The 288,358-nt window shown below is 36.3% G+C and overlaps 2 protein-coding genes across 3 annotated transcripts; one reads left to right on the top strand and one right to left on the bottom strand.

Moving 5' to 3' along the window:
- The first annotated feature begins 7,207 nt into the window (after nt 1–7,207).
- Nucleotides 7,208–87,760, top strand: LOC145990865 (uncharacterized). 2 transcript variants are annotated; one of them, XM_083126309.1, is made up of 7 exons: nt 7,208–7,303; nt 49,504–52,951; nt 63,713–63,888; nt 74,228–74,340; nt 76,416–76,656; nt 80,151–80,239; nt 86,977–87,760. In XM_083126309.1, exons 2-7 carry the CDS (start codon nt 49,582–49,584, stop codon nt 87,470–87,472), a joined length of 4,485 nt encoding a protein of 1,494 aa, XP_082982435.1. In that variant the 5' UTR covers nt 7,208–7,303; nt 49,504–49,581; the 3' UTR covers nt 87,473–87,760. The 2 variants fall into 2 exon arrangements, with proteins under 2 accessions (XP_082982435.1, XP_082982436.1); XM_083126310.1 differs by having other exon boundaries at nt 7,214–7,299.
- Nucleotides 87,761–123,633: 35,873 nt separating this feature from the next.
- LOC145991668 (uncharacterized) lies at nt 123,634–245,923 on the bottom strand. Its single transcript, XM_083127732.1, has 20 exons — nt 245,778–245,923; nt 243,480–243,633; nt 239,051–239,175; nt 232,135–232,234; nt 228,768–229,056; nt 223,524–223,577; nt 217,767–218,009; nt 208,684–208,777; nt 207,294–207,388; nt 194,358–194,712; nt 191,218–191,229; nt 174,819–174,932; nt 173,258–173,437; nt 160,120–160,242; nt 153,930–154,017; nt 144,378–144,675; nt 135,596–135,649; nt 131,567–131,672; nt 125,335–125,441; nt 123,634–123,749 (listed from the first exon to the last, which is right to left on the bottom strand). The coding sequence occupies exons 1-20, from the start codon at nt 245,921–245,923 to the stop codon at nt 123,634–123,636; spliced, it is 2,853 nt and encodes a 950-aa protein (XP_082983858.1).
- Nucleotides 245,924–288,358: the final 42,435 nt, after the last annotated feature.

Below are 288,358 nucleotides of genomic sequence, written 5' to 3'. Positions count from 1 at the left end.
ACTCTGCACCCCTCTCCTTCCTCGGTTGTCAGACTCCGCCGTATTGTCGGGACCGTAGCGCCTGGGTCTGGGGCCATTGTTGGATCGGTCGGTGTAGTAATCCCCGTCTGCCCCGCTCCTTGGGTCATTGTTTTGACGTGCAGAAGTCTGCAACTGGTTCACCTGTCGCGGCCTCCTCTGTGCCTCCCGCGGGGGCAACGTCGCCTGTATTTCTCGCAACAGATTAAGCATTTGCGGCACCGTCTGAACTTTCACACCCAGCAAACACCGCTGTACGTTCCATGGAAATTGGCGTGTGGCCAAAATCTATTACTAAAATCTTCTCCTCAATAGGGTCATCAAGAATTGCGTTCCTTTCCACAAGCTTGGTAAAATATTTAGAGATGGATTGATTTCCGCCTTGGTTGTACCGTCCGGAGAAAATCTCGGCTCGGACGCGAAGCATTGTGTCCTGGCTCAGATATTCCTCCTTGAACTTGGCCACAAAAGTCGTGAAGTCCGGCACCGTGCTTTTAACGGCATTGAACCAGGAACCCGCAGCTCCCTTTAGTGCCAGACTTGCGACCTGGAGTTGCTGTTTCTGCGGTATTTGCGACAGTGCAAAGTATGTTTTTAAGTCATTCAGATATTGATGAGCTTTCAGTTCACTGTCGCCCCCTGAGAAGACCGGAAGTTGTAGTTCACGTGGCTGGAATACGTGAAACTGTTGCCTTCCCGCAACCACCTTGCCCTTCATTCGGGTGCGAACTTGCACTGCCCCCGTTCGCCCCTGCACTGTACTCTCCGATGTTTGCAGTATCAGCGCGTGCCTGTTCTTGACGGTCACTTCGGATCGAAACTGTTTTTTTTGCTGTAATGCTGACATTTGGTTTCGCAAATCAGTAATTTCTTCCCGAAACTCAGTGCCTTGAATCTGGCTTTCCTCGCGAAAATCTCGGACCAACTCTTCTCTTATTCGACGAAACTCGTTGTCAACACGTCTTTTCTCAGATGCAGAACTCCGTTCAAACGTGGCACAAACGTCCGCTTGGTCACTCTTTATCTCTTCAAGAGCTTTCTCCATATCATGTTGACCTCCTTTTAACTCTTCCACATCCCTTCGAAGACTGCTAGTTTCGGCTCGGATCTCATTTTGTTCTTCCGTCAGCTCTTTGACTTTCTGTTCTCTGTCATCCAACCGGTCGCACATCTCCTTCCGAAATTCTGCGAACATATTTCGGATTTCATTAAGAATACTAACGCTGCTCGCCGAACTATTGCTGCAAGGGGAATTGCAACATTGTTCCTCTTGTCTGCTCATGTTTTCCGGGTTCTGAACTACTTGCCCCTCAAAAGTGCTGTGGTCGAGAATGGATGAAGCTTCAACGGAACCCACATTTCCCTCTGTTCCAGCCGACTGAATGGACTCGCTCTCCTTACGCTGCTGCTTTGTTGTGCGTTTCTCGACCTCTGGAGAGTAGTAATATGCCGGTCTTCTTGTTCTCTCTCTCAAACTTTTATTCATTTTGACACTTTATCTATTAAAATACCAAAATAGTTCTAATTCTTATTAAAATATCATGCAAAAAAAAATATATAATCAAAATACCATCTGTTCTACCGTTGACAAGCGATATCATCCCCTTTTTTTTCAACTACCATGCAACATACGAATGTAAACATAAACAACAAGAAGGATGCGATGATGACGAAAAAAGAAAGAAGAAGAAAAAAGGCAGAAAAAAATGACCGGGCGCGTGAATTTACCCGCGGAACCAGGGGAAAGAGAGGCCCTGAACGGAGGGTTTAGAGAAAGGGGAGGGGGTGGGCTGGTCATAAAGCAAATCTGCTCTCCCTTACAGTGTTGCCTCCTAAATATTTAAGCAAACAAAAGCACCCTCGATCCTTTGCATCGGCGATCGAGTCGACAATAGTTTAAACTTCAGACAGCTTCCAAAAGAATTTCCCTTTTCCCTTACAAAACTTTACTTTACACAACAGTGGCATTTAAAATATTTAAGCATACGTACATCTTGGATTCTTTCAATTAATCTTAACTGATTAATATGCCCCATAGGTGATCGCCATCTGTGCTGGGCAGAGCGGTAGCGAAGGGTCAAGAATATTCAGAGCATGAGACTCCCAGGGTTCATTCTTCTCCGCTGCCACTCCAACCAGGCACTGGGAAAGGGTAGCTGCCATTTACTATTACTATTTTAAGTCGACAATGGAAATAAATAGTTGTCAATTTATACGATAATCTATTCTATATAATGAAATGAAAACAAAAAAAATAAAAACAAAAGGTACAACTCTCCCACCCATTTGTTTACATAAAATAAAACCCCATTGGCCAAAAAAAAAAAAAATGAAATAGCTATTTGAAATTTTGAGTTTAGTTCAGTTCGTGCACGTTCCAGATTCAACTAGATCAATTGGAGGTCCACACGCTTAGCTTCACATTTCCTCGGTCCGTGAGGGTCTAGGAGACGCGGGGCGATAGTAAGAAGTGCCACTGCCACTACTGCAGTCGGGCTTCACTTACTTGTCTGGATCAGCTATCCTAAATTGTTCTGGTGGTATGAGGTAGCTAATCTCCCCTCGGCGTAGCACACTCAATGGAAGATGAATCCTCCCATCCACTGTACTCGTGTTTCATCCACTACACCACAAGACACAAAGGACAACGAAAGTTCTTCTCCTTCCCTCACTTAACACAATTTCACAATCCTCCTCTCGTCAGATCTAAAAACACATTCTCTTGGAAAACGCACGTTTCCAACAAAACTTCTTAAAAAAAAGGGAAGTGAAAGCCAATCAGTTCGTTGGTTCTATCGTCCTTTGGCTCCTCTGTCCTCCCTTGGACCAATGGTCACCCGTCTTTCATGGTTCCATTTAACATTTTGCACAAAAAGGAGAAAAAGAAAAAAAAAGTCACTTCTTGGAGACCCCTCTTTTCACAACACACACAACTGCCAACTTGTGTCCTTATTTACCCCTAACTTAGTTCCTGTACAAAATCTATGTTGAAGCTATTGCACTCTATTATTCCATGTATAATAACTCATCACGCCTATGCAATGGATAGAGGATCCGATTATTAATTATTTGAACAAAATTATGACAATGTAAAGTTTAGTTAATTAATTATATGGGGGTTTGGTTATACTGGATTCTGGGGTGTCGCTGGAATGTAGGAGTTGGGGTAGCCGTACGGCCTCTCTGTCTTCTGGGTCGACAAAGAAAAAAACAAGAAACGGTCGACTAAGAAAAACGAAGAGAAAAAAAATGATGGGCTTGCCAACGAGGAAAGAAAATACGAAAAATCAATAGCATAATCTACTAATAATAACAAAATAAAGGTGCGCAGTACAATATCTTAGTGTACATGCTATTTGTTTTTTTTTATTGCAAAATTAAATTTAAAAAGTTAAATATTGTAGCAAGAACAAAAAAGTAAAACTTACTTTCCTGCTATTTGTGTTAGCATTTATGTAAATAATTAAATAAAACTGTTAAATATTGTAAATATTCGTTATTTTATGGGTACGTCAACACTAAGGTTATTTGCAACCCATCACATGTCTGTTGCGGACATTAAAACACACCCATGTCCTCGCCGGGACTCGAACCCGAGACCTCTGGATCAAAGCGAGTTGAGTCGACCACCCAACACGTTCGGCTACCGAGGCCGGCATAAAACTGTTAGGTTGGCCTCTTAATGTAAATACATACTTTTCAATAAAAATGTTAATTGTTATCTAAAAAAACAAATGAGCAGACACAAAAGACATAAAGCGACTTTGAAACATTTTCTAAACGTTTTTCATGTTACATTTCATTTGCATGAGGAATATAATAGCTGCTTAAAAACTGCTTGCTATACGAAGACGTAATTTTTATTTTTAAAAAAGGGAGGGAGTGAGTCATTCATTTATTTCAGTGATCAGAGCCCCCCCTCCAATAATTTTGACAAGTCGGCGCCCCTGCCCCTCCCCCTGACTCGACAAGCATTGAGCAACATAACCGCTTAAAGGCAAAGGCTGTCACACAGCATACAGCTTGGTACTTCATTCTCCAAATTAACAATATTTTCAAATGTCCATTACTTTTCTTTTATTCATACCAGTGGACAGCCATGCAGTGTGCGAATTAAGAGGGGAAATAAGGGGGATTCCTCCCCACAATAACTTTTATCCCCGGCAGAAGAAGACATTTTAATCCCTGCCAGGGATGTTTTAATCCTCGACAAGGAAAATTGAATTGAAAGTATAATATACCATTTCATAACTAACGAACAAACACCATCAAAAAATCAGTCGTGAAAACAGTTAATTACCTATAAAACAATTGCATCCTACTCCGCGTCTGAAGTTCTATTTTAAAATAGCTCATTGTTCATTTGTTTATTGTCGTCGGGTGCACAGGCTTTACAAATAGCTCTTAGAGTAACGCCGTTGCTCTGTCCATTGTCAAATAAACTACTTAAAAGCCTACCGCCGGGCAAAGAAGAGCTTTGTCATCTTTATTCGTTGGAGCACCGTAGATCACATTTCTTGCCTCAGGCAGTCATTGAATTCAACGCGCAAAATATATATCTGGCCCAGTATTCTCAGAGTAACTACCTAAATAATTATTTTTGTGTCTGTGTTTGGGATTTCTCAGAATGTAAAAATACTGTTTATAAGTTACTTGTAAATGTTATTATAAGATTTGATATCTTAGCTACTTAGTACTGAAGGCAGTAGTAGATTTACTGACTGGTAATATATACACCTTTGGACACACAAAACCTAATTACCCCCCCCCCCTCACCGAAATGAAATCACAAATACGACAATGAGTAAGTATTCCCTAAGACAAAAAATTAATTCGCTCACTGGCTGTCAGCCATGAACCCATATCTTGGGATTAGGGCCTGCCAATTACATCACTGTATTTGTTAATTGTAACTTTCTAAGGGGAAGTGTTGTCATAAATAAAGCTTATACTGAGGAAACACCCTCCTCGTCTTTTCACAGGTGACTGTGAAATTCATATTCAGTTAGCATTAGAGGAACAAAATTTCGGAAGCGATGGAAAATTCGTGAGATATTATAATTTTCAATCTAGGATCTCGAACCCTCGGGAAATCCCGAATGCCGGGATTCCCGAGACCTCGGGAAATCCCGAGAAGTCGGGATATTTCCGACTTCGAGAAATCCCGAAACGTTTGGAAGTAACGAACCGACGGGAAATTCACGAGCTCGGGAATCCCAATACCTCGGGAAATCTCGAACTGTCGGGACATTTCAAAGATCGGGAATTAAAATTTCGGTTACCACCAAACGTCTCTAATTCCCTTATTTTCGTATTTTTCACATTGATACTTACATATTCTGCATTCGTAAGGATTCTTCTATTTCGCGTTTCGTTTTTTGCAGGCAAATAATCTCAATTTTCGAAATATGGAGTATTTTTATTTTCTTCGCTTTTGCTTGCGTTACACGCGATATGGCGGAGAAATCTTGACTAGCGTAGTCCATGATCAGTGGTTATGCAGTGTTGCGACCTTCTTCATAGCAAAATATCTAGGTACTAGTATGGAGAATACGTAAGTATGAATGTGGAAAATACGAAAATAAGGGAATTAGAGACGTTTGGTGGTTACTGAAATTTTAATGATATGGATAACAACATAGGCCTTTAGCCTAAAAATAAACTTCAGTCTGCTGACGTCAGAACGCAAGGTAGCAAGAGTGTTGTGCGATAAGTGATTGAAATAAAACAAAGCAACTGAAACCATTGGCGCGTGGATAGGTTAGTAGGGCCACGCAAAGGTTTCAATAGTGAAAAAGATAGCCCCACGAACCATTGGCGCTAGCCCCACGAACCATTGGCGCTAGCCCCACGAACCATTGGCGCGTGGATAGGTTAGTAGGGCCACGCAAAGGTTTCAATAGTTAAAAATATAGCCCCACGAACCATTGGCGCTTGGATAGGTTAGTAGGGCCACGCAAAGGTTTGAATAGTTAAAAATATAGCCCCACGAACCATTGGCGCTAGCCCCACGAACCATTGGCGCTAGCCCCACAAACCACTGGCGCGTGGATAGGTTAGTAGGGCCACGCAAAGGTTTCAATAGTGAAAAAGATAGCCCCACGAACCATTGGCGCGTGGATAGGTTAGTAGGGCCACGCAAAGGTTTCAATAGTTAAAATTATAGCCCCACGAACCATTGGCGCGTGGATAGGTTAGTAGGGCCACGCAAAGGTTTCAATAGTTAAAAATTGGTTTCGAAAAAAATATTCGTAGCCCCACACACCATTCTCGGATAGCCCCACGAACCATTGGCGCTAGCCCCACGAACGATTCACGGATAGCCCCACGATCCATTCACGGATAGCCCCACGAACCATTCACGGATAGCCCCACGAACCATTCATAAATAGCCCCACAAACCATTCACGGATAACCCCACGAACCATTCATGGATAGCCCCACGAACCATTCACGGATAGCCCCATGAACCATTCACAGATAGCCCCACGAACCATTCACGGATAGCCCCACGAACCATACATAAATAGCCCACGAACCATTCATAAATAGCCTTAGAGATACTGGGCGAAAGGGGGGGTTATCACCCAAATAAACCTCACATTGAGCACGCCACTGATCCTGTGCACGTCATGTTGTCGCAAGTTCGTAATCAGAAATGATGAACAGTAACTCACGTTTATTTACGTTCTAGAACTGTTACACAGTTACAAAACCGCACATTTGGAAACACTGACCGGTTGTTACGTCATGAAACGCTCGCAAATATTTGGTTCACGTAGTAGACGGACATCAAGGGAACAGCTTTCATGCATCGGAGCGACATTAATGTCGAAAATTACATGATTTATCGGCAAAAAAAATTCAACGAGTTGAAAGCAAACTTCCAAGACCTTCCTAAAGTATAAATAAACCCATTTCGGTAAGTATTTTCTCCTGTAAAATTGAAGAAATACGTTTTGGGGATACGAAAATTTTACCAATCGGGAAATCCCGAGGCTCGGGAAATTAAGGAAATGTCGGGAAATCCCGAGTCATTTCCCGTCCCGACTTTTTCCCGAATGTCGGGATTGTCTTTCTTTCCCGTCCCGATATTAAAAAGTTGGTACCGAACACCTGCAGTGTTGTCACAAGTTTACGATCACCTTCCTTCCAGGAAATGGAGCTGTTGTAGTAGTAAGTTTGGCAACACTGAATAGCTGCAGTGCGAAGTTTGAGGCGGAGCAGAGTTTGAAGCGACGAAAACTCTTTTACTAATTGTTTACGATCTTCTTCAGCAATGTAGGTACGTTAATCTCCTATAACATACAGTAGAAAAAGTATGTAATGTATTTGCCAGATAGAGAAAATATGTCAAGTAATTCAATTCGAAGTAAGCCGTCTTTCTGAACACCGGTTCATGTGGATGGAAATTATAATTTGCTTATAGCCTATTTGTCTCCTAAATTTATTCATAATCTGTCATTTGTGTTGTCTACATCATTCGGGTCATGTCTTCCTGAAAATTTTCCATTTTTCAAATCTTGGGGGGATATGTGAAGGAAAACAACCTTAGTAGATTCATTAACGATTCACGTTGCAGCAAAATATCCGTAGCTAATATTGGAGAAGGTGTCACTTGACCAAGTTTCTTCGTTAACGTGATATTCTTCTTCTAGTGTTTCGCATTGTACAGTTTCCAGCGAAAACTTGTTACCACAGAAAAACGGCTTGGGTACCTTTTGTATTATTGCGATTTCATCATGCTACGTATGCAATTTTTACATGGTTCGATTTCGAATTAGGTCTGTTAACATATACTGCAGAGCTTCAGCGAATGCTTACTGCTTGTTTCCTTGGCACTGGTTTTCCACTTCCATATACTTCTGTATAATTCTGTACTTGCCAGCAGCCTTTCGTTTACTATCGTCTTGGTTATTTTAATATTAACCCTATATCCTTTTGTGGTTAGGTTAGGTGGGTCAAGTTTAGTTCTCTTAGCATTAGATAGATAGATTTATAGATTTATTTCCTGTAAGAACCATACATGTAACACTAATTACAAGATTGGTATAGGAAACGTCATATAACATTACAATCGATTACATATTATACAATACTAATACAAAATATAGATAACAATTGATAATTAGTCAAATTTGATTTGTAAAAATTCCACAGCCGAATAAAAACAATGATATATAAGCATACTTTTAAGTTGATTTTTAAATATGTTCAGTGGACAGTCTTTCAATTTCTTAGGCAAATGGTTGTACAATTTATATCCATGAAAGTAAACACTCTTATTAAAATTAGATGTACTGTGGCTTTCATAATGAATGTCATTTTTCCTCCTTTTTCCATACGAATGTACACTACTATTTGGTTTAAGGTTGAAAATATTTTTCTTCAGAAATATTAATACTTCATATACATGTCAGAATGACCCTGACATTCGCTATGAGACTCGGCGGCAAGCTGCCCAGCATCAGCGCTTGTCTTTCGGGTCAGCGACAGTCGCTAGAGTCGGCTATTAAAATTACAGTTTTCATATTGTGTACTAACCTTGACTACAGAATTTGTTGAAAATGATGTCCCTCTGCTTCAACACATTCCTGGCATCTCCGAAGGAAATTGGCATTTACACGTGCAAGTTCGTCTACTGTAATTCTCCCGATTTTTTGTACAATGCTCTCTTTTAACTCACGGATGGTGTGTGGATTGTCTTTGTATACTTTATTTCTCCATTTTTCTTTCCACTTTTATTCAGAACTGACCCTGTTACTCTAAACTTTTTTTTTACAAGGTTTAATGTAAGCGACTGTCACGGACCCGTTCACCAGGAAAGACAAGCGCTGATGCTGGGCTGCTTGCCGCCGAGTCTCGTAGCGAATATAAGGAAATCCTCCGTATATACAAACATGCTAATGGTAAAGTCTTTAGGCTTCTAAACACCTGCCTACACGATTCACGATAACTGTCACCGATTATTATTCTAACGACTCTTTTTTGTAAGATAAACAATTGTTTGGCACCAGGCGTGTTTCCCTAAAATATAATCCAATATCTTAATCTTGAGTAAAAGTTTGTATGATAAGCCGTTAGAACGGTTTCTTTACTGCATATTTTGCTTAATACCTTAAGTCCATAACAAACTGAACTTAGTTTGGAAAGTAGCTAATACATCAGTATGAGTATTCCATTTAATATTTTCATCAACAACAACACCTAAAAATTTTGTATGTTGTGTGCAGTTAATAATATCATTATTTATTTTTAGTATAGGTTATTTTATAGATTGTGGAATAATATATAGACAGTTTTTGATCTATTCCAAATTAGCTTATTTTCAATACACCATTGTGTCAAGTCGGTTAGTACTTTATTAGTTATCATTTCCAATTGACACATGTCACCATGCTTAGTTAGGATGTTAGTATCATCAACAAAGATAATTATATTGGAATCGTTAATATTAGCTGGAAGATCATTGATCAAGATAGTTTTTCTTGTAAGGGTCCCAAAATGGAACCTTGGGGTACACCATGTTTTAGAGGCAAAACATTTGAATGATAATGACTAGCATTATGAGTAACTTCAACATACTGCATTCTTTTTTGATAGATATGATTTAAACCAATCATTGGCTGTGCCTCTAATTCCATACTTATATAATTTCTCAATTAGTATTTTATGGTTAACACAGTTATAGTGGCTTTGAAAGGCCACAAAAAATATTCACAGTATTTAATTTTGAGTCCATTGAATGTAAAATATTATAGATTCATAAAGTGCAGTTTCTGTAGACTTATTTTCTATGAATCCAAGCTGACTAGACGTAATTATATTAAATTTGGTAAGAAAGTCTTTCAATCTTTTATGCATTAGTCCTTCTAGGATTTTATCTAACCCTGATAATAGTGATATTGGTCTATAATTGTCAATACTTGAAGTGTCACCCTTTTTATAAATAGGCATAACTCTTGATAATTTAAGTTTGCCTAGGAAAACTCCAGCTCTAAAAGATTCATTACATAAAAAGGTAAGCGCTTTTAAGATATTGGGGGAACATATTTTAATTGTAGCATCTGGTATCCCATCATATCCTGCACTTTTCTTCCTCATGCGATCATTTATGAGAGAATCAAGTTCATGTTCAGTTACAGGATATATAAACAGAGTGATTATTAGTTTTAATTCCTTGATAATTATTTTTATGTACAGGAAGTTGTTGGATTAATTTATCAATTTGATTTATAAAGAAGGAATTGAAGTTTTCAGCTATTTTTTGGGGTTGAGTTATTTCTTCATTTGCCACTAGTATTCGTGTTTAATAATATTCCACATAGCTTTACTTTTATTATTTGAAGAGGCAATTAATTTATCATATTCATATTTCTCTGCAGCAGCAATTACCTGTTTGTAAGGTTTCTTATAGGATTTAAAATACTCTTTAAAATAAGGGTCGGCATTTACTTTACTAAGCCTATACATTTTTTTTTCTTTTCACATGATATTCATATCCTTGCTTTATCCATTTTTTAATTGGAGATTGCTTATTTCTATATGGTTTGGCAGGAAAGACTAATTCAAAGTTGTACTGGAATATATTTATGAAGGCATTGAATTTGTCGTTGACATATTGAGCCCTGTACACATCTTCCCATGTTTCAGATTTTATGAGTTGGTTAAAATAATTAATATATTCTACACTAAAATTTATTTTATTGGTATATAGCATCCTTATTAATTTTATTTTTGTGAGTTTCTAAGTTAAGATTATTAATTTCCAAGTTTCTGATACGTATGGTCAGACAGTTCAGCTTCACCTATACTATGCAATCACTTTTAGAAATATTAGTGATTATTTGATCTATACATGTTTGAGAAGTAATTGTAATCCTAGTTGGTTTGTCAATTATAGCATTTAAATTGAATTGTTTTAATAAGTTATTGATTTTTTATTTTGGGTATGCTTAACTAAAAAATCAATATTTAAATCTTCACATATTATTAATTTATGATTCTTTATTGTCAGATAATCCATGACTTTCATAAAATTTTGGAAAGAGACATTAATATTGCTGTCAGGAGTTCTTTAAATTACTAATACTTATAGTTGAAGGGAATCAATTACAATCCCACAACATTCAAAATCTTTTCCCTGATAATAGTGATCAAGTTTAAGGTCATCAGTATCCATTTCATTTCTTACAAAAATACATGTACCTCTCCTATTATATTTAGATCTACAAAAGCTTGCGGCCATTTTATAACCAGGCAAGTGTGCACTCTTCATTTCTTCACACTTATACCAATACTCGGACAAACAAAGAATATCACATTTTTCATTATCTATTACAGTTTCCAATTCAATCATTTTCCCATCTAAGCCCTGAATATTTTGGTGTAGCAAGCATAGGACATTATTTTTGGAAATTCTTTCATTGCTTGCTTATTTTAATTGCTTAATGATGTTCATTTCACTATTTCCATCATCAACTGCGTATTGTCCATTAATATCTAAGGGTGTGTTATTAATATAAATATTGTCAGCATTAGATTTATGGGATCAATTCATCAAACTATACCAAGTCTTATTACATAACCTGGCTAGATCTAGTCGTTTCCCTATTGTGATAAAATATCAGATAATGCTATGCTTTCCTCCCTATTATACACATTTATATTCATTATATTCAGTATTACCTCACTAATTTCTTTATTAACCTATTTTTCCCAGTCCAATTTAAATGTTGACCATGTCTTGTATGCTCTAGCCTATTAAATTTTCTTACATCCACAACTGATACATTTTTAAAATGCTTACAAATGGTCTTGTATTTCTCATTTACTAGACTTATTTCATCATTAACTACAGACCATTCAGGGAAATGTAATCTGTATGGTAAGTTGACCAAACACTACTACATTTGTGTGGGTTAGCTTTGCCAGATTTTTTTGCAGAGTTTTCGTAGCATCATCTCCTAAATTCTTTGAGGCATCATTGCTCCCCCCAATTATCACTTAAAGTCTTTCGAGTTCATTCTTCTACTTGATTGGTCAATGTTTTCCATAACCTGATTTAGGTTTCCCCTGATTTTACCATTCCAGTCACATGCATGTCCTTTAGATTGTCCTTGATTATACAGTACCTGCCCAGATTATATCATATTTTGGTTTTTTGAGGATAACTTATTTGAGCCTACTTCAATTCATCTGCTAATTTTGACATATTATTAGTGAGGTATATCACACAGTTGAAACAGGTATACAGCATCGAAAACTCATTTTCAAATTTTACAGAATTTATTTTGTCATTTTGGGTAAAGCAGCAAAAAACTAATCATCATTATTACACTCAAAATTAGTCTACTATGCCTACTCTGCTGTGCTCTAACAACTTCAACGTGAACAATCAGTTAATGCTTCGTAGGAAATCCCTTGCTATCAATCAAAACTTGGCATCTACGTGGCATGGAAACGAGGAGAGAATCGATGACAGACTGGTCGATCTTCTCCCACTCCTCCTTCAGCTGTCTGAACTTCTCATCCGCAGAAGTGACTCTGGTGCCTCGGAGACGTCGGCTGAACTCCTCCCAGAGGTGTTCTATGGGGTTCAGATCGGGACTCTGGCTGGGCCACTCCATAACTGGCACTCTGCGCTGCACGAACCACCCCGTGACGTCCTTCGATCGGTGCTTAGGGTCTTTGTCTTGTTGGAAAACCTAACTTCTGCCCATGCTGCGACGAGCCCATGGCAGCATGATTTTTTCCAGGATGTTCTTGAAGACATGCCGATCCATGATTACATTGATGCATTCCAGGGGGCCAGTGCCGAGGGAAGAGAAGCACCACTACACCATGACTGATCCACCACCGTGCTTGACTGTAGGAAGCTGATACCTATTGTGGAATCTGGTGCCTGTAGGACGTCGTACCCACTGTATACCGTCAGTCCTGAACAGCAGATACTTCGATTCGTCACTCCAGATTACGGTATTCCACTCACGACGAGTCTAGTTCAGATGTGAATTGGCCCACTCAACACGTGCCTTCTTATTCTTCTCAGAGACAAGCGGTTTCTTAACTGGCTGACGTCCATTTAGTCTGGCAGCCTTCAGCCTCTTCTTTATCGTCCGTATGGATGGCTGGCGATGTACTGGACTCGCTAATTTCCATCCAATATCCACTGCAGTATGTCAAGGATTCTCCCGAGACATATCCTATCCACGACACGGTCTGTGATGCGTGGTCTCCCAGTCTTCACCTTCTTTACGTATCCTCCGTGGACCTGCCACCGCTTCAGAAGTTTGCTCACAGCCGACTGGCTGATCGAAAACTGCTCTGCCAGCTCCTTCTGAGTCCTCCCTTGGCAATGGCCTGCCACAATCACACCTTGTTGCGCCTTGGTGAGATCGAGCACTTGCTTTGTTTTACCCATCACTGAAATTATTATTATTATAGGGTCATTCCATATCAATTCAACCAAAAAAAAGTGGTTTGGGAACCCACCATCTCAGATTTTTATGAAACTTGGTACATTCAATCCTTCCATGGTGGTAAGAAACCACATAAAATTTTTCGCCTCTAACTCATCTGGTTTCAGAGTTATGGCCTCTCGAACTTTCAGCCAACTCTCGTTTCCCTTCATTTCCAAAGCCCTCTTAAACCTGCAGCGCCTTACAAAAAAAATTCTATCTCGCTCACACATGATTGAATCCCTTTGAAATTTCACAACAATATTAACCAAACAATAGGCATTTCAGAAAAAAATATGACATCACAAGATATCAATATTTTGGTAAAACAAAAAATTAATAAAAAAATATTTGCAGGATTTTGTTACCGAAAACATGCCTTGCTAAAATTTCAATTATCATTAAAAGGGAATGAATTAATACCAGCATAAGTATTTTTAAAATTAACCTGGATATGTATTCTAACTTACCCAGCAATAAAAGTTATGGTTTATTTTATTCCTTCTATAAATATAATATATTTATGTCTCATGTTTGTATGAAATGGCTTCCAGAGGATTAAAATATTTTGGTTAACTCAAAGTCAATCAAATAATGTGTTATAAATTAATCAGTGAAGCAAACTTGAAATTCTACACTTTCGTTTATTCCTTGAGCATTGTTGTCTTATTTTTTCCTTGCTTATTTATAAAATAATTTATCCATATATAAGCTAAATATATATGGTTAAAAAAAAAATCTTTGTTTAATGTTGTGTTCTTTGTAAGCAGCAGTTTGATGATATGTCAACATTACCTGAGACAGAATAGCAATGAAGATGACAATAATGATAATAATAATAATAATAATAATAATAATTTATATTATTTTATTATTATGAAATCATCATTGAACAATATCAGTTATTATGGTATCCCCTTCTGCTTCAACATTTGGTGTTTCATGATCCATTCCCTGGTAAAACATAGACTAGTGACTCATACTCTGACAGGTCACAAAAAGCAGTAACTTTTAGTAGGCAGTTTGCATAGCTTCTTCTTGAGTGAAAGATGCAGATGGGCTGACTTAAGTCTTTGTAGTGTGTAATAGTAACTGACAGTGATGTTAGAAGCTTCTTGATCCTAAATGAGACTGCCTATTGGTTACAGGAAAATGGAAGAAAGGAAGTGTAGTGTTGGACAGTTACTTCTGACAGAGTGCCACAAGTTGAGTTATGTTTCCAGAAAAGGCATTGAAAATGTTGCAGATCTCAGCGAGGGCAGCAGGCTTCTGTTAAACTCTAGAACAGAAGCTGATGAGGGTTTACAGACTATATGTTTGCACCATCAAAAAGTGTGTTGTGATCCCCGTAGAAATCACAAGAAACCTGTTCCAAAAACCCTACGTGTGGTGACTGTACACCAATTTAAAAGCTTATTAAGAAGAGGAATTAAAGTGAAACCAGGGCAAAAACTATGTTGTAATTGTAGAGCCACTTTATTTAAAGATGATGTAGTGGGTGTTGAAAGTGCTGATAGCCCAAGAAACACAGAGGATGTTGATGTATGTGCAGAAGAAGTCACTGGATTAGAGAAGAAGGAAACAATCAAAAAGCTGATTTCATCTTTGGTTGGGGTAGGTTGCTCACCAATAAAACTGCATGCTTTAGGTGAACATAGGAAGGCATCTTACGGAAGGCAAAAGCTTGAAAATTTTGAGAAAATCGTTCACAGCAAAATTCAAAATGTATTAGAGGTTGCAATTGCAACAGAAGAAAATAAAAAGACAAACCTTGAAAAAAAAAAAAAAACAGCTGATATGAACAAGCTTGTAGATATTATAAAGAAGTTTCAAGGAAAAAGGAAATTCAACTACTAACCATTCCTGCCTCACTGACATGGACCCAAAAAAAAAAAAAAGATGCAGGAGACATTCGGTGTATCCAATTATGCTGTTCTTAAAGCTCAGCAACTTGTTAAAGAAAAGGGTTTCTTGAGTGAACCAGCTCCCAGGCATGGGAAAAACTTGAGACCTGAAGTTATAGATTTGTTGACGAACTATTATGAAAGTGATGAGCAATCCAGAGTTATGCCTGGAATGAAAGATGTAGTAAGCATAGGAAAAAAAAAGAATACAAGAGAAAGTGATTGATTATGGCCAACCTTAATGAATTGTATTCAAGTTTCAAGCATGACCAAAGTGGTGTGTTTTAGCAGGTGCCAGTGGGACCCACTCATTGTTTGTGTGCACAATTCACCAAAATGTCATACTTCTCCATGCTGGCCAAATTCAAGAAAACTATAAGGATGTTATGAATTTTTTGTTGTGTGAAAAAGCTAAAAGGGAATGCGTGCTCTGACACTGCAGTGAATGTCCTCCGAAAGAAAATCAATCATGCTACTTACAGTCAAAGTTTGAAGACTGAAGAAAATGACACAATTCAATTTTCTCAGTGGGTTTGAACTGACAGAACACAGATGTTGAAATGTTCATCAAAGCTTGATGATTTTCTGGATGACTTAACTGACAAGATTGAAAAATTAATTCCACATTCTTTCATAGCAAAGTCATATTCTTCATTCCTTAAGAGTCTTCAAGAAAATACACCAATAGATACAGTAGTAATTATGATGGATTTTAGTGAGAACTATTATTTTACAATCCCCTCCAAGATGAGGCCCAAGGTTACCACTGGACTTCTGAGTCATGTACTGTACATCTTGTTGTAGTCTACTGTAAGAACTCTGTTGGGGAAAAGATTGTTTCATCACACTGGGTCATATCTAATGACCTGAAGCATGATGTGAACATGCTTTACAAAATACAAGGAATAGTCGTGAGATTTCTGAAAGAAAATTTTTCACATGTCAAGAAAATACACTATTATAGTGACTGAAGTGCTGCTCAATGATGATTTCATATTAATAAAATAATATAAATTATTATTATTATTATCATTATTGTCATCTTCATTGCTATTATGTCTCAGGTAATGTTGACATATCATCAAATTGCTGCTTACAAAGAACACAACATTAAACAAAATTTTTTTTTGAACCATATATATTTAGCTTATATATGGATAAATTATTTTATAAATAAGCAAGGAAATAATAAGACAACAATGCTCAAGGAATAAACAAAAGTGTAGAATTTCGAGTTTGCTTCACTGATTAATTTATAACACATTATTTGATTGATTTTGAGTTAACCAAAATATTTTAATACTCTGGAAGCCATTTCATACAAATATCAGACATAAATATATTATATTTATAGAAGGAATAAAGTAACCATAACTTTTATTGCTGGATAAGTTAGAATACATATCCAGGTTAATTTTAAAAATACTTATGCTGGTATTAATTCATTCCCTTTTAATGATAATTGACATTTTAGCAAGGCATGTTGTCGGCAACAAAATCCCGCTATTTTTTTTTTATTTATTTTTTTGTTGTACTAAAATATTGATATGATGTGATGCCATATTTTTTCTGAAATGCCTATTGTTTGGTTAATATTGTTGTGAAATTTCAAAGGGATTCAATCATGTGTGAGCGAGATAGAATTTTTTTTGTAAGGCGCTGCAGGTTTAAATGAGGGCTTTGGAAATGAAGGGAAACGAGAGTTGGCTGAAAGTTCGAGAGGCCATAACTCTGAAACCAGATGAGTTAGAGGCGAAAAATTTTATGTGGTTTCTTACCACCATGGAAGGATTGAATGTACCAAGTTTCATAAAAATCTGAGATGGCGGGTTCCCTGGCCTGGTTGAACTGACGTGGAATGACCCTATAATAAGTAGTTATAGAGGGGGCACGAGCAAACATCACCCCAAAATCTAACAATTTCATAGTGAGCTCTCTTAGTGTAATTTAACTGAAAATCATGATTTTAGCTGATTTTCCAAGTGTAAAAAACTGAAAATTTGTTTTACGCAAGAGCTTAAATTTCAATTTTATTGTATAAAAATTCTAAGATTTAGATAAATTCCCCTATGACACCCAATTTTTTAAAATTTCACTTTTTCAAATAATTAAAGCGAAATCCATTATTTTTTTTATCTAAAAAATAATTGACTCATGTGAGTCAATTTTAAAAATTTTTGCAAAATACCCCAGTATACATTCGGTCCATTTATATCTGAACCGAAGATACTGTACTTGCATATTCTCATATCCTCCAAGTGTTATGGTATTGATATTCACACTGTTTGTGCTTATAACTAATCAGTAACATCATGGCAGTACAAGATATATACAAGTTTAAGATGTTCTAGTATTGGGGGGGCCCACAAACTTAGCTACGTCAACTTAAGAGCGCTCTATTATGGTCTTCAGCTAAATCCCGTTACTGCCGGACGATATATAAAATCATTGAGTAATGAAACTTTTTTCCAACAAGTATATTTTTTTGGAACTAGATGGCAGCATCTAGTGATACTTACTGCTTTTATGTTCTCTAAGTACATTTATTTGCACCTAGATGGCATCGGTGATATATAAATTACTGTGTAGGAAGTATTTTTTGCAAAACCTAACTTGCGTCACATGCAGGAATTCTCATGTAAGCTAGTTTTTTTACTCAGACAAATCAATAGTTTTGTCACAAGAATTCTTTGCATTCCAAACATTCCTGAGTGTATGTGTGAAGATTGACGTACTTACGGGAACGTTTGAATATTGTGGTATTAACCTGTTAAGGTCATAGGTTTTCGTAGTGGTTTTTTTCTATTTTTTTTTTAAACTAGTAACATTGGAGGGGGGGGGGCTACAAACTTAGCTATGCCAAACTTAAGAGTATTTTTTTGCAACTAGATGGCGAGCACTTAGACACACATACTTCTATTTGTTAGTAACCCCTCTTTTTTTCCCTCTTCTGGAAAAGTGTAATATGCAAGTGTATGTACAAACTTTGAGGCATTGCTAAATGTTACTAGCTCCGAGAAAGTTATGCATGCTCAGTTATGTCTCAGAGACATAAAAGCTGAATGGCGAGGTTATGTTGTGCGAAGAGAAATCAATATTAGCGTGTAACACTGACATATGTGGCTTGCGAAGAGGGGATCGATGACAGTTCGTGACATATTAGTACTCTCTATTGGAACTAGATGGCGAGCACTTACATATATACACACACGCACACACACATACATACATATGCTTCTATTCTACTTTCATGTTTCTCCAAGTACAATTATTTGCTAATAGATGGCAATACTGTGTAAAAAATAACCTTTCTCTCTTCGGAGGCTTTGTAATATGCAGGTGTATGTAGGAACAACAAGGCAATCCTCTGTTAGAAATATTATTGATTTGCAAAACAGTGTTGTTCGGAAAAGCCAAAGGTACCTGAGGGAAGCATGTTTTTTGTTTGTACAGGTTGCTTAAGGTTACATGATTTATTGCAAGGTGAAGATAGGTATGAGTAGAGTTTTTACTTTAAAATTCGTATTAGAAATGTGTATTTTCTACAGTGAATTAAAGTTAATAAATTTTTAATAAATGCATAAGTCTATTCATGTTTCATAATAATAATAATAATAACAACAATAATGATGATAATAATAATAATTGATTACATAATGACGTCATATTTCGTAATTACATTAAGATTAATATGATTTTGAGGGGACAGACATTTTGGTGTGCCGTGTTGAGTCTAGGCCCGTCTGTGGTGTGCCGTGAGTAAAAAAAGGTTGCGGAACACTGCCATAGCTCATATTGAAGATACTTTGACAACCATGAGAAACGAATTGACGAATGTGCAGGAAACTCTGGAATTTAAGTTGCCAAGCATAACTGAATCTTTAAATGTAATTCAACGACAGATCACAAAATTAGAGAATCTCAACACTGAATCTGAACTATCTCATTTTCACCATCTCATAGACGACATACAGAACAAATTGGAAATACTGCAACAGTCTAGCCCTACGCAAGATGACATACAGCAACTTAAAAATGCATTAACCAGTGTAGCATCTGCTACAGAATTAGATGTAGTTAAGCAAGCTTTAACCTCACTTCAAAACACAGTATCCAATTTACCCACTTTCCAGGAGATGAGATCTGTAAAAAGAGCAGTAAATAGAATATTGAAGTCGTAGGACATTAAGAATATTCAAACGGAAATTGCCATAATTCAAGATACTATTGCTACTTTGCCTACCAATCAGATTGTGAATGAATTACCAGGTGTCCAAAAAAGTTTGTGCCGCTGGAACGAAAAGTGAAAGTCAAACGGCATGTGTCGGCAACCCTGTCTGGATGACGTCAAAATTTACATTCCCGGCAACCGTCAGTCAGTGCAGAGTTGGGAGGCGTGTCGGTCACATAGACAGCAGGTCTGTAGGAACTACAATCCTGAAGGGAACATGTCAGTGTCAAAGGACGTTTTACGGCCGTGTTTACTGTATGAGTTCAAATTGGGCAGCAATGCTGCAGCCGCTGCTCGAAAGATATGCTCCACGTTTGGAGAGGCATCAGTGAGTGAGCGCACAGACTGAAAGTGGTTCAGTCACTTCGCATCGGGTGATGAGAGCCTCCAGGACAAGCCTCGAGCTGGATGCCCCACCACTATTGACGAAGCCCTGCTGAAGGAGACCATCGAGAGCGATCCACAGCAAACGTGCAAAGAACTTGCACAAGGGTTTGGAGTGTCGGAGGAAACCATTCAATTGCATCTGCACAACCTCGGGAAGACTTGGAAGCTCAGTAAGTGGGTTCCTCACGTTTTGTCCGAGGAAAACAAATGCCAGCGGCTCACCATTTGCGCATCATTGCTGTCACGCCACAAGAAAGCCCCATTCCTGGACCAGATATTGACATGTGATGAGAAATGGGTGTTATACAGTAACCGCAAAAGAAAACATCATTGGTCGTCCCCTGGTTCTGTTGCATTGACCCCCAAAGAAAACATTCATCAACAGAAGGTTCTGCTCTGTGTTTGGTGGACCAGCACTGGTGTTGTGCACTTTGAATTGCTAGAGCATGGCAAAACCATCACATCCGAGGTGTACTAGTCCCAGTTGCAATGGGTTGCAGCTGCACTGCGTCCGAAGCAGCCAGCACTAGTCAACAGGAAAGGAGTGATCCTTCTTCAAGACAACGCTATACCTCATACGGCGAAAGCGACCAAGGAGGTAATCAACACACTTGGTTGTGAAATTTTACCTCATCCTCCTTATCTCGGTGGGAACATGTAATTGAAGCTGAAGGAGCTTATTTTGCTGAATAAAACACATTTGCCAGAAATTACATAGTCTTTATTTCTCACTGCAATATACGGCATGAACTTTTTTGGATACCTGGTACATGCATTGTTTGTAGAAATCAGAAGGCAGATATTAGATCTTACAAACCAGAGCACTAAATTGAAACTTGTAGACAGTTTACTGGAGATTACTTCCAACATTAGAGAACAAATTGCTACCCTCGAAACAAGTCAGGAATCTGCTTTATCAGATTTCCAATCAGAACTTCACGATCTCAAAGAACAATTTAAACAATTGTATGTCGATGTGAAAATCAAACCCAGCTACGATGAAGTGGTACGCACTATAAACGAATATCAAGAAACGGTATTAAGCAGATTAGACGATCTCGAATTATGTCAATTTTTCACTGTTGAGATAGTTAGGCTTGAGAGTGTACCAAATGTACGAGGGCACTGGACTTATGTTAATGCAGGAAATGTTTACAAAATGTACTCTTACAGTCAGTCTCATGAATTTTTCCTTGATGGTGAAATTAAATTTTTAAAATTTGGCTATGTGAAGAAGGGAAAGCATGTGGAAGTACCAAATTTCACCATACAGAGAAAAGATGGTGTCTACAGAGCACTACATATACCTGTTGCATATTGGGACGAATCTGGAAAGAAATATAAAACACATGAGGATCAAGAATTATCTGTTTTCCCTGTGCAAGCTAATGACAAATTATTATTTGAAGTGAAACAATTATACCCAGAGGATAATCCATTTTATGTCATATTTTCTTATAGAATCCGATGTCAAGACAAGATATAGTTAATGAATTACACAGACCAGCTCGTCGTAACTACAAACGACTGAGCGTGGTAACGAAAGGTGTGAATGATTTGTTTCAGGCTGATCTGATTGAGATGGCCTCCCCAAGGGGGACTTTAAAAACATTGGATAAGATCAGTCATGGTTACAAATATATGCTTACAGTTATTGATACCTTTAGCAAATATGCATGGGCTGTTCCCAAAATCCAAGACTGGTACTTGTGTTACCGAGGCTTTTAAGTCGATATTTAGTGAGGGAAGGATACCAAAATATTTACAGACAGATAGAGGGAAAGAATTTTACAATTCTACAATTGCTAAGTTAACAACAACATAATATTAAACATTATTCTACATACATTGATCTGAAAGCTAGTATAGTGGAACGATTCAACAGAACATTAAAAAATCGCATGTGGAGGCAATTTACTCTACAGGACAATTATAAGTGGGTGAAAATTTTACCCGAGCTAGTTCATGATTACAACAATACAGTACACAGTACTGTTCACATGAAACCTGCTGAGGTAACCAAATCTGATGAGCAACGAATGATTTCTACTGTTTATTGTAAAAAATATACATACACTACCAAGAAGCCAAAGTTTAAAATAAGGGATCAGGTAAGGGTCAGTAAATATAAACAGTTATTCGAGAAGGGTTTTACTAAAAATTGGAGTACGGAGTTATTTTCAGTGGTTCAAGTTTTACCAGGGAATAGAAATACATATATAATAAAAGATAATCGTAACAAAAAAACATCGCATAGGAAGATCAAATAAAGCTTATTGTACAGGGAATAGAACAAGCTTTCCAGTGATATATAACAAGCCCACCTTTCGATAAAAATATAATTTTGTCACGTGACCTTGACTTTGGACCTTGAATATCTCAAAACATGTCATCACCAAAAATCGTGAAAAAAATATATTTGGTCCCTCATGCCATACTCTAAAACATATCAAAAAATCATTCTGGGACTGCAATGGGATCAGAAGATACAAAATAATATGTTTAACTATGTGACTGATAAAAGCCTCATTACATGAACTACAACGAGTCAAAAGTCCTTTAACACCCCTACAAAATGTAAAGGAGTTATCCTAGTCATGAAAGAAATATGTTAGGCACAGGGAGATCTCTAGCTGTGTGTGTCAAGCGCAGGTCCGGCATATTGAATGCAACGCAAACATTTCAGGAAAGTGGGTGATGTGAAATATCAAATCAGGTTAGAATTCCACAAGAAATGAAGCGGCGAAAGTTTTTCCAAAATATATTTAACCAGCAAAATATTATTACTGCATGCTTGTAATTATTTTCTCCTTTTTGAGGTGTTAAAAACAAAGTATTAAGAATGCTCCTAACGTGTTAGGAACTCGTCGAGATCACGCTGACATCTTGGGACAGAAAGAAGTATATGCACCATTGCATATGATTTTAATCAGCAACATTCACCAAATACTTGAATAGTGGAGAATATTGGGAAAAGTATCTCAAACAATTATGTGACACTTCCTTTGGAATGAAAAATTCTTCAGTGACGATGCTAATTTTTATGTTCACGGTGAAGTTAATAAAAAGAATATGCAATACCTGTGATTTGATAATATACAGTAGACAGATCCCAGCCGAATGGTTGTTGCTGGTAAGCTAATGATGTGGTATAGTGTATGGAGAACAGGAATGGTTGGTCCATATTCAACAACGGAACCTTAAATGGTGAGGGCTTCTTGGGTGTGTTAAGTGAACAGGTTTTTCATCCTTGCTTACGGGGTATGACACTTTTCCAGAGTTTTTAAACAGGACAGTGTGTGACCACACTATGTGAACATTCTTCATGGTAAATTTCTAGGTAGATTGATGGGCAGATGGGATCTATTAAAAGGCCTGCACATTCCCCAGATCTAACATCTTAGGAGGACTTTTACCTTCAGAAACATTTGAAGAGAATGGCGCATGCACTAAAAGTCCCTGATATTGACCATCTGAGAGAAGGCATAGTTGCTGCTTGCGATGATGTTGCACCTGCTACATTACCAAATTTTCTATGTGAGTATGAGAGACGTCAAGGAGTGTGCTAACAGGAATATTGACAACACTATAATGTGCATATATTGTTAGTGAAATATATGCGTATAACGTTTTGCTGCCTAAAAATGAGTTGGAAAAACCTTCGCTGCTTCATTTCTCGTGAAATTCTAGCCTGATTTGATATTTCACATCACCCACTTTCCTTTGAAATGTTTGCGTTGAATTCAATATGGTGGTCAACAATATGCCGAACCTGCGCTTGACACACACAGCTAGAGATCTCCCTGTGCCTAACATATTTCTGTCATGACTAGGAAAACTCCTTTACATTTTGTAGGGGGTGTTAAAGGACTTTTGACTCGTCGTAGTTCATGTAATGAGGCTTTCATCAGTCACATAGTTAAACATATTATTTTGTGTCTTCTGATCTCATTGCAGTCCCAGAATGATTTTTTGATATGTTTTAGAGTATGACATGAGGGACCAAATATATTTTTTTTCACGATTTTTGGTGATGACATGTTTTGAGATAGTCAAGGTCACGTGACAAAATTATATTTTTATCGAAAGGTGGGCTTGTTATATATCACTTGAAAGCTTGTTCTATTCCCTGTACAATAAGCTTTATTTGATCTTTCTAGGCGAAATAGTGGCGGAGTTACAGCACATTTAGTATAGCTAAGCGGGCTCAAAAAGGGCAATTTCTGCTAACTTTGACCTTGAATAATTTAACTATTACAAGACGCATGAGACTAAAAGTTTTCATAGTTACTAAGTTCTATGCATAGTTTCAACTCCCCAAATTTCATGAAAATCGGAGATGGTCAGGTTGGAAATTGCATATATCTGTGTTGATTTGGCATGAAATGACTCATATTAAATATGGGAATATTTCATCTTTCCAGCGAGACTTCGGTTTTGAAACTACATCTTCACAATGATATTATCTATCCAAAATCCATAGCTCTGAGAGCATTCTCCAGCATGTATCTGATTCCGAATGTAACTACCTACAACAATACTATATTAGTAGGTAATGAAAAAATAATTATTCCTCCTGGACAGTATAACTCATCTACTTTACAATTTGAACTTCCAACCACTGTCTTGCTGTCTCAAAATTCTGTAACACACAGAATAGAGATTGTAACTACCAATGAAACAGTGCACTTATCTACCATGGGAGAATAGCAAATTAGAACCAGGTGTTAGGCACGTAGTTATATTTATACCAAAATTCTTAGCTATTGAGACATTGAATATTCACTGTAACATTGCCAAAGGTATGATTATCAAAGCAGAAGAAAATTCGATTGGCAGTCACAAAGAGACAGGTATTATTGCTACATTTAAACCGAATTCGGAATTTATGGAACCTATCTTCTATTCCCCAATCCCACCAGTCTATTTCCCTGTTTCTATTGATATATACATAGAAATAACAATTACGAATGAGAAAAATGAAATCATCGATTTTGCCGGTGCTAATAGCACTGCGATAATAGAAATTAATATTTTAAAAAATATTAATAAATACCAAGATGGAAAATATTGAAAGTTATGAATTACAGTCCTTCCCTCCAAACAGGAGGACATTTGCAAATTTGAATCAGCCTAACAAAGAGATACAGTATGACATCACGGTAGGGGACGGATTCATTCATCCACATAGATCTGATCTGTATATAAAATATGATATTGTAAAACAAAGTAATGGTGAAGAATATCCCCCATCTGGGGCTAATGTAAAACTTATAGATAATTTTGTTCCATTCTTATTTTCTCAAATTGAAGTCAGAAAGCATGGTACAGTGATTGACAGGATTGATTGCCCTGGAATTATATCCACTACAGTGGGGACATTAAAACTATCCAAATCAGAGAGTGCATATTATAAAATTGGTGGGTTCGAAGCTGGAACAAAAATTCAAGCAAAAAGTCACACAGTACTGTTCCCCATGAGATTGCTATTTGTATTTTTCTCTGATTATAAAGAAATTATGTGGAAAGGTGGTTTGAGTGTCATATTTCGCAGAGCACCCAATGATCATAATGCCATCATGAGATACAAAACTTTGAATGCAGATGGAACAGCTAATGAAGCTAGTTTACTCGAAGCTGTGAAATGTGTGATCCAGTCTATGGAGTTGCGAATGCCTATAGTTTAATATGAATCGAATTATGCTCTCAAATACAAAGCCAACATTTTGAAAAATCCTCAAATTCCGATTCAATTTTATACTTATCAATGCATTCAGAAGCCTGTGGAAGGTAAATTGTTTGAATTTGACCTTACTAATCAGTTCCAATCTTTGCAATATGACATGCAGAGTTTGTAGCTTGTTGTTTCAAACAGGGAGAGATGACAATCAGGAAAAAGATAGTAGCCAGTTTGATAATTGTAAAATTAAAAATGTGTATCTGAAGAATGGCAGAAATGAGGTGTTCCCTCGTGAAAATTATAATTTAAACATTGCAGAACAAGATTATTTGAAGTTATATGAAGCTTATAGTGCTTTTAAATGAGTAACTGAAGGAAACATAAACATGTATTATAATCCAGATGAGTTCATAATTCACAGACCAATGTTTTTAATAAATGCGTCAAAAAGAAAATTGGTAGTTATAAATGATCGAACTAATATAAAATTGATATGTGAATTTCATGAAACTCTACCAGAAAATACTACATGTGCTATATTAATAGTAGAGAAGTCATATGTATATGATGTAAAGAATGAGAGAGTGATAGAACAATTTTAAATAGAATTGAATAGAATATAGAATTTTATTATTTTTTTATTTACTTCAGAGCCTTAGGCTCGATAAAAATATATGAATAATTATATATAACATTAAAAATTAAATATAAATATTTTTTATCAACTTTTTAATTTACATTTATTACAATGTTTTGTCTTAACATTTTCATAGTGTCCTTATTCTCTAGTATGGATGTTACAATCTAATATTTCTAATTTATTGTCATGGCCATCGAGGGCTATTTTATTTTTTATTGTAGTATAAATAGTATGATTTTTGTTGGTAAGAAAATATGCAGACATTAATTTTTTTCATTTTTATTTTCAAATAAACAATTTTTAAAATGATCCATTGTCAGTCTTACTATATTTGGTCGTTTTATACCCTTAGCTTTTTTAATTTCTTCTTCTTTTTCATCTATTTTGATACAATACATTTTTGCTCTGAGTCCACCAAATTCTGATATTATAGATCCTGCTGCTTCATCTTTCATTATCCCAGGGATCATCTTGTTATCAACACTGTATAATAAATTATATAATAGACAATCTTTTGGATAGTTACTAAAATCAAAATGTTCTTTCATATCTAGTAAATCTTTGTACAAATCCTCTGTTTCTATTTCATATATAAAACTATCAGTATCCATGTATGCTACTTTTATGTTTTCGGATCTAGCTTACATCACATCATAATGAAATTTATACATTTCTAATTTAGATAATTCAAGAATTGTAACACCCACAGCTATTGGCACATCACACACTACATTGGTGTTACTTCTTTCAATAAGAGTCATATTTTCAGTAATTTCTCTAAAACTTTTGTATGTAGGATCATCAATAAGTTTCAAAAGTTTTTTCCAATTGGTCACCAAACTACACCTCAATCGATTTTTTTTGTTCTCTAAAATTTTTCCATATATAGCATTAATTATTAATTTATAAAGATCTTTCAAAACTTTAGAATTTGTTTGTATTCGATTGTTTGTATTTTTCACAATATATTGAGCTAACCATTTTGTTTGATCAAATTTTAAACCCCTATGGATTTTTGTAAATATTATACCTTGCTTTTCGTAATATTGTAACATTCGATAATGAAGTACATAATTATTTTTGTTTTCGAATGTTAACATTAATTTTGTTTCTTCTGTACCTGGAACCTTTTGAGATACTGGTGCCATAGCTAATCCGTGGTGTTTCTCATGACACCATTGTGGGTATAGCATATCAACTTCCAATAGACAACCTTTAGAATAATCTTCAGGCCAATTTAAGAAATCCTTCTTATCAAGTTCTTCCTGGGTCATCCATTCGTAATTACCAATGGGGAGTGATTGAGTCATAACATACCCATATAAATTGTTCATATCAATATAGTGAATATATTTAGATTTTTTATTAGGATCATAATCAGATAAATATTTATTGTTTGCTTTTATATATCTCAAAGGACACTGTACTATACCACCATGTATAGGAGATTCAACAAATGTAAACTGTTCAGTATCTTCGAGAAGACCGATTTCAACTCCAGTATTTAAAAGCATAGCTTTCCAAGATAAACCAGGTGTTGTACACATAAAAACAGGATCCAAATTATATTTTTCAAAACAATTTTTTCGAAAAGTGTTGAACACATCAGCCAACAAGAGAACATCTAATTTTAAATAATAATCAAGATAATTTTCTCATTGTTTCACAACCTAGCATGTTTCAAATTGTGTGTGCAAGTTGATAATCTTCCTCTCTACATTCTTTATCTTGAAGATAGTTATAAAATATGCTTCTCTCTGTGGTAACTGTCTCTCTTCAAATTTTTCAAAATCATCCATGTATTGATAAGGGTAGACTCCTTTTCTCATTAGCAAATTTATATCATATTGCCCAAATTCTTTTTTTGTATAAATAAATTTGTCTTCAGTTAATTGTTTGACCAGAGTAGCTAAACTGCTAGAAAGAAACTGATTTATTTTATTTATTTATTTATTTTCAATAATGAACTCAACAGGCTGGCGCCCAGTTAGAGAGTTCAGAGATACAGGTTTTTATACATGCTTCAGTGACTGTTATTTGATATTGTTTTCATTACACAGTTTTTAAATTGTATATGTGGCATAGAGAACAAATCAATATTTTTGTTACGCTTTTCTAAGGCATTGTAGAGAATACTCATTCAATGAATCAAAAAATTTAAGAACAACTGTTCTTTTATTTTCTAATCTGATAGTTTTCTCTACAATAATATATTTTTCTTTAGTCTGTGATATAATATTAATATTCTCTGCATCATAATCTAATTCTTTAATAAATAAATGTGTATCAAAATTTTTTGAGTCTTGAATAATTACTGGAATAAAAAATGGTTTTTGTATTTTCAAGTTACATGAATTACAAATCGTATGGATATATTCTCCATTAAAATGGTTATGATGTAGAATTTGTTGATTATCTAAATCAAAACTACTTTTACAGTATTTACAACGTATAGCATTATTATATTCCCGTTGTTGTTCTGGTGTAAGATCCTTCATTGGTTTTTCTGAATGTAAGAATGGAGGAAGAATTTTTACCCACTCTCGAAGTGTTTCAATAAATTTTTTGGCTGCATCTTCACCTCGATATATAAACGGTTATCTGGTATCTGGATCCCATAAGTATTTATTAATTTTAGCCCAAAACTACAAGCTTCATGCTTAGCTATATATCTTGTATGTGATGTACTTGAGTCTTGGTTAAAGTTGTTTGCTATTAGCTTTTGTATTGTTTCCAAATCACTAGAGATTATAAATGGATGTTTTAGCAGTGCCTTAAACATAGAAAATTTTATACTTTTCTTTGGAAATTTGTAAGTTACATGAGGATGAGTATTACAATTTCTAATATGTTGCTCTAATTGTTGTTCGCTTGATATTTTACCCCTTCCATAAAATGGTTTCAGACATCTATCACATATAGTAATTTTACCATGATGTGGTGTTACTTGACTTTTTGTCAATTTTTGGAGATCCTGTATGAGACAGTAGTGTTTTTGTTATTTTTTTTAACATATAATAAATTTATAATGTATATATTATGTGGTAATGAATGATTCTGTTTGAGTACATAAATATCATCATTTTTTTCATTATAGCCATAAACAGGAACAGCTATCGGTCGATTATTGTGTTCCTTGTATTGTTTTTCAAATTGGTCGATAGCTAAGATGTCTACTGGATATTTTATTCCTTTCATAGCTTTTTTAAATTCTATTTCATATTTTTTATGTTGAGAAACACGATATTTATTATCTTTAGCTGGATGAAAATGTGCTATGATGCACCAAAGAAAACATTTATTGTCATCATTTTGAATATTCAATACACCTTTTTTGTTTCTGAAATGTTCTGGTAATCTAAAATAACTAGATCCACTTCCCCCTCCAAGAGGGTGATATTTTGCTATTTTCAATTCAAGCTTATGGTCTGTATCACAAAGTGACCATCCTGAATTTCTTTTTTCAAAATTTTCATGTTTTAACTTAAGTTCTTCACAAAAGCTATCATAAATATCATCTAATTGATGTTTGTTACTATAGTGTAGAATTTTTGTAAGGGTATAATGATAAGAAATGTCTTCTTGATTATTAGAAGAATTTCTATAGTTTGATGATAAAATAAAATTTATTTTGAGAGAACATATTGTAAGTTGACTATTTATATTATTTATAATTTGGGGTTCAAGTTTAGTTAGAAAATGGGGAATATGTAATGAATCATTATTTATATCAGTTGTATCATATATAATATGATCTAAAAAATGTTGATTATTCATTTTTTTTATAATTAAGTTTTGGAATTAGTTTTGAATATACAATTTTTTTTTGGTTTCTTAAATTAATTTTAAAAAAATTATAAAATTTGAGATTGGTTTTATGTATACAAAAAACATTTTTTAAGATGACATATTTTTAATTAAAATAATTAAAAAATATGTTATTTAAAAAACAAAAAAATATAAAATACACTATATACTGTAATATATATTTGTTTTTTATATGTTAGTATACAAAACTATATATTTTTGGTAATTAACAAACCTCTTCTCTGTTTACTTTGATCAAAAATCTGTTTTAAAGTTTTAACAAACTGGAGGATATGAGAATATGCAAGTACGGTATCTTCGGTTCAGATATAAATGGACCGAATGTATACTGGGGTATTTTGCAAAAAATTTTAAAATTGACTCACATGAGTCAATTATTTTTTACAGTTAAAAAAATAATGGATTTCGCTTTAGTTATTTGAAAAAGTGAAATTTTAAAAAAATTGGGTGTCATAGGGGAAATTATCTAAATCTTAGAATTTTTATACAATAAAATTGAAATTTAAGCTCTTGCGTAAAACAAATTTTCAGTTTTTTACACTTGGAAAATCAGCTAAAATCATGATTTTCAGTTAAATTACACTAAGAGAGCTCACTATGAAATTGTTAGATTTTGGGGGGGGGGGGTGTTTGCTCGTGCCCCCTCTCTAACTACTATAATACATTTCAACAAAACAATTACAGATTGAGGTAGAAAAACACTTCTAAAATGAAGATTTAAAAAATACAGAAAATCGGCGAAAAAGTCAATTCTGCTTTTTACCATTGCACACCACGCTGGCTACGGTAACATAATAGACAGTTCAAAGTGCTGTGAAAATCTCATAGAGATCGGATAAGTCCCCAAAATCTTATCCACAGATAACCTGAATGTGATATAATTTGGGCTGGTACTGTACCTGCTAAGTTTTTCCATGACTATCACTAATTAGGTTCACTTTACCACTAAACTTTTTGCCATTCACTACACATCTAGACCGTGATGAAGGATTTTTAGATATCCTATTTATCAAAGGCACATGGTCAATTTTTGAAGTATCTAATTTATTTCCCTCCCCTTCCAAGAGGTCAAAGAGGTTCTTTGAAGTAAAGTCCTTTGTTTCTAATTTTTTGAGTCTATTTGTCCTCCCTTGAACAACTTTGCTCCAAGTAAACTCATTTGCGTTATTACTTTCGTTTACGTGTCCAGTGTCCTCATGGTTTAATAGCTTGATTTTTGAGTTTATTATTTTCAGCCTTCATATTTTCCAAATCTTCCGTTAAAAGTTCCACTATTTTCTTGAGATTAACAATTTCATCTTTAATCTTACCTGGAGGAATTTGATTTACATTAAGGCCTCCTGTTGGATCCGAAATATATATGGGTCTTAATCAGTCACCAAAATGGCGGTGCACTTTTCACAAATCCAATCATTCATTGGAACGTTGTCTTCCTTTATTTCACAACACTTGTCAAAGTGATACCATGAATCACCAACATCACATAATATGCCATTCTTAACATTTATAACATTTGAAATCAATTACAAATTTAACTTGTTTACGGAGTGATTCTGCCGCACCACTCTCACCACCTGCCATTTATAATATGGAACTTTTCGTAAATTGTTAGTTCCTATTCCAGAAATGCAAAAACAATCACTTAAGGCAAAATGACGTGTAGAATTCGAGATTTCCAGAGCTTAAAATAATATCCCTAAATGCTTTCTTAAAAGAGTTTTAAATTACTTCTACATTCATTGCCACTAGTCTATAAACAGAAAATGCCTTGTCCATGGGGAGCGTGCATGCTTGTGTAAGGTAATTTTTAAGTTTATTTTCCAACTTAAATAACTTTCTTTCGAAATCCAAATAGTACACATTACATTAGGAAAGGTTCAAATTTCATGTGACAGTGATTCCCAGAATTCTACGTCTTTCTGCTAGGAAAATTAAAAAAAAAATCATAAAACTATCGGAACCATTACCGTTTATATGTTTGTGAATGCATAGAATTTGCATTTCACCAATTATAGTTACTAGTATCTGCAGCCTATATGCTTCACATACAAATGCAGTCAAAATTTGCTACACACATAATGCACTTTTGTTAATGCTTTTCATGCATTCAGCCTATGCCATCGTACTCAAGCTTTGTTTTCATTTCTTAGCAGCAGGGTTGGCCCAAGTGGGCCCAGCCAGTTTTCCCCAAGTGGGTTTTACCTTGAAAAAAAAAAAAAAAACAGTCAAAAGGTGTTTTTTTTTTCAGGAAATGTTGTAAATTATTGCTTTAAATCTTATGAGGCTCTAAGATTGTCAACATTTTTTGGAAAACTTGTAAATCATGGTATAATTGGACTTTAAACAGAAATACGAAGAATATATATCCAAGAGACAAAAAATTTCTTATGTGGGGAAACCATAGTGTCATTCCAAGCCAAATCAGTTTAAAAAAAATGGATTTTTTTACCTCACCATTTCCTAATTTCAGGAAACTCTCAGAGTTAGTAGTATTTGAGGAGCAAAAATATTTGCACAATAACAGCCAACAGCGATGCATACTTTTCATGTAGCAGGGTTGCCAACTATGGGAAGATGTGAAAAATTTGACACACGGAGCCGAAGAAAAAAAAATCATAACTGTTGTTGCAGGTAAGCTAGAATCTTCATGTTGGGCTCATTTTAAAGCTAAAGGATTGTTCTTTTGATAAAAAATAAACTTCTTTAACTTCAATCAAATTTTTTATGTCAAGATCATATCATATTACCTTTGACCTTGAAAATTTTCAAAACTGTATTTTTGAAATTTTTGAAACTAATACATATGGTGCATTAAGACTGGTGCAGTGGACTTAGGCAGTTGTTGCACTGAAGGTATCCAAGAAGCAAGTTCAGACGTGCTCAGTCACTTTGTTCTCAGTGCAGCTACAGTCTTTCAAGCAGTGAGAGGTGTCCTGTGCCAGTGTGCTTATTAACATTTGTCTTGTGTGTGGATCTGGTTGCAGTAGATTACAATGGATAAGAACTATTATGTACCTACACAGTGCTGTAACCCCTTTGATATTGAAGGACATACCAGTAGCAGAAAACAATTAAGACATGTTCTCCCATGGATGGTAGAAAAGCTGCCACACCTGCAGATTGGATACAAGATATGTGATGCTTGTAGAAAACAAATTCCAATCAGAACCAGCAACAGTGAGTAGTGTGAAGAGACAATGGTTGAGAACAAAGAGAAAGTGATAATGGTAGTGATGAGGAAGTGGAGAAGTTCCACAGGGGTGTGTCTATTCAGGCATTAAATGAAAGCTTACAAAGTGTTGGAGAATCACCCATCAAACAGAAAAAGATGAAATCAACAGGTTATAGCAAAAGCAAAATAAATATGATTACAGAAGCAGTACAAAACAAAATATTCCAAATATTTGCAGCAGAAGAACAGGTTGCAGAAAACAAAAGTCGTCTTCTTCTTGAGACGCTACGCTACAACTTCATGAATTGAAAGTTTTGGCCTTCTCAACAACATCTTTCCACTTTTTCCTATCTTATGATGCTCTTCGTCCAATTCTTTACTTTCATGTCTTTCAAATCTTTAATTATTTTACGTATATCCCATTGTTTCTTTGGCCTACCTAAGGCTCGTGTTCCGAGTGGTTTCCATTTCTTTTACTAATGTTTCATCAGACATTCTATTTACATGCCCAGACCATCTCAGTCTTTGTGATTTTATGAAATTTACGATATTTTCATTCCTGATTAACTTGTTGAGTTTTTCGTTAGTTCGTATTCTCCAATTTCCATCAGGTTCTTTCAGAGGTCCATAAATTCTTCTTAAGATTTTCCTTTCAAATATTAAGAGTTTCTGTTTTTGAGGGTCCAAGTTTCGCATGCATGTGTGGTTACGGGTCTTATTATGCTATGATCAAGTCTCAGTTTCGTAGATTTAGATATTAGTTTGCTCTTAAATAGAGCTAAGTTGGCGAAATATGCTTTATGACCTAGAACAATTCTCTCTCTAATTTCTTCAATTGTGTTGTCGCCATTTACAACTGATCCAAGATATTTGAACTTCTTCTATTCTCTCTTCGTTTATAATTAGGTCTTGTAATCTGCTTTTACCTTTTACACATCTGAAATATTCAGTTTTCTGCATATTGGTTACGAGACCCATTTTCAAAGCTTCACTTTTAAGTTGTTCAAATATTTCTATTAATGTATTTTTTGTCCTTGCTGTTATAAGGATGTCATCGGCATATGCAAAACATTGTTTTTATCTTGTTGATATGTTTCCTCTCAATTCCATCTGTTTCAGTACAGAGTCTATCACTATACTAAACAGAGTTGCAGATAATGGATCAGCTTGCTTGACTCCACATTCTACGTACTTCGAATTCTTCACTTAGTTCCCCATTTATTTTGACTCTTCCTTTATTGTTGGTTAAGGTTAACATGATTAGTCTAATTAGTTTAGATGGCACTTCATATGATTTTAAAGCATCTATTACTTTATTCCTGTGCACTGAGTCAAATGCATGAGTAAAATCTATAAACAAGTTATAGAATCCAATATTATATTCATAGCCTTTTTAAAATATCTGTCTTACTATGAATATATTATCTATAGTTGATCTGTTGGCTCGGAATCCCATTTGATATTCATCAAATTTGTATTCAGTGCTTTCCATTAGCCTTTTATTTAGTATTATGGCCGGTATTTTATATGAAATGTTTAAAAGTTTAATTGGCCTTTAATTATCACAATTTAATCTATCTCAATTTTTGAAAATTGGGCACACTTTACCTTCATTCCATTGAGTTGGTAACTTTTCGTCATTCCATACACTTAATATCAGCTTGTGCAACTTCTGTTTCAATGTTCCCCCTCCATTTTTAATTAATTCTTTAACCCCTTCAGACCGGATGCTTTTCAATAACGAAAAAAAAAAATTGCTGAAATGTACCTATAAGAGGTGCTCTGGCTACAAAAACAACAGCATTTATTTTTTCTGAAAACATATCCGTACATTTTTGGTATGTATATGACCTAATCTAAATTTATGTTAAAATGAAACAAAATGTAGGATATTTACTTTCAATGTCGTCAACTATACCATCCATCATTGCTACTTACTCTCTATTTTCTGTCGGTGATACCAGGTGGCAGTAGCTTAGTGATTTCTCAGCAGACGAAATGTACAAAATCATACTGGAAAAAATCAAATGCTGAAACATTCGCTATCATGCATTAAAAAAAATAAAAAAAGTGATGTACATGATGATGTACAATGGGTCTGAAGGGGTTAAGGATGCTGCATGATCCTGCAGCTTTATTTGTTTTTAGATTTTGTATTATGGGTCTTATTTCATTCCACGATGGAGGATGTAGTTCATGTTGATTAATGTCATCCTGTTCTATTGGTGCCTGCATAGTTATTGTTACATTATTATTAAGAATCTTTCTAAAGTATTCCTTCCATCTATTTAGGACTAGTGCTTTTTCTGAAATACCTTCTGTATCTTTACACATCATTAACGATACTGTTTGCTATTGTTTAAAGGATTGTATCTCTTTGAAAAATTTTGATGTCTCATTTTTCTTATCTCTACACATTTTATTAGCTTCTTTCCTTTTTATATTATATATTTCTTGGCTGGCCCTGGCCTTTATATGCATTGCTCTCTTTCTTGCTTTGTTCTTTTCTTGAATAACCCTTCTGCAATTTTCATCCCAGCATTCATTTTTGGGGATTTTTCTTTCTTTTTTGTATAACTTCTTTAGCTGCTTCATTTATCGCAGTTTGTATGTTACCCCATTCTTCATTAACATCTTTGCTTTCCTGGAGATTTTTCAATTTTCCATGTAATACTGCTCGATATTCCTTCATTTGTTTCGGGTTTTGTAGGTTTGATTTATCCCATTTGCTATTTTGCGAGGATTTTATCTTATACATTGCAGGGATAGTCTGTTTTAGGATTACTCGCACCAATATATTGTCAGAGTCAATATTTGGGCCTCGTAAAGATCTTACATCATTTATCAGATCCTTTTTGCTGCTGTTAATCAAGACATGGTCTATCTGATTAGTTGTGCTTTGGTCCGGTGATATCAACGTTCCTTTATGTATTTGTTTATGCTGAAATTGGGTGCTCATAACCATCAGGTTATTTGCAGCTGCAAATTCACAAAATATTTCTCCATTCTTACTTGTTGCATCATGTAATGTGTGCCTACCTGATATTTTACTATATATTTGTTCTTTTCCCAGCTTTGCATTAAAATCTCCTAATATAATCATTACATCACTTTTTGGAACACTATTATATTTTGGATATTTTCATAAAAGTTTTCTTTTATTTCTTCTTCTTTATCTTCAGTTGGTGCATATGTGTTGATTAGGGTTATATTGTTATACTTGCCCTTAATTCTCAGTTTACATAATCTTTCATTGTAAGGTACAAATCCTATTACGTGGTTTAGTATTCTTTTTTGTACAATAAAACCTGTTCCAGCCAGTCCTCTTTTATATTTTGCACCACTATGGAATACTGTACAGTCCTTTTTCTTTATTACAACATATCCACTCCATCTAGTTTCTTGCAAAGCTACTATTTCAATTTGTGTTTTCTTTATTTGTTCAGACAATTCTTGCATTTTTCCTGGCTTCAGGAGTGTTATTACATTCCAAGTTCCTATGTTGAACTTATTTCTAGTCCTTTTCACGTGCTTTTTTTGACATCCATGTGTCTGGCTTTTCCTTGTTGAGATTTTTAGCGGGTGGTATTTTTATGGTGCTAGGGTGCTGGCCTCGTGCCCAATCCAATACCTTGGAGGACCAGGAATTTTTTCTGGGTTGTTTCCCTTAGGAAGATTGGCTTCTCTACGCCTATTGAGCTCCTCCCACCCTTAGTTTTCTGTTAGAGGGTTTTCCTTCCCTTAACCTTTGGGGATCCCTCCCCTTACTGCAAGGCAGCAGTAGCTGAGCTTATTTAGTGGCGGAACCAGCAACAGAGTGAGTGGTGTGAAGAGACAATGGTTGAGGACGAAGAGAAAGTGATAATGGTAGTGAGGAGGAAGTGGAGAAGTTCCACAGGGATGTCTATATTCAGGCATTAAATGAAAGCTTACAAAGTGTTGGAAAATCACCCATCAAACAGAAAAAGATGAAATCAACAGGTTATAGCAAAATCAAAATAAAGATGATTACAGAAGCAATACAAAACAAAATATTCCAAATACCAGCAGCAGAAGAACAGGTTGCAGAAAACAGAAGTACTGATGGAAAAATATTGGAGCAGTTGAAAGAAAAGTTTGAAAATGTACAGAAAGAAGTCCTAAAGTGCAAATCTTGACTATACTACCTAATGATTGGAGTATTGGAAGAATTAAGAATGAATTCCCAAGTGCAACAAATCACATGATACGAATTTCAAAAAAGGTAGTGAGGGAATATGGAGTAATGTCATCACCTAATCCTAAACCTGGGATAAGTTTGAATCCAGGAATACCTGGGACACCAGAAGAACTTGTTGTGAAAAGTTTTTCTACAGACACAAGAAGTGAAAAACACCACACCAGTGTCGCCCTTTGGATGAAGTTTGTGGTTTTATGACGTGTGTTCATGATCATGCATGGTGGTTGGGATGTGTTGTCGATGTTTGTGAAAGTTCTTATGAGGTTATTATCAGTTTTCTTCATCCACATGGTTCTTCTCCATCATATGTATATCCCCAACATCCAGACATAAGAAGAATTCCCATCCAGGATGTTCTGACTAGTGTAGATCCAAGAATGTGGGAGCTATCGTAAAAGTTTGATTTTTGTCCAATATTTACCCCGGGTCACCCTACACATTGGGAATTATTTCGTTTTGCATTTGTTCAAAGCATTTCAAGACTGTGGATGAAAAATTGATTATTCATCTGCTGAGCTAGATTCCAAATTCTGATGACACTTTCAAATCTCTGCCTAAACTACATTTTTGGAGATTAAGAAAATAAACTCTTTTAGGAATTTTAGGGCATCACTTAAACTATAGTTTGCCATTAAATGTTTTGAAACATAGTGCATTTTAGGGGAGCGTTACGGTGAAGTTGGGAGTCACTAATATTTTGACCATGGGAACTGCCATTTTTATAGCAGCCAGATATTTTGGATAATGTGTTCCATTTGAACGAAATCAACCAAGACAATTAAATATGGCAGACTTATAATTTGGCATGGTTAATACACTGGTTGAAACATCCAGATAAATATTCGGAAAACAAAATATGATATAAATGAGATAAAAATTGTGTTTGATCTGTAGCATAATTCATTGCATGGGCACAACCCCACATTCACAAAATAATTTGTTTCATAAAGCTTAAGTTCAGAATGGAATATTCACTAATACTAAATAAAATAACCCATGGCACAACAGCCTGTGAGGGCCAGGGCCTGCCTACCAACTGCCAGCCTCACTCCCACCTCATCCAAGCAGTTACAGGGTGATGTGTGGTCAGCACAACAACCCCCGAGTTATTGTTGTAGGTTTCTATGATCGGATTACACTACTCATTAGTAGTTCCCAATTTCCTCATGATGATGGGTGGCCACTGGTCACATACTCATGCTGAAATCTCAGAAGAAAAGTTGTTACGCTCCCTCAAGGTGACTCAAACTTGCATGTGTCCCAGAGCCAGAGTCAAGAGCATAACACCTTAGGCAAAAAGCTGATTGTCTAGTAAGATAATCTGTGTAAAAATACTGTAAGCTTAAGTGTAACCCTACTTCAAATAGTAAATAATAATAATAATAAACATGGCCAAGGTGCGGGACATTCGCTAATAGTATTTACTAAAAATGTGCTACTTTAACCAGAGGTAAGGCATCCGGTCATCGGGAGATGTGGCGATGACAAAGCAAAATAATAAAAATATTGCTTTTTAAATATTTAGGGAAGAAGAAAAATAAATTAGAATATTTGATTATTTGAACGAAATTAGTCAAGTAACACCATTAAACAGCTAGAAATACGCAAGAGATTCGCTAAGATTAGCGCATCGAATGGAGAGCCCAGTTCTACACCCCCCTCCCCCCATGCCCAACCATCCCACTGCGTTTCCGTTGAGTGCAATGGTGTCAGATGGGCCAGCTCATCGCAGCAGGTCTGCGAATCCAAGGTCCTTCGACCGCTTTTCTCCCGCTTTTGAAGGTCTGGTCATGAGAGACTTTTTTTTTTCAGCCTGCTTGTTTACAAAGACGGCAGAGTTTCTGTGACACAAGATGAACCTTCTCAGAATGTCCAGCACGCTCTTGTTTTTTAAAAAAAACATATTGAAGAGCATCGCAACGCAACTTACACAGAATACATGATGAAAGTAATGGTGCATAGGAAAAAATATAAGTAAGCAAAAGCATAAATTTCCCCACGATTAGTGCTAGAAAGAACTGAAAAAAAAAAGCAGTTCTGGATTCATTCTATTTTCTTCATAGTATTTCTTCTTTTAATTTTTTTGGATCCTGCGGTTCAAATATCGATTTTTTGGGGGAAAAAATGTTCTTGGTTTACAAAACATGAAGTACTTCCTGCTGTTTTGTGTTTACTATGCTTACAAATGACAAGATTGATCAAGATATTTGTTCTCGAGGTGATAGACATACTTGCTCAAACAGAACCTTTTCCCTAACATATCTTACTTTGACACCAGGGATGGCCCAAAATATCAGGATTCCAGAAAATCTAAAAATCTCTATTCAAAAATTCTACTACCCAGATTTCGGAATAAATCTGAATTTCGGAGAGAGAAGTTTAACAATTTTTTCATTTTTTTTTTTTTTTTTAGCCATCTATTCTTCACACGTCATGTACGAAAACTGTTATCATCATTATCAATGTAGGAATGTCCCTTCCCCTTCCCCTTCCTGGTTGAAAGATTGACCCTGACGTTTGGCAAGTCTTGTTATGACTACGTAAAAATGTCACGCTTCCCCACTGACTTTAACATGCTTTAATTTGAGTATAGTTGCTGGGGAAAGAAGGTAACAAAACTGATTGACAATATTATAATCTCATTAATAAAATACAGTTATTGCCTTTTTTTCCTGGGAAGAAAGGTTCCGGCACTATTCAAGTTGATTTGTTATATTACTCTGCTACTCAAAATTGTGTAATGTTCATAAAAGATGATGCATCCAAGTGTGTATACATTGGTCTTTCCACGTTAAATCACCCAATTGAAAGACAAGTTGCTTCATAGTGATGAATTTGCTTCATATTTTTTTTTACTGATTGATGCTTGGTCCAATATGGCAAATATGTAATATTAGAGTTGTCCAACAACTATTTTGAAAGTTGCGAAGTTTTGAAGATTTTGAGAAATTGGGTGGACGAATGAAGACACCATGTGACACAAAACATGTCATATCTCGGAAACTATCTGGAGTATTTTGATGATTTAGGTATTGCTGGAGAGGAGGACAGTCCTAACAGAAAATGACTATATTACCACTCTTACCTTCTCAAAGTAGAAAAATCTTTAAATAAAGTAATATATTTTGATACAAAAAACCCTCCATTTTGGGTAATTGTTTGATGGGGAGTCCCAGGTTTTACCACAATAAAAATTGTTACACAGTCTAATCAATACATGTAAACATAATTTTAAAAAATCAGAAAGGTAAAATTTTTCTCAGTAAAAATAACAGGTTTTGGTATAGGGAGTATGAACCGATTTTCCACTGGCATACAGCTGTGTTTTTGACGAAAGGCCCAAAAACACTCACTAATATCAGTACACATAATATTATTAGAAATGGTGAATATGTGGGAGAAACATTACTATGATGTTCATCCACTTTTAGTTCATAGAAATTGTACTAAGACCAGAATTTTTGTCCAGAATGCATATGGGTCAGTCCATACCGAATGTTCCAGCACTGGTTGCTTGACCACTTTTAAAATTGTCAATATTTTTGTTGTTTTAACACATTCAGGGGTAGTTCAAAGCAGGGATTATTTTTCTAAAACTAAGCTTTGTTTAAAAATGTTGGCCATTTTTTTTGTTTCAGGACTTCGGGTATTTTTGGCCTTTGCAGACAGTTGTGATAATTATGATAGCTCAGCTAAGAAAAATGATACAGATCATTTCCTGCTATTCGCTACGAGACTCAGGGGCAAGCGGCCTGGCATCAACACTTGTCTTTTCCGGTGAACGGGGTCCGTGACAGTCGCACACTACAGTCTGTTTTTTCGCTCTCCCTGCCTTCGCTCTCTTTCCCTTTCTGTTGACGTTGCAGACTGACGCCAGTATAATCCTCCCTCGGAAGTTGTGTTGAGTCCGTGTGTTGAAGATTGTGGCTTAATATGGCACCACAAAAGTTTACATTACAACAAAGAATTTAACTTGTCGAGTGTTACTTCGGAAAGACGAATTGTGGAGAAGTGTGACGATGTTTTGCAAAAAAAATTTCTGGTGTTCCCGTTTCACATAGGACCACTATATTAAACCTCGTAAAAAGTTTAGAGTAACAGGGTCAGTTCTGAATAAAAGTGAAAAGAAGAATGGGGAAATCTAAAGAATAAAGTATACAATGACAATCCGCACACCATCCGTGAGTTAAAGAGAGTATTGTAAGAGAAATCGGGAGAATTACAGTAGACGTACTTGCACGTGTAAATGCCAATTTCCTTCGGAGATGCCAGGAATGTGTTGCAGCAGAGGGACATCATTTCCAACACCTTCTGTAGTCAAGGTTAGTACACAATGTGAAAACTCTAATTTTGATAGCCGACTCTAGCGACTGTTGAGGACCCTGTTCACCGGGAAAGACAAGCACTTATGCTGGGCCGCTTGCCGCCGAGTCTCGTAGCGAATGTCAGGGAATGCTCTGTAGAAAGCTGTGGTAAACAACATTGTTTTCAGTACATTTCAAGCATATGCATCCAAAGTTTCGGCAGAAAATATTAGAGCTCTGCTACTGGTTTCATCTTCTAGTTACAGCTCTTTGAAAATGCTTGATTTTCACTTTTCAGTTATCTTTATATTACTTTCATGACATTTCAATAAAATGTACTCAATTCTCCTTTGTAATGTTTTATAGATTGAAAAATTTATTGTAAAAGTTGATCGTCACAGGTGAAACTATGTGGCTTGCCCACATATGTAAGTGACTGATATCTAAAGTGCTACCACATTTCAAAATTATAAGCTTTGTTTGTTCAATGTTTTATCTAAATATTCAGACCCTTTTGATTTTTTGTTTCTTGGATATATATTCGTATTATTTTTTGTTAAAAGTGTATTTCTAGCATGATTTGAGAAAAATATCCTGAAAAAACCCACTGTGACTTGTACCACATTAATTATTTTGAGTATTATAAGCTTGGCTAAGCCTTTACTTAACAAGTTTTCTCAAACTGTTGACAATTCTAGAATCTCACAATTATTTAACCCGAGAAAGCCTATGACTTTATTTCTGTGAGTTTTGTGATCATATTAACAGGGTTTGTTGTTTTTGCATCGAAATGGAATAAAATGAAGAAAAAATAAAGATTTTATTATCCTGCTCGAAAATACAGGGGTGTCACCTGTAGGTGACATTGGGCATTCAAGGTACCAAAATGAACATAACGTGAAACTTATCATGAAACATCTCTGTTTCATACCTCCCTTCTCATTTTTATGTAACACAGATAATATTAACAATGTCAGAACTTGACATAACACTTTACACTTTTCCCTGTTCATGTATGTGCATGAAATTCGTACGAACAGTGTATGTGTAATGCTACACCGCACCTCATACATATTATCCGCGTCCTCTTGTGGCAGTATTCACATCTTTTTGAGAACACTCTATCTGTACATATTCTGCAATGTTGATGTCTTGTCTGACTTCATTTGATACACGCAAGGACACAGAACCAATTTGGGGACTTATGTAAGGAGGGTTTCCATGTAAACTGCAGTATGATTCCACCAGTGATCGTCGGAAATCACAAAATGTCACATTTTTGCCATTCACTTTCTTGAAAATCAACCATGCATTGTGGCATGCTGTATCTATTCCAAAGGCAAACAAGGAGAACCACCACTTTTTACCCCTGAAACTGACCCTCAAGGAGTGAATGTTCTGGTCGAAACTATCGGCACCACCCATGAACATGCCCTCCCGATTCCACTAGCATCAATTGTTGTCTCTTCAATTGTTGCGGTCTCATGTGAATTATGATAACTTCTTGTGACAACTTCCGCCTCGGTGAGGAGCATTGTTTGACATCTGTGCAATTCTCATCCCCACTGTCTTCATCTGTGAATCCATCATCATTAGGTGGGAAAAGAACCTCATCAATGTCATCATCATTTTCTTCAATAAGTTGTAATGCTTCATCCAAATTCAACCTGAAATGATAGTAGATTCCAAGTTCAAAAATTTGTATTATTGTTTTATTAGTACTAGACTGTAATACACATACCACAACATTACAGTGTATATCAGAATAAGATACTATAGCATTGTTTTGCCCCCAAGATTTATCATTATTATTGATGAGGAAAGCATTTTATTTGTGTTTATTTTTCAAGTCTCAACGTTTTTATTCTTGTTTTTACAATAATTATAAATCATTACTCACTGGAGGACTAAAATTATTAAAATTATATTTTATTATTATTATTTTTACATCATTGTTACAATATTATATTGTAATTATATTATTACTACAATTACAATTATTAAAATTAACGCTAAAATGCAATTATGTCCTAGTCCTTTATACATTTATGACTTCCAAAGCCCAATGTCACCTACAGGTGACACTACAAATTTAATCAACAATTACACCAACTTATTGTTCAGGGAAAAAATTTATATTTACCAGACATAAACCTTAAACCTTAAAGAGTAAGTAAAAGTAATAAACTTCTAGTCATCTTACCATTTTGATGTTTTTGAATGTCCTTCTCCAGGAGCAGGTGATGTGTCGTCCATCCTAAGGGCAGCCATCTTTACTTCAATAGTTCCAGAAAGTTCCACAAGATGTCCGTCAGTTCAAAAGTGCAACAATTCAGTTGAGAAAAAGTGAATGAACAGTTTGACATAGAAAAAATATATGCCCGGCCACAGCAGACAATAAAAAAAAATATTAAAAAGCTGTCACCTACAGGTGACATTGGGCTTTCTCGGGTTAAGGCAATAATTTAACACATTTTGAGTGTTTTTTTCAAGGTGAGTTTTTCTGAAAAAAAAAACACATGGGGAAAACTGGGCTGGGCCCACCCGGGCCAACCCTGGTTCATTATGAATATTTTAATCCAATCTCATGTCTAGAACCTTAAATTTTGTGTGTAAAATGTTACACACATAATGCTGGAATGCCCCACTTGGGCTTTGTTAAAAGTTTTGGGAAGTGTTAGGGACGTGTGTGGATTAATCACTGATTTTCTACGTGAATCTACATTGTTATGTGATTCTATATGACACATTGTCTAATGTGTCAGTGTCTCACATGAGTTAGAAACATTACTAAGCAGAAATTACATTGGATTCAAGTGGTGAGGACACTATACAAATGACCATGATATCCTGGTATATTCTCAACCAAACTCCTACTTTTAGCTTTCACAAGTGTCCAGTATACAAGAATATTTTGAAACACGTTTTTTCTCAACATGATGTTTAATTTCGATCTTTGTTGCACAGTGTTCACATTATTCCACCCCCCCCCCCTCCCACTGATTCATAACTTAAGGCTCAGGCTTGGTCCATGGATCAGTTTTAAAATATATATTATTGTTGATTTTTACATAGGCATGGAACCTGTCTGCCTAACCTACTCACTGTAGTAATTTGTCATTGTTAAAGAGAGGACTATTCTTATTATTATTCTATTACCTATCTGTCTAATCTTGTTAGATTAGTACAACAAACACAACATAACCTTTATGCGTGATGGTTGCGAGACATGTTACTAACGCCATCACCCACCATCAGTGATAAGGTAAGATGGTCCCCAACCCCAGTTCCAATTTTTCCATTCTCATATTATTATGGATGCATGCTTCAGCTGAGCATGCTATGAGTTGCATACATGCTCTCACCACCACAGGTTATATACCACCAGCCAACTGCTGGCTAGCATCACTCAATGTGGACAGACCTTGAGAAGTTCGAGTCAACAAGGGTTGGAATGCAGAGATGTGGTAAGAGATTGAGAATGTGGAAAGAGATCAAGGAGAAAGATGAGTGAAAGATTGGAGAGAGTGTGGCTTTGAGAATTCAGCGCCAGCCCTCCAAGTCTTCAAAATGCAAGTAACTTCTATTTTTACACCCTGCAAAAAATTGTGATTGTACCAAAAAATATGTCTATGGAATTGCATATTCGTTTTTAATCTGAGAAAGTTAATTTTAATCCCTTAAAGTATTAGAAGGCTACATGATGGAGATGATGTGGAAAATTATTATATCATAATAATAATTATTATTATAGAAAATAGGCCATCATACTTAAATTAAAATTTGTTATGCAGTTATTACCAGCACATTTAGTGGTCGGATCTGAGATTTAAGATTAGGAGTTGTAATCATAAATGTATTTTATGAAGGGTAACATGCATGCCATTTTGTTCTTAAAACTATAGCTGCCACATGTACAGCTGGCGGTACAAGCATATGTTTTACTAGCAAACCAGGAGAGATTTTGGTTGGCATACCCAGGAGGCCAAAATTTCATCTTCAGTAATGTAGTTTTATTTACACAGGATAAAATATTGTTTCTCAAAGGTGGTAGCACTGAAACAATACCAGAACTAGCAAAATAGGGGAGACCGGGGTAATTAGAACAGGAAACAGCCTGTAGAAGTTCCACTGTAAATTACTCAGAAAGTTACTGATGGATTTTTTAAAAAATTCTACCATTTAAAAGGACATCTTTTGCATATTTTTGAAAAAAAATAATGACCATACCTGCATTGCAAATACTCGTCCAAAAAAAAAAAATTGTCATGACACCATAAAATTGTTCCAATTACCCTATTTGGGGTTAATGAAACATAAGTTAGAAATTTCAACTGAATAGCTTTAGATTGCTGTTGGGGTAATACGAACATCATATATAAATGTCCCATTTACCCTGCAAATTTGAACACAATAGCTCTACTTCTTCTGGAGTTAACAATGCTTGTTTAAATAAAATCCCAAGTTAACGTCATTTTTTCATAAAGTTCAATTTCCCAGCTGTGAAGCAAATATGTGTGAATGAAAATCAGTGTTCTATGATTTATTTGAAAGGCTACAGGCCATTCTACAATGTAGTAAAGAAAAAACGTCTAATAGTTACATGTACAATCTAGTATACCCAAGCGAAATCAAGCAAATTACGCAATGTTCTAATAACCCATTTGCAGAAATTTTTGGGGTAATAAGAACTTTGCTTATAAAAACCAGGCAAATTGCCCATAGACAACCAAACTCACATGAAATGATGTGTGCCCTTATGTTTTATTATAGGGGTGAAAAAAATTTTGAAAGGGGTCTTTCATTCACATCCAGTATATGCAGAAGCAGAGAAACACCAAGCATGCGTCACATCATTTTTGCAGGTGTATAATAAAAGTCAAATAAAACTTACTTTTGTGTAGTTATTCCAATAACAAATTTTCTGCATGTAGGTTTAGTGTACATAGGTATTAAATGTTATTACACCAATCTTTTCGTTTTAAATTATTCTACATTAACATGTTCCAATAACCCCATGTTCTAATTACCCCGGTCTCCCCTATTAAGAAACTCGGTTTGTCTTGATGACATTTACACTTTATAGAGTTTTATTGTTAGTTCACAGGAAATACTTGTGCTGTGGGATTGGAATTTGAGTTGAGTTCTAAGTGCATATTATGCACAGATAGACTACTGGGGACTGGGATTTGAAGCATTATTTGCCTCTATGTGGTATCGAACTGGACCCCTTAATTACAAAGCAACGAATTTACCGCTATGCAATTGCAAGACACGAAAGGGGGGGGGGGGGGTAAAAATGAAAGTTATGTTGCTTGTAGAGTAGAACGAGGAATTGAAGGTGTGCAAAAGCATCCCACCAGCTGTCTCTTTGTCACCATGTTAAACCATAGGAGCTTCCCACAGCTAACCCCACGTAACTCCAAACTTCCCCCAGCTAACATTTTCCACTTTTGTTCTAATTTTCTTGAAGATAATCCACCACTTACAATTTATATTCCAAGATGTAACTTGCTCTTCCTCAACTCATTTTTCACTGACCAGTCAACTCAAGTTATAATGGAAGAAGATTCTAACAAGTAATTAACCCTAGAACACTACCGTACGTAAAATTTACGTATGCTTCGTGATCAATTCCCTCCCCTACGTCCCACATCGCACCCACCTACCCCTCCACCTATGGTATTCCTCAGGCATTCTGTCAGGTGTGTGGCAGCACTGTGGTAAGGAGGGCGGAAGCAGTGAACGTCTTTAGTTTGTGCGTTATGTGAGACTCTGTACATCAATAATACGTAGCGATAGTAACAGAAGAAAAATCTTGCACGTAATTTTGACGTGCATGTAGTAATAACGCCATTTGTATTCACGTAAGATTTGCGTGAATTTTTCTATAATATATCATTTTTCTATAATATGATCAACATCGCAGCGATCAATGGATGACTTCACCTCCATTATTCACACTCACAACTTCTACAACAATCAGGGCAACTAAGAAAAGAGACCATTCTCACGAATTCAGTTCATGCTTCACCTCCATGAGAACTTGACCAAGATCTGGCAGGAGCAAAGGCTAATAAATCCGGGACTGTCACAGGAGTTAAGAAAGTTAATTTTGAAGGTACTGGGGAAGGAAGAGACAAGTGCAGTAGCAGCCACGTCACAAGGGAACCGAAAGTATTTCAGTTTCTGCAACTACAAGAAAAGGAAGATGACAACTACGTACTGCTCCTGTGGAAAGCCAATTTGTGGAACACTACTGTACGTAAAATTTACGTATGCTTTGCGCTCAAATCCTTCCCCTACCTCCCACCTCGCACCCACTCACCCCTCTGCCTAGCAGTGCCTCAAGTTGTCTGTCAGACATAAGGCAGCACTGTGGTAAGGAGGGTGCAAGCGCTGATCGTCTTGATTTCGTTTGTTATGTTGTGCACTGTACATCAATTTTACGTAGCTGTGTAAAACGAGAAGTATCTTCCACATAATTTTGACATTTGTAAATTCGATTTGGATACTTAGATTTTGAAAACAAGAGTTTAGAAGCATGCACTTTTTTCTTGTAAGACTTTAAAATTACATTTGTTCTTTATTTACAGCGTAATGAATATTATTATTGTTTGCTTTTCATTGTTCGAACTTTTCGCCTTCATTCTTAATGTATGAACGGGCTTGTCAAGCAAGACCTTCTCTTAAAATATTCTATGTTTAATAAAACCATGCTTATACATTTTAAAATGAAAAATAAAATTCCAATATAAGGAAAAATAAACAAAATAATGTTCACAATGAATAGAAATTTGTTTTCATGATGTAGAGGTTGTTTTAAAAATTCTTCATGTACGTAAAATTTACGTATCGGTAGTTATACTGTAATATTGGAACACGGTAGTGTTCTAGGGTTAAACCCCATTTTCCTGCCACGTGATATATGTTATTGGTTGCAAACTTAGGAATCTACTACCTTGCCATATTTCTCAATGCTTCTTTTTCTGCTTTTGTAATTGAGCAAAATTTAAAAAAAAAAAAATTCCCCCTAAATGGTACTATCTTGGAAAAGGTGCAACCTATACACATATCAATATAGTACTTGTGTTTTATATTATTAATCGTTATTCTTTGCATGCAGAGTACCAAGTTTCATGCAGGGAATTTTATATACTGAATGACAAAGCATCACTCTTTGGTTTATGGAAACTTTCGCCATATTTTTCAACTGCATAATTTGAAAAATTCTTATCTTTTGAAAGTACAAAGTGATACATGGTTAGCAGAAATGTGTAACGACTGTGGAATACCTTGTCATGTGGTAAATAAATAGAGACTTGTTTTTAATTAAACCTAACTTTTAGGTGAATAAGTTTTGTCCTGTCAGGATTAGTGTTTGCTGCACACCTTGTTTTTATTGTTGTTTATGATTTTACATGGAATTGTGATTTCCATGTCATCAATACTTAAACAATAACATTTCACAATGAAAAAAAAATGTGACTGTATTTGTTTGACTTTCACTGCTAATGTGATCCTTTGTGTCTGTCAAATGCAACCTTTGCTAATAGAAACATTCTAAGTTCAGAAGTAGTAATTAATCATATAATAATTTTTCTTAAATAATAATAATAATAATATTCATTAATGGAAACGTATTTTCCTTTCGTTGCAGACTACTTTGAAGTGAACTTCCTCAATCTCTACATGTTTCCACAACCACCAGTTCTTGTTGAACATTGCATCAGCTACAATGGTGAAAAAAGAGGTATCTGATGATAAGTGCAAAATTGATGTAGCATTGTCTGATCCTCCTCAGACATGCCATCTGAGTGACAGTGCTGGTGAAGTACAACAGTCGAATGCTGTTTTACCAGAAACAAATACATCAATGAAGTCTTGTCCGTTACTTAATTCACAGAGTGGTGAATTCGTAGAGTTTTTTCAAGATTCCACTTCAGAAGGGATTCTGAGAATGCGTGTCCTTGATATTGAAACATTTGTACTGTTAAAGAAGCAATGCCTTTACGTGAATGGTGCCCTCTGCCAGGGGAAACATTTAAGTAGTTTTATATCTATTGGAACAGTTGTAAATTTTGATGCCAAGGAACTGTCGACACCACATGCTTCAGGAGCTGTGTATGAAACACTCCGTGCTTGGATTGGACAGAAGCCTCCCAAATTTGAACTTTGTGGAGAGTGCAACAGTTCAGATGATTCCGAGGAATGTGATTCGGAGAGGTTTAGAAATCGCATCTTTAAAAACTATGGACTCACTTCACGCACTAAGGTCCCTCAATCTGCACGCAAAAAGTATTCCGTATTCCATGTGAATGGAATTGTAAAGTCATTAACACGATCTTTTGGGATTGCATCTTTTCAGTGCAAGGGTAACAAGGAAAGAGCAAAATTCTTCAAAGAAAATATTTACATTAAGGGAAAGAAGGTGAAATGCAATGCCCCTCTGTTTGAGGTACTGTCAGTTGAAGAGGAAGTTAAGATGGATGTGGTTTACAGTCACGGTGGATCAGCTGATGTATTTTACACTGCACAACGGGTGTATGTTCAAAAGATACCCTCGTCTTCAACATCAACATCTTCCGGAAGTGGGGCACACTCTCTGATTGCCAACGATATCTATTCCAGTGCTGACAGTGGAAAGAGAACGCCAGAAAGGGGAAGTAGAGAGAAGCCAACTCTACAGCATTCTGATTTAGATATCTCTGCAATCAATACTAATGACTTATCTGTTGCTTTAAGCGGTTCAGTACAACCATCAACTTGTCACTGCAACGTAATGTCCGAGGATGTTGCCTCTTCAGAAACTGAAGTAGAAGTGATGTCGGAAGTGGTTGTAGAAGAGGTGAGAGGATTGTCTGGAAGAGTGGTATTGTGCATTGGGCAAGAGAGCGGAATAGTCACGGGGTATCATTGTGATAGAAAAATCAAGGTTTACTTTCACAGGAACTGCTTGCATGTCAATGGAAGGAAGTGCAGTGATTCCTTGTGGAAGAAATATTTTATGGTCGGAACTGTTTTGAATTACGATGCAGTGATTGTGAGAAACAATGCCGAGCTCTGGTATTATGCATCTCGGGCTTGGATAGGAAAGAAGCCCAGGAAGGAAACCGTTGCTGCTGCAGATAGCCTTGACTCATCTTGTTTTGACATTACACGTTTCAGAGAAAATGGTGAAAGAGAGAAATGGCCCTCCTTAAATTTTAGATGCAATGAAAGAAAGGAAAATGAACCCACATTGGAAAACATTAAAGAAGATAAAGCATTAGGAAAACCTCTTAACACTTCAAACAGCAACATTTCAGAATCAGTTTTCCAGGAGTCTTCTCTTCATGAAAATGATTATCTTAAATGTGGTGAGACATATGAAGCAGTAGTGACTGAAGTGCTTCCTCCATCTGCTTTTATTTCATCGGTTACCTTTCAGGGAATTTCTGTACCTGTATTTACCCTCGTCACTAATTTCAGTGTTGAAAATACTGGCAAGAAGTTAACTGTGGGTGTGGACTTAAACCGATTTGTTGCTGTAGGAGATTGTGTGGAAATGGTTGTTAAGTATGACAAGAAGGCATGGAAAGCATTTGGTTGCAAGTGGAGTGCTAGTCACGCATGGAAGTGTTCAGCTTTACAAAATGGATGCAGACAGGACTCAGTTCTCTGCACAGAAATTAGTAGAAGGTCACATGAAAATGCAGAGGGCAATAGTGAAGTGTGTGATAGTGCATCAGAAAGATTATCTTCTTTATATTGTGAAAAAGAACCTACACAAAGTAACATGGAGCAGTTGCTACCTGAAGTCAGTGGTTCCCAGAAAGGCATACTGGTCCTCACAAGCATAGAACTTGGTAAAATTACTTCAAAGGCAGATTTAACCCATCCCAAAGGAGACAAGCCAATCAAAATGAGTAATTCTGAACTCGAAATTTGTAAACCTCCTGTTACATATCCCACACATTTAACAGGTTACGTAGGATCACTAAGGAACATTATATCTGAGGATGAGGGTATTTTGTCATGCACCACTTCAAAAGTATCCTCATTAGTCATATTCAACAAAAATGTTCTGTATATTCATGATGTGCCTTGTAACAAAGAACCATTATGCGAGTATGTCACAGAAAAGCAGATTTTTAATTACAATGCCATGAAATTGGATGCCTACCATATCAGTGGAGCCACATACAGGGCTTCCTTAGTTTGGATAGGACGTAAGCCAATTCTGAAATGGGCGAGACCTAACCCCATTATGGATACGTCATGCTTTGGGAGTAAAAGTATTGAAACTCATAGCGAAGCACAAGTGTGTAGTGTGGTTTCAGAAAAGAATGGTTTTGCATTCTATGGCATAACAGGTAAAGTTAGCAAAATTTTGAATTCTGATGAGGTGGTTGTTTCGTGCAAGTTGAATAAGCAAGAAAAGGAAGTATTGTGTCATAAGAATACCCTGTATATTCTGCAGAAGCTTTGTAACGATGAATTCATTGAGAAGTACTTGGCTCTTGGCATGAGCGTTTACTTGAATTGCAAGCAACTTCAGAGTGGTCAGTGTTTCAGCACTTTGGTATGGATAGGGAAGAAACCGGTTATCTATCAGGATCTCACTTATTGTGGCAGGAAGCTAATCTGGGGCAAAATATATGAAGGAAGAGTATCCAGGCTGTATCCCCCAGATGCTTTTGTGATAGACGTGAGATTTGAACATCACATGGAACAGGTCTACACTTTCACCCACAACTTGAGCCTAGAGAAGCTAGGTGAGAAGTTGCCTCATGGGTCTAACTCTGCTGATTTCGTGAAGATAGGGGACACGGTGCAACTGATGGTGAGGGAAGATGACAAACCATCCGTGCACTTCTGTAAATATGTTGCCACATATGCTTGGAAGGTTCTTTCACCTACAAATTTGAAAGCAGCCAACTCACAACTGGAAACAGCAAACTTGGAAATTGGAATTGCCTTAAGAGTAGGGATAATATCCTCACTTGGGAAGAAGGAAGGAATTTTCAAAACCAAAAGTGGTCTTGAAGTTAAGTTTTTTGGGCACATGACATATGTTTTCGGAGTCTGCCTTGAGCATTTTTATCTCCAGGATGTGCTTTATGTTGGTAAGTCTTTGTTTGCAATGGTCTATATACAGCAATCCAGCACAGCTTTTGCACAATTTATTTTGAGATGATTTCACCTATGCATCTATTGTTCAAAAGTAATAACAATTTTTATTATATCTAGTTTTGAATTGGCTGAAGGGACTCACTGAAGATTTTTTTTTTTTCATATAATTTAATTTGTACTTCTAACCAAGCTCTTCTTTGGGTCGGAGGGGGTGGCAAAGTAAGCATTTTCCTCCAAACACTGCTTCAGTCTTAAGTTCTTGTGTTTTTATGGCAATCTTCAGTGTCTTACTCATATTTCAGTTCATTGCAATAATTAACACAAATGAAGCAAACTAAAATTATATGTGAGAAATATATAATTTTAGGCTGATATTAATTTCCCAGGGGGACCAAGCCTCCCCTCAAAGGAGGCCCTTGCTTCTATGATTCATCAGAATGGGATTTCAGAATTTCTCTCCCCCCCAATCAATTCTCCACAGTACATAGTTTGTTGTACATAGAAACTTTGGTTGTATGTGTTCCCTCTAAAAAAAATTATAGCTCTAATATTTCATTGCTTACCTACTAAAAAAATATAACCTACACCTCGATTTCCCTTCAAAATTGAATATCAGTCAGTTTTGAAACTAAATTTCAGCCATTTGCATTAGATATAGTGAAAAAAGGTAGGGAACATAAAATATAGCCTGAAATGTACTGAAAACAATGTTTTTTACCCCAGATTTTTATTATTATTCTTAGCTGAGTTATCATAATTATTGCAACTGTCTGCATAGGTCAAAAATGTTGCAAGTTATGAAACAAAAATGACCGCCATTTTCAAACGAAGTCTAGTTTTAGAAAAATAATGCCTGTTTTGAAATACCCTTGTACAGAGGCTACAACGACAAACAAATGAAAAATTTTAAATAGTCGATCTGCATTATTTGGTACGGATTGACCCTGAAATTTTAAGCAATGTTCAAAAAACATAAAATTTTTATTAGAAGGAGTAAAAAAAACAAAAATTTATTTTGTGTAGAGAAAGAGCATGTCTTTGCAATGATTTTCAACATCAAAAGCTTTTGGTTCCATCATACCCACCTGATGAAAATTCGGATTTTCATAACCTAGTTTTTTCAACCCAAAATTTAGGCTACAAGTCCATTATTAGTCTTTTTATAGGCATTTGTAAAATTTTTTGAGTGCTGATGTATTTTTTTCTGAAATCCTCATTATTTCATTGAACTTTGTGTAAAATTTCAAAAACATCTGATCATTGGTTAAGGAGAAAAGAAATAAAATGTAAGCAACAGTATCTTGTGTCGAGGGTCCCAAAGTGCCAGACAACGCTGATTTAATGACATTTGAAAGTGCTGTAAAATGAAAACAGTTTGAGATAGAGTGCAAAAAATTTAGGGAGTTTCTTTGAACCATAATGGAAGGGTGTATACCAAATTTCAACGAAATTAGTGTTGGTGGGTGTCAAAATCTTAGTTTTTTTGCATTGATTTGATGTGGAATGACCCTTTTATCATACTGTGGTGTGGTTTTGTTAAGTGTGTTTATGTTATCAATTTCTAATATATAGGTGTTGCCTTTGTTTTAAATAATTAAACTACCTATTTAGATATTTATTTTTCACAACCAGGGTATATGCATTTAAGTTTATAAAAATAGTCTTACACTGGGGACCTCTGGTCTAAGGTGTCATGCTTTGGGTTCCGGCTGGGTATGGGCTGAGTGCTGTATGACGACACCCTGGAGGCGAGGTAAACCTCAAAGCCCCCAAAAGTTACAAGAAACCCCAACCCAAACCCCTTACTTCCCAAAACCAAACAAACATCAAGTTTTCCTCTCTCTCTCTCTTTTGTTTCTTGCACGTCTTCCTCAGTAACTCGAGGAGCACAAGCTGGAGGGTTACAGTTAGAAATACTATTTGTAGACCTTTACATAAACAATATCCACCTCTTGAAGCACTAAATGACTTGCATGAAATGAACTTTAGAATTCAAAATTGACCCACTTTTGGTAATACCCTGTTTATCTCAGTGGGCTTTTAAAAGGAGGAAGTAAACTTCACCACTTCCCACTCTATGGATAATTAAGAACAAACCCCAAATATTTCTTGGTATTGGAAGTATATCAAATTTTGAGAGATTGCACCTTGTAGGTTATACAACAGGTGGGACTTCCCTGACTCGATACATAAATATTATTAACACCCAGGATAAGCATGATAATTTCCTGCTGTAAAAGAATTCACAATATTAGCATATAAACAACAGCATCTGGGTAACACCATAGGTTGATCATGCAAATTATGAACTTGGGTGTACAAAATACTAGTTTTATTATAAGCCAAGCTAAATATAAAAACAAATAATGATATTAAATAAAAAAGATAAACAGGTGAAAACTTGGACAGAAAGTACAAAGCGTATTCGTAAAGTTAGTACCGTTTGCAAATATTGCCGCTGTAGCGCTGCAGTCGCGACCGTGTGAGTTCTCGCTGACGTCCTTCATCCGTTAGTAAGCCACAGGCAGTCGTGGGAGCAGGTCATGCTTTTTCTTCATAGGTTTATGAAGGTTTGAAATGTTCAAGAAAATCAATCGGCCCGCTGACTGTGAAGTCCGGTCTGTGATTCGTTTTCTCAATGCAAGAAACGTGAAACCGGTAGACATCCACCATCAACTGGGAGAGGTCTTTATTTTTTATGTTAAAAGAAGGTTGTGAGACAGTTCATTATGAGCCAAGGAGCAGTCGGCCATCTGTTGTGACCGAGAATTTGGTGCATGGGGTCGATGCGGAAATTCGTGAAAACAGACGCTTCACAATATCGTCGCTTTCCATGGAATTTCCACAAATTTCAAGAAGACAGTCCTCTACGAAATTGTGACAGATCGCCTGGAATATCGAAAATTGTGGTCAGCATTTTGACGAGAATGATGATGGGATACAAAAACCAGTGCCACACTATGACAAATGCTTGAAAAATGGTGGAAACTACATAGAAAAGTAGTTTAAGGTCAGTAGAATGCAGTGCAAATAAAAAAAAGTACAAAACTTTTTTACTTTATTTCTTACACCCTTTCGGTACTTACTTTCCGAATACGCCTCGTATATAAGTATACTTTAACAAAACAAACTAAACTGTTTGTTACCTTGACATGTTCATTGAAATGTTTATGCTTCTAAGTGTACAATATACCACCTGTCACGTGACGTTTTACCCTAATGTTATATTATTGCATTTCTAATGATCTTGTAATATGAGACTTCGATAAAGTGCAATTGCTATTTATAGACAACAGATTGAATTCATGGTGCACCACTGGAATTCTTACTTTAATTACCATGTGACACAAAATAGTCTATTAGAACAACAACCAGATTGGTGTTAAACTGCATACATTAGTTTGAGAAATCTCCTCTTTGATATGCCAATAAGGTCAAACTCTCAAGTCAATATTGTACCTGCTTTGTCAAATCATAAATCATGTACACATCATGGTACACATAAATATACACATCTGTTTCATTTCCTATTCTGTTCAATAATTTGTTAGGTTTTCGATTTGCAAAGGTGTTACTGCCCTGCTACAATTCACTTGCCAATGCTATGTTGCATGGTTAAAAATCGATCCAAACTGCGTCGTGATAACTTTCACGTATAAAAAGCAGCCTGTTACTCAAAATGTAACCATTTATTCTCAAAACTGACCGGTAAATAACTTACAACACGTTTTGAGTTACAAACTCGCTCGAGTCACTCAGGATCTATAGATATTTGGCACAGAGGACTAAAAATCACTTTATTTTAAAGATGGCGGTGTTGTCCATTTTCTTCTTTGTGATGTACTTTCTGCAGCTTTACATCAACTGATTACTACGAAATTTGCTCCAAACTCACTCGTAAGTTCCGTGCTTTGTAGCGGAAATAAAATTGTGACTTACCGCATTTCACAAAGGTGTATACCAGCGATCTTTTTTTGAAGGAACACACTTACCTCCATGGTGGGTTATCATGCATGGCAACTGAATTCCCAGGTTTACCTATTCACTCAGAACACTGCGGCGAAGACCTGTTTCTATAATTCTAGGTGGCCGATGCGTCTCACATGACGTATCCATCAGGTTGAATAATTATTTGTCACTGGAAGATGCAAAGTTCCCCTTGAAACATGCAGAATTTGCGTCTGCCTTTTTTGTATGTCACGTCAGACTTCTATTGATCTACTTCCGAACAGCCTCCCTCCTTTGTCCCCGCTCGATCAGCTGTGTCGCTGCCCAACCATCTAGTGTTGGATTCGTGGAACGAAAGCCGATAGCAGCCTGCACACTGAGGGCATCTACCGATGACTGTGCTAACTGCATGGACATAAGAGCTCTTGAAAGATTTACGCCACCAAGAGAACACGATGAATCCTAATTACATTAACATTGTTATTTAATTTAAAAAAATGTATTATGGCGAATTATAGTCATAAATGGCTGTTTAATTTCAAAAAAACATTATGACGAATTATAGTCATAGCTGGTTCGAGTCTCCTGGGGGAAGCGACTTTTCTCCTCAGATTTTGGCCACCCACCATCGAGAGGAATTTGAGGAGCTACGAATGAGTACTGTAACCTGGACATAAATACCTACAACAACGACTGGGGGTTTGTCGTGCTGACTACATGTCACCCTGTAACTGGTTGGATGATTTCCCACCTCGGGTGAGTGAGTGAGTGAGTAGGTAGGCACGGGCTCTAAATGGCCTGTTGCACCATGGGTTATTTATAAAAATAACAGAGTTGCAGAATTTTGCACTAAATTATGCACTATTTATGAGGGTGGATCAAATGAAAACAGAACAGTGGATGTATTGGGTTATATTTATATATGTGTGTGGTGACAACCCTGTGTAGAGGTAGAGCGGGAGGTAAAGAAGGAAACTCCTACTGCATAATGGACTCGCTGTAGATAGTCGCGCGTGAGCACGTGATATGTGTAGGTGGTCTGGCACCAGTATCGCCAGAGCAGCAATCAAAGCCAAACGACGTGGCCTGTTGTCTGCTGCATGACAACACGCGACCACATACGTCAGTTGTCACAAAGAACACATTGGCGATGTTTGGGTGGACAGTGTTGGAACACCCATTGTATAGCCCTGATCTATCACCATGTCGGTACCCGTGTCCGGCTCCTTTGGACACCACAGGTATCGTTACCTTTTTGTATTGGACTCTTTCTTAAAGGCTAAGGTAACACCTAGTCCATTGCCAGAGATACAGGTCGGAATCTTCCATTCTAATCCTCGAACGGCTTGTTTTCTATTATCGGATAAATTTTCACGATGATGCTGCTGCTTTTTCTTATCACAATTCTATATTTTGATATTACCAGCTTTATGTAATGTAGCTTTTGCGTAGATTTCCTAGATGCTGCTGTTTCCTGTGAAAATACCAAAAATCTTGTTAGCCGTGAGAAAAAGGTACCTGGGTTAAGACCCTGGGTCGCCTTATTACTGACTCTGCTGGTGATTACACTGGGGAACAAAAGTGAATTTTTTTCTGGCACACAAGGAAAAATAGCTGATCCTAATAGTAGTTTTTACACTGAATTAAAATGTGTAAGTAGTTTTTCTCCATCACCCACAGTTTCTTTGTGACACCCAGGTTAAGTGTGAAATATTTTTGTGCATCTTTACATACATACGATTAGCATCCAGAAAGTAAGTTTCCCTATTTTTTAAAAAAAAAACCAACACAGTTTCAGGAAACCATTTATTGGCAACAGGTACAGCAAAGGTTCAGCTATTTTTCAACATAGCAACCACCAGAATTGAGACACTTGTCGTATTGTGGTATCAACTTTTGAATCCCACTGTCGTAGAACTCTGCCGCCTGTGAATGGAACCAACGTGTGACAGACGTCTTCAGCTCTTCATCGATGCCAAAACGCTCACCGGAGGACAGGAATTTCGTGAGGTGCAAGAAAACGTGAAAATCGCTGGGAGCCAGATCAGGACTGTAAGGTGGATGATCAAACAACTCCCAGCCAAATTCCGTGAAAACAGCTGCTGTGCGCCGAGCCGTATGTGGACAAGCATTGTCATGGAGGAGCACAATACCTGCAGTAAGCCTCTTGTTTTGAATGGCACGTCGCAATTTCCGTAGTGTTTCACAGTAATGGTCAGCGTTCACCGTTTCACCTCTGGGGAGGAAGTCAATGAGCAAAATGCCCTTCCTGTCCCAAAACACGGTGTACATCACTTTCTGTACCGACAGCGTCTGTTTGAAGTTCTTGACCGGAGATCCACTATGCCGCCAATGCATTGACTGCTGCTTGGTTTCCGGGGTGAAGTGCGAAATCCACGTCTCGTCGCCCGTGATGATCCTGTCGAGGAAATCATCGCCGTCATCATGGTACCATTGCAGGAATGTCAGTGCTGCTCCTGAACATTTCATTTTGTGTTCGGGTGTCAGGTTTTTCGGCACCCACCTGGCACACAATTTTTTGAACAGCAGGCGCTGCATGACAATCTCATGCAACACGGATCACGATATCTGCGGAAAAAGGCTACTCAACTCTGTAATCGTGAAGCGACTGTTCTCTACGATGCGCTGCCGCACCAGCTCAACCAGATCATCAGTGATGAGGGACGGATGCCCACTGCACTCTTCATCATGGACACTTCAACGACCTTCCGAAAACTGCCGACACCAGCGACGCACCATCTGCTTACTCATAATGTTCGGCCCATAGACCTCACAGAGCTGACGATGAATGTCAATTGGTGCAATGCTTTGTGCATTCAGGAACTTTATCACCGACCAAACCTCGCATGCGGCGGGAGAAGGAATACGAGCTTCCATTTCGGACCACTGCTGCATCGCTACTGGCATGCGGCGGGAGAAGGAATACGAGCTTCCATTTCGGACCACTGCTGCCTCGCTACTGGCACCGGGCGGGATCTGTCCGCCTGGCATATGATTGATACGTCTTAGCTCTGCTGCGCATGCGCAATTTACACGGCTCATTATGTTTACTTTCACGGGAAAAAAATAGGGAAACTTACTTTCTGGTACTTTCTCGTACATACGACATTATTCAACTTAACTAAAATATGAGAGTTGTTGATTTTTATCTGCATTCTGCACCTGGAATATCTCTTTCAGCATCCAACAGTAATCGGTAAGCATTCTTTCCCTCTATTGTCCCTGGTACCTCTTTCCATGACAGATGTCTTGGTGAAAACGCTTCCCGTGTTCGCCACTTGATGGCACCGAGATTGTCAGGGAATAACTCCACACTGATCTTTCAATTTCGCTAAACAGACCTTTAAATATTTTATTTGTTAATCAAAGCTCTAATTTGGGAGCACACAAAAATTCCTTCCTTGATTTTAGCATCCTAACACGAGGAAATGTTTCCTTCAAATAATGAAACTCGGCACCTTTTTTGTCCATCGCCTTAACGAAGATTTTGAAAAGCCCTCCCTAACTTGATATGAAGTGGAGGAAGAAGAATCATATCAGAGTGAACTAGTGAGGGATGTACAACATTTTGACTGTCCAGGTGTATGTGATTCACGATTTGGCCATTCTTTCTTGTTGCAATGATTATTCTTGTCCCTGCTGTCCCATTTCGCACAAGAAGCAGCAAAATTTAGTATAGCCGAGCTGCAAACCCTATAACAACGCAATTACTTTTAAATGAAGCATATGATCCACCAATACTAGTTATAATGAATTTTTTCTAACAGCATTTTCATGTGTTTCCTTCATGTTACTTGTACAAAACAACGGCACAGAAGGAAATTTGTTCCCATTGTGCAAAAGAAGAGCCTTCCAACTAGTTTTCGAGGAATCAGTGAAGTCTCCGCTATATTGTTTCATATTCATGATCAAACAAATCCATATCATCACAAATATTCATGGCCGTATTTAGAGGGGGGGTTTCTAGGGTTCAAACCCCCCCCCCCGAAACTTCTGACATGTTGGATTAATGGAAGTTCACAAACCAAAATCTGTAACTCATTTTCCAAATTTTTTTCGAAGCATCACAAAATACAAGGAGACAAGGTTGAAACGATCAAGCCAGCATTTTCATACATTTGGAATTCTGAAACTTGAGTGAAACAGGATTTATTCCCGGAATCGCAACTCGCCCGCGACCCCTCCATTTTCACTTCTGCTGTCCTCTTTCCAGTCTTGTTCCTGCTTCACAAGGAATATAGACTGAAAATTCACTTATGATTGTCCCAAAGTTCCCTTTCCAAATTTGTAATTCCCTGTTCGATAAAGTTGAAATCCCCTTGATAGGAGTTCAAACCTAGGATCTCCAATTTCGTAGCGCTTTACATTCACGATTGAGACAATCCATGCACCAGGCTAAGTTTTTAAAAAATAATAACTGGTTCCATACTTTTCAAAATTCCAAAAATTGTGTTTTAAGATCAAACAACAAAAACATTGTGACTAAAATTTTTATCAGACATTTAAAGCTTTTTCTTGAAGGTATCTAAAATTTAATAACAAACTATAGTAATTGTGGATTTCAGTACATACTGTATGAAACGTAAAAAAAAAAAGAACCCAACTTGTGCTGGATATTCACTCATCTGCTAGATTGAGTAAGCCCCGTCAAGTATATAACAACAACAGGGGCGGTTACAATAATAATAATAATTATTATTATTATTAGTAGTAGTAGTATTATTATTAGGCCTATTATTATTATGGAATAAAATTGTTTTATTATTATTGTATAATTATTGTTATTACTATTATTCAAATTTCTCGCGACGCCCATGGGAACAATTATGTATGAACCCCCCCCGAAAACATTTCCTGTCTACGGCCATGCAAATATTATTACAATACACTATCGTTTTCTCTTGAATTAAACTCTTCAAACTCTCATCCTGTTGGTTACGAAAGAAACACACTTTGGTGTCTTTCTGAAGGACATTCCAGCCTTTCAGCCTATTGTAGATACCAACAATTCGGCCAAATTTTCCTAATTTCAAATCCAGAACAGGGTTCTTTAATTCACCTTGTATAAGCAGATGAGGTTTACAGGAAGAGGCTTCGAAAGTAGAATGATCTTGCTTTTCATTTTGAACTTTGGTAGCTGCCTCATGTTCCCATCCATCTTCTACAGTTAGATCTGTACTGGGATGTGGTACAGATACTGGCCTCACAGCATATGCCAAATTTGGTTACTTTACTGTTTATTTGTATTTACTACTTATCATGATAAAAACCGGTTTGGCTTAGGGGAACCACATTGGTGCCCCCTGTCCCCCTGTGGTTGCACCACTGCATCTTCTTTCCCCGTGGTAGCGTTGAACTTTCATCGGCTTGAAAATACCTCATTTTCTGTAAGAGTATAATATTGTTTATTAACGGCGATAAGATTCCTCTATCCTAAATTTATAGGTGAATATATAATAATATAGGGACATGCACGTCTTGAAGGGGGACACGGATGGCCACAGCTCCCCCATAGAAAATGAATGCCAATCTAAAAGTACATTTTCACACGTATAATTTTATTTCAGTCATAATAATTTACATTATAATGGGGATGCAGGAATGCGATCATTTCAAATTCAAGAGTAGTTTTTTGAAGGGGGCAACACTATTATCGGGGTGATATGCACCATGGAAAAATACCTTGCTTGTTCCTCCATGGATGAAATCTGCGGACGTGCATGATCAGGGGGGCGTTTGCCCCCCCCCCCCCTTATGCCCATGCCTATAATGTACAATGTTCGCAACTGGTTCCCATCTCTGCTGAAGGAGTTCTCCAAGCTGGGTATTCACCGCTTGGTGAAACAGTACGACAAGTGCTTGTATTACTTTGGAGATTATGTTTGAAATAATACTTGTTGATATCATTCTGTGGCCCCTGTTCCGTTTTCATTTGATCCACCCTAATATATATATATATATATATATATATATATATATACGTATATATATACGTATATATATATAAAGTGGATAATAATGGATAAAAGCAAGGAGGGCCAAAAGGGCTAAGTAAAAATCAAAGAAGGTAAAAGGAAACACTCACTCCTTTTACCTTCTTTGATTTTTATATATATATATACACACAGTAGAGCGTCGATTATCCGAACGTCGGTCAACCGAACGACCGCTTAACCAAACTGTGTACTCGCTCACTTTCAGATATCTGTAATGAAAAAAGTACGTGACTTAGCTGCTCGTAAGCGTGTAGGCTTGCTTAGACAGACCAAAATAAAGGATTTTTTTAAACGTTAATTTTGTGTACTGTGTGTATTGTTCATGCAAAATGCGTATGTAATATGTACATAATTTTGTTTAATAAACTGTACCACATACTATATATTCCTACTAAAGTTGCCTTTGTACGTTACTTTGTAATACATACTTAAAGAGATGCCTGTTTTTATGAATAAATTTACTGTGCAGTACTTCTTTTTGGCAAATAAACATGTACAGTTTGATTATCCGAACAAACCAGTTTTCCGAACACCCATGTCCCCCAATTACTTCGGATAATCGACGCTCTACTGTATCATGTTAATTTATCTGTAATTTTACTGATTCATGGATGTGCATACTTCAGCTGATATTTTCAGTGTGCCAATTAATGTGTCCCTTCCCAAGAAACTGGTGACAACTAAATAAAATACTAGGTTTGATATATTTTCATGTTCATTAAGTGTATGTCAAAGAGAGACGTTTTGAAAACTTCTAGAAGTCAACATGTATTTTGAATATTTTTTCAGGTCAATCTGTCAAATACATATTCAGATCTGTAAAGGATTCTAGTGCTTCAAATAATTCTATTATGGGCGTGTTTGCTTGGATTGGCATCAACCCAGACATTACGATTGACCAATCTTCCCAGTTGTCCAACTATTGCTTGCGTCACAGGATTCCAGCAAATGTGACTCGGAAGTTGGTATGTAATCATAACCCTTCTCTCACATGAATCATGGTCAGTGGTGTCCCTAGAGATATTGCAAACAGAGGATAACATAACAAATATTATAATATTAATAAGAGATAATCATTCTGTATTAAGTGGTCCAATAAAAATAGTTGGTTGCATGACAATTTTGGAAAAAAATGTATTTAATACATATATTTGTATGCATTTTAGGATATCTGATATCAGAAGTAGTGTTACAAAATTTTTCTGCGCTTAGTTCTCATGGGAAAATCAAGTTTTCTGGATATAATTTTTTTTTTTTTTTTTTTTTGCTATGTAGCTCTTAATGTTGTAACCTTAATGTTGTGATGGTAGGAGGAAAAGATCATGTTAAGAGCTGTGGGTTTGAGCAGTAGCGTACGCAGGATTTCATCAAGGGGGTGTTATTTCTAAAACTTTCTCCAAATTCACATTACCATTGTTTTATTATACTTTAATTAAATAATAATAATCGTAATTAATTAATAATACTTATAATTAATTACTTAGCTGAATTACTACTAATAATACTACTAATACCACTACTACTATTAAGTAGTAGAGATCTACATATATATAGTATTTATGAAAACATTAGAAATTACTTTCTAGTCATTCGATTTTTAACAAATTCTGGGAGCATTTTTTTTTTTTGTTTCTTTGTTACGAAATAATTGCCTGGTCAGCGAGGTGAGACATTTTAAGGTTGAAGAAAATCCATAAAAACAAGAAAATATATTAAAATAAATTGAAATAATCAAAGTATGGAACTCATCCAAGGAGCTGCGGTGATCTTTTCGGTAGAGCGTTTGAGAAACACGCGGGAGATCCGGATTCGATTCCCGAAATTGTTGGAATTTTTTTGGCTTCTTCCCTGCATAAATGTCCCCGATAATTCACATCTGGATTGTCTCGCTGTTCTTACCAACAGAACATTTTACAATAGTTAAGCTTATTGTCGTTTGAATAATTGTCTAGTCAACAAGATGAGACATTTTAATGAGAGACATTCAAACGTGCTGCGGTAAACAATACAATGTGAATGTGGACTGGTGACTATATTCTTGTCTGACTAGCATTTGTCTATACATTAGCCTCTTACAACGAACCAAGAACTCTACATTTAAACACACGAGAGAAACAGGACATGACATAGAGTGCGATGAGGCTAAGCAGATAGGAAAGGAGAATAGAATGCTAGTGAGAAAATGAAAAGAGGCCAAGGAAATAGAGAAGAAAGGTGAAGAAGACACAATGAACTGGAATGGGGGACTGATGATAAACAAAGAATGGAAGAAGGTGTTAGAAAGAGGGGAAAGGACAATAGTGAAAGAGGAGAGAAGAAGGAAGAAGAATGAAGGAAATAGAGCATGAGATAAAGAGTCCAACCACATTCACTTTCAGGTGAAAGTAAAGTTGACAAGGGAATACCACCTTCTAGAATGTTCCAGAACAACTTTCTAATAGTCTGGGGAGTATTTTTGTGTATATATATCGTCCTGTTCTTGTACCTTGTTACATTTGTACTTGGTATATAGTCTGAAGAAGACCTTGCTAGAAGGTTGCAACATTACATTTAGTTTGTTTTATAGTAAAATAAATTTCTGCCTTGGTCGGCATATTGAGTTATTTACATTGGTGCGAATGTGCAGTACTTACAAAAAATGAAGGTACATCCTCTGGCAGTTTTATTGTTCACCAGCTATTTACCACTTTTTTATTCATAAATGTCTTGATCAACGTTGAATCACCCTTGTACAATATGTTGATGTATAGAACAAAATCATATATAAAGAACAAAATCACTTCTTCTAAAATTTAGGTGGAAATTTGGGCAACATTGGTTAAAAATTTGAATTTTTAAGCCAAGTTTTTTTAACGAAGTGTTGTGTGGAAGAGTGGAAGGGTTGAATTTTTTTACATGTAAACATACCTCATCATCATCCTTTGCAGTTTCCTGCCCCTGGCTGGGACATACATACAAATTAAATTAAAAAAGAAAAACTAATTGCTTACAAATGCATCTAATTTCTTCAGCATAGGCTCAAACATGTGGACTTCTTATAGTTTTAAGGTGGCCTTAGTTTAATGTCTTAGGTGGCCAGTCACAAATAATATGCAATTTCTTATAAAGGAAACCTTGTATGTACACTTCTCCAAAAGTTATCGGACCACCCTGAATAATTGCCAAGTCCAGAAATCGTTAATGCAGTAACATGGTCTTGAGAACTAGCAGAAAGTAGCCAATTTTGCTACAGGTCCCTTTACTACACAGATTGGGCAATGGTGAGAAATTTACATCCTTCCTTACAACATGAAGTCATAATTGGAATTCATTTTTTGGTTCCGTGCGACTTACTCACTATCATATGTAAGCATAAAATCGAAATTAGTTAATTTACTTACGTAAAGTGAGTATATAGTTGTTGTAGACGACGTTTCGGTGTCAACTGCCCCCTTCTTCAGGTCATAAAGTCGGCTATTACGTGCATACGTAAAGCTTTGTCATTTAGAAAGGATCAAGGTACATGCGTGGACAGGTTGAATGTTAGGATGACTAATGACTAAAACATGGTAAAACTGTTAAAACTGCTATAAAAACTGTTAGAACCCATAATGTTACTCTATCGCAGCTCCATATTGACAGGAACAAGTATGTTCAATTACTGTTAAAAATTGTTAAAACCGGTGAGGTTACCCTAACACTGATACACGTGGACAAGAACTGGTATGCTTTCAAATGCTCGAGGTTGCGAGTGAGTCACTTTTCCACCTTTCCCTTACTCCCCTCTCCTGCTGTTACGTCATTTCAAACTAGAAGTCGCATATGAGACTTGCCTCCCGCTCAACGTCTGGGTTAACCTTGAAACCGATTTCTTTATATTCTTGATTATTCCATTTCTTCAACATTCCTAACCAAATTTTATCAATATTCCCATCATCCCTATTCAGCTTATTTTCTTTATCTTTACATATAAATGAGGCCTCGTAAACATTCCTGCTTAATAATTTGTCTTCCTCGCTTATAACTTCCCAAGTGATTATCTCATGCTCCTCTTCTAATACATGCTCCGATAATCCCATGCGGGGGTTTCCATTTCTAATATCTTTATCATGCTCTTTCCATCTAATCCCCATACTCCTGCCAGTTTGCCCCACATATTCTTTCTTACACTGACATTTGATTCTATATATGCCCCTTTTTCCTTCTAATTCATCGCCCTTTGTTTTTCCCTCTCTTTTGTAACTATTAAAGTGTTTTTCTACGCATTTAGGGGCTTTCATCCCACATTTAATTTTGTATGTTTTTGTTACTTTTTCCACTTTTTCCGACACTCCCCTGAAGTACGGGATAACCACATAACTATATTACCCTTTTTCCTCATTTACATCCTCCTCTTATTTTTCCTCCCCCTTATTTACTCTATCTTTATTTTCATTCTTAGAGCATATTGTTCTCGCATTTCTTCATTTTTGTACCCATTCTTTCTACCGATTTCAAAAATCCATGTTATTTCATCTCCCATCATCGTCTTACTATTACATAATCTTAGGGCTCGGATAAAGAAGTTTAAGAAGACATTGTATTTGGTCCTCATAGTATGTGCTGATTCCTTATTTATATACTTATCTCCTGCTAAGGGCTTATGGAAAATGCCTGTTTCGATTTTCCTATCTATCTTGTTGATCTCCAAATCTAAGAAACTAATCCTGTTATCCTTCATGTCCTCTCTCGTGAACTTAATTCTTGCCTCTTGTTCTCCTAAGTTCGCATACAGGCCATCCAGCACCTTATCTTTCCCAATTACTAAGATGTCGTCTACGTATCTCCCGTAGTACTTGACTCCATTACTTACTGCGTTTAAAGCTGCATTCTCAATAAAATGTATGAAAATACTTGACACTATCTCTGATATAGGGTTTCTCATACACCTCACGTACTCCCACCTGGTTATTACATCCGTACCATTCCCCACCAGCCATCTATGTAAGCAATCCACGGCCTTCTCTCGTGGTACGCTAGGGTAAAGGTTGACTATATCAAAACTAGTAATTCTGTCATCATTTTCTAATTCAATGTTTTCAATTCCCCTCTTAACCTCCCATGCATTCATCACGCTGAGAGCCGTATTTTTCCGTACTACCTTAATTCTTCCTACCAAGATCTTAGCTATCCCATAACCCGGGTGGGAATACATGGGTATTATTGGTCTTAAAGGGACTCCATCTTTATGCATTTTAGGAATGCCGAATGCCACAGGGATAGTTCCTTTTTTACAATCTCCTATTAGCCTTTTTTTTCTCACTCCTACTCAAAGTTATGCTAATTTCAATCTCTCTTTTTGTATCTCTCCTAATGTTATTGATGGGGTCCTTAGTTATCTCTACAGAGGTTCGCTTTATATCCGACCATTTTCGATTTGGTGCTGCTACCTGGCGTATCATGCTGGAACTATGGGTCTGCTGGCGGGAGCAGTGTTGTGTCTCACCTTGTAGGTGCGTGAGTGTTGGTAGTGAATGTTATCAAATGGCTTCGAAAATCAACCTGTATTGGGAGGGTTACGTAATGGCACTTTTCCCTGCTAAGTTTTCATATGAACGCATTGTGAAACAGTGTCGGGAGAATGGGTTAACACTCAGGGTGACTACTGCGAAAGCTATTGTGGCCCGTTACACACAACAGGCTCTCCTTGCGAAACATTCACCCACGAAAACCACCAGGAGAAGGGCTGCAAGCAAAGTGTCACCCGTAGTGCGAAGGGGGATCCGTCGATTGGCGTGCCAAGAAAATCCCCCGACTCAACGTGATATGGCCCACAGATTTCACCTCGCACCTTCAAATGTGAACAAAACAAATCGCAAGCGCCTCAGGTTGAAGTGTGTGCGGAAGGCCCGTGTACACCACCTTTTACCCGTCATATTGCCGAACGTAAGACGAATTGCAGGAAACTGTATGAAAAGTACCTGGCGGATTCCAAATGGAAGAAAGTTGTCACAATGGATGAATCATATGTCCATCTCACTGCTGGTGGTCACATTCGGGCAATCACATACCGTGACATTGACGGCAAGGGGCGCAGCAACTGTGTTCGTCAGTGAGGGGAAAGTGTCCCTCGTGGCTTTATGGTTGTGATGGGATTCGGATATGAGGGTAAGTTGATGGTACACAAGGTGGACAAAAACGTGAAGGTGAATGCCAGATACTTCCAAGACTCCATTCTGACACCTATCTATTGGAGGCACATCCCACAATTGTATGGAATGGATGCGAACCAGGTGAGGATCCATATGGACAAGACTTCGAGTCATACCGCCAGAACATCACTACGTTATTATCAGAAAGTGGCAGAGGAATTAGGAATTTGTGTCATTCCGTTTGAAGACATTCCTGTGAAAAGCCCAGATGCCAGTCCAATGGATTTTTGCGCATTTGGACTGTTGAAACGACGTCTTCAACATCACCGCCCGTGCACCTTGGATGGTCTATGGAAAGCTTGCAGGGAGGAGTGGGACAGAATTCCCATGTCTGTCCTGCGCTGGAGCTTGCTGCACGATGCCGGGCGATAGTCCACAATGCTGGGGGTCCAATAGAACATGATTGGTGGTAGGGGTGCAGTATCTCTTAAGGTGAGTAGCCATCAAAAATGGTCAGATATAAAGTGAACAACCTTCTGTATTTATGAAAAACTAAAATATGCTGACCAAGGCAGTAATTTATTTTATAAAAAAAACATAAACTAACGTAACGTTTCAACCTTCTAGCAAGGTCTTCTTCAGACTCTGTATCAAGTACAAAAGTAACCAGATACCACAAAAGACCATTATATATACACAAACATTACTCCCTCCAGACTATTTAGAAAGTTGTTTGGAACTTTCTAGCAGATGACTTTCACTTTGCCAACTTCACTTTCACCTAAAAGGCTAAACACAATTACTTCCATATAGAATGTGGTTGGGCTTTTAATCTCACACTCTTTTCCCTTCATTTTTCTTCCTTCTCCTTTCCTCTTTCTCTCTTGTCCTTTCCACTCTTTCCAACATCTTCTTCCATTCTTTGTTTAACTTCAGTCCCCCATTCCAGTTCATTGTGTCTTCTTCACCTTTCTTCTCTATTTCCTTGGCTTCCTTCCATTTTCTCACTAGCATTCTCTTCTCCCTTCCTATCTGCTTAGCCTCATCCCACTCTATGTCATGTCCTGTTTCTCTCGTGTGTTTAAATATTGCATTTCTCTCTCTCTTAAGTCGTACATCATCCCTATGTTGTTTCAACCTGTCTTTCAGCCTGTTTTTCGTTTCTCCTATGTACACACTCTGACATTCTTTACATTAAGAGTGTGAGATTAAAAGCCCAACCACATTCTATATGGAAGTAATTGTGTTTAGCCTTTTAGGTGAAAGTGAAGTTGGCAAAGTGAAAGTCATCTGCTAGAAAGTTCCAAACAACTTTCTAAATAGTCTGGAGGGAGTAATGTTTGTGTATATATAATGGTCTTTTGTGGTATCTGGTTACTTTTGTACTTGATACAGAGTCTGAAGAAGACCTTGCTAGAAGGTTGAAACGTTACGTTAGTTTATGTTTTTTTTTTTTATAAAATAAATTACTGCCTTGGTCAGCATATTTTAGTTTTTCATAATCATGGAAACAAGGCTTAATGGTGTTATTCTGTATTTAGTCATCGCCTGTAAAACACTCTTCTAATTTATTCCTATAGTCTTCTTTACTTATGGCAAACATCCTATTTTCTTTGTCTGATCTTATTATAAATATGTCATTCTCTTTGGCCCATTTTTTTTACGTTGTTTAATCTCTTTCTGTATCTTTTACTATTTTTGCCCTCTCCTTTATCAAACCTTTTTTCGTTCTCTTTCTGGATTTGTTGTTCTATAATGTCGTGTATCTTAATCCTTAATTCCCTTTTGTCATCTCTATCATCCAGGATTGCCCCTATTCTTTCCGCAGCGATGATAAACTCTTCTTTATCTATTTCAGCCTTTCCTATCGTGAATTTTTGGCCTTTTTCCATAATGTTGTTCAAATCCAGATGCAATTCCATATCAGTTAAATTAAGTATATTGCTTTTCATTTCGCCTGCTTCCTCTCGCCTATCCACTTTCTTTATATCTCCTACCTTTGTGTTTTTCCTTATTCTAGTTAACTTGTTTTGAATTCTTATCCTATTCTCATTCTTAGCCACCTCCACATATTTGTGGTGTCTTTCTTCTATTCGATTTCAGGTTATCCCGTCCAATGTTGAGCTTAACTCTAAATGTAGTTCTAAACATTCTCTATTTAGTTTATACACCATACCATACCCTTCTCTTATGCAACTATTAATCATCCCCATTTGACACTTCTTTTTCTGATCGTGTCCCTTCATACTCAATGGATTAAATCTCCATTTTAGAAATTTCGGAATTACTCCCAACCTTCTACACTCTTTCAAAAACCATATCCTATTGATAACTGAATTTAACCTAATCCTAACTTTCTGAAATTCTCACACTTTTTTACCCGTATAGATTGCTGAATTCATATTTTGGTTCCGTGCGACTTACTCACTATCATATATAAGCATAAATTCGAAATTAGTTAATTTACTTACGTAAAGTGAGTATATAGTTGTTGTAGGCGATGTTTCGGTGGCAAATGCCCCTTCTTCAGGTCATAAAGTCGGCTATTACGTGCATACGTAAAGCTTCGTCATTTAGAAAGGATCAAGGTACATGCGTGGACAGGTTGAATGTTAGGATGACTAATGATTAAAATGTGATAAAACTGTTAAATCTGCTATAAAAATTTATAAAACCCGTAATGTTACTCTATCGCAACTCCATGTTGACAGGAACAAGTATGGAATTGGAGAATTTTCTGTGAGGTTGGAAACAATGGATTCTCTAGTGGTCCACCTTTGGGGGGACGGACCATTGTAAAGTCTGAACAGAGAGATGCATAATTACAAATAGATTAGACAAAAATATATTTAACAATATCTTGCAAAGTACTGTGCAATGCTCAAAAATTAATATTTCTCAGAATCTGTGGTGAAAATGTGATTTTAAAATGGAAAAGTGGTTTCTTATGCAAATATCTACATCTATGAAGTCACTTGCTTCTTGTGATGTTACAGAGCAGTTGGTAAAATGCTCGAGCATGGGCTTTCTTTAATTTCAAGGAATTAGGCAACTCGAGTTCAAATCCATAGCTCTGTAGAGTTTCATTTTTTTGCGAAGCATGGAACCCAGATTTGTTGACTATGAAATGTAGTAATTAAGTGAAATGATTTTGTTCAGTATTTGTTTTTAATAACTCAAGTAACCAAAAGTGGTTGGCCCAGCATTGAGCCAACCGTACTGAAAATTGTTAGTGAAACGAAAGAACATACTGTTGGCTAACTGTAATTTTAACCGTGGTTGCAACATTAGCCCAACGCGTTGTGTTTACGTTGCGCCAACATGTGTTTTTTATGTTGGATGAACATACTGAATACTAAAGAATGGATAGGTTTGTGTTCTGATATATGCATAATTTATTTTGAGGCCAAATGTAAACAATAGTTGAAGTTATTTATGAAAATGAGCAAAATACACAGCACTTTCTCAGTCACTTGGTATTATTTCCTTCAACGCACCATACCTTCAAGTGGTAGCACAAAAACCTTCTAGAGTTTACTTACTTCTCCATCCTTCATGGAGTTTAATCTGCACATAACATTGCTTAACCACCTTCACAATAATACCTGTAAGAATGTTCTTGTTCTGCTACAGCTAAAGAGACAAACAATAAGCAATTCCCAACACATCTTTCATCCATGGTGGCTGACAAAGGACTGGTGAGTGACTGCAAGTTAAAAATAACTTCTACTTTCATGAAAAATATATTATATTTCCAGTATGTGCTGTGACTGAAATATTCGAAAATAAACCCTGTTACATGTTACTTATTTTACACTCTAGAATTTACAGCATAATCCTAAAAGTTGTCTTAGCATGAAAAAGTTGTTTTTGAAACTAATTTTGACTCATTTTCCATTGCAACTAAGCTGTAAAAAAGGCCCATTTACTCATATCAACACGCTCAACCTCAACTGCATAAAGCAGGATCTACCATACAGAGGCACAGTGAAAGCAAGCTGTTATCAGAGTCCATTATTCTAGGAAATTAGTTACGAATTCAAAACCAGAAACTTAGATCTTTTCCTTTTTATTTTAAACAGTGCAAAGTACTTTTAAAGAATTGTAACAATCAAAAAGTAAATAAATTCCCTTTATTTATATATCCATAATCACACAACTGTATGATATGCAACTGAAATTTATATTCTACAACTTAAATTGACAAGTAATTAGGGGTCAATGCGTGTATAGTGAATGCGGCCATACGACCGAGAATTCTAAGAATAGGTTCCTCAATACCCAAACTAATATTAATTTAATTAGAAGTTAGAATAACAAAAACCTAATATAGGGTAAAGAAATGAACAAATAAACTATAGAATTTTAAAGGAACCACACTACGTAAATTCCCCATCATATCGCCACACTTACCATACACGTTTACAGTCAGAGCTACACCGCTCTTTCCCCAGTGACCGTTGCCTCAAGACAAAACGTGCTCGTTTCCTCCTGGCGGCTCTGAGCATAACAGCCAATCAAATCCAGGCATGACATCAGTTGCAATGTTACCAGCACATTTAGTACATTTGTGGGCAGAGGGTTATACCATGGTTGGGCAAACGTTGGCAACCACCGTTGGCCCAACATAAGACCAACGTCAATTTGGCAACCAACTAGCCAACCTTTACCACGTAAAAACTGACGTTAGCCCAATGGTTGTGGTTACTTGGGAATTAATTCAATGTGGAATTCGAAGAATGTTTTTGTCTGCTGAGCTTCGTTGATTTATTTTTAATGGTGCTGAAGTTTCAAGATATGAGATCGAAAGATGAGATTTATTTCACATTCTACTGTAGTTGGATTTAATGCATGAACACTTTACTTAATTCAGGCATACTACATTTGAAAAGTTGTGTTAATATTTTGAGACTTAATTTCTATTACTTATTCTTGAATGGAATATTATTGTCGTTATTCACTATAAGTTTACATAATACAACTCACAAAGATAATACAAAATAACATTGATTTTAGCATCAAATGAAGATATGCATTTAAATACATTTTTTGTACAGTATTTGCTGAGATACTTGTTTTATAATTTACTTTATGCCTTTTTAAACTTTTGCCTTGCGTTTTTGAAAGATATATTGTATGTACACTTTATTTTAAAAAAATAATATTTAATAAAATCTTTTTTCTATTGTTTTAGATGCAGCAAGCAAAAGTGGCAAGAAATGGCAAACCAGAAAAGGAAATATCTACTTGTGAACAAAATGCCATGTCTTTTGTCTCTGAATCACCATCTTCAGCCAGTGAAGCCAGGTATGGTATGAAGAAGAAAATGTTTGAGAATGGGTATTTAACAGAAGAGAAAACAGTTTGTTCATTTTGACAAAGTTTGTTTTGAGTTGACTTTATGCTGGACTGGATGTACAGTTTAAAGTGGATTCCAAACCAGTGTGCAATGTGCCTCCACTGCTAATTGCACACAGGACCAAATGCAACAAGTGTCCCCGCTACGTGAACTGAGAGGCCCCAGAAGATCTTTCTTATGTATATATATTTTGTTAAGAAACCAATTATTCTTCTGAAGGTTTCATAGCACCCAGAGGCCTCCCCAATGGTGCAGTGGTAGCGTCGTAACCTTGTAATTAAGGGGTCCCAGGTTCGATACGTGGTGGTGGCACATAGTGGTTCGGATCTCACTTTTAAACTGTAGGTCCAGTCGCGATTAGCCTTACAGAGCACAAAGTGGACTTAAAAACACCAAATCAATCAATCAAATCATAGCACCCAGTTGTTGTTTGTTGTAACTGGGGGTATGACTCAATGCTCAATCATTCTTAATCCAGACCACAAGGCAAACCCAAGCTACAGTTTTGTTATTTAGGTTGCATAGGCAACAGGCTTTAAAATGTTATGAAATTCTAGGTCAAGTGGTCCAAATACATCTTTCTCTGACTGTACATCAAATGACAATATAAGTGGTTCATAAAATAAATGGAACTTACTTCCTGTATGGAGCACTCCTCTCCCCACAAACAATTCTGTATTACTGTTTTATTTTTCTGGTACTTTGCTCGATAGAATGACCCTTGCAGAAATGATGTTATCATTGTGTTGTTTCTGGTTAAATAATGATAATAATCATAATGTAAGTTCTTTATTTATGTTTAAGGCCTCCCCGATGGTGCAGTGGTAGCATCGTTGTAATCAAGGGGTCCCAGGTTTGATACCTAGTGGAGGCACATAGTGGTTCGGATTCCACTTGAAACTGTATGTCCAGTCTCGATTAGTCTTACTGTGCATAAAGTGAACTTAGAGCAACAACTTAATCAATCAATCATTTTATTCATGTTTAGAGAAGAAAATATGTGGTAATTTTTCTTGTATGTATGCATTGCTTGCATTGTAGAATTACTGTATTTCTCTTGTAGTTTGCGGTTACTACAAGCATAAAAACACAGTTTTTCTTGTGACGTTTCAGGAGAACTCAAACTCCCTTCATCAGACATTTATTTTTAGTTTGATTTAACAATGGCAGAAAACTTTTTAACAAAATAGAATCATTTATACAATGGATGTTGTCAATGTTACATTATTGTAATATAACAACTTAACTGTGAAACAAGCAGTCTTGTTTTATTTTTATTTGAAATTAAAAGAAATTGATCACATTTTTTATTTATTATTATTATTTGCAAATTATGAATTCCAAATATCATCAGGCAATTCAAAATTATCATTGCTTGCACAGATTTTCTTCATGTTTTCCATTACATTAAATTTTAAAGATGGTGGATTACTCCACTTGTGAAAAAGGGAGCATTTGTTCTTCTGAAACAACACAATGAAAAACTGTGTTTTTATGCTTGTTAAAACCATAGACTACAAGAGAAATAAAGATGTGGTAGTATAATAAATAATTCCATACTAATTATATAGAAAAAGAAATAGTAATTCACATACGTACGTGAATTTATTAAAAGGTTTTTATTACTCTTTGTACAAAAGTAGGCCATCCTGCACAAGTATGTTTTTGAATGTCATATTTATATTTAGGTATGTAATGTCTTATTACATCATGTATTAATGAAGTGAAACCCTGGATTTTATATTTTTCAGGAGGACAAAGGTGAAGGAACTTAAAATGCTGGAAAATGTAAAATCAGAGAAAATTTTATAACAATTTGCTATGTTAGGACCGTAAAGATTGAATGCATAATGTCGGATAATGAAAAATCCACAAATGTAAAATTGGGATTCAGTTGTGCAATGTAATGAATCAATTATTTTTAACACATGATGTAAGTCATTTGTTATTGATAGGTTGTCAACAATGATGAAAGTTACTGTTGTTTAATAACTCATTTGTCTTAGAAAAATATTTCTTGCAGGGCAAAGATTGGACTATGCAAGTTGGGCTCTTCTGATAAAGATGGTGGAACATGTATTAATTCTGAGGGTACAAAGCACAAAATTTTTCAGTGTATATCAGGTGATGAGTGCAAATCGAGTAGTCATTCAGAGAAGCTTTCTGAAACAAGAATGGAAAATTCTGCGCGAAAACCTGTAGGAACTCAACTTGCTGAAAATTTTGCTAAATTGAAAGAGGATTCTGCAGAAGAGAATGACCATGTAAGTATCTGCTTCTTGTGCAAATTTGTATCAAAATATGTCTTTTTGGAAGTGTGTGTCTCTCTCTCTCTCTCTCTCTCTCTCTCTCTCTCTCTCTCTCTCTCTCTCTCTCTCTCTCTCTCTCTCTCTCTCTCTCTCTCTCTCTCTCTCTCTCTCCCCCCCCCCATTCTCAGTACCAGCATATTTGGATCCTGCACAACCCCATTTACCATAGTAAGCGTGGGTACAGTTCATAGCCAACACCTTCTATTTTTTTTAATTTATTTTTTATTGTATATCTACCTTCATTTCAACATTGAATATTTCCTCTAATTTCATATTATATGTTGTTCTCTATTCCTTCTCTAATTGGCCCATATATATATATATATATATAATGGATTAAAGCAAGGAGGGCCAAAAGGGCTAAGTAAAAATCAAAGAAGGTAAATGGAAACACTCAGCGGACAGTAGAAAAATTCAAAATTTTCGCTAATTTCATAGCATCATCGGTGTGAATTGAATTTTTCTACTGTCGGGTGAGTGTTTCCATTTACCTTCTTTGATTTTTACTTAGCCCTTTTGGCCCTCCTTGCTTTAATCCATTATATATATATATATATATATATATATATAAATATATGGGCCAATTAGAGAAGGAATAGAGAACAACATATAATATGAAATTAGAGGAAATATTCAATGTTGAAATGAAGGTAGATATACAATAAAAACACTCACCGGACAGTAGAAAAATTCAAAATTTTCGCTAATTTCATAGCATCATCGGTGTGAATTGAATTTTTCTACTGTCGGGTGAGTGTTTCCTTTTACCTTCTTTGATTTATATATATATATATATATATATATATATATATAAATAATGTTTTTAGCATTTTATATGCACAGAAGTTTGAGTGGCCGCGGTGGCTCAGTCGGTAACACGTCTGACTACCATTCTCAAGGTCCCGGGTTCGATGCCCGGCTGGTTCAAATCCGGGAACTTTTCTAAGGTTGGAAGCGGCCCCGGCACCCACCCAGCGTCGAATAACATGGGTACCTGGGGGAAACCCTGGGGGGTAAAGGCGGTCAGGGGCGTGATGCTGATCACATCACCCCCACTCACGACCGGATCAAGAAAGTATGGGGCGTTACCCCCACACCCCCTATACGCCTTCATGCCGTGGTGCTATGCACAGGGGAGCACTTTTTTTTTTCTTTTTTTTTTAAGATGTATCTGAACAACTTTGCAATGCCACTGCCATCTGTGAGTGCAGCTGTTGTTATCAGACATGTGTCGCAGATTACAAGTGCTGGAGTGTTGTGCGTGTAGCAGTCAAATGGCACCAAAAGTGAACCGTTATTGTGAAGGGTATGTCGGGGCCTTTTCTACTCACATTTCTTGTGAGACCGAATAGTAAAACAGTGTCGCGAGAATGGTTTGACTGTCAGGAAAATCACTGTGAAAGAAAGAGATAGTGTTCTGATGCAGACAACAGGGACCTGTTGGTAAACATTCACCCATAATAGACACCTGCAACAGGACACTTGTTGCGCTCCGAGAGATTCGGCAAATGGCATGCCAGGAGAGTCCACCAACCCAGCACAAGATGGCCAGGAAGGTGCATATTGCTCCTTCTACTGTGAATACAAGTATCCATGACCGTCTTGGGCTGCTGTGCTTTTGTAAGACCTGCATGCATCACCTCCTCCTGCACCAAATTGCCGAATGCAGGATGAACTGCAGAAAACCATGTGAAAAACAACTATAAGGTCCAAATGAAGGATATTGGTCACAATGGATGAAGCAATTTACATAAAATACATTTACCTCACTGGCAGTCATCACATTTTGTCAATTACATACCATGACACCGATGGCATGAGGTTGCAGCAACTTTGTTCACTACTGCTGGGACACTTTTCCAATGGACTTCATGGTTATGAGGGGAAGTTGCCAATACTCAAGGTGGACAGAAACTGGTGAAGGTGAGTGCTGCCTACTTTCTCATCCATTATGACTCCCGTCTTCCCTTCCATACAGACATCCCTTGTTTGTAGGCAGAGGAGACTCGACATGTGTTCATTCACATGGGCAAGGCCTCAAACCATATGGCCCGAACATCCCTTTGCTTTTATTAAGAGATGGAACAGGAATCCGTGTTATCTCATTTCAGGACATCCCAATGAAAATTACTGATGCCAGTTCTATGGATTTCTGAAACATTTCCGTCCATGCACACTCCCCAGTCTTTGGAGAGCCTGTAGAGAGGAATGGGATAGGATTCCTGTACCCGTCCTCAAATGTAGTTTTCTACAATGGAAACTCCAATGTAGGACGAAAGTCCGCGATGCTGGTGGTACAATAGAACACTACCGGTGTCAGTGGCGTGGCATTTCATGAGGTCAGTACACCTACACAAAGTCGTTTGGATATATCTTGAACTAACAGGTGGTCCAAAATCAAAAATCACTTGTTGCCAATTAACTAGTCCTTTGCTTCCACTTATGGAAAAGCAAAGAAAGTAAATTGGCTGATTTTTGTGCTTGCATTTATCATTTTTCACCAAGCTTCATGGTTGTTGATATTTTGTAAAAATATATACATATCACCTTTCTGTGTCCCAAGCATTTTTTTCCAATTCTGTATGTTAAATAAAATATCATGTTCAAAATTGAATTTTAGAAGGATTGCTACCTGATAATTTATAGATAAGACACATATTTTGTTTAGTAATTACAAAGTCAATCCATTAGAAAAACCTGTGATGCATGTTTTTTTAAGCAGGGAAAGAGGCTCAAGAGGTTGTTTGTAGAGACCATTTTGAAAAGACCATGGAACTTTGGAGGTCCTGTCCACTGGGAGGTTGATGGGCCATCAATGGATGGGAACGTGTGTGCCAACCACCTGCAGCGCATGTTTTTGTTACAGTGTTGGTGAACCTAAAGGAGATGTTCATGCAATTGAACAATGCCCCATGTCACAAGTCACTCTTGGTCTGCTAGAAAATTCAGTGCTGGGTTGGCCTAAAAATCTAACTGAATCAGCCTACAGTGCAGACTTTGCACATCCAATTTCCACCTGTTTAATTTAGAACTGCACTTTCTCACGAGCAGACATGTGACGAAAGTCATCACTGAGTTTTTTGTACATGAGTGTCAGCTGTCTGTTATTACGAAGGGATTGCAGCACTACCTGGGTGCTGGATAAGGATCATATACCCCTATGCAGAATAGCCAATTGTTGTTTGTAGAGGGATGAACATGATACCCAGAAATGCCATGATTTTATGGCTCACCTGGTAACACTTAAGAACTTGGTTATTAGCAAGAACACAATTCTGTATGCAAAAGTTTAATTTTCTTCCATTTTTTCTTGATAATGCCAGTGTGAAACAAATGAAATGTAACTTCAGCATTTTTTATAATATGCTGTTTCAATCTTTTCTGTTCATTGACAGATGACACAAATATGATATTATATGTCTTTTATAGTATTTTTTCTCATTTCATAGGCTCCGTTAGTTGGTGAAGACAACCCAGGACAAAATTGTGAGAGCTCTGTACTTACATCAAGTGAGAAAACAGAAGAGAACAAGATAAGGTATACAGTCAACAGGGAAAGTATATCAGTGTGTGTTTTGTTCTGCATGTAATGTTATGTAGCTATAGTGTGAGTACAAAACAGTGTAACCCTCTTGCTACTTTGTGTTCCTTGTAGCAGCTGTCCTGTGTGTAGCATGTGTAGTGTTTCATTAAATCAGGAGTCTTTAGTTTGAATTTCAGCAGGGTATGGGCATTTCTTAACTGATTGTACATCACACAAAAAGCAACAGAGGATGTATGTTTCCACACCATACAGGATGCATCCATATGATGACAAAATTGTCACTGATGAAAATGTCTGACCTTACACAAACACACAAGATCCATACTAATATTGAAAAATATTTAATAATTACAAGAAACATGAAACATTTGGAGAAGGTCTCTCAGAATTTTCACTAACATGAAAATGCTAGAAAATGCAGCCTTTGGGTGAAAAAGTCAGGAAATTTCATAAGCATCCCCAAAACCCTGTAAAAGTGCACATTCACATTTTCATTCACTACTAATTTGCTGCAACAGGTTTTTTGTATAAAAATATAAAATAAACAGAGTTCAGTTAAAATATTGCAATATGTTTTGGAAATACATTTGAATATGCATGAAAAACCTGGAGAAACGGGAATTTAATTTAACAAAATGACTGTGAGATGTATTTGGGTGAACCCAGCTGAACACAGAAGAAAAAGATTAAAGTGATGGAGGATGAGAAAATTAGAAATAGCCCAGTCAATAAAGGTTTCATGTTGGGAATAATTCTGTAAAAGCTGAATTTTGGTCAGTTGTTAGAAAATTACTAGTAGTGCAAAATCCCCACCCCTCCTCATGGCACCCCTTAAACATCAATTTTACAGACTCTCAGTTATTGACCTATTTCTCCGTAACTGGTCGTAGGTAGGGATGTGACGAAGCTGAAAATTTACCGATGCCGATGTACTCACCGATAATTTTTGGAACCGATACCGATGCTGATATTTAACTGATTCAGATACACAAGATTATTAAACAGAAATGGGATGTTATTTTCAGCATGACAAAAATTAATTTGCTATGTACATTTCTATTGCATATCATATGTACATATATATTCTCAAGAGATGCGAATGTACATTTGCATCTACAAAATGTTATGTGAACCTTTAAGAAGAACATGGATTCTCAAGAGATTAAACATTAGTACACAAGCAGTTCTTTGAAATGCAAAATGAATTCCTGTTCTGCCAGATTCAACTTCAGAAACACGAGATTTGGAAGCACTTCAGGAAGTAACCTACTTCTTCTCTTATCTCAAATCTCTTCAGCAACACTGAACACTCAATCACTGAATACTGATGCAGCAGGTATGCCCAAGTATTTTCTCAGGACTTGCTTCAGGTTTGAATATTCAGTTTTGAATTTCCAATACAACAGCAGATTCTGGTTCAGCAATGTACTGTTTTATTTCCGATTTATAGTTAGGTTGATCCTCTGAATGAGTTTGCAATAATTTTATTACAAAAACTCTACAATAATGACGAATCATAACCAAATTTTCAATAAATCTTATAAAACTAGAATATAAAACTTATTAGAAGGTAAAAACTCTAGTATAATCTGTACCGGTTTAAATATCGGATTTTTGCCGATTCCGATACCAATGCCGATGTGTCAATTTCGGCCGATTTTCATACATCTGTAATTGGCTTCGGCACATCCCTAGTCGTAGGCAGGTAATCTTTTTTAGTCTTAATCCTCATTAGATGGGCTACAAAAAAGATTCTGTTTAATTTTTCGATAATGTTGGTGGTTTTGCCATAATTTAAAAAATAATCTTCAAAAAGTGAATTTTTTTTAGTACTTTCTGAAGTTTTTGCCTTTAAACTTTTGAACAAATTAAATGATAAAAAAATTGTTTCAAATAAAAGTTGTAGCCTAATTTATAAGCTTTAAAATGATATCAGTTATAATATACATATTTCAATGAAAGATGAATCATAAAATGTGTCTCCAAATGGAGGCAGCACCAAAAAAGTGTATCTTTATCACAGTCCAGCAGTTAAGTCCGGAATCATTGACATTTTGATAAAAGCATGAGACTTGGTATAATCAATTGTTATATCACTTAAGACATGTTCAGTAGAGTAGCCAATCGCCATCTGCATGCTGATGGCCGCCATCTTGAAAAGAGTCCACCATATTGGATATTTTTGATTTCATATATATCTCGGGAACGGTGGCATCTGTCAACTTCAGGATTTTTCAGAAATACTCCAAATAGTGTAAACTTTCATAATATATTAATAAATCTATTTTTGTAAAATAAAAATAGTGGTTTTGTAGAAAAGCTCACTCTGAGTTAAAAGTCTTAATAATTCTCGAACCATACAATAGTATTGTATATTTGGTAATGTTACGAAATATTTGTTAGAAGACTTTAGATGAACTGAACCCTTAAAGTACTATTTTCTTTGTATTTATAAATTTATCTTAAATAACATTTTTAAGAGAAATACAATTTATGTACAACCCAATTTGATTTCTGAAAGTAGAGGTAATTGAAATTCTATTAAATTGTTTTATTATTTGAAAGAGAAAAGCATTCATTGTAACTGATGATACGAAAATACTGACATTTGATTTACAAAATATTTTGTAATGAATTTCTCATTACATCGGTTCCCTTTTTGATCAGGTTTTAAATTCAAATCCTTCACATTTGGATAACATAATACAGGCAAGATTTCCCATTCCACACCAAACACCTATGCATAATGGAAAAGAAGGGGAGAAAGCGAGCAAAGCAGTACAAACTGATGCAAACAGCTGGTAACTGCAGTCCCTTTTGCCCGTCCACGCAATCCCATTTCCTCGCAAAATTTCATTGTTCGAGCCCTTCTTGGGCAGGGACTTACTTTCGTTCGCTTGATCTATAGATTCCTGGGACAGAGTATAGTACTCTGTGCTTGGGTGTAATGGTCTTGAGCATGAAAAACCCACTGCAGATCGCACAGAGTTTTGATATACGTACAAAAGAAGTTTATTGCATGAAGGCTCTTTCCCAGGTGAAAAATGTGAAGAAGTTCTCTCTCAATTGAAGTTGTTACACTGAGAGTTTTGGGCTTTTTTAGTTCCTTGCATGCACTAGTCTTCCAAATTGAGATATCCTGAGACAGGTTCTGTGTTACAATTGACAAGGTATATGTCCTTATGCAGTTTGTAGAGTTCATATGTTGTAGTCTGATGCACACATGCTGTTTTCCTCCCATGTCAAGCCTTACTAAATGAATCCCTTGTACCAAATAAGAAGGAATTTTGGTTTGCTCAAGAGTTTATATCAAGGCTTCTCCTCCATGCATTTTATGACAGTCATTTCGAGGTGGAGCGTCCCAATATTATGACTCTCTCATCGTCTTCATATAAATGTGGTTAGCCGGGAACCACAGAACCCAGTTCGATATTTTGAATACATGAATATGTACGGTACGTATATTCAATATCATTATATGCAAAAGTTGGAACTGTAGTGTTTTCAGAAGATTTACGGTTTTTTGAGTGATGTCAAACCCATGTCACATCATTACGACTTATTTAGTCAAGAAACAAAAACAGCGTGAATGGGTTAAGTTTGAGTATCCACTCATTGCTATCAACTCTTCTAGTTGATAACATGTCAGCAACAGGTGGTTTCTTTACTTGCAAGTTCTTAATTCATCAGATCTTGAGAGCTGAAAGGTACTCAGCTTAAGTAACTCACTCACTTTCTAGCATTTCTAAAACCGAAGGTTTATGGCTGCCACAACACAAGCCTTCCATCTGTCCCAATCCTGGGCAAAATCAATTCAATCTTTTCCATCCTGACTGATTTCCTTTAGGTCCATCTCAACGTTATCCCTCCATCTTTGTCTTGGTCTCTTACCATCAGGTTTCCCAACAAAAATCCTGTAAACTCTTCTTTCCTCTCCAATTCGTGCCACGTGAACTGCCCAACTAAGTCTTCTTGATTTAATTATTCTAATAATACATATCTGGACATGAATACAAAATAGACAATTCTAAATTATGTAACCATCTCCACTCACCTGGTTCCTCATACCTTTTAGGTCCAAATATTTTTCTAATGATTTTATTTTCAGATACTCATCATTTATGTTCCTCTTTTAATGCAATGGACCAAGTTTCACATACATACAATACTACATGCAAAATTAGTTTTTTTTTTTTTCATGGATATCTTGCGAGAGGATAAAAGTTTATGAGAAGAAATGTGTTTTGAGCTTAAGGCCATCCTCCGGAAATGTGTAGTTATTGGAAAATATCCCAATCGTTTTTACTCGTTTTGATATGGCTAGTATGGGATATTGTGATTCAGTTTTGTCAACACGAGGATGTTAGAATAATAAAATTTCTGTATCATAAATGAACCTCCAGCACTTATAGCCATAGTGTTGCTATCTTTGTAAGTGCCTTTGTTGTCAACCCAGCTCTGCTGATTTCTGATGGAGGAGTACAGAGTGACAGAGGTTCTTGTCAATGGCTGACAATGTATGTAAGTATTTGCTGGTGATAACTACAGAGAAATAATAAAATACGTGCCAAGTTAACAGTGAACTGGCCATTCCAAGTGTTGAATGGAAAATCTTGCCTCCACTACATTATGCGAATGTGAAGGATATGATTTTCAGATCTGATCAAAGAAGGGAAACAAACTTATAAAAAAATCATAGCAAAATATTTTCTAAATAATTTTCACTATTTTCATATCATCAGTTACAATGAAAATGTTTTTCTTTCATTCATATTTTCAGATATCAAATTGGGTTATATATATATCTTGTATTTCTCTTAAGAATGTTATTTTGGTAAATATATAAATACAAAGAAAATAGTATTTTAAGGATTCAGTTCATCTAAAGTCTTCTAACAAATATTTCGTAACGTTACCAAATATACAATACTATTGTATGGTTCGAGAATTATTAAGACTTTTAACTCTGAGTTATTCCCATAAAGTATCATAGTGAGTTTTTCTACAAAATCACTATTTTTATTTTACAAAAATAGATTTATTAATATATTATGAAAGTTTACACTATTTGGAGTATTTCTGAAAAATCCTGAAGTTGACATGTGCCACTGTTCCCGAGATATATGAAATAAAAAATATCCAATATGGTGGACTCTTTTCAAGATGGCGGCCATCAGCATGCAGATGGCGATTGGCTACTCTACTGAACATGTCTTAAGTGATATAACAATTGATTATACCAAGTCTCATGCTTTTATCAAAATGTCAATGATTCCGGACTTAACCGCTGGACTGTGATAAAGATACACTTTTTTGGTGCTGCCTCCATTTGGAGACACATTTTATGATTCATCTTTCATTAAAATATGTATATTATAACTGATATTGTTTTAAAGCTTATAAATTAGGCTACAACTTTTATTCGAAACAATTTTTTATCATTTAATTTGTTCCAAAAGTTACAAGGCAAAAACTTCAGAAAGTACTAGAAAAAATTCACTTTTTGAAAATTATTTTTTTAAATTACAGCAAAACCACCAACATTATCGAAAAATTAAACAGAATCTTTTTTTATAGCCCATCCAATGAAGATTAAGACTTAAAAAGATTACCTGCCTACTACCATTGGTTACAGAGATATAGGTCAATAACTGAGAGTCTGCGAAATTGATGTTTGGGGGGTGCTGGGGGGGAAGCACCACAAGGATTTTGCACTACTTAGTGTTCTAACAACTGACCAAAATTCAGGTTTTACGGAATTATTCCAGACATTGGCCTTTTTTTGTCCTTCATTGACTGGGCTAAAAATTTTGTGAGTCAAGAGTGATTGTGAGAAACAAGGAAAGTACAAGTATTCACAGTCTCACACTCATTCACAAGGTCCAATCAGTAGGACATCTTGACTGCCGCATGGTAGACCTGGGCTTGATTCCTGGGGTCTGTAATCTAAGGTTGGAATTTTACTAGCCTTCTCCCTTCATAAAACAGCTCTAGGGTTCACCCAACCTCAAATAAACCAGGTGGCAGCCTTGGGAGGTACTGATCAAATCACTTCTATAAATGGCCAGTATTGATATCCCTCTATATGCTTGAGGACACCCTGCAATGAGCATGGGGAACTTGACCTTTACCTTACAATCTCAGACACATTAGGGGGATGGAGCAGATGAATCTGTGCCAGCCTGTAGCAGTCTGATATATCTAGAAATAACCCAGTTTAATGCAAAATTCTGTAATTTTGTTACTATTTTTATGGATAAAAACATAACTCATAGTTTTGTAAATCTTCCGAGTCTGCAATGCCAATGACAGCACAGATCTAATGGCATCTTCTGGATGAGGTAAATAGCCTAAATTGCAGGATATGGTTTTCTATACAGGGAATAGAGTCAAGTGGATCAGGAAGGCTAAAATGGCATTAGGGAGAACATCTAATACCTTTCTAGGAACATGTATGGACATATAATTTTCTTTCTTATTCTGTTCAATACAATACACACATTTTTTTAAATTTGGCAGATCTGCAGCTATGTAATTTTTCAAATATACAGGTTTTCTTTGAATTTTCATATTTAAACGTATGAAGTTTATTGTAAAATTAATGCAAAATTATTGTTAATTTTAGATAGTCGAGAAGAAAGAAAATTCTTTCAACTTCACACATGCCAACACATCTTGTGAGTTAAAGTAAGTGTAACTCTGTTTTAATTGTTTATGTTTTGTGTTTTCAGATCTCCTGAACAGCAAATGTGCTTATCACATCAGGATGTGACGATTATTTGTAGTGAATGCAATAAAAATGAAAATGTGAACTACAAAAGGAAGAGAACATTAAATTCTTGTGATTCTTTGCTCCAGGCAAGTAGCAGTTCACATTGTGATTCGGTGCCGCACTCAAGCTTAACTAAGCGAACGAAGACTACTTTTGATTGTTCATGTAAATTTCTTAATCCGGCAATGGCATCCATCCTCCAATTGTCACTGTGTGAGGTCCTGCAGAATTTTGGAACAAGCACTGCATCTTCTCAAATAAGTGAATATGCCATGTCTGTTATAGAGGGTGAACTGAAGAAGGCTATTTTTGATGATATTTTAAAGTTCACTGTCAGATCGATTATGTCACTGTCTGCAGAACAGGAATCTGGTTCAACAGTTGAAAAGGCAGTAACAGAGACAACTGAACGATGGAAACTTAACATTTACAAACATGGCAGAATGAAAGAGTAAGTTGTAATTTAAGAAAAATTTATAGTTACTACATGTCTTTGCTGAATCTATATAAGTACGAGTAGTGTCAAGACTAGTCTGGATGAAAATTCTATTTTTATAACTTTGAGGTTTTTCTTTTTTTATAATACAATTTTGGTGCTAGAGAGTTACCTGTTTGAGTTGCAATTATTTTTTATTAATTTCAGTTGAGTTTATATGTAAGAATTAGTAATTTGACAGAATTAAAACATTTCCATACAAGATTACAGTAAAAAATTGAGGCAAAAAATAATGCTTATTTTAATCCCTTAAATACTTAAATATTGTGATTATATCAGGAGTGCTTTTCTTTTCTATTTCTTTGAAATTTTTGTAAGACCATTTTATTTTTTCTTTACAACAATAAATTCAGGATGAAAGTACAGTAGACAAGTGAAAAACGTTTTGAAAATTTATGATTACGTTGTGCATTATTCTAGATCATCAGCAGATATTGTTTTGCTTGAAGGTTGTATTGTGGAATTAACATTCCCTTACTGCCAAATTTGTCTTGTAGAGAATTCCAAAATATTACACGTGCATCAACTAGAAATTAAGTTGAGATGTCTTGTGTTTTACTTGTCACTTTTCTTTTGTATTTGGAAAGGAAAAGGAACAGAATAAGTTTTTGGAAATATATGTTGAACATTTTCTTTTTATATATGTTGATTTACTCTTGGTAATAAATAGCATTGCAGCAAAACTTCTTTTATTTTCTTAATATAAAACTATTTGCTAGGACTGAGTCGATACCGATACACACCAGTGGTATCGGTTAAATTTCTCCACCGATACTATCTGATACCATTGTTTTTGAGTTGCTAGCCAAGAGCACCATTTGCCGTTTTGAAAAGGTGGTTCACCCTTCCTTGTGACAAGTTTGAAGGCCCGCAAAAGAATTTCTGCATGTGTTTTTTTCCAAGAAATACTGGGCAAACCCCCACCATCCAGGGGAGCAGATGATCGACAATATCAAAGGCATGGGCAAAGTGAAAGCTACCACCAAACTTCTCGAAGGCATGTAACTACTTGGTAAAGGCTGTGTGGAAATAAAGGAAATCATTCATTTCCATTCCTGCTCACAAACTCGTGGGGTAAGAACGATGTACATTTTTCAAACCAGCAACTTAGTAATATAGCAACTTAACTGTGAAAAGAAGCAGTACAACAATGTAACATTGACTGACAACATCCATTTTATAACAGATTCTTTTTGTTTAAAAAATTGCTAACGATTGTTATAACTGTATTTTTAGTCAAAATGAAAACGAATGTCGGATGAAGAGAGCGTGTGTTCTCCTGAAAAGTCACAATCAAAAACTGTTTTCTTATGTTTGTAATAACCGTAAACTACAGGAAAATAATTTTACAATGCAAGCAATGTGTACATACAAGAAAAACACATAATACATAATCTGTGTATTGCAGTAACAAAATATTTTCAAAATATAACAATTTTGGAGACATGTTATGGAAAAAATTTGATGTGGCGTACCATTTCTCGCACTTTTCTGTTGTTTACCATTGCTTTTTGCAACTTTTAATAGAATAATTATACATGATAAAGTGAAATTCAAAACACACAAATTAATAATTTAGGTTTTATTTCAAAAAGTGCTTAATACAACATAAATGCTTTATCTTACAATTTAAGGAATTAGTGTAAATCAGTCTCATACGGGAGACAATATATGAATTTTAGGTCAAAATTGCCAACTCTACAAAACTCCGTAAAAAGCTTTTCTTTTTGATTAGCTGGCAGTTCTTGAAACAGTGCTTAGGACACATACAGTCTTCACCAGGAACATCTCTTTTACCTTTTTCTTTGCAGTTGATATGTATTCATGCCCACTGTTTCACAAATTATTCTGTTGATAACGCACCTGCTGATCGCATTTCCTTTTCTTTTGCCATTTTATAGGTGATTTCCCTTGAAAATTAAACTTTAGATCTGATGTAGAAGTAACTTTATCATCCGAGGTCATGGGAGCAGTCTCTAATGGCAACACCAAAACATTTTTCAGAGAATTTAGGAGCAAGATAATGGTATTCAACGTAAAACTTATTTTTTTGATGCAACATAACTATCTGAGGAACTTCCACTGCTTGATGACTTGTACTATGAATCACTACTTCAAAATCACTTATATCTCCAACAAGTTCACTTTTCAATTGCTCCGATAGATGTGCATGCTTCCCCAGAATGGTGGCCAACTTGCCTTGTGGATTAATGTTGCTACAAAAAGGTGGTGATGGTATAATTTTGTTCATGCTAGGCAACATACATGGCAGTATTGCATGTGAACTCTGACTAAACAGGAATGAAGATAAGGATATGTAGGCTCGTGAAACAACGGTAACTCTATTTCTGTCAAACTGTGGGTTACCATTATCTTGCACTGAGGGACAGATTTATCCACACACTCCCAACACCTCTCCCCTAACATACCACAAAATACCAAAAAGAAAGATTTTGCAAAACATGCACCAAACCTCCAACCTGCATCACTAAAATATGTTATTATTTTCGAAACAAAAAGAAACAAACATATTTGCACATTAAAGCTTCTGTTTTATCACACTGGAATAATATAGGCAAGCAAAAATCCACACCCTAAAATTAATGTGTGGAGTGAAAATGATAGAGTTTGTTTTCATACTGGTCTACTTTTAGTAGCAGTGGTAAGTCAGATACACAGAGTGCAAGAGAAAGAGAAATTCTGAACTATTTGATGCAGGGTTGTGGGAACCTTCTTCACCACTGAATGAGTACTGTAATTTTTTTCATATTTATTATTCTCTTGATTTTGCTTATTTTGGTTAGTTTTTTGAGTTAGTTGATGATAAACAATAAATAATTGCTTGTTAGCTGATTTTCTGCATTTGATAATCACGTCCTATAGGAATATGAAGGTGCTCTATCCCCAAATATGTGCACAATATCACTGTAGACTTCTTGAGGTGTAGTCCAGATACCAAATGCCTTAAAATGATATAATCTTGTTTTGAGGTTTGAATAAAATGTTTTGACTGATTTTGAAAGCTTATGTTATGTGTATTTCAGATTCCATTAATGCCACTCTGTTAACTTTGAGTAATTTGAGTAATTCAAGATTGCGTCCAATACGGCAGACTTTCCAGTTAATGACCTACGTATATCTCAGTAACCAATGGTCATAAGCAGATAATATTTTTTGTGTTCATCCTCATTAGATTCTGTTGAGTTTTTCGCTAATGTCAGCAGTTTTGCCGTAATTTATAAAAATAATCTTTAAAATATGTAATTTTTGTAGCACTTTTTAAAGTTGCAAATGAAATGAGAGGAAATTGTTTTCAATGAAAGTTGTAGCCCAATTTAAAAGCTTTAAAACAATATAAGTTTTATTGCATTTTAATGAAAAATACGCTATAAAATATGTCCCAAAATGGGGGAGAGTACCAAGAAAAGTACATCTTTATCACATGCCAGCAGCTGAGCCCTGAATCATTGACTTTTTGATAAGAACAAGAGACTTTTTAGGATTAATTGTTATATCATTAAATATATTTTCAGTCGAGTAGCCAGTCGCTATCTAAGTGCTGACGGCCGCCATCTTGAAAAGAATCTGCCATATTGGATATTTTTATGATTTCATATATCTCAGGAATGGTGGCCCCTATCAACGTCCCATTTTCTCACAAATGTTTCAAATAGTGCAAACTTTCATAATAAATCAGTAAATCTATTTTTGAAAAATATGGAAACTTATTTGTAACATTTTATAAGAATAACTGCGAATTGAAAGTCTTAATAATACTTGAATCAAACAATAGTATTTTATATTTTGTAAGATTATGAAGTGTTCGTTAGAAGTCTTTATATGAACTCAATCCTTATTTTTTATATTGATATATTTACCTTAAATATAATTTGTAAGCAGGCCCATAGCCAGAAATTCTTTGTAGGGGGGGAGTCAATTCTAGAGGTGGCAAATTTGTAATATATTGTGTTGCATTAGCAGATATAGCAAGGTACAGAGGGGCACTTGCCCCCCTCCTCCAAAAGTGATAAGTAACAGGAAAGGAGTGATATCTTGAAACTCCAACGAACAAAAAAAAGTTCGAGCAACGTCAAATTACAAGATTTCGATAAGGACTACCAAAGAATACAAAAATAAAGTTTAACATAAATAGGCTAATCGGGACTGTATCTACTTTATATTTACAGGTCAATAATGTTAATAGACGATTAATATGTACCAACAGCTTAGAGCTTCTCTGCAGAACTGATTAAGGAAGTCCTTTATAAATCGTGCTTCATAATGTTTCCCTATAGTTTGCAGTATGAAAGATTTTTATGTACAAAGGAATCTAACGAGAATCCAACAAACACCATTGTGTTGTACTATGCAAGAAAAATCGAATTAATTAAATAATAATGGTTACACATTATCTACACTTTGATGAATTGTGTAAAAATTTGTAATACATTTTTTGTAGGCCTACTTGCTAAAACATTAAAACATGGGTCCGTTACTCCACCACGGATTCTATTTGCTTCAAATGAAAGACACTTGCATCACTATAGACAATGTTTGCCTACTGGTTATGTTAACCATTTTGCAACATATTGTGTTGTTGAAATACATGTGTTTGACACTCGACAAACAAATAGGAATCACTTGATTGATCAATGACTGCTTGGATTTCAGTGTCAGCATTAATATTTCATATCAAGTTTTATAGAGGGCAATGTTGTATCCTCTTTACATTATGAAAAATACCTTCCTTAATAACTATGGTACGAAACCGAACGATATAAGGGGCCTCCTTCACCTTACCCCATTTCCGTGACACAAGGTCTCTGGGCCGCTTATCGCCACCACTTTTGCAATCGATTGTTTGAAAACTGAGATTCCAAACGAGCGTGCACAGGTTGTGTGGTGGTGTGCAGAAACGAAATCACTTATTCAAGTGCAACGAAACTTGCATCGTGTGTACAATAAGGATCCTCCGACATTCACGACTATAAAGAAGTGGTGTGATCAGTTTTTGGCGACCGGCAATGTTTTGAAAGGACACTGTGGTGGTAAACCCAGAATCCAGGAACTGGTTGTAGAAAATGTGTGGAGGTCATTCGAAAGGAGTCCACAGACGTCAGTAAGACAAGCAGCGAGAGAACTTGGTATGAAACGGTCGACAGTTCACACAGTTCTTCACTGCTTGTCTTACTGACATCTGTGGACTCATTTTGAATGAACCTGTGCACGCTCGTTTGAAATCTCAATTTTCAAACAATCGATTGCTGCAGCGCCACTACGGCTATTGCGTGCACTAAAAACGTTACTACATAAACTTTTTGAGTTTCTGCTTGTGCTGCTTCCGGAATCACAGCTGTACAATCTGAAATAAAAAAGTTATAGACTTTCAAAATGTTGGAGTCTCATTGTGGACACGCTGTATATTTTTCATTAGTTAGTAATTCAATATTTTTTTTCAAGTGTTGTTCCTAAAATAATTTGCTACGCATCGGCTAACACACTCCTGCACAAAAATGATCTTTCTTGTTTAACAAAATGTCAGAGGTGATTTAGTAAATGCCATTGAAATGAATATATATTCATTCGAATGTATTGGAAATGGAAACACACATAAATGTGAGACATTCCATTCCAGAATGAAACCTTTAACACATTTAACAAGATAGAAATGTTATACAAAAATTATAGAATTGTTATACAGTTACAGTTTTAAAATTTAAAATAAAACATTATAATATATGCAGTGTTATATAATTACAAAGTGTAATACTAACAAGGGAGGTTATCTAAGTGTCCCACTCCCATTTCCATGAAACTTCGCACGTGTACAGAGGGGCCCAAAGGATGAAATACGTGTTTTTTGTTTCGGCTAAAAAACTGTTCTAGGGGGCAACCCCCCCTCAAATGTCAGATGAGGACAAATTTAAGTGGGCATTTGACCCCTGTGTCCCCCTCCGATTTCCATGAAACTTGGCAGGTGCATAGAGGTGCCCTATGCTCCCTGTTTCGTCCTATGCCATATTTACGTGGTTTCGGGGTTAGATCCCCACTTCAATTTCTCCTCATCTTAACATTTGAGAGAGGGGGGTTTGCCCCCCTAAAACATTTTTTTAGCTGAAACACAAAAACACGTACTTCTTCCTTTGGGCCCCTCCATACACCTGCCAAATTTAATGGAAATCGGAGTGGGACATAGGGGTCAATTCCCACTTCAATTTATCCTCATCTTGACATTTGAAGGGGGTTGCCCCCTAAAACAGTTTTCTAGCCGAAACAAAAAAACACGTATTTCTTTGGGCCGCTCTATACACCTGCCAAGTTTCATGGAAATTGGAGGGGGAGACTTAGACCTCCCTTGTAAGTGTATTAATTACAAATCGCGCACGCGCGCACACACCACACACACACACTATATATATATTGTGTGGTAAAGTGGTATTACGACGCTTTGGATAATCGTATTTAAATGAAATTGGTGACATTTGAAAGAAGGCGATATTCCCATTCATGCCACACACGCTCCAACATATCCACAGGGATGGACTGGATTGCAGAAGTGATGCGAATTTGCAGTTCTTGCAGGTTTTGAGGCAATGGGGGTACATAGACACAATCTTTTATGTAACCCTATAAAAAAAAGTCACAGACCGTTAAGTCAGGTGACCTCGGTGGCCAATTGTAGAAGATATTATCATCATTTCCGGCACGTCCAATCCATCTTCCTGGAAGCCGCTCATTCAGATGTTTCCGAACATGTAAATGCCAGTGAGAAGGTGCTCCATCTTGTTGAAAAATAAATTCATTGCCTTCATTTTCTTCCAATTGTGGAAATAACCATTCAGTGAGCATGTCAAAATAAGCTGGACCTTTCACAGTGGCCTTTCGAAAGAAAAATGGGTCATAGACTTAACGTTTCGATACGGCACAAAAGACATTCACTTTAGGGGAGTCTCTTTCAACTTCCAAAATTGCAAGTGGATTCTCACTCCCCCAAATCCTTACATTACGCCTGTTCACTTTTCCACCAACGTGGAATGTTGCCTCATCACTGAAAATTATTTTTCCTGACAGATTTACGTTATCCTCCATTAGTAACATAAAATGTTCAGAGAAATCTAACCGTTTTACAGGGTCCCCAGGTTTCAACTTGTGCACTAATTGCAGTTCGTAGGGGTGAAACTTCAGTCGCGTACGTAGGATCTTAGATACGGTGGATTTAGGGATGTTCAACTGCTGACTAGCTCTACGTACAGACTTCTTAGGACTACGAACAAATGCCTCCCGCACTTGTTCCACAATTCCCGCATTGACAGATGGTCTCCCTGAGTGGCCTTTCCTTTGATGACATATGCAGCCACGATCCACAAAATCCCAGTACCACTTCAAAATTGATGTGTGTGAAGGAGCATGATTTTGAAACCTTCGCCTATAAGCACGCTGAACCTTCACCAAACTCTGCGTGGAATGATATTCTAAAACACACCAACTACGTTCTTAAATCTTCTGTAATAACAACACAATTTTAAATGAAAACATTCACTTGGAACCTGCCTGCCTGTTAAACATCCAACAATGAACCCGCATCATCCATTGTTGTCAGGAGTGAATTTATTTCAGTTTCTATGTTTGATCTCGTTCATTGTTGTCCATTGCTGATATTGGTGTCCATTGTTGACATGCACAAAAATATTTGAGTTTTTCTTTGAAATGTCACCAATTTCATTTAAATATGATTATCCAAAGTGACATAATACCACTTTAAATTATGACAGCATATTTATGGACATATATATATATATATATATATATATATATATATATATATATATATATATATATATATATATATATATATATATATATATATATATATTAGCAGGTAACAATATGTTATAAACACATTCTTACTTTCCAAAGAAGCGCTCATGTGGGATGGCAAAACTTATCCGGATCTGAAAAATTCAGATTCTTTTGGAACCGGATCCGAAAGTTTTGAATCCAGATCTGAAAGTTCCAGATCTGGATCCAAAAATTCCGGATCCGTGGATCCGGAACCAACCGGATCCAGATTTTGGATCTGCAAGGATCCGGATCTGGCCATCCCTAATTGAAATAACCCAAAACTCTTAATGTAGCAACTTAAATTAGACAGAACTTCACATTGTTTAAGTGGGATAGGACCTTCATGAAATAATAATCCCTTTACACATCAAATCTCTGCAGAATCTACAATGGCTTTTTCATGCTCAAGACCATTGCAACTATGCACGAGGTGTTGTGTTCAATGGAAAATTTTGTGTGTACTAAATTATTCAAATGTGAAGGATAAGAAGACCTGGTCAAAGAAGGAAAAAAATCCGAAGAGTGATTCATAACAAAAAAATTTGGTAAATGATTTTCACTATTTTCTTATGTGTTTCTTCTTTTAAAATAATAAAACAATTAAATACAAAATACTATTGTTTGGTTCAAGAATTTATTAAGACTTTCAATTCACAGTTATTGTTATAAAATGTTACAAATAGTTTTTCTACAAAACTACTATTCCATATTTTTCAAAAATAGATTTATTATGACAGTTTACACTATTTGGAACATTTGTGAGAGAACCGGATGTTGATAGGGGCCACTGTTCCTGAGATATATGAAAAAAAAGATATCCAAGATGGCAGCACTCAGCGCTTAGATAGCGATTGGCTACTCGACTGAAAATATCTTTAATGATATAGCAATTAATCCTAAAAGCCTCTTGCTTTTATCAAAAAGTCAATAATTACGGGCTCTGCCGCTGGCATGTGATAAAGACGTATTTTATTGGTTCTCTCCCCCACATATTTTATAGCGTATTTTTCATTAAAATGCAACAAAACGTATATTGTTTTAAAGCTTATAAATTGGGTACAACTTTTATTGAAAAAAAATCCTGTAATTTAATTTGCAAACCTGAAAAAGTGCTAGAAAAATTACATATTTTAAAGATTATTTTTAAGTTGTGGCAAAACCACTGACTTAGCAAAAAACTCAACAGAATCTAATGAGGATGAACACAAAAGTAAAGTATCTGCTTATGACTGGAAAGTCCGCCATATTGGACGCCATCTTGAATTACTCAAATACTCAAGGTTGACAGACTGGCATCAATCGGATCTGAAATGTACATAACATAAGCTTTGAAAATCAATCAAAAAATTTTATTCATACCTCAAAGCAAGCTTTTTAATTTGGCACCCGGACTAGTGATAGACCTTTCAACCGCAGATACTTGATCAGAGCTCGCAACTCTGAAGGCTCGATCTCTAAATATAGCCTCCCCTTCTGTTATGTTTACACTTCTGACACAAACAGTTTATTAGATACATGCTTGAAACTTGCAACACAGACAATGAATGGATACATGAGTAATACTACAGAATTTGGTTTATCAGACACAACTGGAATTGGGTCAGGTCATGAACATATTGTATGACCTTCATACCTCAAACATAGTACATGATATGATCTTGAAGATTGAAGTTCCTGAGCTATTATCCCTTTCCTTTTCAAATTTAGAATTGATTAGGTGACATTGTTCAGAGTAGAATTTGAGGAGGTGTGTTTCGGAGCAGAAATTATAATCTAACCTCAAAAGTGATAATTAACATGTAGACCTAGGCCTACTCCCTTTTGGTTTTTAGTGCTGGGAACTTTCTAGTGTATATTTTTATTGTTCATTTTCTGACACACAGCAGTGAGAAATAGAAGATTTGAATATGAAAAAATTATTGGTGTTTGGTTTTGTCACATCAGGCAGCATTCAACACTTCTGGGTAGTGGAGGAGCAACCACATTTTCTTGGGAGCAAGGAGCAGATGACCTATTCAATTATGATTATTTATTTATTTACTATTTGTTTTAGAAATTTCAGGGACTGGGTAACTGCTACGTTTTAGATGTCAGTGGGAGGTATCACCAATATTTTTTATGTTCATGGGTGATTTATTGTTAATTTGGGAGGTGTGGTTGCTTAGGTGTCTCACGAAATGTTACTCTCAAATCTGAAACATCTGACAGGGGCCATTGATCTGTAAAGGCACATAAAGTGGAAAGGGATTAACCCTTAACAACAGAGCATGTTTGCCAGTGAACCTGTGAACTACAGACGTGTTTTCAGCGGGAAATTTAAACTTCCGTATGCTTTTAAATAAAATTGTATGTACAAGGGTCGTTCAAGGTTGACCAGGATTTTCGTACGTAAAAAATCGATGAATAGCCGGATCATGATGAAACGTGCGGGTGACGTAATGTATTCCTTTGCGAGTAACTAGCGCCCGGCATGACGTATTTCGCGCATGCGCAGCAGTTGCAGCGAACATGGCGGCAAGCAGTATCTCTGTGGCTGTGGAGCAGCGGTATGTAATCAAATTTCTCGTGAAGGAGAAAGTGAAACCAGCTGAGATTTTCAGACGATTGCAAGCACAGTATGGTGAACAAACGATTGCGGACAAGAGTGTATGAATAGTGTGAGCAGTTTCGCGTAGGGCGGGAGCTGGTGACAAATGAAGCGCATGGACACATTTGCCCGACTGCAGTCACACCAGTGAATATCGCACGTGTTGAGCAAATGATTCTTGAGAACCGGCAAGTAACAGTGCGGGATATTGCTGCCGAGGTGAATATCAGTGTCGGGAGTTTTGAGACAATCATTCACGACCACTTACGCTTCCGCAAAATCTGTGCAAGGTGGGTTCCCCGCCAGCTGACATTCGATCAGAAGTGGACACGCAGGACGGTCTGTGAACAGCTTCTGAATCGGTTTCGAGCAGAAGGTGATGAATTGTTGCAATCCATCATCACGTGTGATGAAACACGATTGCACAATTCAACCCCAGAGACCAAAAGACGCAGCATGGAGTGGCGGCAGAAAGGTTCCCCGCCCCCCAAGAAAAGCAAAACGTAGCCGTCCGCTGGAAAGATCATGGCAAGTGTCTTCTGGGACATGAAGGGCGTTATCCATGTGGATTTTCTGGACAAAGGGAGCACGATTAATGCCCAGTATTACTCCACATTATTGAGTGGTGCTGTACGAAAGTCCATTCGTAAGAAAAGACCTGGGATGTTGTCTGGAAATGTCATTCTTCTCCATGACAATGCCCACCCTCACACGGCCAATGTGACAACAACAACTCTGGCCGACATGCGCTGGGAAGTTCTTCCCCATCCCCCCTACAGTCCGGATTTAGCCCCCAGTGATTATCATTTGTTTGTACCCCTTAAAGACCATCTGGGAGGGAAGAAATTCACGACAGACGAAGCACTGCGGAGCGACGTCCACCAGTGGCTACGACAACAACCAAGTTCTTTCTATGCCAAAGGAATTCGGGAGCTGCCAGAATGATGGCAATGGTGACTTGGCACGCACGGAGAATACTTTGAAAAACTGACATAGTTTGGTGTTTCTTCTGTTACCTATTTCCTCTGCAGAAATAAAAGTCCCGGTCAACCTTGAACGACCCTTGTATATCTGAAAGTAAGAACACTAGAGTTACAAAATATACCTAATTTTTTTCAGTACATATTGGGCTATAAGCCTACAGTAGAGAAAACAAATTTCCATAATCTGTTAGTGGAAGGAGAAGAAGATAGAAAAACTATTTTTTCATGAAATGTATTCATCACCACCTGTTTGTATTATTATGCTAAAAAGGGTGCAAGGATGGCAGAATGAAGGAGAGTAACAAGACAAACTGAGCGACTACCATCAGTGTCTTGGTTGATTGATCAAATATGAAGAAAGGTCATTTGTTTGTCAGATATGCATATGTATGTAATAAATACATAAAATAATTAAATATGCATTAAAAACATGCATGTGATATTAAACAGGAAATAAAAAGCAGACTTAATTCAGCATATGTGTGTTACTTTTCTCTTCATAGGCTTCTATCTTCTTGTACAATTGTATAATACCTAAGAAACTAAGAGTTAAAATATACAAAACAGTAATGTTACCTTTAGTATTATATGGATGTGAAACTTGGTCCCTTACATTAAAAGAGGAACATAAATTAAGAGAATTTGAAAATAAAATCCTTAGGAAAATATTTGGACCTAAAAGGGATGAGAAGACAGGTGAGCGGAGAAGGTTACATAATTTAGAACTGCAGAATTTGCATTCATGTCCAGATATTATTAGACTAATTAAATCAAGAAGACTTAGGTGGGCAGGCCATGTGGCATGAATGGGAGAGGAAAGAAGAGTTTACAGGATTTTGGTTGGGAAACCTAATGGTAAGAGACCTGTAGGATGGCCTAGACGAAGATGGAGGGATAACGTTGAGATGGACCTAATGGAAATCTGTAAGTGTGTAGAAGATTGAATTGATCTTGCCTAGGATAGGGACAGATGGAAGGCTTGTGTTGCTTCAGCCATAAACCTTCGGGTTTAAGAAGGCTAGAGAGTTAGTTGGAGTTAATTAAACATGAATTAACAATTATACATACATGTATATAGTGAAAAGAGATTGTTAAAAGTCTTTTGGAGTTACAAATCTTCCCCCACTACAAAATAAGTTCCAGCATTCTTGTTTATCTCGAATAATATCCTGATGCTTCAGGAGCAGATAACTGAAATTTACCCTAACTGGAAATTGTTCAAACACCACACTCACTTTATTGTCAGGTTATCGTAGAAAGTGATATGGCATGAAAATTCAACTTGATGATGTGACTGATGACTTTGCTACACAAGAGGTGGGAGAGAAGTTTTATGTGAAAGGTAAGTTAGTTTGGTTTCTCTTTATTGTATTTATGGGCTCTCTAAAGGAATTTTTCTCTGCCATACTGCACCATATGAAATGTTCATGCTTTCACAATACCAATGTGTAAAGATCAGCACTCAAAGTGGAAATTATAAGGTGAGGAATGTTCTTTTAGACTTGAGGTAGCTTCGGAGGATTGTCGTTTGCATAAAATTCCCTAGCTATGGAAATAACATCCCTTGTGTTCCCGTACTTAGAGCATTGGTAAAGAATTTAAGTTACACACAAATATATTTGACTATACACATACACATTTTGTTGCTGTGAACCACCAACAAATTTCACAGCATAAAATTCACATCAATGTGAACTTTTCTTAACATTGATTGATTGATTTGGTGTTTTAAGTCCACTTTATGCACAGTAAGGCTAATCGGGACTGGACCTACAGTTTTAAGTGGGATCCGAACCACTATGTGCCTCCACCGAGTATCGGACCTGGGACCCCTTGATTACAAGGCGACGACGGAACTTTTCTTAACAAGAACGCTTTGGTCATTGGGGTTTCATTTTGATATTACAAGCCCTCAAAAACAGTATTTTTATCTTGTATTCTCCCAGCTATGCATGACATTTGTGGTTACCAGTAGATTTCTTTCTGCTGAAAAATGACAAAATCTTTAGTAGTCTACAGCAGGGGCGCCGACTTGTCAAAATTATTGGGGGGGCTCTGATCACTGAAATAAATTAATGAATGAATCACTCTCTCCCTTTTTTAAGTTTTGGCCTCAGTGTTCGGAATCTCATAAGAGCCCATGAATTCCTCAAAAATATCAAATTTTTTATTCACATTTCGAATGCAGAATATTAATTGTCCATGGATGGATATGTCTCAAGTTTCGTCAACCATAATAGCAAAATATTCCCGACTTTTATTATCTGCTACCATGGAGCGCAAAACAGATCTCCCTAATGTATCAATGATCTCGTTCTGAATGTCATGTGAGAGCCATTTGTAGCCCGAATGTCCCATCCACTACCCTAGTTCATGCACAGCGTCTTTTAAAACTCTTTTTAGTAAAAATTTTAACAATTCTCATAATTACATACTTAGTATATAGTAATAAGTAGGGACATTGAATTTTCGTGATGCGCAAAATCGTGAAATGTGAAAAAAATATGCAATTTTGAACATTCTGCATGTAACTACAGCCCCAATGATGAAATATGCATGAGTTTTCTTCCCGATGTAATGCGAAATGTGTGCTTTTCCACGAAATGAACGCTTTTTTGCGAAATAACCGTGAAATATCATCAAATTAAGTAGAAAATATGCAAAAACCGGCAATCGATGTTGTGCGCGCAAACTGTCGATTTGTAATGAAACATTTGCCTAATGTTTCCTACCACTTGCAGATGAAGAACGTTTTATCTTCGATCACATCAGGAAGATGCTGCAAATTGGGATTTCCCATACACATAATCTCAGTTCGAAAACTTTGCTCCCTGTCAAGCTGCATTCCGTTCTTCCCCCGAATGTCTACTCAACTTCCAGTGTCATTGAACTTGCTAGCTGTAGTAGCGATAAGATTTGTCTGTTCCCGCACATCAAGGGAAACAATGGTGTCATTTGTGTTCAGTCATGAATGAATTTTGTTTATCATCATGTGATTTTCAACATGTGTTTGTGTATGTGCAGTAGTGATTATTTTATTTGTTGGACAGCAAGGATATCCTTTATATACATACAATGAATAAATCACTTGATATATGCAATTTAGAAATTAAGTGATTTCGTGTTGATGTTTTCTTTTTGGTTGGACAGCTAAGTACTTGTGTATGTGTACAGTATAATGAAAAAGTGTGTGCCAATTTTTTTTCCACCGCTGGTATATACCGCTGATCTAACAATTTATTTACCGCTCTCCTCAGTTTTTATTTACCATAAATTTGTCTCCCTAGTAATAAGTCATGTGTTTTGCTGTCTCTGGTCATAGCCCCCCCCACAAAGTCGATGGTTTAGCGGTCTCAGCCCCCCAAATTTGATGGTCTAGAACATTTCAAATGTGAATTTAAAGTTAAGTTTATGTGGCACAATTCAGAGTAAACTTTACAAGAGAAGCAAAATAATACCATAGCAATACTCTTAAGCAAAATTATTTGGGGGGCTCTGCCCCCACATTGTTAACATTGGGGGGGGGCCTCGAGCCCCCCCAAGCCCCATGGAGTCGGCACCTATGGTCTACAGGTAGACAGGAAGGGTGTGAATATCTCTGAATCTTAATAAGTCGCTAATGCAATGGTGTCAAATATGATAAGCAACTATCGCTAGTAGCCATTAGGAGGGCATGTGAAAGGGGGGGGTGGAGGCAGTAGCCCATTCACTTTTTGCAGCTTTTGACCCGCAGTATGCTAAACCTAATCTACCAAGAAAAAGTAAACTGTCCAACCCCCCCCCCCCTCCATCCACAGTTTTGGCACCTTGCCCCCCCCCCTGCCAATTTTGGAAGCAATTGTTACCACTGGCAACAATCCATGAATTGAGCAAAATGTTTATATCTGACAGAAAATAATGTCAGTGGCAATGATGAATCTGTAGTGCTTGGCTACATACCCACAAGATAAAATATTATTATGTTTATATTGATGAAAGTACCTGAATAAAATTACTAGAGTGAAAAATAACAATAATATGCTTGTCAAAACAACTATTTTCAATTATTTTCAAAATATTTACACAACTTGTCAAATATAGCATCCACAAATTGAGTGAATAGTTGGTGCATTAAATTTGCCAGCAAAGAAAAATAAATAAAAATAAAAGAAGCTGAGCAAGTGAAAATATAATTCAAATTTCGACATCAAATTAATTATTACAAACAATTATGAAACATAATTATTTACTTAGTTACTACACTTCATACTCAACAAATTTCAATATGACACTAAAACTTATAGGAAAAACGAAAGTGTAGAGGTTTAGATTTGAACCAACGATGTCTAATTAATTAAAAAAAAAGAATGCTTGGACTCTAGCATTTTACCAACTGCTTGATAAGATCACTGGAAAACAAGTGTACATGATTGTGCAAGTTATCATTTTCCAAAGCTACAGTCATATAATCGCTGCAGGTTCTGAAAAACTTTAACATTTCTAGCATTGCAGAGTATTTTGCAAGGTATTGTGAAATATGAGAGTGAGTCAAATCAAAATGAGCCAAGACAATGTTTAGAAGGAAGACAAATTTACATTTCATAAACACACACCCCCAACAGTAGGATACTTATCCCACTGTACAACAAACCTAGTGATTCCACACTCACAGAGGTCCTTTGGTAGCTGGGTAGAAACTTATGCCTTACTCTTGTACGTCCACATCCACAGTAAATACGAGACTTTTCAGTTTCCTCTTCAGTTTACCCAGGGTGCTGCAGGGTTTCCCAATAGAACTTCTTTAGTTTGCCCATTAGCTGTATGTGGCCTAACATTGTCCTGCAACATGATTGATTACTCTCTGAGGCAACACACTATGGATGGTCCATTGCAATACAGACCTTTGTTTAACGCAGAATCTGTTGTACCTCACAGTGCACAATGCAATGTTATGCTTTGTTGCATCATTCACATGGTTACCAAGTCACTGGATGAAACCATTCAAACCTTTCGAAGACTTGCTGACTTGCCTTTATATATTCGTAATTATGCTTCTGTGTATTCAGACTTGAATGCAATTTTCTCCAGGTGGACCACTACCAAGTTCAGCGTTTCCAACATAAGCATGGGGACTCCTGATGGCGCAGTGGTAGCATCGTCACCTTGTAATCAAGGAGTCCTGGGTTCGATTCCCAGTGGAGGCACATAGTGGTTGGGATTCCACTTTAAACTATAGGTCCAGTCCCTATTATCCTTACTGTGCATAAAGTGGACTTAAAACACCAACTCAATCAATCAATCAATCAAAACCAACATCACCAATTTCTGCTTCCATTTTCAACATGCAGAATCGTAAATATTCTCAAACATTATTCCTCATCTTAAGTTTTTTTTCTCTATTAACATTTTGGATGAATATAGTTTTTGACTTCATGTTATAAGAAAGAATGTAAATCTTTGACCACTGTGCTTTTCGTCTAGTAAAGGTACTAGTAAAGTACTCTCTGCTGGTGCTCAAGAGCTATGTTGCTACATTAACCATTTATGGACTTAGAAATACTTCAGGACAGTCAGATAATTTTGGAGAAATGTACAAAGTGAATCTTCAGAAAAATGATGCATCTCTTGTAATGATCACAGGTAATTTATTGCCTCAGTTAGCAAACATGTCTCAAGTGAGCACCTAATCATGTAGAACAAGTAAGTTAGTTCTCTGTAATGGGTATGTTGGGTGCTTCTGCTATATGAGAGCAATATTATGCCATACTGAGTCAAGGGAGCCTCAAGACTGGTAAAACACAGTTGGCAATGCCACAGGAGTTTCATATCCCACACATTGTGTTTTCAAGAATCTAACAGAGGTTCAAACAGAAAGGAAATGTATCTCAATGCTTCAGTATGGGTTCAAGGATTACCATGGTACAGCAACACTGATATTTGTCATTTACTGCTGGAAAGGGGGTAGGAGGGACAGAGTACAGCAATGGACCTTGCCAGCACCCTTCTAATGGCCACAGGAATTAACATTTCCAGGAATGCACAAATAAATTTGACAGTATCCCCATCATGGAAAGGAACAGATCAAGAATGGAAAGGTAGTTTCATAATGTCATGGTGCAATGACATTAAATGTAATGTTCCCATGAATGCCAACAGATCTGGTGAACGACCACCTTGGACAGCAAATCAGATTTGGCGAAAATCAAGGCCATTACATTTGCTCAACATTTTCACTCTTCACAGGACTCATTGCATCATTGAAAAGACGAACGTATCCCTCCAAAATCTCCATACAATACCATTGTCCCGTGACAGACTCTGTACGAATATATGTAGTAGAGTTCTTGCATTGTTCTCGTACACATCATGGCTCCAGGACCACTGTATGTGCCACATTCAGATGTTTTGTTGATGGTAAGATGTTCCCTGTTCTTTCCAGCATCGCTTGTCACACTGAATCAAGATTCTGCGAACATCTTGAACCATTCTCATTGGTCCTAACCAGATTGTTCAATTCACCACTGTAATCAGCATTAAGTGGGAGTAAGTGGGAGATAGTGGAACACACTTAACTGGCTTCCAAACATGTAATCTGACAGTATGCAGTATGAAATGGTTCTGGGGAATAATTTGGTGCCTGAAGCACTTTTAAAATCAGAAGCAATCATGCAGGAGTAGCGGATCTATTCAATTTCATCAATTTGGCTATGAAGCGATCCTCTCAGGCTGTTGTACTCCTTCCCCTATCTCCACCATGCACACACATTGCTATTTCTCTGAATGCAATGACTTTCTTCAGCCCGATAATCATACTTTTTGACATTCCCATAACTCTTTGACCCACCTTAAGCCTACCAACTGCTCTTCCACAATCATAACACTGGTCTACGTCCATTTTGCTGACTGGAGGCTGATGGTTGTTCTTTAGTAATTCGAGGGTGGTAAATCCAAAACCGAAATCCGTTTTTTCCTATCACGTTAGGTTTCGGAGGAAAATAGAAAATTATCTAATATTAGGGATGTATATTTAGAGCAATGAAACAACGTAGTCCGTAAAGAGGTCACAAGATGGCAGCACATGGAATATTATAATGATTATTATTTAAATCAGTTATTCGAACATTGTTAACCTCAAAACAAAGGACAATATTACTGACTTTGTAAGGAAAGCATATAGTGCATATTTCGGAATTAAATTGGGTGACCAAGATAAATCCTGGGCACCTCATAAAGTATGCAGGACCTGTGTAGACTGAAGGAAAGAAATATGTTAGCGTCGGGAACAACCTTCATGTATCGGGACAGAGATAGGCATCTATTAAGATATTTTCAAAGGGACGAAGAATATGTCTATTGTACAGATGTGAAGGGACTAATTGAAGCTATGGGATGTACGTATAATGCAGAAGAATGGATGCTTTTTATTGATAGCAAGAGGAGTTTGAAGTGTGTGTTGATGCATAATGGCAATAAGTTAGCATCCATTCCTGTTGGCCACTCTGTACATTTGAAGGAAAGCTACGAAAAAATGAAAGAACTGCTTCGAAAGAAAAAGTATGCAAATGACAGTTGGTGGATTGATTGATTGATTTAGTGTTTTAAGTCCACTTTATGCACAGTAAGGCTAATCGGGACTGGACCTACAGTTTAAAGTGGGATCCGAACCACTTGTGCCTCCACCGGGTATCGAACCCGGGATCCCTTGATTACAAGGCGACGACGCTACCACTGCGCCATCGGGGAGGCCAAATGACAGTTGGCTTGTGTGCGGAGATCACAAGGTCATTTCAATGTTACTTGGTTAACAAGCAGGTTTCACGAAATATCCATACTTTTTGTATTTATGGGACAGTCGAGCAAGGAATGAACATTGAATACGAAGACTGTGGCCTGCCAGGAAAAGCTGTGAAGTCGGGGCGAAAAACATCCAGAACAAGTCGCTTGTTGATCCTAAGGAAGTGTTACTTCCTCCACTGCACATTACGTTTAAGAATTAATGAAGCAGTATGTAAAAGCTCTGGATAAGAATGGGGCTTGCTTTAAATACATTTGCTCAAAATGTCCTGCATTGACGCATGAGAAAGGAAAAGCAGGTATTTTTGATGGTCCTCAGATAAGGATGCTAATGAAAGATGAGGAATTCTTACAAACAATTAACCGCACAGAGAAAGATGCATGGTGTGCCTTTTCTGATGTCAATACAAACTTTCTTGGAAACTTCAGGGTGCACAACTACGAGGTTCTAGTTGAAAATTTGTTGGTGACATATCAAAAGTTAGGAGTAAATATGAGTGTCAGGCTTCACTTCCTCCACAGCCACTTAGATCTATTTCTGTCCAATCTTGGTGCCATAAGTGAAGAACAGGGCAAACGCTTCCACCAAGACATAAAAACCATGGAGCACCGATATCAGGGGAGGTGGAATGAAAACATGATGGCCGACTATTGCTGGTGCTTGCAGCGTGACGTTCCTGAGGCCACGTACTCCAGAAAATCAAAGAAACGAAAATTTTTGCCTAAGTAGGTATGCATGTTGTGCTATTCTGTGGTGTATGTTAAGTTTAGCATAAGTACAGGCATCAGGTGCTGACTGTATGTGCTCGTGAAACAAATTGATCAATTTGCCGGAATTACCTAAACTTTTTGTCCATTAAGAACTCCCTATTGAGAAAATAGAAATGTATGTTTGTCAGGCGCGGCTCGTGCATTATTTACCCAGGGGTTCACTGAAGTGATGTGACATATATTCACTTTCCGCAAAATATACTTCCTTCGCCCAACAAAAGGATGGGGGAGGGTTTAAAAGATTTGTCAAGAATTCTTTTTATCTGGGAGTATAAGGTTTTGTTGTAGGGGTGTGCGAATAAATTTAGGGCTGAAACTACAATAAATTGTGCCTTTATGAAAAAGTTGAGTTTTGTTGGAATATCATGGACGTCCTCAAGTAGGGGCAAGGAATATATTTTTTCCCCAGGAGGAGCAAAAAACACTCCTTCAGTCTGAAGTTACTGCAACGCTTTTATAATAATTACCAAAAATTACTGTGACTGAAATTAAATTATATGCGTGTAATATATAATTTTTGGTTTACATTCAATTTCCATTGGGGGCGGCCCCCTTTTCCCCTTCCGGACGTCCATGCTGATTAATCAGAACTGGTCCTACATTTGTTAAAGGGAAATGGCAACTAATGGCATGCACATACTAGAAATCGAACCTGAGACCCTTTCATTTATACGCAACAGGTTTGTTCAAATTTGGGGCTGGTCGACCAGCACACGCTTTTTTTCAGTGGACAAGGAAGTTTGTTTACGTTAATTATGTGCATTTCTATCGGTCATTTCTTACCTGCGCGGACAGCAACGCCTACACTGCATCAAATGACATAACCTAGGTAAAGTCCATCCCTCGTTTCACTCGCAGCATCACTTAATACTTTCCAACAAGTATCCAAGCACTTCAAAAACTAAAAAACTTGAGACTTTGACACCGAGCGACAGGGAGTCACGTTTTCGTCCATTCTTTCTCTTTCGCGAATCCGAAGTGTTTCCACCTTTAAGGAAAAACCTCTGAATGCATGCACAAGGTATTTTGGTAATGTATCTCCTTTATTTTAATTCATCGCATCTAATTCCAGCTTCTATTTGTTTCCACTCATCCATCTCTGACACAATCTTGCATTTATTCCAAGAAGTTCGGTGCAAAAATGATACAAGAGAAGATTGAATATGTAATGTGTGCGCTTCAAACTTGAACCCCACAGAGCAACACTGGAAGGGAGGAAGCAGCGAGAAAGGAGCCTTGTCCCGCGGCTTCTGCGAGAGAACGAACTGCGCATGACCGTTGGGTAGAGACATAGGTTCTGGAATCTCATCTCCCATGTATTTTGTCCTATACCCTCCTCGCGCTTCTGCTCCCGCACGAAGCTTTCACAATGGCACGAGCTGTCCTGTGGGGGTTCAACTGAGGGTCTGTATCAGGGCGGCCGATTCGCGGTTTCTTCTTCTCAGCAAGAGAGTTCGCCGTGTTACGGGCACAAATACATGACTTATTGTGTAGAATTTTTAGCGAAATAATGTGAAAATTTAAAGACATTGTTCATTGTTCATTCTCGAGGTGATTATCGTATATTACTGGGGGTTCACTGATCCTGTGCGCTATAGGGCCAACCGCGCCTGATGTTTGTTCAACAACGTGACGTGATACTCTGCATGGACATCTGACTACGTCACATTCTCTTTTGCAAGTGCTGTTGGAATGTAGCCGGATATAATTTTCTGAAAATTTTGAAATGTGACTTGTCAAACAATGCAACTTAATACCTGTTATCAGCTCCACCACCTTATGTATAGTCCTATAATTTCATTATGTGCAGATATTTATATGGAAAATTGTTGGAGTTTAGCCCAGTATTATAATGTTGTGAAAATTTTCAAATGTGATTTGTGAAAAATTGTGACGTGATACACATTTTCTGACTACATATTTGGAATCAGCGACCTCAAATTATATAGAATCAGTTAAAATATCTAAGTCAGCAGAATTTTTTTTTCATATGTAGACCAGTCATCTGATTATAATCTCTCAGATGAAATTTTTCAGCCATTCTCCAACAGAATATTCACTTTTCATGACAAGCATTTCACTGAAACTGATCACTACCATGTTCAACCATCTACCTTCGTTACAGCCTACAGCCTGACTTTCACTGAATTGTCGTCCTATGTGAGCTGAGATAGCAGAGTTTTTATTCCAATGGTAAAGAGTACTGGCTGGTGCCCTCTGCCTGTAGTTTTATGCAGCTCCACAACTGCTGAGAAGAGAGGTATGCAGAACTTCAACTGTTCCCTAGCAATTGCCAAGCAGTATGGATCGAGTGTTCCACATATGAAGTGAATGACCAACTACACATCGTGATCTCTTACTACTCTATAACAATTAAACACATTTCCTTAATGCAAACAGTAGCCACATGCTTACTTTTGTTGTAGATTCCTAGCAACATGACTATCAAAGATGGAAAAAGAAAATATTCAAATCTCAAGTGAAAAGATTAGCTCTGCAATGGAAAACAGACATGTGTATCCAAAGATAGGAGATCTTGAGCGTTTGTGTGCTGCAGCAGGCTTCATGCTAATAGTCACCTACTTAAAGCATGTCTTCAACAGCACTCATAAAACAGTTTCGGATCCAGATTCTGAACATTCACCAGGAAGCTGCACAATTTGCTGGGAAGACGACCAGGTTCTTCAGCTGCGTACAAGTTGTGACCACACCTTCTGTGGCAACTGCATCATGAAATGCTACAATCAAAACCTTCCACTTCATCCCCTCATCTGTCCACTATGTAGAAAAGATGTTAACAGTTTGTACCCTTGCTTCACCGAGGATGAACTGGATGCAGAACCATTGGACCTCATTGGCGCAGAAAGAGTGAAATTGTGTAAGAGTCTGGAAGCATACAATGTGAGGTTTTCTGGTCAGATGAGGTCCTTGTGCCAATGCCTGGCAGACATCCCGACCTGCCTGAAACACTTCTGGAATGATCTTTGGTCCTTGCAGGGCCTGTGCAGAGCCAAAATGTCTCTAGTTCTCACAACCGTGCTGTTGAAGTCTATACTAACAAGTGACGACTACATCATACCAATCCTTTGGACAATAGGTTGCTTTGATGTAGCTATCCTGGCTGTCATCGGAAAAGAGATTTATGACTACATCCTTGATGAGTATTCAGGAAACTTGAGGCACTTTCTTTCCGATGTTTTTGGTTATGCAGCTTTCGGATTGGCCAGAACTAGTAGTATATTTCTTCAGAGTGTAGAAGGTAGGGTCTTCTTCATCCTGACTTTATTTATGTATGTGGTTAACACTCCTTATTTCAGTCAAACGATAAGCAGTTTGTTCCTTCTAACTGTAAAATGGTTTGGTTTGCGCACAGTCAGATTTGGCTATGAGATCATGAGATTGATGTATATTGTGACGTGCATCAGACTTTTTCGTCTAATGTTGGCAGATTTGCCACAAGATTGATTATGAATGAATGAAAAATAAATACATTTTAATGAGGAATATTTTCATTCTCAACATTTAAAAAAATAGCAGAATGGTCATATATTTTACACTGAAGTCGATTCAAAATTGTATTATTTCCTTGAAAACTTTACTAGTGCTTCATTAGTAACATTCTTGGATTTGAAGTTTTCCTTTCGGTACAATACTTTTTTTCTGATGTACAAAACAATACATAACCTATAGTATGAAATGGCATCGTTTCTGTTCACTTTCCTGAGAGTGCTACTGGGGTATCAACCTGTACTACTGTAATACAGCTTGGAAAAGAACAAAATTAAATCTTTTGGAAATTTTCCAAATCAGCAACTGGAATTAGTAACTACTGTATTGTGCTCCTGTTTTTATTTAGACTGTGGAATAAAAATACAATCATTATAACTTTTTAGGCTTCGAAAGACACTCGGTGTCTAACGTAAACAATTTGATCTGACTTTCAAAAGCAACTACCAAGAATCTCAGAAAAACTGGAGACTCAGAAACTGTGGTTTATTTTGGTTTGTTTTGAATGACAAGAGTGGATCAGTAAGTGAGACATAGTGCATACCTACAAATACCTGTTGATTCACAAGAACGGGTTAGCAACAGAACAGTAAAAACAAATCGCAGGACACACAAACCAATAAATAACGAAGAGCAAAATATGAAGAAAATTTAACTATTTAAATTCGACAATTTAAATCACAGTAAACATAATTTGCTTATGAATCAAACCTCTGAAATTATTCATATCAGAGTCAGACATGCTTTCCAGCTCATGAGTGAGGAAGTGTGGTGAAAGTGAAAACGCGAGCCTTCTCAGGTAAAAAGACATGCAGAAATCCAGTATAGTTAGAAATTACACACAGCAAAATGCCATTCTGTATGGAATGTAGGGAAACAAAGTTGGCATTTAAGATGGCATAGATGGAACACACTTCAAAAAACGCATTAATCAGACTCCTAGAAAGCGATATTCAAGACCTAACGCAAGAAATAAAAAAAAAAACTTGATGAATGCAAAGGAAACCCCAGAACCCAAATCAACATTGGGTGTAGTTGTTAAAGAAGGTCATAACCACAACCTGCTGGTTGAACATTTACATGACCACCAACTCTCATCTTATCTGTCAAACTTGCAGTGTGTGGAGTACATGACATTCAATATCGGCAGCAATTGACAGTTAATTTTTGGTGACCTTATATTTTCCATTTTTTATTTCATTCTGTGTAAAGTTTAAGCTGTACTTATTTCATTAATAAAAAATATTTTTGAGTCAGTTAAGAACTGACACATATATAGTTATTAAAATATGTAAAGATATGTAAAATATGATATTTTAAAAAATGGAACAGAGATTGGATGGAGTTTAGAAAGGAATTTTTTTAATATTCTGACAATGATCGAGAAAGAATACTTTTCTTTCTTCTGATTTTTCATCTTAATTATAAAATCAGTAAATCTTATTAAATGATCCCATTCCATTAGATCCATTCTGGAATTTATAGGAGAATATTAGCAATGTTTTGTTAGGAGCAAAGAGCTTGTGTTCATTACCATTGACACAAACACCCAGAGAATTATTACCATATCACAAATGTGCTAAATCAGTAAATATATACTCCCTCTGTCCCATAATTATAGTCCGGTATGCCAAAATTATATTTTTTTTTATTTATGTTCTTTTGGATACTTAATCAGCCAATTTGTACTGATCCTTGAGCAATAACGTTGTATGACTCATTTCCGTGTTTCATTTTCTTCTTCTGTATACACAAGTGTCACAGTTTGAATATCGGACAAGTATTTTGTGACAACAAACAAAAGTGTACCGGACAATAATTATGGGACAGAGGGAGTAGTTAGTTATTTTCACCAAAATATGGAGTTAAATATAGACTTAAAATTGTAAAAATGTACCTTTTTAATAACACAGGTCAAGGAAAAAAAGTCCTTTTTTACCTCCAATAACTGATTTTGCATCTTCAAGATGTATGGATTATAGAAAAGACTGCCATTTTACTGCATCACATCAGGTTTCTTAAAAATTACACGTAATATGTATGTGTTTGAACTTGTGATTCTGTAATACCTTAACCATACAACCAACATATTATACTAAACAGCAATGAAATACACATTGCATTATATTGTGTTTTTAGTACAGTTATAGATTAATGCATGGAATTCATAAACACATGCCACATTGCCTATTGTAACATAAAATCCAAAGGAAAGGAAACAGGAAAACCACTAATGGTCACGTACATGATCTGCCAATAGAACCGTTGTTGCTTGGATGAAAAACTTCTTGTACGACATGTTCTCTTGTGAACTTTACCAGGATCATCACGTGTCTGCAACAAGCAGTAGTCAGCCATCATTGATATATTCTAGCGTTCCTGATACCGTCTTTCCACTTTCCGTTTTCATTGTATTTTACTTTTTCTAGTAGTATCTCAAAATTATCATATGTCTCCTTCAGCTGAACAGAATGAGCGACTGGAACTGATGCTAGAATGTTACCATTATGTAGCAACACGCCTTTCAAATTTCTCTTGCTTGCATCAATGGTGAGTCTCCATTCATCTATGTTATATTCATCTCCTAACTTATTTATGAGGTTTGGAATGTGTATGCAATATACTAAAGAGCTTTGCTGAGTAAAGTACTGCTCTTTCTCGCAATGTCTATAAACTGTTACATATGTTCCTGGAGCTAGCGGGTTTTTCTTTCAGTCTTGAAGCCAGAAGTTCTGCAGCATTCTTTGGGAGATTTAAATCTCTGACCAAATCATTGAGTTTATTTTGTCTGATAGGTTGGGGTGTGCCTTATGTGTCTGCCCAGATGTGTTTGCCATCTTCAGATGACTCAACTGGCAGTATCTCAAGGTTTTTAGGAGGATTCGGTACAGGAACATCAGACCATGTGGTACAGGCCTTCTAGCAGAATCCAAGTCTGGATAAAACATTACATTCCCCTTTTTTTTTGTATTGAAGCCTTATATTTGCACATAAAAAATAACTATGAGTGATTGTTGATTTTCACATCAATATTAGTATTGCTATTTCATTGGGATATTGTGTATTTTTTAATTTTATTGTTAAATAGACATGTATGTAAATTATTTAAAATTGGTATATGATAGGACAAAACTGGGGTCATTTTTGGAATCAGGTACTCAATTTACGTATAAAACAAGTGCCACAGTCAAAAAAGGAAAATCCATGTTGACCTGTGTAATATAAGACAGTACACAAGCTACATAAAATAAAGTCTCGGCATTGCAACTATTACCGTGACTGTCTTGAAAAGAAACTAGAAGAGAATCCCATACTTGGTGCCACAAAATCATTGCTTCTGATGCTGCAAGAGTGGGGTTAGGAATGGGCTGCTCAACTTGGGACTTTCTTCCAACATTGTCAAAATAACAGTTGTAACAATCAGGTCCTGATGATTAAGATTTCATTCCCTATTGTTGACAGCAATTGTAAATAAACAGGAATTTCAAGAGTTTTACAATACCAAAAGCAAACAGTTGGGAGATGAAAGAAAAGAAAACAAGGAAAAAACATGTTTTTGTTGGATGACAGAAAATTGGTAATTAATGCAATTTAGTTTGTTTAACATCGCTTCGGACTTTACCAGTTATTCAGAAGAAATTCACCCAAATATTTTGGTCACACGGGGATATGTAATTATTGCTCAAATATAGTTATATGTTGAGATATGTTCTGAAATCTACATGCTATGATGCTCAAAGATAATACAAAATGCAACTGATTTAGCTTCGTACATAAATATGTATTTACATATAGATCCATTCCCTGGTTATTTCTATCAAGGGCATGTCCAGGGGGAGGGTCCAGAGGGTCTGGACCTCCCCAAATTCCTTTCTTCTTTTATGAAAATCCTATGGTAAATTCAGCATACTTTCCGATGAGAGACTTGATGTGTCAGGTATGGAGAATTATCTCTGGATTTGGTTTGTGAATTCTGAAAATAACATCCACAAGTATATTTTTAGTTTCACACTGGGTAGTGATATATCAGCTGAAATTCTTACTTCAGCAAGAAACTGTTTTGGTAGTACAGTAAGTGAAGTTTGTATTTTTTTTTAGAAATAGTACATGCAGAGGTAAAATACTAAAAACAAATATTGCATTATTTACCAGACAGTAAAAACAAACTATTATCAGTCTGTAAAACTTGATTTCTGGAAAAACATGCTTCACTTCATGTTTCTGTTAACTTTCTTCAACCTAGTCAGTTAAATAGAGCTGTCCGAGTGAACAATCGCAAGCAAGTGATCTAGCCGCAGTTGAAAAGGGGACTTTTGTAATTGTATTCTTTATTTGTGAAAAGATTTTCAGTTTTACTGTGCAGTTGTCAAAGTATTTAGAGCTCTCATCACTATTTAGCCTGTACTCTTTCTTACCCAAAATACTTCACAGGACTGCTTCATAGACTTCGGGAGATTTCAGATGAAGAGTTCAGCCAAATATTTCAAACTGCTCCTGAAAAGTGTCAACATACATTCAATTCTGAAATTAAGATTCCAAGAATAACAAAAAGACAAGAAAAAAAAATAACTAGATAACTATGCCTGTACTATTATGATCAATCAATAAATAACGAGGCAGAGGATATTTCACAGTACTTACATAACAAACCTCAGAAGTATTGTCCGCCACTGTTTAGGAATTTATCCCATTGTGACACTAGTAACAAAATGGCATGCAAGTAGAACTCCTTTGGCTGCTCTTGGAACCAATTGTGCACGTACTCCTTGACATCATCGTCCGATTGAAACCGTTGTCCCCGCAGTCCTTTATAAGAGCTCACCAAAGATGTGGAAGTCACATGGGGACAGATCTAGACTATAGGGGGTGGGGCTCAGGACTTCCCACTTGAATGTTTTCAGACATTCATTTGTTGCGTTGGCTGTGTGTGGTTTAGCGTTGTCGTGCAATAGGACGACACCACGAGAAAGGTGACTTGGTCTATTTGATTTAATTGCCTTCATGAACTTTGTTAAATTTTCACAATACCGCTGGGCATTGGCCGTAGCTCCATGCTCCAGGAAGTCAACGAGGAGTGGTCCCTTGCGATCGAAGAAGAATGATAGCATCACCTTGCCGGTGACCGGCACTAGTGTGGAGGGTCTTGAACTTTTTTGGTGGATGGGAATCTGACTGGACACGGTCGCTGCTTGGTTAGCAGCCTTTGCATGTACCTTGCCAGACACATAACACCATCTAGCGGGGAAACGCGCACGAATCAGTTTTGTCACACCTGCACCTCCATTTCGGGCTCGTCGACCCATTTCTAACTACCATAGTTTTGGTGTAATATCCTCTGCCTTGTTATTTATTGACTGAGCCTTATATTATAAAGTGGGGACATGGCATTGGCCTTGGGGAATGGACATCCCTGGCTGGACTCTTCCCAATCTTTCTTTGTGGATATGCCCCTCATTACTATCCTTTATGCTAGAAGGGCTGGAGCTATATGTATACATACGTAGAAGTGCCGTCAGTGGTCATTTTGACTGCTAATGTTTTATGCACACCATAAGTGCTTATAATAATAGGATATTGATTACATCGTAATGTAGTAATATTATACTACAGAAAATATTTATTAAAGCACTGAAGTTACAATATTTGTTATATTATTAATATATACTGCAATATTCAATATTAATATTTTCCCTTATTGAATCTTCAATACTGATATGAAATAAGTTGTAATGTTATGCTTTTGACAATGGTAGTAACAATTATTTTTTAGATTTCCAAACATATTATTTACAGTATAGTTTAAAATTTTACTTTTATTACGAATACCTTTAGAAAATGACTAACACAAGTGTAATAGTCGTACATGTGAAGAAATATGTTTATTTAAAGCACAATATATTTGAAACAGAATATAAGGTTTTCATTTTTACTCGTGTGCCAAGCAAATCCTACACTTCAAACTCTTGGCTGAACACTGGCCACAAACTGCCTTCTCACAAATGCAACATGTGTCGTATGTCTTGCTTCTCTTACACTTGTTGCGTACTTGACACTGGCGACGTTTCCGATTTCCTGAAGTCTTCTGCTTGTTTGTTTGGGAGACACTGTTTTGCGTTCTTTGTTGGAGGTGCGCTTTTTGGAGCTCCTTTATGAGTTGCATTAGAAACTTGTGCTGCTGAATGTTCTTCCCGGTCACTTTCTTATATATGATCCAGGCATTTACTCCTGCAAGATCGAGCACATTATGAAATACATGCACTGGCCATCTTCGGGTTGCAGCTCTAACAGAATATTTCCGTCCCATTTGATCCACTATGTCTACACCAAATTTAGTAGAATTGTAGAATTCTACACTTTCTGGGAGCTTCTTTTTGTTCTTTTGATACTTCAACTCTTGGGTGTAGAGTACTTAGGAGCAGAACATTTTTATCCTTTTTTGCATGGTACACTGTCAGTGTGGTATACCCCACAGTCTTCATTATGGTGGTTTCAAAGAGAGAAGTTTTCACTGCATCTGAAATTTCTTTCCTTTTTCTGTTCACTGTATCGACCAGGCTTGTTTGTTGCCCTTTGAGGCTCTCAGCCAGTTTCAAAGATGTGAAGAAGTTGTCAGTTGTGACATTGCATCCTTTCTTCAGTTAAGGACCCATAAGTTGCATGATAACATTTTCATGTAGTGATTGATCGGAAGGACGTGAACCATCTTTTCCAAGGTAAGGGAATCCGTTGCATATACACTTAGAGTCAACATCAACCAAGAGCCAGAACTTTATTCAAAATTTATCTGGTTTGCTGGCCATGCACTGCAAGAATCTGCATCGAACTTCAGTTAAAAACAGCTGTTCGTCAGCCGTAAGATTTTGACCAGGTTTGTAGCACGTATAGCAATTCTCAATAAATTGATTCCACACTGAAGATGTTAATGCAAATTTGTCAGTCTGCAGCCATGTAGATCTACTTGCATGTACATCAAAACGCAGATACCTCATTATCTCTTTGCACCTATTTCTTGACATGGTCTGACTGAAGGGCCATATACTGATGACCACATAAATCTAAATCAAGACGTGAAGTATTGTATGCTCCTCAAACATACGCGTATAATAAAGCTATAAAAGCATCCAACTCTTCCAGTGAAATTGACCAACTATTGTCTCCAGTTTTTTTTTTTTTTTTGGGCTTTGGTTTCAGAACACATTTCTATATGACGTAACATAGTATCATCAACTAATAAATGCCAAGCACTCGACACAGAGTTTTCTTGCACATTACATTTAGAATGTGGTGTGGGTCTTGCTGTTTCTATCAGTACGTTTCATGCTGCCAACCTCCCAGCATTATTTTCACTACTGCAAGTTACTGTCCAAAGTGTACTCCCGTCCTTACCAATAAACTGTGTTCCTGTCTCAGAAAGAGAGGGTGTCAGTGTATCCTCTCTGACTCCCTGCCACGAAGCCCTGTACAACTGGGACCTCTACTGGAGCAAGGAACGGCATGAGCTATGATGGTGTCAAATCTGTCCTGATGCCCTGAACCAGTTGAAGTCATTTGTATTCCTCCCATACCAGTCTCAGTTATGCTCCTGATTTCATCACTATCATTGCAAGGAATGTCAGAATCTCTGATATTTTCAGGGTCGCTGCTTGATGAATCACTTAGTTCTTTATCTGTTGGTTTTGCAAACTCATCTATGCTTATGTCTGTATCAGAGAAATAATCCCCAATATTCATCCTCCTGTAATTGTTACAGTTCATGAAGTATTTGTGGTGCAGACAAACGACACGAATGAGATCATTCTTGTGAACGTCTGAAGCTAACAAGAGACCATAGCTAACTATTTCCTTCCACAATGAAACATAAGCAGGAAAAAAACAACAAACAAAAGAGCTATTCATTGTTGTGCTCGAAATCAATGACGCGGTGGCATAAAGAGTGACATGTTGCTATGCAATATATACAGCGGTCAGAATGACCACTGTTGGACCTTTTAGGTATAGTGTTCCATATAACAGTTTTCTGAAATATTTGAAAAGTTAATTTCTTGTGTATGACAAGTACATCCTAATTAATTAAAAGTCAGTAATTGCCAGTTCAAAATTTGCAAAAGACTGGACATGGTGGGAAATTAAATTTAGCTTGCGGTCAAAATAACCACTCTGGCCCTTCTAGTGTTAACATAGGAGGTGTAGAAGAAGCTATGGTGTGATCAGAAGTTCATCGAAATAAATAGGTTGTAAAGAATTGCATATTGGAGGATGTACATGTGTTCTTTCTGGATGTTGTGTTTTGATACATCTCATAAAGTATACAACTAGAACATAAGGAACAGCTAAAAATATCCAAGAATGAAATTTAAATGGGAGGATTATGTCATCTAGAAAGGGTACTCGCTTCAGGCACAATCAATGCCATATGTTGAAACCAGCTTCTCAGAATGATGATATAATACTGTAGAGCTTTTGGTTGAATGATAACCATAATATGCATACAATACATCTGTATCAATGCCCAGTAGGATAAGCAGGATTTCATCAGGGTTGGGGGAAGGGTTCTTTCTAAAACTGTTTACAAAAAATTCACATTTATTATAGTTTAATTACTACTACTATTACTGCTAATGCTGCCTGCTGTTACTACTACAACAACAACAACTACTACTACTACTACTAAGTAGTAGAGATCTACATAATATATTTACGAAAGCAATAGAACGAAATTACTTTGTAGTTATTCAATTTTTAACAAATTCTAGGAGCATGTCGACTTTGTTACAAAATAATTTTCTAGTTAACGGTTGTTTGTAGATTATAGGCGAATCATTTTAAGTGTTAAGATAATCCATGAGAACAAGAAAATATATTAAAATACTTTGGAATAATTAAAGTATGGAACTTGCCCAAGGAGCCGGAGTAATCTAGGGTAGGTGGTAGAGCATCTGACTACCACATGGGAGTCCCAGGTTTGTTTCCCATGGTGGATAATCTAAGGTCCGAATTTTTTCGGGCATAAAGTGGCTTCTAAGCTTACCCAGTTTCGTATCAATGGGTATCTTGGGGCAACGCTGGGGTGCAAAGATGGTGTAAAGGCAGCCAGAGCATGAAGGTGATCACATCACCTCCAAAATGGCTGAGATTGAGAATGTGTGGGGCCCTGACCCTACATCCCCTAAATGTACTTTCATGCCACAGTGCTATGTACACCGGCAACTTTACCTTACTTTTACCTTACCTTTACCTATGGAACTCACCCAGGATGATGATAAGACACTATGTAGAATTGCACTCACTCTACACATGTTGCTCAATTCCAATGAGTATTTGTGTGTTCAAAAGTATGTTTGAAAAACAACACATTTATCACTTCTAGGTGATTCACAAAGCACTTCTTCAACATTACTTAGTGATGTGGATGTAGATTCAGCCTCATTTGAGACTTCACAAGGGGATGCAAAATCAGTTCTGGAAAATGTTCGTAAAAATGTCCCCACACTGCTGCCAAGCACTTTCTGTTGAAAATCATAGAACACCTGATATTTTATTTTCAAGAATTCGTATTTATTTTCAAGGTATTCATTCTTACAGACGAGTGCATTTGGAATGCTATGCTTTTCTCCATGCTGAATGAGAATAATAATTCAAATATTGATTATTATTGTTATTGTCACAGATCTTTGACTGTGATAAATTGGCCATTTAAAAAAAAATCCACAGTATTGATTTCTTGTTTAAGTACAAAGTAATACTATTTTTTTTGACCAAGCCATTAGCAGTCTACCCAAAACACCTCCAAGTATACCATTGGGCCTCATGACACATGTACCCACAAGGCTTTATATTCAACCTTCAATGGCAGTGGACACCTGTGTATGTTATAAGATAGCAGTTTCATTCGTCAGAAACACTCATTCTGCGTAACAAGATGTTGTGGTAGATGTAAAACTACTCCTTGTGATGTTCACATATTATCTGCCCTCAGAGTCACAGTGTGACTCATTTGGAAGAGAGTTAGTGCTGCACTCTAAGGTGTTGCATGATCTAGTATTGGAACTCTTTGGTTTGAGGAGGAAACTTGTATAAGATGAAGAACACCTAATCTCAATAAAGTACCAAATGTGAATTGCGAAGAACCATGAAGTGGTGTATTCTGAAAATTTGACCTGGTATACTACAACGATTTTTGTTTATTGTACATATTTATTACATATTAATTAGATATACAGTAGTGGCATTAATTCTGGACACTTTTTAGTAAAATATTATTTTTTTAAAATCTCGAATGTAAAAACTATATTCTGTATAGAAATGTTAAACAAGTTTAAGTGACATTGTTCAGTAACTTCAATAATTGCATCTGAGTGCAGCATTGTAGTCTATTATTGTTATTTTCAACCAACAGAACTCTGTGTGCATTTGTTGTATAGTAGGTCAACTGGGAGCATCATTGTTTTATATATTGTTCAGTAGCTTCAAGAATTTCATCTTACTGCAGCATTGTTCTCTGATTATTAGTATTTTCTGTATTGTACTGTGGGTTAAGTGTGAGCTTCATTGTTTGCAGCAGTTGGAAGTTGACCTACTATATAACAATCGCACACAAGCGTTCTGTTGGTTGAAAATAACAATTATAATCAGACTACAATGCTGCACTCAGATGCAATTATCGAAGTTACTGAACGATGTCATTTAAACTTGTTTAATATTCCTATACAGAATCTAGTTTCTACATTCGAGATTTTTTAAAAAATAACATTTTACTAAAAGTGTCCAGAATTAATGCCACTACTGTAGTATAAATTAAACACCAATGCAGTCATGTAGAAGACAACTTCAAATTTTGAGGCAATTTCTACATATATGAAAAATGTTGGTTTGCTGGCAGTAAACTAGATACCATGGGAGAATACACTACTGCAACCATGTGTGTGGTATCCATTAGTATTGAGGCTTCTTTGTGAGGGTTGCGAAGTATCAACTTGTAAGCTTTGTCAGTTAGTTGTCTATTACTTCTTTTAGTGTCTTGAGTAATAATAATAATAATTACACACTGCCCATAACTACTTGTTGAAATTACTTAAAAAATATGGTTCATGTTTTAAATTCACAAGGACTAGACTTCCTAACAGAGTACAACGAAGATGACTTGGAGAATATTTTCTTGCAAACTTTGTGGGATGGATAATTTTCACTAAAAAGAAACTCCAATGAATGGATGCGCACAGGGATTTTCCTGAAAGGAGGGTGTGGGAGAAAGGAATTACTCTTCAGGAGGGCAGGAAGTATTGCTTCAAATTGAAATTCTGTAGTAAATTGCAATGATAAAGATATGCAGTTTTATAAGTATACATTAAACTAATACCGTGCGTCCATTTCGATCTTCAGCCGAGAGATCGGGAGAAGCGTGGCAGTCGGTGCTGACGGAGATGCCGACATTTGCGGCCTGTAATGCCCGCTTATTTTCATGGACATATGCAGACATTTATATAAATATTGCAAAACGAGCACTAACCTGTGTTACTGTGTTATAAGAGTTGTTCAAACTGATATCCACCAAGTGTCAAGTGTGTAGACTTTCGGGGAGAATACGTTGAATAGCCTGAAACTTTCGTGCCTGTAGCTAAAGTCCTTCTGGGTCAGGCCGAGAACTTATCAGCCCCCCTCGTAACGTGAACCTTGTGGCTGGCATTCCAATCCTCTCACTGACACAATACACATACACACTGCAATAACACAAACAAGTAATGGCAAGTAACCAATAATAACACTCTTGCGCACAGTACGAAATTAACACGCTCTTGGTTTACATCTGCTCGCCACTATATTCACAGCTCTGTCGCGAAGGAACAAAAAACTCGAGCTCGGAGATTTCGGATTGCAAGGAAGCTCACAAACACCATTGACGTTTAACGGTTTCACCTACAGCGTAATCTTGATACAGTGTTGCACATTCGAAACCTCCAAACGATCCCCATCGGCACAAAACTCTTTCAAGGATATAAACTTAAGCAGGACGTTACTGGTCAAAACTATGATTAAAATGCTTTATTATCTGTGGCTCTTAACATCGTTTCTAAAGTGTATTTTTTTGTGTATATAAGGGCAGAACTTGGATGAATTACAGATGATAAATTATAATACAAATTAGTGCTCATTTTGCAATATTTATATAAATGTCTGCACATGTACATAAAAATAAGCGGGCATTACAGGCCGCAAATGTCGGCATCTCCGCCACCGCCGCCCGCCTCGCTTTTCCAGATCTCTCGGCTGAAGATCGAAATGGACGCACTGTATAAACCTATGGCAACATCAATGCATCAATTATGACTCATGGTGACTTCACACAAGTAATTTTTATAGCAGAATTGCAAAATTTTCTATTTTCACTCATCATCATTGCATTTTGTAACACTTCTGAAGGTCTTCTTATCTTACGATGAAATTACCTACTTGAATAATTATTAAATTGTATCCATGTTTTTCGGAACTTCTAAATAGTCTTCATATGTGTGCAATGTACTAGAAATTTTACCTTCTATTAGATGTTCCTATTCATATTAATTTAAATATAATAAAACTCACATCACATCACTATTCTTTATTGTTAATTGATTACATGTGATACATCATCCTAGTGACAGTAGGGGAGGACCTCATTGTTTACTCCCTGCACTTCCAATATAGAAACAGTGGTCTGATTGTGAGGAAGTATATTATTTCAAAGACACTCATCAAGCTGGCCCCAAGGAAAAATGCAAAGACTCCACCAATGGACACTGAAAAATAAAAATGTTCTTTATATGTAGTGAGAGAATTCTGGCTACAAGTTACAGTAATAGTGTACTTTCAGTGGCAATGATTGGGAATAATACTTGAGGTAGAACCTTCATTACTACCATTTTGTGTTATGGGTATGGACTGAAATGAAATCTCACCACATGCCTAAGCAATCATATAAAATTTACCAACTGTTATTACTGATATTTTACTGAGCTGATACTAAATGCCAAATATGTTATGAAGGTAGTAAATAATTCATTCACCTTCCTAGTTAATGTATCAGATTGATTCATAAATTTGTAGCATTTCTGTGTACCATGTTCATCCTTCCACATGGTCAGCAGTCAGCTACTCTGCCAAGCACAGTCCATCGGAACATATGGCCCTTCTCCAAGATTGGGCTAGTGCTGCAATCCCTAGCCAATGTCAGGCATCTGGCTTTTGATACAAAAACCTCAGTGATGTCTTGTTCCTCCAAGGAACTGAGCTGTCTGCCCCTCAAGAAGTGCACCACAAAATGAAACAGGCGGAAATCATCTTGCAAAGTGTGGACTATAGACTGGGTGCAGTAGAATTTCCAGGCCATTGAAGCCCTGAAATCGCTTGTACCATGAGGTATTGGCTCATTTTAGGAGACATTTTTGGTTCATCATTGCTGGCTAATGCCGAGAAGAACATCATACACTCTCTGTAGCTGATCAGCATGCAGGTTCTCATCAATGACCCAGCCATGTGACACAAGCTTGCAGTGGACAGAACCCTCGAAGTACCACCACACACCAGGGATGGTACCAGAAGTAGGGGAAGGTGGGCAACTGCCAACCTGATTGCCCATCTGATCAAAAATTAAGAAATAAATATTTATGAAAACAAGAATGCTGCAATAAAACATATATTCTTGGTCTTGACTCTATGCATATTTTCCTCATAACTATTGTTGATACTATGCACTAGAATGGTTCACAAATTATTACCAAAGAAGCTAAGCTTCTTCAGGAAAGGAAAGCTCATACTTGTCATTATAAAAAGTTTCACTGTCTAAAAGACAGATTTATGTTATTTTACTAATAAATATAACAAGAAACATAGCAAAGATATCACGATGCTTAATTCCTGTTAAAAAAATAATTTTGCGCTTCTGCCAAACTTGAAACATGAGACTTATAATTCAGTTAACACTTCCAGTATCTGTCTGCTGACACAGTACATGTTTTCTGAGGTGAGAGTTCAATTTCATACAGGATAAGATAAACAGTATCTAAAAACAACCAAATAAGTAAAAGTAAATGTGGTATTGTCTCAAAAGTCAATGTTAGTTTTTAGTCCACTTTATGCACACATAGGCTAATCAGGATTGGACCTACAGTTTAAAGTGATATCCGAACTATCTGTGTCTCCACTGGGGATCAAATCTAGAATCCTGTAGGCCCTAAAGTAAATGTCTCTACATGCTGTTTTTCTTTTGCCATCATATGTTTATGTACACTGATTAAGAAGATGAGTGGTCTATTCACATTCTTTATGGTGTAGAAGATGGATTAATCACACACATATGTTGCTGCTTAATGCTATGACATATACCTGTAATATCCACCAATCCCCTTATGACCCTCAGGCGACGTCTCGTCTTTGCAAGTACATATTTTGCTCTCCAACTGCAGTAATCACCTTTCTTTTGAACTCCATGACTGAAAATGAAACATATACAACACAATTTGTTCTTATAAACTTTGATTAAGAGAAAGGCACCAGTAATTGACACCTAGGAAGTAACAAATAAATGAATGCTCGCATTTGCTCGTAATTTTTGGCAAATTAGGTGCATCTATTTGTCATTGAGTTTAAGCAGTGTAATTAAAAAAATTGCAGAGCCGCGGTGGTTGACTGGCTGCCATGGGGGAGACATGGGTTAAATTTCTGAGGTGGGTGATGTAAGGTAGGAATTTTTCCAACCTTATCCTTTTATAAAGTGGCTCTGGTGCTCATCCAGCCTCAAATCAATGGGTACCTGGGGGCAACCCTGGGCGCAAAGGAAGCTGGAGTATGGTGATCGAGAATATGTGTGACCCTACCCCAACATACCCTAAATGTGCCTTCACGGCAGTGGCGGCTCGTGGTCTGGCTCTATGGGTGTGCACTTTAGTCTTGTGTCCAGGAGAAGTGTTGTACCACTCCTGTCAAATACTAGCACCCGTGTTTGAGCACATATTGATGCTTAATATATTGATAAGCCAAGTTTTGATCAACTTTCACTGAAAATGAGGCTATGATAGAGTTATATTTCATGATTTTTTTTAAAACGGATTTTTACAAATTACAAATATTTTGGAAATTATCCAGCCAATCACGAGAAGAGCGATGTTATTTTGCAATATGTAATTCAGCATTCGATAATATGACAAAATCACTCAATACATATAAATACCAATCTACAATATCAATACTATTGTCGATTTGCAAAATATTTCATAAAAACTTCCTCCCCACTTCGCTGATATTAATGAACAAGGAGAATAATAACATTGGTGTACATCAAAGAAGCCGATCCAACTACCTACCACATGGAGGAAATCAGTTGTAATCTATCTAGCTGTTGTATATTTCTAATGACAGACTGATCGAACCAAGCATATCAAGCAAAATCAAGAGATTAATAAATCTTAAAGAAAATTACAGTACTCACTCAGTTCACTTCAGTACTTCAGAATTTTTCCTTCCCTTCTGCCGTATCCATATATTGCTGCAGTTGCTATAGGCTTTGTAGCTAACTTCCCTCAAAAAATTCAACAACGTTAAATATTAAGTCTCTGCTTTCGCCATATACAGTTTCCCTATTCATCATGAAATCAAACAGTTTGCACTGAAACAGGCACGAGCTTTTGACAGCGCTAAACAATTTTGCAACTCAGTAACAGAAACACACAATGTAAAACAGCTGGATGATTGATGTACGGTCCCTCCACGTGAGTTGATAATTCAACTACTGCGCCACAGAAACTGTTTATTTTGGCCAAGATGCACTAAGCAAAGGCAATATCAGGCATGTTTAAAACACCCATCTCGCTTTCAGTTGCCCTCCTCACCTTCCCCTTTTCTGCCCCTATCATGCACGGGACACAATCGGACGGACAATATACCATCGAAATGTTCCTTTTCAAAAAAAAAAAAAACCTCAGTTTGCAATGATGTATGGGTTGGCTTGACTCTGTCACACAATCTCTAATGGAATGAGTTTGCAACACTACATTTGCTCGCACACCGATCGCTGCGTTCACAGCTTTCGTAAATGATGCAACCTCCCCTCACATGGCACTCAAGCCAAAAGACCCAATCAGTGTCCTCTACGTGACTGCTTCAACAGCGTCATAGGGAGAGAAACTAACATTGCGTTCAAGCCCCAAGCGCAACTCGGTCAACATGGGTTCATATCACTGATCGCATGGTTCTCCACAGATTTATTTGGGTGTGCACATGCGAATGTGCAAATAGGCAGAAGCTGCTACTGCTTCACGGTGCTATATGCACTGGGAACTTTACCTATAAAGACTAGTCATAATGTTGCTTGTGCTGAAGGCTGTGTGAGTTTGATTCAGTACTTTTTATTAATAATTTTGTTAAACAGATAAGTAAACCTCAAGGTTCGACTTCTGTATTTTTGATTGAACAACCTCTTTGGCAATCTATAATTCTGTAAGTTGATATAGAAATCTTATTTATTACCTTAATGAGAAAAGCAGAGTATGTCATTGTTAAGTACTGAATACAATATTCATTATATTCTTTAGTTGATACCTGCACCTATTAAAATTATAACTTCAACTTGTTAAAAATTATTGTTAAAGTTGAATGAACCTTGAACTCATTTGTAAACAAAACAGTCATATCTAGAACTCCAATATCAATGTTTGATTTGATTTTGAGTTTTAAGCCCACTTTATGCACAGAAGGTTAATTGGGACTAGACCTAGATTAAAGTGGGATTCGAACCACTATGTGCCTTCACTGGGTATCTAACTTGGGACCTCTTGATTACAAGGCAAATGCATTTACCACAAGGTAGTTCAGTCGTTAGGGTGTCTGACTACCATCCAAGAGACTCGGGTTCGATCCCCGGTGGGGTAGAACCGGGACTTTTTGAACCGGTTCAAGCAGCTCCGGTGCCCACCCAGCATCGTATATAGTGGGCACCTGGAGGAAACTCTTGGGGGTAAAGGCAACCAGGGGTGCGGTGCTGATCACATCACCCCCAGCTCGGCCGAGATCAAGAACGTGTGGGCCCTAACCCCACACCCCCTATACACCTGCATGGCATGCTGCAAAGCACAGGGGAGCACTTTAAGCCTTTAGGGGGTTCTCAGCCATTGACATAGTAGAGGGTTCGTATATGCATATGTGAGAAGCAAACTTAGCTACTCAGGAGTACAGTAATGAATACAATATACAGTCTACAGGTAGCAGAAAAGTCACATTCCCTGTGCTCATAGCACCGTGCCATGAAGGCACATTTAGGGAATGTGTGGGTAGGGTCCCCACATATTTTCGATGTCGGTCACCTTGGAGGTGGTGTGATTAGCACCACACTGCGGCCACCTTTACCCCCCTCCCCCGATACCATTTGATTTGAGTCTGGGTGTGCCCTAGAACTGCTTTATCTGGGGACAAAGCCGGAAAAATTCCGAACTTAGATTACCCACCCTGGGTTTCCCATGTGGCAGTCAGACTAGAATTAACCCTTCAAGCCGGGAGTAAAATACCCATCAGCCACTGCGAAAGGCGGTAATTTTAAATCACCGAAACAGCAATTTTCGCATTATGTCACAAAATTGAACATATCTTAAAAACCATTTTCTCAATTTCAATGAAATATTCAGGACTTTCTTGTAAACAAAACTTCACACTACACAAAAATGTATAAATAATGACATTTATACTATAATAACAAAAATAATACTCCCTCTGTCCCATAATTATTGTCCGGTACACTTTTGTTTGTTGTCCCATAATAAGTGTCCGATATTCAAACTGTGACATTGGTGTATACAGAAGAAGTAAATGAAACACAGGAATGTGTCATACAACGCTATTACTCAAGGATCAGTACAAATTGGCCGATCAAGTATCCAAAAGAACATAAATAAAAAGTTACCATTTTGGCATATCGGACAATAATTATGGGACAGAGGGAGTAATAAAAATAAAAACTTACATGTGCTTACAAAGTACGCCTTCTGTCTTGTGGTCTTGTTAGTTTAGAAGTCCAACGTTGTGTGTTGTGTCAAAAAACAACAGAAAGGCATCAAGAACATTATTGACTGCTTTTTGGGGACTGCACAATCCATAAAACGCAAGTTTATTTGCTTTGATAAAGTCGTCAACTTCTTTCTAGTTCCATATTACATTCGATGATGCAACAGGTGACGATGTAATGCCATCTAATTCACTTTCATTATCACTGACACTATCTACTTCCTGTTCTGCAGAGTTTACTTCACTTTCACTTGTAGATAGAAATGAATAAATTGAACCTTCACTGTCACTTTCCTCTAAAAAAGCAGAAATTTCGTCCCCTTCGATGCCCTTTAACCGCTCGTGAGACGCCATTTGTCAGCTGTTTTCTTTACGTAATAAAGTGATGCAATTGTACATAATTTCATGTAATGGGAAGGAAAACCAACAGATGGCAGCACATTGCAGTCTACTCTTGAGTTACATGTGTTTTCGTTTATGTGGGAAAACAAAGGATGGCAGAATAGGCATCATTTCGTCACTATTACATGGGACGTATACGTGTACGTCGAACTGCCTCTAGAAGCACTATGAGGGTCCGTACACGTGTACGTTGAACCGGCTTGAAGAGTTAAATCAGGCTAGAATTTCATGAGAAATGCATCTTGAACCTGTTTTTAATCAGGAAAAAGTTATGACTACATGATTGTAACAAACGTATCATTTTCCAGATGTGAGAAAACAGAGTTCTATCACATAACCCCCTTCCCATTTAAAATTTTTCAGTTGGCTGGGTGTGTGTGTGTGTGTGTAGGTAGAGGGGGGCCTCTGATAATATTTCGATTGGGAGCCCAAGACTTGTAGATCTGGCACTGTCTTGAGCATTTTACATTCAGGAATAAATGTACTATGCCATTTCCAAAGGGCATGTTCTCCGCCAGAAGTGAAGTAATCTACCACTTTCCCTTATATTTCAACTGCACTAATAAGGCTGTATATCAGCTAGCAAACAACTACCTTATGATTAATGGTAGAGAAAAGAACCAGGTACCATTGTAAAGTCCTCAAAATGCTGTAGAACACTATTTGTCAAAATGTTTCAATAGTACTTTATAATTATTAAGGAATATATGAAAAATCATTGAAACAGGTAATGCAAAATCTAATTTTCTCCAATTTTTTAAATATATTTCAGACAATGTGTTCAGAACAACTAATATACTTTATTTAATAATTTCCCCAATTGATTTTCTTTTATTTGGTGCAAAAACGCAGATTCTATCACTATCCTGTGAGAAGTTATACGCAGTTTAAAGATTGCACTACAATTCTGCGGGTGGCCATATTGATGATGTCATATCTCCGAAACCCGCAACAGGATTCTTTGGGACTTTTTGTGACAAATACACGTTAAGTAGTACTACATACTCCAGCAAGTTTCGTTTTGTTTTTTTGAATGTTCAGGCTTGCCTCCAAAAAGGCCTAATTTGACTGTACTACAAGTAGATAACTATGAGGTTCAATGTGAATGATCACTGAAATCAATCGAACAAAATGAACAGCACCCTTTGTGTGCATAGATATATCTTATTGCATCTAAAGTCCCGTAACATGAATAAGATATTATGTTATGTATTAACATTAATTCAACCCTGTGAGTTGGTAGAGAAACTTTAATAATTATCTTAATTGTTTGTATTAATGTTTAGCACATGGTTTATAAAAATTATACATATATCATATCTGCCTTATCCACTAAATCTGACCTGGTTTCATTCGAATCAATAGAATAGAGATGCATTACCTGCATTTGCATGGTTCCATGCAGTATGTGTGAAGCAGTGCTAGTGCAGACTGAGACTACTTAAGTGGCTGCATGGCACATTACCCTCAGTTGGTTTTTGAGTCAGCTCCCAGTAAGATATCTCTGGTCAAATGTTGAAGAGAACATGCACCCTATTTTTGAATTGTGGATTTGAGGAACAATGAGATGTGTGCTCCCCACTTACTATGCTGGTTCCCTAACTTGGGTTTTGATGTCGAGATACTTGACAACTGCTTATAAAGTTTACCATAATGTACCCCACTATTCATAAGCTGGGCTTAGTGTGATGGTAATCAATAGTGCAGGAGTTGCTATTTACAGCTTAATACCAACACAATACACCAGGTACCTGCAGTTATTGTGAATGTGACCCTAAATGATGCCTGTGTTTTCAAAAACCAAGGATTCCTTGTAAAAATTTACTTATTTTAATTTATTCCTTCAGTTAAAATGTTGTTATTGTCAGCTACTTTGCTTTCTAAGATGGGAGACGAAGGAATTCTTTTAATATTGATATCAATTTTGCAACTGCTAATGTGTAATTGCTTTATAAAGTGATAATGAAACTAAATTGAATTTGTGACCCATGACATTCAATACAAAGCACTTTCCATATATTTTTATTTTATTTTAGGAATATTGTGTCTCTTAAGTATATAAAGTTAACCAAGAACTCCTGTAATTTAGAACATATATAATGAAGAGTTCCAGGAAGAGCATGCAGTATACAAATTGATAATAAATGTATGTTTAGTTACTTACTAATAAATATTTGTGATTTTTACACTTTGTTGGAGACAGCTCAATGGACAGTTGCATTTTAGTCCTTTCCCTTCGATTAAGATGGAGTTAGTTGGATATACTTTGTCTGGAAAAAAGTGACCGTGCATTGATTATGTATGTAATCATGAAATATAAACAGCAAAGATGGCCAACTTATCAACTGAGATGTTCTATCAAGCATAGAGGGAGAAAGTTTCATTGAATTTGTGAAAAACAGTTAATAAACATGAAGAAACTGTAAACTGCATCAATTTACATTTGGAAGCTTAAATATTTTTCTTGCATTTTCAGACTTTTGGAAAAAGTGCAAATTTAAAATCTTGTAAAAAATGAAATTGTGACATTTTCTGTGTTCATTATATCTCAAGTTTCACCCTCATCTCTCTCTCCTTTTGAGCAGTGGCACAGGAACTATGGGGGGGGGGGGGGTACAGGGGTCACATTGTACCCCCTCTAATTTTTTAAGGGGGTACTGTACCCCCTAAATCAGTAAAACCTGTTGTACCCCCTGTACTCCCCTTAGTTAATTTGAAGACGCAAGGTGCTACTGTTAAAGCAACATATTTTCCATTCGCTCAATAAAAAAGGTTTATGTATATTGTTTATAACTTACAAGCATTATGTAATTTATCTTACTTAGCTACCACAGAAATTCAAACCATTGTAAACTTATTCTACTACATTGTGCTTGCTACTATGTAGTTAGTTCATTGACCTGTGTTCTTGGAAAGCTCTTTAAGGAGATGAAAATGTGTAAAATATCTGTGAAACGATGGAATCAGATCAGGTTTACTCTTAGAAAATCACACTCCAGATGAATGCTCCTTTGCATAAGGGGGTACACATTTCTAAAGAAGTGGTTGCGTCAATTCAAAGATAATATATAAATCTTCATCAGAAGAGTATGTGACTGACTATTTCTTTTGAATTTTTCAAATGGAATTTTCCGAAACGAAATACTTACACAAATGAGACAAGACACGATGGACCAACTAGGGGGGTACAAAGTACTCCTGTATCACCCATAATTTTCATAACTTTGTAAGAAGGGAAACTATACTTAAACTTATATATTAAGAGATTTTCAAACATAGAGATGATACTGAGAAAAGAAAAGTCTGTGTTTCCTCTGAAATTTCGAAACGAGACTGAAATCAATCACTGCAAAATCAAAGCGAGGCGGTACTTGATGTCCCGAGACGATCTCGTTCGAAACTCTGGTATCATATTTGAAGAAATTATTAAAAATGAATTTAAATTACTGTGTGTCTTATCCAGACATACCAAGCATATATTTTATTGACTTCTTTTTTCAAAGTGTCGTGTATTTTGTTTACTGTAATTGCAAAGTTAATGCATTAGTAACAATTGCGAGCCTGTGCTGCCCGGTTTAATCTATTTAGGATATATTTCCTTATTTTGATGGGCCTCCTCGATGGTGCAGTGGTAGCGTCGTTGCCTTGTAATCAAGGGGTCCCCGGTTCGATACCTGGAGGAGGCACATAGTGGTTCGGATCCCACTTTAAACTGTAGGTCCAGTCCCGATTAGCCTTACTGTGCACAAAGTGGACTTAAAACACCAAATCAAACCAAATCAATTTCCTTATTTTGACGGTTCACAGCATCGAAACAAGATATAAAGCAGAAAATGTTATTAAGAAAAGTTTTGCTTTAAAGACATATACATTGTGAAACTTTGAGTGTTGACACAAAGTACGTGTTGCTTATACTAAACGTTTGGTGGGTCAGGACAAGATATCTCGCCTTGTAATTGAGGGGTCCAACATGCACAGCTTTGGATTTTATTTTAAACTGCAGATTCAGTCCCGATTAGCCCATGAAGTGAATATACATAGAATAAGTTTTAACAACTTCTGAGTGGACACCGAAACAAAAGAAAAGCACAAACGAGAATGAGAAGGACCTCACCACACAGGAGAGGAGATGAGGCTGTGACAATTCTCGACTCGTCTCATCTCGATGTCATTCCTAGGTGCAATGAAAGGTTCCACTTTCCTAGACATTAGAACAGGGTGCAATTTGTGATTTTATCAGAGGACAACAACTTAATTTTACCTAAGTATTAGATATAGTACTTAGAATTGGACATTAATCACTTCAAATCTAATTTTGATATTGAATGCAATACAAACACAACGCCATTTGAAGTTAAACCCTAAAGTCAAACTGGAAGAAAATTACATTAGTCAAATGAATGCACGGGATAAATGAGACTCACTGCAGATCCTATGGTTTGCCAGTTGGCTTGTCTAGAGCACTGTGTTATCTAGACTAAACTTCATTCAATTTCTTGCAATTTTTTCTGCATGAAAGCAATGCAGTGGGGGTATAAGGAAAGGAAAAGTATGTTTAGAACTTCTAAATTATTTTTCTAATCAGTTAAGGTTCGGTTTATGACATTTCACATTTGGCTGGTAGATATTGGTAGATTTTTGATTGAATTCACAAGGTCTTTGAGTGAGATGGGAATGTTTAATTGAGTGATTTGGTTTATTTTACTTCACATTTTTGCCACTTCTGGCTAATCGCGAAAATGAGGAATGGTGATGATATGATGAATAACACCCATGCCCAGGCCAGGATTCGAAACGGGGACCTCTAGTGTCATACAACACTATGCTAATCACTCCGCCACAGAAGCTGGCGAGGTGGGAATGTGTTTTGGATTTTCTTTGTAGATGTGAAAATCTTTAACTGTGACGTGCACATGCTTTTGCTTACATTAAAGTTCAACTTTTCATGTAAACAAGGAATTGACAAGTCACCTTAAAAAACGCATGTATATGCATTTAATACCACTAAATATGAAAAGTAACCTTGGCCAGCTCTTCATATTGTCCACCGAAGATTGAAAATAAAAATAAAACAACTTTCGAGTGTATGGCTTTCCTTGCTTGCTCTGACATCTGAAAGATTTCAGTTTTGTATATGTAATAATAGTACTTTCAGTACTTGAAGAACAAATAATTTTGTTACAAATAAATGCTTTGTCAAATGTTTTACAAATTTTCCAAAGTTAAACCTCTTATGAGTTGACTGGGAACCATCTCAACTCAATATTTTCTTAAAAAATACAACACCATATAGATGTCTGAGGAAATACCAAATACATGGCTTCTAAAAGACATTGGATGTGGTACACATCTGCCATAAATTGTTTAAAGATATTTTTATGCTTAGCTATGGGACTTTTCAATTAAAATGAACTGAACTGATGTGGACTCTATAAGTATGATATATTCAATAATATTCTTTCTATATCCGGTTGGTGAGAGACGATTATTCCTGGTTGGGATGGCTGAAGATACAGGAGAGGGGGAAATCATCCTCACTCCCTTTAATCTCCACCTGAATTAAAAATCAATAGACGTATCTTTGTTCGCAATTTTCACATTTCAAACTCCTGATATTCCATTTTGATAAATTAAAAATGAGCCCATGAACAAGGTCCAGAGCTTTATATTTTTTGGAATTGTTCTCGTTAAAATCTGTTTTTAAAATGGCCATAAACACTAAAAAAACAAAGAAATAAAAATTATTTATGAAAATATTTAATAAAAAAAAACAGGAAATTCGTGTGCTGTTCTAAAATAAAATATTTCCGATGCCTTCACATTATACCTATAGGTACTACCTTTGAAGTAGTATATGTGTAGTATATATATCCGTGGCTGAATTTTGTACCCCCCCCCCCCAAATGAAAAAAGTACCTGCGCCACTGCTTTTGAGCATAGTCATTCACCATGGGTACATCACCAATTCAGTGTGAACATGTATATTTGCTCAGTACTTAGAACATAATTATTAAACATAGCAATTGTGCAGACATTGGCACATTTTAGTCCAGAGTTTTTACGTGATGCCATGTGCTTAGGGAAGAGATTCTGGGTTTGCAGAGTTGCATTGCACATTGGCATCAATCCCACTTTAAACTGTAGGCTCAGTCCTGATTAAATAATCTGAGCATAAAGTTATGAGGCAACTCACCTTGATTTTCCTGTATGCATTTTATACCCTTGTCATCACATAGACGTTGCCTGTCTGTAATTAAAACACAAACATTCGATAAATACCAAACTTAGGAAGAAGTCAAGTAAATACAAGGGAAATCTCTTCATTATTCGCATATGAATTAGACCAAGATTTAGTACCTTGCAGGACAATAGACTCCAGAGAAGAACTTGAAAGAAAGAAGCCAATATATATTTTCACCCCTTTATGAAAACTCAAGCTTTACATACAAATATGAATGAATATGTGCAATATTCACATCACAATTAACAAACTTTAATATTTTGCAAATCAGAATTTAACTTGAAATCATCATGTTATTATGACAAATAGTTACCATATTTCAATCAAAGATGAGAAAGACAGCCTCTTCTCAAATATGTAAGGATCGATCAAGTGAAACATAGACAGAGCTGGCAACACTACAGACATTTGAGGGGTTTGCTGAATGGTGGCAGTACTGCATGCATTGGTTTATGTGGTAATGGTACAGTACTTTGTTAAAGTCTGTGCGATGCATCTGCTGAGTAGAGGAGGACATTCTCGCAGGTGTGTAGTCCCAAGTAAGCACAACCGTTGGGCCAAATGTAGTTTTTATGTGGGAAAGGTTGGGTTTGCATTGTTGGTCCAATGGTTGTTGCCAAAGCTTTCCCAACCATGGAAAAGTGAGTCAAAATCAATTTTAAAAGCTACTCTCTCATGTTAAGACAACTTTCAAGAGTATGCTGTAAATTCTAGAGTGTAAAATAAGTGACATGTAACAGTGATTCTTTTTTAAATATTTCAGACACAGCATATACTGGACATATAATATTTTATTAATGAAAGTAGAAGTTATTTTTAACTTGTAGTTACACTCAAGTCCTTTGTCAGGCACCATGGATAAAAGATATCTCTGTGCTGGGAATTGCTTATTGTTTGTCTGTTTAGCTGTAGTAGAAAAAGCAAACTCTTACAGATATTCTTGTGAAGGTGGTTGAAGATCCATATATGTAAAATAAACAATGTTATGTGTAGACAAAATTCCATGGAAGATGGAGAACTAAGTAAACTCTAGAAAGTTGTTCTGTGCTACCACTTGAAGGTACGTTGAAAACAATGATACCAGATGAATGAGAATGTGCTATGTATTTTTTTTTTATTTTACACAAATTATTTGTACTACAGTCTATATTTGGCCTCACTAAATTATATATATCAGAAAACAAACCTATCTATACTTTAGTTTTCCGTATATTGGCCCAATGTAAAAACCACACATTGAGCCAATGTTGGAAACATGGCCAATATTACCATTCCCAAATGGTATATTCTTACGTTTGGCCAATCATTTTCAGTACGGTTGGTCCAACATTTGGCCAATCACTTTTGGTTACTTGGAATGTATAGGTCCAGGTGGGCACAATGTGCCATAATCCAATTCCTGTGCAAAGAAGGTGTTTTGTCAAGTGAAATCTTTTGTCGAATGCAAGCAGGATGTAAGGATGCTTGTTTGAAATGTAGTACTGTGTATAAGTGGTGTGCTGAGTTTCAAGAAGGACAGGAAAGCATGGTGGATCTCACATGACCTGGGAAGTCGCCTGTAACACTGTGCAACAGTTATTTTGCACCAGAGAAGTGAACATGTGTTCCTCACTAATTTTGTTATGCTGATTTCAAATACACAATCACTTTTTCTTCTACATGTACAAGTTCAGAGACCAAGGTGTGACATCATATCCAATAGGAGTAAATTTTCTCATATTGAGCTGGCAACGCTGCAGGTATTTTGGCGACTACTTCACTATTTTTTGATTACCTCAGATGTGTGAAGTTGTGTCAGATTGTATACTTTGTTCCTGTATAAGGAAAGTACCATCAACTTTTGAAAAAAAATATTTTGTGGACCTTTTTGTGGATTCATCCAAATTCAGTCTGAGGACTGTTCTTCTTCATGGCAGAAATGAGTTACCCTTATGAAGCCCATACTTGGAATGTTTGCAGTTACCTGAAAGTTGTGTTACTACTTACTGGTTTGCAAAGAAGAATGTACTGTTGGTTTTTTTTATCTCTGAGACATCTGTGACACAGCTAACCACTACATGAAGAATGAATGGACAAAACAAGAAAATTAAAATATTTGCATGAACAATGCTCACCAAACATCCTTAGTTTCTCCAGAAAAAATAATAGTATCTCTACAGGGAGTTACAGAGCTCACCATACCAAAAAAAAAATGAAAAAAGAAACAGTCTTCGAAATGTACATGTATGACTTTTTTATTCTCGTAGGTAAGACTGTCTCTAAAAATTGTGATGGGGTATGTAGTTTTGGAATTTCTGAAATCAGCACTCATTTCATTTCTGATGCACGAAAAATGTTAAAATTTACTGCAAAGTGTAATCACTCTGGAAACAATTAAAAGCTGTGGACATATTGGTAAAGGAAAATGTTTGTATAACTATATGTGAGCCTTCAACGGCTGTCAACCTCAGCACCAAGTCTATTCACATGATCCTGCACAAAGAACTGGGGTAATGTAAACTGTGTGACCAGTAGGTACCCTGGCACCTCACAGACCAGCACTCTTCTTTGCAGAGGATGAACAGAATCTTGTTGGTGGGGGTGCCTATCTTTAAGCTCACTGGAACTGTCCTCAGTATGCTGTCATTATGATATAGTGCATGATATCTAATACACAAAGTATTTGACTTGCGACTCCTATCTATGCTTCATTTGAATAACCCTTAAAAAACTACAAATATATTTTTAATACACAGTCTTTCAAAGGTAGCAGTACCATAACTTTGGTCACTTATGACATGAAAAGAGGGAGAGATAGAATTAAGCCTATCTGACTGAAATATTTAAAAATACTTTTGATTGACAGTTTACTACATACAGGAATTCTCAAAATCAAATAAAAAAATAATACCAATTAGGGGAGTGTAAAAGAGATAAGTAAATCTCACAAGGTTATAATTTATAGTTGCATGCTAATCTGTGATTTGCAACCTAGGGAGAAGTGAAAATGTGATATTTTAGTGGCATGTGATTTCAGTTAGCAATACTGGAAGTCCAGAATTTTGTTAGCAAATGCAGGTAACATGTACCCAAGGACTGTCCATACATTGATTGACTGATTTGGTGTTTTAAGTCCACTTTATGCACAAAAAGGCTAAGGACTGTCCATACAACAGCATGAAAATCATTCATAGTTTTTGCCATGAAATGATACTTCTAAAAAGATTCTTGGTTGCACCTGGCTAGTCTGGTTTGACTTTCCCAAGCTCCATTCTAACTATATAGGCATTGCCTGAAACCTCTTACTCTGCAACATAAGACAAGTCATTTAAATTTGTGTTCACAATGCAGTTGAACATTACAATAGACTAATTCAATGAAATTCAATAATATAATATACTGTGCTAATACAATGGAATGATACCTTATGATGGAAGAACTATAAGCATGGACTATGAGATTTAGTTCATCAATGGATCATTTGTTTGTACCCTATAGTATCTTTTGTTCTTGTTTTAGCGATTTAGTCTGTTATAACAACATGAGTAAACATATTGAGGTTATACTGTATAATACATGTGCATTTTGATTCCTTGATAATATCTAAATTAGTAAAGGTTGCGTAAAAATTTGTTGCTATTGATACTGTTATTGCATGCTCAGATACTGATCAATTGAGTAATAGCAGTCTTGTAGTAAGTCTTTCTTTTTTCTTTATTTCTTAAAGTCAATTGTTTTTATGTGGTTACCAGAGGCCGCATGTAGCCGCTGTTACCACAGGTAACACCAAAATATAAATTGAAGAACCTGTCTTAAAATATTGTTATGTACATAAACTGGTAACATTGTCGTAAAGTAAACATTGCAGACTGACATTTTTTCTGACACCGGCAAAAGCGAAGAGGAGGACTGATCCAGTACCCTCCTCAGGCAACATGAGGAAAGGGCCCTGAGCTCACACAAGGAAGACTTTCCGTCACGGCAAAGACTGTTACGGTGGGAGGAGGAGGCAGGTTATTGACATGACTGTTTAGCCGCTGCAGTTGCTGGTGATCCTTACCGGATACAGATCAGTGTTGCCATATTCAATTGACAGTAAAGAGCTAAGTCGCCTAATCGGGTCTATCTTACTCGGAAGGTGTCCAGTCACACTGGGGAACGGTGCCGCAGTGGTAGCGTCGCCCCCTTGTAATCAAGGGATCCTAGGTTTGATACCTGGTGGAGGCACAAGTGGTTCGGATCCCACTTTAAACTGTCCCGATTATCATTGCTGTGCATGGGTGGACTTAAATCGCCAAATCAAAATTTAAAAAAATCAAATCACTCTGGGGGAAAGCAAACTACCAAGTGATATTTTGTATTTACTCTAAATATCAGCTATTACGAAAGTCCTCTTTGTCCTTCTTCAACATCATGGGTGAGAAGCAGAGGAGAGGGATGGGTATGGTCAAGAAGCTGTCCTTCTAAAAATGTCAACCTAAAATTCTATATTTCACACATATAATATTATTTCGGTTACAGGAATTTGTGATAATTGTTGAAAGGGCCGATTGAGATTGACATACGTTGTCGCAGGAATGCGATAGTTTCGGATTGAAGCAATGTTTTTGAGATGGCAGAACTGTTTTTGGGTGAAAACATTACTTACAAGCATAATTTCCTGAATGTTATCTTAGCACGCTCTGAAGTGTCAGGTGTCGCAGGTTCGAATCCTCAGCAAGAAATGGTTATTTCAATGTTTGTTGTTATTATTTTACTTACATAATTATAAAAATTAATAATTACATACACAAGGAAATAATAATTTTATTTCAATAATTCACCATGCATCCTCATCATCACGATTATCCTACAAAGCGAAAGCCTTAAAGGTAGCAAGGGACGCAAAATATACGAAATAGTAGTGGTGTCAGAAATGAGATTTCAGTGGATTTAGCGAAACATGGGAGTGGGAGTAGTTAGGAAACAGATGAAGACTACATCTACTCTACATACGTCTTATTTGAAACGAAAAGTTTCGCCATTTGGGCAAATCTGGTTTCAAAAGAACTAAGATGGCAACAGTAGTAGAACTGGACTTCTTGCAGGTTCGGAAGGAAATATTGGGGAAGAGCCGATACTGAGAGGGGAGTGGGCAAGGAGGGTGCTTCATGTGTTAGAAAAGTAAACAACGGTTTGCGGGAGGGACTGTGCAGTGCGAGTTTTGAAAGTGGTGTCTTTGGTCTTTATGTTGTTTTCGGGCATTGCCAATTAATTAATGGAGCTTGCTCCAAGTTCCGAGGTGGCGGGTTCATCCTATCTGAACAGTGTGTGTAATTGTGCGATAGAAGATATTCTGAAGCAATCGTTTGGTTTGTTCTTTTACAGAAAAAAAGCAAAATTATGGTGAAAGGGAGGCCAAAGTCTATTTTGATCGATTTAAAAACCAAGTTGTCTGCTGGATATGACTGAAATTTCAATGTTTCGTGGTATAATGACTATCCGAGATTATGTGGATGTGCACAGTTGTCGAAACTGTTTTGTTGGCCATGTACTCTATTTTCGGGTGAAAAAAAAGTGTGGAATTCAGGTGTGGATAACATGGACCATGACACACCCAAAAATTCAAATTCAAATGAAAAACTTCACTTTATGACAGCATCATAGAACTTTTTTGATTTGATTTGATTGATTTTGCTTGGCTTGTGCCACTTTTGGCTAATTCACAAAGATGGGGATGAGTGATGATATGATGAAGTTGATAAATAGACATCACAAACGTCCATGCCCAAGCCAGGATTCGAACCCGGGACCACAGCATCATATAACTATTTTCAAAGAAGAGTCGTCGGATTGATCTGCTCTATAAGTAGCCTTCGAAGGTTTCTGTAAGTATCAAATTACGTATTATTGTGTCAACAACCAATGTTTGGGATTTCACTTCAGTCCTTATGTCAACATTTTTTTTACTGATTAATAACTTTACCAAAATCTAGTATTGAATTGCAGACGTACCAGATTAATATTATATGAACTACTTGGAAGACATTGGGGGGGGAGGGAATGAGGTGGGGAGGCACCCAAGTCTTATGGCTCCTCCCTTAAATGTCCTACTGATAACCGGTAACACTTTTAAAAATCCCACGCCACGCCACTGGTGGTTACCAAGTTTGTTGTATAAGTGAATACTTAGGTTCTTTTTCATATAACACATACAAAATATGGCGGCACTTAAAAAAGTTGTAGTACTTTGATTTTACATAATCTAACCTAACAGATGATATATGAAGAGGGATGTGGGTGGAAGAATAACTAAATCCATAGACATTCTACATGAGTAATTTCATCTTGCCCCCATCATTATTCATACAACTTTCTCTTGTAAGATAAAGGTATGTCTGCTTTGTAGAATTCCCTGTATGGAAAAACTGGCAATCAAAAGTATTTAAATTATCTGAATGGGAGAATATTCATAATGCAGTAACACCTCTGTAAATGTCTCTTTCTTTTCTCATTTTATAGTGATTGAAGTTAGGTTGCATGATTTTTAAAAAACACTGTATGCACTATCTTGTAATTTACTGTTTTAGTGAAAAAGTACAAAAAAATAATTTTTGTAATATAAAGTTAATTATTAAAAAATAATTGATTTAATCTTTAGTCACTGAAAATTATAGTCATACCAAGAAGAGAAAGACCATGCCGAATTTGCAAACTAAATTGGACAGTCATTTACTTACTTCTCTCATCCTCACCACACATAAAAATGTTCCCTTCACTTTTGCCTGAGTGCCCCTGTGTTGCTATATTTATAACTTCTCTTCCTTGCTTTGTTGGCAAAAAATTAAACAATGTTAAATGTTAACACCTCTGCTTTCAATGAGCTTTTCATGATGGTACAAAGACTTTGACTGAATAAATGATGTATTTAAGAATGGTGCACATATTGGCAATGCAGGGGCAGATTACATGGTAAGCAACTGATTGCATCTTTTTCTTAGGGTTGGAAATTCAATCCCAGGATCAGAGGTTTCTTCTCTTCTTGGTAGGACATTAGCTGATAGCATAATAAATAAATTTGAGGATCATGGCACGTGTCCAAATCACGAAGGGTTGTAGTTAAAGAGATATAGAAAACAGATTTTCAAAATTGGCTGAATAAAATCACTATTTCCAATTCATATCCATATAATAGCATAAGTATTGCACACAGAAACCTTGCACTCAACAGGTGGGAACATATGCAGGATTTTGCTCTGAAAAGGGCAGAATCAATAATGCGGGACTATAACTCAGTTTGATAGTCTTTCTTGTGCTTGTGCTTGTGCGTTTACTATTTTAGTATTTCCTTTTTCAAACGGACAATGAACTAAGGAAAACATATGGTACATTATGAATGAATATGTGCGAGAATAGAGGAAGAGGCATGGTAATACTGTAGTCTTCATACTCTTGAATGTTTCCCTTCAGAAAAGTCAAGCAGAAGTTGAAAATATCCTGTTTTCAATATGCCACTGTTTTATATAATCAGGATTAACTAACTAAACTAACTCTCTAGCTTTCTTAAACCTGAAGGTTCATGGCTGCAGCAACACAGGCCTTCCATCTGTCCCTATCCTGAGCAAGATCTATATACTCTTTTCCATCCCTACCGATTTCCTTTAGGTCCATCTCAACGTTGTCCCTCCATCTTCGTCTTTGCCTTCCTATAGGTCTTTTACCATCAGGTTTCCCAACAAGAATCCTGCAAACTCCTCTCTCCTCTCCCATTCGTGCCACATGGCCTGCCCACCTAAGTCTTTTTGATTTAATTATTCTAATAATATCTGGATATGAATACAAATGATGCACTTCTAAATTATGTAACCTTCTCCACTCACCTGTCTCCTCATCCCTATTAGGTCCAAAGATTTTCCTAAGGATCTTATTTTCAAATACTCTCAATTTATGTTCTTCTTTCAATGTAAGGGACCAAGTTTCACATCCATATAATACTACAGGCAAAATTACTGTTTTGTATATTTTAACTTTTAGTTTCTTAGATATTAAACAAGAAGACAAAAATTTATGAAGAGAGAAGTAACATGAATTTCCTGAATTAAGCCTACTTTTTATTTCCTCTTTGATATAATTTTCATTTGTTAATATTACTCCTAAGTATTTGAATTTGGAAACTGGTTCAAACGAGTTGTTATCAATAGTTAGATTTTGATTATTACCTAACACCTGGTTTCGGCCTGTAAGCATATATTTAGTTTTCTCTTTGTTAACTTCCAAACCTATCTCTTTAGCAGGTTTGAAAAATATTTTAGCATTATTCTTAATTGTATGTATATCATCCCCTAGTAAGTCTACATCATCTGCATATGCTAACAACTGAGTCATATCATTTAATTTTAGTCCTTCGTTAGTTTCTTTTACCTTCCTAACAGCATATTCTAAGGCAAAATTAAAGAGCAATGGAGATAATGCATCTCCTTGTTTTAACCCATCATGAATTGTGAGATTTTTGCAAACTGTCATCCAAAAACAATATATTAATGGAATCATAGCCTGTTTATGTTTTTCTAAATACTGTCTGTAAGTCTCCTTCTCACCCTTCTCTCTCTCTCTCTCGCTCTGTAGTGTTTTCTTTAATTCTATCAATACACATCCTGTGCATTCATCACACCCTCATATGAATCTCTGTACCCCTAGATTCAAAATCGTGATGATGCCCATGAAATTCACCCTGCAAGTACTAGGCAGTGGATATTTTACACTGTCGCCATCTTACCTTCTGCACCATACCCAATGAGAATGTCAGTGCAGTTGCATAGCTCCATCTTCCTCTCCACTCTGCATTGTGCTATGCAGCCAGAGTAGCTGTAGTAGTCAAAGGCCCACATGACGTCATTCTCATCAGGGAATCTGCATCCTCTGGACTCTACAGGAAGAGTTCTTACATTGTCGTCTGCAACTTCATCTGTCACCAGGTACTCAATCACCATATATTCATGGAGTTTAATTGATTTATACTCCATGTGCAGAATGGGAGTAGATACTGGAACCTCATCTCCACCGTGGCATGCAAACTGCAATAAAGAATTTGTAGTTTCAAAATCAAATCATATTATTATTATTTCACCTTATTTTACATGATTTGATACCATAGCAGTTTTATGTTTTATGCGTCATGAACTTGAGTTCAGGCAAAAGCATTCCAACAATGATCTGACCGTGTCATGTCATGTGCTGACTTGTGTTTTCTCAGTGAGCTGGTTGCATGTTTCTCTCTCACTCCCTCTGCCTCTCTCTCTCTGTTTCTCCCCTCTTATCAAATTAATTGCATGGACATCATTAGCAGAGGGACAGAGGAGACATGTCTTCCCTCAACAAACAAGAAAATTATATTGCGTATATATAATATATTGTGGTGTTGTACACCATGTCATCTCAATAATTCAAAGGTAGTGACATTTATGACTACTCTACTTGCTGTACCTGTACCTTCTGATTGTGTTGCACATTGTGTTCCTTGCTTCAGTCAAGAGTCGTAAATTATTCTCAAAACCTATGACATATTTGAGTAGCAACTTGTTAAAGGAAAAGTGCTACACTGGATATATTACAGCTATCCAGTGTACATTACACCCATGGTATGAGTCAAATACCTGGGCTACCTCTCAATGCTGTAGTATTACAATTGAAGAAAAATGGTGTTTGGGGAAAGGAAGTCTTCATTCATGTTTTGGGATTCTTGAAGTGAAGTGACATCCCATACAGCACACAAATATCCAGGAAATGTCTAATGGATGTCTTCTAGATATTTCTGTCGAAATTCTGGATAGCCATAGGATATCCAGGAACATCCACACGTGTGCACTCCGGTACAGCAAAGTCAGCAGTGGTGGCACACAGCATAACTGTTACAAATTAATTTTTTAACTTTTGTTTTTTTTTATTATTTCTTCTGGCTTGCCTCAATCTTCAAGCCTCCAAGGTTTGTCTTTTTCGGACATGGGGCGATCAACACACTCTCGCGGCACGTTGACAAAACATGTATGTAAGATCACCCTGGCCATCCTGTAGGCAGCCAACGCCATCAAGGTCCCTAGGAACCAACGGGCGACCTTGACGGATCCAATGGGACTTTAAGCTATCTAGGGGAAAATTTTGTTTCCCAATGGGCAAGCTCTGAACGAAAGCCAGAGTGTCATCGTTTCACTCGGTTGATGGCTCAGTGTTGCGAACTTCACGATAAGTGTCCAAGTGCACTGTATACTGTCAGCGATCTAGCATATCCACCAAGCTAGTTAACATTTATTTTCATAAACAAACTATAAAGTTTCATAACATATGATTGCTGACACACGGATGACATATTCTATGTGAAGATAAACGTTTCCGAGCGTTCGGTCTATTAAGACAGCTAATATGTCCATGCACCCATCTGCCAAATAGAGTTGGTAAAACTTGCTGGTCGTGGTCACACTTTTTTCAAGCGCTTTGCGAGGTGAAAAATTATGGTTTTTCAGGTGGGTGAATTTCTATATGTTTGCTTCAAACACTTTAGTGTTGGCATTGTTTACTATTTACTATGGGAAGAACTACATGGTGCCAAAGTGCATTATTGAATATTGCAATGTGTGAAAATCTTTGAAAATTGTTTCAATCATCCCCGATCGTCTGTTGCATTAAATACATTTGACAACACACAAACTGAAATTCGAAGAAATGAACAACTGCACCAGGACATTCATCTTTTCCCTTAGAAACGGTATGGAAACAGTATCAGGTAGAGTGCTAATTTTTTTCAGTATAACGTACCACGTAGAAGCAACAAATTCTTGGTTTTCTTAATTTTTCTGGATCTGCTTCCCAGGGTGCAAAATCCTGGGGAGGATGGGGGATTTTCTCCCAACCAACAATCTTGCCCTCAAAAATCCCCCCACCAAAAAATTTCAGGGGGGAGAGTTTTTGTTACAACAAACGAAAGATAAGCAATTACTTTTAATTTCAAATATACTGTACTAAGAATAATATCAAAAACATACACAAATTAGTGTACTTGTGAGTGTTCAATGCTTTTTCTCTCTCAAGAGATCATTAACCCTCCAGTTCCCGAAGGTACATGTGTGATAGAAAATTTATACTTTTCACATTTCTTGGATGTAATTTATATCTCTCAATGAATTTATTTCTCACTTTAGTAACTTTTACAACGATACATACTTTTACAGGGGCGTCCCCTGTAGGGGACACTGGGAAGTAGATGAACATTAATGAAAAAAAGTGTTTCCATTTGAACACTTATGTATTATACAACGTATACTGATACAGGAATACAAATCATTGATAAACCTTTTATACACTTTGAAACATAGTTAAATAATTGTAGTTCTGAATTAGCATTCCACTTTTACTATCACTATTTTGTATGGAACTCATACCAACATTGAAGTTGAAGGCCAACTTTACACTTCGTACACATGACTCTCGTGTGTTTGTGACATTTGGCACATCTCTTTTGTGAACACTCCTGTGGAATGTGTTCACTAATATCTCCGTCGTCTCGTACTTCATCAGGCACTCTACTGTCGGCTGGGGAAGCACATGCATAATGTCTCTGACGGCATGTGCCATGGACTTCACAATGAACACGCACAATGTTTCTGCGAAAATCGCAGTATGTGTAACTCTTGTCTTTATATTTTCTGAACAAATACCAAGCATTTTGGCATGCGGCATCAAGGCCAAATGCAAATAGGGAATACCACCACTTTTTACCTCTAAGGCCAACACGAAGTGAATCTATATTTTCGTCGAACCTATCAGCTCTACCCATGTATCTGTTATACATTTGAACGACAGACGGACAGTCAACTTGTATCTTCTTCCTCCTTCCGCCAACAACTCCAACTCGGTCAACCTTAGAAATTGGATGAGCAGAATGATAATTTGAAGCAGGTGTTACGATACTATTTTCATGCCACTTCACTACCATCAAATTTTCAGTCGTCTTGAAGGACATTGTACTCCGTGGCTGCTTTCTCAGATCAGATGAATTATCAAGTGGACATTTCTCAAGTCTGTTTTCTCTAATAGTGCCAGTTCCTCCACTTCCGTGTTCACTGAGTGTTGAAAGCAGTCTGAAACTAGTAAAAAGATTATCAAAATAGAAGTTGTAGGGTCCAAATTCTTTGGGCATACGTGTCTCCATTTCAAGTATCACTGCTGCTTCGAAACCAAATTCATCTTGGTATGGGAGTTTTGAAGCTGCAGCACCTTGGTAAGGTTCGAATGAAATGAGATATCCTAGATTAGTGGCTGCAGACCACATTTTACATCCAAATTTGAAAGGTTTCCCATGAATATGCTGCTTTGAAGAGTGATGGCCATAGTATAGTACCATAGTCTCATCTATTGACACATGACTGGTGGCGACTTTACTAAATTGTTCAATGAAATTCTTATTTAGCAGGCTGAAATATTGGCGAACGTTTGCAAATTTATCATTGGGAGGTAAATTGAGATTATCACATAAATGTAAATTCTGCTGAATTTCAAAAAATCTGTTTCTACGCATACTGACAGATACCAGTTTGTTGTGAGTGTCATCTTTTGTTTCCCAAAACATTCTCATGTATTTTGGTCGGATATATCCAGTAAGGAACAAAATAGCTGAAAATACTTTCATTGCACTAATTGTTACATTCAAAACACGATTGTTTTGTAAACCATATTGATTACTCATTTCAACCATAAGAATTATAATTTCATTACTGAACATAGGTTCAAAGCACTGAACTGGTTGTTTAGTCCCGATCAACCCTGCCACAAGAAGATGAAAAACGATCAATTTTATCTGTCCATACTTTCATAGGAGTTGGTAAAAGCTTTCTCTTCTTTATTTTTGATGTCACCTTGTTATCACCTTTCGCTATTTCTGAAGCTTCAGAAATATTTTGAGAAGTTAATTTTACCTCCACTCTTGATCTCAGCACACCTGGAAGGTGATTGATGTCTACTTCCGCTTCATCTCCACTCTCCTCATCTGTAATACTTCCATCATCTGGAGAAAAAAGGACAACTTCCTCCACGTCATTGTCGTTCTGCATTAGAAGCTCAGCAATCTCGTGTAGTTGTAGACTGAAAAGACAAAGAAACTTGTTAGAACGTTACGGTTTCTTACAAATATTCTACACAATAATTATTATAAGATAATTTTTTTCTTATAAAAAATCAAACATTGGATGAGTGAGATGTGATTCACATCATGTAATGCCCAGTGTCCCCTCCAGGGGACACCCATTATTTCTCAATAAATAACTCGTATTTATAATTAGTGTTTGATCTTTCTTTTTATTTATTATTTAACGTTAGCCTATTACCTATATTATAAATTAACAAACATACACAGATCTTACCTTTTGTCTGTTGCACGTGTTTTTGAAGAGGAAGACATGGCGATACCGTCCATCAACTCCTCGGCCATTTTGAATTACTAGTTCCTGGAAGCGCCACCAGGTGAGTCAACAGTTATATCTGTATTGGCTGCCTTCAGAAATATACTAAAATTAGAAAGAATCCTAAAAAAATAATTAAAAATTAAGTTGAAAATGAAATATTACGTCTCAAAATAGAGTCCCCTGTAGGGGACACTGGGAATTCAAGGGTTAACAAATCTACACCAATATGCACAATAAATGTAAAACAAGAATGCAAAACAATAATAACTAGGAAATCTAATTGATTTATATTAACATAAAGCAAAATATAAATAAAAATTACACATAATAAAACCACTTCAACTATTTCATAATTTATTAACATCTTTAACCAGTTAGTAAAGGAATTAGTTTGCTGCTTTACAATATCTGATATACATAAAAGTAACAATTTTTTTTCTTTTTGTACCTAGTCTTACCATAAATACTGTCCCAAAATTGTAAGTAAATAGACACAAAATGGTGAGAGATATTGTAATATCAGAATAACATGAGATGCATGGATGCATTATGAACCAAAATCACAAATAATTATTCGAAATGGCCACCTTTAGCACTGACACACTTCTGAAGTCTTCGAGGCCACTCATCAATGGAATTACGCAACACATCAAGTGGAAACTCCGCAGCTGCCTTCTGAAGAGACCGCTTTAAACTGTCAATATTGGGATGTCTCTTCTTGCAAGCCATCTCCTGAAGCTTGGACCACAATTTGTAGTCCGAAGGGTTTAAGTCTGGACTGGCAGAGGGCCAATCTGACGTGGAAATGAAGTCAGGAACATTTGCCTCCAACCACTGCTGGGTGGTGCGTTCTTTGTGTGCTGGGGCTGAGTCCTGCTGGAAGCTCCAGTTCTCTCCATGGAAGATGGTGTCGGTAAGATTCTTGCATAGTGTCTCAAGCACTGTCTGCTGGTACACTTTGGCTGATGTTTTTACCCCTTTTTCACAGAAATGGAGCATGTCTTCATAGCAAATGTTCCAGACTTCATTTCCACTTCAGATTGGCCTTCTGCAAGTCCGGACTTATACCCTTTGGACTACAAATTGTGGTCCAAGCTTCAGGAGATGGCTTGGAAGAAGAGACATCCCAATATTGAAAGTTTAAAGCGGTCGGTCTCTTCAGAAGGCAGCTGCGGAGTTTCCACTTGATGTGTTGCATAATTCCATTGATGAGTGGCCACGAAGACTTCAGAAGTGTGTCAGTGCTAAAGGTGGCCATTTCGAATAATTATTTGTGATTTTGGTTCATAATGCATCCATGCATCTCATGTTATTCTGATATTACAATATCTCTCACCATTTTGTGTCTATTTACTTACAACTTTGGGACAGTATTTATGGTAAGACTATGTAATTAATAATAATATATTTTTAATTTAGTAATTTATTTTTACTTTTAATAACATTATAAATATGTATATCGTATAATTTTTATGTATGTTTGTGGGGAAGGGGGATTTGTAGATTAAGATATTTCTCCCCCTCACCAGTCTTAAATGATTTCGCTCCCTGCTGCTTCCCCAAAGGTAAATGTCACCGCATGCCACTGGGAACATCTAATACACATTCATTGGGCATCCCCTGGATATCCAAATATCCATGCAGGGGACATCCATAGGATATACAGGAAGTATATGTCTTGGACATTCTGTGGATCATTTTTGAACATGCTTTGGACATTCTGGGGATTATTTTTGGACATGATATGGATCATTGTGGACATTCTATGGATGAGTTTTGGACATGTTTCGGACATGGGTTCATGTGATCGGGATATTATCTGGATGTTTTTATTTCATTTTGGATAAGGATATATGCTGGACTAAAATTGTACCTACTCTGTACATTATGCTAATATTTTTTGCACATACTTTGGATACAAAAAGAACATTCCTGGACTAGATTTACACATATCTAAGACCTTGGGAACACATATGCCTATAACAAGTACTCCTCACTCTCTCACACACAAGTGAACTGATGCACACACATATCTACACATCTGAAAAAAGTTTTCTATTCACATGCATATCAATGATAAGCAGAGTATGCAGTTTATTCTTCACTACCATGGCTAAGGAAGGCAACATCCTTAATGCAACTGGCATTGTGTTCGAGGCACAAAGAAAGTCTAATGGCAAAGGAATTTGACCTGGTCCAGCACACATGCGTGACTTGCTGAAAAGACAATTGGCCTACGGATGATGCATTTCCTTTGGGAGATGTTTTTAAGTTACAATTTATTACTCCATCACAGAGTTTGAGATCTAACATAATTAACTTGAGACTAGATACTATGAATAAATCTTTAAATGGATATAAAAACATTTATGTCAAATGTTTAATATCATGTGGATGTAATATCACATATCTGATAAGCAACCAGAACAGAAGATCCCCTGGATATCCAAAACGAGAGATTCTCTGGATATCCAAGATGGGATATCTCATGGGCATCCTGTGTATATCCAGAGCTGAATATGCAGGACTAAGATGTCCATGGGATATCCACAATATTCATGGATCTGATCTGGACATTGTGGACGTTCCTTGTATGGGATTGTGTTTAATTACTCTTTTCATTTTAAAAATTGAAATCAGAAAATAATAAAAATTATGATTGTTTATGTTAACCCATGAAAATGCCAATCAAATGCCGGAATAAAATAGAGGGCATATGTGTATAATTGATTGAGTAAATATGAAGACCATATGAAAGGATCATTATTATTAATAACACTCAAGACTGAGGTTTTTACTAGCTGTGTTATGAGAGTAATAGAATTTTTAAAAACAAATTAAAAATTTAAGTTATAGTTCATTTTACCTGAAAGTAGTAAAACAGTCCTTACATTTTCAAAAACTTAACCTGTAAACAGTCGTGCAGGTCATCATGACCTGCATCTAACTTTGGTTCTTTATCAATCCCTTGGGGTTTGCAGAAAGCAAGTCAAGTTCACAGTAGCTTCTTATCTCCTTCTGCCCTCCACAGTCTGGCAGGCGATATTCAGTTTGCGCTCAGATGTCATCAGGAAAGGATGTATGTGGGTCGCTGTGACCCACCACGACCGCTAACTTTTGTGCATACATTCAGTGTTCGTGTTCCTACACTAATGTAGCATTCTTACTTAGTGTTTTGTAAAATATCTAATTCAACCAATATCAGGTTCTAGCTAAAATGTAACTTATGATAATTGGTTCACTAGTGTGCCATTAGCTGGATAACTTCTGCACCAACATATTTTCACGATATTTGGTACAATACAAAAAACAAGCATGAGCTGACTGATGTTTTGTTACCAGCAAGAATAGGGAAGAGCACTCTTCTCTTTTTGGATTTGGAAAAGATTTTGTAACACTGATTTCGTATGTTCCAAAAAAAGGAAAACTTGTCACCTTATTATCAACTATGCACCACAGGAAGGCCATTGATCCACATACTGCTTTCGGTAAAAACCTAAAGCAATTACATTTTATAACAGACCGGTGATTTTACTACTCTTTTGCTCTAACTGTGCTGTGGACACTACAAGCAACGTCATTGCAATCTCGACTTTTAAAGTGTCTTGTAACGTTCCGTTTAGGAGTTTTGTGTTGCTTTTAAGAACAGACTTGCCAGCAAGTGACATAAGTTTTTTAATGTCATATTAGATATTTGTTTTTATATTCTCATAGCAGCCAAATGCTTTGAGGTGCCGCTCTGGGTATCAGTCAAGGTGGTAAAATATGTTGGACTGTAACAAAAACTTTAAGAGATATTTAAAATATTCCAAGATTCAAAATTGTTGACACATTTGGTTTATTAATATAACTTAATTGCCATAGTGATGTAGTAGCAATGCACTTAGTGCTGCATATACAATATGAGTGTACATAATTTGGTTCATTGCGATAGTTTTTAATCTTGCAGTGCATTTATATATAAATATATACCATTAATTTTGCTATTAATATATGCTAGGAAAATAGTAAAAGATTAAAAATGCACATTTATGATGTTACAGCCTGAGAATTACAGCAAGACATAGTACTCAGAATATGAAGTAGAAAAGTACCATGAATGGCCACACACAGGAGATGTAGTAAGTAGAAATGTCAGCCAAAAATGCAGGCTCGACAAGAACTCAAATCCAGGTCTCTGGCAGAGCTATTGACCCAGCCTTGTTTTTTTCCTGATTTTCACTCATGCTGTTTTATTTGTGTGGAAATGGATTGTCTCTGTCAGTACCTTTGAAAGACTGATTTCTACAGCTCTATTCTGGGTTAAACTAGGCACCATTGATGTCAATAACATTTCAAACAAACAGAACAATAGCAATGGCAATGGCAATAGCAATGACAGAGAAAATTCCAGACAGGTAAAATAGCGGCAGCAAAATATCAGACAAAGTCAGGGCTTACTTGGTATTCAGGTTGCTAGAGTAATGTCTTGGTATGCCAGAGACCCAGGTTTGAGTCCTGGTTGAGGATGCATTTTTCATTGAAATTTCTATGTAACATGAACACTGTTGTTAACGTCGACAATGCATGCAAAGAAAATCATTATATCCAAATCATGAAGTGGCCTAAAAGCAACAATTGCAAATTAGAAAGGAGTCTTGCTGCAAGAAATTCTAGTGGGGAGTTTTCAAAACATGCCCTAAAACTTCCTCTTTTTTGCAAAACATCTCTCTCTCTCTCTCTCTCTCTCTTTCTAATATGCTTTACTTCCCAACAGGCATTTCTTAACGAACAAATTTTCAAAGTTGCAATTGGTTCTATTAAAGTCATGTTAAGCAGCTGTTCTGAACCAAAAAATGTTTCATTCAAGCATTGCACGTAACTAATGTCACACTTACCACCATTTTATCAGTGGTCCACATGAATGTTATGGTATACTCAAAGTCATGATTGGCATCCAAGAAAGCCTCGGGATGCAGTGTGGATCTGAAAGAATTAGGGAGAAATGTCAAGGGCTCACTTCTATTAATTTTAATGATGGAATATGAAAAAGCAAGTCCAGTGGGGCCCATTTCATGTGACGATTAGAGGGACATATACACAATGTGCATGCGTTAAGCAGAAATATAATGAAACTTCACCCTCAATTTTAACAAAAATATAAGTCCAACAAAAATGCTGTAAAGTAAGTTTACTTAAAAAATCCACTTTAGTCATTTCTTTAATCTTCAAGAGATGTATTGGATCTGACACCAAAACAAAGTGAAATTATTATGAAGGCATGTTACAGCTCACTCCTCTTCAGCTCTTTTCAAAGTCGCCTCATTGTGATATTCTCTATTCCTGGAACCAAAAATTCCTGTGTACAAAAATTTCCCTCCATTTTTAATTGTCCAGTCCTTTCCACTCCTCACATAACTTTCTGTGTTGATTGTCTCTGGAGTTGGTTGTCAAGTGGCTGCTCTGGATTCATATCGTAGCATCATATTTGTTTTTAAATATATGTTTTTATTGGCAGAATGCAGAATCAGATGTGATTTTTCCATGATTTTCCATGAAGCTGTTCTGTGCACCCCTGATCTCATGCTAGATGAAATATCATAACTTCAGCACATTTCATTTTCATTCATTTCTATGCATTCTAATTCCAAGAAGAATCATTTTTATCACATTCATCTGTTTGGTAAGGTGTTGGAAAATATCGGTACTTCAGGAATGGCAGGATAAAGAAAAACACATTGGATCCAAAACACCCAGGTGTCAATTCTCATGCCAGCATTATGCATGCATGGCTCAATGTTATGTTGCATTGACTACCTTCTATTCTACAAAAATAGATTCTTTGTGTAACAACCTCACTGAAGGGAAATATCTACTGATATTTCATATGTACACTGTATATCTCACCATTCATTTAAAAAAGAACTTGTACTGAAAGTGGGTATTGGGGTGGCAGGAAAAGTACATTCGTTTGAAGTAGTTTGCAGGGTCAGAAGTTGGCACACATCAGTGGTCGCAACTTCACATAAATAGGGGGTGGGTGCAAGATTGACGTAATGTATACATTTCTAGAGGACGTTTTGAGGGGGCAGAAAGTACATCATAACCCAAAAGTTGACACATATGGCGCACATTTAATTTTGAAAATGTATGATGCTCTTCTTGACCCTTCTTCCTGGCTCTCACGTCTACTCTACCTTGCCTGTTTCTTACCTAATCTCCTGCTTTCTCTCATTGTATCTTGCTCATGCATATTCACCAACAAGTGAAAAGTTCAAGAATGACACTTTCATTACAAGCTACGTCATACACAGAAATTAAATTGGTCTAGAGTTTTAAGAGATACCTCAGTGAACAAGTACATTGTGTAATTGACCCTTTTTATTTCCATAGGTAGTAAGTAATCAACAGAGGGGGGTGGGGGTGGGGGTTTGGAAAGATACCATCCTCTCAGTTAAGAAAATTTAGAAAAAGCATGACTCCAGCTAGGATAATTTCCATAAGCTTCTCCCCTTGCTCCATGATGAACCCTACCCCCTAGAAATTTCTACTTTGAGCACTGCCTTTACACCCATCCTGACAGTGTACGGAAAACTTCAATTTACATAAATTATTATCATTGCAATTCTTCTGGAAACAACTTGTATTTTCCATAGGTACAAATTTACACCTAATTTGATTTTATTTCCTTAAAGTAGATCTAATATTACAATAGTGTGTACTTGGATGGAACACTATTCATTTCTTATTAATAGATTTGGATTTAATATTTTCTTATCTATGGTAGAATGTCACCACCTTGAAAATACTACATATTGATTGCCTGATTGATTTGGTGTTTTAAGTCCACTTTATGCACAGTAAGACTAATCGGTACTCGAGCTACAGTTTAAAGTGGAATCTGAACCACTATGTGCCTCCAACAGGTATCGAATCCAGGACCCCTTTATCACAAGGTGACGGGGGGTCCCAAAATACTACATATATTTGTAAAATCTATCAGTTACTATAAAAACTGATAACTAAGGTGATTAGATTCACAAGTATTTCAAAATATTATAAGGCACATGAAAATGAAGGTAAAACTACCCTGTGCATTGAAACATGTGATGAAGGCATGCGGGGGTCGTGGAGGTAGCGCTACACACATTTTCAATCTCATACAGTTGTTGAGGTAATATAATGAGTCACTTTTATCCCCAAATGGCTGTTCCCAGGTATTCATTCTTAAAAGGTTGAGTGAACCAGTCACCTGAAATCAGTCTTCTTGGAAATCAAACTCAAGTCTTCCATGTAGCAGTCACATACCCGTCCAAATGTACCACTTCAGTTCTTTTTAAGATACATGCTGTTACTTTCCATTATTCAACTTAGTATCAGTAATTGAGCAATGATTGATGTTGTTGGTAGTAGATACTGTACTCTCTACCAGAAGTGCAAGCATTGAAAAATCTTCTCATTTTGACAACAGTTGACTGACCATTGTTCATGAAACACCAGCATATTGTGCAATAGACATCTATCCATCAATCCGAATCTCATTGTCACCCTTTTCTCAATATTTTAAATGTTTGGATGCAACTGATGTGATGAAATCTATGATGGACCTGATCAAGTGTCTATCCTGTACCTCCCCCCCCCCCTCATCTGGCATCTTCAGTACTAGAAATTGTTCCCCTTAACCTCTTAACTGGGTATGACGTAATACTCCGTTCTGGCTCTACTGATTTATAATGGGCATGACGGGATACTACGTTCTCATGTTCTTACTGCTGATATCTGTTGTGTATGACGAGATACTTCGTAAAATTACTTTCTTCTTTGTTTCATCAGATGGCTCTGACTTCCAGACTGTTGTAACCGTTAGAGTTAGCGGGAAGCAACGAACACAGCCCGACGTTCAGTTCTATCGCGTATGCAATAATGGCTCAGGCAAATCGGAAGCGACGGCGTGTTTTTCCTGCTGAGGAAATCCGAGATATATTGTACTTGTAAATCTCGCATATTGTAAAAAGTACAACAAGGACCAATAAAAGAATAAACAATACCTAAATGGTATACAATGGAGCACAGAAATATTAACTAAAATATTGGTTTACAAAATTCATCAATTTATCAACAAAAATTCCCAGGGCAGATTGGGCTTTCGACGAGGAAATTACCCAGTTAAGAGGTTAAGGTTAGTTGCTCTCTTCAAATGCAGGATTATAGTGAAACAATACACAATTGATAAAATATTAAGGTAAAACTTTGAAAGTGACATAATTTATAAAAATTGTAATATGTAATGTAATATCAATATTGAAATGACTAATATTTAGACACATACCTTCATCAAAGACCCACGTTGTCAAACCAACTTGAGTTCTTTGTCAGAGGCAGGAAATGAATAATCTTACATATAGGTAGGTTAAAGTGACTGCAGTAGGTAAGTGGTTAAAACACTGTAAACAACTCTTTAACATTGGGAAATTATGATTACCTTGCAGAGGTATAAATATTTATTTTCATTTTTGCACTACAGAGAAAGAGGATATCACTGGCCCACAACTTTCTGGTGTTTTTAATGTTCGAAACTATTTTTAAAATCACTTCCTATTTGAACACTTATTGCTTTTCTACCCCTAAGGAAGAACTCAGGTGTGATTGAAAATTCAAATCTGAGTTGAAAGTATGCATCTAGACATTTGTCATTTTACTGTTTACGATGTTGACAATGTGTGGCACGCTATTGAAAGATAATAATTACACTATTACTTCTTAGAGAAAATTTTGCCATTCTAGTGCAATTCGAATTAAGTAGTGGAGATCATATCTCTTACAAATAATCATTATTGGATATACAGGGTTGTGTATATTGTACGTACATGCCACGTGAGTTGATAACCCTGTGTGAATGCAAGTGGACATGTGCATGAATCTCTCAGCTGCAAAACTCACAATTAGTGTGCCATGGAAAGTTGTGTCCTCTAAAGAGACGCAGTAGGCATAGGTGTAGTTCCATCAGTCAACTTGGGGGGGGGGGGGGAGGAGGGGGTGGCTGACTGAGGCTAACATTGTGCATGCTTTTATCCATGACTAAAATCACCACAGGCATTCTCCTTGGGTCTGAGTTGGTGTTTTAAGTCCACTTTATGCACAGTAAGGCTAATCGGAACTGGACCTACAGTATAAAGTGGAATCCGAACCACTATGTGCCTCCACAGGTACGAGGCCACTGCACCATTGGGCGACCCACCATTCTCCTTGGGAAACAGGTGATCTCCACATCATCTTATCCAAAAGATATTATCCAGTTTCATCAGCAGTGTGTAAGCTGTCCTCTGAAAATCACATTTCAAAGTGATTGGTAATAGCATCTAAAAGTCTGGAGTACACACTTGCCTTCCAATTCTCTAGCACTTTGTCTGTTTTTTTTTCTTCTTAATCTTAATAGTCTGTTCTGGTGCTTGATAAAGCAGAACTTCTGAATGTTTCTCCACAAAGTGAAAAAGGAGTAATATCACTAATGAGCTGTAGTGATCACCATTAATAAAGCAATTTCGCACAATTAAATTGCTTCTTCACGATCGCAACAAATTTACATCCACGTGACATCCAAGTGTATATTTTTTAACACGCAATAGACTTCCACAGGAACTAACTTCAATACTTTGTTCCAACGCCTTTTCCCCAACAAAACTGCTATTCTATTCAAGTCTCTATGATGGCAGCTAATTAAGGGTTTCTGGGTTCAATACTTGATGGAGGCACATAAGTCTTTGGAAACTATGATATAAACTGTAAGTCCAGTCCCAATTAGCATTTCTGTGTATGAAGTGGACTTGACAACCAACTCAAGTTCGATCAAAGACTGCTTCTCTTTTCAATATTCAGAAGAAAAAAAACAATTGTAGAAACCCATTTTTGTAAGACTCCATTTATGTTAATATTGGAAGCTGCTGTTGTTTAAATGTGACAATGTTCTACAATGAGAGGTAATCAATGGGTCCCAGGACTCGATACTCACTGGAGGCACATAGGTGTTTGTACCCACTTAAAACTGCACGTCCAATCCTGATTACCATTTCTGTGTATAAAGTGGACTTTAAAAAAACTCTGTCAAAGAATGACACTTTCTCTTTTTAATGATCAGAAAAAAAACCAAATGTAAGAACTTGTTGTTGAAAGGCTCAATTTATGTTAATACTTGATGTTTGAATGTGATGCTCAAGGTGGAATATTAAGAGAATAGTGATATATTTTCTTTGAAACCTTGTCCGATACATGTGGTCACATTAAATGCACAGCCACTTTAACTTTTATGGAGAACAAAATAAAATATGATAAAAGCAATATTCAATCATTAGTCTGTAAAATAAATGCTGTGAAATAATCATAGAACATATTGCCATAATTCAGTGTTGGTGCTAGTATGATATATTAATTAAAAAATGCAATTTAGATGCCCATGGGTGGGAAATAACTAGCCTCGATTGGAATGTGTCATCCATAATCACATAACCGGAGAGTGGAAAGGTAAAAAACAGAGGGGTGCCTTCCCCCTACAAATAACGCCCTGAACCTACCCTCTATTGTATTCTGTATCAAACATAATTTGAAGTTCTTTCCTTAAGTGTCACTGGCCCACCACAAGAGTAACATATGAAAGTTTCATTATTTTCTAATTTTTGTGCAGTTTCTATCTCCTTAATTATTTTCTGCATATATTGCATGCGTTTGGAAGGGTTAATGTCTTTTTCTGTGGGTGCTTAGCCACACTAGCCTCTACCTAACTATGCCTATGGCAGTAGGCAGTGCAGACTTTGTCCAATATACTTAGGCATCCTGATGCTTATCTTCCAACCTTAATTCTTCTGTGTATTCACTCTGCATGTTTTGGTAGACATCCTCACTGGACTGCTGTTTCTCCTGAACATAACATCCATTGCACACTTTCAATGGGAGACTGATTGAAGGCCTCACAACTACCTGAGCCTGGAAGATTCCTGTACATGTGCAGCTGTATTCAGACAAAGTTACCAACTGAAATTGCAATAGGCACCACATTGTACATAAAAACACCAGTTCAATTCATTAGTGGTTTACCTTGTTTGCCTAGAATTAAACAAGAAGCAATGTGGCAAGTCAGATGAAAACTTATTATAGTAAGAACAACAGTTGAAGGGTTTTCCATTTATCGAGCAATTGTGTAGAATCGATTCACATGACCTGTAAAAGAAGGTTAAAAAAGGTGTTTAAAAAGCAATGGAAAAAACAATTGGAGAAAGAGTGCTCATGCTATTCAACTTCTTATATCACAAGGAGAGAGGTGATTTTTAAAGATCCTTCCCCTCTCCCTGATATACCACCTTTTATAAATAAAGTAGTACACTATAAATTATTCTTAAAAAAATTAAACATAATTATTGGGGGAAGAAGCAATTTCCTATCTTCCCACACTTCCAAACTATGTGTATTATAGTTATTGTAGTAAGACTACAGTATGTACACCAAAGAATATAGTAGATGGCAAAGAGTATAGAGTGGCCACAGCAGTCAGGGACAGTGACAGGGGTGGGCACGGGTGGGCAAGCACCCACCCAAAAATTCCTGTGCCCACCCGATTACCCACCAAATCAAATTCAATAAGTACATATACTTGGGGATATATGAATGATTCAATAAATGAGTGTATCTGGTGTTCATAACATGTATATTTTACTTGTGAATATTATCTATGCTAGAAATGTTCACATACGTATTATCAACCCATAAAAAGGCAATTTTGTCATTAGAAGGTGAAAGTAATTACTAGAGCTATTGAAACAAAAACTGTGATCCAATTAATACTTCCATAACTAAAAACAGCTAGTAGGCTTAATAGGCTCAAAATTATGCAGGGTATGATCAAGATTAGATCAGAATTTAGGGTGAAATTTAGGGCCTCCGCATACGTATATAAATCCCAGCCTGGGTATGGTTAATAAATTTCCAAATAAACAAATAAAAACATCATCTTAGCGTTACTTCCTCCAGTAACACAATAAATTATTTCGACTCTTTAATTATTATTAGAATAATTAAATCAAGAAGACTTAGATGGGCAGGCCATGTGAATGGCAGAGGAAAGAATAGTTTACAGGATTCTTGTTGGGAAACCTGATGGTGAGAGACTAGTAGGAAGGCCAAGACGAGGATGGAGGGATAACATTGAGATGGACCTAAAAGAAATCAGTAAGGATTTGAAAGATTAGATTGATCTTGCCCCAGACAGGGACAGATGGAAAGCTTGTGTTGCTGCAGCCATAAACCTGAAGGTTTATGTATGCTAGAAAGTATAATAAAAAAGTAAAGTGCTCCCCTGTGCTCGGCCGAAGCTGGAGGTGATGTGATCAGAGTATATAGTTTTAATTAGCTCTGCATTGAAATTCCAGAAGTGTCGCTTTTTTTTCATAACAATTCTTATATATCTGTCATCTTCAAATATCAATATGGTATGCAAAATATCAACTTTATATTTGTTCTACTAATAAGTAGGAATCACAATAATAACTACAATACCTAAGTAAATAAATTTTAATATACCAGTTATGTATGGAAAAAGCTACAGAATTATTCAATTGCTAATGAATGGCTTATCCTACTTAGAAATCCTCGACCCACATATAAATTTTGCCACATGAATCAGCTGAAAATGTCAATAGAATATGTAAATGCAGCTGAAGTAAATAAATAGAAAAGTAATGTCACGAAGTATCCAGAAGACGATTTTGTTAGTTTGTTTTTAAGCCCACTTTTATGCTCAGATAGGCTAATCTGGAGTAAACCTACAGTTTAACGTGTAGTCTGAACCAGTGTGCATTGTGCTTCCACCAGAGGAGGAGGGAGTCGAACACAGGACCTCTTCATTTTTAATGCGACAGCGTTATGTCAATGGGAATACATATATAAGAAGAACTCGCACCAAACATTGTCATTCTATCACCACAGAGGATGCATCCATTTTAAGAGGGTGATTGCCTGAGGGAAATATTTGAGACTTTCTGGAAACAATGTCATTGTGCACGGAATTAGTTGCCTTGAACCACTAATGAAACGCTGTGCAATTGAAACCACCACCTCAACTTTCTAAGGGGTATGGTACTAATGAAACTCCATTTTTGGAAGAGTAAGTTCTGGTTGATTTGTTTAATTTTAAGTCATTTTTCTGCTAATTTTGATAATGACGACTGTAAGGTTCAATGGTGATTAGATGAATGTAGCAAAGGGGCCAAAATAAACACATGCTGACACTCATATTACAAACCCTAATAAATTATTACTTTCACTGTGATTCCAAGTGCCAGGGACTCGTTGCCCTGAAATAATAATGTTTCCAGGGTATGCTGCACAGGGTAGAGGTTGACATTCTAGTGTGTTCGAAATGGTCATGCCATACAACCCAAGTCATCTATGAAAAATTGATAAATTATTACTGGTACGGTGATCAACTTCGATGAATTCCTAGTGTCCTAAATCAGTTTGTTACCTCAAAAAATATGTTCATGTAGCCATACCTGTATTGTATCTCCAACATTAGTAGCATGGCAGTTCAGAAAACGAATAGCAACTTAGCTAATAATCTCTTCAATTCTGAACAGATTTTTCAATCTTACTTGTTTATTACTTATGAGTGATATTTTGTCAAAATAGCCTATCATTAGCCTAGGAATACTTCATGGACAATGAACAAAGAATCGGTTTTCTGTTTGTGTTTTAAATAATTCCTAATAAGAAGTTCATTTTAATCCAAACATTAAGTGGCGGTGATTAGGAGGAGTGGGAAGTGGGGGATGCAGTTCCCCCTGCCACATTTTGCCACTTTTTGCCCCCTCACAATGGCCTCTAAATGCTAAGCTTTTTCTACCAAGAAAAATTATATTGTCCCTGCCTCTCAAATGTTGGCACCCAATTGCTGCCACTACAAACATTCAGATAGATTTCTCAGTTGTACAAACCTTGTAAGCTAAGAAAAGTGACCCTCATGGAGTAAGAAAACTCTTTCAGTCAATAACTGATGCGATGAAAATACTATGTTCTACTCAAGAACATGCATTTAAATTACGAGAAACTTCACGATTTCCTACCATCACACTTTTTATCACTGTCACCGAATACATAAAATCAAGTATGTGCCTTGTATTTGCAACACAAGCTTAAACCTAATTCGCATTTATTTCACTGTATTAACATGTATGAAAGAATGTGATTAGAATGAATGGCTGCGCATGGGTAAACACTTCCTTGAAATGATTTTGTCCATCAGAGACAAAGCGAAAGGAAATGGAACAAGATGCGAGAATAGATTAAAGAAGAATAAAGAGGAAAACAAGAAAAGGAAAGGAAAAAGAAGTAAGAGGAAAATTGGGAGTGTAATAGAGAGGGGATACATACATCTTACATACACATACATATATACTATATATGGTCTTACATTTATACTGCCCACCCAAGACTACCAATATGGAGCTTTTGCCCACGAAAATTTCTAGCGCCGCCCTTGACAGCAGTTATACTGTGTGAAGCAAATTTCCAAGAGAAATCAGTTGAAAAACAAGAAAAATGCCCAATTAAGATCATATTGCGGGTAGAAATCTTCAACAATAAGATAAACTAGTATAGTTTTTACGCAACAGCTGAGCACTAAAAGCTTAATTCTGAAGTTGTAGAATCGATGCCAGGGGCCCTGTTTGTGAGTGTCCATTCATCAATTTCAGCATATCACCACTCATCCCCATCTTCGGAAATTAGCCAAAAGTGGCACAAGAGGCAAAGTAAAATAAAGCAAATCAGTCAATCAATCAATCATGAAGTTGTAGAATGTTCACATGCTTTTCTACCTTGATTGTTACATTGCAACAATGACAAGAATGTTTGAAATATTCTGCATGAGCAACATCTAGAAGCTCTATAAGTAGAGCACACATGTGCTCCTTTGGCTTCTAGCAGGAATTGTTTGGCACAACTTTTTTGAAAAAAAAAAAGCAATAGCCCCAGTCTACGTGAAAAATTATTGTTGAACGTTGTACAAAAGACACACTTTCCCAACGTGGTCAAATTGACTTATCAATATGTATTTGCTCTGTAGTAAGCAGTCTGTAGAGAATTCTCTTGAAAGAATGTTGTTGCGTACGTTGCATCGCGGTCGGTCAGGTTGGGCACTAATGAAGTATTAATTAACTGTTAGCACGTGTTATTAATCTTGATAAAACCAACTTCGGAAATTTCTGCGCTGAGGCTCAAGAGGTTATGGGCACCTGAAGTTTGGTAGTTAGTAGGAGTGCAACAGTAAGTGTCCTTCTTCAGAGTGCAACAGGTAGTGTCCTTTGTCTTTCTAACTGGACTGGTGAGAGTTTTTCACTTTTGGAAGAAGCGTGTTTAGTTTGCTGCTGAAGATGGAGTTCAAAACAACAGTAGACAAGATGGAAGGTGCACAGAACTGGCCAAGGTAACAGTTCACTAAGGGGGCGACAGATTTCTTCAAATTTACAGGAGAAAATACTTACGGAAATCATTTTCTGTAGTGTTGTGGAAGTTCGTGAATGTAGTATTGATCCATTTTAATGTGAATACATGTTGTTTTCTGCGAAAATCTCTGTCCGACATGCTATTTCTGCTGCCGCCATTTGCTTTCTGCACGAGAGCACAATGTTCCGTGTGTTAGATGATGTAAACCTCATAGTCAGTGTTTCAAACTCGCCCTGTTTTCACTAGAACATGATGTGTCAAGTATTTATATTTTTTTAAATATTTTTTTAAAACTATGCTTGCCTAACCTAACCTAACCTTACGGAAAATGGTTTTTGGGGCTAACGTGAATGGTTTTTAGGGCTAACGTCAATGGTTTTTCGGGCTAATGTGAATGGTTTGTGGGGCTAACATCAATAGTTTGTGAGGCTAACGTCAATGTTTTGCGAGGTATTAGCATAATTTCAAATCCGGGCATGAAAGTAGGTATTTTCCAGTGAACAAGGTTGCAACACTGCATAAATCGATGAAACACTCGCATAACGTGCGATGAACCAGTACACTGTCGCCATAATATGTGTTACAGAATCGAAATATATATTATAAGAAATATATATTATCTTAGTTAGAAATGCATTATTTCACCTTAGGAAATGTTCTACATTCCAAAATAGTACATTAGCAATGTAAAAAAATGGGAAATATATGATATATAGGTGTCACCCCAATAGTGAAGTAGTACTCAAGGTGGAAACGACAAGTGGAGCTGCTGTTACGACACCACGATGTCCTAAAAGTTGTGGATGGCACGTGTACTTCTTCACAGGAACTTGGTGCTGATTGTACTATGGAAGAACGATGTAAGTACGAAGCATTATGGCACAAATGATATTGGTGAATAGCATGAATGATGCTAATTCGGAAATAACCAGCATGTGTGATACGTCTATGGAAATTTGGTATAAACTGATTGATGTCAGTGTATGAGCAAAGTTCGGCACAGTGATTGGATCTATTGTCAGCACAATTCTTCAATCAATCCAAAGATGCAGCAGAAGATATTGCAACTTATGTGTCCAGACTTCAGAGAAATTTCCTTGAAATGAATGATGAAATGGAATGTCTTACAATGTCTAAGGTTTCAAAACTGCTTTTGATGAGTCGATTCATGTCTACCTTACCTAGTGAATATATTGAATTCAAAAGTGTATGGGAATCAGTTCCAGTGGAAGAGCGTATAGTAGACAGGCTTACTGAATGACCTAGGCTAACTGAAATGAGACTTCCCAACAAGAGTAGTGACACAACAGCTTTTGTGGTGAAATATGATGACCCGAAGAAACACAAGAAATGTCCAGAAAAAGCGAAAAAGTAGGCAATTTTGCCAAGCAATGCAAGTTGGTGTTAAATACGAGTAGATCTTCAACCAGTGGAAATGAGCATGTTCCAGAAGGAGGAACCTTTATGGGTTTTGAATGGAACTATCCTGCTTCGGAAGTTTGGATTGCAGATACTGGAAGCACAGCACATATGACTAACTGGAAGGACAACTTTCCACAGTACCAAAAATTCCCAGCATCAATATAATTACAGGTGGGAAAAAAAGCCATCACATTAGCACATGGTACTGCTATAGTGAATGTGGAAATGTTAGTCAACGGTAGGTGGATGAAAAAATCATCTTCGTGATCTGTGGTATGTGCCAAATAAGAATTTGTTTTCTTTGAACTCCGCTACAAAAATAGGTTTTCTCTTCTGTGCAGATTCCATGAAGTATTTACTAAAAAGAAATGGCAAGGTACATGCATGGGGAAGTGTTACTTTAACTGGTTTGTACCAAATGCACATGGATACATTACCCCCAAAAATCCTGCTCAAGTGTGCTTAGTGTCAGCTTCTAATACATTGCAGCTGTGGCATGAAAGGTTGGTACAGCAAGGTAAGCAGCATGTTCAGCAGTTTCTAGAGCAGCATGAAATTAATGTAAAAACTGATGATTGGTTTTGTAAAAGCTGTGTGGTTGGCAAGCAACATCGGAAAAGTTTCTGACAACTAGTTACTCATGCAGTAAAAACAGGTGAGAGAATTGATGATGACGTGTGTATAACAAAATCACTGTGTGGTGCACTATATTTTGTTTGTTTCAAGGATGCCTTTTTGGAATTCCAACATGTGTTTTTATCTGAAACAAAAATCGGAAGTTGCTGCAAGACTAAAACAGTTCTGAAGTCAGTGTTACAGATCATGTAGTGAAAGAATTGCTCACCGACTGTGGGAAGGAATTTGATAATGCAGAAGTGAAGGCTTTATTGAAACAAAAGGGAATCAATTTATGACCACTATGCCTTATACACCTGCACAGAATGAAGCTGCAGGACGCGAGAACAGAACATTGGTTAAATCTGGTCGCTCGATGTTGCATTCAAAAGGTCTTCCAGTGAAACTTTGGGCTGAAGCAGTGAATACTGCAACATATGTTCTGAACAGAACTGGACCAACTACTGTAGAGAAAAGGAAGCTATATTAACTTTGGTATGGAAAAGACTTACCCAGTATAGTTCATTTGAAAGTGTTCGGAACAGAGTGTTATGTTTATGTACCAAAGCAAAAACGACAGAAATAGTACAAAAAGAGCATTAAGGGTCTTCTGATTCATTACTGTGATGAAAAAGATGGTTACCGCATCTGCAATCAGAAAACTGACGAAGTGTTGCTCAGTTGTGATGTTGTTTTTTTGCACTGAAACAATTTTGCCAGTAAAAGAGTCTTTTGAAATTGTTTCACCAGAAAAATCAGTAATGTTTGAATCTACTGTGGAAGAACCTGATAGCCCTGGAAGTGAGTCTGCATACTATGATGATACAGGAAACAGATGCATCACAGGAGATGTAACTGGTGGAAGTGAACCACCTTATGAATTGCGAGATCATCAAAGGGAGCAGAAACAGTGTTGCAAGATGGTTGTATGTTACATTTAGATTGCTTAGAACTAAGATCATAAAAATATGCCATGTCATCAGTAAATGCTGCAGAATGGAAATTAGCAATGGAAGATGAAATGCAGTCTTTAGCTAAGAACCAGACTTGAATACTAGTTTAACCTCCAAGCAATAAAAAAAGTTGTTGATAAACGGTGGGATTTAAAAGTAAAGGTCAAAACAGATTAGGGATGACCAAACGGATCTGGATCCGAAAAATCCGGATCCATTCAGATCCGGATCCGGATCCAAAAGTTACGGATATGAAACCGGATCCAAAAATCCGGATCTGGATCCGAGAGTTTCATATCTCAATCCCATTATAATATTACCACACCTTAAAAGGTATTATGATCTTCGATTACAAAGAAATTTTTCATTAGTTAGTCCTACAAGAATTTTTTTCATGTGTTGTTCCTAAAATACTTTGCTACGCATCGGCTAACACACTCGTGCACAAAAATAATCTTACTTGTTGAACATAAAATGTCAGAGGTGATTTTGTAAATGCCATTGAAACGAATATGTATTCATTCGAATGTATTGGAAATGAAAACACACATAAATGTGAGACATTCCATTCCAGGATGAAACCTTTAACACATAGAACAAGATAGAAATGTTATACAAAAATTATACAATTGTTCTACAGTTACAGTTTTACAAATTAAAATAAAACATTATAATATATGCAGTGTTATATAATTACAAAGTGTAAGACTAACAAGGAAGGTTATCTAAGTGTCCCCCTCCGATTTCCATGAAACTTGGCAGGTGTATAGTGGGGCCCAAAGGAAGAAATTCGCGTTTTTTTGTTTCAGCTAAAAAATGGTTTTAGGGGGCAAAACCCCCTCAAATGTCAAGATGAGGACAAATTGACGTGGGGATCATCTGATCCCTGTGTCCCCCTCTGATTGCCATGGAATTTGACAGGTGTATAGAGAGGCCCTATGCCCCCTGTTTCTTCCTATGCCATATTTACGTGGTTTCGGGGTCAGATCCCCACTTCAATTTCTCCTCATCTTGACATTTGAGGGAAACGTGCCAAGTTTCGTGGAAATCGGAGGGGGAGACTTAGACCTCCCTTGTAAGTGTATTAATTAATTACAAATCGCGCACGCGTGCACACACACTATATATATGTGTGTATGTATGTATATTATATATATATATATATATGTATATTAGCAGGTAACAATATGTTATAAGCACATTCTTACTTTCCAAAGAAGCGCATGTGGGATGGCAAAACGGATCTGGATCCGAAAATTCCGGATCCAGATCCAAAAGTACCGGATCCAGATCCAAAAGTACCAGATCCGGATTCGAAAGTTTTGGATCCGGATCCAAAAGTTCTGGATCCGGATCTGAAAATTCCGGATCCGAAAAATTTTAGGATCCAGATCCTCCGGAACCAACAGGATCCGGATTTCGGATCCGCTAGGATCCGGATCTGGCCATCCCTAAAACAGATGGCAGAATCTACAGAAGAATGGGATCAATTATGATGAAACTTTTAGTCCAGTGGCTCGATTTGATACTGTACGAACTGTGCTAAGTGTTGCAGCTTGTGAAGGGTTGAAGTTAGCTCAATTTGATGTGAAAACAGCCTTTCTTTATGGTAACTTAATGAGGAAATCTACAATATGTATCAACCTGAAGGGGTTGATGATGGGGCTGTCCTTATTCCATTTCTGTCATATTTTAGAAAGTAGTAGTTTTGTAATTAAGGCCTGTGCTGTGTAAGATCTGTTATGCCTTTTGTCAAGCATGATATAGAAAGACTAAAGAAGTGGGCATTAGTGTTTTACATAGACATTTCATTACAAAACTTTTACATGCGTTGTTGACTGAGTATTGTGTTAGATTACACTAGCTTGTCCTTTTATTGATTACATACCAATACATACCAATCCTCTCCCAGCTGGAATTTTCTATTGATTCCAATTGAATCAGTCCACATTAATTGGATTGAATTGGTTTCAATTGGAATGAATAGGATTCTATCAGATGCCTAATATAGGTAAATGGATGTATTGGTTTCAATCGAAATCTCAACTGAAACCAATTTGAAAATCAAGACAATTTCCAATTGGTAAATTGTATCGAATTGTAAGTTTGTATATATTGTACAATCAATATGTTATAAATTCATTTATTGACTCAAAGCATAGGTAGTTTAATTCTTGATACCACATTTCCTGTGATTTAGAAGCACATTTGAACTGAATTTCTTCTGAATTCTAATGCACACTACTTAAGTCAGATTTATATTAATAAATACCAGAGAAGAACTCTTTCTTAAGAACAGGGCCTCCCCGATGGCGCAGTGGTAGCGTCGTTGCCTTGTAATCAAGGGGTCTCGGGTTCGATACTCGGTGGAGGCACAAGTGGTTCGGATCCCACCTTTAAACTGTAGCATGTAGCCTTACTGTGCATAAAGTGGACTTAAAACACCAAATCCACCAAATCTTTCTTAAGAACCAACTCAACCTTAAAGTGCGGTTTCCCCGATTGCACAGTGGTAGCGTTGTTGCCTTGTAATCAAGGGGTCCTGGTTTTGATACCCGGTGGAGGCACATAGTGGTTCGGATTCCACATTAAACTGTAGGTCCAGTCCCGATTAGCCTTACTGTGCATAAAGTGGACTTAAAACAGCAAAACAATCAATCAAATCAATCAACCTTAAAGCAGATAATAGTAGGAATAAATGCTCATATAGGTTCTTGTTTTTTGCAATGTGGAATTTCCATGGTTACTCTTATGTCTATATAATGCAATTCGAAAAATTACCAATCTTTTGATCAACTAAGTCGATCCCAACAGTGTTTTGTTTGTTTATAATTTTTTCAAGTGGTGTGGGTCAGATCATTGTTTAACCTAATTTGTTGCTGTTTTCGCATGTATAAAGGAAGAAAAACATGTCAATTTATGACTGAAGCATCATGTTTTTCGATTTTCTATAAGTGTGTTAAAAAAAATGCACAATGAAGCTACAGAGTAGAGTTAAAAACGTTATTATATATTTGAAAAATGTTTGTATGTGAAAGTTTTTTTTCTGTTTCAAATTTCACATGCTTTACCAGAGATTTATTTTAGTAGTTTTATATGATTTCTCCATTACATTTACAGTTGTATAGATAAGAAATTTCCATAAACAATATACTGAAAATAATAAAATACTTTCCAATAGAACCCAATCTATTACAATTGACCAATTGGTTCCAATTGACAAACCAGTTCCGATAGAGTGTCTAAAAACTCATATTGATTATTGGCACCAATTGGAAAAATTTCCAGCTGGGATGTGCACTGCATTACGGGTAGTTTGTTATTTTAATTCTAGGGGAAGATATTCTGGTCCGATTACACTGGGGAACAGTGAAATTGCGGCACAGTGTTTGAGAGCTAATTTAGGGCAATTTCATGCTGCTGAATAATGATATAATAATATATTTCCTGAATTGGCTCTAATTTATGAAATAAATGCAACTAAACCAAAATGGCGGGAACATAAGACATACATATAAATGAACTTCCAACAACAATTTAATATTTATTTTTGTGATTACAATCATTATTATAAAAATAAATTTATATAGGCCTATGATCAAAATAATTAAGAAAATATGTACACAATGAAGTAACAAACTATGTGAAACGTTTTCTATATGATTTCCTGCTGTATTGCTTTTTAGGACAATCCCTCCGTAAGCTCCAACAGTGGTCGGCCATCATGTGGCGATCCCACCGTCCCTGGTACATTCCTTCCATTATCCTTATATCCTGATGGAACCTTTCTCCCCGTTCTTTACTAAAATCACAAAGGTTCTCAGGGAATCTGTCAATGTGGCTATGTAGAAAATGTATCTTCACACTCATATTAGCTCCCAATTTCTCAAAATTTTTCAACATATTTCCAACTATATCGGGGTACTTTTCTGCTCTGTGATTCCCCAAAAAGTTTTTGACGACGGACACAAAGCTCAGTCAGGCCTCAGATTCGATGTAAGACATGTAAGTTGTAAAATTGGCATCATTTATGAGTGTACGAATTTGTGGTGATCCGTCAAAGATTCCTGCCTTCAATTTTTTCAATACTTAGTCCTGGAAAAGTGTGGCATATATATTTGAAACAATCAACACTTGTATCTAAGGCCTTGACAAACTGTTTTATCAACCCAAGTTTAATATGCAGTGGCGGAAGGATGATTTTGTCCCTATCTATCAACGGTTCATGAATGACATTAGCTTTTCCCACTAATATTTTCCCTTGGGGGCCAAACTTTTATCGTACAATGCTTTTCTCTAGCACGACTATCCCACAAACATAGGAAACAGGGATACTTTGTGTACCCACTTTGCTGTACTAGTAAAAAAATCACCATCTTCAAATCCACACACACTAGCCACTTATGTTCGGCATATTCAATTTTTTTCTAAAACCATTTTTATGTTTTGGTATTCTTCCTTAAGGTTTGTTGAGTGTCCGATATATTGCCTAGCAATGCTTCATAAGTTGCCTAGCAACAATTTACAAATAAATAAATAAGTTTATTATGGGAATTTCAGCCCATTATCAAATTTTGATATTACCGAGAAAAGCGTGGAGTAATTTTACCTCCTATATTTTCCATGGTGTGTTTTTTTTATAACTGGAGTCAATTCAACTGAACCAATCATACAATTGGCAATCACAGCTGTTTTGTGTGCTGAAACTGTTATTAAACTTTATGCCGCAAAATAAAATCTTTTTTTTGTTCCCCAGTGTTATTGTTAATCTCATTGCATATCATTGGATTGCAATCATTAAACTCAATGTAAATAAAAAAAAATCTTGAAATCAGTTACAATAATGAACCATGAAGTAAGATTTTTAGTGTAAGAATTAAAATGGTGTTTCTTGTCTTGAATTTTATGAAAACCAGAAAATGACTCAATATCATACATGTTTATTATATGTATAAGAAATTATAATATTTTCTAGGTATTTCCTTTGGACAATCCAAGAGAAGAATCAACAATATTAATTATGCCCTTTTTTTTCTTTATTACATTCCAATTAAAAAAGTCAATTTGCAGTCCGAGTATCGAGCTTAAACATCAATATGCATATTAATCGATAGTTCCTCACTGTTCGAGTATGTTTTCTTTCCCGCCAGATGGTTCTGCTTGTAGTGGGTATGTATAGTCTGTGGTTTATAAGATCTTAGAAAAGTGTTGGCACAAGTCAATAGGGAATATGCTCAGTGTCCCATACTATAATAGATAATCCTTGGTTGAGTTTCTTAGTTACAATAATGTAACATTATTGACAGCTGCTTCTTTTTGTTAAATTTATCCCATTGCTATAACTGTAACATTAATCAAAGTAATAATAAATGTATTGTGAAGGCAAGTTGATGTGAAGGCAAGTTGAGTTCTCCTGAAATGTTATGTCAAAAAAATGTTTTTAAATGCTTGTAACAACCGTACTACAAGAGGAATAACTCCAAAATATGTATTCCATGTAAAATAACTGCAAATGTGTACAATCAATTGAACTATGTAAATATATGTAAAATAAAACATTGTTACCAGAATGCTATCTGTGCAATACATTGACATTTTAATTTTTTTTATGCAGCTAAGTACGGTGAAATAAAATATGACATTACATAAACATCCAGCCTTCTTGATAGAGCACAAGCTCAATCAAATCCCTTTCCCTTCCTCTTAGCTGTTACAGAATATTATGGGTCTAATCTAGTTGTCTTTACATTGCAGTCCAATCCATTCCAATGGAGCAAAGGCTTAAAGCTGGCACACTTGTGTTCCATGTCATGTAGTCATTCTCCATTTCATATGCCAATGGATTGTAGTAGTAGGAATTCCACAGCGTCAGTGAAATCATACATGCTATGCCCACAAATGACAGGCACACTAACAACCAGAAAATCCTGAAAAAAATTAAAAGAAAGATGTAGCATTCTTATAAACAATTTTATTAGGGATGACAGTCAATCTAGATGAATTTAATTTGAGAAGAAATACCATTGTGCTTCTGCTTCAAGATATTAACCTGTTCAGTTTTCAACTGTAAGTATTTGGGAATAATATTAACAAATGGAATTGAAAATGATAAAGAGAAGATTAGAAACAGACTTAATTAAGTTAAAACATGTAAATTTTCTGTTTATAAACCTTTATCTCCTTATAACACCATTAAGCCTTGTTTCCATGATATGAAAAACTCAATATGCTGACCAAACGTTTAGTTTATGTTTCATAATAAAATAAATTACTGCCTAAACGTTTAGTTTATGTTTTATAATAAAATAAATTACTGCCTTGGTCAGCATATTGAGAGTTTATGTTTTATAATAAAACAAATTATTGCCTTGGTCAGCATATTGAGTTTTTCTTTATCTTCTTGTCTTTTATCAATGAATCTAAACAAATAAATATACAAAACTAACAATTCTTCTGTAATGTTATATACTGTACATGTGAAAAATGACCCCTTACACTAAAACAGGGAAATGAAAATTCATAGTTTTTGAAAATAAAATCTTTAGAAAAATATTTGAACCTGAAAGAGACGAATAAACATGTAAGTGTAGAACGTTACATAATACTGAACAAAAATATACTAATCTATGAATACAACCATTTTCTGTTATTTGAATAATTTAACCATTTAATAATGGTGGGAAGGAGAGTTTACAGGATCTTCACCAGGAAACCTGGTTTTAAGGAACCTGCAGGAATGACATAAGAAATGTGGAAGTACAATGAGGGGATGGACCTGAATGAAATTGGCATACATAGACAAGATTGATCTTGTCCAGGGTAGAGACAAAAATAGATAACTTGTTTTGCTGGAGTTCAGTATCTAGCCGGTGCATCATAATTTCATTGCAACATCCTTGCTTTTATTTTATCAAATCATCATTCATCCTTATCACTGCAATTAATCAAAAATAGTAAGAAAAGTGACATAAAATAATTACATGTAAAAAGGTAAAGCTACAGCTGCAAATTGTAACATGCTGTGGAACCATATGGAGGAAGGGCCCCACACATTCACAATCGTGGCCTTTTGTGGAGGTGATGTGATCAGTACCATGCTCCGTCCAACTTTTCCCCATCCATTAGAGGCTGAGTGAACCTCCAGAGCCACTCCATGCCTGAAAAAATAATCCACCTGGATTCACCCACCTTGCAAATCGAACCTGAGTTTATCACATGGCAATCAGATGCCGTATCAGCTGGATCACTGCAGTTCTTGTAACTAAACATACAACACAAAAATTCCAAATAGAATTCTAGAAACTTTACCTTTCAAACCATTGTAAAGTGGAACTTCCAATGTACTTGATGCCATGAAGAGTAGAATGCTGAAGGTATTCTGTTAGTGTAGCAATCAGAATTCCAAAAATTTCTCTAATGAACCTTGAAACAGAAATTGAAAGAGTATTGATATTTCACACACAATTAGCTATGCCTCAGCATAAAATGGAAAATTTCCATACTGTAATACTTAGAAAGATATTACCATATGTTATAGGCTACACATTAATCACTTCTCAATGACCTTTTTCCCTATAATTATGTTATATACATAGAGAAGACACAGAGAAGATTTCTGAATTCTGCCATTCCTAAAGAGAATAACTGTGGGCACTGCTGCTTTAACACCTGACATAGCAGCACAATTATGGGGATAGATTAGACTAATGCATAACATCTGCAGGGCCCAGGGACGTAGATAGGTTGATAAGTTGTGGGGGGGGGGGGGGAATGTCATAAATTTCTATCAAACCATTAAGAAAATTAACAACAAACAACATTATGTGTGTGTTTGTATATATGAGAGAGAGAGAGAGAGAGAGAGAGAGAGAGAGAATGAGAGACAGGCAGATGTTGTTAAATTAAAAACAACTCTCATATACACACGTGTGCCACTCACCAGCATGCGCAGAGTGTTTTTCTGCAAGGGGGGGAGGGGGCTAGAATTGTAAAACTGGATAATTAGCTGCATAACGTTTTCGAGTTGGTGTTTTAAGTCCACTTTATGCACAGTAAGATTAATCGGGACTGGACATACAATTTAAATGAGAATCTGAACCACTATGTACCTCTGCTGGGTATGAACTCAAGAACCCTTGATTACAAGTGGTGACACTACCACTGCACCATAGGGGAGGCCAGTTATGGTTGATTGCTTGATTGATTGATTTGATTTATTTTACTTCGGTTTTCTGCCACTTTTGTGTTTTTGCTAATTGTGAAGATGAGGATGAGTGATGATATGATGGAACTGATGAATGGATACTCACAAATGGGGTGGATAATGGGGATTGTTTGCATTTGCCACTTTTGTATCTTTCTAGGGTAAAAAACACAGCGAAGCACAGAACAAGTCGCACATCGCCAGAAGCTGGTGGGGACAAGTTTCAGGTAATTCAAACCCATGAAGTTAAATGGGAAAAGGCATAGTTAGTCCATGAGCCACGACCTCAAATTTTAGGCGATCGGTACCACTCGGGTGGATGTGTTCTCATATTTTATTTTTTTTTATTTTTTTTGTAAGCTGTGTATGCCTGGAACTTGAAAATGTGTGATAGCATCTCATAACTCTTTGCTTTCTATATAATATTATTGAATTAGTAACGATAGCCAACAAATAATGGTTTTTTATATTTTCTTATGAATAGTATAAAAAATCATCAAAATATTTGAATAAATAAATTTAATTTCAACAGACAAATTAAATTCAATATTATTTTATGATAATTATAATTATTAAGTGTAATAATATTAATATAATCCTTATAATAATAATAAAACTTTATTACATTGCTTATATACTGACATAGATTAAATGCATAAAATTTACTAACAACTTGCAGTAATAATAGTGCCTAATTATTATGTTTGCATGTATGTTATAATGTAACATAAACAAAATTTGATTATTTATGTTCATCATCATCACCTTCTGAGTAGGTGTCATTGCTTCATGATTTTCACATGTGGGTAGTCTGCACTTGTCAGTGCACCTGATGCTATTTAGAAAGAAGATGCAGTTTGTAGTTTCTAACGAATTGGTTGGTTGATTGATTTGGTGTTTCAAGTCCACTTTATACACAGTAAAACTATTTGGGACTGGAGCTACAGTTTAAAGTAATATCCGAACCACTATGTGTCTCGACTGAGATCCTTCACTGGGATCCTCTGATTACAAGGTGGTGACGCTGCCACTGCACCATCGAGGAGGCAGTTTTTAGTGGAGTTGCAAGTTAGTATCTAACACAGTTTGAGATGCTGGTTGCCACTCCATCCAGTCCAATACCAGCTACTCTGATACATCGTATTTTTTCAATGACCACCTTCTCCCATTTGGACTAGGTATACATGGTCATTCAGAAGACATCTCTTGCTTATAGCGGCTTGATAATTGCACATTAAGCATGTTTCTTAAGGCAGTTCCTACAAGGTGCAAGTTCACCCTTCTTTGCACAGAATAGACATGCCATGTCATTCACATAATGTACAGAAGATTTTTTAGCATACAGTAAGCATTAGAACTACAATTTGCCCATTACTTTTTCTTTGAGATTACATTAATCTCTGAGGCTGCGAAAATATTTCCTGTGTATGTCTATTTACAAGAAGGATATTCAATGCACTTATTTTTCCATTTCCTGCAAATGCACATGGAGACTTATCATATCTCGACAAACATTTTGAATAAGAAATGAACTATTTTCTTTAAGTGTTGAGGACCATAATGGGTATTTTGATACTATATTTCAGAAACAATTTAACCATGGTCATCTGAGCCTCTCATTACCACTTCATAACCCCTCATAGCAGCGGAAGTTTTCACCAACAAATTACCATCCCTTCTTCATGTTTACTGTGGAGATTGAGCACTTTGGGGCTTCCTTCAGATGTGATTTTGCATCATTATCTCCTCAGTTCACAAAGTGTTGTATTCAAACGTTTTACAAAATTTTCTGGTTTCCATTTTCCTTTCAGTGTTCTTTATAGACGTCTCATTGTACGTATCAAACAGACATCGATTCTTGGACTCCTTCCGCAAAGCAACAGACCATGCAGATAGACCTCACCAAAGTTTGTCTCCTCTTGTTTTACTCTCTGAATAAGAGTCATGCCATCAATCGCCGTGGCTGAATTTCAAGATATTTCCTCCAGGGGGGGGGGGGGGTCCATTTTTCTGCAAGTATGTCTCTAATCCTCATGATAATAGTTGTAAGAGAAAGCCCATTTGAAGATTCCGATTCTGTGCTGTCACAATAATTCGACCAAATAGTGCATTGTCTGATAATTGATCTGCCATTACTATCCACTGCCTTCTTCTTGGATCAAGAGAGGAACAGAAAGACGAAAACCATGTAGAGTTGATGTTTATGTAACTGAAGGAACATTCAGAGAGGAGATACAGTAGAATATGAATTTATACAGGCAACAGAAGACCTGACAGTCGCTTGACCCAATGCTCACATGATGTGCGTCATTATAGAGCAATGTGTGTATCAATAGAACAGCTCAAACGGACAGGGTCACAGCAGTAACTCGCCCCTAGTATGGTGTGTGATCTCGAACAGCCAACACCACTACACATCTGTGTGGCATAGACTCGATAAGGTGATCGAAGAGAGCTCAGTGGATTCCTCGCCACTCTTCACTTTGTGCAATTTCAGCTCTGGAAGAGTTGAGGGAGGTGACATCCTACCTACAATGCATCTGCAAAGTGCATCCTAAACATTCTCTATGGGATTTAAGTCTTCTAATCATGCTGGCCATTCCATACTCTCTATTCCCTCATCCTCATCCTCTGGCACGTTGTGCACTAACAGAACTCTGTGAGGACGAGCATTATCACCGATAAAAAGGAAACGATAACCTACTGCATCTGCACACGGCATGGCAAGAGGTCTGAGGTTCTCGTCCCTATATCTAGGGGCCATCAAACTGACATTTTGGATGACGTGGAGGTCCATACGTGCCACAATTTTGATTCCAATCCACACCATCAGTTATCACCTCCATTTTAGAATGTTTCTTGCATAAAAGTAGTTTTATAGCGTGTTCTACATACCCTCCAAATTAGGCATGTCTATTATAAGGCTGGACGATGAACCACGATTTATCGGAGAACACCTCTGAACCCCATTCGTTGTGGCCTCAATTGTGATGTTCCTCAGCCAAGTTTTTACAGACTGAAAGCTGTACAGTGATGGAACACACACCATGGGTCTATATGCTTAGAGGCCATCTTTAACACATTGGGGTCTCACGACGGGCATAGCCCACAGTGCTCTTAAAGTCAATGTGGACGAACGACAGGCATAGCCCATCCTGCGGTATGCAATCGCTTCGCCGATTGAACGACGGGCTATGCTCGTACTTCGTCTCATGTGCGTGTTCATTCAAGCCCCTCTGTTGAAATTCTGACCACTAGGTGATTCATGTGCTATTTTTATCTCACACCTGCGACTGTTTGTTGTTGGGTTGATGTACTGTGCATTGTTTAGAATGGCGTCATTAGATCCATACTGCATAGCGGATATTCTGCATGAGGATTCTGCCTCAGAGTTTGAAGTTAGTGACGATTTTGATGATGCAGATGAATTTGAAGATTTGGAAGGTAGGTTATATTTGTAATAATTAATTGTTGACAATATGAACAGTGTTGCAAACTCTAGTATTTTATGAATGAAGTGAGAAGAGATAATTTTTTTGGGTCTATTCATCTTGCCTCTTGCTTGATTCTCCTACATGCACTGATGTATTTTTAGTTTTTCCATTTATTATTTTGTATAGTGTATGTCAAATGAAAATTTATTTTATTTATTTAGTTTATTTATTTATTTGTTTAATTTTTACAGATGACACAGAACCAACTGATACATCGTCTGATCCTGTCCTGTAGGCACTTTTTCATACAAAAGCTAATTACCTGTAATTTGTAATTATTCTTGTAATTATTTTGTTATGTGCACATAAGAAGTATTCTTAGGCAAGATTCAAAAGATGTATTGATAGTTTATGTAGTTAATTATTGAAATTTCCAGATTACGAACTTAAAATATCTCTATATTAACATTTGTTACAATGTTGTACTTTTTTTTCACAAAACATTGCTGAAAAAAATATTAAAAAATGTCTGAAAATGAAAAGAAAATTTATCAACTTTTTGTTCATTGAAAAGAGGAAGTTTTGTAGATTTAACAAATATATGGTAAATAAAAACAAATTAAAAATATGTTTTCTATGATTTTTGAAAAACAACCAAAAACCGCAGTCCAGAGGTAAAAATGCTGTATTATGAGGCCAGACCCGAATGTGTCAAGAAGGCGATTGCATGACGATTTGAGATGATACCTGCGCCATATTGCTGTGAGAATGGCATGTTGTAGTTTCGTTGCATTCTGTCATCTGTTCCAATCTGTTGTTCACAAGAGGTACCCATTGTCTCTTGCTATCGTTGGTCGCTGACCTAGCCTTTGTCGCATATTTTCCGTTGTTTGGAACCAAATATACAGTCAAGAAATGCACTTTGAGACACTTCAAGGGCTACAGATACCTCTTGCTGTCTGTCCAGCTTCCATCCTTCCTATGGCTCTACACACCATTGATTCAGGTAAATCGCACTTTACAGGCATTGTATTACTTGCACGTTCCTCAATGAACTCTTACACTGTCCTTGGACTGCTACTGTCATACACACAGCTGCACACTTCAGTTGTTAATTCAGATATATCAGCATTAATGATGGGCAAATAGCCAATTGAATTCAGTAATGGTGTTAAATCCCATCCAACTTGTCAAATGAATTATTAAAAATTCACATATTTTAATTAGTGTAATTATTATAATCTTAATTATTATCATGATTATTAATAATTTAGTTCAGAATTACTATAATTGTCAATTCTAATAGTAAAAGTTAACAAAAAAATTATCAAAATTTTCCATTTACATCAAGGTATCTGTGGAATGGAGTGATAACACACAGAAAGCAAAGAGTTATGACATGCTATCACATATTTTCCATCTCTAGGCATCCCAACCTTACCAAAAAATCATATTAGAACCCATCCCCCCCAGTGGTACCAAAATTTACCTTGCTCAAGGCCTAAGTGGAGCCCCGGTCCTGGCGAGAGGTTCCCAAGAACAAACATGGTTTGATCTTGGGTTGCTTGTTCAAATTGGCAGGCTCTGTGATTGGCCCACACAAGGTAACTACCCCCTCCCTCTCCTTTGAAGAAATCCTCTCTCCTGTCCTTTTCACTTCTACTATGACATAAATAGGAACTGAAAATGTTTTACTATGAATGAAATAAATGCTCAATTGGTCAAGGTAAATAGGTAAATAGAGATAAACCTGCGATATGCAATATATTGCATTAAATTTTGATTGAATGATTGACTGATTTTTAGTCCCACTTTTTGGCTAATTTGCGAAAATGGGGATAAGTGATGATAGTATGAAATTGATGAATGGACACATACAAACATCCAAGCCCAGGTGGGGATTCGAACCCGGAACTCCTGGCATCGTAGTGTGATGTGCTAACCACTCAGCCACTGGGAATGCTAAATTGCATTAAATTAAATACCATCTTGGCAAAGGTTGGAAGCATGTTGGTCCATAGATCGGCAAATAAAACGTTCAAGTGTCCTTTTTTATGAAGACCGATATATCTCCAACAATATTTCTAATTAATCATTTTAACTGTATTTCTATTTAGATATTCAATGTCCCTTTCCTGGCACTTTGGCTAATAGCAACGAAGAGGTTGAGTGATGATTAGATGCAATTGATGAAGGGACACTCACAAGGAGCGGCGTATACTCTGGGTCATCTAGGTAATCGCAGATGACCCGGCTGTATTTCTTTTTTTTTTTAAAAAAAAAATATATATTTGCACATTTCTTCGCAATATTCTTCCAAACCAATTTCGATGCATACATTTCTTTGCTTCCAGCACGCGAATGCTTCCAACCGTTTGCCGCTGAATGTCCGGGAACCTTTCTCCAGCCGGTGGAATGACTTCAGGGAATCTCACCCTGATGTCATTCCTCCCTCTTCCCTGACAACCCTTGGCGAGGAGGGACGAGAGAGGAAAGAGGGGGAGGAAACACTGCTTCTCAGGTGCGGTGATTCCATGGCCAGGGTAAGCTCCTTCTTGTGAGAGTCCACCGGTCGCACTCTCAACCTTCAGAGCCTTTCCCGTTCCCTCTGCTGAACTAGGGAAAACATACCCGGTAGAGTGCGAAGAACAGGAAAATTGAAAAACATGGGCAAACCAATTCTACGCTAATTTTCACTTTACATTTGCTTCTGTCTTGCTGATTTCTGTTACTTGAACATAAATTTATCAAAGGGGGAAAAAGCTTAAATATTGAAGATGAAGAAAACTAAATTAAAATTCAAAGCTTAAGCAATTAAAGCACCTATATGCTGACTCCCCCATCCTTGTATTTACAAAAATAGTGATTGTTTCTCCCATAGGCGTAGCTAGAACTTTATATTTGAGTGTGCACAAAGAAAAAAAAATGAGGTATTATACCTTTTTAATAGCATATTTTGCAACACAATCACTTGGCTCTTTAACTGCACTGATGTTTGTAAAGGAATATAAATTCACTAAATGACAGTGTTGAAAATTTCTGAATATATGTAGTAGAAAAAAATTAAATTGCACAGAAATTACACACACACAAAATGTTCATAAATGTTACAAACAAATACATCAAAATACATGTCATCTATAACAAGAGACGTCTGTCAAAAGGTACAATATTGTTAAACGCATCAATAACTTCATTTACATCAATAGACGAAGCTTTTTTCTGTTCCACAAATAACAAGAGCAGGGCTTCCAATCTATCCTGCTTCAGAGTTGCTCTTAATTTAGTTTTAACTTGGGTAAGCTTGGAGAAAGCTCTCTCTCACACGTGCAGCTTTTGACAGGTATTGAAGAAAAGCACTGCAGTACAGAGTAGAATGCAGTAAATATCTTCTTTTTCCAATGACATAAAAAAATCGAAATCTTTAGACATCAGCGATAATGCACACGTTTGTACCAAGTAATAATTTTCAACTTCTTACAAACTGCCGCTTATTTTCTCTCTTATTGAAATATCTGTCTTTAATTCTCTTTGATAAAGCAGCCCATTAGGGTGTGCCTAGGCACACCCGGCACACCCCATAGCTACGCCTATGGTTTCTCCTCTCTAATCTTCAAAAGCAGCGAGAATACTTCTTTCACAGAACTGAATATTTTTTAAAGGGAAAGATATCAAAAATAAATTATATATATATATTAGTTAATTGAAGTTGCTATATTCCGCCTCTTTAGATTAATAGTGATGAAGATGAACGAATTAAACATAAAACGAAAAAAAACACATCAGGCACATAGCCAGTTGGAGGACTCGAGGGGCTGAAACCCCCCTCCCCGAAATCCTACAAATATCTAATTTAAAAAGTGTATAGTGGTAATTAATTTAACTTCATTAGCAGGATTAAACACCTTGCATAATACGTTGTATATTATCTGAGATTCATCTTCAGGACTTCTAACCCCACTATTTCAACTTTATGTGGCGGGTGCTAATAAGGGATGATCCTCATCCCGAAATAAAATTCTGGCTCTGGCCTGCAATGATTCAAACTTTTAAAACCTGTCATTTCGAGCTCGGAAAGGGATTTTTTTTTATCATTCATAGGGAATTTCATTCTCAGCCAGGAACACAACAACAGAAGTTTGGCGCGTGAAACTGAATGCGTTTAGTCGTTGGCTTCGTGCTGTGCTTCGTGTTTATTATTTATTTAGGTGTTAGTGTTTGTCGTGATAGTGCTGTGTTAAAGGGTAATGGATGTGATACAAGATTTGCTGGTGAAACCTTTTGGAACAAAATCTTTTCAGGAGAACTTGCAACTTGTTAATACAGGTAGGCCAGTGTCATCACTTGAACTTATTTCTGCACACAAAGACAAAAATCGGGAATATGTGAGGGATTTTCGCAAGCAAATTATGACAAAACACCATGGTTGACAGGAAGTATAAGTGTTAATAAGCTTTGCTTTTTTGTTGGCCGTGCTTACTTTTTGGGGCTGAAAATGTATGGACTGAATGTATGGACGCATGGCGGATACTGTAATCTTTGCAATGCTTGTGTGAAACATGAAAAATCCAAAAGTCACATAACGTGCAACTGGACAAACAGCATGCTTTGGATGTGGTACAGCACAAGTAATCGGGTCCTGGAGTAAGTTGAATTTTGCACTTAAATTAATATTGCGGGTTTTTATTTCACTAGTGCACGTCTTTCATTTTATATTTCACAGGTTGTTTTTTTATAGCTTTTATAATACTGTCTTGTTTTATTATTTGAAATTCTACACGTATATTAAACTGCAATAACGAGAATTAATTGATTGTGGTCGTAGCAATAAGACAAACATTCTGACACAATATTCCTAAATCCAATATGGATCCTGACATAAATTGCACGGAAACTTTTGGAGTTTGAGGATCAAAGGTCGGAGATTACCCACTCTTTAGAACCAGCATACGCCACTGCTCACAAGGAATACCCATGTTCATACCGGGATTTGAACTCTGGACCCCTGGCATTGTAGCACATACTAACCACTCTGCCAAGGAAGTCTACATTACTCCCATAATCACCACCATAATGGCACCATTAGTACAAGACCAATATTTGCCACAGAAGAATATGCCACTAATGCCTTTAAATCAACTTGTAGTATTCTCAGATAGAATAATATTATTTATTTACACAACAAGCCTTACACCACATGAAATATTTATATTAAGAGTAAAAATATTAACAATAAATATAATTCCAATACTACTAATATTAGCAACACTATATGTATTTGTAGACCCATTGTTAATTCCATTGAAATGGAATTATTTACAGTAAATATTTTATTTGTTACAATTTTATGTCTTGTTTCAACCTCCGTAGCGGAGTGGTTAGAGCAGCTCACCACAATGCCAAGGATCCCTTGTGAGTGTCCCTTCATCAATTTTATATCATCAATCGTCCTTACCTTCATGATTAGCCGAAGGTGGCAGAAAAGCGAAGTAAAATAAACCAAATCATTAAACCACTATTATTAGTAGATTCACTCTCACCACATGCAATATATTGTGCTACGTATTTTTACGTGAACAATTTTACTTTCTACAATGCGATAGGTGGGTTAATATTGTAACAGAACTCTCAAATAGGAGGCTTCTTACATTTAAGCAGGTGGGGTGAGTCGAGAGATCACATTTTACTCTTATGCTAATTGATAATTTATTTTTAGTTTTAGGTATCTTGGGGAGCAGTGTCGAATTAATGCAAAAGCAGAGAAGGAGTAAGGGGTTTCCAAGTATTTCATTCTGCATATTTTAATTCATTCTTTAAAGTTTATTCACACGAAATTACATAAATATTTGAAACTAATGACAAGCCAATATCACTGGGAATTTTATATAAAAGAAAATTGCATAACACGGCCACAACTGAAAGAATTGGTGGGACATAGCAGTTTGTCCTGGGGGAGGGAGGTAGGTGCCTAAAAGTGTGAACATCTGTTCATTGTATCCCAAAAATTTTTATGGCCTGACCTGTCTCCGTTTCGATGAGCAAGGGTCCTTGTGCTTCGCAGACAGTCCAACACCAATATTTATTTTATTTGTGAAACAAAGTTTCTACCGATTTCCCATCATAAACTCTTTCTTGAGATAGTACATTCATGATTCCTTTGTGTTGAAGCTGACAGAGACAAATTTGAGGGTTTATGGCCCAGCGCACTTGCATTTAGGATGTAGCCGAAGTGAGGAAAGATTAAAAGAGATGGACATCAGGAAGGTCCACTGGGCTCTTTTCCACCCTCTTGTGCTTACAACCGTGGGAGGGTTTCTCTGACGTCAAGATGGAATGAGTATCTCATACTTCAGTACTACACAGCACGTAGTGCTGTTGTTTCTTAAATGCTAGAAACTTTTAAAATGGCAGGGAAAGAGTCACCCAAAATAATGAAAATATACGTAAATACTTGATGGCAAAAGTATTGACTCGATTGTTTTGGTATTTTATTACTTATTTTTCTTATTTTTACGTCACTTTATTTACATTTGGTTAATTGCAACGAATATGATGAATAGTAGATATATGAAATTGATTATAGGGAAAATGCTTTATTCAAAGAAATAATAATAATAATATGAAGAAGAAGAAGAAGAAATGTGAATTTATGCATATTGCAGGCAAGAACCCCACCTAGTGGTTGCAGGACCTTGTAGTTGGTGGTGGGGCTTGCGTGCTCTGATGATCCCCTAGGCTATACCGGCGGTAGCATAGCTACTGGCAGGGTCTCCCATGCCGGGCAGGCTAGCGGGTAAAGAGCCAGACTAAGAAGCAACCTAACGGTCAACGACTCCGAAGGCGGAAGAAGATGGATGGTCATCTCAACGGCTGAGGAGGCGGAGGAACCTAGAGGAGTAATACCTCTATAAAAAACCTTGGTCCATCTGGCTCCGGATGGTAGCACCTTGTAAGGGCCCCTTGCCAGGGTTACGGTGAAGACCTCAACGACATCTGTGGCGGAGAAGGAGACCTTCGGAACGGTAGAGATGGCGGAAGAGGCAACCCACCCTCTTGGGAGAAGAGGGAAACCACTGCCTTGTGGAGAAGGGGAACTTCAAAGGCTAAGGGAGTAAACCCCGAAAGAAAATCCTGGTCCCCCAGGTTGGGGGTTGGAGTGAGAGACTTTAACTCTACCCGTAAAACGTAGAGCAGAACAGATAAGAACAGCTAAGCTATGCTCACTGCAAGCCCAGAGGCAGAAAGGAGGCAGCCCCTCCACTGGGCTAAAATGCTGTAGGCCAATCCCCTGCACATTTGAACCTACAATGATTAAAAGAAGAACAAGAGAGCAAGCCGGACAGATCACGACGACGACGAATTGGCGAGGATATGGCTCAGTGAATGTTGGAACATGGAATGTAAGGGGTCTAAATGGGAAAGAATGTGAATTAGTAAGAGAGATAAAGGAAACAAAAGTGAAATACCTTGCAGTTACAGAAACAAAGAAGAAAGGTAATGGAATTGAAGAACTTGATGAAAACTTTCTTCTATTCTACAGTGGAGTACCAAAACAAGAAAGAGCAAGATCAGGAGTGGCATGTATGATACATAAAGATAGAAAGGAAAATGTCAAGGGATGGAAATTTATAAATGAGAGAATAATGACAGTAGACATCTTCGAGCAGAAAGAATTAACTCTAGTGATTGTATATGCCCCTAACGAGAATGAAACTTCAAACAACAAAGATCAGTTTTATGAAATACTACAAAGAACTATTGAAGACATAGATAAAGAAGTTATTATCCTAGGAGATATGAATGCCAGAGTGGGAAATAAAACTGATCGATGGGGAAAAGTAATAGGAAAGTATGGAGAAGAAGTTATAAATAACAATGGAGAGAGACTATTGGAACTCTGCATAATAAATGATCTGATTATCACCAACACTATGTATATACATAAAGACATACACAAATATACTAGAGAAGAACCAAGTAGAAATGAAAAATCTATAATAGATTACATCATTGTGCGGAGAGCTATGAAAAAGTTCATAAGAGATGCAAGAGTTAAAAGAGGGCCAGAAGTAAACACTGATCATAAACTTCTCATATTAGATATGACCATAGGGGTTAGAAGTAAGACATCAAGGATGAATAGAAGGAAGAAAACGATAAATTACAACATAAGAGAGAAGATAAAGGTATACAAGTTGAAAGAGAAAAAGGTTCAAGAAGAATTTAGAAAGAAAGTGAAAGAAGAACTAGCGAATGAGCAGGTAGAAGAAAGAGAAGAGGACTTAGAAAAACTCTGGAGTAAATGGAAAGGGGCAATAATATCTGCAGCTGAACAAGTATGTGGAACATCTAGAGTAGGAAGCAAGAAGAAGATAACAAATTGGTGGAATCCAGAAATAGAAGCAGAGGTAAAAGATAAGAAAGAAAAATGGAAGAAATACCTGTCTGTGGGTACTCTGGAGGCATTTGAAGAATATAGAAAGCAGAGGGATAAAGTGAAGAAAGTGGTTCAAGAGGCAAAGAAAGAAATGTGGGAGCAATTTGGAAGAAATATGGAGCAAAATCGTAAGGAAAATCAAAAACTTTTTTACAAAGTTTTGAAGAACATGAGGAAACAAAAAGATTGCCCTTTAAAATTTATATATGATGAAAATAAGAAATTATTAACAAATTCTGAAGAAATGAAAAGATGGAAAAACTACTTCCAAAAATTGTTAAGTGAAAACGAAAGAAACATACCAAATGAAGAGGAGGAGGAGGAGGAGAGAAGACCTGAAGAACCAGATATACTAGATGTAGAACAAGAAGTAATCACACGGGAAGAGTTAAAGAAAGCTATTAGTAGAATGAAACTAGGAAAGGCAGCTGGTCATGATGGCATTGCACCAGAAATGATCAAGTATATGGGAAAGGAAGGAGAAGATCTGTTGCTCAGAATAATAAATGTGGCATGGAAGGAAAAGAAGATAGTGAAGGATTGGGAAATATCAATACTAATACCAATATATAAGAAAGGAGATAACAGGGAATGCGGAAATCACAGAGGTATTTCACTACTCAGTGTGCCTGGCAAAGTCTATTCAAGAATTTTAGAAACTAGACTAAGACAAGAAATAGAGGATAAATTAGAGGAGACACAAAGTGGATTCAGACCAGGTAGAGGTGTCCAAGATCACATATTTACAATAAGGCAAATAATAGAGAAAGTTATAGAATACAATAGAGAATTATACCTATGCTTTATAGATTTGGAAAAGGCTTTCGATAGGGTGCCATGGCAAGAGCTATGGAAAACCCTAAAGAAAAACAATGTAAACAAACAATTAGTAGATGCAATACAAAGTTTCTACAGAACAAATAGATGTTATGTCAGAACTGGCAATAACAGATCAGAGGAATTCATAACATCAACAGGAGTAAGACAAGGTGATATTTTATCCCCATACTTGTTTATCATTCTAATGGATGATGTTCTGAAAGAAATAAAACTAAAGATGAGAAAATTCAAAGTAGGAAATTGGAAACTGAAAACTGTAACTGTATCTGAACTTTTATATGCAGATGATATTGTATTATTTGCAAATTCACAAGCAAACCTACAAAGAAATTTAGAAATAATAAATCGTAATATGTCAAAGAAATATATGAAAATAAACAAAGATAAAACAACTGTGTTAAGGATAGGGAGAATAGAAAAACCCTGCATAATAAGCCTTGAAGATTCAGAGCTAAAACAAGTACAAAGTTTTAAGTATCTAGGTGTTACAATCAATAGTAATGGAAAAATAGATGAAGAATTAAACACTCGAATAAAGAATACAAACAGATTATACTATGCCATAAACAAAGGATTTTTAGGGGAAAAGGAAATAAGCCAAAAAACAAAAATGATTGTGTACAAATCAACTTATGTACCAACATTGATATATGGAAGTGAATCCTGGATAATTAATGAAAAACAAAAACAAAACTTACAAACAGTAGAAATGAAATATTTGAGGAGAACAGTGGGAAAGACCAGAAGGGACAAAATCAGAAATCAAACAATCAGAATAACATTAAACACACAACCAATATATCAGGATGTTGAGCAAGCACAACTCAGATGGTTTGGACACCTCAGCAGAATGCCTGAACATCGAATACCTAAACAGGTATGGGAAGCAAGAATGGGAGGATTGGATGCAAAGAGACCGAAAGGAAGACCACGTAGGACATGGAATGAGGGAATGAAGGATATCTTGAGCAGGAGGAACATCACGTGGAGTGAAGGAAGGAAGTTGGCAGAAGATCGTGACAGATGGCGAGCTCTCTACAAAACCTCGACACCAATCGGTAGAAGAGGATCGGAATAAGTAAGTAAGTAAGTAAGTAAGCAGGCAAGAACTTGTAAATTGTGGATACATTTACTGCTTTTGCTTCATTGTTATCCTCCCATTCTCAAAAATTCTGGCTTTAATCATTGCGTTAAAGACGAATGGTGATAAGATGAAAGGATAATCACGATGGAACATGGACAAAACAAAACAGAACCCATCATAGGATTACACTGGCTGTGGGTCCACATACAGGTGCCTCATTAATCTGCAACAATGCAGTCCACGGTGTACTACGTGGAACAAAGGTTGGAACCTGAGCACCCTCCGTAAACACCACTTCCTATTTTAAATAATATTGGTGGTTAAGTGTGATTTCAAGTGCACGTGTGTATGTGTGTGTGTGTGTGTGTAACCATAAGTAATCATTATGCAATATTAATAACCATGTTAGTTTTGAGAGTAGAATTTTACTAGAAATGGATGTTGCCTGTTATTTCAGGTTTCATAACGTAGCATAGACGCCGACATAAGCATTGAGTGGTGTATACCTGTGCCAAGATAACTGAAACATCGGAACTACAGACTTCCCTTCCTCTTTCTTTCACCCTGGCACTTCCATGCTAGGGTTTCAAATGCAGCGATGGATCTTTAATATGGAAATATAACTTCAATAAAATCTGTGCTCGTCATCTCATGTATATAGTTTATACCAAAACAGAACCTAGCAAATTTTATTTTGAGGCGATTTTGTTACTTACTACCCTTTGGTGAGGTCCCTGTCTGTTTTACCAACTGATTGTGGACTACAAGAATGGTGACGTTGGATAACAAATTTTACATACATTTATGGTCTAATTTCTTAAAAAAATAATCTTGTTTGTGAGTGCAGAACTAAATATTTGATGGCACTGGATATAACAGATTTCGCACTAGTAGCTCATTTTATTTTTATTCATGAGTGGAACATGACTTTTTATGCACCCTGCGATGGTACTTTCTTTCAGCCCACTTCTACAGTTTCTGCAAAGGATTCCGCTTTCAACATGTAAGCGTAATACACTATGAAACCAGAGGCCCCAGGCTCTAACTCTGGTTAGGCATGGGTGTATTATGCTTGTCTCATCACCATTTCTTCAGTTCATCATTCATCCTCACCACCGTGATTAACCCATGAGATAGAAAGTAAAATTAACCAACCTAGAAATGGAATTAGAAAACATTGTATTGAAATTGCACAAGTTGAGTACACTGCCCATGGGAAGAAGATTTCCGGTTCCGTAAGTCATGATTGATTGATTTGCTTTATTTTACCTCACTTTTTGTGTCACTTTTGGCTAATTTGCGAAGATGATGATGAGTGATGATATGATGAAATTGATGAATGGACACTCACAAACATCCATGAACAGGCCAAAATTTGAACCCAGGACCCCTGTGCTAACCACTCCGCCATCTTCCTTGAGTAATTATACAAATGATAACAGAAAGCGCTTCATAAGTAATTATACAAATGATAACAGAAAGTGCTTCGTAAGTAATTTTTAATATCTTATGTAACTATTATTTGCTACTTAACTTAGGATTAATTATATTTGCATGTCTAAATAGTAGTTAAAACTTTGCCACCTATGCTGCAACTGAAACTGCCACATTTGCCTCTGGAAATGAAGAAAGCCAAAGAAAGTCATGTAGAATTTGAAAAACTAATGTATCTAAAGCATGTAGATTATTGTTAATAAATTACTACATACCCCATTTTCTTCCTTAAATGAGGGGTGACTTATTCTTCATTATGGCCACGTGTTAGTGGCAATCCCCCTTCCCCTGAAGTTTTATCTTGCAACTTGTATCACACACACCATACTATGACTGTCTCCGCAATCTGAGACAGGAATGAAAACTGTTTCCGAAGAGCTCTATCTCAAGGGACATCTGTTACTGCTTACCAGTCAATCGGCCCGAATTTTAACCTGGCACGGAGAGAAAGTGCATTTTCAAAAGACCTCTGAGTTCCCTTAACAAGACAGGCTATAAAATCATTAGTGGCAGCTCCTGCATTGCATCTGTTTTTGACAGGCAAGAAGTAGGAAAAGACAAGTCTTGCTTTCGCATTCATGTAGCGGAAATTTTGGGAGCAGTGTTTCAAAAAAAAAAATCGTTTATTGAAAAATATTTTTTTCGTATTTTGAAAAAAAAATAGTTTATTGTTTACCGAAAAAAAAAGTATTTCTCTTGTTTCTCGAAAATAATTTCGTTTTTCGAAGAAAACAGTTTTTCGTTCTTTGAAAAAAAATTTGCTTTTTCGAAAAAAAAATATCGTTTATCGAAAGAAAAGTGTTTTTCGTTATTCGAAAAAGAAATCGTTCTGCGAAAAAAGGTTTTTGTTTTTTCGAAAAAAAATCGCTTTTAAAAAAAATGGTTTTTCGAAAAAGAAAGTATTCGAAAAATTTTTCATCCACTTTTCATTTTCGAAAGAATGATATTTAGATTTTCAATTTTTCAAAATAAAGAGGCCATCCCTATTTTATGTATAAATTGCTTATTGAATCACAAAAATCTAATATTGCCTTGCCATTGTATGCAATTTGGATAGTCTATGTAACACAGCATTGTATCAAGAGAGGTTTGTGAATTGCATTCTGCTTGGCATGCTGAGGTAATAAATAGAGCCCCTGTGTGTGTGAAGTAGATATGTGAAGCTGAAAAACCGCTCATATATAAACACTTTTTACGAATATTGATCTCCATATAGATATAAGGAAGTTATTTTTAATCACAAGCATTCAGAACTTATTTTTTTGAATACTAACTTAATAAAACGACGAAATCTAATTTTCTAATGGTGTTCATTTCAGTCATAGACGTAGGAAAGCACAAACTTGTTCTTACAAGTAGCTCAGGTTATTGTTTATTGAATAAAATTATTATTATTAAAGGCTTTAATTTTTGTGTTATAAATTGTTATGGTTGCTATAAAAAATCTAATGTCAAGATATTATTATTGAACTGACATCACAAGTTAGCATAAATAAAGCGGTATCTGGTCACTCATTTTGATAATATCATTGCATGTAAAGCATGGTAACTACAACAATTCCTTGATCAACCCTCAAACAAATCGAATGTATCACAACCGAAAAAAATAATTCGGATGAAATATCATGTTTGTATGATAGTAAACATACAAGTGAATCATATTGGCTGTAAATAATTTAGAAATTTATTTTAATTTATAATTCAGATTTTTTTGAAACATCAACTTTCAATATCTCGAAACCTGCATTTTGTCACTTACCATGTTTTACACCCGAGTCCATCATACGAGGACCGACAATTAAGTAATGAGAATGATTTTATATTGTCCCACATGTGCATTCTATCTCTGAAGTAACGCGTTCCTGATGTAGTGTGTTCCATAATCCACAACCTGGCAACACCTCATGAATTTGCGATAGGCATGCTGGGAATTATGCCACCATGTCGTGAAGGAGGTGCAAGGGTGTCGTCACGTAATAGCTATGGAGCAGTGAGTGAACATCAAGTTTCATGAATGACATTCTGAAAACTGCTTGCTGGAATAAACATTTCTTGAATTCTATTGTTGTGGAGGACAAAACAGAGCATTTTACTATGGTCCTTGTATGATCTAACAAATGGCTGAACGGAAGTCACTAAATTTACCAAGAGGCAAGGAAATGCAGCTCGAAAAGCCATGGGTGAAGACAATGTTGTGTTTTTTTAGTGATAGCAAAGACATTATTCATCATGAAATTGTTCCAGAGGGTGAAAGTGTAATTGGTTGTTACTATCGTAGTGCTCGGATTGATTATGGAAGAGAACTGACCGTATCAGACCTCAGTATCCTGAACCAGGCAGTTGGTTCGTGCTCCACGATAATGCACGGTCCCACAGAGCAGTGGTTGTCTATACATTCCTAGTCCAAAAACAAGTGCATGTGTTGAATCATCGTCTTTACTCCCCAGATTTATCCCCCTGTGATTATTTCCCATTCCCGAAAGTGAAGCTGCTGCTGAAATTACGCACTTTTGATGAACACAGGACCAGTCAACAGGTTGTGACATCCAATCTTCAAGTCATACCACATGTAGACTTGCAGATATCGTATCGATCGTTGGCCAACCGTGCCAATTGCTGTATTGATGCAGGAGGGATGTACTTTTAGTAATAAAGAAGCAATGTTCAATTATTTTGTTTTCTTTTCACAATATAAAATCATTCTCATTACTTTATTGTCTGACCTGGTATAATGTAAAATTCAACCCTTTAGTTGATCCTGAAAATATGAAGTGAGTGATGAACAAAGAGAATGCTTTCCTCGAGACATTTTGCAGATGGAACGGTGTTATAGATTGAAATGAGATCTATCCATGATGAGCGACTAATGCTGGTTCCTTCAAAGAGAGAGTACGACGGCACACAAAAGAAAACGTGTGTTAAAGCTATTCATGTCTTCTACTTATTCTACTACATAAATGTTAGTTGCCATTAAAATCATATGATATAAAAATACTTAATTTCCAGGAAAATGTGTTATTTAAACGCCATTGTGATATGTTAAATAATCCATTTGCATTAAATATTGAATTTCGAAAATGTTTAATTTGTATTGAATTATACATATAGAAATATATATACTAATAGTAATAACTGCAAATCTGAGGCTGCTGTTGAAAAATGGGTTACATTTTTGGATTCGGCATGGCAGACTTATAAAGTATCACAATGTTTCATCTCTGTACAATTTTCAAATTTGAAATTTGTAGACATGCGTTTTTTTTAGCTATTCACTGTGTAATACTCTAGTAAGAATTGAAATGTGATAATATGTAAACTAATGGTTATTATAGAATAGAGCTGAAATAAAACTTACCTAGACGGTAGCATTGAATGTACTTTTCTATTAAAAGTAACACATTTCTTTCTCCTTTTTGTTCTTGATGGAATGCTGTCTTCTGTTGTTAAATTCCATGCTAACCTACTTACACCTTTTTGATGAGGGATTTTGTATGTAATGACATTATTAATGGAACTGGGGAGAATGTATGCAAACTTCTCACTATGCACCATTTGTGTGTTCCATCTTGATTGATGCTTTCGACATTTTAAATTTGAAAGTCCCACCTTCATGAAAGCACTGAATGTTTGTTTGGCAATGAAGTAGATAAACTCAACTAGTGAAGTAACACTTCCACCAAAGAAAAGTCCAGCAATTCCACCTAAAGACACTGAATAGAAGAAGGAATAAAAAATGATTAATTAAATCATAATTTTTCAATTTACCCATAGATTGCTATGATTTGCAATATTATACTATACTACTAGACTAATTAGCAGAGGAGTTAATACAGTGTTTTACAAAGCCAGGATTCATGGATTCAAATTTCAAGTAAATATCTGAATCCTCTATGAAGTTTAACTTAAAAAATTAAACAAGATTTTCATCGAATGTTAAAGCAGATCAGTTTTCACTCTTGAAGTAGGAAATAGAACAGAGAAGCTAAATAAGCAAATACAAACTTGAAAGTGGTATTGTGGGGAAGCGGGTGTTAATTGCAATTTGGATTAAATTTTCTTTAAAAAAATAATGTCATAATTATTTTGTCCCATTTTCCTGCCAATCTTAACAGTCAAGATACTTTTTTCAGCTGCCTGATATCCACTAAAAACTTTCTGGATGGATTTATGCAGGCAAGCATACACAAACATGCAATTAATTTTATGTGAACCCTCTCTAAAAACAATAAACACATCCAAACACTGGGGTAAGCCTAAGGGGTTACAGGCCCCCGAAATTTTTAGAAAATCAAAAATCAAATGAAAGCAGTAAAGTCGGGAAAACTCAAAGTGATAAGTGCCACACCCCTTAAAATAACCCCGATAACCATTTTTATCTTTGAATTACTTTTAAAACAAATGTTTAAAATGTTAATTGAAGCTCATATCTGAAGAAAAAAAAGACAACAACTATGGGGTATCATCGAAATTGATTTACAGTATATTCTACGACCCAAGTGAAGATTTAACCTCAACAGACTAGTAAACAACATTGGTACATTGTTGCAATATGGAATGTCTAGTGTTTGTACAATTGGTGCTTTGCAACGAGTTCCAACAATGTTTTCTTGTAAATATGAAAAGGAGAAAGGGTCATTGGTAATGCTTGCAATAAAATAGCAGCTTTGCAGCTAAATAGAGAATGTGCTTTTCCTGTTTGGATGGCGAAAGAAACAATATCCAGTAAAAATTACAAGACTTAATGTTTAACACTTTCACAAATGCAAATAGTAATGCACATTAAGCATACTGAACTTGGAAGTTTTATCACTTCAAAACAGACATTTGTCTCTTCAAACAAACACTAAGATTCACATATTTTTGTTTTATTTGGCTGTGGAAATTGTTTTACAATTCATGTGTTACCTCAGCAGAAATGAGAATAGTGGATTTTATGTGTCTTAAGTTTTGTTTATTTACCACACCTAGTTACCTTTATCAAAAACACAAAGTTGAATGAAACCGAACAATATTCATAGAAACTATAAGATATAACTCTCTAATGTTGTTAACTGAACATGGGTGCCAGAAATTTCTGTAGGGAAAGGGAGGGGATTCACGCCAGTGATATAATTTTGAAGCAAAATTCTTTGGGTGCATCAGCACTGAAGCTATTTTGGGGGTCCAACCCCCAAACTATACTATCATAACAAAAATAAAAGCATGTCTGAAAACTAAAATTTCTTTACCTTGGTTAAAAGCTGAGGCTAAAAATGGTGCTGAGTAAAAATAAGGACAAAACACAGGATGACACAGAATTATACTGCCCATGGGGTCAGTCGCCAGAGCCTCATTAGTCTGTAGTCCAGGGTGTATTATGTGGAAGTGAGGTTGACTATTGGGTGCACTAAATGGAAAGACCACCCCTTACACCCCCCCAGTGATGTAAGGTTGAATAATAAAAATAATAATTAAATAATAATTATTATGTCCAATTAGTATTGAAATTCTTCTACTTAATACACAAAATGAGTGAATATTCAATAGTACTGTTTTTCTTTATTTTTCACATATTATAGTACAATTAATATACTGAATTGCATTATATTTTTCTATAACTTTTCCACATACTACAAGAGTTTTTTTTTAAACTTAGGTGTCGTGTTTGCAGGAAATAAAGTTAAGCGTTGTTCTGGCTATGGGTCCGAGGATGTACTGCCCCATGCACTGGTGGCATAGTACAGCTTTGCTTGCTTAGGTGGCAGCACCTTACACCAGGGGCAATTCTCCCATGTAGGAAGTGAGGAACTTCCTACAGTTCATTTAATTATACTTATTTCCAGTTCTGTACTTTTCAGAGTTTAATGCACGTTATAAAATTATGAGTGCAATGTCGATTTACTACTCAACTGTCAAGAGTCAATCTGCTATCACTCGCTCGCTCCAGATCTGCTGCCGAAAGATGACCCCGTCTGTCTTTGCCTGCCGCTGAGGAAGGTTTCTCATCATACTACAGCCAGATGGGTGAGGGCAGTGGAAGGGAGGGAGGTGGTTGCTCAGTTTTACGAGGCCGCGAGGAAGCTCCAGTGGTATCCTCAATCAGTGGTGCCAACCCTAACATAATTGTTCTAAACCTAGCAAAATTTGAACTTCGTTGGCACCTAGCACTCTGCTCTGTGTTTGGCATAACGGGAAAAGCCAGCATCATCTCAAAAGTGGGAAATTGAATTCTAATGAAGATATTTTGAGGAAATATAGATTGAAAAAAAAACCTCCAGATCTTCACTGTACTTATCCAGCAGACTTGTTTCAAACTCAAGGAAGTATGCTGATCAAGGGACAAACTTTTACAGGCCCTGGTCCATCCTCTTTTTTAATTTTTTTCGTTTTCCTCCCCGATTTAACAAGTGAGGAACATTTTATAAATTAAAATAGGTAGATAGTTAGGGGACATAAATAAAACAAACGAAGTCTGTTACCACTCGTCGAAAATTCTTCAACTTTTTTCAAGCACTTTACTGAACCCATTTTATTGAATGTTCGAAATTTCTAATGTTGCTTTTGCATAATAAACAATCAACAATGCAGTTCACGGCTCGAAAATAGCTGCATAAAGTGAACTTAAAAGTACTACAGTAATTAGAAAATGATAATGATGATGATGATGATAATAATAATAATAATAATAATAATGTGCCCTAGCATAATTTTATCGCATTTTGCATAATTTAAAAGATGAAACAGAACTTTTCTCTTATCAGGAAGTTGGTATGGGCAAAGCTGTCCTCAATCCACACAAGACAGGTAGTGAGGGCCTGCAACTAACATTATAAATGCAATGGCTAGTACAAGGTACACATAAAAGCGATACATGTGATTGTGTAATTGAACGCATATTCAAAAACTTTCCTTGGGTCTGTTTACCAAAACTTCCTACACCCAAGAAAATCCACAAGTCACCACTGCCTTACACAACATCCCCCTTCTTTATTGAAGCTATATGTTTTGTTTGCATACGCTACATAAATCTTACATCTCAAGATAACACATTTTTAAACAAAGTTTGTGAAGCTTAATTCCAACTAGCAATCTTTAACCATAACTACAGCACCTTGAAACCGGCACTGTTCTGGGCTCTCGGGCTGATTCCACTCAAATATGATACTGCTAGAGGTGCTGGTGTCGGTAAAGCTGCATGGCATTCGTCTGCTTATAATGAAAGTAAATGGCGTTTTCGCTGCAATGCCTGATTTTTTTACATGAAGCATTGCTATGAATGTGATAGTTGCTATGATATTTCATACAGTGGTTTTGAAGATATTAACGAACATTCTAGACAGTTGACCACGTCCTGTTATTGTTAAACTTTCATTAATAACATGGGAGAAAAAATACGCGTTGAATGTTCTTGGTAACTAAATTTTTGTGTATGAATTAGGTTCATTCTTATTATCATCATCATCATTTGTTTTAAAGATATACACACTGAAGCATTTGCATTTTTGGTCTCTTTTCTTCCACTTTAAACTAATCGCAGTGATGATGATAATGATGATTGCATAAAACGACAAGGGGAAACCCACGAAACTTCCTTAGTGCCATCGACATGAGTGTAAAGAAACTTTCAGACCAATGGGACAAGCGATACGGGATGTTCACACTGATGTGACTAGTGACACAGACACTTCTAGACTGTAAAATAGCATTCATTGTGCATGAGGGTCCAAACAGCAAGTGACACATTGATATGCCGTATCGTGTGCTACTTGTTACTTCGGTCTGAAAGCTCCTTAAAGGAAGGGTGCTCAGACTGAAGAGAGGTGCCACGGGGGAGTTCCCAACTAAGTGACAAGCAACATGGTACTTTCAGTCAATTAACAAGCGTTTGCTGCTAATTGTGCGAACAGCAGATCTAGGTGACACGATAAACCACATGTTACAACAACAGATTTAGGTGACACGATAAGCCACACGTGTCGCTTTGTTGCTTGTGTGTCGCTCATACTGGGCCTTTTTCCTCAATAGCTTGCAACATGTTGCCGTGGTTTGTTGTTCGCGCATATGTGATGCAATAAGTATCTTGCTTTAGTGACATTGCACACCAAAGCGACAAGCGGCACGCGACACTTATCGCTTGAGGATTTCACCAACCGAACGCTAGCCTGTGTTGCCCATCATGCCGTTATGATGTGAAATGTTGCTCTTGATTAGCTCGTTTCCAAGTGACATGTGTCGCATGTCGCTTCAGTATGAAAGTTACCTTGGACAGAAGGATCCGCACCACTTTGGTGGAAAAATCCCTGTATCATTGGTCGCATGTCGCTTTGATCTAAAATCTCCTTGATGAAATGGTACAATCAGTGAATGTGTACCTACGAGATGAAACAGATTTTGACAAAACATATTCTTTTCTCTGATCACTCAATTGCTTTTATTAAATTTTTCTTTGTTGCGCATCAACAATTTGGGCCTTAATATTTGCTTTTAAATTATTATTGTCATTTAATTTTAACGTGCCTCATGTATGTCACTTCTGACAATTTGTAACATATGTATCATATATTCATTTGGTTCATTTCAATAATGGTTGAATTTTACTTGGTCTACTGTATTATATTAAGACACATATGCTGTGGGGGGGGGGGGGGGAGCAAGTGCAGGTGACCTGTTCCCCTGCCTGATTTAGCACCGCATGCCAGGGGTGTCAAGTATGATCTGGGATATTGTAATTTAGCCTTAACTGTACCATATTGCTATAAATCTGTAACCCAGATTCTCTCACCAACCTTACGGTCTTTTGAATGTCTAACTCTATGCCTTTTGTTATAATTATCAGCTTGTTTGTTCTTTATAATCTTATTCTTATGCACAATTTGTCTATGATTCAATACCTTAGGTAGTAGATTTTTAGGTTACATTGGTAAATTAGATCTTAATTTCCTGTTCAGAAATAATTCTGCAGGTGAATAGCCGTTTGCTTATGGAGTATTTCTGTAAGCATGCAAAGTTTTATAAGTATCATAATTTTTCATTATCAAATTCTTTGCAATTTTCACAGTAGCTTCTACTTGTCCTTGAGACTGACTATAATATGGCAAACCTGTTTGATGTCTGAAGTTCTATTCTAAACAACGAAATGTATACTGACATTCGGACCATTATCAGATCTGACCACATTACAAACAGCATATCTAGCAAATAATTGTTTCATTTTTGTGATTATCACATCCTCAGTCATTTATTTCAATGGAAATATTTCAAGAAACTTTAAATAGTAATGTGTGGCAATAAGGTACCATTCACCTTTACATTTAAATAAATCTATTCTCACCTTTTGCCATGGTCCATCAGGTAAACTTTCTGTGAAAAATGGTTCATTATAGTTATCTCCTAGTTCAATAGATTGGGAGCAGTTTTGTACTAAAGCATCAAGTTGTGAATTAAGTTCTAACCACCATACTGACATCTGTGCTCTACATCTACATTTTGTTATGCCCTGATGACCTTGGCGTATAAATTCTAAAACCTGTTGCAGCGAACCTGGTATAACAATACAAGGACCTTTTAACAATATATTATGTACTATTGAGAAATCAAATTTATGTTGATGATAAGGTAACGGTTCTACAGGAATTTTACATTTCTCAGGACATCCATTCATTGCATACCACTTAATTTTTTTACATATGTTATAATTTCCTTTACACTGTTTGATTTTATCCAAGTAGAATCTTGAACAGGACTGTGTTGCATAACAAAATTTACAAAAGCATGAACTTCCTCACCTAATTCCTCTCTCTCCCAGTTATCAATAGGATTTTGTGACAAATAATCTGCTAATAATCTCTATTAATGGTTTATGGCCTGTTTCTAAATTTACTTTTAGACCTGAAATATATTCAGAATTTTTTTTTATTGTTCATGTTAACGCCATGTTAGGAATAGGAAAATAGGGCCTTAACACCCATTCATTTAACTTTGTATAATCACAACATAGCCTAACCTCATCACCGTTAGGCACACACACAATAGGACTAACCCATTCTGTTACTTCTTCTACTGGTTCAATTATTTTCAGTTTCTACTTCAACATTTTTCAGCATTGGTATGGGTACTACTCTTGTTACAACCTGTACATATGGTTTTGCAATAGGTTTCAAATAGAAACTGTTTTCTTAAATTCTCCAATGTTTTCAAACAATATACAATATTCTGGTGAATTAATATCAACTTTTGGTTGGTCTTTTCATAAGTTATTAAGGTTTAGCATTTTTAAAGCTGTCACTGCATTTCCACAACAAAATGTTCCACTTTTTACACTACCTGCACGTCACTGTTAGCATGGCAATCTTCCAATTTTGGGTGAAATGGTCCTCCATAGAAGGGACAATACTTCGGTTTTTCTAAGTTCATGTTGTACTTATTCTGAGCTGCTGGTCGAGAATTACCTCCCCTATTGGATGCACTTCCGATTCTACTAGCATAGTCCTTGCCAGTCATCAACTCATGTTGTCTGCTCACTTGTTTCACCTGGCCTTGATTGGCAATTATATGGAAATTCTTCTGTTGCCATTCATACTGCTTAACCCAATTAACTGCCTCTACAAGGGTCAATTCCCGCTGCATCTGTAGTTTGTCAGAGACACGTTTATCAGCTATGCTGATATCGACCCTGTCTCGAATCATATCGTCCTTGAGATTACCAAACTCACAATGTTCTGCCAGTCTATGCAGATCCATGATAAACACATCAGCTGGATCCTTCACATTTTGTAATCTGGTATTAAACTTATATCTTTCAAAACTTACGTTAGGATGTGGCAAAAATACAGAATCGAATTTGTTCATTAAATCACTCACAGTACGTGGTTCTGGGAAATGCAGCAAATATTTCTCACTTTTAGAACCCATTACATTCAGCCATAGGTTGACTTTCTCCTCCTCTGATTTGTTCATTAGGCCCGAAACACTTAGATAATGTTTGAACCTCTTTCTCCATAATGGCCACAATTCTGGTTGAAAAAAGTTAAATTGTTCAGGTGGATTTATATTCACCAGCGAATGCAAAACAATGCCACTTGCTGACGAAGCACTGTTATTTGGCATGTTCAACACTCATGTACCTTTTTCTCTGTTCTCAGAAAAGTGCAGCAGAGTCACGATATCATGATCCTATGTTTGATATTCCCTATTTGATTCACTGTTCGCAACAGCTATTACCACCGCAGCAGTACTACCACAACACCATGTCCTGTTTGCAGGAAAGAAAGATAAGCATTGTTCTGACTTATTCTTGGAGAAGGTACTACCCCAGGCAGTGGCATAGTGCAGCTTTGGTTGTCTAGGTGGCAGCACTTTACACAACATTAGGTAGAAATTTTAATCATGAAGTATATACTGTGTAACCCTCACATAGCAAATATGATTTTGAAATGTTGCAAACGCTTGGATTAAGACCAATGGTGCAATCCCCCCCAATTCATGTTGTAATCCACATGAAGTATCATGGACGTCCACAGGATTATTTCCAGGGAGGGGCAAGCAAGGTATTTTTTTCCAGGGGGGCAAAGGAGGCATATTTTTCCCCATAATAGTGATGCCCCCTTAAAAAAAACACTATTTTAGTCTAAAATTATCATGTTTCTTCAATGAATTTATAATAATTAACATATATTACTCCGACTGAAATGAATTTTTTGTGTAAAAAGGTCAAGGTAAAGTGCTCCCCTGTGCATAGCACCACGCCATGAAGGGGGTTTGGGAGTAACGCCCCACACTTTCTTGATCCGGTCATGAGTGGGGGTGATGTGATCAGCATCACACCCCTGATCACCTTTACCCACCAGGGTTTCCCCCAGGTACCCATGTTATTCGACCCTGGGTGGACGCCAGGGCCGCTTCCAACCTTAGAAAAGTTCCCGGGTTTGAACCGGCCGGGGATCGAACCCGGGACCTTGAGCATGGTAGTCACGTGCTACCGACTGAGCCACCGCGGCCACTGAAATTTTTGTGTGAAATATATAATTTTTAGGTGGAAATTAATGGCCCCCTTACCCTCTTTGGACACACATGTGAACTATTTAATTCCAATAGCGTGTCTACTGAAAGTAACGTTTTTTAAAGCTTTATTGAACACAATACTTGATCTGCCCATCCTCCTTAAACATAGGTTTTCATCCCCTTAGCTAGACTGTGGTATTTTCACCCAAATATTTTGGGTGAATACGTAATAATTCATCTTATTTTAATACAATAGCCTGTTAAACTGTCCATATTTTTAAATGGTTCAAATTTTCGAAATAACGGAAAGCATGCAATCTCAAGTGTCATAATTATATAAATATGTATTTAAACCGTGTTTGTGTTTGGAGAACAAGATTTTAATAACCCACAATTTGGGTATTTAACACAAAGTCTTACACAACTTAAGATCGAAAATTACAGAACCCTAGCTAGAAATTCCTAAGGCTGGGACAAGAATATAATATGGTGCCTCCTTCAAAGAACTCACCCCTCTGCTTGGGGTAATTATAATTTTTTTAGTAATCCATAGCAATAATTACATGGATTTCATCTTAAGTGAAAATTTCACTTGCTAAAGCAAAATTATCCTGCAACAATGAGTTAGAAATGCGACTTTCACACTATTTCTTTTCCTGTTTTATCAAGTAATGTGCAAGACATTACTATGAAGTACACAGTTAGTACAAATATTGCAGCATAGCCTACAGGGAATCAATAATACAATAATATTGCTAATAGAACCATATTATCAAAATGACTCACATGCTTTAAATTAAGCAGTATACTGACACTAAACATTATATTTTTAAAAATTATATTATTAATAAATATTGAGAATATTGTTTATGTCTTGTAATGCAGCTAAAGTATAATTCTTGACAATTGTCTCATAAAAATGCCAGACACGCACTTTTGTAATGCAATATTCTGAGCAAAGCGAGGAAGAAAATTTTTATATCCATTTCTTTGTAGGCTTGCAAGAATATTAATTTAATGGGGTGTCAATACTTTTATAGGATCCCTACATATTTACTCTTTTCCATCTTCTCTTTTCCCATGTTCGATGCCAAAACGTGCGCATACCATATCAATAAACAATAAATATAGTTCCCAAATATAATGTTCAAACCCTAAAGAAATCCCTTGACACTTTATTAAGAGCTTCATATCTCCTCCTCTCAAATTTAATATTCAATCCTCCAACCAAACCACATTTTCCGCAACAATCTCAGATGTAATATTAATACACAAGAGTTGGATATCCCCCCCCCCCCAAATTCAATGCTCAGCACCCTAACTAAAATTCCCAGGAAAATCTAAGATTTAACACTGATATTGCTCCCCCTCCTCCAATGTGTAAGAGTTGGATATCCCCATTCATTAATAATAATATTACAATTTCCTTGGCAATCTAGAATTTGCTATTTATGTAACAGCAATGGATAGTTAATAACGTAATTCAACTTGTGCCATATGCTGTACTGTTTCACATCAAATTTCCATTACAAAAAATCGTCCCCCCGCAAAGAAAAAAGTTCCTTGGACATAACGTGTCCACAAACCCACCTGTGGGCATCGCTACCTCGAAATACTTTATTTTCTTCATCTAATGGATTAAATATGGTGTACCTAAGGTATAAACGTCTTTACATTTATTTTGGAAAAATATATAAATGTTGAATTTTATATTACATTAAGGGAAAAAAAAATCCCCCCAAAAATTTCAATGGCACAATCTGTGCCATAATCCTCCCTGTGGGCACCCCTGAGACTACGTAACAATTAGGGCCATATCAAGGTTTGTGAAGGCCTCTGGGCAACATGTTTTGTGGAGATCCTCATTTTTTTATTATTTTTTACTAGGAGCTTTATTAGCTCAATATGTTAACAACCAATTTTCTGCAGTTGAAATGGTAGACCTGATTTTAGAAACAGTAGTCATTCACAATCGAACATATCGCAGATAGGTTTGCAGGGAGAATAGCGCAGTAAAATAAAGTTACAGGACGAAAATTGTAGCGCTATAGCAGCAGTAAAATTCTGCATCTAAATCTCGACAGTATATTATGAAGAGTGAACACTGTAACTACAATATATGGTAAATACTAAGGAGGTTCAGACGGAAACAGAGAACTGAGCAGTAGATTGTACTTATGTACATAATTTATTATAAATGATATTATTTACAATTAAAAATAAATATGTCATTACATATGCATGATCCATCTACTGGACAATTACGGACAGGTTCATTGTGGAAATTGTAGTAACTACACTTTCTTCAAGAAAATTCCCAAAGACATAACACTTATAGTAGACACACTTTTCTTGCCTTTCTCACCGAAAATTCATCTACTACATTATCGAAGTGCAATTCATGAAGAAGTTCACGTTCAATGCTTAATAAACAAAGATTGGATAAGCGATCCTGTTCCATGGCAGCACGAAGCCTGTTTTTCACTAATTTCATTTTTGAGAAAGATCTTTCTGCACTGCAGTTTGTTACCATTAAGACCAAATACATTCTAAAGAGAATTTCGACACTGGGAAATGTACTGCGGAACAGGTCCTTACATACAATATTATACATAGACAGTTCCATTGGGATGGCTTCCTGATGTTTGATATTGCTACTGCTTACTAGGTGTGTAAACTGTATCAGCTCATTCTCTTGCGAGGGTTCCATATTCTCCTCATAGATGCTCACAAGCTCGAGAGCTGCAGATGTAATTTGTGATGGAGTTGCTACAAACAGATCGACTGAGAGCTGTGCTACAATTGGATCCAGAAGAGTGTAGACGAACGGCAATATTGAAGTTTTTTATTTTATTTTTACAATACAACTTCTTATGTAATTTTTCACAAGCATAGCCAGCTGGCTAAAACATTTTTTTGGTTGAGGCCCTTCACAGCTTCTTTTGATGGGGACCCCGGGGCAATTTCCCCAGTTGCCCATAGGTTAATCTGGCCCTGGTGACATTATATGGAAATATGACATTTTAACCTGGTTCCTTCTTTGTACACTTAATTTTTTGAGCTAACTCGTATCTTTCTGTGGTTATTCTGTGCCATACAAATCAGTTAATTTTTCTGTTATCCACTATTAAAATGGGTTAAAACAAGGAGATGCATTATCTCCATTGCTCTTTAATTTTGCCTTAGAATATGCTGTAAGGAAGGTAAAAGAAACTAAAGAAGGACTAAAATTAAATGGTGTGACTCAGTTGTTAGCATATGCAGATGATGTAGACTTACTGGGGGATGATGTGAATACAATTAAGAATAATGCTAAAATATTTTTCAAAACTGCTAAAGAGATAGGTTTGGAAGTTAACAAAGAGAAAACTAAATATATGCTTACAGGCCGAAGCCAAGTGTTAGGTAATAATCAAACTCTAATTATTGATTACAACTCGTTTGAATCAGTTTCCAAATTCAAATACTTAGGAGTAATATTAACAAATGAAAATTATATTAAAGAGGAAATAAAAAGTAGGCTTAATTCAGGAAATGCATGTTACTTCTCTCTTCATAAACTTTTGTCTTCTCGTTTAATATCTAAGAAACTAAAAGTTAAAATATACAAAACAGTAATTTTGCCTGTAGTATTATATGGATGTGAAACTTGGTCCCTTACATTGAAAGTGGAACATAAATTGAGAGTATTTGAAAATAAGATCCTTAGGAAAATATTTGGACCTAAAAGGGATGAGGAAACAGGTGAGTGGAGAAGGTTACATAATTTAGAACTACATAATTTGTATTCATGTCCAGATATTATTAGAATAATTAAATCAAAAAGACTTAGGTGGGCAGGCCATGTGGCATGAATGGGAGAGGAAAGAGGAGTTCACAGGATTCTTGTTGGGAAACCTGATGGTAAGAGACCTGTAGGAAGGCCAAGACGAAGATGGAGGGACAACGTTGAGATGGACCTAAGGGAAATCAGTAGGGATGGAAAAGAGTATATAGAACTTGCTCAAGATAGGGAAAGATGGAAGGCCTGTGTTGCTGCAGCCATGAACCTTCGGGTTTAAGAAGGCTAGGGAGTTAGTTAGTTAGTTATCCACTATTAAAATAAATAAATGCTTTAACTTTTTTCTAATTTGAAAAGAATAATGCCAATTGCCAGTTCAACCCATCCCCATCATAATGCTCATAATCATAAAGGAATTATACTGGTAATAATATTTTAAATATAGTAATTCACACATATGTATATTATCATGACTAGCAGTTAAACTCCATTTTATAAAATAGGAAACAATAGTACTACCATTATACGTACCTATTACTTCCAATTTCCCAAACATTAGGTCACGTTTATATCTAATGGTTGGAAACTGTGACAGCATATAGGCGACCACTTCTCTGGGATAGTCCCTGCAAATAATGCATTCTAGACAAATAGTATGAACTTTTGCATGTTCAAACATTTAGTTTCTACAAAGAAGCTTGAAATTTAGTAGTTTAAAACTGATACAAATGTATAATAATTCAATGTGACTCACAAGAAAATACATAATTTATTCATAAATTCATTTTGGTGACTCTCTGCCACCATTCACAGAAACCTAATTAAATTACTTTCTTTTAATTTGTTCCTGCTTGTGTGTTACATTTGTTCCTCTTTTTGAAAAAAAAATCAGAAAACATTTTATTTAACTGAATGCACAAGATTTTGCATAAATAATAAAAGAACATAGCATACTTTTAATAGTGCTTGATTGAGGAGTACATAACTAAAAGGAAAAATATGTTGTTTTGAAATGATTTTTTTTTAAACAATGAAGCTTCCTTTTCTAAGTTTAAACCCAACACAGTCATACATTAGTTAAGAAGGTAAATAAGTCTGTCAAATTCTTTATCAAACTGAGGCCATTTTATATTAGGCCAGTATAAAATTGGTTATTAGTATCAATTAATGGTATATTGCAGTGGCATCTTACGATATGAATGTTAGTTGCAGTGAAATGAAAATGGAAAGCAGTATATAAACGTTTGCTTTGAGTTTACACATGCATTGTATTTCAATATCATATGTGGTATGACTTTAAGTTGAAGGATAGTAGATTTGAATCCATACTACATTTCCTCAGCAAACATTTCGTCCTCTTTATTGTAGTTAATTTGATGGGAGAATATTACTGTTGGTAGTAAAACTCTAAATAAGAATTGCTCTATTTCACATTTATCATTATTTACTTAGAGAAAGTTTCCTTGAGCCATATGAGATCTTTTTCCAAAGTCTTGCTTTGAAAATGTTGAACAAAATCCACATCTGTTTAATATATGCATAGTTGGCAACAATGATCTTCAGTCCACTTTACTGTTTTTGAGGAAGTTTTCAAGTCATAACAAGTACAGTGGGATACATAATTATTATCAAGAAAATTGTTCATTGCACTGTTTATTCTTTATGTTTTATGAAAACAGAGCTTTAAGAATTGATGTAAAATGCTGACAAGCTCTGTACTAGCATACACAAAAATGTATTTCTTAAAACACACAGGATGGAAGAGAAAAAATTATTAAAATAGTCGTGCACATTTTGTCAAGCTATACTGTACAAGATGATTAAATGAAAATGTCTTTTCTTATGTAACATAGCTCAAAATTTACTTGTGTTATTGTTCCTCCTTAATAGTTACACACTAAGTATAAGTAATATTACATACTTCTCCTTTATCCCCTCCAAAGTCATGAAATTTTGGTCTTCACACGGTGGATAACAACTACATTTCTGCAGGTTGTCTGTGTCTGCCAGCTCACCTACATTACATGAGAGTAAAACAATAGACTACAATAGACTTGTTAAAATATTTTGTTTTGTACAGACCATATTGGAAGAGTAGTGTAAAATCATTTGGAAGAAAATGTTTCTAGATTAGAAATTATTTTTTATAATTGATAATGAGATTCCAAGGAAACTAGGTTCAGTTTCTAGGTAAGGCAGGGTAATTTCAATAATTCATTAATGGATTTCACCAATTCACCATTCATCCTCATCAACATGATTGTGTAAACCAACATAAAATAATATTAATAAAATAAAACTGACAGGGGATACATACTTTCAATACCATTTTAAACATACACTTATATATACTAATTAAACGAAAAGTTTTCAGATACATTACGTGCTATACAACTTGACAGTAATTGCATAGAATCAACAATTCAATACATAATAATAACATTTAACATTGGTGTTTTAAGTCCACTTTATACACAGTAAGGCTAATCGGGACTAGACCTACAGTTTAAAGTGGGATCCGAACCACTGTGCAATGTGCCTCTACCAGGTATCGAACCTGGGACCCCTTGATTAAACATATATATTAATAACCAGTAACAAATAATAAGTCTTTCATGAAGCTAGCATGTTTTGGTCTCTTAGAAGGAAGTGAGAGAAAAGAAAATACACGAGGAATGAAAAAAAAAATTAGAGGATTAATAAAAAGCGATCATAATAGAAACACAGAGGAAGTTGCATATAATACTAATAGTGACATTATTTTATGGTATGAATTAGTAAGCGCATATAGTAATTATGATACTACTACTACTACTACTACTACTACTACTACTAATACTAATAATAATAATAATAATAATAATAATAATAATAATAATAATAATAATAATAATAATAACTACAACAACAACAACAACAATAATGAGAGAAAATAATTAAAAAAAACAGAGAAAAATAAAATTTTTCCAAGTGGTCCCTGACTAGTTTTCACCCCATTTCTGTTCCAACAGGTATTGATTGAGGTTTATTTTAAATGTTGGTAATTGACAGATTTCATTGTCAGCAATGTTGACAATGCATTCCATTCAAAGTGCATAATAATTGAAGATTGGTGAGAGGGAGAAAGATCTTAATTTACAGACAAACTTTCTCTCTCTCTCTCTGTCTGTCTCTATCTATCTACATAATAACATATATCATTGAATATATGTCAATTATTAAATAATAAAAATATTTAAAAATATTAATATGCATAAACAAATTAATTTACCACACACACACACACACACACACACACACACACACACACACACACACACACACACACATACCTGCATCAAGGTAGCAATTTAATTTATTTAGCAATTGGTTCAAAATGTCAAAAAATTACAAAAGAGTTGAAATGGTTTTATAAAATATTATGTTGTATTAAATTCTTGCATTCTATTAATAATGATCAATAAGATATGATTTGCATATTACAATGGTCAGAAGTATCACACTACTTGTAGCGTCCCTACTGTAGCTACCTACAACATTTGTAGCTGCAGCTGTAGCCGCACTTCATTAGTGCCATCAATCAATGCCTCAGTACGTTAACAGCATTGATCATTGTCAGTGTATAGGATCTCACCATAAATAAATTATTATTACAAGAACGATAGACATACACTTTCTAATTTTACAATTATTTTTGTCATAATATTTGTTCACAAATTTTAATTAAAATTAGAATACGTTTAGAGCACTCGGGTTTACATGTCAGTTTCCTCAATATATTTTATGATATCTTAAAAAAAGTAGGAGATATTTACTTTCCTGCAGAAACAACATTTTTCTTTGGGTAATGTACAGTTTCCAAATGTATACCCTGTCCGAGCTAACTATACAGCAGGGCCATGCATATCTGCAGAGGAGGAGGAAGAAAATAGAGTGGTGAAAGTGCAGTGTTGCCAACCATATGGTCCTGACCGTACATGTACATATGTCCAGACCTTAGTCTTGCTCTTGCAGTTTGTTCCCTGATATTTCACTAAGAAATTCTTAAACCAATTGTATAGACCTCGAGACAAAAATACAGTCTGATTGCCAAGTGTGTATTATCCTTTTCAAAAGTATTCAATGCTGCATAGTGAAGGAGGAAATCGGGACGAAATAGGAAAACTCCCGTCGCCCATTATACAATCCCGTTTCTCTGACTCTTCATTGGTAGAGCCATCCTGCATCACTACTTGCGCAGAGACTTGTTCTCGTTCGCCTGGTCTACAGTTAGCTGGTATGGATAATATGTATTTTTCCTACTTTCATGTCGCTTTTCCATAACCATCATTAATTATGACAATGAGGATGAATGCTTTATTTAGTAATTCTCTTATCTATAGTCACTTTCTGCCACTTTTGGCTAATTATGAGAATGAGGAAGAATGATGAAGGATGATGAGCAGTGTAGAGAATGGAGGAGCAGGAGGATCCTATCCTTCCAACTAGATGTCTATCCTAGTTTTAGTTTTGAGTACACTTCATGCACAGATAAGCTAATATCAAGACTTGATCCGAACCACTATGTGCCTCTGCCGGGTATTGAACCTGGGGCCCTTTGATTACAAGGTGACAACATTTCGACTGTGTCTTCAGGGAAGCGTTCCCAACAGGAAACTTACATAATGTATCGCTCCACCTGTTCTCATTTATACAGTACCACAGAAGCATCCACAAGGTTCGAGCAAACATCCCCCACCCCCACCCCCTCCCCTCATCAACTAACTTTCCATTTAAGGGCTAAGAACATAACTTTGATAAATATTACATTTTTATGAATAGTGACGTATCAATGTGGTGGATTGTGTTTTGAATGCCCCGCTGGCCTCACAACTTTGGATGTCTTGTTTCTTACCTGAAATTGAACAACAGAAATGCCAGAATGCAATGGGATCATATTTCTGTGGGGTAGTTTTTAAAATTTTTGTACATAAACTTTATTGCAAAGAAGAATGTCTCTTTTGTACACTTTTATTTACATTGTTGCCCTTCTACAATCCAATAACCACTGCTACCGGTTACCATTTGTCCCCTAACAGAGAAATGCACTTAACAGGACTTCCAGGACTTCACTCTATGAGCGCACAATTTAGCATAGCGCCAAACCTGACCCCGTAGTTTATCATGCAGATCACGCTGCATATGGTACTCACTCTCTGTAAATCTCTATGTATCCATCTGGCTGAGTATCTGAGTCATGTAAGTTATAAAATTTTTCGAGCAGGCCTTATCTCCAGGAAGATATCAACTCTGGCCAAGCCCAGGCACCTATCGACCTGTTGGGTGAGATGAGTGAAGGCAAGGAATTATAAAACCTTTTCCTGCTCCCAAAAAATAAACAATAGTTAGGCTGCAGAGTTCAATGAACTAACCGATCTCTAACTATGCACTGGTAATGGTTAGAGGCAACCGAGCTTCTGAGTCATGTAACAAGTTGGAACCTTCAGCAAACTGGCCGTCACCAACCACTGGGGCATTACTATTGTTACTTTTTAAAAGGGAGGCCATTGAATGAAAACCAACCATTGGCTGCCCCGGCTAATGGGCAAAAAGAAACCTAGGCAAGAGCATTTACAAATATCCAAACTTTTACATATATAACGGGTGTACACAAATGAATATCGGAGTTTTAAACTTGTATATTTTCTATGCTATACACATTACAAATATGAACCATATATGAAATGAAAGAGTAACTCACCAAGTTTTGATTCTACATGTGCAAAATTTGTTTCCTAACTCTGACGGTTGGTGGAGCCATTTGTAAAGATGGCGACTCCCGAGCTTATGTCTTTTTGTGTGTTGGAACTTGCGAGGTCTAATTCAGTTGTTACAGTTCAACGGGCGTATCGGTGAAGAATTGGAAGTTACTCCCCGTCTGACAACAAGATTCGTAGCTGGTATAACCAGTTTAAGATGATGACAGGATGCTTGTCTAAAGGTAAAATTTCCGGACGGCCGCGTGTATCACACGAGAAGGTGGAAAGCATCAGAACGGCTTTCACTCGCAGTCCTAGAAAATCTGTGCGGCGGACGAGTGAAGAACTTGCAATGCCAACAATGACAGTGTGGAAAGTGTTAAGGAAAAAACTCCAAATGAGACCGCAGCATTTGCAGCTGTTACAGGCCTTAAAGCCTGCAGATCATTTGGCTCGTAGGAACTTCTGCACACAAATTCTTAATCAAGATTTAATTTTGATTTGATTTGATTTGATCTATTTTATTTTACTTCGCATTTTGTGCCTCTTGGCTAATTTGCAAAGATGGGGATGAGTGATGAAATGAAGAAATGATGAAATTGATGAATGGACATTCACAAATAACCATGCCCGAGCAGGATTTGAACCTGGGACCCTTCTCGTCGTAGTGCTCTTAATCTAGAAGATCACGATTTTCTTAGTCGTGTGATTTTCACAGGTGAATCCACATTTCATCTAAGTGGAAAAGTGAACACACATAATGTTCGTATCTGGGGTTCGCAGAATTCACGGGAAACTCTGCAGCACGTACGGCATTCACCAAAAGTTAATGTCTTTTGTGCAGTATCTAAACAACAAGTTTATGGTAAAAAGGTAAAAAAGGTAAAGTGTTCCCCTGTGCTTAGCACCACGCCATGAAGGCGTATAGGGGGTGTGGGGGTAACGCCCCATACTTTCTTGATCCGGTCGTGAGTGGGGGTGATGTGATCAGCATCATGCCCCTGACCGCCTTTACCCCCCAGGGTTTCCCCCAGGTACCCATGTTATTCGACGCTGGGTAGGCGCCGGGTCCGCTTCCACCGTTAGAAAAGTTCCCGGATTTGAACCGGCCTGGGATCGAACCCGGGACCTTTAGGATGGTAGTCCGACGCGTTACCGACTGAGCCACCGCCTTTTTATAGTAGAAACTGTTACTGGAATTTCATGTCTAGACATGCTACAAAATTAGCTCTTTTCACAACTGGAGGATAAACAACACATCATTTGGCAACAAGATGGCACTCCCCCTCACTTTCATAACATAGTGTGGGAATGATTAAATGAAGTTTTCCTCAATCGTTGGATCAGTCGTCATGGTGCAGATGACTTGCATCTTCTCCGGTGGCCTCCAAGGTCCCCTGACTTCACCCTCTGTGACTTTTTTCTGTGGGGCTATGTAAAAGATCGTGTTTATGTACCACCGCTACCTGCCAGACTACCTGAGTTGAGGCGCAGGATTGTTGCAGCTGTAGAGTCGATTACACCAGACTTGCTAAGTTTAGTGTGGCAAGAAATGGACTACCAGCTGGATGTGTGCCGTATCACGAATGGTGCCAACATTGAACACTTGAAATGTAGGTTATGAAAACTTGGTGAGTTACTCTTTCTTTTCATATATAGTTCATATTTGTAATGTATAGCATTGAAAATTTACAACTTTAAAACTCTGGTATTAATTTGTGTACACCCTGTATTTCCATTTTCCAGCCGTGTGCATTAGAACCACACAGCTACTTTTATTGGAAATGTCAGTTACAGAAGAATTATTTTATGTTACTGATGGATATCAGTCATAATTATCTAGATATTCAGAAAATCTGGTTATCCATCATGTTCACTACAATTATCATCTTTGAAAGAATCAGTGAGATATATTTTTCATTCAATATATATATATATAAATTCATATAATTCTATTAAAATCTTAAATATTTCTTCTCAAAAAAAATATGTCGATACATAAACATAAATAACCCCATCAAATTTTATTTCTGTATAGTTGTAATCATTAATTAGGGTAACACCCTAATTGCAGTACTCTATCAAACTTGAATTGATATGCCACTTACATAGGTATGTTATTCTCAGACAATAGTAAAAATAAGCAACAGAAGTAACACAGCTATCAAAATTATCATGATAATAAATAACAGAATCTATTTTCCAGTAAGTACAACTATTATACTAGGGGCTTCTTTTGAATATCCATGTGGTTGTTTTAAGTTTTATATGCACAAGTAGCACAAAAATAGGGAAGTAGGGAGTAGCCAACAGGAGTAGCATAGCACACTACATTTTGGAAGGGTAGCTGTAGCTGTAGCAAAGCTACTTTCAAAAAGTAGCATTCTGGTCATTGTGCATAAATATTGATCTTTGATATTTCCTTATCAGAGCTTTGGCTACAGAGATTTCAGTATCTAGGACAGGAATAGATTTTAGCTTCTGCACTGCAATTGCACCTTCCCAATCTAAATATAGCTTGCATATTTAGATATTAAAGAATTATTATGTATCTACGTAGTCCTTTCGACTGAATTCGACAAAAAGAAAACTTTGCATTCAAGAAATATGGTTAATAAAACACAGTCAGTTGTACAACCTGCCTCATCTTGATTGAAGCACTATGTATTATTGTTAACACCTGCAAATTCGATTCAAAATTGATGGTTTTAAAATAATAATGCTATGAACAATGCTTTATGTGACTAGTGGAAGGTTTATTAAGAAGGGAAAATGTTATTAAGAAGATTTTAGTTTACTACATAAAGTTAACACATAAATGCTATTCCATGTGTTACATATACACGTTTCCATACATTTGGGGTTGTTGACAAAGGAATATGACAAATGGAGAAGAGATTAATGTAACATTCAGATTGTGTCAGTGAGGCATTATTACTTGTTTTTCATTCTTTGTGAGTGTTTTCAGTATTATTCTTAGTAAAGTATATTTAAAGTAAAAACTAATTGCCTATCTTTGATATAACAAAAACTCTTCACCACCGAAAATTTTAGGACAATTGACATTTCCACTCAATTTTTTTTAAGCTATTTTCTAAACTACACCTTGGAAAAGGGGTTCTGCTGCATGCATGTTCTCAGGTCATGTGAAAAATATTGCTTGTAAAATTGGTTACAGACCAAATTTTCAAAAATATATTTTAAACTTATATTTATCGAAATTTTCTATAACCTATGTAGCCCAAAATCAGAGTGACATAAAAGTACGTTATTCAATTTTCATATTCTTCACTTTATTTATAGAGCATATAGAGCACTTTATTTTCCATAAACAATTTCAGTTTTTGTTTCATTTCTGTTGCACAAATCATGATAAAATGTTTTTGTGCAGATAAGGTAAAATACACTGTAGAAGATTTCATCAGTTGCACAGTAAATTTCAATGTAGGGCTGCCGTTAGGGAAGGCCAGGCCCTGCATGAATTATATCTGCAAGACCTTTGTGTTAAAATATCGATAATATCCGTTTCTCGTAAAATTCTTCTAGCACCAACCTGGTTATTACAATTGTGTAATTATTACCTTTTGTTAAGCATGAGCACGCGTTCACAGTATCGCCATTTAGCACTAATAAAATCTAAAATTTGGCAACCAGTTTTTCTTAATGACTGCTTTTTGAGACCTTGTTTTAGTGACACAAGCCCTAGAAAAACCATAAGTTATCCTGTGTGTTTGCAGCCATGTATTGTAAATTTTCCCTTGTTGTTGATATATATTTTTTCTGCCAGAAAACGCACTAAATATGGAAAGGGGTTCATGGCAGCAAGAACCGGCCTCAGGGAGTGGCAACTCGGGCACTTGCCCGAAGCCCTGCACTCCAGGGGAAACTACGCTAGATAAAAATAATTGTTTGGGTGAGGTTTTTTTTAATGAGTTTAATTAATCTGTACAATTAAGTAACTAATCTGATATAGCCTGCATTCGTGTCTTATTTTGACATACTTAAACATATCCAAAATTACTGAAATCATAAACAAAGTAGCTACTACATAAAGATAGGGTTCTAAATATTTGTATCAAAAATACTTAACATATATTGTTTGTTTACTCATTGAATGAAATATGATATGAAAATATTATTTTATCGAAACAATGCAAATTCACTACAGTATCAAAATTCAATGAATAGTAAATAAAACAGTTATGTTATTGGATATGATTAAATAGTGCTATTTTTTAGTTCAAGTATCAATATGATATTGAACATTCCTGGTTTTGCAATTAAATATATACTAGACGTATATGAGATTGATTGAGTGATCAATTTGTTGTTTTAAGTTCACTTTATGCTCAGTTAGGCTAATTAGGACTGGACCTACAGTTTAAAGTTTGGGATCGCTGTGCCATTTGCCTCCACCTGGTATCAAACCTGGGACCCTTTGATTATAAGACAACAACATACATCAGAATGAAAATGTAATGAACATTTAATAGTGTTTACATTATGATTTTGTATAACACCTGTACTTCAGACTAAGGAACAAAAATGGAAAAAAATAAATTAATTATACTTCCCGCAAAAATTTTACACTCCAGGCCCCCGTAATGCAAGATTATGCTCTGCCAAATACTTAAGGACATACAGTATTCGTTTGAAGACCTCATGCTATAGTGGAACCACAAGCAAAGAAACCTGCGCAGACCTGCAACTCCTGTGCACCATACTCCTGCGTGGAAAGGAGGGGGGATAGTGGGCCATGCTTCTTTATGTCCCGAGCTGAACGGAAGAAGGGAGAGCTGCACGGGGACTTTTTGTCCAAGGTTTTTTTACCTTTTTGTGGTCGCTCTATAGTGCTGCGTTTCCTTTGAAATCAACAGTCCCTGTTGCTCATCAAAAGTTATGTTTTTCTACAGTCTAAATTCACATTCGGTCCATTTTTTTAGGCATTGAATTTGACTTTCTGATATTTCATGGTTGTGTAGTCGATAGCTTAAATGCCTTCAATCATTACAGCCTTCATTGCCAGCATCCCCCCACCCTTCTTTCCAAACAGCTTACAACAAAAACAGAAAATCTTATATTTCCTTCGAGTACACTAACCACCTTCTGTCGACCGTTTCCCCATTTTGCAAAACACGCTTATAATATCCAGGTGAAAAGTATCGATTATCACCATTAATTGGGTAATCATGATTTATGATGCAAATAGGGCCCTTTTGAGTGATTGAATCAAATTCAGAACTGTTTAAAACTGACATCCACTCACCTGGATCTAAAAGCAGAGGTGATTTGTCACCAGACTCAGAAGATGAACATGAAACGTACTCCTCCTCGCAATTAGTTCCTACATTTGGCACCTGGTTCACAGACGAGCTACATTTAAGGGCACTGCTGCCAGTGGTACATACGACTTGGACTATATAGCAAACACACTCTGTAACACCACCATCGTCACCATCAACACTAACACTAAAACACTTGATGTCAAGTGTATCTACATTATTTCTGTCTATCGTGGCAAAATTTGAAATAAAAACTGTATTTACAGACAGCAAGATTTTCTCAAAGGCACCCTTCTGACTTTTGAAAAAACATGCCCCTCTTTTTTTTCTTTTTTTTTTTTTTAAATAGATTCAAATTTACGAAATTTGTCCCATTCCCTACACATTCCTATAATTGTGATTCTACACACCCGCACGCACTACTGTGTCAAACAAGAATGTCTTGAAATTTGTTGACACTTCGTTATGGTTGTAATATCTGACAAAATCTGGAAACGTTTCTTCCCTGGGAAGGTTTGAGAGGCAATAAAAATAAAGTGCTCATATCGCCAGATGTTTACTTGTATTTTATCTGTAAGAGCAATATGCCAAGCCAAGGTCCTTTGACCTGCACACTGCCTGCCTTGAGGCCTGTTTCTGATGCCCCTTTTTGGAAATGAATGAAGTTGTAAAGTTTGAGGTCAGAGGGAGTAATGGCCTCATAAGAAAACACAGTACACCCCTGATTAAAAAGTGAAATAACCTTGTGTAATTTTTGTTGTATTCATGTGTTCCTTATGATTTATTTTTGTAGGATTCCCATTTCATATCTAAGTTTGAGACATAAATACTGTCATCAAGTACAGTAAAATGCAATATTAAAAAAACTGATATTGTTTTCCATGCTTCCTTCTGACAAGGAGTTTCGAAAAATTATTGAGAAGACAAATTTGATGTGGCAAGTTCTAAATTTGCTGTCCATTTTTTTACAGGCGCTATTTACAATCTGAAGTGCTTCGAATATCACCAAATAAGGCTGACACCAATCCTGTGTTGTGAATTGCTTGCCTAAAAAAATCGGGAAATTTTTATACGTACATGCAGCAAAGCTAAAATGAAAACACAATGAAAATCAATTCTTATAAACTGAGGTTTGCTTAAATACTGCAGTCACATTTCAGTGCATAAAAGTGACAGGTAAATTACTGATTGTGCCAGCAATATGACTGTTCTCAAACTATGCCTACTTTTCTTATTTTATGTCACTTTTCTGCCTCTTCAGTTAAATCGTAACGATGAGCATGAATTATGCTTATATAGAATTGAAGAAGGGACACTCACAAAGGAACATCCAAGCCCACGTCAGGATTAGAGTGAGTGCATTTTTTTGAGAATTAGATATTTGAATAGTAGCAATTAAAAAATGGGATGATATGAGCGAAGCAAAAAAACTGAACTTATCTTTAATCTCAAAATTCTTCACAGTGGTGCAAGAGCAGTCTTCGGGACACAGCCTGCCAATCAACTTTTGTTTGGGTGACAATTGGTGAGAGCATCGAATCCCATCACTGCTATTTTCTGGCTTTCGAGACTGGAGCCTGCTACTGCTTCTTTTCAAGTAGCTCCTTAATTGTTCTCATGATGCTGGGTTAACACCAAAATTTTAAGAGTTCTAACTGGGAATCGAACAAGGAACCACTCACATCAAAATCTAGAGTGCTAACCAGAAGACTTCGTGGAAGCCCTTTCCACAGTAATAGGTATGCTTAAATTTATTTCTTTAATATAAAGTAACATTCTCCTAATTTCATCTAATCACCATTCACCATCGTCCTCATGATCAGGCCAGAAAACAGAGAAATGCATTTTTTATCCTTTCGGTGTCTATTTGATTCAGAGGTTTTGCTGACTACAAATCCGCACCCCTACCCATTATTCTTGAAAACAAGAGCGTGACGTGCTTTGCACTAATGGAGTATTTATTAGACACTCGGTAGACGGTTTCATCTTGCCGCTGTGGTTGTAAACATGACAGATTGTAGTAAAGAGCCCAGCAGACCGTCAAGGCTTTGGTGCCGACTCTTCGTTTTGATCTTTTCATGGAGCAGCACACCCTCAAATTTGTTGGGCCTCAGTTTCCAGACAAATAACCATTTTATGATGCCTGTCCTCGGTCAAACATTAGGCAGGAAATCAGGGAAAGTTGGAGTCACAAATGGGTCGTTGTTCCTTGTCGGTGAATTTTCACTGGTGGCTTGACAGGAGGGGACATAGTTGTCAGTCCATTACCAGAAATACAACTTTGTTAATATGCAATTTTTCTTTTAACAACAATTACGTTTTCTTCCTTCTATTTGAGTGCAATCACACAAAATATGAGCAAATAACTGATTTGGAAGCGCGAGGCCCCTCAAAGCACAAGGCCCTGTGCAGAGGCACGAGTCGCACACCCCTAAAGGCGGCCCTGTTTCAATGCTTTGCAGTTTATGTACAATTAATGACAAGAAAAATATATAATATTAGATCACATTCTAAGATGGCATGATATATATATATATATATATATTATACTGTGAAACAGCCACCTCATTACCTCGAATGCATTGATTGGTTGGTTCAAAACCTCACCACTAGGGATCCTATCTAGGCAAGATGAGATATGGCAGTTGTGGTCTCGTTCTCATTGAGATTTGTAAATGCCTGTCTCATGTTCATTTGTAAATGTCTCATTGACAGTCTCGTCTCGATTCACAAACATCCGCCTCCTTCTCGCCTTGGTTTCAAAGGGCAGTTCTCATTCTTGTCTCAAATCTCAAAGAAATATACAGTAAACAATGTATGCAAAGGTATACTGTACAAACTTTCACAGTGCATAGAGATTATTAAGACCAAAAAAAATAATTATATTTTTTTTGTTGTTTGACTCGTTGTTTCAATGATACAAGCCCTTGAAAGATTGATATTTTCCTGATATGCAAACCATATGCCAATTCAGAATTACGATGACTTGTTTGCTCAAGACCATGGGGACAACTAGGGGGATGCTTCTATGCTATGGATAACATTAGTACTGCTCACGAGATCAGACATTTCCCATCTCATCTTATAAAAGGAAACAGGATGAGCAAATATTGTTGAAAGGAGAAGGGACAGACCAAAGTCTCGTCTCAGAGGCAAGTTGGGTGATACTTAAATTGTGCTGGTTGGTGGTGGTGGTGGTGATGGGGGTGGGGGGGGGGGTGGGATAGTATTCTCTTGCAACCCCAACTTCGAATACTGCTTGTAGTAAATCATCTTCATTGTCACGAATAGCCAAAAGTGGCAAGAAATGTGACGTTAGGGAAGATACATACTAAATTAACCATGCGTTCTCATCATTGCGTTTAGGCAAAGTGATGGAAAAGCAACATAAAAGTAGGACAAATACATACATTTGTAATATACATTAACTGAAGAAATCTGTCCTTTACTGCAGGAAATTTAAAAACTCCGGTTATATTTCTTCTCTTTTTTTTTGACATGTGAACCCAAATGGTGTAAACATTTTGTTATTTAAAAATTTGTGACGAAAATATTATGACGAAAATAATTGTAATTTCAGAAAGCCATTGTTGTAACAATAATTTCTTGTTAGTTAGAACCTATGTATTGGCAATGAACAAGGTTTTTCCAGTATCATATTGTTTTGTCAGTGTAATGGAAAAAACTCTCAATCTACTGAGAGACTGAATTTGCTATATTGTCAGTACATACATAATTCATCTTCAATAAATTGAGTACACATTTTTGCACTGGAAGTTATAAGTTACTTGTGTTTTACACTGTAACAAATGACTTTTTGATGTCGCTTTCATGGCCCATGCTAAGTTGACGGGACAAGGAGAAGTCCTGTGTGCATGCATTTCTAAATGATGACGTCAGACCAATCAGAGGATGCTTTCAAATCTGTGAAGTAGGAAGTGAATTTCAGGAGTGTTTGAAGACGTATTTGTCAACAACCAAAACAAATATTGCCAAGATATCTTGCACATCTCATTTTGGTGTCATTATAAGTAAAATGAATGGAATTAAAACGTTTTTCATGTCATAGTGAAAATGTCCATTGGTGGGGTGAAGTTTTCTCCTTCCCACTCTCCCCTTGATTTTGTACCCTGACTCCTTTCCTGGACGGCCTTGCTGTAAATGATTTGTTCTGGACTCCTGATCTATGTAGTCGCAATGAGTGCAATGACATAGGGAGAACATTAAATAATTGTACTTTAAGAAAATTGTATACCAACCACAACTTGTTTTTTCGCATAAGGCACCATAACAGAATTACACATTCAGTATATTTGTCAAGTTTATAAACAAATGATAGGCAAAAGGATTATGTCAACTTTTGTATTCTATGTGCAATATATCTAGATTTTATATTTTATGGTTTGGGAATGAAAAGCAGCAGTGGCATATTCTGAAAGTTTAACCTGGATTACTTCATCAATTCTTATATTTATTATATATTAATTAGATGATGGAAATGAAACACCAATGTTGAAATGCAAGGAAAACAAAAAGTCTGACAACTTCAAATTTTCTGACAATTTATATTATATACAGGGTCAGCACCAGAGGATGGAAAGGGGTGCATTTTGAAACCAATTAATAACTGAAAACAAAATTAACCCTTGCAGTGTCAAATTACTTGAAAGTGACTACATGATTTCATTTCCTTTGTAAGTGTATTTTTGTTTTCAAATAGCAGGTTGTCAGATTACATGGCAAACTTTTTTTACCCAATGCAGACAAACTGAAAACTCAAGAGCTACTTTCTTGTTGTTGTACCATATTTCACATTTGATTAGTAACTGAATTTTGTAACTTTATTAGTTGCATTTTAAAGCTTCAAAAAGTGTTTTTTAAAAGCAAGGATTGGCGTATGTTTTAACTCTTCCCAAAGACACCCAAATATCAACCACTTTTCCATGTAGTTTATCCTAGACTGCATTTTGCAGACTATCGAAAGTCTGGCGTCTGGGCTTACCACCAGTAAAATCATCTGTGGAGGTTGTGTTGTGCTGTCCATGATCATTTGTGATTGTCTTTTCAGCATTTTTATTTTATTGCCAATCATTCTCATCTTCGTGATTGGCCATGGGTGGCAAAACGGCAAAGTAAATTAAAAACAAATCAATTAAAATTAAGAATGATTTTTACTTTCATATTTCATCACATAGTTCAATATGACTGTAACTTGCATTTGTATGTTTACACTCCATGACCACTTTCTTGCAGTGTAACACACAATAATATGTCATTGGCCTGCCTCGAAGAAGCTTTGTTCACTTCAAATTTCAATTACATGATTGTTGTCAAACAATCAAGCAAAAAAGAAGCAAGCCACTAGGAGTCTTCAGCTTCCTTGGAAAGTTGATTGATATTCGGTGTAGTATCTAAAGCATACATGTATGTTTCATTCTGTGAATGATTTCAACATTGCACTCCCTAAATTTCATTTCGCACCCCTAGATGATTATTCCTGTTCTTTCACTGCTGTTTATTTCAGTCTGTATACTATTCCACTTAGAGCTCATAAGTTAGAGCTCATTAGTGTTTGAAAGAGAATTACAAAATAAGAAAGAATAAAAAAATAATTCCAAAGTGTGAGTTCAGAATAATTTATATTAGCAGAACATTTCTCTTTTTGAACATGTTACTCAGGGAATCAGAAATTAGTAATAAAAGTTACTATTTTACTTACTTTCTATTATTAGAGTACTCACCCAATTCTCTTGCAAAGCACACTAGGCCATTGATATTGCATTCATTGTAATTGCCTGTTCAGTAATAAGAAAATATTTATTTGTATTGTACTTGATATGTTAGTTTACTCTTTCTTAAAACTAAAACTAATCATTATAAAACCACAAGAAATCTACATTTTTCTTAGTAACACTATTTGAGCATTACAAGTGCAGGTATCTTACACCTTTTGCTGTAGCTGCCTTCAAGACAAGGACACATTTCGGAAGTAGTAACAATTGAGTCTTCTGCTACATGAGAAGTGCACAGGGCATTTAAGATGGAATTTCTCGCAGAGGTTTCGACAGCAATGGACTGGGACAAAATTCTGTTGTGGAGTTTTTGTTAACCTAGCCCACTTTAGAATACGGAAAATACAAAATAGAGTCATGTTGCTTTTGAGTAAGCATATTAGTAAACAGCAAAATCTATGGATCCCTCTTTATCATCAACTGTCTGCAATACTATTTCAGTTAAAGAAAATGTAATATGCACACACACACACACATGTATGTATAACACATGATAAATTAGTTGTTTTTATTAGAGCTGAATGAAATTGAATGCTAAAAGTTACTCCTTGACAAAATCCAAATTAGAGCTATTTTGAGTACTGAATTTAGTAAAAAAGTATTTAATGTTTTCATTCTTTGAAGTCTTTTTCACATAATTTTAACTATGCCATTTCTTTTCACAGTACCACTGAACATATATTTCTTAGTCTTTTTCATGAAACCTATTTTTTAATAGATCATCAGTAGTGGAAGTGTTTGGGAGATGCAGGAAGGGTGGTGCTATTTCTCCACTTAAAACATTTTTCATAAAGCATCCTTCCACCAGGATAATTTGCACAAGCATCCCGCCCCTAATGCATTTTCTTCTTGTTGATCCATACGAACATCGTCCCTCCTATAGCCTCTCCAATTGTGTAGTGATGTAGTGTAGTGGTAAAGTCATCACATTGTAATCAAGAGGTCATAATTCGATACCAAGTGGATGCACATAGTGGTTCGGATCCCACTTTAAACTGTCGGTCCAGCCCCAATTAGCCTATCTGTGCATAAAAGTGTGCTTAAAGAAGAAAAAAAAACCCTGTTCCTCCTTTCATCAAATTCCACCAATACTTCTAGCTAGGAATGTCCACCTTGAGCACTGCAGATGATAATGAAAACTATAACACACTGGAAAAGAAGATCTGGTTTAGAATGTTCATAAAATTTCAATATGAAAGAAAAATGAACTTCACAAAATCTTACAAAATAATGGTGACAATTAACTCATTTACTGTGCCCTGTGTGATTGAGCTGGCTCCTGTGGCAGAGTGGTTAGCACATTGTGCTACAATGCTAGGGGTCCCAGGCTGGAATTCCTGGCCTGGGCATGGTGTTTGTGAGTGTCCATTCATCAATTTCATCATACCATTACTCATCCTCATCCCTACTGATAACACGAACTCAGACAGAAATAAACAAAGTGTGAAAATACCTACTTCAGTGTCTTCATGACACTTGTACAAACTACCAACGTCGTTTTTCGAGAATGCAGGGTGCAAGTTTAGAAGTGCACAATTTTAGAAATTGCTGCAAAAAAAGTGGCACGCATCCTATGTTCCTATTACATCTCGAATTATTGTCTTTCAACTACTTTTAAAAGGAAGTTTAAAAGTTAAAAGTGGTAATTACATAATATTTTATATTGTCTCTCCCACCCTCCCCTCCAAAAAACCCTGCATACGTTAGTGTCTGGAAGTGAGTTACAAATCACTTGCATAATTTAAAGTGCTCCTTGCGCTGGAATATTGCTAAATGTGCTAGAATTTAAATTTGACAATAATTTCAAGGTTAAAGGTGTCATCATTATTACTATTATTAATAATTATTTTATGATGTCCTATTATTGTTATCATTATGTCCCTGACTAAATTCATAGCTCGAAATAGATTGATTGATTGAGTTGTTTTCTTAAATCCACTTTATGCACTGTAAGGCTCATTGGGACTGGACCTACAGTTTAAAGTGGAATCCAAACCACTGTGTGCCTCCACTGGGTATCGAACCCAGAACCGGGAAAGGTTGTTTACAGCAAACAGTGCAGAAAGGTATGAAATGAGGGTTGTTTTTCAACTCGTGATGGCCATCTGTGAACAAGGGGACCCACAAAGGTTTATGCATTTACAAGTAACAGTTACATTTTCAGATGGATATTAAGTGTAACTAGTTAGTTTTTAAAGAAACTAACTGTAATTCAATTATTTTTAAAAGTTACTCAGTTACTTTATTTTTGGAAAGCAAATTTTCAAAGATCGATATCTATATTCAGTAACAACATATAGGCAGCTTTCAGGAGATTAAATATTGAATACATATGGCATCCATTAAGCTACATCCTACATCTAGCTCAAAAGTTGAAGCCCCTCCTGCCCCTCCTGCTCTCCACCTAACAATTTCCAATTCGAGCACTGCATGCAATTGAACTGTTAGGAGAACATGACTACTTTGTCTCTCGTGTTCAATAAATACCACAACTTCCCTATGGCTTGCAAAGAAGAACAGAGAGCTTAGATAATAAATCAAAGTCAAAGTGGTTAATGGAAAAGAATCAGTCTGTTGCAATTGAAACAATCTTAATTTAAGTTACAGTTACTGCCCACAATCGGCAGAAGTGGGGTATGGTTGGTAGACTACAATGTGAACTTCCCAGCTAGATCCGAGGGATCCGCAGACCAACGACAGGTGTGATCCTCCATTCATATTGGGGGTTGGGCAAAGAGCTGACAACTCTGCACTGTAAACAGACATGTCAAGAAACAGCAACGTGAGGCCATGGATGTTCCCAAGGTAAAATATTCCGGAGGTAAAATAGTCCTCGATTCGGATCTCCAGGTGGGGACTACTTTGGAAATTCCCTGGACTAAGGATAAGATCTACATTAGGAATAAGGATATTAAATTAGGCACCTGGAATGTTCTGAGCCTTTACCGGCCTGGGGTATTTCAGTGTACAGTTAATGAGATAGTTAAGTATAAATTAGATGTAGTAGCTGTCCAGGAAGTTCGGTAGCCAGGAGAAGGGAATTGTAAAACTGAAAATTATACTTAAACCTACTTTACCTAAAGTAAAGTTTATAAAAGATAAAGACGGTGATTTTCTAGCTGACCCAAACGATATTCTAAATAGATGGAAGAACTACTTTAATGACATTTTAAATACTCATGTAGGAGATAAATCAGAAGTAAACGAAGTGCACACAGCAGAACCTTTAGTTCCAGAACCTAACTTGACTGAAGTTAAAGATGCTATTAAAAAGCTAAAGAATAACAAAGCACCTGGCATAGATTTAATACCAGCTGAGTTAATTAAATATGGTGGAAATTCGTTAATATGTCAAATTCATAAATTAATATGTTTAATATGGAATAAAAAAGAAATCCCTCAACAGTGGAAAGAATCCATAATTGTTCCTGTGTTTAAAAAAGGTGATAAAATGAACTGCAATAATTACCGTGGAATTTCTCTACTCTCAACAACATATAAAATATTATCTAACATTCTTTTAACAAGACTAACCCCATATGCTAATGTAATTATAGGTGATTATCAATGTAGATTTAAACGTAACAGATCAACTACAGATCAAATTTTTCACATTAGACAGACACTTGAGATAAATTATATAATATATTAGTAGAGTTTGGAATACCTAAGAAGCTTGTTAGTATGATAAAAGTATGCACCAGTGAAACAGAAAGTAAAATTCGTGTGGGTATTAATGTGTCTGACAAATTTACAATTCATGATGGGTTAAAACAAGGAGATGCATTATCTCCATTGCTTTTTAATTTTGCCTTAGAATATGCTGTAAGGAAGGTAAAAGAAACTAACGAAGGACTAAAATGAAAAGGTGTGACTCGGTTGTTAGCATATGTAGATGATGTAGACGTATTAGGGGATGATATAAATACAATCAAGAATAATGCTAAAATATTTTTCAAAACTGCTAAAGAGATAGGTTTGGAAGTAAACAAAGAGAGAACTAAATATATGCTTACAGGCCGAAATTAAGTGTTAGGCAATAATCAAAATCTAATTATTGATAACAACTCGTTTGAACCAGTTTCCAAATTCAAATACTTAGGAGTAATATTAACATGTGAAAAATTTTTATTAAAGAGGAAATAAAAAGTAGGCTTAATTCAGGAAATGCATGTTACTTCTCTCATCATAAGCTTTTGTCTTTTCATTTAATATCTAAGAAACTAAAAGTTAAAATATACAAAACAGTAATTTTGCCTGTATTATTATATGGGTGTGAAACTTGATCCCTTACATTGAAAGAGGAACATAAATTGAGAATATTTGAAAATAAGATCCTTAGGAAAATCTTTGGACCTAAAAGGGATGAGGAGACAGGTGAGTGGAGAAGGTTACATAATTTAGAACTACATAATTTGTATTCATGTCCAGATATTATTAGAATAATTAAATCAAGAAGATTTAGGTGGGCACGCGATGTGGCACAAATGGGAGATGAGTTTACAGGATTCTTGTTGGAAAACCTGATGGTAAGAGACCTGTAGGAAGACCAAGACGAAGATGGAGGGACAACGTTGAGATAGACCTAAAGGAAATCGGTAGGGATGGAAAAGAGTATATAGATCTTGCTCAAGATAGGGACAGATGGAAGGCCTGTGTTGCTGCAGCCATGAACCTTCCAGTTTAAGAAGGCTAGAGAGTTAGTTAGTTAGTTAGCTACTTTACTGAAAAAGTAACTTCGTTAAGATTCATGTTTTTGAAGTGTGGTTCAGTTTCAGTTATCCTTACTTTTACAGTTGCTTAATTCTAGATTAGCTATATCTTGTATAATGTTTTGCATGCATAAACTGAAACAGGGTGTTCTCTTTTACTACCAATCGTCTAGCATTAAAATTAATTTGTATCAAATTGTAATAAACCTTATTCATTTAAATACTATAATATAGAGGTAAGATAATTCAAAATGAATCATTATACTTGAAAAACTACAGCATGCAAAGTATTTGCTCATATTAATAGTAAACTGTGCATAAGTATTAGCCTTTCACTTATATTTCTAGCAAAACATAATTTTCTTCACTATTTTTGAGATATACAGGAAAATAACTGTAAAAGTAACTATTATGTGAAACTCCATTACAATCAATACAATACCTCTAAACAACCAAAACAAGCTACAGTCATGAGACTTACCAAAATTATAAAAAACATGTGGAGAGCATCCACACTTCTCAATGCTTTGTAAATATCTGCACTGAAGCTTGCATGCAAGGGATGTGTAGAAGGGGCTTATTTCCAATTTCTTTTCATCCCGAAAGAAACAGTTCCTTTGTTGGGGTGAAAGTTCCTTAATCGAGGGGTTACTGACAGTTGCAGTCAACTCTAAATTATAACCATAAAATTTAAAATTATTCATTTTCTCCCGAAACACCATGTAGTCCTTCATTACATGTGGAAATTCATAAGCTGAGTTCACAAAAATCTGAAAGTAAAAAAGTACTTTGGCTACATTTCCATCAAGTTTTTACAAATTTGTCATCTTATTGTACATTTTCTACAGAATGTTATTTCTTCAAATTTGTAGCAATATTGTTGATTTTAGTGAGAAAATGATAACATCAACAATTGAAAATCTTATTTAGAGTATTCAAATTAAGAAAAAAAAAATTGAATTTGGTTGATGAAATGAAAATGAAAATAAGGTTTCTAGACAACTTGTATGTGCTCTCCCCAGTGATGCTAGCAATGCTGATATTAGTAGTGTCAGTTTTGAGTTATAGGTTTGTGAAAATGGGTTCAAATTTTAAAATCAAATTCTTTTTTGAGCAGGGAGTACACCATTGAAACAGCTTTACGACATTCCCATGCCCTGAGGAGTTGAAAACACGCATGGAATTTTGTAACTGTAAAAATTTTTAGTCTCTTACACCTTGTAATTGTCAAATTATTCAAGATCAAAGTTTGCAGAAATTGCCCTTTCTGAGCTCATTTAGCTATACTAAATGTCCTGTAACTCTGCTCCTATTTGGCCTAGGAAACTGAAATCAAGTGTATTGTGCAGGGAATCGAAAAAGCTTTCCAATGATATGCAAAAAGACTACCTTTGCATAAAAATATTTTTTTGTCACGTGGCCATGACATTTAACCTTGAAAATCTCAAAACATGTAATCGCCAAAAATCGTGAACAAAATATATTTGACACACCATACTATACTCTAAAACATATTAAAAAAATCAAAGTGGGACTTCAATTGGATCAGAAGGTACAAAGTAATATGTATAGCTATGTGACTGATAAAGGCCTTATTACAATGTACTAGGGCGAGTTAAAAGTTACTTAACACTCCCTATAAAATGTAAATGAATTATACTGGGTACAATTGGTCATGATAAATACATGGGGAACCATAGTTGTGTGTATTCATATTGTTCGCCATATTGTTGGCTACCACATTGAATTCAACTCAAACATTTTCAATAGAAAGGGGGTGATGTGATATAGGAAATCAGGCTAGAATTTTTAACCAGCAAGAAGTTGTGATTGAATGCTTATAAACATTTTCTTCTTTTGGAAGGTATAAGAAAATAAAGCTTTAGAATGCCTCTAATATGTTAGGAATGCATCGAGATCACACTGGCGTCTCAGGAGAGAAGTTTACATACCATTGCACATGATTTTAATTAGTGACATTCTCCGAAGAGTTGAATATTGTGAATGGTGTCTCAAACAATTACAATGTGACAGTTTGTTTGGAATGAAAAGTCCTTCACAATAACAAGGGTAATTTTATATTCATGGTAAAATTAATAAAAATTAATATGCAGTATGCAGTACCTGTGATCTGATATTCTACATTAGACATATTCCAGCCAAATGGCTGATACCTATAATGGTGTGATGTGGTGCATGAAGAACAAGATTGGTTGCTTCATTTTCAACAACGGAATCTTAAATGATGAGTTAATATGGTACTTTATCCAGAATTTTGTAACATGGCAGAGCACGACCACGCTATGGGAATATTGTGGTAGTTTCTTCATGGTAAATTTCCCGGTAGATGAATTGGCAGCCAGGGACCTGTTTAAAGGCTTGTATGTTCCCCTGGTCTAACACCTTAGTACCTTTACCTTCAGAAACATTTGAAGGCAATGATATATGCTCTAAAACTCGGTGGTATTGATGATCTGATAGAACACATAGTTGCTGCTTGTGATGCTGTCGTACTTGCTACATTGAAAAATGTTCTGTGTGAGTGTGATACTTCAACGAGTGTGCACAATGAGCAGATATCGTAAGTGGAAGATTTGGGCATAACTTTTTGCTGGTTAAAGATACATAGGAAATACTTTCACCACTGCATTTCTCAAGAAATTCTAGCCTGATTTCTTATATCACATTACCCCTTCTATTGAAAATGTTTGAGTTGAATTCAATGTGGCAGTCAAAAGTATGGTGGATCTCCACTTGATACACACAACTATGGTTATCCCTGGGCCTAACATGTTTCTAACATGACCAATTGTACCCAGCATAACTCCATTACATTTTATAGGGGTGTGTGACTTTAAACTCACCCTAGTACATTGTAATGAGGCCTTTATCAGTCACATAGCTATACTTATTATTTTGTATTTTCTGATCCCATTGCAGTCCCACTTTGATTTTTAATATGTTTTAGAGTATAGTATGGCATATCAAATATATCTTGTTCATGATTTTTGGCGATTACATGTTTTGAGATTTTCAAGGTCAAATGTCATGGTCACGTGACAAAAAATTATTTTTATCCAAGGGTAGTCCAAAGCTTGTTTGATTCCCTGCACAATAAACTTGTTTTCAGTTTCCTAGGCTAAATAGGAGCAGAGTTACAGGACATTTGCTAAATGAGCTCAGAAAGGGCAATTTCAGCAAACATTGACCTTGAATAATTTGACAACTACAAACTGCACGAGACTAATACATTTTCACAGTTACTAAATTCCATGCATAGTTTCAGCTCCTCAAATTTCATGAAAATTAGAGATGATCTGGTTGAGTGCCTGCCTAAGTTTCGGCAAAATTGAAGTGGGTTGAGCAGGGACCACATCTAAATTTAGGCCACTTGACATGGAACAACCCATAAGTTACTTGACAGTCTACTTGATAATGTGTGTCATCCAAACATTACACATTTAATTCTGATAAGGATATCTTATGAGTCAGATAGTTTGCTTTTTTACAGCACATACCAATCAAAAATGCATGTGAAGTTAAGTGGAGATTTTGTTTTTGTGTTCAGTACAAAGGCAGTTGGGAATAAAATGGAAACTTCTATAGTGTAACTACAATGAAATTTGTGATACTGGTAGTATTTTTCTTATTTGGAATAAGTCTTTCTTCATAGATATTATGTAACTTTAAAGTATAGCTCTGTTATAGGTGATAAATTACAGCTTCTTGCACAGCTTCTTCTACAGACAGCCTTCTCTTTAAAAACATGTGGAAAAATGGTGCGACTGTAATCAGCAGTTCAGAGATGTGAATGAATGAAAGATATTTTTGAAAAGTGAATACTTTACCTTAACATATTTAGGTGGACCAACAACTGCAAAAACCATTGCTGTTCCACTCAGCTCTACCATGTACGCATTGGTTTCTGTGGTCGAACTTTGGCTTAGACTTAAAGAAAGAAAAAAACAGCTACTTGACTGAAGCAAATATAATGAATTCGTTATTGCATTTCAGTGTATATTGCATGCAAAACAAACATTTAGTATAAGATTTTGTATGAAAGCATGCATGTTTCTTCTGCTTTGTAATTAAATTATTTTACATTCCTGTGCTTCAACCTTTATTAATTGTAACAATAAGGATGACTGGTGGACTGGTGACATAGATGATGTAACAAGCACAATGAAACATTCAGGAAGAGGTTTTCTCGTGCAATCAGTTAGGTGATTTCTGAATAGGCATTCAAGCTTTTGAGAGCTAACCTCACTTTCATCTTCAGGGATTGAAGTGCAGAGATAAGTCAGGGCGAAGTTATATGTATTTGGTATGGAATAGGTCTGACATCCACGCTCCCAGTCGACTATCGCTAATCAGGCTGTGTCCAGTTCAAGTCCCGCATCTCTGTTGAGGTTTCCCTTTTCCCCATGAATGGCTATTGCTTTTTTGATGGGACGGTCCCAGTAATTTAATGATTTACGAGGGTCACTATTTATATTTTGAGCCTAACAATGAAAAAACAGGAATTTGGCATTGAAAACTGCTTTATTGTTTTTCGAAGTATTCTCCTTTATGGTCAATACACTTTTGCATTCCTTCAAACCATTTGTCAAAGCAGTTTTTCCAATATTCTTGAGACACCTCCATAATATGGTTTTTGAATGCATCAATGGCATCTTCCGCCGACGAAAATCGTTTTCCACGCAATTTATTCTTGACATTCGGGAACAAGAAGAAGTCATTGGGTGCCAAATCAGGACTGTACAGTGGATGACCCATCAATTCGATTTTTTGACTGTTCATGAATTCGGTTGTTAGACGAGATGTGTGACAGCTGGCATTGTCTTGATGAAAAACGATCCGACGGCGTTTGTTTGTTTTCCGTATTTAACCGAAGACCTCTGGCAAACAAATTGTTGTGTACCATTCAGAGTTGACCGTTCTACGTTCCTCTAAAGGCACAGTTGCCACATGACCAGTTTTCCCGAAAAAACAGGCGACCATTTGTTTCGATGTGCTTCGAGCGCAAACAACTTTTGTTGGATTGGGTTCATCTTGAAACACCCATACAGTCGACTGCTGTTTACGTTCCGGCTCATATGCATATATCCATGATTCGTCACCTGTTACAATCTTATGTACGTCTTTTGAATCACCACGATTGTATTTATTGAGCATTTGTTTGCACCAATTGACGCGAGCATCTTTTTGAGTTTTTGTCAAATTGTGTGGAATCCAACAAGAACATACCTTTCTCACAGCTAAATGATCATGTAATATTTTATATATGCTGGTGGAACTAATGCCTATGGTTGCCTCAATCTCACAGTATGTCACATGACAATCTTGCAGTATTAGGTTTTGCACAGCATCAATGTTTTCTTGAACAACAACGGATTTTGGACGACCTTCGCGAATCTCATCGGTGAGCGAATGGCGGCCACGATTAAATTCGTTATACCAGCGTTTCACAGTGGCAAAGGATGGGGCTTCATCGCCAAATGTGGAAGTAAGTTGATCGATGCACTCTTGTCTTGATAATGCACGTTGAAAATTGTAAAAAATCATCGCACGAAAATGTTCATGAGTTAATTCCATTTTATTGTTGTCGCGCAATCTCCAAGGCAACATAAACAACACAAATCAAGCTATTGACAAAACATTTGAAGTACGTTATAGTCAATAATGCCAGACGATTCCGTGCAAACGTCAAATAGCGCCTAACTTCAATCAGTGTTGCCAAGGCTCAAAATATAAATAGTGGCCCTCGTATTGATGATCTTGGTGCTTGTGAAGTCAATTCCATGGCCCTGGATGAAATGTTCTGCTAACCTTGATTTTTCGGAATGAAAATTCTTGATGAAATTATTTGCAACATTGTTGTGCAGCTAAATGGAGTGCCTCAGAAACCTTCTGCATTTTACAGATACGTAGACGACACCTTTGTCATCTGGCCACACTGTGAAGCAGCACTACAGACATTCCTGGATCACCTAAACAACCAACACCAGAACATAAAATTCACCATGGAGACAGAGACCAACTGCAGACTTCCGTTCCTGGACATCCTTATCACATGCAAGCTGGACAGGGCCATAGGACACAGCATATACAGGAAATCTACTCACACTAAGCTATACCTCAAAGGCAAGAGTTTTCACCATCCAGTGCAGTGATCAACCTTAATCTCGATATTGTTTCACCGAGCCATCGCCATCAGCGACAGAGAGCACCTTCAAGAGGAGTTAAGACACCTGCATACAGCTTTCAGACAGAATGGATACAGTGAAGGCATTATCAATAAGACACTAGAGAGAGTAACACACAATAACTACCACTGAACAAACACGGGCTCACCTGATAACCAAGAAGACAAGAAGATAGCCATTGTCCCATAGACTGGTAACCTCTCTGCAGCCATCAGGCACATTCTTTCAAAATACAAGATGAAGACGATCCACAAACCACCATCGATAGTCAGAAGCTGCCTTCAAAATCCTAAAGACAACCTACGACTGAAGACATCCGGGGTTTACTGTATCATCTGTACCTGTGGTAAAGCCTATATCGGACAAACAGGGAGGACAATCGAACAATGTTACAAGGAACACGATAGGGACTCGAACTGGACACTGTCTAGTTAACGATAGACAACTGGGAGCCTGGAGGTCAGAGACCCCACCTGATTGGTCGATCACCTACACCGGACCCCTCCCACACCAAATACATATAACTTCACCCTTACTTATCTCTGCACTTCAATCCCTGAAGATGAGAGAGATGTTAGCTCTAGAAAGCTTGGATGCCTAGCCGGAAATCACCTGATTGTTGCTCGAGAAAACCTCTTTAGTATTAGCCATCAGGAAAGCTTCAAGAATTATTTGAAAGATTCATGGTTTTCCTATGGTTCAAACCTGGTCTTCTGGGGCTATGTAGCATGTTACTCTGACCACTATGAGATGAAAGTTGGCCAGAGAATCCTTCTAACAACAAATGTTGAAGAGATTCTCATGGGGCATTGACCAAAGGGGTTTTGGATAGATTTATGAGCTTTCAAGAGCTAACAATCATTTAGTGAGAATATAAGGTGCTCTATCTTCGCACATGCTGTGTGCCTTCATGGCACTGTGCAATACAGTTGTGGCAATACTGGCTTTGTCCTATCTCTGGAGAACGTAACAAAGGACACTGTACAGGCTTAAATATAGTTTTCATACAATACTTTTCTCTGTAGTTTTCAGTAAGTAGGACATAAGAAAAAAAGATCTAATGGGAATTTGACAATTGAATAAATGAAAGAATAATAATATAGTTACATTTATATATATATAGTGTAAAAAATATTTCCAGAAACAGTAGGTAGAATTTATTTGTACTACAATAAAATATTGCTCTTCCTGCAAGCGAGCACTAGGTTCTGATGTTGCACTATAAGCCTGGTTTGATGTTTTCGTTCCCACAGAGAACACAAATATCCAGAAGACATCTTATGGATATCCAGGAATGTCCACTAGACATCTATTGGATATGCTCCAGATATTTATCTGTCTGTCCAGAGGACATCCATAAGATATCCAGGAGGGATTTTTTTGGATACGTTTTGGACATTCTGTGAGACATTTTTTTGGAGATTCTCTTGATCTTTTTGGACATGTTTTCGACATTCCATGGATCATATTTGGAGATGTTTTGGTCATTCAGTGGATCACTTTTGAATATTTTTCAGACATCAGTGTAACTTGGTTCTCGTGGACAGGATGTTATCTGAATGTTTTTATTTGTTTGAGCATGAGAATATATTCTGAACAAGATTTAGACCTAATCTGAATATTAACCTGATATTTCTCACACATATTTTAGATTTGAAAAGAAATGTTGAACTAGATTTACACACATCAAAGATATCGTGCACATATATGTCTATACTCACACACATAAGCATGGACACATAGATGTATGCACACAAACACACACACACACACACACACATCTACACATCAGAAAAATGTTATACATTTAAATGCATATAACCATGATAAGAGGAATCTGTACACCAAATCTGTGCTTATTCTTCACTAACACATTTAAGTACTGCAACGCCTTGAGTTGAAACTGGAGTGGGGAGCTAGAAACAAAAGTAAGAAAGAAACTTTCACTTGTCCTTGTGCATGCGTGACTCACTGGATGAGGCAATGGATATGTAAACGAACGACACAATACCTTAGAAGGAAGTTTGTGAGTTATTTGAGACTGCATCACAAAGTTTGCATACTAACATATAGTGAATGACTGAACACTTTGAATGAACAATTCCATGGATATCAAACCATCTATGGGAATATTTGAATAACACATGTCCCATGAATATCTGGCAATGAAGATCTCATGGATATCTAGGATGGGATGATTTCTGGATATCCAGATTGGGAAATTCTCTGCATATCCACAACAAGATATTCAATGGACATCCTATGAATATCAGAACTGGATATGCTATGGATGTCTAAAGAATATCCACAATATCCATGGATTTGATCTGGACATTTATGGATTTCCTATGGATATTCCTTGAAGATTTGTGCTGTATGGGTTATTGTTACGAGGGTCACTATTTATATTTTGAGCCTAACAATGAAAAAACAGGAATTTGGCATTGAAAACTGCTTTATTGTTTTTCGAAGTATTCTCCTTTATGGTCAATACACTTTTGCATTCGTTCGAACCATTTGTCAAAGCAGTTTTTCCAATATTCTTGAGACACCTCCATAATATGGTTTTTGAACGCATCAATGGCGTCTTCTGCCGACGAAAATCGTTGTCCACGCAATTTATTCTTGACATTCGGGAACAAGAAGAAGTCATTGGGTGCCAAATCAGGACTGTACGGCGGATGACCCATCAATTCGATTTTTTGACTGTTCATGAATTCGGTTGTTAGACGAGATGTGTGACAGCTGGCATTGTCTTGATGAAAAACGATCCGACGGCGTTTGTTTGTTTTCCGTATTTAACCGAAGACCTCTGGCAAACAAATTGTTGTGTACCATTCAGAGTTGACCGTTCTACGTTCCTCTAAAGGCACAGTTGCCACATGACCAGTTTTCCCGAAAAAACAGACGACCATTTGTTTCGATGTGCTTCGAGCACGAACAACTTTTGTTGGATTGGGTTCATCTTGAAACACCCATACAGTCGACTGCTGTTTACGTTCCGGCTCATATGCATATATCCATGATTCGTCACCTGTTACAATCTTATGTACGTCTTTTGAATCACCACGATTGTATTTATTGAGCATTTGTTCGCACCAATTGACGTGAGCGTCTTTTTGAGGTTTTGTCAAATTATGTGGAATCCAATGAGAACATACCTTTCTCACAGCTAAATGATCATGTAATATTTTATATATGCTGGTGGAACTAATGCCTATGGTTGCCTCAATCTCACAGTATGTCACATGACGATCTTGCAGTATTAGGTTTTGCACAGCATCAATGTTTTCTTGAACAACAACGGATTTTGGACAACCTTCGCGAATCTCATCGGTGAGCGAATGGCGGCCACGATTAAATTTGTTATACCAGCATTTCACAGTGGCAAAGGATGGGGCTTCATCGCCAAATGTGGAAGTAAGTTGATCGATGCACTCTTGTCTTGATAATCCATGTCGAAAATCGTAAAAAATCATCACACGAAAATATTCACGAGTTAATTCCATTTTATTGTTGTCGCGCAATCTCCAAGGCAACATAAACAACACAAATGAAGCTATTGACAAAACATTTGAAGTACGTTATGGTCAATAATGCCAGACGATTCCGTGCAAATGTCAAATCGCACCTAACTTCAATCAGTGTTGCCAAGGCTCAAAATATAAATAGTGACCCTCGTAGAAGAAAAAAGGTTTGAGTTTTTCATTTTATTAGCATCCTTCTTCCCATGTTGAAACTTGCTCAGAGTTTCACGTACAATGTATACACTTTGTCAGCCATTGCCTCTCTACAGTAACACAAAATGCACATACAAAAATTGTACCATACCGATGAATGATAAACAATGACAAAGGTCACACTTAGGTGACAAAGTTGTACAACCAACACATATTTCTGGACTTACATAGATATTTATTTAACTTATTTTGAGAAAATAATAGTTACAAAATGTAATCACAAGGGAAATTTCTTCACGAATATTCTCTGTTGTTGTGTGCCTTAGGCATGTGATGTAAACACAAGTTTTCATATGTAGCACACCTAAATTGAGAAGAAAGTTTTTGCAGTAAATTCATCAACTATAGTAGGATTTGAAATAAATCTTATCTTTCAATTGCATGTCTAAACTTCAGTGTGAGAAAAAATGAATGAAGCTGTGCTGAATGTTTGGAGAAGTGTACCCTTTTAATTCTTTTTTTAAAAAATAATTTGCTTCATGTTTCATGCTTTAAGTCTTAAAATTTGCTCTAAAATTCACAACCTCCTAACAGACCTTTTATTGTATGGAATTATTTGTTTATTAATGAAACTTAAAGAAAATTCACATTCTGAAACACATTATGTTTATTTAGTTATTATGGGTCTCCCTGATGGTGTAGTTACCTTGTAATCAAGGGTTCTCGGGTTCGATATCCTGTGGAGGCACATGGCACATTAAACTGTAGGTTCATTCCCGGTTAGCTTTTCTGTGCATAAAGTGGATTTAAAACAACAAATCAACCATTATGTTTATGAATACCTACCATCTTTGCCACAATAACTTTCAGATATTTACCTTGTTTCATTAGCTAATGCTGAGTTAGATGAATAGCACACACCATATTCGGTCTTAATAGCATCTTTAGTGTAAAATTCATTCAATTCTACATGCATCACCATGTCTTTAGGGTAATCCTTTATCTGTAATTTCAAAGAGTAAAAAATTTGAAACTGAGAAATTTTCAAAGCCATGTGTCAAGCCATATTTTAAAATTAGCACAATACATAATATGTGAAGATATTGAAAGGTTTTCTTGTTACTGCAATTTTATTTGAATGATCTCTCTGATATCATGGTGAGGGGACAATCCAGTTGTTTTTGTTCTATTTTACGCTGAGCATAAAGTGGTCGACAAACAAAGGATGGACATTTTTGCAATTTCCTCCAACAGGACTTAGTTGCGAAATTTTTACTTTTACTGCAAAAAGAAAATTGCAATGATGAAACAAAATGTTAGTAACAGTTGCTCAATTCTAAAATATGAGTAGAGTGACCAACACTCCCTGTTGACCTGAAACAGCTCTGATTTTGATGTTTCCAGCCCTAAGAAAGAATGCAAGATGGAACTGAAACTTACTTTGCTAATTTAAGTGGGATATGTGGAAGGGTAGAGGGGAAGAGTTACTGTGGTTGGTTGTGACTTTATTAGGTGCAGCAATATTTTGTATATTAAATGTGAAAATATGTAGCCCATACAAACTTAAAGATACAATATTGCCTGTTACATACATTAACATACATTTAAATGAGATGTAGAAATTTGCCTGCACATATAAAATAATATAATAAAATATATATAATATAAATAAAACTATTGATAAATTTACTTTTAAGAAAGCCACTGTTGCATACTTTAGAGAAATTTGATGAACTGAATTAACCTGTTGGTTTTGCTTTTGAAAAACATTATCAGATGCTTTTGTGTATGCATAGGTTGATTTACATGATGCTATTTCTTGCTGATAGAGAGGTTTGTCTGATGACAATTAAATGAAGGGACCCAATCTTCCATGTCTTCATAGTTGACTTGGTCTTGGTCAAGTGCACCCCTGATGGTGGGTGCATGGGCATTCTTTTTAACAGACAATGATGACAAAAACCTCAGAGAAAAGTGACTGGCTTAAACTTCATTGCCTGCTAGTTTTTTACATTGTTAAGTTATATGCAAACGAATATTCACATAAAATCGACCACTTGTGTTTGATGTATTAATAAACAGAAATACTTCTTAACTGTGAAAACATAATATAGCCTTCATATTTCTTTCATTTGCAAACGTATAAGTAAAAGATTCGAAATTTTGATCATGTGCCACACCATGTTACAGAACAAGTCACTGAATGGTGATTCCCCCTGGTAATTCGCAACTCTTGGGATATTTCTCTTCCTTCCATGTTGAAATCAAAGTAGTTTTCAGAGTGGTCTTAAGAAGCATTACATTTTATTTAACACCATAAAAAAGCACCACCTGTCAAACATATTCTGAGATCATCTCTTTTATTGTTACTGTAGTGGGGATAACTCACAAGACCCGAATGAGCCACACACTCACTGGAATATCCAGTCTCTTTCTATTCATGGTTATGGGAGAGAAAGTTTACAAATATCAGTCATGTTGCAGTAACAAGAATATACTATGGCACCATAACATATTTGAGACATAAACCATTATTATTGAAGTAAAATCTATGGTTAAGACCAGTCTTTATGGAATTTTGTGCAATGGGTTTCCAACCCTGCCTGGAAATGAACATTGTAAGAACATAGTAAGAAGCACCATGAGGCCGTCTTGTATATTATTGCAGGAGCGCCCCTGAAATTAGATTTCCCGCATGAACCAAACAGAACATTATGGAACCAGCTGAGCCCCTCGAAAAGATGCCTCACTGCATACAAAGATTGAGTAACAGGCAGGGATAAAAATTTATGGTAATTATCGTAAAATATAACATTTCATTTTTCATGTATTAAACATTATTCAATAATATTATAAGTAATAAAATAATCTGTAATAGACAAATATATTAGGGTAAGCCCAGACTCCAGGCCTCTTAGAATACTTTGTCACTGAGCATGGTCAAAAGTAATATTTTAATGAGATACATCAGGACTTATGTGGGGAAAACTTGGATAGCAATGGAAACTGAAAAGGAAACCTCACTGAGGAGGAAGGTCCAAAGTGGAAACTTCTAGGTAGGGAGATGCTTGGTAGAGTTTTAGGATAGGTGGATGGATGCTCGTATGGTTTAACATGAAGACGAGAAGCAGGCAGGGGATGCTTTACAATTTTTTTTTTAACTGGGGGATGGCTTCCCCACTTGTTCCCCCAATTTCAAGCACTTGTTGTACGGCTTGAAGTGTAATACACACTAATAAGCATAAGATAAACACATTTTGACCAACTCTTCAAGAAGTTTAGGAACAGTTTTCTAGAGAGCGTAGGCAACACTTTCTTGAGGATTGGTTTCAATTTTCTCCTTCTACAGGTTAATGTGGTAAAAGAATAAAGTTAAAATTTTCAGCGCCAATAATGCAGGAGTATTACACTGTTGTCAAAATAGTTGCTGTTCACACAATTATCAACCAATCCTTGTCTAGTAAATATCTGGAGATACCAGAAACTTGCCAATGGTCTATTACTTAATTGTTGCAGCTGTTGTGCTTGCCAATGCAGTATAAAACAAAACATTTATGTTTCCAAACTAATTTGATTTATTTGATTTGATTTAGTTTATTTTACTTTGTTTTTCTGCAACTATTTAGCTAATTGTGAAGATGAGGATGACAAATAACCTTATGAGATTGATGAAGAGACACTCACAAACACCCATGCCCAGGCCAGGATTCAAACCTGGGACTTCTGGCATCATAGCATGATGTGCTAAAAGATAAAATAATTATTTGATGATTTTAATGCAATCTTCTACATATTTTCAATTTGAATATCTAGATATCTTGGTATACTTTCGTGTATACCTGATTATATTGATATTCAGTTGTTAATCTAGATATCAGAATTGTTCAGATAGTAATGAACTAAATTAAATGCATGTGCATCATCCAAATTTTTTGTAGGAAGGTCAGACATGTGATAAAACTTGAATAGTAGAAATAATAAAAATAATTATTTTTATTATCATGGTTATGTAATCATTGAAATTTATTGTATGATAATAACTATTATAAACTAATAAAATAAACCAATTTTATCCTCGAGGAGATTATTTTACTTCATCCACCAGATGAGTGAATATCGAGCAGTGAAACTGTTTTTCATTATCGTTTTACACTTATTCAGTTAGTGCACTAAAGTGAGTAATTATTCCATTTTGTTATTAACTTTTACACACATCATTCAAGAAAAAACTCTTTAAGATTTGGGAAAAATATTAGTAATAAAGTTTATGTTGTGTGATCTTTTACATAAAAATCTAAATTTTGGAATTTTAAAAACTGTGTAGCCATTTATTCTTTGTTCTAATGGTATAAAATGAAAACAAAACCTGTTGCCTGTATTTTATACTCAGGTTTTCATATCTAATGACATTAAAAATATCAAGCATTCTGCTTTTTTGTAACTTGAAATGAATGATATAAATTTCCAGGGAGATCGATGAATAAGTTAGAGACCCCTTTCTCAATGCACATGATTATGAGATATCTATAATCTAGGATGCCAGAATATTTATTATCTGGAAGGCCATTATCTTGTAAAAAAAACAAAAAAAACTTGCTCTTTATGAGTTTTCTGCACAAGTAAACATTATTGTTGATAATTGTGACAGTTTTCCCCCCATACAAAATTTACTTCAAAATGTTGAGAACAATGTAACTGTAATGAAATTTTCACTTCAAGCTACAGCTACAGCTACAAATTTTGTAACTAACTACAATAGCACTGCTACATGTAGCATGCTACTTCCAACCATTAGCTCCCAGATAACCCATTTGTAACAAAGTTGTTGTTCTCAAACATAATCTGACATTATCAAAGTATCTTTTCAAATGTAGCAAGTCTTGAAAACTTTTTTGTGTCAACAGAAGAACTTTTAGATTTAACAATTTCCTATTATGTAAGTCTGTGAATGTGATACTGCAAAAGTAATGTGAAATAGAAAAAAAAATGTTATTTCTATAACATTCAGTAAATATCAGATTTCACGAATAAAATTTTGGGGCCTCCTATTGGTGGTGGACTTAAAAAAACAACAATCAATTCAACGAATGAACTTTTAAAAGTTTTTCTTCATTTTAGAATCAGTTAATTTGTTTTCAGGGAGTTGTGTAACATTTAATTCACTACAACATGAACATTAATTGAAAGGAATGTATCCAGCACCAAGAAATAACTGGCATCAAAAAATAACTTTCAATCATTTTCCTGAAGACATGAAACTATTTATTTATGAAAAAATTAAGATTTACTCAACTCTAAAGGACTAACCTGATTTTGAATGTCACTCAATGACATGTTCAAATGAAATGGCAAATCTTGAAACTTTTCAAACACCTTGAAATTTGAGATGGCCAAATTTCCAACTGCTGTAATGAATTCTGTATATAATGTCTTGTTAACTGATGCCAGAATCTCGGGATGCCTTCAAAAGAAAAAGTACATATTGCTAATTTGATATAAAATAATATTTAATCCAGCAAAACTTATACTAGTTGAACACTCATTGAAACTCAACCCTGCTTCCTGATATATTCACATACATGCATGGTTAATATGGTGATCTATCAACATGTAAATTATAATTTAACTGATCCACTAAATGAGTATATCTGTAATTTAGTGCAAAATTCTGCTATTTTGTCTTTATTTTTATTATATCAACATGTAATTCAAATGTCATTGTTTTGTACATTAATTATGGAAATTGATTAACCATTCATGTCCATCAAGGAGCATTTAGAGGTTAGTTGGTTAAGTTGAACATGGAGGTGAGGACAGATAAGACAGCTGTATAAAAAAACTTTGATCATAACTAAAGATTCCAGAATATTCTATATTGAGGGTGGGTGATAGAGACGTGCAAGTTGAAATGTAAATTTAGTGATAATGTGCCTAAGTTAGAGGTTTGCAGAATAATATTTGTAGATGTGTTGAAGGGGATACAACATCCTCCTATCTGTTTGTAATTTCTTTAGCCTTGGCGGATATATAATGATCAGAATGCTGCAGTTTTAAAGGTACAGTTGCAGCTAATCTTCCAAAAATGTAGCTTTTCTGCAGCTCCATTTACCAAACAGTAACTTTGCTACAGCTACTCTTGTGCACTACTTGCTACGTCACTACTTTTGCACAAAAAATAAAATATGGATATTCAAAGAAGCCCTTAATACTTGATAGGTAAAAGATTCCTTTCTTTCCCCATTATTTGGCATATTTTGATAGTTGTGTTACCTCTGTGACGTGTAACCTATAACTCTTCACTGGTCACACCTGGAAAAGTAACATGATTGGCCATGCTCTATCTGTGAGATACAAGTATGGTTTTACTAACATATTCATAATTACTTTCTAATTTAACTTTATTTTATTTCAGTCCTACATATAATGATTCTTAAACATATTTAAAACATTTCTTTAGCACTGCATATGATATTTAGAAGCATTTATTTACATTGTCATTCTGCTGCTCATCCAGTTCAGTCTCCGAATCATCTCTTTGCTTTACATTATCACAGTCATTAAAATAAATTGCTATGATTGAAATGAGATTCTATGTGTGAAAGATATAGGTTGACATTAATTTTCCAGGGAGGGTGTGGCCTCTCCTTGCCCCTCCACCTCCCCCCCAAATGCCCCTCCCTTCTGGACGTCCATGGCTCATGGTAACTTTATGGGGTGAGCAGAAAACACCTCATGTCTTCATGACCAATGATGTCATGCCAATCAGATGACTTTGTTACTCTTGTTTTCCTCATCACTGGGACAGTCAGAAACAAGATGCATCCTCACAGATTATTCAATTTTATGTTGAAAGAACTTTCTGAACTGCAAAGGCCATGCACACATAGGATATAGTGAACTGACGAACAGCGATCTCTTGAAGGGATTAAAAATCCTACAGTTAATCCTTCCTAATGGAAATGTTTGCAAATGTCTCGAATCTGTGTACATCTCAATTGCTGGGTTGTAAAAATTAGTTGTGAAACAATCTTTCTATTATCCAACAGGGATCCTACCTATTCCTTCAAATGACATGTCTTATCAGTGTCGTACTTTTGCCACAATTAAAAATGACCACCTTGGTTGTTGGATGTGTTGAGCAGTCTACTCATGATCTCACTATGCAAGGTTCTTGGTTCAAGCCCAGACAGGACATGGGTATTTCTTTATGCTTGTTGCTTCATAAATTCCCTCTAATCCTCATTGTCATGATCAATCTAAAGAGGCAGAGAAAAGCAACTTAATACAAACAGAAAGCATAGCTGTCTTTAACAATGAAAATTATAATTTTCCTTAACTTATTTTCATGATTATAATAGGACCTCCCCAATGGTATAGTGGTAACACTGTCACTTCCTATCAAGAGCTCCCTGATTTGATCTTTGGTGGATACACATTGCATGGTGATTCACATCACCCTTCAAAATGTAGGTCCAGTCCAGCTTAGCATGTTTGATCATAAAGTAGACTTACAACAAACTTTACCATGATTATAATAATTAATTTTTTATTGTCTCCCTGCCATTAAATAGTACCAGAAAGAGAGAGAGAAGTAATTGCACTTACTTCTTAATAAATCTTTTAACAAGCCGCCTGTTGGATGCAGGCTGCATACACTGGATGATTGCTGGCAGCCTGAAGACCCACTCATTCCTGTTCCTCTCAATTGTTATAACTGTTGGATGACTCTGGTACTTATGCCATGACTGCATTATGATCAGGATCATAGCTATAACACAAATTATGAATGACACGATCCAAAGACTCCTGAAATAAGAAACCAAATTTTAAACAAGTTGTTTAAACATTTCAGAAATAAGTGTGTATGTTATTAATGGCTATAAAATATTATAAAAATGTTACATTATGGACATCTTTATGACAAATTTTATGAGTTGTGCATGAAGATTTCCTTCAACATAAAATGGCATGACCAATGACATATTTATTCAATGGTGGTACTTAATAAAAGTTTCTGGGAAGGTTGTACGTATTTGCTCTCTGAGTGTTGTCAAATCTTGCTAAAACTGTAAATCTGTTAAAAAGTGGCTAAATTAAATGTGTATAAATATGTAAAACATAGTAAGAAATATGCAATTCTAACTCCAAGATGAAACTTAGGTATAATTCGAGACTTCTTAAGCTCTTTAAAAAAGAAAAAAAATGTAAAAGATCATATTGTGATGTAAGTTCCATTTATTAATTAGACAATTTGTTACAAAAATAAATAAAACTGAAAATACCTTCCACTCAACAAATAATTTGAATTAAATATCATGAAAATGAATTTTTAGTTTTCTGAAATTTAATAATTTATCATTTTCAATTAACACAACCTATTATTGTGCAGAATATTGTGAATCATTTCCTTTCACTCACAGATAAGATGGGAGATGCCTGTCTCCCATATTCCTGGAAGATTGACATTAAAGTTAAAGTTTGTGAAGGAAATATTTTCTTTCATAACATAATTATGTGGATGATGATGATGATGTTGTGATGATGATTATGTGGATGATGACGATGGATTATGCATCACTTACTATGTCCATGTACAAGATATACACCTGTATCATAATACTCAGATTCGTTATATTTATTCTTTTATGTGTGCTCAAAACAAGAATTTGTCACTAACAGTGTTACAACCTGCCAGATTTAGCAATGTAAAACAGACTTTTTCTTGTCAACACGTACCTTCACTTGCAGTGAGGGTCAACACTTGCCATTCTTTTCATAGATTAGCAGGGATCCTTACTTTGTGGAGTTCAACTGAAACCTTGACAGGATCGAGACGTACGTACGCAGATCCTCGTGCAGTGGTTACTCGTTCAACTAGTTCTTGTGCTTTTGCTACCAAGTGCTAGTGTAGTGAACAGGTATTGTACTAAACACATACCGCGTGGTTTAATAGAACAGTGATACGTATACCTTCACCTGGATAGCCGGCCGGAACGGCCATGGACGGGAACGAATCCCCGGACAACATGGACACAATAGAACAACTCTCATCGCCCACCAAGACATACCACCCTCCCAGATAAGTGCGGACAAAAACACCCAAAAACGCCACCGGGATGAAATGGAGGAATCGATCCAGCCAGACAAAGTCCCCCGCGGGAACTCTCTTTCCGAAATTCAACCCACTCTTCCCGAATACTGGTACGACAAGGACATGCCGGGACAATATGTCGTCCTCCTGAATGGCATTGAGAAAAACGCGAAAAGACTTGCCGCAGGTAGCGTCGGAAACATTCTCAGGAAAAAAAATGTGACCGTCAACTTGGTAGAACAATGTGGTATCAATCGGGTCTGGGTAACATTCAAAACAGCAAGGGCTGCTAAACATTTCATGCTGCAGACTGCTTTGCATCGGGAAATGCTGGTTCAATCGCGGTTGGCACTTTCATTAGTTCAAAGGGAGGGTCTGGTATTTGGTATCGAACATGATACCTCCGAACAAGACGTATTGGAAGGTATAGAAAGCCCCATCAGGGTTCTTACAGTCAAACGCTTGCCGAAAAAGATCTGGCGAGAAGATGGGACTTTCGACCTCGTTCCAACAAAACTTTTCTGTGTTACCTTCCGCGGGAACCAAATGCCTGACAAAATCATCATTAATAGCCAAATGCATGAAGTAACACCTCGAACAAGAGCAGTATTGCAATGTTCCCAATGTTGGCATTATTCCCACCACCAGAAACAATGCCGTTCGAAACCCATGTGTGCCAATTGTGCCAAAGATAAACATGAAGACCAGTGCGACAGTTCACCCTCGTGTACTAACTGCAAAGAACCCCATTCCTCTTTATCAAAAAATTGCCCCCGACGTAGACTTGAATTAGCCATACAAAACAAAATGGCCGAAGAAAACATTTCATACCATGAGGCAAAAAACAAACTACAAGGGATTTTTATTCCCAGCCCCACCAGGGAGGAAGTTCTCCGTCCAAGATTCACAGGTGCTAATTTCCCCCCATTACGTCTTCCAAGGTCGGAATGTTTGATGGACAACACTAGACTTGACTTGCCCCATTCTACACAAACGGTCAATAACTATCAGATATTGAATCATACACAATCGGTACTCACAAGGGAAGAACCAGTATTAGAAAATACTTCCCCTACTGATGCCATTAAACCGTCAAGGCGACCCAATAGACATCGTCGATCTAAAACAAAAAGAAAAGACGACCATCAACCCTTCAAAATGTACACTAGCAGGAACTGGTATGACGAAGATGAAGTGTTAATCATGACCTCCAGTCCCACCTCCGACACAGAAAGCAATTATTCCAAACCGATAGGACAAAATGCCCGGCCCGCTGCTTTGACAAGTAAGAGGGAGATAGATAGAGTGAATCCTGTTCGGCCACCAACAAATGTGTTCTCGAATAACTCAATCTCAGCGCATATAACAATACAGCACAATCTTATTTACAACTCGATCCTAGACATGATTCCCAATTCATGGGATGTGGTGCGGGAAACAGAAAACAAAAACCGTCACATTCAACTCATCAAACAAATCCAATCTTTAACATCTAATCTCCTGGCTATCATAGAATCCACACATTGACAGAACAAGGTTTCCGATAGATACCGGAAATGGAAATAATAGTACAATGGAATGTTAATAGCTTCTCCGCGAGAAAACTTGAATTACTAGACTTAATTGCCGAATATCGACCCCAAATTCTCTGTTTACAGGAAGTTAAAGGTACCAAACGCGAAAAATATCGTATTGCGCATTATAATATATACGGTACACCAACAACTAATAGGGGAACGGTAATATTCGTACACGAAAAAATTCAACATACAGAAGTCCGGATTCCGAATGACATAAGATTAAAACAAGATTTCCAAGCAGAAATAGTAGCTATCCGCGTTTCTATCTTCCTACGAACATTCACAGTCATATCGATATACATCCCTTCCAATACTAACTCCCAACGCATACGAGCACGAGACCTTCAAGAAATGGTACAACACGTTCCCGGACCTATTGCCCTTTTAGGTGACTTTAATGGACACCACTTAACGTGGGGGGACAAACATAACGACAGACTAGGTAATGCAATTGACACATGGATCACTGAGAATAACCTCATTCTCTGTAACGATGGCACCCCCACCCATTACCCTCTCAACGGAAATAACCCATCCTGCATAGACCTGACGATAAGGTCTCCGGAAATATTCCCTCAGTTCGTGTGGCATAAAGACGCAGACTTACGGGGCAGCGATCACACACCCATTCTCTTAATCAGACGTCATTACAATCTCCGACCTCCAGGCTTGGCTAACAGCCAGACACCCCCAGTACGGCGATGGAATAAAGCCTCCATTAACTGGGATGCGTTCAAAGCCACGTTCTCACGGATATACATGCCAATTCTATCATTCCGAAATATCAACCTAGTTTACTCCAATCTCATCGAAATGCTTACGGTCGCTATGGACCACAGTGCTCCTCGTACCCGCTTTACCATCCCGGCCAGATATCCATCCATAAGTTGGTGGACGAGAGATTGCAAAACCATTAAAATCAGAAAACGACAACAACAAAATATGAACGACACCACCTCCGAGAAAATTTGATTGAACTAAAACGCCTACAAGCGAAAGCAAAAAAACTTACCTCCAGGCGAAGAGAGCAGCATGGCAAAACTTTTGCAATACATTAGATCGCAGTGATAGCATAAGCTCCATTTGGCACAAATTTAACTCCATTCGCAAACCCACCCAAAGTAAGGTGAAAACGCTAGGCCGAACTTGGGAAAACGACTTCATATCTTTATTAACACCCCCCTCGGTTAGCTCGGGTTATAAACACGACGAAAGATTAAACGCAACATTCACAGATGACTTTCCCGCTGACCGCATTAGAACTCACAAATACCTTGGACTCCCTCAAAAATACCGCACCAGGATATGACGGCATTACATATGACGTACTTCGCCACTTGCCCGACGAAGGTATCCACCTCATTGTACATATTTACAATGAAATCTATCGCACCGGTATTATCCCCATAACCTGGAACAATCATATCGTAATTCCTATCCTCAAACCATCCAAACCTCGCAACAACGCACAATCGTATTGACCCATAGCATTAATTCCGGTACTAACCAAACTTTTTGAGAAAACATTACAACATCGAATAAACTGGACCCTGGAAAAGCAACAATTTTTCCCCCCAACACAAATGGGATTCAGGCTCAATCACGGCAGCCAAAATGCCGTATCCACTCTCACAGTAGCAATACAAAATAGTCAGATAACTAAGGACTATTGTTTTAGCCTGTTTACAGACATTGAGAAAGCCTATGATTTGGTTTACATCCCAATACTATGCAATGTATTAGATAAATTATCAATACATCCTTTCGTTGCTAATATTATCTGGAATTTATATAATGAACGAAATCTTGTATTTTGGTTTGATGATCGAGTGGACGTGGCCCGAAAAGTACGAACCGGAATACCACAGGGGTCCCCCCTCAGCCCCTACTCTTCAATATATATACCCACCACATCCACCAATTAGATCTCGCTGACTTATATACCTCTTGTAGACTCCTATAAATATCTCGGAGTTTTTTTGACAGAAAACTAACGTGGAGACCCCACATTGAATACTTCAAACTAAAAGGGAAAAAAAATATTATTTTAAAAAAATTGCTTTAGATCATTATACGATTATGCAGCCCCAGTATACGGTGGGGCAAACACAAAAACCCTGAACTCGTTAGATATATTACAATGACAGGCTTTACGAACGTGCCTCGGCCTAATGCCTTCCAGCCCAAACGTGAGTGTCTATCTCGAGAGTAATGAACAATCACTCACCCACAGACAAAAAAAAAACTCACAGTACAATTTCTACTCAAAACATGGGCTATACACCCCCACCCTTTCAATAGAGAATTTGCCATACAAAGACAATGGAAGATAATAAAACGTATAGATCACTCAGCCCCCTTATATTATTTCTTATACTGCTATTACAAAGACACAGAGGCCTATCAGCTGTCATTTACCCACAACCACCCACTGATATACCAATTAAATATCCCCATAGAGCCAAATCTAGATATCCATCACGTCGACCATGGTCAACTTTTAAAATATCAAGAAAGATGGCCATAGTCGACATTAATATACACGGATGGATCAAAAGACGATACCGCAGTAGGTTCTGCATTTTATATCCCGTCCCAGAACATAATTAGACAATAAATTACCTCCCGACGCGTCAATTTTTTCGGCCGAATGCTATGCAATATATAGAGCATTACTTCATATCCTCGCGTCGGGCCTTCCACAATGTCTTATACTGACCGACGCCTTGAGCATGCTCGAAACGTTGTCAAGAGCAGGCACTTCAGCCTATAAACTTACGATTTTCCCTTATCTTATTCAAAGTGCGGTGTTACTGCTTCGAAAACGGGGACAAGAAGTGACCTTTACCTACATCAAGGCACATTCCAATCAAAACAAATCTCACGACTTCGTAGACATCTACGCAAAGCAAGCTCGGACACTCGAACACGTAACCCCCTTACGCTTGCCTTACACAGACTTGCTCCCTCACGTAAAAATGAAAATCCAACATGAATGGGATGAATGGTGCGCACACGAATTACAAAACACAACCACCTATAAGTGGAACACACACATCGGCACGAAACAACCTTGGTATCAATCTTTGAAAATGCCTCGGGCCGTGATTGTGTTCACCTTGAGAATGCGCACAGGTCACGTTCTGGTGAATCAACATTTGGCAAGAATAAATGCGGTACCTATAACTTCCTGTCAATGCGGAGAACCCAGCCAAACAATAACTCATCTGTTTTTCCAATGCCCCTTACGACAAGCCTATCGGGAACAGATGTATCAAACCCTACTTCGACTAGCTGTTCCAATTCCGGTGTCAATCCCAACCCTGATAAGTCAGCCTCGAGCTCCCATCATGTGGATGCTATATAGCTTCGCACGAAAACACTGCATCTCAATGTAAACAAAAACAATAAGGAAGATCACAGTGTAACATACCCAACAGGATACCCTCCCATAGTAAAAATAAGGAGTGAAAGTGAAAGTGTATTGTGCAGGTGCCGTAAGGAATAACAACAGGAAACAAGAAGAAGTCGGATCAAATAAAGCAGTCCCGATGGCTAGAAACCACAAAGGATAGGCGGTGTTAGCCACGATAAAGCAAGCAAGCAAGCAAACCTTACTTTGTTAGGTGTCTCTACACTATGCATCTAACCTACTACCAGCCTGGGTCCATATCCATGGTAAAGGTTCAAGTTTTTGAGTGTGATGACATGGAGCAGCAAAATGAATGTATCACTTCAATGTGAAGACACATGAAGTGACGGAATGACAGTGCTACAATATGCAGATATTAAAATCCAGAACAAGAACAATGTCTATATTAGGATGTGTACTGTAGGCTGTGGAAAAGCTAATGTTTAAGTCACTAGAGTCATCAAACAGTTAGACTGCAACTGTAAGTTACAAGACTATGGACAAGTACAGGAACGGCACTACAGGGAGGCTAAAAGGGGCTGAAGCCCCCAAAGCTGGTTTCAGCCCCCCTGTAGCCCCCTAGATTTTTGTAGCATGGTATACACATTTCGACCGAAAACTTAAAAAGTAGAAATTTACGTTATCCATTCTAAAACTTCCATTGAGGCAAGTACAATGATCAACTGCATCTTCTAGTTCGGTTATATCGCAAAGCAATTTTATTATGATGTTTTCTAAAATGAAGAAGAGGGGGAGCAGCTGGAAATATATACCTGGATAACAGTAGTCACTGATAATTTGATACTAAGTAATTGGCCGGCCTGAGTTGCCAATCTTTCTACAAAATCTGCTGCGTGTCTGGTGGGTGAATGCATTCAGTGACTGTAAGATTGTTCTTTGATTGTTGGCATTACAGCTAAATGTTTACAATTATTAGTCTCTATAAATCATATCACTATACTTCGGAATAGGGCTAACAGGTGTAACGAATTAATTTGTATAAGTAAGACGACGTTCAAAATCTAAAGAAGCATTATGTTTTTTTTCTGTTTCTTTGTTCCTCCATTTATTACCGACAATGACATGTTGTTCTCTCATTGATTTCATTTTTATATCTATCCTTATCATTGCAAATATTCGAGAGGGAGAAATACGATGTTAAAGAATCAAAGATTACAAACTCAAATTCTTAAATGGTAAGAATTGGAAAGATTAATATTGGGCTCCCAGCACTGATAGTCTAGCAATAAAACTGCTACCTTCATATCAAGAGGTCGCAGGTTTGAGCTCTGGTGGAGGTAATATTCCATTAAATGGTTCGGATTCCGGTAGAAGCTGTAGCTCTTGTGCCGATTAGCCTCTGTGTATATACCTAGGTAGTGGTCCTTAATACACATTCAATCAACTAATCATTGCAATACTGTGTATGCTTGTGTATTTTGTTTTTTTGCTCGCACTCCTAGTCCTACATGTTAATTAATTATAATTTGTGAGGTTAGAAAATAATTTCTGCAGTGCTGTTATAGTGGCCAAACTTGATTCTGTGCAGGAGAACACATCTACACAAACTATTGATCCAATTCTGATCATTATTTATGCATACTATATTCTGAAATAAAATTATAATCTTCAACAGTTATTTTCGCTAATCAAAATGTCCAGTTCAAGAATTGCAAATACTTCATTGCCTCTATGTCAATGCATTTGTCTCCTAGTAGAGGTAAATTTGTAGTGAAAATGTGCTTGTTCCTTGAGAGTGGCACCTCCTAAGTTTGTGGTATTTCTTGCATCGTCCCCACATTTAGCCTCAAGTACTGAATTTCAGTCGTTGAACAAGAAAACATAAGATATTTCATCATTGCAGACAAAATGGTATCATTAGCACATTTTCTATTCAAGGGTGGTATTGTTTATTTGATACCTACTTTACTAAGTTAATGTCACTTTTCTGAAGCATGAGAAGATACAATTTTTCGTGGCTGTTTGCGGCAGATCAAGTGTTACCTTCGTAATTGAAATGGTAAGATGTTGAGTGCTCTGTCTATTCTGTCCTTTGAGACGAAGCTTGCAAAATCTTTGCATTTTAAACAAGGTGCTCATAAAACATATGTATCTTATCATAATTTCTTGCTATGGTTCATTCTCTCATTATAGGAAAAAAAAATACACTCTCTACATAGACATAATGTTATGTGTAGTATTTATAGTTTATAGTATATACAGCAAGTTGATGTTGACTGTAGTTTTATGGTATATTTTGTACTGTTCATGTGAATAGTAAGTGTGTGACATTATTCAACTCAATGATGGCATAGGAGAAGAAAACAATATTATTATTCCATTTTGTTTGACATAAAAAAAAATGTGTCTAAAAGTACTTTTGTATGATGGGAAAATATGCAACATCTCAGTGATTTATCTTTGGATTGGACTGTAAAATATGTCACTCGTAATATTATACCGCAGTAATCTTACTAAGTAAATACCTTCTACTCCACTTATTTCAGGCTGGTGCTGTCACTGGACAAGTAAGAGGCAATTAGTCATGAAACATGAATCTTATAAAGTGATTTACTAAACTTCACAAAATTAAATGTAGAGTATTAAATTTTGTGTTTATATTATTAAATATTGAAGCAAAAAATCTCATTGCATATTTTTAACATCGGTAAATTAGTTATTATTTCATGTTATGTATAATATGTACCCATCGGTGTATTCAATTTATCTGAAGCCAACAACTGTAATTTTGATTTTGATGAAGAGGTTTTCTCGGGATATCAATAAGGTGATTTGTGGATAGGCTTTCTTGCTTTCAAGAGCTAATGTCACTCTCATCTTGAGAGAATGGAGTAGTGGGATATTGTTTCTTTATCTTGCGAAGTGCAATGTTTAAGTAACCATTTCAATTATTAAATTGGTCACATGAATCAAACGAAAAACAAATGTCACAGAAACATCAGAACAATGAGCCATTTTCCTTTCTCTTACACAATTTTCCTCTAAAAGAATGTTCCGTGGTGTAGAAAGCTCTTCCATCTAATCACAAAACATGTTAGTACTATATTCTAGAAGCCAAAACAAGTTTTCTCCATTTTAATGTCCCTGTCATGTTTGTTACAATGTTATTCATGTGACTAGTTCTATTGATGAACATGTCCCATATTTAATTACTGTGAGTTAGTTTATGGAGATTTTCCCATGTTTCCGTCCTCATTAACTGTGTGAAGTAATCTATACTTTGAGTATTGTCTAGTTTATATTTTGTGTATTTTTTGTACAGTAAGCTATTTCATATATTTGGACTAGTTGGGCAGTATCATCTGTATATTGTAATTAAAACTTAATGAAACAAATTTGTCTTACCTTTCTGCTGGAGTCCGTCCTGTCCTTGTTATTTCTGCCAACCCATGGATTGAAGTGTTGTTCAGAAATGGTCGGATAAGCAACATTGTACCTGATGATCCTCAAACTGTTACTCTCATGTATGATAGAGCTAATAAAGAAATGGAATAATAATATTTTTATTTTCTTATCATTTACTCATACCACGTACCTGAATAAACAATGTGGCATTTCAAAAAAATTGAATGGTAGAAAATTAAAGTAACTTATCTTGAAGCATAGGCGGAGTTCAGGGGGGGCCTGGTCCCCCCAACTTAAAAAAGACTAAAAAATAACAGTTAAGTTCAGTTACTACATTTTTGTTACGAAGCCATACAGCAAATCTTGACGTTTGGCATGATGGCAAGTGCGGTAATTGCGCCGCAATAGCGGGTCTTGGATGATTTGATTGATATGCACAGTTTGAAGAAAGAAAAACGTAAAATGACTTTGTGTTGAGTCAACAGTTACTGCTGAGGCATAAACGAACTTTTCAATTTAATTTTTCTAAAATTTCTGAAGCTTACTATTGTATCTTAACTTTTTAAAAATAATACGAGTATTGTATCAATAAAAAATTAATGAAATGCAAAATGCAATAATCGTACTGTTTTGCTTCTTTTAAAACTGACAACCAATATACTAATTACTATGTGTTTGCTTAAGCGAGGAAATTTAACATTTTCAATCTAAAAGGCATAAAGCTCTGTGCTTTTAAGTTGTTTTTGTTTTTTTAAATTTCAAGGGGAAGACCTCCGGATCCGTTACAAACTAGGAGATATTCAATACCTGAGGGTTATTGAATATCCCCTAGTTTATAATATAATATGCTTCTCCCAGAGTGTGTCCCCCCCCCAAGCAAAAGCTCAAACTCCAACCAGGTCTTGAAGAAACAGCATATAAATTGAATAGTTTCAAATATTAACAATGAGAGGAGATTCTCTATCATCCCTCTTCCCTAAAAGACTTCTCTGAAAGTAACACATGTGCAGTGGTTTGGGATCCAATGAAACCATACATCGGATTTTCATTAGCTGTCACTGAAGTTTGAACAAGATGATTTTATTTATGGCAAAGAAAAAAATTGTACTTTGAAAGCTTTTAGCTGCTATGGTGTACATGTGCTGGATTGAGGATGTAGAATAAGCAGATAAAAGTACGTGTATTTTTTGCTGCTGTTGGGACAGATTTAGAACCACAAAAAATCATAAAGGATAAGTTAGTGGCAGATTGTTATCACATTTGTATTTATTCATTTATTTTCCTGTTTTCCACATACCATTGATAAAATGGGCATGAAAAACGTCAAAAATACAGAATAGTATATAGTTATTACATCACTAAAATAAGAATAAATGAACACATTGTTTATTATGTTGAAATTTCAGGCAGCGAGGCTGTCATGTGGTGAGGGGTATGAAGTGTATGCAGATTGAGCATGTCGATTGTGCATGTTTCTAAGTCACATTGTAATCTTACATGGATTCTGTGAAACTTTAGAGAACCTTCTCTGTCAAGTAGTTTTATATTGTTTGCATTTGTTTATTTGTGGGAGTTAGCTGTTTAATGTTATGAGGCAGCCTGTTGTAGAATATTTGCCCTACATCCATTGCTGATTGTTTTGAGATATTGAGTCTGTGCTGTTTCCGTTAACAAACTAACTAACTCTCTACCCTTCTTGAACCCGAAGGTTCATGGTTGCAGCAACACAGGCCTTCCATCTGTCCCTATCCTGAGCAAAATCTATACTCTTTTCCATCCCTACCAATTTCCTTCAGGTCCATCTCAACATTAACCCTCTAACTTCATCTTGGTCTTCCTACAGGTCTCATACCATCAGGTTTCCCAACAAGAATCCTGTAAACTCCTCTTTCCTCTTCCATTCGTGCCACATGGCCTGCCCACCTAAGTCTTCTTGATTTAATCATTCTAATAATATTGGACATGAATATAAATTATGTTCTTCAAAATTATGTAACCTTCACCACTCACCTGTCTCCTCATCCCCTTTAGCCCCAAATATTTTCCTAAGGATCTTATATTTTCAAATACTCTCAATTTGTGTTCCTCTTTCAATGTAAGGGATCAAGTTTTGCATCCATATATTACAAGCAAAATTACATATTTTAACTTTTAGTTTCTTAGATATTAAATGAGAAGACAAAAGTTTATGAAGAGAAAAGTAACTTGCATTTCCTGAATTAAGCCTGCTTTTTATTTCCCCTTTAATATTATTTTCATTTGTTAGTATTACTCCTAAGTACTTGAATTTGTAAACTGGTACAAACGAATTGTTATAAATAATTATATATTGATTATTACCTAACACATGGTTTCGGCCTGTAAGCATATATTTAGTTTTCTCTTTGTTAACTTCCAAACTTATCTCTTTAGCTGCTTTGAAAAATATCTTAGTATTATTCTTAATTGTATTTACATCATCCCCCAGTAAGTCTACATCATCTGCATATGCTAATAACTGAGTCACACCATTTAATTTTAGTCCTTCGTTAGTTTCTTTTACCTTCCTAACAGCATATTCTAAGGTAAAATTAAAGAGCAATGGAGATAATCTCCTTGTTTTAACCCATCATGAATTGTAAATATGTCAGACATATTAATATCCACACAAATTTTACTTTCTGTTTCACTGGTGCATATTTTTATCATGCTAACAAGCTTCTTAGGTATTCCAAACTCGACTAATATATTATATAATTTATCTCTTTTGACCGAATCATATGCTTTTTTGAAATCAATGAATAGCTGATGGACATTATGATTATATTCCCACTTTTTTTCAAGTGTCTGTCTGATGTGAAAAATTTGATCTGTTACGTTTAAATCCACATTGATAATTACCTATAATTTCATTAGCATATGGGGTTAGTCTTGCTAAAAAATGTTAGATAATATTATATATGTTGTTGAGAGTAGAGAAATTCCACTATAATTATTGCAGTTCATTTTATCATCTTTTTTAAACACAGGAACAATTATGGATTCTTTCCACTGTTGAGGGATTTCTTCTTTATTCCATATTAACCTTCGAGCGGGCGCGCCTGCGCAAAATTTATGCCAAAAGCAATTTTCTTTAATTTTCTTGTGTTTCCTTTGATTTCGTCGACCTATGCTTTTTATGTATTCCTCAAATAGGTATTTTGTGTTGCATATTAGCAGTCATTGTTACTAATCCATATGTTATACTCTGTCAATTGTTGTTTATTTCAGATCAGATCACCGTGTCGTAAAGTTTACGCTGCGCGCCTGCTCCTGTTCAGTAATTATTTCGTCCGGTCATAGTTGAAAATGAGTCGACAAAACGTAGACATTAGCGAAATTCAACGTATCCTTCAAGTTTCTTGAATAGAATAGATTGATTGATTTTGTTTTTGAGTCTGCTTTATGCACAGAAAGGCTAATCGCGACTTGACCTACTTTGGTAGCTAGGCTCGTTCCCAGGATGTTTTGAGGGGACGGACATATCCGAAAATGTGAAAGTAAGTTCTTATTATTTGGTTTATTTTACTTAGTTTATATATATATATATATATATATATATAGAGAGAGAGAGAGAGAGAGAGAGAGAGAGAGAGAGTGTGTGCGCGCGCGTGCGGCGAGGGAAGGGGGAAGCGGGAGTGAGTACAGAGGATATTGCCATAGACTGCCCATAATTTTTCATATGACGTAGAGAATTTTTACTAGACTCGATCCCTCTTGAACTTGGATTGTAAAGTGTTTGTACATAGACTTGTAACATTTAGGTTTTCAGCACGAATATCTGTCGTAAAAAGTATGACATGCGCCTGCTGATGAAAAGCGTGGTGCGCTATAAATAAATAATAAGTTACGTACTTTCTTTTTGTTTTTTTCAGCATTCTAACTTGTATTTCAATATGTTTCATTTATATTAACCTCAGATATGATACAAATAAATGCAGACCCCAAAACATTTACGTTTATATTATAAAAATCCTCGCTCATAATGAATGATACTAAATGACGTAAAAAATGCATCACGCACCCGCTGGTGACACGATTATGAACGCGCCCGCTAGAAGGTTAAACAAATTAATTTATGAATTTGACATCTTAACGAATTACCACCATATTTAATTAACTCAGCTTGTATTAAATCAATGCCAGGTGCTTTGTTATTCTTTAGCTTTTTAATAGCATCTTTAACTTCAGTCAAGTTAGGTTCTGGAACTAAAGGTTCTGCTGTGTGTACTTCATTTACTTCTGATCTATCTCCTTCATGAACATTTAAAAGGTCATTAAAGTAGTTCCTCCATCTATTTAAAATATCGCTTGGGTCAGCCAAAAAATTGCCGTTTTTATCTTTCATCAAGTTTACTTTAGGTTGCCAAACCTTTCTAGATTCATTTACACCTTTATATAAATCCCTGGCTGTTTGTTTCAATTTCGTTAATTTCACTTTTCAAGTAATCTCTTTTTTCTACTTCTAAATGTGCGGTTAACTTCTCACTTTATTCTATTATAATTGCTTAAATTTGTATCACCAGAGTTATTTAACCACCTAAGTCTAGCCTGATTTCTTATTTCTATTAGGTTATGACATTCATTATCAAACCATGGCTTACTTTTTCTTGGTTTATGGTATCCTATACTTTCTTTAGCTGCTGATTCTATTGCATTACGTATGTGCTCCCAACTCTTATTTACGTCTGTTTCATTTATATTTTCATCGTCATTTAAATCCTGCAACATATCGAATATATTTGACAGTTTAGTTTGGTAAACTTTCTTAATTCTATCATCAGCAAGTTTTCCTGCATTAATTTTTAGAGTTTTTAGATTTTGTTGCTTATGATTTATCACCGAGAGTTTTTCTCTTAATTTAGCAATAGTAAATAATGGTCACTGGCACAGTCAGCACCTCTATGTGAACGAACGACAATTATATTAGTATGCCTTCTTTTATCTTTGAGAATATGATCTAACTGATTATGAGTTTTACCATCTGGAGAAGACCAGGTATATTTATGGATATCTTTATGTTTGAAAGTTTCACTTTTCACAATTAAATTCTTTGAGGTTGCAAAAGTAATTAATCTTATGCCATTGTCATTACTTAATTCATGAAGACTTTCTTTACCAATAGTAGGTTTAACACATTCACTGCTGGTCCATTTTGCATTGCGTATGCCGCAGGCCATTACCTAGATGTATTACGTGCCTCAAAATCCGTTACCTTGATATTGTTTATATCACAAGTATTTGTTATATTTTCCCAATGTATAATACATTTTTTTTATTTTGGAGGATATTTTGGATATTTTGGAGGGAGTCACACAGTGTGTGTCACCGACCTTTCGCATAATTTTTTTTTTTGTGAGAGGTTAGTGTCACACTGTGTGTGCCATGGTATTATAACACTTCTAACTGCAAAACGTCTGAAAAAAGGTATTGGTAAAGTTAAACAAGCAACTTTATTATTGTTCCAACAAATACCATACATTCAAAACTGAAAAATAATGTATCTTCTAAGAAACAAACTTACTTTCGGAATCACAAATTCAGGCATAGAGAGTGAAGAATACTTCCAGAACAATGAACGTGAAAAGCAACTTCAATAAAAAATAGTAACAGTAAGCACCTACTCACAACACTGAACAGGCAATAACATATCTCTTCAATTCTTGTGGAATTGTGCAAAACAGATTTCCAAACACAGTCCAGGTTGATGTTCATAGTCGGTGCAGTAATATTGTGTTGCCTTCAGTGGTGATCCCTCCATGGAACAGAGGTAACAGGCTGTTCCCTCCTACTTATCGCCAATTGAAGCTATTTAAATTATCTATATTAACATAATAAGAACACTTCTTTCTCCCGTAATCAACATTGCCAAAAGTAATGCCAAAGAATAACTTTCACCATGACTGGGTGTTTGTTTACTTCACCTACCCTCGTCATTCCACCCTCTACGGCCTGATGCCAAGTATTTCCGACCACGCACGAAGGTAAACAATCCTCATGGTCCCACCTCCCACCACGGAAGCTAAACTCTCTAGCTGTTCCCTGTGAGAGACATAGCGAATTCCTTTCCCTTCGAATTTTTGCTATGTGCTAAAGTTTAATTGCGTCGTAGTGATAGTTTTAAGTATAGTAAGTCTATAGTTTCCTAATCCCATTGCAAAATTGCATCTGTCATTCATAACGAACTGGAAAAATCTTCTGCAGTCTAAGTGTCTGCTAAATGCCTTGGCTAAACGCTGCGAAATAGCTTCAGAGGGAACAGCTCGCATCAACCTGTTCCAACAGCCCAAAGCCAAGACGCACACAGTGGCAGGACAAGAAAGCGAATGTTGCGAGCGTAGGGTTGCGAATGTTGCATGATCGACCGGCTGAAGACGAAAGCTTTTAGTTAATTGAACTTTACAGGAAACACAGCAAACCAACACCTACCTGGATTAAAAACTAAAACAAAATCGTACACAAAGGATTTTCAAACAAGTTACTACAACTCTGTAAAATGATTAACTGGATACTCTTCCAGCAGCAAATTATTGTTGTCCTTGTTTGTTCCTGAGAAGGGAGTTTTTGAACAGTTCAGGTTTTGTCACAATTTCTACATATCTAGCAGACGTCATGAAAAAAACTTGGCCATCTGAATGTCATTATTGCATTGAGGACATTTGAATTACAAGAATACTCAACTCTACAAAAAATGTCAACTTAATCTACAAATAGAGAGATGAAACAGGTTTCGACAAAACATTGTTTTCCCCTCTGATCACTCATAAATTGCTTTCATTATTTTTTTCTTTGTTGTGCATCAACAATTTTGTTTTTAATGTTTTTTTAATATTATATCATATTTGCTTTAACAATGTTATTGTCATAATTTTAAAATGCTTCATGTATGTCACTTCTGACAATTTGTAACATATGTATCGTATATTTATTTGGTTCAATTCAGTAAGGGTTGAATTTTACTTGGTCTACTGTATTACATTATAACAGGTATGGGAGGTGGGGGCAATTTCAGGTCACCTGTTTCCCTGCCTGATTTAGCACTGCATGCCACCGGTTGCCTTGCAAACTCTGCATCTTGTTCTATGTGTTCTGTCAATCTTAGAAGGAAGATGTTCCACAAGCCTTGGCATTGCTGTAGGAGGTACGGCTCTTTCTGACCATCAGTAGAAAGGTTTCGAGTATCACCGACACCATCATCATCTTCACCATCTGAGTCATTAGTCATATCAATTCATCATACGTCCCATGCCAAGAGTCTTCCGAATCATAGCCAGGGTGAGGTTTCGGGGGCTGAAGCCACTCCCCCCCCCCCGAAATATCAAATATATATATATATATATATATATATATATATATATATATATACATACACATATCAAATTTCAATAACGTATTGTGGTAATTAATTTTACTTCATTAGCAGAATCTTGAACAATAAGTTGTAATATACTGAGAAATTCTCATGTCCAATGCTTCTATACCTCCACCCCCCCCCCTTCCACCCTAAAACAAAATCCTGGCTACGGGCCTGGAATCAACATATTTTTCAGTGGAGATGTCGAATGATGCTTTGGCAATTTTATGTAACTCTGCTTCTTTCAATGTCCTCTTGTTCCCACACTCAGTACATTGTCTTTTTGCCTTCGACGGCCCTGAAACATATGGTTTCATAGAAACAACACAAAACACGTAACCACAAAACCAGTGGTGTAAATCAATGCAGTAGTATGTCCCTGAGAGGCTGAAATGAATACAACCTTCCAAGCCAATAACTGACTCACAACTGGTGAATGCTAACTAACAATGTCAGTGCCACACACCGTGTGTTGCCGGCTTGTCTTGTGTGTGTTACCAGCACTGAACGTGTTAAATGCCTCTTCTTTGCTAATCTGTGCATTACAGTCACCTAACAGAATTTTAATATCATACTGGGAAAATTTATCAATGTCATGTTCTAACTTTGCATAAAAATCATCTTTAGTTATCATCTTTATCTTCTGTTGGTGCATGAATGTTTATTAAAATAATTTTGCACCACCTACCTTGCAAAACGGCATATGATATTCTATCATTAATAAATTCTACTATTTTAATTGCTGAGTTAATTCTATTATTTATGAGAAGTCTGTACCAAAATTATGATTTTCAAGTACCACCATAGAAAAAAGTATAATTTTTATAGGTAAAAAAAAGGTAAAGTGTTCCCCTGTGCTTAGCACCACGCCATGAAGGTGTATAGGGGGTGCGGGGGTAACGCCTCACACTTTCTTGATCCGGTCATGAGTGGGGGTGATGTGATCAGCGCCATGTCCCTGATCGCCTTTACCCACCAGGGTTTCCCCCAGGTACCCATGTTATTCGATGCTGGGTGGGCATCGGGGCTGCTTCCAACGTTAGAAAAGTTCCTAGATTTGAACTGGCTGGGGAACGAACCTGGAACCTGTAGCATGGTAGTCAGATGCATTACTGACTGATAAAGTATAATTTTTAGTTTTACAATTCCCATCTCCTGGCCACCGAACTTCCTGGACAGCTAGTACATCTAATTTATTCTTAACTATCTCATTAACTGTACACTGAAATGCCCGAGGCCGGTAAAGGCTCAGAACATTCCAGGTGCCTAATTTAATATTCTTATTCCTAACGTAGATCTTATCCTTAGTCCAGGGACCTCCCAAAGTAGTCCCCACCCGGAGATCCGAACGGGGGACTATTTTACCTCCGGAATATTTTACCTTGGAAACATCCATGGCCTCATATTGCTGTTTCTTGACATGTCTTTTTACAGTGCAGAGTTGTCAGCTCTACGCCTAAACCGCCAATGTGAATGGAGGACTACACCTGTTGTTGGCCAGCGGATCCCTCGGATCTAGCTGGGATGATCACATTGTAGTCCACCAACCATTCACCACTTCTGCTGATTGTGGGACGCTCATAGAGCCATGACAGGACAGCTCTGTAAATCGCAACAGAGCAAAATGTTGACAATTTCACTCTGTTGGTTGACTAACTACAGTGAACAAGCCACTGGGCAATGGGGTCCTCACATCCCTAAATAAATATTGACTTGACTAGATATCATTGGAAAAAAAACAATTTGTTAGTTTCTGTTTCTGCTAGCATTTATCTTTTTATCTTGTGTTGTGGTATTGAATTTGACTACTTTTAGCCAAGCTTGTAGTGTTGTACGGTAGTACAGCATTATGTTAAAACTCACAGGCCATAAAGATAAGGAGTAGATTGATTTTACACCTTTGCATTGACAGTGCTTGTAAAAAATTATGCATACCAATACTAATAATAATATGCATAAGATTAATGACCAGGGACTTTGCTTATCATTACATGGTCCTAAAAACATTTTCGGTATTCAATAAATAAACCATTCTAAATTATTATAAGATTTATTTATTTAATAGGACAGCTGTTTTCTACAAATTATACTTTAGTGGTCTTAACTAGACAAAAGCTATATTACATATACATGTTCTTATATCTATACTCTTATACCATCTTCCCCTGTTCATGTAATAATAATAATTATTAATATATTATTAATTTGCTTGTTTTAATAATATTACTAGGAAATGGATTTTTAGGTGCTAGAAAGAGAGATTTAGGACTTTATAAACTACATTTTAGAACTTTTAGGTGCTTATAATAAATTAATAGATATAATTATTAATTAATAATAATTTTATGAAATAACTAGCTTAAGATGCAGTTTGTGCACAAAAGTTACTATTTTTAGTGCAATGAAAACTATTCTTTGAATTTGTCCAACAGGAAAACTTCATCATATTTTGAGGTACTGCACCACCATATGCCTCACAATGTTCTCCGTTGTGAAGTTTTTCTAGTTGTTCATGGGTGTCCACTTGTACAGTCACGGACACTTCTTCGTTGTAACAATCCCATTAACTTTCAATGTGATCGTTACAAGCCAGAAGTGTCCATGTAGAACCTTCTCTCTACTGTGCAGAAAGTTATTGGTGCAAACTTCATAAATGCAACTGTTCCTGATTCCCAAGGCAGGTTTAGTTCTTGCGATGCATAGTGGTAACGTTGTCGTCTTGTAATGGAGAGGTTGTAGGTTCAATATCCATGGAAGGCACATAGTGGTTTGGATCCCACTTTAAACTGTAATTCATGTCCCGATTAATCTATCTGTGCATAAAGTGTGCTAAGAAACTCAACCTCAAAACTCAAACTGTAGTCAGGATTTTAGGAGTGTTTGGAAGTAACTACGAGGGTCACTATTTATATTTTGAGCCTAACAATGAAAAAACAGGAATTTGGCATTGAAAACTGCTTTATTGTTTTTCGAAGTATTCTCCTTTATGGTCAATACACTTTTGCATTCATTCGAACCATTTGTCAAAGCAGTTTTTCCAATCTCATTGAGACACCTCCATAATATGGTTTTTGAACGCATCAACGGCATCTTCCGCCGATGAAAATCGTTGTTCACGCAATTTATTCTTGACATTCGGGAACAAGAAGTCATTGGGTGCCAAATCAGGACTGATCGGCGGATGACCCATCAATTCGATTTTTTGACTGTTCATAAAGTCGGTTGTTAGACGAGATGTGTGACAGCTGGCATTGTCTTGATGAAGAATGATCCGACGGCGTTTGTTTGTTTTCCGTATTTGACCAAAGACCTCTGGCAAACAAATTGTTGTGTACCATTCTACGTTCCTCTAAAGGCACAGTTGCCACATGACCAGTTTTCCCGAAAAAACAGGCGACCATTTGTTTCGATGTGCTTCGAGCACGAACAACTTTTGTTGGATTGGGTTCATCTTGAAACACCCATACAGTCGACTGCTGTTTACGTTCCGGCTTATATGCATATATCCATGATTCGTCACCTGTTACAATCTTATATACATCTTTTGAATCACCACGATTGTATTTATTGAGCATTTGTTTGCACCAATTGACGCGAGCATCTTTTTGAGTTTTTGTCAAATTGTGTGGGATCCAACGAGAACATACCTTTCTCACAGCTAAATGATCAGGTAATATTTTATATATGCTGGTGGAACTAATGCCTATGGTTGCCTCAATCTCACAGTATGTCACATGATGATCTTGCAGTATTAGGTTTTGCACAGCATCAATGTTTTCTTGAACAACAACTGATGTTGGACGACCTTCGCGAATCTCGTCGGTGAGCGAATGGTGGCCACGATTAAATTCGTTATACCAGCGTTTCACAGTGGCAAAGGATGGGGCTTCATCACCAAATGTGGAAGTAAGTTGATCGATGCACTCTTGTCTTGATAATCCACGTCGAAAATCGTAAAAAACCATCGCAGGAAAATGTTCACGAGTTAATTCCATTTTATTGTTGTCGCGCAATCTCCAAGGCAACATAAACAACACAAATGAAGCTATTGACAAAACATTTGAAGTACGTTATGGTCAATAATGCCAGACGATTCCGTGCAAATGTTAAATCGCGCCTAACTTCAATCAGTGTTGCCAAGGCTCAAAATATAAATAGTGACCCTGGTAGTTACAAGTAACTCAGTTACAAGTAACAGTTACATTTTTTGAAAAAATATAACTGTAACTAGTTACTTTTAAAAGTGAGTAACTGTAACTGTAACTGAGTTACTTCTTTACGATAGAAGTAATGTTTTAACAGTTACTTTTACAGTTACTTTGTGACACTTAAATTGCTGTGTCATAATTATTGGTGATTTAGGACTCAAAGTGAACAATAGATGAAGAGGAAAAGAGAAAGTTGTTGTACTAAATTTATCTCCTGGCAGTGGTCAGTCGGTAAGCTCCAGACAGGTGTAAGGAATTTCAAGGTTTATCGTATATGTTTCATCTTTCGTTTGGTAGACCTGAATCCCAAAGCAATATGCACACCTTGGAAGAGGGGTGTATTTCCAAGAAGCGGGAAGATAAGCCTCTAGGAGGAGAATTCCTGCCTATTGCTGACAGTTTGCAATTGTCAGTTGTGTGCTGTGAAGTGCCTCTTGTTTCTGTAGTTTGTTCATCTGTGACCTTATAACTTCCCCCTGCTGTAAGCAGCATCCGATAGTTTTTTCTTTGCTATAATATTGGATTAAGCTGAAGAGGGATGTACTGCAATATTTCAGTGTTTATACAAAATAATTCAACGATACTGGTAGTATGAATGAAACTGAAGAAGACGAGAGCTAGCAAGTGCGCATATGAATGTAAGACAATGTAATTTTTCCATGTGATTTCATTTATCTCAGTTCCTGATAATTTAAAAATTGAAGTAAAAATATTTCCAGTTAGAATTAGCTTATTTATGATTATTCAACATTTCTGAACATTTTGAAAAAAAATATATATATTTTGCTAAGTGCTATTCATTTAAGATTTAAATGACAACAAATTGTCTTGAAATAACAGAAACGACAAATCTCACCATTATTATTGATTCAACAGTGAATTACAACACTCAAGTGGCAAACGAAGGATTCAGGAAGACCCTAATGATAATTCTAGCTTGTTTATGTAATCATCTGAGAGAGAACTGAAGGCGTAAGTTTAAAATGCCATTTTCACCTTCATTGATAATTCACAATTATTGCCTACTACATTATAATTTTTATCATTTTCTGGTTCATAAACACTTGAAATTGTACAACAAATTTATTTCTCCCTTTATGCGAAACAGACCTCCCTTCTTAGAATATATTCTACTATGGTATTCTATATATTACTATATATTCTACTCTCTCTTTCTATACAGTTTCTAGAATCTCCCCTCCAATGGACATTCCTTAAGAAAAACAAGGATAATAAATACAAATGTTTAAGTCACAGTAGCTCAGGTTAACCTCCGTGGCAGAGTGGTTCGCACAACACACTATATGTCAGATGTACCAGATTCTAGTTCATTTTGGACATGGATGTTTGTGTTTGTTCCAATGTTATACGGAAAACAGAAAATTAACATACGTGAAAATTGAGCAAATGTGAATAACGGAGCATATTACCACATAGGGTGTTCGACGCTACTGCAGCTAGCTACAAAATTTGTAGCTGTGGCTGTAGCGGTGCTACATTTTTAAAATTGTAACTCTAGCTTCGCTACAACATTCCTGTAGTTTACAGCAAAAATTTAACTACAGTTACTTATAAATACCTATGTACTTTATTCCATTCATATCCAAATGGTTCTGATATCTAATGGCAAGACATGGAAAATTCAAGTGACAGATTCTCAGATAAAAATGAACCAAGATATCTGGTAAATTCAAATTGAAGATATCCAGGATATAGATTTTCACTCACCTAATGGACATTCCTAATTCAAATATGAAATATGTTTTAAATTCAATCATTTTATGGATAATGATACAGAAATGAGGCGTGAAAGATTTAAGTTATTACCGATGGAATTTTCCATAAACAAAACACTGCGAATGATGTATTCACCTAGTGAGTTCCTAAAGTCATAAAATAACTAATCACCAGGTTCACGAGTTCACTTATTTTCGTTCGGGTCGTGGGTTTCGTTATGGCTTAAGGAACGCGCGTCCTCCCCGATGGCGTAGTGCTAACTTCATCATCTTGTAATCAAGGGGTCCTGGGTTCGACACCTGGTGGATGCACGTGCTGGTTCGGATCCTACTTTAAACTGTAGGACCAGTTCCGATTATCGATTCTGTGCATAAAGTGGACTTAAATCCAAAAACTCAAATGAACGCGCCCTACTGTTTTATTCATATGTCCTATTGTGAACATTAAATGGACAAAAAGTCGACGAATGTATGTTTTCAGAATGATGCTGAGAGAATGCACCTGTTACTATTTTGGCTATCCGCGCTTTGCCTCCTCGGAGTTCTGGAGGGGCCAGGGGGGGGGGCTGGCCCCCCAACTTAAGAAAGACTAAAAAATAACACATGATAACAAACTATCCTGCGATTGTTGCTGTACTCGCTTCGACAGTGTCTGATTTAGGAGTAAGACATTCTAGAAACCCTGAAGCAAAAGGCCTGCTTTCAGCTATAAAATCGTTGGATTTCATTGTATGTTTATCAATATTTTCTGAATATCTCCCCCTCATAAAAATCCAAGTCCCTTCAGAAAGCTGATACCTAAATAGTTCAGGGTTTCAGTGTAGCCAACGGAGTGGTTAAGGAGCTTGAGTCCCAGCGAAACGAAAACACTTGGGACAGAAAATGGAATGGAATAAAGGTTGTTGACAAAAGAATTGGGTCTAAACATTTTTGAAGGTGGAGGTGAGATGAAAGAAGGTACAAATCCAAAATGACTGATATCAAACAAATTGGATGCTTATCTGGTTTGTTCTTCAGTTGGCCAGAGAACCAGAGAAGAGATCTGCTGAAACACTTTCTACATTTCAAAGTGAAGAAAACTGGAAGAAAAAATACAAGTGAATTTTTTTTATCCATTGCTGTATATTTTGATTGGCAAACTGAAAAGAAGATTTAGTGGTGAAGCTAGTGAAAGATTTATTCGTCTGGATGAAGAAGGAGCTGCACGTTTCATTGAGATTTACTCCATTTCTGGTATTGACACATCAATGTTGACGCAGAAATGACAATTTTAAGAAATGTAATGGAAAGTTCAGGTTTGAGTTTGAAGAATGTTTTCCCAAAGATGTGAGATGACATTTTCTGCTATGCGGCGAATCCACAACTGGTTGCGTTGCAAAATGGGTCAAGAGAGATTGAAGAATTTAATGATCTTATACTCAGAATCAGATGTTGTTAAAAATTAACTTAAACGATTTGATTGATGTGTACAGTTTGAAGAAAGAAGAACGTAAAATGACTTTGTGTTGAGTCAACAGTTACTGTTGAGGCATCAAAAGAATTTTTCAATTTAATTTTTCTGAAGCTTACTCTTGTACCGTAACTTTTTTAAAGTAATACGAGTATTGTATCAATAAAAAAAATAATGAAATGCAAAACTCAATAATCATACTGTTTTGCTTTTAAAACTGACAACCAATATACTAATTAATATTTGATTACTTAAGCGAGGAAATTTAACATTTTCAAATCTAAAAGGCATAAAACTCAGGGTTTTTAAGTTGTTTTTTTTTTTTTTTTTTTTAAATATCCGGCGGAAGGCTTCCTGACACCTTATAAACTAGGGGATATTCAATAACCCTCAGGTACATCATATGCTTTTCCCAGAATCTAGCCCTTCCCCCAAAGCAAAAGCTCAAACTCCGCCCATGCTCCCCACTGAGGCTCGGTGCACTTTTGCATCGGCGAGGAGGAGGGGGGGGGGTGTCGAAGAAGTCCATTAACTCCCCTGGAAATGTATGATACAGTCACCTCAGAAAGAAGTCCTGCATCTAATCTGATAATGCCGTGCTACGCAATGCAGTCCTGGCTAGTAAGAAAACATGTCAGAGGCCTCATTTCCACCCAGGGGTGCCCATCCCCCCAAAAGCCAATGGCGAATCCCCCCAAAATCATGTCACGCACCCTCCCAAATCATATCACATGCGTCCCCCAAACTGTCCATATTTTTTAATTGTGCTATTTTCGAAAAAAAACTTAACACATTGATTGGTTAAATGTAGTAAACTAAATTATGTAAATAGTCATATAAATAGTGTTTGTGAGTGGGTTTATAAAACTCACAATTTGAGTATTTAACATCCATTTCTTTGCAGGCTTAAATGGGGTGTCAATACTTTCTTAGGATCCCGAAATATTTAGTCCTTTCCAGTTCTCTTTTGACACCTTCAGGGTTGAAAACATGTGGATACCATATCGCTAAATACAATCTCCAAAATTTAATGTTCGAACTTTCTCTCCACTACAGAAATCCCTTGACACTCTAAGATTTAAAATTTTATCAAGAGCTTCAAATCTCATACCTTATATTTAATACTCAATCCTACCACCAAAATTTCCATGCCAATTTTAGACTTACTGTTGATATTGAAGAGTGGATATTGCCTCCAAAAATTAATTCTCAGTCTCCACACCAGAATTTTCGCAACAGTCTAAGACAATAATAATACACAAGAATAGGATACCCCTCAATTTAAAGCTCAATCCCCCTTAAACTAAAATATCCCCCATAATCAAAGACCTAGAGTTGAATACGGTCCCCCCAACGTTTAATTCAGAATCCCCCCAGAACCCACGTGTCAATTAAGGCCTAATATGTAAAAGTTGGATATTTCTCTCTCCCCCCTTTTGATAATACCCTTAAACACTTTCTTTTCTTCATCTAATGGGTTAATTATGGAATTATGGTTCATTTAAGGCATAAACTTTTTACATATATTTTAGAAAAATATATAAATGTTGAATTTTATAATATTTGAAGATAAAAAATGCCCCTCCAAAATCGATATACACAACCAACAGGAGAAGGGGGTTTGGGTGTTCAGGTTTGCTGGTATTCAGCGAGAAGCATGGACTACCCTTCGATAGCCGAAGGCATTACACAGTTGAGTTTTGATCTTGCCACTGAAGTTCCCGGGTTCGATTCACAGCTTGCACATGGATGTTTTTTGTGAAGTTCACTTCGTCAATTTCATCTAATTATTATCCATCCTGATCTCCGCGTTAACCAAAATTGGTAGAAAAATGACTCTATATAACCAAAAATACAAATATATTAGTGATGCGGTTGCAGATATGTTCACATATATAAATTTCATTTTGCGTGAGCCCACCCGTGAATGTGTTCTGATTTTATTTATGCGTGCCGGAAACAATACATGAAGTGTAACACAATTTTTATTTTACTTGAAAACAACTTCATGCGAGAGTAGTAGGAGAACGACTTAAGGACGGTTGCTATTTAATATTCACAATTTATTTGCACGGGTCTTAATTAATTTGCACGTATTTAGAACTAATTAGCATATCATTAGGATAATTTACATTTATGTATTTGTTTATTTATAACTTTTATGAATATATAATTATTGATTTTATGAAAAATATGTATATAGAAGGTAATTAGAGGTACTAAACGCTATGCATATGGTTTTATATTCATTACTGCAAAGTATGTAATGTATGAATCGATAATATTAATGTTTATAATATTGAAAATAAGTTTTTATGGTTTATGAAACACTATGAAGGGTGTTAATGGTACGAAAGAAGATGGTCCCGGTACACGAACCCTTGATATGTAACGGTAATAAATGGTTTTTAGTGTACTATGTATGTAATAATGTATGTTATTATGGTATGAAAGACGATGGTACGACACGCTAGACAGGAGACGGTGAACTCCGCGCAGGTAGACGAGAAAGGAATTTGGGGGATGTGCGATCTAGGTCAAATGATGTCACAACGCCAGAACAAAGAAAGAACCCGATTGACCAATTAGAACCAGTTTCCCAAGGTTAATCAGAACGCAAGGACAGAGAAAGGTATGCAACACTGTAGCACAGGACAAGGGCGGAATTGAACCAGACAACAAAGGATGTCTGGGAATCCGCAGCAAGGGTCAATTTTTTGAAACTGTGCGTCGCTTGCGTGCTAGAAGATGTTTCTGTCTAAGTAGGCCAAGGTTTTCTAGAACACTAGAACAATGGATGTCGGGGACTGCGCGATCTAGGTCAAATCTCTGAAGCTATGCGTCGCTTGTAGAACCGGTTTCCGCCGTCAATTAATATTCCGCTCAGGGTTGCCCCAAGGCACAGGATGCTTTAGCGCAGGTTTTAGGATAGAACTCTTGCATGTTAGAACAGGTTTCTGTCTAAGTAGGCCAGGGTTACCGAGAACACAAAAAAAAAAGGATTTTGGGATACCCAATTAGATTGGAGCGAGAACGTTAATTTGAACAAGGAGAATGAAGTGTAGGGGTTTATTATCTGTAATATGAAGAAGGGAGAGCTATCAGGGACTGGGCCTACAGTTTTCACTATATGCTTTTATCACGGGGTATCGAACCTAGGACCCTTTGATTATTGATTTAGGTAGTAAATTTATGTTACTGTGTGCTATTTAACATATTATTGAGTTTATTTTTTACCTACCTTTGACATTATGTCAAACATTTTCCCAGCTTATCCTTATTTTTTCTCAAATAACACAATTTAAACGATTCTAGCAAGAGTGGTTATTATATTTTCAACACACAAACTGTGTGTTCTCAACTTATAATTGTTTACTTTCAAGTTTTGGACAAACAAAGTGTATTTTGTCCACCTTTAAATTATTATTTTACCAAACTAACACAATTTCAGCTATTCAGGAAACATTTTTATTATATTTTAGATTTACAAAGAATTTTTTTCAACTTTTAATTTATTATTTTACAAGTTTAGGCTTATTTTTACTAAAATAACACAACTCAATCTGTTCAGGATAGACTTTTAGTTACATTTTCGACACACTAAGTATGTGTTCTCAAATTCTATCTGTTTATTAGGCTTATTATTACTCAAATAACAATTTCATCTTTTCAGGCAACATTTTTTATTAAATTTTGGACTCACAAAGACATTTTTCAACTTTTAACTTATTATTTTACAACTTTATGTTAATTTTTTACCAAACTAACACAATTTCAGCAATTCAGGAAACATTATTATTATATTTTAGATTTACAAAGAATTTTTTCAACTTTTAATTTATTATTTTACAAGTTTAGGCTTATTTTTACCTAAATAACACTATTTATACTATTCAGGAAAGAATTTTAGTTACATTTCGACATACAAAGTGTGTGTTCTCAACTTTTATCTGTTTATTCCACAAGTTTAGCCTAATATTTACTCAAATAACACGATTTGAACGTGTTTTTATTACATTTTGGACACACACACTTACACACACACACACACACACTTACACAAACACACACACACTTACACGCACACAGAGAGAGAGAGAGAGATTTTCAATTTTAAGTTTATTTTACCAAAGTAAGACGACTTAGTCTATTCAAGAAAGTTTTCAATTATATTTTGGATGCAAAAGTATATTTTGTCAAGTTCTACCCTTTTCTTTTACAAGTTTAGGCTTATTATTACTCAAACAACACATTTTGTTTGCTATATTTTACTCACAAAGATATTTTATCAATTTTTAAATTTATTATTTCACAAGTTTATGTAATTTTTTATTCTAATAACACAATTTTAACTATTCAGGCAACATTTTTTATTGCAATTTGGAGTTACAAAGAGATTTTTTAAAATCTTTGTATTAAATTTTCTATTTATTGCATTTTATATCTCACATTCACGAATTTTTAAAGTTTTATTTTTTATTTTTTATAAAAACTAAAGAAAAATGTATTTTTAACTAAAAGTTATTTTATAGTTTTCGGTTTTCGATTTCCACTATGCTATTTTAGGTTCTGTATTTCTATATTAGGATATTACAAAGTTCTAAGGTGTGTATAATATTTCAAAGTATTTTCAGGGTGTATTTGTTAATGCATTTGGATGATAACTATTAGGTTTTTGGACGAACTAATGTTAAGAATATTTCAACCAATCAGAAAACGTGTCGGTTTTATTTCAACCAATCAGAAAACGCGTCGGTTTTATTTCATCCAATTAGAAAATGCGTTGGTTTAATTTCAACCAATCAGAGAAGGCGTCAGTTTTGCTTATGAGGTATAAAAACTGCGTAAAAGCAAGCAGAAGCTATTTTGAGAAGTATTTGTGAAGCATTGTGTCAGAGAAGACATCAAGTTGTGATTATTGGCCGAGAGTTTCAGACAAATAACTCAAGAGAAGCTATAATTAAGGTAAATGATTTTTATTATGTAGTGTGTTTTTAAATAATATGTAAATGCAAATATTGAAACAAAGAAAACGTCAATGCAAACCAAAAAGAATATGCGTAATGTGAACAAGCACTACAACTACTTTTCTATTTTTAAGGTGCTTCTAATTTTGTATGTGTGACTGAAAGGGACCATTAGTGAAAGATGGCGTCTTCAAGCTTCACAAACAAGGCTAACCACACTGCGGTGAGTACCTCGCAAGAGATTTTACCACTGGAATGTATATTTCTCCACTAGTTTTTTTAAATAATATATAAACAAAGAAACAAAAAAAGTAAATACAAAAATGAATATGCGTAATGTAAACAAGTACTACAACTATGTTTCTATTTTTCAGGTGCTTTTATTTGTGTATCTGTGAGTGGAAGGGTCTGTTACTGGAAATAACGCCAACAGAGTAACAGACTAGGACATGAGTCAAATAATTGCATCATGTCCATGTTTTTCCAATTATATCTATAAGGATTGTGTGTTGGAGATTTTGAAGAGGTATACACCTGGCAAGTATATTGTATGCTGGGGATGTTATTGTAATCAAGGCAACCAACTAGCCCACGATTGTGTTGTTAACCATTTCTACGCGTGTGAGTGCGTATGCTGTAAAGATGAAGATTTACTCTCTGAACGTTATTTTACTTGCCAAGGAAAACACTGTTTGAATAAATGCCAACGATGTGTTAAGTGGATGTGCGAGAGAATCTAGTATTATTTACAGGACTTGAATAACACAAAACATATTTTTGATTTTTATATTACTAACCATGAGGATGTTGCGGATGCTTTCACGGCACACGAGGTACAGACGGAATACAAAGCTTTTTATAGTGTGTTATGTGAAATTTCAAGCAATATCGAACTAGTGAAAACTCTTATAGATCCTATACGCTCAGCAGAGCTTACTTATAGTAGCACAGGATTTTTGTGAGAGTTGAATAGAGACTGACTAATAACAGCGAAAATGGTGCAATACATTATTGATGTACAAGGATTTATTTATAACAGAAAATTTATATTGCGTGAGATTTGTGTGAGTTCTACAAAGTTGGGCACTGTGTATTATGCGCTTGTGAGTGTTCCCGATTATTTCAAAGAGAACAAAGAATCGCGCTGGATTAAAGACAATCTCCATGCCATAATGTATGATATTCCCTGTGGATGTGAAATATACTATGTCCGGAGGGCAGTTAGGAACTTGAACTGTCAAGGTGGTACATTTTTCTGCAAAGGAAAATCCCAAATTATCAAAGATTTGTTTAATATTGATAACATTGTTGATTTACAAACTGAAAAGAATTTGTATATGTTTCAAGGAGGATTGTGTAAGTATCATTCTGATACTTCTCCCCCAGCTGAACAAGGTTGCGCATTCAGAAATGTTCAAAGACTTATATGTTGGTACAATAATAAAAATATTAATGTGTAATGTATTTTAGTGCAAATAATAAAGATTTGTGAAAAAGAATTTTTTTTTATGTTGTTATTTAGTCAAAGCCTTTATTCAAGGTATTTTCAAGTATTACCGTTTTTTTTGAGTGATTGACTTAATACCAGGAGTTATACGAGTCGTATTTGTACTACAATCACTATATGTCTAGGAGGACTAAAATCCACCGATTGAAGCTTAAAGCTTAGGCTTACTATGTATATTGATTAATCACAGGACAACACGAACTTTACAGAGGATTGTAGGAGGCATAGGCCCACACGCCAGAGCCTTATTAGCCTGCAAGAACAACTTATATGTTGAATTGTGACTGTTTAGCAATAATATTTATAAAGTTTAAATCATTTTCATCAGATTATATATATATATATATATATTTTGGATTCAAATAAAACACTCAAGTTAAGTTTTTAAGTTTATTTTTATTTAATATACAAATATAGAATTTAACAGATTTACATATATGAAAAGTACTCTACCAAAGAGCAAAAGTCACATAGGGATTACGATTTAGGTGATGCTGAAATTCTTCCATGAGGGATTTGTAGTAAGAGAGAAATTTTCGCCACTGGTTAAAATTGAGGGTGACTCCACCAGAGATGTTGGTGATTTCCACTTCTATGTTTTCTCCAATGCTCTCGAAGGTGAAGTAAAGTTCTCCTATAATGTTTATATATCTCAATCTGTCTTCTCGTGTGGGGAATCTGTTCTTGTAAGTGTCGAAGATCGCATCTGATTTGTACACGCATGATGGGTACTCTTCGCTATTTAGGACAATGTAATTTTTTTCATGTTTCAAAATCAATTCAGTGTCTGTGAAAGTACCTCGAATAATGATATCCATGTTGGCATCGATGATGAATCTGGTTTCTGGTTTTATAGGCGTGTGGGCCTATGCCTCCTACAATCCTCTGTAAAGTTCGTGTTGTCCTGTGATTAATCAATATACATAGTAAGCCTAAGCTTTAAGCTTCAATCGGTGGATTTTAGTCCTCATAGACATATAGTGATTGTAGTAAAAATACGACTCGTATAACTCCTGGCAGGGTTGGCATGTTTAAAACAAAAGTGTTTAAAACACTTAGTTTTAAACGTTTGAAACACACGGCTTTGTTTTTTTACAAATGTTTTAAACGTTGAAAACAATGTGTTTTAAACATGTTTTTTTAGAAGTGTTTAAAACACATTTTGGTAATTGATATTTTATAGTCTGTGATATTTTTTTATTTGGCAACCCTGTCTTTTCATTAAATCTGTGTAAATTAATTTGTGCTTTACGTGTCTCGCTTATCGCACAACACTTGAGCAACTTTATGTACTGACGTCATGGGAGAAAGCTTTTTAATTTTAGGCTAAATGCCTACGTTGTTAGACATAGTGGTTCGGATCCCACTTTAAACTGTAGGTCCAGTCCCGATTAGCCTTACTGTGCATAAAGTGGACTTAAAACACCAAATCAACAAATCAACAGCCTACGTTGTTAGGTTAGGCAGGCTAGCTATGTATGCACAAGGTAGCAAAACTGTTGTGCGACAAGAAAGACCCGTGCTTTACTGTAGAAATCAAAACTTCTCAGTTGTTTGTTTCCTACCGTCCTGTAAGTTTGAGACTGGTGGAAGCTGGAAACTAATATCTGAATACACAATGCGTGATTCTGATCAATAAGTGATTTTTTTTCTCTTTCGATACGATTCATTGGTTTGTATAACTGAATGAAGCGCAGATGCTTACTTTTGGTAACATACTTTTTTGTCCGAGTCTGCTGCCACGCACGTGTCAGCACTAAGAATAAGCTTCAAATTTGCTCCTGCCATGTAATTCGTCTGCTAAGAGGATGTTACAAATACTAAGAACAGATTGAGACGAGAGACATGCAAGTTTATGATTAGTGAGAATTAATGTACAAGTAATTTAGAAACTTTTTCTTTAGAAATCATTTAGCGATATTATTTTAATGCTAACAGAACCTAACCTAACTACGAAAGCATTTAGGTTTATTATTAGAAGAATGCTAAGGGACATAATCTTATTAAAACATTTTTGTGAAAGTAATCGCTACAACTTCACAGTATGCGTTACAGACGTAATAGCATACATAGAATGATGAAATCACGATAAGACAAAGACCGAGTCTGCTGCCACGCTCATCTTTTTTGAGGTTCCAGCACAAAAAGAAATTGGCAGCAGACACTACCTAATTTTTTACTTGGAAAGATAAATTGATCTGGAGAATCTATTATGGCACTGCAAGTTGTTTTCTGCTTTATAAACTGTTCAGGCAGCAGGAAATATTTCACCCTGATTTTTCCAGAACGAGGATAGTAATTATATAATATTTAGTTTATTGAAATTTAGATGAATATGAATCCTAACCTACTTCAGCAGTGGGGGAAAAAAGGGGGCTATTACCCCCAACTTTTGTCCCTGCAGTAGAGGTGTGCGGGATCCCAAAAAGTCGGAACCGGGATCGGGGGAGGGGGGGGGGAATTCCCGTCCCGATCCCGACTTCGGAAAATGACTTCCCGACTTTTCGGGATCCCAAGCAGTCGGGAAATACCGAATGGTCACTTTAAAAAGTCGTCAATTCTCGACGTTTTCTGCATTGTAAATGTTTGGTACTTATCGGAAATTGTTAGCTTTTGTACCAGAAGTTCAAAAACAAGCACTTAAGGTGGAAATTACGTGTAGAATTCGAGATTTGAAGAGCTTTGGGAAATTTCGAACATATCGAGTCCCGAAAATTTTTCGACTTTTTCGGGAAATTGAGAATTTTCCCCATCCCGAATATCGGGATTTAAAGAATTTCCCGTCTCGACCCAAAAAATTATGTCCCGCACACCGCTACCCTGCAGTGTGGTAAAGCTTATCTCCAAAGGTAAATAAACTGTCCTTGCCGTCACTGTACTCATAAAAATGAGTATTTTTTCTATAACGACTTTAACTATAATTTACTGGGAAAAGGTTGACTTTCTTTTGTTTAAAACATATTTAAAACATGTTTAAAACATATTTTTTTAACTCATGTTTAAAACTATGTTTAAAACAAAAAAAACTTGTTTTAAACAAATAAAACAGTTTGTTTTGTTCTTTTTTTAAAAAAACATAAATTTTGCCAACCCTGACTCCTGGTATTAAGTCAATCACTCAAAAAAAAACGGTAATACTTGAAAATACCTTGAATAAAGGCTTTGACTAAATAACAACATACAAAACATTTCTTTTTCACAAATCTTTATTATTTGCACTAAAATACATTACACATTAATATTTTTATTATTGTACCAACATATAAGTCTTTGAACATTTCTGAATGCGCAACCTTGTTCAGCTGGGGGAGAAGTATCAGAATGATACTTACACAATCCTCCTTGAAACATATACAAATTCTTTTCAGTTTGTAAATCAACAATGTTATCAATATTAAACAAATCTTTGATAATTTGGGATTTTCCTTTGCAGAAAAATGTACCACCTTGACAGTTCAAGTTCCTAACTGCCCTCCGGACATAGTATATTTCACATCCACAGGGAATATCATACATTATGGCATGGAGATTGTCTTTAATCCAGCGCGATTCTTTGTTCTCTTTGAAATAATCGGGAACACTCACAAGCGCATAATACACAGTGCCCAACTTTGTAGAACTCACACAAATCTCACGCAATATAAATTTTCTGTTATAAATAAATCCTTGTACATCAATAATGTATTGCACCATTTTCGCTGTTATTAGTCAGTCTCTATTCAACTCTCACAAAAATCCTGTGCTACTATAAGTAAGCTCTGCTGAGCGTATAGGATCTATAAGAGTTTTCACTAGTTCGATATTGCTTGAAATTTCACATAACACACTATAAAAAGCTTTGTATTCCGTCTGTACCTCGTGTGCCGTGAAAGCATCCGCAACATCCTCATGGTTAGTAATATAAAAATCAAAAATATGTTATGTGTTATTCAAGTCCTGTAAATAATACTAGATTCTCTCGCACATCCACTTAACACATCGTTGGCATTTATTCAAACAGCGTTTTCCTTGGCAAGTAAAATAACGTTCAGAGAGTAAATCTTCATCTTTACAGCATACGCACTCACACGCGTAGAAATGGTTAACAACACAATCGTGGGCTAGTTGGTTGCCTTGATTACAATAACATCCCCAGCATACAATATACTTGCCAGATGTATACCTCTTCAAAATCTCCAACACACAATCCTTATAGATATAATTGGAAAAACATGGACATGATGCAATTATTTGACTCATGTCCTAGTCTGTTACTTTGTTGGCGTTATTTCCAGTAACAGACCCTTCCACTCACAGATACACAAATAAAAGCACCTGAAAAATAGAAACATAGTTGTAGTACTTGTTTACATTACGCATATTCATTTTTGTATTTACTTTTTTTGTTTCTTTGTTTATATATTATTTAAAAAAACTAGTGGAGAAATATACATTCCAGTGGTAAAATCTCTTGCGAGGTACTCACCGCAGTGTGGTTAGCCTTGTTTGTGAAGCTTGAAGACGCCATCTTTCACTAATGGTCCCTTTCAGTCACACATACAAAATTAGAAGCACCTTAAAAATAGAAAAGTAGTTGTAGTGCTTGTTCACATTACGCATATTCTTTTTGGTTTGCATTGACGTTTTCTTTGTTTCAATATTTGCATTTACATATTATTTAAAAACACACTACATAATAAAAATCATTTACCTTAATTATAGCTTCTCTTGAGTTCTTTGTCTGAAACTCTCGGCCAATAATCACAACTTGATGTCTTCTCTGACACAATGCTTCACAAATACTTCTCAAAATAGCTTCTGCTTGCTTTTACGCAGTTTTTATACCTCATAAGCAAAACTGACGCCTTCTCTGATTGGTTGAAATTAAACCAACGCATTTTCTAATTGGATGAAATAAAACCGACGCGTTTTCTGATTGGTTGAAATAAAACCGACACGTTTTCTGATTGGTTGAAATATTCTTAACATTAGTTCGTCCAAAAACCTAATAGTTATCATCCAAATGCATTAACAAATACACCCTGAAAATACTTTGAAATATTATACACACCTTAGAACTTTGTAATATCCTAATATAGAAATACAGAACCTAAAATAGCATAGTGGAAGTCAATAAACCCTAACAACAACAACACATTCAACACCTACATCAAAAACAATAATAATAATAATAGTAATAATAAAATTAGTGGCTAAAATTTTAGTTAAAAGTACTTCTTCCTTAGTGATTAGAGAAATTATTTAAATAAAAACAAAACTCAAAGTTAAAAATTAGTAAATATAACATACAAACCGCAATAAATAGAAAATTTAATACAAAGATTTAAAAAAATCTCTTTGTAAGTCCAATTTGAAATAAAAATGTTACCTGAATAGTATAAATAGTGTTATTTTGGTAAAAAATTAAAATAAATTGTGAAGTAAATAGACAAAACTTGAGAAGACACACTTTGTGTGTCGAAAATGTAACTAAAAGTCTTTCCTGATCAGATTGAATTGTATTAGTTTGGTAATAATAAGCCTAAACTTGTGAAATAAACAGATAGAATTTGAGAACACACACTTTGTGTGTCGAAAATGTAACTAAAAGTCTTTCCTGAACAGATAAATTGTGTTATTTGAGTAATAATAAGCCTAAACTTGTGAAATAAACAGATAGAAGTTGACTAAGCGCATTTTGTGTATCGAAAATGTAACTAAAATTCTTTCCTGAACAGATTGAATTGTGTTATTTTGGAAATAATAAGCTTAAGCTTGTGAAATAAACAGATAGAAGTTGAAAACACACACTTTGTGTGTCGAAAATGTAACTAAAATTATTTCCTGAATAGTATAAATAGTGTTATTTTGGTAAAAAATAGGTATAAAGTTGTAAAATAATAAGTTAAAAGTTGACAAGACACACTTTGTGTGTCCAAAACTTGAAAAATAAACAATTAAAAATTGAAGAATGCAGTTTTTGTGTTGAAATATGATAAAAACTCTTGCTAGAATTGTTTAAATTGTGTTATTTGAATAAAAATAAGGATAAGCTGGGAAAATGTTTGATATAAAGTCAAAGTTTATTAAAAAATAAACTCAATATTATGTTAAATAGCACACAGTAACATAAATTTACTACCTAACTCAATAATCAAAGGGTCCTAGGTTCGTTACTCCGTGATAAAAGCAAATGGTGAAAACTGTAGGCCCCGTCCCTGATTGCTCTCCCTTCTTCATAGTACAGATAAAAAACCCTTCCGCTTCGTTCTCCTTGTTCAAATTAAAGTTCTCGCTCCAATCTAATTGGGTATCCAAAAATCCTTTTTTCTTGTGTTCTCGATAACCTTGGCTTACTTAGACAGAAACCTGTTCTGACATGCAAGCGTTCTAGCCTAAAACCCACGCTAAAGCGTCCTGTGCCTTGGGTCAACCCTGAGCGGAATATTAATTGGCGGCGGAAACCGGTTCTACAAGCGACGCATAGCTTCAGAGATTTAACCTAGATCGCGAAGTCCCTGACATCCTTTGTTGTCTGGATCAATCCCTTCCCATGCCCTACGGCATTGCATACCTTTCACCTCTTCTTGCGTTCTAATTAACCTTGGGAAACCGATTCTGATTGGTCAATCGGGTTCTTTCTTTTTTCTGGCGTTCTGACGTCATTTGACCTTGACCGCACATCCCCCAAATTCCTTTCTCCTCTACCTGCGCGGAGTTCACAGTCTTCTGTCTGGCATCAGACTCAGCTCACACGTTATACATAGTTCGTCTCCGCTCAATGTCTTACATGCCATTTATTATTATTCCTTAGTGAACTATAATTATTACCGTTACATATCGTTGGTTCGAGTACCGGGACCATCCTAAATCATAATTGGAACTTTACTATCATGCAATAGTGTTGAATAAATCCTAAATTCCAATTTTCAATACTATAAACATTAATATTATCGTTTCATACATTACATACTTTACAGTAATTAACATAAAACCGTATGCATAGCGTTTTGTTCCACTAATTACCGTCTATATACATATTTTTCATAAAATAAATAATTATATATTGATAAAAGTTATAAATAAGCAAATACATAAATGTAGAGTATTCTAATAATACGCAAATTTATTCAAATTATGCAAATTAATTATTGACAATATGCAAATTTATTCAAATTATGCAAATTAGTTCTTAATGATATGCAGATACACAACTATAAATTATTCTAATGATATGCGAATTTATTCAAATTATGCAAATTACTTCTTAATTATATGCAAATTAATTAACACTCGTGCACTAATTGTCCTTGGCGTACATTGCTACTACTTGCGACTAATCGCGACTTATCTACAGTTAATTACAGGATCATTTCACTGTAATGTCACCATACTAGGAAAAGAAGCGTTGCTTTACAAATGCAACACGGGGATGAATCTAAGTGTATCTGTGGGAGTTAGGTTTTCTATATGATAGTGACAAATGTGTCCATGGCCGTAGGCAGGAAAAATTTTCGGGAGGGCGTTCACTCATAATTGTTCCCATGGGCATCACAAGAAATTTGGATAATATAAATAATAACAATAATAATTATTATTAATTAATAATAATAAACATTTCATAATAAATAACTAATTGATTCCCAACGTATTATTATTATTATTATTATTATTATTATTATTATTATTGCTGTCCTTATATCCTTGAGGAGACTTTTCTACTCTATCCATCAGAAGTGTGAATATGCAGCACAAGTGTTTTTTTTTTCTTTTTTTTTACGTTTCATGCAGTGTGTACTGAAATGCACAGGTATTATATTTTGTTATTAAATTTTAGGTATCTCAAGAAAGAGCTTTAAAAGCAAGAGAAATTTTAGTCATAAAGTTTAAGTTGTTTGACCATTCACATAAAACTTAATTTGTGGAATTTGCAAACGTGACAGGGAGTTGGACACACCACATAAGGGCAAGAAAAACTAAAACAAAATTTGCAATAGAACAAGTCATAAGGACAATAAATAAGGCATATCAAATGCCTTTCCCGGTCATTCAAAACCTCTATTCATCAATAGTATTAGGTACATTAACCTATGGAATAGAACTCTGGGGGTTAATGGGGGGACAACACAATAATTGGCATACAAACAGAATTTTATAAGAGAGTAATGGGCGTAAGCAGAGGCACGGCCAACTGTGGGATTCTCAAGGAATTGGGCCTGAACAGAGACGCGGTACAAGCACGGATGAGGGTTGTTAAATATTGGATGCGATTATCACAAGAGGGCCAAACTATGCTTAGGGGACAATGTTTGGAAATACAGACAAGGGAGTAAAACGTTTCCAGCTGGGGTCTGGAAGTGAAAAATATCTTATATAATAGCGGAATGGGTTGGGTATGGGAAGAAGGAGGAAGGAAGGGGGAGGGGGGCATCTCAACAGAAAATCAAATCAGGGACAGGTTACTCGACATAGACAGACAAGAAATAATAGCAGACTGCCAAACAAAGACCTGAATCAGGGAACAGCTAAGAGTAAGAGAATGGGGGAAAGCGAAATACATCCAGGTTGTGGGAAAAAATGAAAGAGGCGCGCTGACATGGTTCAGATTAGGGGGATGGAAACAACTAAGAACGAGAAACGAAGCAGGGGAAACGATATGTTCTTTGTGCGAGGGGGAGGAGACGGACAAGCATATCTTACTGAACTACCCTTCTACACGTGACCTAAGGGACAAATGGATGAAAAACTTAACAGGTAGGGAGGTGATAGAAGTGGTAGACGATAGAATAAAGATAAAGGAAGCGGGGCAGAAAGTGGCGAAATACCTGGGAGAAGTAAGGGAACGGCGGGGGAAAGCTATTAGAGAAGATCATGCTCCAGACAAGCCATCTTTATAGTGTAAGTGTGTGTAAAGCAAAATGTATGCGTTTTTTTGTGAGAGTGTAGGAAAAGAGAAGTGGGGAGAGGAGGAAGGAAGAAAGACTGGATGAAGAACTGCCGAGGGAGGGGAAAAATGTGTATCTAGGGGACAAAGTAAAAGACAGCTTAAAATAAAACTAAATGTAACAAAATAGTGTAGAAAAATCAAAAATATGTAGTGCGTACAGCCTATGGCTCGCACAAAAAGAAAATAAATCTAATCTAACTCATTTTCTAACTATGGAACCAGTTATTCTTTGGATTGAATGGTAAAACATAAACTAATGACTGTATTGTAACCTCAATTTTTCGATCTAACGCAATTGTTCTTTGGTTATTCTGTTCGAATACTAACTAACTGGACTTTATTTTCGTTATTAACCATAAAACTAACAAATGTTCTGCTATTGCGTAACTTGCAATAAACGACGTCAATTCGGGGCGGGGGGGGGGGGGGGGCGGGCTATGGACCAGTTCGATCCCACTTTCCGACGCTCATATTGTTTCTATACTTACCAAACAGCATTATATACAATCACTACGAATTATACAAGTATGTGCTTTATAGGAACGCATATAGGTTAAATGTATGTACTATATCGATCGCTGGGTGAAGCGTAGTGAATGTAATGCGCTATGAAGCTGGATATACTATAGGTTTGAACTCTTATAAAGGGTTTTTAACCCTTATCGAACAGGAAATTTAAAAGTTGGAATGGGAATTTTGGGACAATCACAAGGGAATTTTCAGTCTGATCAAGGAACAGCACTGGAAAGAGGACAGCATAAGTGAAAATGAAGGGGTCGCGGGTGGGCTGCGATTCTGAGAATTAAACCCGTTTCGCTCAAATTTAAGAATTCAAAATGTTTGAAAATTCTAGCTCGATCATTTCAGAATTGTCTCCCTGTTGTATTTTTGTGAAACTGCGAATATTTTTTGGAAAATGTCTTACAAATTTTAGTTTGGGGGGGGGGGGGGTTGAACCCTATAAACCTCCCTCTAAATACGGCCATGAATGTGTCTATCTGTTGTTTTTGTGTGCGTGAGAGTTCGCTCACACACGTAATCTCTTAGATGAGTTAGTGTCAGTTCCAAAACAGCATTTGACGTGTTGATCTTGTTACAAAAAATATGTTGTCACTATTACAACTGATGTAGGGGAATTAGAGCCAAATCAAGGAATCTGAAAACAAATGGACAACGTAATACGTTGCAAAGCCAGAGATCCCAGGTTCGAACCCGGTCAGTCAAGAATGATTTTCTGTTGTCGTAATTTCATCAATTCATCCTTTCTCATCGTCGAGATTAACATGGGAGATAGAAAAGCGACGTATAAAATAACAAAAACCTTTGCTGCCTTAGTTGTCTCTTCACGATCTCGTCGTCGAAAGTTCCGGGTTCGAGCCTCAGCTTGGAAGTAGGTGTGTCCATTGGGAGTGCTCTTTCACAAATGTCACCCAACAATCGTTGGCGACTGGCCAAGAGTGGCAGAGAGAAGCGACGTTTAATAAGAAAAATGCCAGTTTCTGAAGAGATAGAAGGCATCTCAAAGCCTGGTCCAGGGGAAATAATAATAATTAGCAATATTCGTGAAACTGCAATATGTGAAGTTAAATCTGGTATGATCATTAGTATATTAAAGAGAGAGAGGCAGGCGTATCTGGCGAGTCATAGATGGGGGCGAATATTTTGTGGGGGACAGTGATATTTAATATATTCAAAAATATTAAGTCACACATTACATGTATATTTCAAGAAATATTCAACATGTTACCAGGGTTTTTTGTCTGTTTGGTTGTAAATAGCATTGCTTCCATCAATCGCTATCGAATAAATAAATTAGTAGTTATTCTCACATCTGGCCAATTATCATATGACAGAGAAGAAAAAGTTCAATTAAACCAAGACGTATGGCTTTATCCTGTAATACGGGGGGGGGGGGGGGTATTTTACAGGTTTGTAAGTGATCGAGGTGCTTTGACTTGGGTAGAAAAATGTATCCTCTACACGAGGCCACAGGTCCCAGGGTAGAACCTTGGACAGACATGAATGTATCTTCAAAATAAATCAAACTGGAAATTCAAAAAAATGTTAGTTATTTTAACATAATCCATGGCTCTACAGACATGGAAGGGCATTGATCTATATCCCAACTGCCAGTCTCCCTCCCACAATCCTACCCAGAGGTCTGGAGATCTTCAACCGGTAATGGGGTGACGTGGAGTCAGCACGTCGAACCCTCAGCCGTTATAAGAGATTTCCCAGACCGAGTTACGCTACTCACTCCTAGCTCCCCAATTTCCTCGCGATGGTGGGTTGCCACCGGTCCTATACACAGGCTGAGAACCCAGAAACTGAACCCAGGCGGTATCGAACTCATGCCGTCCAGCAGTCGGAGTCCAAAGTACAGCACCTTAGACAGAACGGCCACGGAGGACTGTTGGTAATATTAGGCTCTCTTTTTTCTTTTCAGAAATATAAGAAGGTATTGACTGGTTGATTTAGTTTATTTTACGCTAAATTAAAATAAAAAAAAATAAAAATTAGTTATTTATGTTGGTATTATATTTCATTATTAGCGTTACTTTATTTATATGA

The sequence above is a fragment of the Lepisma saccharinum genome, chromosome 8 (genome assembly GCF_977018435.1).
Source record: "Lepisma saccharinum chromosome 8, izLepSacc3.1, whole genome shotgun sequence".
NCBI classification, from domain to species: domain Eukaryota; kingdom Metazoa; phylum Arthropoda; class Insecta; order Zygentoma; family Lepismatidae; genus Lepisma; species Lepisma saccharinum.
This window is presented reverse-complemented; position numbering and strand designations above follow the sequence as displayed.

Bases quoted from the DNA above. Each gene is read 5' to 3' on its own strand.
- LOC145990865 (XM_083126309.1), top strand. From the start codon at position 49,582: ATGGTGAAAAAAGAGGTATCTGATGATAAGTGCAAAATTGATGTAGCA. The intron at 63,889-74,227 runs GTATGTAATCAT...CTATTGTTTTAG, and splicing joins CAAATGTGACTCGGAAGTTG to ATGCAGCAAGCAAAAGTGGC. The intron at 80,240-86,976 runs GTATACAGTCAA...TTGTGTTTTCAG, and splicing joins ACAGAAGAGAACAAGATAAG to ATCTCCTGAACAGCAAATGT.
- LOC145991668 (XM_083127732.1), bottom strand. From the start codon at position 245,923: ATGCAGTCATGGCATAAGTACCAGAGTCATCCAACAGTTATAACAATT. The intron at 218,010-223,523 runs GTGAGTACTCTA...TTGCCACGATAG, and splicing joins GTGCTTTGCAAGAGAATTGG to ACAGAAATAATGTAGATACA. The intron at 207,389-208,683 runs GTATGTAATATT...CATTATTTGCAG, and splicing joins TTGGAGGGGATAAAGGAGAA to GGACTATCCCAGAGAAGTGG.